Here is a 270,900-nt window from a genome sequence, read left to right on the forward strand (position 1 = left end):
GAGCATGGAGCCTTCTCAAAGGCCAGAGTGAGGCTTACAGCGGAGCCTGAGGGGACTTTTGAAGAGGAAGGCAGCGGTGGAGGGCCCGTTTCAGGGCTCATTAAAAGGATCACGTTCCCTGCTGAAGACCCAGGGGGGGCCGGCTACTTCCTGTGGCCATGCGGCGAGGACCAAACCCCATGAAGACAAGCCCAAACAGATGGACTGGAGAGAGTCAAGGGAATTGAATATTTCCTCTTCTGCACAGACTCACCTCCGTCTATCAAGGTTACTCTCTCTCTGTTCGTTTTGGTTTTTTTCTTTTTAATTCTTGCACACATTTCTGTTCAGCTCATTTATTTTCTGTATCACTCACTTGTGTCCAACTACCTCTGTCTTTTCCTTCTTCTCCCCCTGTACACCTCTGCTGTATTTTTTCCTCATTTCCTTTGAACCCAATCCAAGTCCATCTCATACGTCGGCTCGTGTTCTGTTAAGGATACAGCACTCCCTCGCAGCTCGGGCGATGACGTAGCCTCGCATCTCCTCGCATCTCCTCGCTCTCCGTGACAACACAGCTGTGGTACAGAGGTGTCAGATCTTTCAGACTATGAACATCTGGAGAATGTTAATGCAATCAACGCAAATCAGAATTCCTCCACAGAGTCCTTGGCAGGAGTTCAGGGCTCGGGAGGGAGAGACTGGAGAAACGGAGCAAAAAGACGGTGCCGGCGAGGCAACGAGAGAGGAAAAGCCTGCTGGTTTGTGTCCTCGAGATTGGATGTGTTTCCTGGTGCAGGGTCTCCCTGAGTCCCAGTGTAGGGACTGACTGGGAAAATAATGATAATGCAGGAGCAATGAGGTCACTCTCTCTCTCTCTCTCTCTCAGCCTCTGATTGACCCAGATTGCTGTAACGGCTGAAGCCCCCCCCCCCCACACACACACACACACACACACACACACTAATGGACAGAGCGGGGGCCCCAGGCCTGCATGTGAGCCACACACTCCTCTCTCCTCACTTGTGCCCACTGGGTTTATCATTGTGAAACTGTCACTGAAGACTACTCCATATCCACGGGTAACCATAACCACTGATGACATTCACACATGCTGCTGCAGAATGCTGTGCTTGCAGGCTCGACATGATGTAAAAATGTCAACCAGTGCAGCCTGTTTTTGCTTTGTTCTGTTTGTTTTTTCAGATGCACACAAAAGTATAATATATATATATATATATAGAATGTTTATTATGATTTGTCTAACCTCCTGCGTGTTTTTCTCAATACAAGAAACTAGACTAGAAAGGAAGGAAGGCAGACGAAAAGACGAATCAAGCTGAGGGAAGGATGTGAAGGACAGGATGAGGTAAAGAAAGATACTGGAGGGAAGCTTGTAAAAGGTATTTATACCCTCCCGTTGAGCCGGGCTAGAGGACAGACAAGGAGCCAGACTAACAAGCGTATACAGCCAATATAGAGGCAGAGGAAGAAAGCCAGGTGGCTCAACCAGACGGAATGCAATCAAAAGTGAAGACGGAGAGGTGACGTTGTTAGATAGCCGAGGAAGCCTCCGTGATCTGAGCCAAAGCCAGACACCGTGTAACAGGCGCTAGCAGCAAAGAGCAGGTAAAGGCTGTCTGATGCAGTCTGGAGGGAGGAGGCGATAGTTAACACGGGGAGTTGTTATTTTGAATAGATGGCAAATAATGAGGCTCTGGATTGGGGAGAGGAAACAACCCGGAGCCCTATAAAATGACTCAAATCTTTATCATACATTTCATTAGTATTATGGTTTGTTTTATTGGCACTGTTTAACTACTTTGCTCGGATCAAATCTTTGCTTAAGCCTTACTGATGTAATTTGTGTTTTATGGACAAAATACTGACTAAAACCTATGATTAAGGGCCTCGGGTTGGCAGCGAGATATAGCAAATTTCTTAAAAGGGCAGTACTAGTGGAAAAATGTTTTTCTTGTTGAATAATCTGACCCACGCACTGACGATGTGCGATATATGCTGTCTGTCCCGTCACAACATTCAACACTTTAGACCGGATACCAAGCATAAATATAGGGCCCCAAAAGATGTCCATCGATACCTGTATACCTGTCCTGCCACTGGAGGATGATAGTCTGTATAAAGACCCTGACAGCATGTGCATTAATGTATTTTTTTCCTTACTCAACCAGGTCTGTGAAGGTTTCACAACTGTTTTCAAAAAGCTAAATCTTCCTCGTTTCCAGAGCTTATTTATTGTACGCTCCCCAGGAGTCTTTTTTAGCTCTGTTTTTGAAGGCCGATTTAGTATGGATGAAGGTTAAAACGTAAAGAAGAAGAGGGTGTTTCAAATGTATCTCCATTAGTGTGGACACGGCTTGAGTGGAGCCCAGAGGGTGGGCGGGGTCAAACTATCACCTTTCTGCCCCCGAGTGCTCCTACAGCTGCCACCTCCATCCCAAACAATTAGTGTCAAAAGGCCCCGCCACATATTGCACACACTCTCTATCTCTTTTTCTGTTTCTCTCAGTCACACACACACACACACATTGAACACACACACGCACCGACAGCGAACCAGTAAGGGGGGTCAAAAAATGTTGGCATTTCTTTCAGAACTTCCCCTCCTCTGTAGTCATCGGGAGTTTGTGTGAGCTCCCAGAACTCGCCAAAGAACTCTTGTTGGAGACTTGTGGTGGTGGCTCAGATTAATGCGGCCTCGCTGTGTGGCACCCTGTGTTGGCACAAGGCACTTAACCTACTTCCATGAAAGCATTAAGACCCGGCCAAGTTGAGGGTGTAAGCCAGGGGCCAGGGAAACATGGAGCATTTGATTTGATGGCCTTGCTTGATGAAATTCAGTACTTCCATCTGCACAATAACATAATGTCAACACGGTTTTTCCCAGATAGAGACGACACGGTGTGGTAAGACTTGACCGATGAGCAAAGGCCAATCATGGTGACCCATAAACGGTAATCGGCTTAGAAGTTCTCCACAGCTCCTGAGGGGTTAGATGGCGGGCCGCGTGGTAAAACCACGACGCATTATGAAATAAAGAGCTCAAGGCGGGCCCCCTAACAGAGTAATGTTATTGAGTTATCCGATAACTGGCTCAGCCAAATCCGCCTGCTGCACTTTGCTTAATGTACAACAGCTGGTGGCAGCTGGGAGCCTGTGGCAGCCATGATGGATGTGATGTCATATCGCTAAACTCCCGCCCACCCCGCCCACCCTGACCTCCCATGATTCCTCATCTGCTGCAAGGCTTCAGGAGAGGGGTGAGTGCGGTGGAACGAGAGGCGAGTGCTGTGCGGTGTGCAGATCGTCCACTGCAAAACCGACTTCTTTACCCCAAAGAGGGAACACTGTGGCCGTTAAATGAAGACTACATCCCTATCTGAGTTAGGGATGTAGTGTGGAAAAAAAGCTTGCAGTTCTTGCCAATGTTGCAAAATCTGTTGCTCTTCTTGCATCCAGTGACGTGACAGTGACGTCGTCGAAGGCAAGGAAGAATTGCAGAGTGCTACTTCAGCTTTGGTAGCTGCAAAAGCAAACTGTGTGTGAGCAGAGGCTGTTATGGATGAGGATTTTTTTTACAATGTACATTTGATTGTTTTTGGATGAGTCAGATATTGAGCCAGAGAGAGGCAAGCTCAGGGCCGCTAGAGGCTGGAAGCTGTGGTGGGGAGGATATGGCCGGCGGGGACCCTCCAGAAGCGGAACTGCCAAGAGCAAACACCCACTGGTGGAGCCTTTGCTCATATTGCCCTCTAATGTCAACAGAAACTGAATAATTCTGCTCTAATGAATGTCAGCGTGGGCAGTTTTTGTCGGATGCTGTCGCCGACGACAACCGAGAGAGAGAGAGAGAGAGAGAGAGCTGTGTGTGTGTTACATTAAAGTTTTACTCCTCAGTCGGATAGACGTGTGCTGGAGACCTTCAGGATTCTGAAGAGAAACTGGAAAAGGCAACCAAGGCCAGCGCAGCGATTCTGGGGCTATTTTTGTCATTGCATTTTTCTCACTTAATGGTCTGCCTCTGAAAAGAAGGGATGAGAGCCGCCGACGAGCCGCTGCAGCGGGGCAAATTGGCATGGCGTAGATACAGCGGGGGAAAGCAGTGTGTAGAGGGGGGGATATTTTCACATTGTTACACTTTCTGAATTAGGGATTTATTTCTACCAAACCAGAGTTTTGTACAGTGTCTCAGAACAGTGGAGCTGATTTGGTGAGTTTTATTTTGTCTTTGTCCAGTAGTTCAGTGTAAAAGAAATAGAAGGAATATTTCCTTCATTGACATTTTGTGAGTTTATTTTGTTTATTTATAAGCTAAAAGAGAGCTTGTGTAATGTAGCGAACTCGCCGCTCATCCTGGTACATGAAGGCATAGATCAGCTTTCTCGGTCAATATAGCGCACACTGGACACTTTTATTTCATGGACTGCATTAACCATCAGGACTGATTGGAGAGTTGCATTCTGGGTCACAATGCGTGGACTAAAACAGTCGATATCTCAGGTTCTGCTGCATCGTTTTTGATACTTTTTTAAAACTGCCCAAGCGGGAGTCCAACATTAGGGAAGTGCTAAATGGGTGAAGTGCTTATTTAACAACTTGTTTTAAGTTACCTAACTCTAATCATACCAAAATTATAACTTATTTGCCATGGTCACAAATTTCCCCTTTAACATTTTAACTTTAACAGTTAACCGTAACTTAGTTGCCATGCACCGATATTGCAGAAAAAAGTTATTGTAAAATGCAGGCATTGAACTTGATCTGAGGTTTTGTGGAATTTTACACAATTATGCAACAGAGCACAGTGAGTTAAACACGCTTGACTCCATCTCTCATCTTTTTATTTTATTACATCTGTGTTTACAGACGGGGGTGATGAGGTCTACTTTCTCGCCGACAGCTACCAGATGTGAGGTTCCTCAGGTTCAAACTCGCTGCCGTGCCAAATGAATTCCATCACTGTCGCCATGGCATTGTCATGGCAACCACTTAGATCCCCGTCATTGATGCCGCTGCTCAGTCAACAGGGAGAGTGAGAGTGAGAGTGAGAGGAAAGCAATATGAGGGCAGCAGGTGGTCGCAAGGGGGAAGAGGTGGAGTCAGAAATGACGGGGGGGGATTTGCAGTAAATGGCGAGACGAGAGTCAATATTTAATGTGATTCGACCATCAAACCGTTTTTAATAATGTAGAGGCGCTGCAAGCACTGGCTGACACGAGTGCTACTAGTGACTGAGGGCTTTACACAGATCCGGCTCTGTTCACAGCCAGACTCCCTTTGACTGTCCCCTCCTCACTCTGCTGCAAGGGTACGAGCAAAGAGCCGGGATGCACAGCAGGCGCATGGTTTACTAATGGATACGACTCTATTTTAGGACTCTATGTGAGGAACGTTTGCCCGAAAAGAGCATATGTACAGATCACACTTGATCTTTACATAGCTTCACGACCCTGTCCTTCTGCATCCTAGTCACGATGTAGAAATATGCAGAGAAGATGCGACTGTCATCGTCTCATAACTACATGTTGCGTTTCGTCTCCCTCGCTCTCTCTCTCTCTCTCTCTGCCTGCCCTTACTCACTGAATTACTCTTCCTCCATCCGTTTCCCTCTTTCTGTCTTGTTTTTTGTTTCACCCTCTCGTACACACACACACACACACACACACTCGAAATGTGGATACACACATGCATATTTCACTGAGCCCTGACACAAGCGCACCACTCTACCCTCCCCTCAGACTGGGAGCTACAAGATTAATCCATTTGCATGGCAGCAGAGGGTTAGAGAGGAGCCTCCGGAGGGACCGAAATGGGCAGGAAGAGAGGGGTAAAGAGGGAGGAGAAAGAGTTGCGATGTGGCGTTGGCTGTAATTTGACAGAGACATTACTGTATCTTTTTTCACTCTGACAGCGCCAATCAGGGACCCTCGGGAGCCACTGTGCGTCTTACTGACCACAATCGGGTATGTGTGCATGCAGGACCGCATAGCCACATCTGTAACGAATCAGTGGATGAGATGTGACGTGTGATGATGCAAGCTGATGAAAAAGTGAAAAATGGGGGGTTCAGAGAGGGAATGTGCCTCATGTCTGCAGGGAGAGCTGACTTAATGTCTGTGAGGATGCATCTGAGCCTATGCGGGAGGGGGGGAAGACAATTGGAGGAAGAGTCACTCTGATGGCTGATTCCATTCCGAGAGTGATAATGGCTCTTCTGCCTCTGACAGTGAATTGACGAAGGGATCGTGGAAAGCCTCTGTTTGCAAAGCCACAACAGTACCAAAGACAGCCGGCGATCAAACATGCAGTCCTTTTTGAAATCCAACATCTCTCGGACTGGCTTTCATCACCGTCATTTTCATTGCTGTCTTCACTTGTCTGTGCAATTGCTGGAGAGGCCCGAGCCAAAGCAAGAGATGGGTATCTTTCCATTACAGTGCCCCAGCCCCCCCCCCCCCCCCTCTCCCCTCCCCCCTCTCTCTCATCCGTTATCCTCATCTGAAAGGTGCGTCTCGCTATTGATTTTCTCCACCTGCCAGAAGCTTGGTGAACAGCTGCTTGGTTGGACAGCCGCATTACTCATCCCGGACACTTAGCAGATATCAATAATCAGCCGTTTCCCTCTTCTCTATTCGGAATAACAAGGCCATACATCAGGCGCTACAGTCGCTCGCTTTGCTGCCAAGCTACTCGAGGCCCCGAACTCTCTCAGCCCTTATAAGGCGATCGAGTCTGTGGTTGGACAAGGGAGGAAGGAGATGGGGTCTATAGGTTGGGACGTTAGAAACACGCCCGGCAGAGAGAGCCGCCGCTTCTCTGTGTGGCGTTGTGTTCTGTGTTCAGCTGTAAATGCCGAGGCATTCAGCTCATTAAGTTTTATCTCCGCCTATAGCCAAGCCATTACTGCCCTGAAACAACCTCGTTATACCGTGACACAGCACTTTAGGAACACACACACACACACACACGCATGTGACATGCTCATCGATCAAGCCCGAGACGACACCCTTAGACAACCTTGAGAGTGTCTGCGTGAGCGTGGGGGACGTGTGGGGGCGGCACACACACACACAGGTGTGCAGAGGATTGTTGAGTCAACTCGGAGCCAAGCAGGACCCTCTGAAGGTTTGAGGTGTTTGATGACGGCACCGGAGCAGAGATCAAGCCAGTCAGAGCGCCTGGTCGTTAATTACCCTGGATGACCCTTTCCTTGAGGGCACTGAGGTCTCTCGGTCCATTAGGAGGGACAACTTGCCTGCACCCAGCAAACTTTCCCATGACGCTCCCATAAATCTCCCTTCATGAATCCTCCCTTCATGAATACGCAGAGAGCGTAAAAGCAGACAGCCCTTTAAATGCCCAGTTTATTACCTGCCCATCTATTAAATCCTAACAACCTGGGGTTGTCAACGATTCTGGGAACCCCCCCCCCCAACCCCCAACTCTACGACAGCTGGAATGTAAGACTATCATGGTTTTGTTTGTCTCCATACTTTCAAATTCGGGGAGAAAAATGGGACACCCTGGAATGTTTCAGGAATGAGCCCCTTTTGGGCAAATTCTTAAGCGAATGTAAAAGGAGCTGCCCCGTGACCAGCCACACCGACATCCATCATACGCTGCAGGGACAAAATCGTGACACCAAATAGCCTTGATAGTTCAACGGTCTTTGCTTACCATAATGAACCACTTTCCCCGAGGGCAAGCCTCACCGACAGGCGACAGAAATCAGGCCACAATGGACAGCGATCAAATTGCTCCTGTTGTGCGTGCACCACGTCGCTCCGGCCCTCTCCATGTGACACAGGTAATGTGCTTATGTTACACATCCATGGGCTTAAATCCTGAATGACATCAATAAAGAAACCGACAATCTCATCAAATTATGGCCTCCTATATATATCAAAACCATTGTCATTCGGTAAAAGCAGATTAACTCCCACACGGTACCTGAATGGTGCGTGATCGGCTTACATGTGTGGGTATTTGTGGATGCAATGGAAGTCCGCCGGGAGCACCTGATCATATAGCGCAAAACCTCCTGTCCTGCGCCAAGCGACGCCGTTGACCCCACTACCATGCCTGCTGTCACTGCCCGTCCCTTTCTGATGGCGGGAGATACGAAGGGTCTCCTAACTGCTACAATTGATCTCCCAGCTCACCCATGACGACCTTGTTGGTAAGCCCCGAAGCGGGAAGTCGCACAAAGGAAAGTGTCTCCCTCTGGAACTGACAAATGGCTTTTTTTTCTCCCCTCGTCGGAGCAGGTGTCTTTCATATTGTGCCTGTCAGCGGGAGATATATTCATCCCGTTTTGTTTTTAATGTATCTCCCTGTCAGGGTGGTATATCAGGCGCTGACAGGGGGTGAATGTTCAAGAGAGTAATACGGGCAGTAACAGTAAATCTCGGCTTGCGCCGACTTCCTGATGAGACACAAAGCGTAAATAACTGTCCCGCAGCACCCACATCCTTACCTCACGCCCCCTTCCCGATCAATCCCTAATCAATCACTTGCAATCACTTTTGGGTCGTGGCGTCGCGGGTTATAAGGGCTCACCGGTGGGCTAGCGGGAGCCTAATGCAGACTCAACTGGGCAGGTTGGTCAAGCTAGAATAGATCAATGCGAGCTGTCTCAGCAGACCAGTGGAGACGAGGTCAGTGCTGCCCTGCAAACACAGTTGATCGGTTCTAGATGACTTAAAGCACAAATGAGAGGAAACATTGCTGGTCCGTTGAGAGACAAGGCAAACATGTAAAGATGCAGAGAAACAAAACATTTGTTTTCAGAGTTTTAATAACGTGTCCCTGTGTTAATAATTCAGCCGTCTCTTGAAATGTGCCAAATAATGCTTTTAAATCAAAAATGCATTTTATTTTCTCTTCCTGTAGCATACTTTTGATAACTTTAACTTATCCAATACCAACTAGTGATTTGTGACAACTGGCTGATCCTGACCTCTCACATAAACCTGCACTTGACCGCTCGTTGGCCGCTGCAGCTAGCGGAGCAATATCACGGCTTTCTAACCACCACTGATCTAACAATATAGAAATGTGCTTTTCACTCCGACATACATCACATTATGGAAGAGGAAAAAGCTCTGGCTTCAGTTGAAAGGTGACTTTCAACATTTCAAAAAACACGTGGCACTCAAGTCTCTGTTATGCCACTTTTGAGCTAAGAATATCTCTCAATAACCCAGACGCAAGACCTCACCCCTTCTTCTGAATTATTTAATAACTCAGAGAGATGTTCATGCCCCAGCGACGACCCAACGCTGCTTCAAAAGGAGTTGCTTTTTTTTTCTTTCTTTTTTTACGTAACCACGTTTTGATAAACTGGAGGAGGACAAGAGAGAGGGAATCGGGGGCAAGAGATTGAAGGGGTGGGTTATAAATAGGTCACGCGCGAACAAGCGCAACACGCTGCAATGATGCTCCATGACAACACAGCTGCAATGGCAGATGGGGGAACTGGAAAACTGCAGCAAAATGACAACCGAAGAATGGATCGCGCCAAAGCTGAGCAAAACAAATGACACTAAAGCGACTGAGTTAAGTCGAGTGGGAGGGGCATCCTTCAGCTGGAGGACCTGCATCTCCTTTGGCAAACATCCACCTCTCTGTGCCTCTGTTATTGAACCTGCACTCAGACCCACGTGGAGCATGGCCGGGAAATTACAAATGATCACACAGTTGTAATTATTATAATAAAAGTCTAACCCGAATTGAAAGAGGCACGCAACTGTGCGCGTTTTGAGTGCAATTCAGTGTAATCAAATGGGGGATGAGGAGTCAACAACAGGCTCTTTTTTTTTCAGCACAAAAAGAGGAGCAAAGTCAATGAATCCATCCCACACACGGCTCATTACAACACAATGGCCCAGTATCGACTCTAGACTGCTCTCTACCATCTCTGCCCTCCATTCTGGTGTGTGTGAGTGTTTGCTAGGAGGGGGGATGGGAGGGGTGCATTGTCACAGGAGGGTAGGGGCTCTGTAAATAAGTCAGGGTTTGACTTCTCCGACAGCTGGGACGAGCGTGGCCGTAGCTTAAGCTGCGGTCTTAAGAACTAGACCGACCCTAAATGCGCAGACACACAATAACACAACACACCCTGACACATTTGCAGAAAATAAAAAAATTTAAAAAAAACTTACCACAACACCTTATTCAGCAACAGCTGAACAATCTGCGTGGGCAAATTAGCAATGTTTCGGTAATGGCTTTCAGTGCCACACAGAAGGATACACAGATGAATGCACTACCATTTGCAAATTATGATCTCTATTCGTTTTGCAGTTAGTTCGACATGGTATTAGTGTATGACTGAGGGGAACAACAACAGGACCTCGGTCACATTAAGCTCATTATGTCTAGACGGAGCAGAAACGCCATCGAACATCACATTCTTCTCAGTTCCACTCCTGGATGAGATCATGGTGAATGGAGATACGAGCGGCGCGTCTGCCATCTTTTTTCAAGAGGCCGGGATGTTGCTATCTGATGTCTGAGTCATGTGTCCAGGCTGTCGGATAACCCTCAAAGCTCTCTCTTTCTCTCGCTCTCTCTCGGGCTCCCCTCCCCCCACCCAGCCCACGCCGGACCGCCCGCTGAGGCCCAGCAGGGCTGCCAGGTCATACACCAACCACAGCCTCTCCACACAAACCTCTTCTCTCGGCTCCCATCCCCCACCCGACCCTTAAATCTGCATTACAATGAGGATGGAAGAGGAGGAGGAGAGGCGGGGGGGTTTCAGGAGCCGGGGGAGAGGCAAAAACTGACGGTGGCTCGGAGAGAGTGATGATCTCACAGATTGGCCAAAACAAAAACAAAAAAGCCCCAGCTAGCAGACAACCCAGAAGTGAGCTAATGAGTCTGTATGTGTGTGTGTAGCGGTGGTGGTGGGGGGGGGGGGGGGGGGGGAATTCATTTGCATGCGGCTGCACCCAAGTGTTTGTTGTCGTATAAATGTCTTTGTGTGTACCAAACAAACGCCACTCATGCTGCCAGTTATTCCTGAGCAGCAGGGGAGATGTCTGTGTGGACCGATATCACTCAGGCCCTTCTCTAATATGCAGGAATGCAAAGCTGTCATGAATTACAGCCCATAGTGCTCTATTGGTTCTGGAGTGTGTCCTGCTAAATTAAACTGAATTCCCCCGGGGATAGTTGGTTTCTGTCTCTCACGGGACATCTGACGTCCTGCGATTTTTTTTTTTTTTGACAGACGTGTATGTGATGAACGGTCATTTTTATATTATTGACACTTTTCTAATGAGTCGCGTGTCTTTAGCAGGGGTCACTGGGTTTCCAGCCTTACGTGCCTTTCCAAGGCCTCGGCCTAAGTTCTTGTCAGGCGACCAGCGGAGTCTTCTGGAAGTCACTCGGCTCCGACCTGGGCAAGAAACCTGTGTGGCGCCTAAGTACCCGTAAAACCGCGCATTGTTGTCTTTACTCACTTTGGTTTATGTTGTTGTAACCAAACAAAATAGCTAGCTGTTTTCTCCTGTCTTCATGCTAAGCTAACCCCCCCCCCCCCCCCCCGGCGCCATTAGGCGCACAGATATGAGAGATGGTATTGATTTTATCTGACTCGGCGTACACGGTGATGCACAATTTTGTTGTTTTTGTCTGCTCATAAGAGGAAGATGATTTCGCTGTTTCCCTGCTCAGGCGTGTCTCAGTGCGTTTTACTTTCCCATTCTGCCCTCCGAAGCTCGGCGTGTCTCCCATTGCGGGAAGAAGAGAGCAACTGCAAAGAATGTGTGGGAGGGATGAGGAGGGAGAGCGGAGGAGGACGAGCAGGCTGTGATAATGATGAATGAGATGATGGCACACTGACCTAGTAACGCCGCAGTGCCGTTGGCAGTGGGGATGAGCTGCCTTGCTACTGTATGTCCCTGTCTGACACACACACACACATATAGACATTATGCCCAGCCCCATATACTCTCCCTCTGCTTCACTCATCAACGCTTTCTGCACTTCTTAACCCCTCACCCTCCCTTTTTTCTTGTCTCGCCATCTGTTTCCATCCCTCGCTGCCTTCTCTACCTGGCCCGCATGTTGTGACCACAGATGGAAACAAAGCACCGCTCGGTGAATCTGCCGGTAACAACCAAAGCCTTGATGCCAGAGAAGCACACGTGGAGAAGCAAACACTTCGAGAAAAATAATTTATGATGAGGAAGTAATAAAAATGGAGTCTGTTGGGGAGACGGCGAAGGGTAAAGGTTAAAAGGAAACCACGCTTCAATTCTCCGCGGCCGCAGAGGTTGAGAGGCTCGGCTGCAAAGAATTGTGTGTGTGTGTGTGTGTGTGTGTGTGGGGGGGTCAAAGTCATCTCAAAATAAACAAGCCGGGGATGATAAGGCAAACAAAAACAACGGCGGAGCCGCATCCTCTTCCACTGGGTTCCCACTAAACAGCATCAGCCGGAGACGTCGCTGGAAGCAGCAGTTGCCATGGCAACCGGCTCTGTGGCATGTCTGCACGCACATAGAAATGTTGGGAGGGGTGTGTCGCTCATGTCTGCCACCTTAGGCACAGTGAGAGATGGGGGGGGGGGGGGGGGTGAACTCTACTCGCATCAAAATGATTGCTGTTGGTTTTTAGAGGTTGCGTTTGGACGAACCACTATTTTATCAATGAGTCGAGTCCAACATGCAAGCTCGGCTGAGCATCGGACACCCAGCTACTATCCTCTTCCTCCTCCTCTTCCTCCTCCGTGAGGCACTGCCAGAGGCCGGCAGACAGAATCGTCTGCACAAGCCATGTGCAGCTTTGTGGCTGCCTGCTGGTGAGGGCCTTTTTGGAGTCAATAAGCCAGTTGATCAAAATAATTAGCATTACAAAGGGCTTTCTTTTAAGTCTACGCACCCCTATTCATGGCAGTGAAGGGGGCTGTGCACCTGATTCTCCTTGTAATTAGGTGCTTGGCAATGCAAATGTTCTGTTTATACCACACTAATTCAGGCTTATTAAATGAAATTTACATGTTTGCTTGGATACCACATTTGTGACATATTCAAATGTTTTGGAACTATAATGTGTACTATAATAATCCACTTTTTGGCCATTTTTTTCCCGGACCAATATTTCTTATTGTAAACGCTGTTTTACAATTGTGCCTCATCGGATGGCATAACAGAATTCATTGAGGTTTTTCGGCCTCTTAGCGGTGCGCCAGATTTGTAACCATCAGTGTCTCACATAGGAAATGCACAGGAAACAGACCGCACTCTTGTTTTTGTGATTGTGCACGCATGAATTGCTGACGAACTGAGGAACCAAGGGAAATTACATATTCATCACGCTGATATGCCCAAGTAATGTGTTCAAGGTGACTGTCATGAAGATAACTTTTCTCCTCCCTCAAGCAAAAGGAACCCCAGAGACATGTTTCTGATTCTCCTCCCTCGCTCCAGTCCTCCTCTCTCTCTTCTTTTTTCCTCTCTTTCTACTTGTCATGCTCATCAGTTGTCTCGCAGAGAGAGAGAGAGAGAGACAATGAAGGCTTTTAGCGGGATTTGGGAGCTCATCCTGTGTCAGGCCAAGCAAAGTGGGCACTCACACAAACAGGGGCATTGACTAGCTCGGAAGGGGGGGGGGGGGGGGAAGTGTGTGAAGAGGAGAAGAAGCGCCATGCTGAACGTGACAGAAATAAGTAGGCAGGTCGAGGACAGGGGAAGTCCTCCAGCCACGATTTTTCTCAAGGAAATCAGGCCTTGTCATCACCTCGGTGTGTGCACCATAAGTGTGTGTGTGTGTGTGTGCTCATTCATTAAGTCTGCGTCTGCACTAATATGTGTGTAAGACAAAGTGAAATGAGAAGATCCACACCACTCTCGTGTCCGTAGCTTCGCACAAAGCCTGGAAACAGAGGGAAACAGCTAGCCGTCTCTGTCTAAAGGTAACAAATACATGTTACTCCAAAGCTCGTTAATGAACACGTATTATCTGGTTTTAAAATCCCCCACAAATGTGTAAAAACAAGGCTCAATGTTTCCAGTCTGCAGGCCAAGCTAAGCTAATCGGCTGCTGGTGCTAGCTTCCCATTCAGCATACAGAGACGAAGAAAATGATTGGAGTGATGGTTGCTTAAAGTTTTCATACTCTCATTTACAGATCATTAACACTGAAATGCTGACAGAACAACACGAGAGTTGCACAGACAATATGAGCCAGGTTTGGGTGAATGTATGGAGGAGTGGTGGTGGTTGGTTTGGTAGGAGTGCAGAACCCTGAGGGTGTATTCCACTGTGGGACGCTCAGCCCACTGAATGGATGGAGATCATTCTCCGGGCCGTGCATGCCCCGCATACCACGGCTGTGACACGCTCGTATGAGTATGCGTGGAGGAGGTCGTCACGTGTGCCATCAGCTCGGTGGAAACAATTACAGAAAGCCTAGAGAGAGAGAGAGCGAGAGAGAGAGAGACATATGGGGCTATAAAGGAATGCCTCAGAAGAATACATGAAATCATAAATTCCGCTTAATGAAGTCCCATAAAGATGACAAGCAGACAGAGAGCCGTTTTGTTGAGACGGGTTCGTCTGCCGGATAAATGAGGGGCCTCGTGGATGGGAAAGAAGGGATAACTTAAAGTTGCCACAATTGAGAGTAACGGCTTGAAAAGGAGACAGCTGGCATACCAGAACGCATGTATGACCTCGTCTCATGACATGCCGGTCTATGGAAGCAGTCTATTCCTCAGCTTAAAACACAATGACCCCCCCCTGACCTCGCCGGGTCGCAAGAGGAAACCCGTCAGCTTTGGGTTACCAATGAAGAAAGAAAAAAAAAATGCAGTGTCATTGCTGCGATCGTGGGATTCGCTCGTCTGGCCAAGAGACCTCATTAGCGGCTTGACAGGCTGATTCACTGTCTCCCTGTCTGGGTCAGTGACAAAGCAGCCCCAGTGCCATCGCAGGGTCCCCAGCGAGTGCAAGGCGGGATGTGCGTTATGTAACGAGTTTACTCTTGGAAAGCCGGGCCTGTCACTTTTTCACAGCCTTTTTCACAAAATCTGATCGTCAAGACCACCTGAGGGTTTTCTTTGAAACTGTAAAGAAGTTGGCGTTATTTTCATACCAAGTTTACCACGAGAGTAACACACAGTGAATGGAGGCTGAAAACAATGAGCTTGGAACAATCACTGCGCTGGTTCTCAGTCTTTTTCAGCCTTTCTAGCTTTCATTTTTGTAAGGGCATGTATCTTGGAGCAGTGACTTAAACCAAAACAAGTGATGCTCCCTTTCCCAGATCGGCTGGTTTGAATGGCAAATATGTTTTTTTTATTTCCCCTTTTCGAACTTTAGGTTTAGGATCCACTGATCTGAGGATAAAATACTTCTGTGGTGTGTATGCTGTTCTCACCGCAGCATTCATACCATGAATCATAACATTTATGGCATTGTTTGTCCATCATGCTATCGTACTTTTTCCATAGTTTGTTATGAAAATAAAATTTGTTATGAAAATACAATTGCCAGCGACCTGTATGATCTCAGTGCTGTTGATGAACAAAGTTTAAAAAGCTCAAAATGCCCCAAAACCTTCCAGGCATGTGAAACAGTGGAACGGGTCTTGCTGAGCAGACTGTGGCAGTGACATAGGGGGAGGGGGGGGGGGGAGGGGGACGAAGGAGGCCCGTCCCCCGGCTGCAGATTGGACAAAATCCCCGCCTGCCCCGCCCATGGGAGGAGACTCCGGTCGATTTTTGAGGCGCGGTAGAAATACTCACAGCCTCATCACCGACCTCCTTTAATTTGAGCTCAGCCGCCGTGGGGTCCGCACTCAGCGAAGGGGGATCTTCTCGTTTCCAGACCTAGCTAGGGAGAAGGAGATCCGGTTGGATTTGTTTCACCTCTTTGGCAAGACCTTACCCGATCCCGGCGCTGGATTTTTAAACCTCAAAACTCTCCTCGAGGTTTTTCTTTTCGATTTTCTTTTTTGTTTCTAACATACAGTAAGAGAGAATGGGAGCCCCGTTGTCCAAGGGTGGAGTAGCTGCTGTTGAGGGGAAAGCCGCCGCCGCTGCCGACCCTGCCGCCGCCAAAGCCAACGGCCAGGTGAGTGAAGTAGGCCACTCGAGGAGACACATGGCACCCAACGCCCACAAGGCAGCGTGGGGTGCCGCTGCGATGCCTTGCTGTTGCTCTTTCACGCTCCGCACAGAGAGCAGACCCGTTCCTGCGTTAACCCGCGTGGCTACAGGGCCAATGAAATAAATAACATGGTTGTCTACAGGGGGGGACCTCCAGCCAGAGTAGCCGACGAGTGGCCGTGCTCGTCCCCGCTCGGCGCGCACCAGACCTGCCTTTTGTTAATTCCGCTCGCCGGTCCCCGGGTGGGGGTGGGGGCAATTCACCCGCAAAATTAGACCTGAGAACGACATATTCGGGTAGAAGCGTGTGTTTTGACCGCGTTCTCTCTCATGAGTTGACTGCGGTCGGGGCGGTAGTCGCGCTCGACGTCGAAAACAAAAGGCGCGGAGCGGTGCAAAGGATGCAAATGCGCTCTGCTGGAGGCGCATTTTTTTTTGCGGAGTTGCAAACAAAGCGGCGGAGACGGGCGCCAGTTTATAAAAAAAAAAAAAAAAAAAACCTCTGCCCCGAAACTAATATACATTTATGCGTTTTGTGTCTCGTGTTGTTCGACTAGTTTCAACACGGAGTGGAATAAAATGTGCGTTGACGATAGCTGGGATGAGTACAGAGTGGCTCGCTTGAATCTAAACCCCCAGATCAGAAGATGCATTATTTGATACAACGCAAAGCGCATTGCAATACAGGTTGATGAACTTGGACTCACGGTCCCTCGTGAGTGCAGTCGCTTAATTGAATATGCCGATGTGTGTGCTGCTGTATTTTGGCCACACCGAGCTCGCGCAGAGAGCGGTGGGAGATGGGAGCTGCAGCTCTGGGATGAGAGCAGAAAGCAGGTTTCATGGGGATTCCTTTGTTCCCCAAACCCGCTAGCTGTGTTGACGTTTGAATGCAGCACTACTGCCCCCGTGTGGCTGCTTAGTAGTCATGCAAACCGCTGTCTGTCGTCGTCGTCCCCCCCCCCCCCCCCACACCACTGTCAGTGCAAGCAGCTTTCCTCAAGTATAACATGGATTAACTAGTGGAGTAAATGGGCTAATGCTGTGATCTGTCATATGTCAGATCCCTTTTATTTGGAATGCGGTGCACATTTTCATCTACAGTTTATCCATCTGTTTACGAGTGAAATATTTTTCCATTTTGCAGAGGCAACATGTTTATTTTGGGCCCAGTTTGATTACTTAAATCCACGACTAATGAGTCCTTCTTCTCTGCAGGAGAACGGTCACGTCAAATCCAACGGTGACGTGTCGGCCAAGCCCGACGGGGAAGTGGCCGCAGCCGCCGATGGAAACGGAACAGCCGAACCGGCCAAGGAGGGCGATAACGGCACCGGGGACGCCATCGAGCCAGCCCCCGTGGCCGAGGGCGAGTCCGCCAAGCCGGAGGGCGAGGGCGCCAAGGAGGGCAAGAAGAAGAAGAAGTTCTCCCTGAAGAACTCCTTCAAGTTCAAGGGCATCTCGCTGAAGAAGAGCAAGAAGGGCGGCGAGGAGGCCAAGGAGGAGGTCGCCTCCCCGACGGCCGAGGAGAACGGCCAGTCGGCCAAGGAAACCAAAGAGGAGACGCCGGCCGCCGAGGCCAAAGAGGACGAGGCCGCCGCCGCCGCAGCTCCGGCTGCTGCTGAGGCCGCACCCGAGGGAGAGGCCAAGGCGAAGGAGGAGGCCCCACCCACAGAGGCTGCCCCGGCCGAGGAGGCCACCGCTGCCGCCGCCACCCCTGCTGAGGACACGACACCTGCGGCCCCTGAGGGTGAGGCCAAGGCAGAGTGACTGCACCCCCCCCCCCCCCCCCCCCCCCCCTCCCCCCCCCCAGCCGCGGCACCTGAACTGATTTTCCAAGATTAAAAGTATATAAATATATATATGAGCGACCCGTGCCACGTTCTTAAAAGTTATAAACGAAACTAGAGAAGAAGACAACGGATATATCACGTCTGCTGAGTCAACCACCAGTTCACTGCCTTTTATTAGTTCTTCGACAGATGGAATCTCACCGGGCCCTCTCACGATCAAAGCGTCGGCGTGTGTCGCCCCCTCATGGTACACACGGGGACTGGTGTGTGGCGAAGGTAAATGGATTGGATGTGGAGCGAATCAGGAATACTGACTTATTTTCCCAGTTCACGGAGAAGCATCCTTTTTTAACAGCGTGGCAGCCCTATAACATTTTTCTTTTTCTGTCTCATCTCTCTTCTTTTTTTTTTTTGGGATCTAAAAATTGTCACCGTAGCGGAGCGGGGCAGAGCATCTCCTTCACTCGAAATGACTGTTATATGGACACATAAACCTTTCAGAAAGTTCTAACTCATTTTTAGAATTCTACATTCCTATGTTTTACCCCCCCCCCCAAACAATTTCAAGTATTTTGTCATGTATAGAAAAGTAAAAAATCAAGGAGGGGAGGTGGAAGATGAGCAATGTCTTTGTACGTGCATTTCGATTAGTTCTTTTGTTCTTCTGGCTAAAACCACATTTGAGCTTCTTGAGTATTGCAGTGTTCACATTTCAGAGTTTATGATGCAGGGGTTGTGTACAAAATGTGAGCTTTTTAATCTGCAAACCGTCTCTGTAAATATGTTTTCGCCAATATTTTTGGTTCTCTTTATTTTGCTATCGTTTGAAGATGTCAATGATTTTATTGTAACTTTTAATAAGGGTAAATAAATGTTCGATCCCCCCCGGTCTGTGTTCTGCCTTTTGATTCACACCTCAAGACACACTGATGAAGTAGACTAAAGACTAGTCCTATTGTGTGCTTACTACATCATGCATACACAAACATTCAGTTAAATAGTAGATACGAGAATACAAACTGTCTCTGATGAAAAGTAATTCAAAGCAACCATGATTTAGATTGAAGGTACAAACAAGCTTTGTCATTAAATCAGCTAATTATGAAAATGGGAGAATAAATAAACACCAGTGAACATGAACATTGCTGCTTCCACAGACCTGAGTCACACTTGATTCACGTGTGATCTGCATATAATAAGCTGGTCACACCTGCACCAATATTTTGTCATAAATAGAACAATATCTGCATATTCATTTTCATCCTTTAGCTACAGTTTTCATGCATTCCAGACTATTCTTTCGGCACATTAAGCTCACATCTCATTGCATATTTTCACTTCACATTACTTGTCTGCGTGACAAACATTTGAATCTAAATAGTGGATTGTGTGAGAGCGCATGACATGTCATAGGTGGTGTTTTTTATTTTTTTTACAACATAATTTTCAATGAATTATGGCAGCTTGTTTGACATCAGCTGCTGGAGTAAAGTCCAGTTCGTTATCAGAGGCTTAAACTAGCTAATTGTTCGTTGGTCTCTGGCTCCTTGTGGTGGACAGACACGTGTATTGTACATGAGTCTGCACATTGTTGCTGTTCGGTCAGAGTAAAACACGTTAACGTCTAATTCTCACGTTGTTCGTGTTATGCTATTAGCCAAAGGTAGCTAGTTTTTCGTAGTATCATTAGCAGGGATTATAATGCGCTGGGATGTGGAAGTAGATTTGGCCTTACGCGTTTCCGTACAACACAATGTAAAAGCAGCAACGTCGACCGAAATGTTGAGCAGAACCAAATCAGGTCTACATCCACATATATTTTAATAACGACTACTGTATGTCGAAATATTATGAGTTAACACTTATTGCTCACAGACGAGGTGGCCGAGTGGTTAAGGCGATGGACTGCTAATCCATTGTGCTCTGCACGCGTGGGTTCGAATCCCATCCTCGTCGGATATTTTCAATTTGTCAAATATGAAAGTAGCCACGAAATAAAAAAACAACTGGAAAAGACTTTAATTGTAACGCTAACTGTTCTATGTATTCCTCTTCTGAAACGTTATGGTTCACTTCCATAAGACATAATATCGTGTGAAATTGTAGCCCACGCAACTACAAGCAACTGGGGGAAATCCATGTGTTTTAAAGAAGCACTTGAAGGCAACAACATTGGCTCGTCTGGTTAGAGTACCTGCGCCGCCCACATGTGCAGCTGTGTTCAGAGCTCTTGATGCAGGCCACCAGCACGTGCTTTTAAACAGGAGGGGACTTCAAGGGTAAATATTTGTGCTCTTACCTTGATGAATGATGGTTCACTTTGGCTGCTTTTACGCCCTGTCCCTTTGTACAATAACAAATCTCTAGACAAAAATCCCTAAAATGTCTGTAAATATATAGATCAGGGGTCTTCAACGTTTTTCAGGCCAAGGACCCCAAAACTGATAGAGAGATGGAGCAGGGACCCCCGACTATATATATTGTATAAAATTGTGTTTTATATTAAATGGGCCTAGTACTGTGTATAAACATACCTCTTTACTGTGCATTCAATACTAAGCTATTCAAATAATACACAGGTTCATATATTCATGTTTTTATTTTAAACATGTGCAAGGTACAGTGAGTAGGGAGGCCGTGCCACTGCCATTTACAAACATACCTTGTCAGCTGATACCAATGTCAATATCAACATTGTCTGTCAATTGCATGATAATCATGCATACAAGCTATTCAAACTGATGTTTTCATTTTAAACATAAATGTGGAAACGAAAAATGAGTGATGGCCTATTAGTGCCACTGCCATGCATAAAGATACCTGTTATCTTTCATACAATACTGAACTATTAAAATAATGGTCAGATTCATGTTTAGAGAAAAGAAAATTACATTTTTTTTTTTTATTGTCTAATCAACCAAAAATTTCGCGGACCCCCTGCAGTACCTCCGCGGACACCCTAGGGGCCGTGGACCCCCTGTTGAAGACCTCTGATATAGATGGATACATTAACAGGTATTGTCAACGTGGGACATGCTGCCATCTAGTGGTAACAGAACATAATTCAACTGTTTTTATTCCAACTTTTGTTTGACGTTCTGTGATAAAATTGTTGCTTTTTAACCAACTAAATAAGTTAATTCATGTGCACAATAGGCTATTTTATGAGTAAATTATACAATCTATGATGGTTGGATTCCACTTAGCTGCAACAACAAAATAAACAATAACAATAATTAAAATTATAATGATAAAACTAAAATCAAGTTGAGATAATATACAGCAGCAACAGCAGTGATTGCATGAACTGCAAAACACGGCAATTTAATGAGACGCAAGCTCATTCTAAATCAAATCAAGGGGGTTGAATACTGCATGTGAAAGGCAGAACTTTTCTGTCCAGGTTGGATTTTTGGACAATGTCCAAATATGTTGAATTAATAATGCCAGCAATATACTCATTAAATACATGTGTTACTGCTTACGGCCTTGTAGATAAACATTGTGGAATAATGATGAAAAAGGATAATAGAAGCTTGTACGAGCTAAGCGCTTAGCTCCATTTATAGGCAAGTAATTTCCCATCAAGCACTTCGCTGCTGTAGCCCTTTGAGAGATTCAATGGCACCTAGGTCACAAAACTGCACGCGTCTTTTTCCTCTCAGATTTCCATTTTTAATGCAGTTGAGCCTCCATGGCAAGTCGGACAAAATCACTAACCATCATGCAATTCACTGAGCGAGACGGTGATCACAGTTATGCAGGCCTGCGTCGGTCTAGTTCATCTTAGACAAGCATTATATAAATCATGACTTTATTGATAAAATACATTGTAATAAAACATACAGTAGTTTGGACAACATGCAGTTGGTTTCCTGATTCTGAAAGCTTCAAACCTTTATAACATATATCTTCTTAAAAATAAACCATCTTCCATCCTGACTTTTTGTAACCACGGGAGAGGACCTGGTACCACTCCATCGGGCTCAAGAGGTTAAATATAATATAAATGTTTATTTACACCTGATGCTTAAGTTGATTTTTGTTAATCCTTCTGTTTCTCGAGTGAGTTTGTCACTGGTATTAGGAGCAGCAGCAAACTTCATTTACAAACCCTGCGTATACAAACATACCAGAATGGACCTTTCTGTAAAGACGGACAGTCTTGGCACAGAGCTTGATCAGCATTTTTATTTAACAAGCAATTAAATATAACGCTATATATGTCAATAAAAAACAAGTCTTAAAAAAAACTATTGGACCACATTACGACATTCCAGTTGACTTTTTTGACTCCAGTCGGCTCTGAACTGTAGTTGTGTCCGGGGTACACATGGTGACCTTGTCCTGTAACTTCACCCTGCCAGCTCAGCTAATTAAGCTAGTTAGAAATATCCTCTTATAGACTCAACGCTTGACGTGGGGCATCAGCTCATCAAATTCCCGGCAGTGTTTTTTTTTTTTTTTTTTTTACACGACTTTAACCCAGATTTTCCTGTCGCCGACATTTTTTTTTTCAGCTCGGAGACACAAGCAATAGCTTGAGCTGCATCTAAGAATTGCAGGATCACACATCACATCACACGAAAATCCATCTCGTGGGGCTTTCGGTAACGCGTTTTGGTGTCCAGATCAGATCCGGTTCGACAAAAGCCCCAGATCAGCATTGGCGCCCGAGCACCCATGTGTGAACTTTTAAATTTGGGGACCTCATTCGAGATCCTTCCTGGTGAAAGGTCGTGCAGTGTGTGTGTGTGTGTGTGTGTGACCCTGCCCCCCAACGCCGGTCAGACATGTGGTGTAAAAACCACTACGACTTAAAGACTCTAAATTACTGTGATTGTGTTTAAAAGAATACAAACAAGTCAGAGCATTTCTCCCCCCTCATACCAGAATGATAACGCTTGAAGCCAGACCTTTCTTTAGCACTGCCCCAGCGCTGAGAGACATAGCTGTAACAGGACACACCTGACGTTGATTCAACAAATCAATCAACAATGCCCTTCCAACGCAACATCAGACGCGTGCTTTAAAAAGCCAACTCCTGCATGTTGGTCCAGGTATAGTCAGCCATGAGCTGATGCGACCTATAGTACAGAGATTAAAACATGTGATATCTAAACGCAGCGATACCAGTAGTCCTCTCCTTTCACAGTGTTCAACATACAGCCAGTGTCTGCGATCCTTCTGACGGAGAGCCATGGATGTTCCATGTTCAGCTGGGTCACAGTCTTTTCGGTCTAATAACTTTATTAGGGTCCACCAGTTAGAAAGAACCCCATGGTTCAGTGCCCCCCCCCCCCCCCCCCCTCCCCCAACCAAGTCCTACAAGGTCGTGCTTATACCACCGTCTCTGACCTTGTCCGTTTTGTTTAAACTCATCTGGCTCTCTGTCAGCGTCGGATCGGCCCTGCGGTACTGGGACCTCGGTGGGGCCATGTTGGTGAGCTCGTGCTGCTCAGCAAAGCGGAACCTCTCGTTGTCCTGGCGGGCCCTCACCAGCTTGGAGATGCGCTTGCCGACGAGGTAAACCATCTCGCAGAGGCACATCAGGATGCACAGCGCGCTGGAAACGACCATGAAGATCATGAAGATCTTCTTCTCCGTGGGGCGACTGATGAAGCAGTCCACAGTGTTGGGGCACGGCGCTATGGAACACTTGGACAACCTAAAAGAAAGGATTGAAGAAGAAGAAGAATAGAGATTCATTAGATAATCGGTTTGGCTGTTCATTTCCAATGTCCATGCTGAAGATGATTAAAAGGCCGTGCTTTCGTCTGAAAAGTAAAAAGGTACGAGCGTTACTTGGGCAAGTCGTATCCGTGGTATATCCGATACAGGATGTACAGAAAGGCGATGTCGAATCCAGCCTTGAAGACCAGACTCAGCAGATAGGTCCACCACAGCCCCCCTCTCTTCTTGCCGGGGTTGGCGTACAGGTGAGAGCCGTGGTGCAGCTCCTCGTATTTCTTGTCCTTTCCTTCGCGGAACTTGACGTGAGCCATCACCATCAGGGACGGGCACGTGACAAAAATCAGCTGCAGAGCCCACAGACGGATATGGGAGATGGGGAAGATGTGGTCGTAGCAGATGTTGGTGCAGCCAGGCTGGAAACAGAGTAAAAGATTTACAGCAATTGCTTTTTCTGTAATGACTAAAATGTCTCAGTGAAAGTGTAGGTTATTGCCTTTGTGCCAGAGATAAAAAACAACAACAACAAGAAACTGAGTCTCTAAGAGGCAATACTTTCATACCACTAATGCAACTGTCATGAAATGATGAATACAATACGACAACGGCGCTTTTTAGAGGATCAGTGAAATAACAGAACATTCAAACGGCAGAACTTCTCCCTACAAGACTTGCAGGCAAATATTGAGTCAGCATTTTTGCAGTTGATTTCGATCAGGGTTACAGACTAAAGGATGGCTGTGTCGGTAACAGGTTTTGCTGTAATAAACGGTGTTGATTGGCTACCGTAGCATTTACCGTACGTCGTAAATGCTAAAACCGTAGCAAGTGAATTTAAAGAATAAATTGATGAGAGTTGATCTTCTGGTCACGGGTGTATGCTCACAAATGTCCCAAGAAGTCAGCACGTTTCTTTGATGAGGCTGCCTGCGCTGAATGCCTAGCCCTTAAAGGGCGATTTGGTGTTGCACTTTCACAAAGTTCGGGGTCTCACTAGAGACAAATTACAAACAAGAAAGGTCAAAATTGATGCAACATAGCCAGATATATCCATAGTTTTAGTCTCTAGTGTTCCACAAAATACTGGTAACTACATTTCCCATAATGCAACTCAATACTGTCTTTTGTTTAAGTCTTCCGGTCTGGTAAATGCCCACGTCTTTCAAACTCCACAACTACGAAGTTGCAAATTGAACTAGAATTTAACAAATTAAGGCGTCCAACCCAATCCGAGATAACCCCGATGACATCATTCAGGGTAACAGCCGACGTTCGTGGTTGAACTCATAAACAGTCGGGACAGATTTTATGTAAGAATAGTGTAAGAATAGAAAAGGAAAACATCTTACCTGCCGAGTGTTACACACAAAGTCTTTGCTCTCGTCACCCCAAACCCTCTGCGCTGCCACCACAAACACCATGACCCGGAATACAAACACCATGGACAGCCATATCCTCCCGAACGCGGTGGAGTATTTATTGACTCCGCTCATCAAGCCCTCCAGGCCTGACCAGTTCATGGCTGCTGCTGCACGGGGCCTGGGGGATGGACACAAACGTACGCTTTAACGGAGAGGAAGGGAGAATACAGGGTTGTGCTTCCACATCCGTACGACAAGATACAAACAGATCAGACAATTACTTACAACAATAACATAAAATGTTGGCTTCTGGTTAAGAATTAGCTAGATTTTGCCCAACCCAACATGCAAGTTACATGAATAGAATACTTCAAAACACAGCTGCACCTAGAACCGGTGTGTCTGGCTAAGACACAAAAGCTTGCATGGGCTTGTCTGAAATTTTGTGACAAGGTGACATTTAGAAACAGATTTATATCTCATATCTCATGTCTGCCGGGGTGTCTTTGTTGTGTTGTTGCAAATTGCAATTTTCTTTTTTTGAATGCTTCATAAATTGTTATTCAGGATTATTAATGTCACCAGGCATCTCTCTAATGAAGGCCCATGTTTTAGTAGCTATATATCAAGATGTACTGTGCACAGGCCAGAGAAGTTGACGTTAGCAGCTGGTTAGCATAGCGTAGCACAAAGACTGGAAACAGCTAGCCCCTGCTCTGTCCAAAGGGTAACCTAATCTGCCTTCCAGCACCCCTAAAGCTCTGGTTTCCCTCTGGAAGCATTTTAGCAACAATTTGCGGTTAACGTGCTCGACTGTTCCTGGCTGGGACCACTTCCTGAAATGTCCACTGGTTGCCCGGCAACTGCTTCCCCACCAAAAAGTAGTGTGGCACACAAACCCAAATAAGACAGTGACGTTTGATGTTTTTACCTTCGTTTAAATCCCCCTTTTTATGCAATCTATTATGCTAAAATAAGCTAACTGGCTGCTAGCTACAAATTTGCTATTTCTTCAAACCATAGATTCTATGCTCAGAATTTAGACCACATTTCCAACAAACACCTTAGACACCTTTCATGGAACAAAAGGATTACACTGCTCCACCGTAATACTTTTAGCTTTACGTTTCATGCAAAATCTTATATTTCGAATGCAAATATGTTTTTGAAAGTGAACCAACAATGTGCTCTATGACATGCAGACAAACTAGTTTGAGGAGTTGGGAGTGCTCGCTTAGAGATGTGAAACGGGATTAAGTAACAAGACCTTTTAGGCCATGGTTAATGGTATTAGTTACACCTGTGCTTCTGCTACTGTGATATTCAGCTCTGTTCCAGTGTTAAATAAGATAAAACGTTAATGATAAAATGTATCTTTATGCTCCTTCCTGGACGCTGTTCATTCTGTACAGACAGCTGCTGTAACCACCGCTGCTGTGGAACGAGGTTCATGAATGAAACAACCAGGTGTCATTAGCCCATTATAAATATATCTTCGAGCATAAACCTCCTGGCCAATGTGTGGTTTCACAATTGAAGTTACCTAGATACTGTTTGTCTGAGTTTATGTGTGTGTGTGTGTGTGTGTGTGTGTGTGTGTGTGTGTGTGTGTGTGTGTGTTTAACAAATATGTCTTTATCCTGGCAAACAAAACCTAATGTGGTAACCACAGTGCTCAGTCTATTGAATCATGTTGTCATAGTAACATGGGGCTGGCATTGTACAGATTCTTCTTTTTCGATTGTAAGATATACTTCATTTTTAGTCCTTTTTTTGTAAAATGTAATTACATTCATTCACTAAAAATGTGTATCTAATTGAGTATTTCGCCACATATAGTTCCTCTTTGCTCGTCAAATAAACGGGAACCACTAAAGCTTTGATCAAGTTTAATTAATACATTTTTTTTTTTAAATAAATGTTATTTGGAAAGTACAACAGATTGTTTTTCAATTATATTTTCCATTTGTTTTTACTTGAAGTCCCACCACTTCGCTGGTCATGAAGATAAATAAAATCCATATGAATCCGGATATAAAACACCATCTTTAGGCCGCGTACGATTTTCTGGAGCAGTGAAGGATCACACACTGTTTACAAACGAGTAAAATATTTAGATTTCACCAAACAGGAGTGGCTGAGGACTTTTCGTTGTTAACACTTAAAACTCTGGATTTACTCCATTAGTTTAGTCATATAGGCTAAATACAACAAATCTTCGCAGCAATGAGACTTGTCCAGTGAGGGCCACATACTGCTGTGGTTATGAGACCATTTCAGATTCTACATTACTATTTGTCTTTTTTTTTTAACCCCAAACGTTGGGCTCCATTTCAGGCAGTGGCTGTGTATGAAATATAAAATGATGCTGCAAATGGTGAATTACACGTATTGTTTGTGCGAGGGATGTAGTGGCAAATTAAACCGTAGATCTTCAATTTAATTTCAGGAAGGCATTAAATCTACCAAAAAAAAGACCAATTGCATGGTAGGCTATTTATAAAGCAGATTGCTTGATATACATCAGCTTGTGTGTGTGTGTGTGTCGAAATGTTTAACTTTTAAGAGGGCATCATACCCCAACGACTCTGTCTTTGTGGTGAATCTACAGTTTATAAAACCACATTTTCTTTATACTGATTGCGCAACATCTTGCCACACTATGTGTAACGTTACTCTCATTGTGTCTTCTTTTTTTAGGGGGAAATAACCTCGAGGCTTTCTCCGCATATGTTGGCATAAACAACAGTTTCTATCGTACTGTTTTAGGGTAAACAAGGAAAAAGACATCACTGTAACTGGCTACAGTCTTTTGTTTACCGCTCAGTCCTCACTTTAGGCATGTGATACAACATTAATGAAAATTAAACAACCTTACCTAGTGCTGGGACCAGACTCAAATACCTAAATCCAATATGTCGACACCAGCAGGGGAAGATTAATAAACAGCTGTAAAGTTAAATATAGTTCAGTAAAAACTGGTTTAAACTATTCCGCTGATTTTTCTCTCTGTTTCTGTCTCTGCTCTCTCGCCCTTCCCTCAGAATTCCTGCCAAACCAGATTCAGCAGTTGCTACGTCACCACACACACACACACACTCAGATTTGCATGCCCTGTCTTGTCAGTTTGCACGATACAGGAAGGCTCCACTCCCTCTGAGCCAAGTAACCTAACACCTTATGAATAGGTAAAGAAACAAGACGCTTATACTTTATTAGGCAGGGTGAGAAAACACCCATCCTTCCCAAACAGAATGCCGGTGTGTCTGTACGTGTGTGTGTGTAAGTATGTGTGTGTAGGAAAAAGAGAGTAAGAAGGAGAGAGGCAGGAAGATGCCACACCCTTTGGGCAGCAATGCAGATGTGTTTTTACAGTGAGCAACGTGTTCACATGGTAACAAACATACAGAACTAAATCAGATCTAAAAAAATGTAGCGTGTCAAACTGTTTCAGTAAGTTGTTGCTGCAGTTTGTTTGAAATAGAGTAACTCATCAAATAAAATACAATAAATGCTGTAATATATATTAAGTCAGTGTATGAAAAATAATACAAAGTGGCAAGAGAAAAAGTATAACATCAAAAGCGTTCATAAATTGTGAATATATAGTGGGATTAGAGTAAAATACATGACGATAAAGAGTTATGAACATATGAGAAAATCTAGAGTTAAGTTGAACCAAACAACAATTTGTCCTGTAGACATTGTTGAAAACATCTTAGAAAACGTTGTCATGCCAGCAGGATAAAGGTTAGAGGTCAAGTTGTAAATATAGAAAGGCCCTAGGCTGACAAAAAACATTCACATTTATTTTAAAGTCTGCTTTGTTGTTTTGTGTGAGTCATCATGGAATTCAGTGACAGTAATACAGCCAGTCTTGGTAGGTTTACTTTGTGCAAACAGCAGATGGCAGCAATGACTTCAACATCTGCCTGACAGTTACAATTTGCCTGCTTGCGGCCTTATTTTATCATACAGTAACAGTATAAAAAAACAAATATGATTTAGGAAGTTAGAATGTTCAGTTATGCCTGGATTAACATAATGTTACACCGGAGAGAGACCTTATCAATCAATTCAAGTTTACTTACTACCTATTACGTACTACTTGCCTTATTAAACCTAACCTCGCTTACCCAGCTCAAAGGGATAAAATAGAACTTTTGTCAGATTTAGTAAAGCAACATAATGAAAAGTGTGATTTAAAAGATTCGTCATGTTGAAGGAGACAGTCTGAATAATACCGGAAGTGTACTTACAAATTAAAACAGACTGTTTTTCCCAAGCAGTGCAGTGTATTTTTTTCCAATCAGTTTTATTATTGAAAGCTTGCAACCGGAAGTCTCGTTTGTTTTTATCTAACTCGACATTTCTGTTCGACATGTCTCCTTCGCAGACTCTTCTCCGCCAGTAGAAACGTCTGGATTTTCCGTGAAACAACTGCGTTTTGTAAGTAACGTTAGCTATGTCAGCCGTGTTTGTTTGATGTTAGCAGGTGTTACTAATGTGAACCTGACGTTAGCCCCGTGCTAACGACACCACTGCCACCCGCTGTCATTAGGCTGTTGTTGAAAACCAGCCAACGCATTAACGTTAGCCTGGAAGTGTTAGCTTTGTTTATTCTAGGAACATGGTTGTTGACCTGGTTGGCGGCTGAGCCTCTAATGGCATAACGCTATGGCGTTACTGATAAGTCTAGTGAGGTAACCGCTAGCTAGTTGCTAAATCATTGTGTCTTAAACTGGGCATGTTATGTTGTGGTAGATACAGCAAGTACTGTGTGTGCGTTTGACAATCAGCCTACTAGTAAGGTTAGCTAGCTGGCTGTCATTCAGAGCATCGCCTGAGCTAACGTTAACATCCGTTTGTTTGTAAGGGGCATAAAGGACTAGCTAGCAACATTTAGCCTCTAGCAATATATACGCTGTACTGTGAGCAGTTTATTAATTGCAGTCGGCAACTTGCAGGTGCAAATCCGATCTCTGGCCATCCGTATAGTTTAACTAGCGTGAATTGAACATTTCTCAATGGTCTGTTATTTTCGCGTGGACACAATGTCACGTCAAACTGGTAGAATATCGTATGTTAGCTACTTAAACCAGGCTAACCGCGAGCATTATCAACACGTTTCTCCTCTACGCAGCAGGTTAGCAGCACGCTAGCGGGCCGTTGTCAGCCAGGACCCAGAAAAAGCAGCATCATCATCAATGGTGTGTCTACATCCCGGAGCCGACACATTGTCCTGTGTACGCTCAATGAACCACCTCCTCAGCGCTCATCACAGTGAGTGTCTCCGTCTCTGTGCTAAGTTAGTGGCTACACGTCACGCTCGCAATGCATTATGTGTCTCTCGTCTTTCTCTCCCCCAGGCTGCACATGTATGGCGTTTGCGAGGCTCGGAGGGGAATTTTGCCAAGCCCAGCACCTGCTGCTTATCGTGGACAAGTGAAGAGGAGAGACACCAGCTAGGCGCAAACACTGCCATTGACGTGCACAGGTGTGTAGTATGAAGGCTGGTTTTCACCATGTTACAGTCTATGGGGCAGCAGAGAGTAGAGGTACACTGAATCAGTGGAGCTACTGATTGTAAGTTCATGTCCTTATGTGTAGCTAGTCATTTAATTCATCCAGGTTCATGGTTATCAGATCTTAATCACACTAAAGCCTCAGGTAAAAACATCCCATTTGGGAATAGGTCGCTATACAGAAAGATACTGTTCATAATAAAGTAACAGAACAAAAAGCAATATGGAAGGAAACCTTAATGGCCGTCTCCGTGTCCTCGTAGGTCCTTACTGCCATCCTGTTCAATCCATATGAAGACAAGCCAACCGTCAGCCTGTCACCTGTCCCGGGGAGCGGGAGAGGCTTTGGGTTTAACCCGGGAGTTTCCGCACAGCTCTTCTCCTTTTCTGCTTCTCCTTTCTTCTTCTACCCTGATTCGGCCAAGACTTTTCTGAATGGGCTAGCCGATTTGAAAGAGAGAAAGAAAGGACCGATCTTTTTTTTTTTTCTGTCTTCGTTTTTTTTTTTTTTTTCTGGACTTTAGTTCTCTAATCCGGTCTGCTAGAGTTTAATATTTATTTTCAACCAAGCCAACTTTAGTTATTTCTTCATTGCCAAGAAACGTTTATTTCTATCCCAGGAAATTAGTCTTGTCTTTTATTTTTTATTTTAATTGATACCACTTTTTGTCAACAAAATCGAGTAGTTACAGTTTTTTGCCCTTAAGTCATACGGATGCATTAGTTAGTGAAATTATTGGCAAAGTGGTTTTGCATTTTTGACAGTTTTTCTTTTATTGAAAACATAATTTTATTTGCTTTTACATTTTTTCTTTAAACAATCGCAACACTTTCACTTTGATTTGTTTGAAGCACAGGCCTTTTCTCACCTTTTCTTTCTGTGTTAATAAACCTTTTTGAGGGTCTAAAAATGAACCGACCGGCTCCAGTGGAGATCTCTTATGACTGCCTGAGATTTCTCATTACGCACAACCCCACCAATGCACAACTCGGAAGGTTTATAGAGGTAGCGCACCTTTTTGTAATAATTCATGCATACCCATCGTTCATTTTCTTTCAGTAATAGAGGAAGCAACCGTGTCGTGCTGTGTTAAACGTATGTTTTGATGTGCAGGATCTGAAGGCATATGGAGTAAACACCCTGGTGAGAGTGTGTGCTGCCACGTACGACAAGACACCGGTGGAGCAAGAAAGTATCCAAGTCCTGGTAAGTGATGTAGATACACAGCAGATTTAGCCTAGTCCTTGTGTGGAGCTAGCACTGGCAGAGTACAGCACATCAACACTTCTATGCTGCTGACGGTATACTGAATGTATACACATGCTGCAGTAATTCCACCGTGTTGTAAAACACCTGTTCAAACACATTTTATTCAGACTTGACGGAAAGAAAATTCGACTCGGTTCACGTTTCCGTTTTTTTCAACAATCACCAACTCTAGTTTGGTCGAAATGGAACCGTTAATAACTGCAGTATAGTGCTTCCACTATATAGAGCATAATCATTTTCACTACATTGAAACATTGTCACTACACCACTACAAAATGGCAAAATGTCAGTTTAGTCCTAACCATGAAAACAAAAATGTTCACATTTGACAGCGTGTCGCAACAAGTTGATGAGATCAATTAACGACTCGATATCCCCTCCAGGATTGGCCATTTGACGATGGCTCCGCCCCCCCAGAACAGGTGGTTGATGATTGGCTGAACCTCCTGCAGACAAAGTTTCGGGAGGAGCCGGGTAGCTGTGTGGCTGTGCACTGCGTTGCTGGATTAGGAAGGTTAGTATGCGCTACACACAGGATCTAACACGTTGTGTTTATCACACACAGTATGAACGGCTTGATGTATTAATATCCACCCGAGTCAGTTATCTCTCAGATGTTGTTGTTTTTTCCCGCCAATATGCACAAAAAAGCGGTTGTTTAGACCTGGCATGCATTGTCAGTTGTCGTAGTGTTGCACAGCATAAAGCTCTGTGCTACTGGACGTTCCACTGCTGTGCCTCTTTGATCTGTAGCTACAGGGGATCAAGGTAGAATTTGGCATTAACTTGATAAAAAGGAAAAGTCTGCGGCAAAAGTCAAAGTACAAGCTGGGTTGAAATAATAGTTTAAAGTTGGCGTTTCCGTCCAAACAGACGTTTGTATCTATTTGCCGTCTGTCCTCAGAGCTCCCGTGTTGGTGGCCCTGGCTCTAATCGAGTGTGGGATGGAATATGAAGACGCCGTGCACTTCATAAGACTGTGAGTACTAAACACTGATTTGACCCCCCCCCCCATCCCTGTGATTGCTCACACACTCCTGTCGCTGTTTTTTTTTTTTTTTTTTCAAAGAAATAAACGTGTTCTCGTTTGTCAGGAAGCGCCGCGGAGCGTTCAACTCCAAGCAGCTGCTGTACCTGGAGAGCTACAAACCTAAACTGTGTCTGCGCTCCAAAGACGCCAACGGACAGAGCTGCTCTATACAGTAGGAATCTACGGCCCCGCACATCGTCACCGCAGCGCAGCAGGAGACGCTCACCTGTTTGATGTTCAATGGGAAGTTGATGTTTTTGGGTGAATGTTTGGTAACATCAATGTCCGTGAAATCCAATCAAAGTGCTTCAAGTATTTACAAAAATTTAAGGGACATGTTGTCAAATTTCTGAAGATCTTTTAAAAACCTACGCAGACAACTTTACATAAAAAATGAGCCAAAAAAAAAAAGAGGTTTTAAACGTTTTTATTTCTGCTCCTCGGTCTGTGACCTCACCGTAATATGTAGCAAAACCCCAACAAATATTTAGCCCGTTAAAGCAAGACCCCACACACAATTCATTTTAACTGTCCGCATCAATGTTAAGAAGTTAAAAACACTATTGCAGATGCAGCTTCGATAAATGCCGTTGATGTTAAAGGAAAACTTCACCCCCAAAATGACCGTTTGTTTATCAGCTACTCGCCCTCAGTTTTTCTCTCGGCCTCCACAGTGAACCAAGAGTCACGAAGCGCAGGATGTTCTGGATGTCTTTAGGTGAATGGGGGAAGCGTTTAACCGCAGCGAAAACTACATCTAAACACAACTCATCGACGCTGTTTATGCGGAACATGAGACTTTGGCTTCACTGCACAGGTTGTGTGAGAGTTTAACGGATGTTTCGATGTAGTTTTGCTGTTTTTAAATGCACCCTCACCGCAATTCATCAAGAGCTTTCTCTGGTTGTGGATTCTTCGCTCACCGTGGAGGCATGCGAGAAAAAAAGTTTCCTTCCAAGAATTCAAGGTAACACGGGGTGAGTGATAGATGTATTAATCAAAAAGTTATTTTAGTGGCGAAGTATTCCTTGTAATAGACTTTTGATTTAAATTGACTTTGACGTTGGGATCAGACGTTGTAGAACATTTAGTGTCAGTAGTCGACAGTAGATTCGTTCTTGTGCTCTGCAGCTTGATATTCCGACACTACAAACTGAATAAATTACCTGCTGGTTTTTATTGCACATCATTTGATTTTGTTTATTCCAATTATCTCCTCCCGGACCAAATCCATGTCCCGCACCCGAAAGGTGACACAGGTGATGAAGAACTCTGACGAGTTAGAAAGCATTGACTATTAAAGAAATTAGCGAGTTCTACATGTGACGTATGCTGTATTAAACAAACACTACTATCTACCTGTCTGCTGTATGTCCCATGTCAGAGTCACCGGCAGCCTGCTTCTCTAGAAACACACTTGTGTTGGCTGTAAATGTTTGACACTGTCCTTCAGAATGTCACCAAGGCAAGAGGGTCAGCTGGTGAAGGTATTCAACACTTTTTAAAGTTTTGGTAGATTGTCCTGTTGGCTGTAAAGAACTACCGACATGTCGTCGGTAGTTCATTGACCCCGGTGCTCCACACCTCAACACGGAACAGCTGACTGTACAAACGGGACAATCTGCTGAATACTTTCTGGATTCCTTACACCGACCTCCACAGGACTGCGGAGCCAACATGGCTGCCACTGAAGCCTTTGGTTCTGGTCCATCTCCGGCTCTGTACCGGCTCAGCTCACCGGTCAGCTGCTGCGCTTGTAAGATGCTGTTGGGTCCTTGTGATGTTGTTATTGCTCTATAGCTTTTCTTTCCCTGTACCGTTTTAACTATTTGTACTTGTCATTTATTTATTGATTCCACGGTGTTTTGTTTTTTTGTGTGAAATGTCTGTCTGCTAGAAAGAAACCTAATCTAGTAATCCTGTTGGAAAATTAAAGTGTTTAGTAATGTAACTGTTGCTTGTTGCAGAGCATATTTCATCTCTCTAGTTTTATTAGATGTGTCTGTCTGTGTGATGTTTGTCATACATCATTTTATTTTCAACCATATTTTGGTCAAATTCTCATAAACAATTTCCGATTTAAAAGCCACTTCAAAACAACTAATGCAATGCAGGTCAGTTCCACATGAATATCTATCTGATAAGAGGTTGACAACAGAACAGTTCAATCATCATGTCAGTAGAAACCATATTACAGATTTTCCAAAAGCACATTTTTGTTAATAATTTCAAATGCAGCTCTGCAAACTGCCTGGCTGCGTCTGCAACAGTTCCAGGACTGCATATGGGGCTGTAGCTGAAATATGGCAGCTGATCAACATGATGCTGAGCCTGACCTGCCCTCACTTGTGTGTGTGTGTGTGTGTGTGTGTGTGTGTGTCCGTGTCCGTGAGAGGTTGCCTCTGGCCGTGGCACTGCTGTGTGAACGTGGCCGTCAGCGCGGAGTGACAGCATCACATGGAGCCAATTCAAGGTTGATTGGTTTTATTGACTGACCCGACAGCACACACACGCACTAACCTTGAACAAAAGAGCCACAATGGGTGAATGCAGCAAAGGCCCACCACTCCATTGTTTAAATACATATCTGAGGAATAGATGTATCGACAATGTTGCTTTTCATTACGTTTCCTTATTCATGTTCAGGCAGAGAAACGCCTGACTGAGTTTATGCTTCACATCCTGGAGCGGGTTTCCAGGACATTAGAGCGGTGAACTGAGAATAAAAATCCGAATATTCAGGGGGATTTCACGGTCGGAGGGAAGTATAATATTTTATTTGCCTCATCTGTTGAGCACAATCTTCTATAATTGTAGTTAAAGTGTTTTACAGAGTGATAAAACAGTAGAAAATAGATTATAACACTGATACACACAACACACTAATACGAAAGAAATCTTTTCTGGAAAAACTACCCTTTTTTTAAAGTATTGCAGTCCTTGCAGTTTTTCTATATTCCCTACCGAGTGTAAGGTAAAGAGTGTAATGCTGTACTGCAAATGACTCAAACAGACTTCACACTGACCTCCTGCTTGACTGATGTACAGAGAGGATCAGATACCCACTGCTCCTTAGCGGTCAGTGCAGGGAGGTCAAATTCACATGTTTCCATGTTTGGTGGAGTGTTTGTAGCCCCTGTGGACAGTAGAGGGCGATAACGTCCTGCCAAATAGTGAACTTTATAATTGAGTCATTTGCACCTTAGTTCAAATGTAAAAATATGACTTCCTCTATCTTTGAAATGTTTTTTCAGGAGGCGCTGATCAATGAATCCATTTCTGTTCTGAAGGTGGAATGCAGTATGACAATAACTGATGACGTCCTACAGCACAGAGTGTTAGACGAAGACAGCAAAGTTGCTACTGTACTCGCAATGTAATGCTCCATATTATTATGGTTTGTACAATGTCACCTGATCAGTCAGAACACACACACACACACACACACACACAGAGAGAGAGGCCTACACCGTCCTTGGCAGCAGAGGACAGCTCTGTGATAATCTGCTGAATATATGACAGCTGAACATCTCTAAACTCGCTGTAAGCTACACGACACTGTGTGTGTGTGTGTGTGTGTGTGTGTGTGTGTGTGTGCGTGTGTGTTCACTGTCCTGTGGAGTCAAAAACTGCTTTTTTTAATTTGATAAAAACATTTTTAATTACATATGGGGGGGATATAAAGACAAAAACAATTATGGTTAGAAATACATGAGAGTGGTGTGTATTATAGATAAGAAATAGAATATAATTACATGACTTTATACTAAAATCAGCATTCATTTTTATGGGCATGGTGAAAAAAACAGAGCTCATTATTAGGAGTGTGCTTAGAGTCAAATACTGTAAGTTGGAGCACTGAACTGTAACAAATTAGCTGTAGACTACATTTAATAAATCTGTACTACTGAAGGAGGACATGGCTCTTCACACAGCAGCAGGAGGGCGCTCTCGCTCCAAACAAACAGGACTTAGAATCTCCGGAAAATAGTATGGATTTTTATATTGGTGATTGTTCCACCAACTCTTTTTTTTTTTTTGCTGGTACATTTGTTACTGAACCTGGAGGCTATTTATCGCGAGGAGGAGGAGACCGGGGGCAGATGGGAGGGATCACCAGGAGGGTGACCCAGTTCACCCTGCAGACCAAACCGGAGGACCGGCTGCTGAAAGGATGAAATCAGTGAAACATCTGACAGACCAAACTACAACTGGTGTTCCCAGATTTTCCTCACATCCAGTTGTGCTTCCTCTCCCGGTGTAAAACAGCAGACTCAGAGTGTGTGTGAGCGTGTGTGTGTGTGTGTGTGTGTGTGTGTGTGAGAGAGAGGAAGGAAGAGGGAGGGATTGAAAGAGGAAAGTGGAAAGGAGCAGGACTTTTAGTTGTCTAAGCATATGGATATCTGGCTGCGGAGAGAAGAAGAAGAAGAAGAATTTGGATCTATGGAAAATTACCTGATACCAGAGGAAAAGACCGAAAAAGCTCAGTAGAAGAAGAGCGGAGGACAGGAAGGAGGGAAACAACAGGAGGAGAAAGTTACATTTTCTAACGGGACAGGAAGACTGACCAGCAGGAATGTTGCCGGTGAGTTTCCATTAATACAATACACCAAACTTAATATACTTAATAGACAATGTATCGTCTTGGCTGACGTAATCACTGCTAAAGGACTTCAAAGCTGGCTAACGTGACAGTTAGTGAGGGCTTCACCATTAGAGTCAAACACGGTGAACTAAACGGCAAGCTTACGTTGTCCCTTTACTTAATGTCAATTTAGATTTTGAAATGTTCTTTATGAACACGTTTTATACACTTTCTCCAGCTACAATACAAATAAAATAAAACGATTTCTCAAATTAACGGACAGGAACGTAGGGCGCGCGAAACGTTTTCCGAAAGAATGATTTTTTTATTGCACGTGAGTGAAGACGAGAAGCTTTACGGTAATGTGTATTAAATGACGAGAGAAGCAGACGTTTCACCGCCATTAAAACACCGTGATATATTCAGTGTCTGAGCGCTCTGAGCGGCAGCAATTCACCACATTTAGACAGATCAGAACCGGAAGTTGTGCGCTCTACTCTGCAGGGTTTAGGAAGTATTGGAGTTTTTCGTTTTAAGGCTACTTTCAATGGGCAATGGAGGAAGCCATGTGGTTTTAGCTACTTAAATATGTAGCAAACAGCAAAATCCAAATCTGTGCCACAGTTTTAAGATAAATGTCCTAAACTTTGAAACTGCTAGATACCCTGCAAAAGATGTCTGTATGTTTTGTAGCATGTATAGATAGACTACCTTACATACTCTCCATATATTGTTTCTGGCGATGTGTAAATGCTTTGTGGTTTTCACTTGCGTTGCATTACTCCGAAGAGGATACTATCACGTTTATCAATGAGGCTTTTATTTTGAAGGCTCCAATGAGAAGTCTTACTTTTCTTTTGGCTGTCTTGACACAGTGGTGTGTTTGTGTGTGTGTGTGTGTGTGTGTGTGTGTGTGTGTGTGTGTGTGTAGTGCAATTGCTCATCCACAATTGGTCGAAACATTTTTATATTTAGGTCTAGAGTGATGTAATTGCGTATATACATAAACATAGAAATGCTTTCTTGCACTACTACTCAGCCCAAATACTGAAGGCCCTTAAACAATATTGAAATGGCACGTGCGTGAGTTTTAATGACGTTTTCAAATAGTTTTAAAGAGGTTTTATTGATACCTTCCTGGTGAGTAGAAAACGTTAGATCGGTAGATGTTGGTAACATAATGTACATAGAGGCTAAAGTTTGCAAATTGTAACAGTTTATTGTTAAGAAATTTGCGAACCAACTGTAAAATTAGTAAACCATCAGTATTCCTGCTTCCATCCTCGCTCCCTCTTTCTCTCTCACACACACACATACACACACACTGAACTGAAAACACCACAGTGCTTTGTGGCTGGTTCGGGCTGCTGTCAGCTTCGGACAATACACTGAAGATATAGAGATGTGTTTACTGCAGAGAGAGAGAGAGAGAGAACCCTTCTACCTTGACCTTTGACCTCACCCTGAATGTTCTTCCTGGTTCTTTTCATCCTTTTTTCCCAAAGTTCAGGGAGTTTTAGCTTCTACCATAGTGTCCACCATAGCTTTGTGACATTCAGCTCTGACTTCCCTTGTGGAGGTATTTGCCTGAAGCCGCTATCATCAAGTTCACTTCATTATTCAGACTGCTTGGGAAACTGTATCGGCTCCTAAAGCACTTTACGTACGTCTCTCATCTCCGCTTTTGCCTTCACTTCTGCAAACACGGGGTCGCTCCCATGATGGATACAGCAATGTATCACATTTTATTTAGTCTAATACTTTGAATTATGACCAAATAGCTGATAAGTTAATGATATGACTGGCTACCTCACTTTTGTGTTTAATGCTAATTATCAAATGTTAGCATGCTAACGCACAAAACGGTGAGCGACATTATTCCCTCCTAAACATCAGCATGTTGGCATTGTCACTTGGAGTGTGTTAGCATGCCGGTGTTAGCATTTAGCTCAAAGCAGTGCTGTGCTTGTGTTAACAAATGTGTCGCTAACAAGTTTTGCCTCATCGCATTTTAAATTTTAAATTTTACAATTTATGTGGCAGCTGCTACGTTTTGATGGTCTAGTGGTCTGTTGTTACCATGTTATATATCGAAAGGAAACGTTTTAAGCTAACTGAAAATGTTGCACAAATGAATTGATGTCAGTGTATGTGAGCGTGCCCCACCGGGTGTTTGCGCTGTTCATGCTGTTAGCATTGTTAGCTGCTAGCTGCCGGCTCGGCCTTCTCCATGTTGAGAGCCGAGTGGAGGCAATTAGCACGCTCTGAACTTTGTATAGGGCTCGTTTTAAGTGTGTTGTTCCTTTGCAGGGTTTAACACATTTATCCTGCTACTAAATAAATGGTTTCAATAGTTTATAGAACCAGGTTTTGAATTGTTTTGGGCAAATTGGAACTATTTGTTGCTGATTGAGATCGCTGCGGGATTTCTGGGAGGTTGTTCTGGAGACGTAACGAAAAGACGTGATTTGTAGAATGTTTCAAGAAAGTCCATGAGTTGACATGAACGATTCGGAGGCATACCAGGCGAGACGTACTGTATACGTCTTCAGAAGTGTGTTCGTGTTGCTTCTTTCTCAATGAGCTGGAAGCTCGTGCTTCACCGGTCACATGCAGTTCCTATAAAGACAGCGCTGTGTGTGTGTGTGTGTGTGTGTGTGTGTCTGAGTGTGGGCAGTGGGAGCTGGGGTGTCTGAAACACAAATCACCTCCAGCTGTCACTGTGTTCCACTGTGTCTCGCTCACACACACACACACACACACACACACACACACACACACACACACACACACACACACACACACACACTGCCAACAGGGAAGCTGGCCTTTTGTTTGTAATGATGCAGATTTAAGAAGCACATTCACTTCAGAACGTGATCAAAGTATATTCCACCGTTCATCCATCGTGTCTGCTCGTTACAGCCCAGTTCCTAAAGCGTAATTGTAATGTAATATAGACTCTTATTAGCAGGTGTTACTTGAAGCTCCCTCACTGGAACACAGTATGGCGGAGCTATTTTCTCCTCAGTGTGCAATACTTTCCTAATTCTGGTTGATGCACTGCCTGAAATAGGACGTCTTCATGTGTGGCTTTTAAACGGCAGGTGTTTCTTCCACTCCCACACTAGCTGCTCTACCCTCCCATGATGCATCATTAGTGAGAAGACCGTTGTTTGAAATGTCTCCGAAATTAAATTAAGATTGCGTGGGCTTCCACCAGCTGCTCTCAAATACACCTTCCTGATTTGATTTAAGACCACAGAGAGTTCAGGTGAAGCCCAAGATCTTGCAGGAAGAGATGCGATTTATTTTAGGAACTGCAACAAAACACATGGGAAGAGTCGGGACAATGGACTGGACTGGGCAGACATAAGAAGAGTTTGACAGATGGAACGGACTGAAAAGGATAACTGTCCTTGAAAAAACGCTACAGCAGCCTGGACAGCATCCAATCATATCTATTACATAATTCACATTCACACAAAAACAAAGGGAACCTGTAGATATGTCTTCACCACGCATAATCAACCGGATAGGCCTCAGCTCAGACCTGATGAATAAAACAAATTCTACAAATTGAAAGACTTATTGTTGCGAGATGAAATCATGACATCACGTCCTGTCTAGCGTCCTCTTTTACTCAATATACAGTAGTCTCTCATTCAGCATTTCTTTCATCGGGCCTTCCTGGAAAAATGAAGCGTTACTGAATTTACTTTCCGTAATCAAAGACGATGCATACACGTGCTATAAGAAATTGAAACAAAGTTTTCAGTGTTAAAACTACAGCTCTGTAAAACACTTTGAAACCTCCGCTGTGTGAAAACCTCCGCAGCGTTCAGTCGTCTCTGTCCTGCTGTTAGACGCGTGGCTACCTGCAGCCCCTTGACTCACGTCAGTCAAGCAGTGACTTTAGAACGCGATGTTAAAGACATGATGGGTTGTTTGTTAAGGGCAGCTGCTAAAAACAGAAATAATCAACAATCACCATTCTCATCTTCAGTTCCAAGGTAGGATTTTTTAAATGTATTGGCTTTGTTACGCTGTCAACAGGCTTCTGAATGAGGGTTTCTTTTCTTCCGTCTGGAACAGAACCTGGAGGTTTTGGTGTGACTTCAGCCAGCTGTGCTCTGTGTGTGCCGCTGGTGACAGCTGATGAGCATGGTGACATGCCCATGTGACCTTTTAAACACTGTCAGTAGCCGAACCGAGACACACCGTCACCTTATTTTACTGTACAGAAAAAACACAAATGTTCCAAATATAAATGTTTTTTTTTTTTTTTTCAACTATAGAATTTTATATATTTTCTTATTCCTTTACTAGTTTTACTGTTTGAAGTCAGTGTGTGTGTGTGTGTGTGTGTGTGTGTGTGTGTGTGTGTGTGTGTGTGAATCTGACTATCTTTGTCTGTAGTGGGTGGAAGTACAGCACTGTCCCTTTGCAAGAACTTGGAAGAACATTTTGTTTATAAAAATCCCAGTTCTAGCGGAGACACACACACACACACACACACACACACACACTTTTACATGCACACACAAACACTCTCTCTTACAAGGCAGTACTTCTTTATTCCCTCTGAGTACTCACATTACTGTTTTGATATGAATCTCATGATCATTTGTACCCCACTCCTTAATTGTCTAATGATGCTCAAAATGATGCTCAAAAGTGTGTGTGTGTGTGTGTGTGCGTGTGTGTGTGTGTGTGTGTGTGTGTGTGTGTGTGTGTGAGGGAAGAGAAGAGAAGAGAAGAGGAAAGGAAAACCGAGTTTAGGGCGTTGTTTGTTATTGTCGGTGTGTTGAGGAATCCTACAGGTTTTAGTATAATGTTGATATGATGCATGTCTTCTGCTTCTCCTCCCTGCTATCGGTTTTCCTCGGCACTGTCTACTGATTTTCCGTCAATTCCGATAGATACAGCACCGGGATCAATGTTTCTGTTTAGAGCACATGCACCAAGCATGTGACCGTGTGTGTGTGTGTGTGTGTGTGTCTGACAGAGAGCGAGACAGCTCTTCTGCCAACGTACCTTACGTGTCCTTTCTGTGTGTGTGTGTGCAGCCATGCTGCAGTATATCAGTGTAGCCTCTCTCTAATCTCTCCCCTCCAGCATTACCACTGCTGCTTCTGGACAGCCTCACTCCACACCATGCCCAGGCAACACACACACACACACACACACACACACACACACACACAGATATATTTATACTCGAACATTAATGCTGTCAATGTTCAGAAGATGGAGAAGTAATGTTTTCAGGGTTATTTTAGTTACATTCCACAAGTCAGGTCAACACTGGTGGTCATGTCTGTCATTCAGCATATTATTACGGCTTTTTCTTGTTCTTTTACAGTAATTGTATATCTTATATCTGTTAAAGTGCAGTTAAATAAAGTTAGACGTCCTGCTAATTGTTTCCTAAGAAATACTTATCAGGCATAATTATGACATTATTAAATTCAAATAAAAAGCAAATCATTAGTATACAAGTAGAATAAATACAATATGTTAACATGTTCCAGTATTGTGCTGTTAATGATCTTGTGAGTGAGTGTGTTAGTCGTGACCCTGAGCGACCCGGCCGGCTCCAGCCCTGCTGGACGCAGAGCTAAAAAAAATAATGTTTTGGCAACGAAGCGTCTGGGACTTTTTCCAAAGACTCGACAAATCAGTTGTCACATGCTCGAACTTACGTATCATTGTTTGGGAAGTGGAAAATGTTGAGAGGAACACTTTAAGAATAAATCGTTACAGTGATTCAGATTAGATCAGACTAAATGTGTTGTCTTTAGAGCTGCTTACATCAACAAATATTTAAGAAGTGAATCGAAAAATATGGCAAGGTATGCATTTGAGCATGAAAAGTAAAAGAGTAGATATATTCACAACATGTAAAGTTGACATGTTCCTGAAAAAAAATGCAATTATTTAAGGTTAGCCATAATGTTATTTTGTTAGGATGAACACCATAATGAGGAAGTAGTAGACAACTGTAAACTGGGTCAATTGCTCCACCTCTATAGTAGCAAAACAAGTTAATAGCACAGGTCCATGAGGCCTCAAGGCTGACGAGTGAAACCCTCCCACCAGACTCCAATCACTTTAATGTCACACCTGACTACTAACAATAAGAAGAGGAGTGCCTCCATCATACCAGAGGTGGATGGTGTTTATGGACCATATCGTCTTTTCTAATAAAAACCAACATCAGTTTAATATCACGGTCCACTCCCACTAACATCCGTGAAAAGAGTCCCGATTCTCTTTCTTATCATCCTCTCCTCCTCACCCTCTCTCCCGCCCCTCATATTTACTGAAAGGCGACTCCCTCCCTCCCCTCCTCCCTCACTGACACGCGCTCTTATATTTGTATTCCGTACCTCTTGCACTCTGACATTCCAAACACACTCTCTCCCTTCAAAGACGCCACTTTCTCTACCGGACACCACTCAATATCTATCGATACCACACACACACACACACACACACACACACACACTTTGGCTGATGGTTTTCCAATGAAGCGTTTCTTTGCGCTGGTGTTTGAGCGACTGGTGTTTGTGTCGAAGAACCTCAAACTGAGTCAGTGCAGGAAACAGAAGAAGAAGAAGAAGCTCAGAACCAGGGACAGCAAGCCATCGGTGAGCTCCACTTTATTCTGACTCAGACACACTCTATCACTACAGGATGGCTCAAGTTAACATTGTGGTGTCATGCAGTGAGTTTGCTGTTGTTTAGTATCAGGCTGGGGCCACTGTGCCTTAAATGAAAAACACTGTGTTGACATTGCCCCGGAGTAACTAATAAAATGAGCATTGATGTGGTTGTTTGCAGCGACATATTAACTAAGAGAAGAAGAGGCTGTTTGTCTGCATGGAGTCTCACTCTGTTTCTCCCTCTCTAATGCCTAAAATAGCCGGATTCACTCCATTCAGCACCAAGGGGCGATTTAGGAAACCACAACTCAAACTGCCTGTGTGTGTGTGTGTGTGTGTGTGTGTGTGTGTGTGTGTGTGTGTGTGTGTTATTTGATGTGAGTCCTGTCCACTGATAGACAGAAAGAAGTTGTCCTCATTGACAGTTCATCGTGTTCAAATGCACAAAGATCAGAACTAGGTGTACTTGTGACTTACTTTCGCACTTGGTGAAACATTCTTAGATTTGTCATGCATGCATAGAGATGGACAAGTTCAGTCTCATACAGATATGATGTAATAAACCTGTAATATGCCGGTAAGCAACAACATAAGGTCCGGTGCTTTGGAGAATCTGGCCTGCTTTTGACCTATATACAGTAGTCTGGTCTATCTATAGAGGGGTTTTCGGGTGGAATACAGTGTTGTAATCTACACTGTAGTGGCCATGTTGAAAGTCCACAGTGTGGGTGTTGTTAACAGCATGCAGGGCTTCTAACATGATTCAGGAGGAATTACATTCAGCTGCTTCAGGGTAATTTATACCAAAAAATCCCCAAATGCTCCCAATAATAAGGCCAGTTCCTTGCATGGTAGCTTTGCCACTTTTGATGGGTGTGTGTGTGTGTGTGTGTGTGTGTGGGGGGGGGGGGAGAATGAGAAGCAAAATGTCACGTGCTTTGGGTAAAGCGCTGTGTGTGAATGCAGTCCAGTGAAATGTGAAATATCAGAGGGTGTCCGGTTCAGTGATCTCAGGTCGGACCATTTTTCATCTCGCTACGTCTGTAGTTCTGTTACGTTTCCAGAGTTTGAAACTATAGTTGGTCAAATGTCGAGAAACTAGCAAGAGTACGCAACCGAAAAAGCCAGCCCAGCGCTGCCAAGTCTTTCCCAATGAAAGTAGCTCGCAGCACGAGCTCCAAAAGTCGCTGAATCTAGCAAGAAAGTCGCCAAGTCGGCAAAACACTGACAGACATCAGGCCTCCCTCCAAAGCCACTCCCCCAAAAGTATCATTACGAGCAAAAACAACGAACGTGGCTGTTGGTGTACGTTTCCGAAAACTGGGAAAACAACTGATACTGCCTGGACAACTGATACTACTACTACTACTACTACTACTACTACTACTACTACTACTAGACCTCTATGATGGTGCCAGATATGAGAACCAACGGCAAATGACAGTGTGTGCTGCATTCACAGTGACAATTTTGCATCGTGTTTTTAAGGAAATTATGAGTTTCTTGTTGCTATCTGCCTCAAATGAGAAAAAACACCAATGATTTGATGATAAAAAACGCACCTTTCATCTCTGCCGACAGTGAAACAAATGCCGTTTTGTGCCATGTGGAACAGAAACATCACAGGCCTCGTGAGGCCACGATTAGCCGCGCTCCAAATGATGTGTGGACTAGTTAAACCCCCGCTGTGTCTGCGTGTGTGTGTGTGTGTGTGTGTGTGTCTAATCCAAGCTTCAGAGAACTTGTCCCTGCTCAATCCGTCTGCATGTAAACAGAGATTACTTCGCATGATCTGGGACAGGTGTATGGAATACTGTGGATTACTGTTCAGTGTATATTTTAAATGTTAGAGAGAGAGAGAGAGCGAGAGAGAGAGGCCACATTGAGAGAGTCAAAGTGCATCTGTATGTGTGCATGTGTGCCTGCTCCTATCCCAGATTACCCTAAATTTATCTTTTCGACTGACTATCTGACATGACATCACCGGTGACACCGGCAATGACATCACTGGCTGATAACACAGGATGTCCTTTTCTGATTGCTATTTTAATCTTTTGGTTGCAGAATGGGGAGGATTTCAGAAGGGGATCATTGCTACTCAGCTGATACTTTGAAGTCATATATTGCTTTTTCAGATATGCCAAAAAAAATGATAAACCAAAAACATAAAGCTTTATTTTAATAGTGTTGTCATGTGCTATATTATTCTAAACTAAGCTAATTTAAGACTTTAATTAACTTGATTCCTGTACCCAGAGACAAAATCCATTACCTTTTCATTGTATTCAATTTAGATCAGGTTAAGCCTCTGTCCCAAGCCCGGAGGGGACTGCATGTGTGTGTCCGCACTTATTGATAGGTCATTAAAGCTGTGATCAATGTGTTGTTCAGTCAGATGGACGGCTGTATCTGGTTACAAGCAGCTGTCACCGCTGCTTCTTTTACCTTCCCAGAGATCTCAACGGTCACTTCACATTAACATTGTTGTATTTTTGAAGATTCGTGAAGATTTAATTAGATTAAAATTCACATCTGCAGCTCAGCTTTCTTTACTGCTTTCCAGGCCAGGTTGCCTTAAACCTCCTGGATTGAAATGGGCCTCTCCAGATTGGATTTAATGCAGTTTCTGTTGGACTAACACTCTTAACGTATCTTCAACTGTCTGCAGACGTGGTTTATTTGGGCTCATTGTGAAGTGTTCACCTGGATTCTCCACTTCAGTCTGAATGTTGCTTGTTATTGCTGAGATAGGAGCAGGGCTGAGTAATGTATCTGTAGTTATCATTGACGATGTGTTGATTGAGTAAACCGATAGTTAGCCAAGGTAAGTAGTTAGTCATACGTGATTCCAATCAGGTGGTAAACGTTGCAACCTTTCAGGACGTTTATTAACACGCTTGTTTCTGTGGTTCCAGGTGATCCTGACGGTTTACCTCAATGACACCCAGCAGATGCTGACCGAGGTCCCGGTGACTCCGGCTACCAGAGTGATCGACGTTGTCGAATACTGCAAAGAAGCCGGGGAGGGGGAGTGTCACCTGGCCGAAGTATGGAACGGGCATGGTGAGTCCACCCGTGCATCCATCTACACCCATTTACACATTTACACAAGTGAGATCAGTTAAAGGTTGACATTTTGAACGTATTTAAAACAATTAAAACAAGCCAGGAATGATGACAGACAAGAATAATTAAGAAAGGTAAAATAAGATCTTAAGAAAGTGTCTGTCTATGCAGATGATAAGCTATTGTGTATATATATATAAATGACATAGTTCTACATGAGCATTAGCCAACAGACTGCTTGGCGATAATTAGAAGAATTAAACGGATATGATTCTATTGTTGTTGTTTTGCTGTTTTCATCGTAGTCCGACCTGTATTTCCACACACACACACACACACACACACACACGCACACACTCATAATTCATCATTGTGTCCATTACTAATATAATTACTATTGACATCTTCTTGACAGTGCTTTTAGAGTATTTACATGATTATAATCTGGATTTCTATGACAGGATAATCACAGTGTGACTCTGGACTAGATCACCGGCTTTCGAAGCCGACTGTAAACAAAGTCAGACCTGCATCCCGGCCACACCTCGGGGAATCAATTACAGTGCGGACTGTATACACTGCATGCCATTGTGAGCGTGAATAGACCGGTCCATCACAGGCAGAACAGTGGGAGCGACTGTGTCTATTAAAGCGTGGCCCACATTCACTCAATCATAGCTGTTGAAGTAGCGACAGCACAGTGTGTTTGTGCAGCCCTGTGGTGTGACTGACCGGTCAGGAAGGCTATAAATGCCTCTGATGCTATACTGTCTCTGAGAGGGCGACGCTGTGAAGCGGCACAGAATAAATGCTGGTATGAATTGTGTCGCTTGTGGGACGACAGGCCATACCTCAAGGCCACAACTGACCTCAACTGTGTGTGTGTGGGCGCTAAGCCATTGTCTACATGTGTGTATTGTTATCTATGGATAATACAATGACTGCATCTTTTCAGATTGTCTGCTTGAATCATATAAATAACAATTACAGATAATTGAAGAGTTTGAGTTATAGATAAAGAATACTAATAATAGAAGTCAATGGTGGTTTAACCCCTTGTTTGTTATTGTATCATGGAGTAAGCTTTTAACAATAGGTAACCATTATTTTAAGGTTCGCTATGTTTAATACAACCCATCAACATCCAGTTTTCTTTTTAGTTTCCCATTTAAGTAGCGTTAACGGTTACAATGAGTCAAATATTCAAACCCGAGACTTTTATACACATTTTCACAAAGTTCAGCTGGACATATTTGGCATCTTTTGGAACTTTGGGATCCACAATTGGACGAAAAAAACTACAGTACAAGTCCCTGAGTATTTACATTGTTAGGCTGCTGGGCATGGTTTTGTAATGACTGACCAATCAGGGGGACGGTTGATTTAAAGGGGTTAATGAACTGAAAAGGGGTAGAATTACAATATAACACCAAACCTCTGAAAAGGAAAAAACAATATTAATTCTGATAATAATTATAGTAAAAATACATTCTAGTAATAATACTAATAGTACTACTACTAATAATAGTAAAATAAATAAATGATGAAAACAGTTTATTCAGTTTATTATTTGTTAATTGTAAATGTGAAAATGTACAATTTCATATTAACTTAAACTTCTTATTAAAGTATGTAAATAATATGTATTCATCTTTCTAATGAAATCATCTTTTTTCATGGATGAACCACAACAAGACATGCCCTGCAGTAGCTTCGCTAATGTTTCCTCACCCTCTGCTTCTCCTCAGAGCGAGTTCTCCCTCAGGAGGTGTTATTGTTGGACCTTCTCCAGCAGTGGGGAGCCCGGAGGCCGGAGGTCAGCTTCTACCTCCGACACTGCCCCTCCTGGACGCAAGGTGCAGCAAAACAAACACACACACGACAGGTCCACCCAGACGTCCCGTATGAATATATTAGCTGACTACACAAATAGATATTTTTCTTCCAGCATTGAGCACCATTAACTCTTAAACACAGAGAGCCGGTGGTGTGTCTGAGGTTTAGAGGTCAGGTCAGGGGCTCAGTCAGTAATTAGCCGGATAAGATGATTAGTGTTGCGTAACATGAACAGGGTAAACCGGGGGGGAGACCAGACAGTTCATAATGGATTCAGCGTTAAGCATTGATGCTGAACCAAAAACAGTCGCAATGGATGCTTTTCCTTTTTCTGTTGAACTTATTCAGCATGAAATCATTTATGAATGAATGCTAGTGTAGTTATAGTGCATGTTAGCTATAGGCTGCTGCTGTGATAGCTGTGGGGACAGGACAACCTCACCACCTGGTGCGTTCCCATCCATTAAAAAACATAATTACCATTCATTAGACTCCCATCGTTATTCACCGAACACTTCACGGCTTGTGAGCCGTGAAGTGTTCGGTGCTTTAGTGAACACATCTAAACCCGTTCATGCTTTTTCTCGTTCCTATCCGACGGCCTGTCGACGATGAGCAGGTTCTTGGTGCAGGTTTCTATCCCGGTCACAGATCGTGTGCCAGCAGATCTGTAATAGGTTTAGGAGCAGCAGTGTGAGATCTAGAGTAAGATTAAAACAGATAAAGAAAAGTGTTGCTGTGGAGGGAAGATACTGCTTTCCCCCTGTTTACAGCACCAGACTGTAACACAGATGTGGTTGTGATAGAAATGATTGCCATTCAACACACAATAGTCAACGGCAGGTTGATAGCATGCAATCTAACGATAGCTTCTCTGTTAAATATACTTTTTAATTAACTGAATGTAAATACTGTTTTGCCTTATTTCTTGATTGTAAGATACTAGATCGTCAGCTCAATTACTGCACTGACTGCTCTATTGACTGGAGGTGAAACTTGGAGCTGGCTGGGATTAGCCCACATTAAGCCTGTCTGGTCTTAGTAGACTTAATAGGAAGGATGCTATTTTTAGATCGTACACAGGGAGAAAGATGGAGCCGGGTATAGGATAAGACGCGGGGAGATTTCACTTTTTTTTTTTCACTCAAAATTGAATGTGTTTTATCTGCATCCAGTGGCATTACATGGTTTTCGTGGGAGAAACATATATAGCCATATGGCCTGAACAGTCTTATCGCGACACCGTGTCATTTGTGTTTCAGGCAAGTTGCCAACAACTTTCTCTGCATCCTTAAGAGAGGCTGAATATAAATAAGGACACATAAACACAGTAATATGTAGAATACACTGTAGAACACTGAGACAAGAACAGACTGATGTGGGAAATATCAAAATGTGGTCGTACAATATTAAAAACAAATTGTAAAAGGTACAAATATATTTGCAATACGTACATTTTGATGGAAATAGTACGTTTATGATGTCGATGCAGTGTCATGGAAAGTGACTCTCCATTTATCTTTAGCAGGCCACAAGGCTCATCTCACCCTTACCTTGTTTCAATATTTCATGCTGAGACTTTCTTGTCATTGTTCATTTATATGCAGGAAGTCCGCAGCCTTTGGAGCAGAGATGGACCACAGAAGCAGCAGAGAGTGCTGATGACAAGGTAGGTGGAGACACACACACACACACACACAGGAGCAGGGCTTGGCTGGGCTGAGGGTGCAGGGCAGGCTGTGTTATGCATCTCTAATAAGCTCAATCTCAACATCCAGGATCTATTGTGCATTGTGTGCATAAAGATCTCTACACTGCAACTTATAATGATATTTTTGAAAGCCTCAGTTCATCTCCAAAACCTACAGTATAGGCCTAAGGTTTATGGTAAAGACCTGTACCTCAATGTGTGAAAATGTGATATCGACACAAATACTATATATACACAGTGTCTTTAGAACACGAGAAAGATCAGGTTTACCAAATACTATTCTCTAAACCTAAATGTCCAATATTTATTAAACCCTCTGTTTTACCTTTTAGTTATTTAAACCTGTTGCCTACACAAGCCTCCTTAAAGCTGCACATACAAATACTCTTTAAAAGAATAGTTTAGCTTAGCATAGCATAGCATAAAGACTGGAAGTTGGGGTAAACAGCTAGCCTAGCTCTGTCCAAATAAATTAAAAAAACTCCCGCCTTCGAAAAAACCCCGCCGCTAATCTATTGACTGACGTTTCTTGAAATTCCTATAATATAAGCTGCTGCTTGTGATGTTTGGTAGACTTCAAATAGTAAGTGTTACAGGCTCAATGTTAGCGAGAGCTTGGGTCTCATATGTACTTAAACTCGGCTCATTTAATGCAGGGAATGCATCTCGAACATTTAAAAGGTTTTTTGGTGCGTGTGTGAGCATTCACATATATACAGTGCAACGTACGTGCACGTCTGTTTGTGTGTCTAGCGGATTAGCCCACGGATTAGTGACAGTGATGATTATAGTTCTACGCCAGTACGAACCAACACACACACACACGTACGTAGCACACACATGTGGTACACAATATCATATACATAGAGTGTAATTACTGTATTCACAGTCAGAGAGAAAATAATGAAATAGGAATTATCCGTTTGTCACTAGCCTGACTAATTGCCGTTAGCTAACCGCGTTTTTGTTTTGCTAGCTTGCGTTATCCTGTTATCTTCCCTGCAAAATAACGAGTCATGTAGTAAAAACAGCAGCTGACCTCATGCGAGCAGCTTTTTATTCATCACTAACAAGCTATTTTCAACCATGGTAGCCATTGTGTTCGACCCCAGACTACAGACTGCTTTGTGCATGTCGGTTAGCCCTCGGTTAGCCGGTCACCGGCCATGTTGCCGTGCGCGTATCTCTGTGTTGGTCAGTCTGCTGGTCAGTCAGCCAGTGTGTATGTGTCGGTCAGCCAGTGAAGGTAGGATTAGCTTGGTCCCATGACATAACCAGGCTAAGAGGATTGTTAGCTAGCCAAGCAGCTCCTCCTCCTCCTCCCTCTCCTCTTCCTCTCACCTCGCGCACTCCTTCACAGTCGTCTTGAGGTATCTGTCTTCCTTCGTCCTCTGCCTTTAAACATTTGGTTTTAAAGCCCAAACAAAGAGTTTGAGACAAGACAGGAGGGCGGGGGTGAGTTCTGTAAATGTGTGTCTGTTCTGTTAGTGTGTGTGTGTGTGTGCGCGCGTGCGTGTGAAGAGCTAAACTTTCTACCCACCTTCCACTCTTTTGCTTTCTTCTCCCCGTCAGCTTGTCATACATAATAGAACACTTGGAGGAACTTGAAGTAGGAGTGAATGTAGGGGTGACTTTGTAATGTGTTTTTGTGTGTGTAACTGTGCCTTACTTTCTTTTTCCCCTTTAAGTTTTCGAAAGTTGTTCTCTGACTTTGTTCACGATCCAAACTACACTCACACGACACACTCGCACGCATTGGCAGACAGACAGTTAGTCTGTGTGTCAGGGCGGGACTGCTGGCAGAGCGTTTGTGTGTGTGTGTGTGTGTGTGTTAGTGTCACACAATCGGAGCACAATGTGTGTTTAGGTCTGTGTGGTTTAAACTTGACGCTATGCGCAGGCGAGGCGTGGCGTCTTTTGGTCATTTGTGTTTGGGCTTGACAGTGTTATTTTGTTTTTGTGTGTGTGTGTGTGTGTGTGTGTGTGTGTGTGTGTGTTTCTTAGGGTTGTGGATGCATGACTCCAAGTCAGGGTGTGACTCTTGGCTATATATATAATCATATCCAAAAGCTCTCACTTACACACACACACACCAGATGCTGTTTCCTCCCACAGAATGATGTTAACATGACACATTTGTGTGTATGCGAGAGAGATATATTGTGTTAGTGTACAGCTGTTTTAAATGTGTTATTCATCACTCACCTCAACACTAATGGCATCACTCATTGCAGCAGCATGTATTTTTAATATCACTTATACGACTGCAGTAAATTCAGGATGAGGCCGTGATCGATCGCGTCTATAAACGGGAAACCAGGCTGTGTTGATGTCATTGTTTTATTCAAACAGGTAGCAGGGATACTTGTTCACTCTTTTGTTTTTTTAACACCCAGCGGGATCACATATCGCACAAAAAAATCCATCTTCTCAGGCTTCGAGTACTGTGTTTGTGTTCGGTACTAGCACTAGTGTTCTGCGGGCCGTGAAGAGGAGGTGTGTCTTCCTCCGGTGGTCCTATCCCAACGCTCCCTCCTCAAGACGGCATCCTTTAAACCACGCCCCCAAACAACAGAGACTGAGTCAACACGCGCGTGGGCAAACTCAAATCAAGTCCCTCGATCCTACCGCGTGTAACTCAACCCCATACAGCTGCGTGTGGGAGCACTGCTGAGGGATGTATTAAGAAGTCAGGTATGTATTTGTGTGTTTGTAACGCACATGTCAGGGGTCGTGTTGATGCAGATTAAGATGAATGTTTTCGCTGTATGTCATCACTAGAAAGACCTCTGCATGTTATGCGATAGTCTGGCTTCAGGGACTCGAATCACTAGATGTGACTAAAGTTCACTTTGCTAATGCTGAGATGACGGTTTGACATCTATACGTGCCATTTATATGATTCATACATCATGCTGTAGTTGTAGGAAAAGTCCCTTTTTGGATGAACTGCGTGGGATCGTGTTGCACCAGAACCCTGAGTTAAGGGAACACACCTTAACTCCAGCGTCGTCCTGTTTTTTCGTTCCTAAATTCTGCAGATGGTCTCCACCGCTTTGCAACAAGGAGGACACGCGGCTGTTGATGGACGGGCCCGTCAGTGGTGAGGTTCAAAGACGTGACCTCTGGGTTCCACGATGGTCTCGGTAATCAGCCGGGCCACCCTGCTGCGTGAACCTTCGGTCACTGGAGCGGTTCTGATAACAGAGCTTCCCCCGTTTGGTTACGGCCGAGGGCCCGCAGGAATGTCTGAAGGCTGTTATTGCAGATTAGGAGGAATATTTTTACTGGAGGCGTACAGCAGATGGGGAAGGGATGGCTTTCATTACTGGAGGGACGCGCGATCAGAACAACGTGTCTGTGTTTGCATGTGTGCGTGTGTGTGTGTGTGTGCGCCTCGTATATGTGCGCACTGTTTGGAAACGTAACACTCACACACTGAGAAGGTCAGAAATCCCCATGTGCTTCAGATTACATCCGCGATCGCAACATAAGAAGACCAGTGAACAGCTGCAACACGAGAGGGTTGTGGTGGCCATTACGATGTAGTAGTTCTGAATGATTGCTGTTAGCGCACGAGTATCGCTTCTTTTTCACAGCTCTGACGACTTGATAATCTATTGACGCTAATACGGTGGCCGACAACTGCATTCAATACGACAGCACTAAGTTGGCCTTCTTAAACCAAAGTCATAAGTTGTGCTGCACTTCACTCTGCGTTCATTCCAAATAACATGCTGAATGCGTGGCATCGGTCCCACTGAGATACAGAGAAAACAGTGTGAAGAGACTTTTCTGTGTCACATGGTCTGTTCATGCCACACTGAGAATTTGCAACTGGAAAGCCTGTAAGTCACCATCAGTGCTGCCGGCCCAGTCAGAGCCTTGAGCCTGCCCCAGTTATTATAGAAGAAGCCTCTTTTCCTCAGTTTCTTTATCCTTTGTATTTGTGAAATCATATTTTTTTAAGTGGGATGTGATGATATATTTTGTTTAAAAAAACGAACACACATGCCCATTTGTCTCTGTATCTAGACAACACACTTATGGCCATTATTGGGTATGTCCTGTGGTTGGAAGGAATTTGGCTCCAGTGTGTTCAGAAGATGTGCGCCTCGGCTCTCGTGTTTTATGGGCGTGCTTTGTAGTTTGGGGAAACTCAAAGCCAGTCATTATATTGAAAAAGTTAGTCATCCAAGTGAATCAATCGAATGTCTTGGGTAACGTCAGGTCAAAAAGTTGTTTGTATAAACCAATGGAAGCTTCTATGAGGATTTAATCACAGTAGGTCAAGCCGACCCAAGTCAGTGCCCGCTTCCTGTCTCTTCTTCTTCCTTTTCTTAAAGTATTGGCAGATTACGCGCAGCAATGACGTCCTTTACAATCTCTATGCTGACTGGCTCGGAGGAAGGGCTGACATTCACGTTAACATTTAATCAAGAAACATTTTTTCCAATTTGGGCAGAAAACTATCCAATCTGGCAATGCTAAGCTCTGCCAATATCTAGTGTTTCACATGTATGCAAGAAAATGTGATTTGAGTCCAGCTTTAGAGCCATTCGATTGATGATATGCTCACATCACTGTTGTGAAGTGAGTTAAGAGCCCAAAAAAGTTAGACGTAAGTTTGGCAGAAGTGACTAAAAAGGCTTCGTTGTAATTGTGAATATGCAATGTGCAAAGTCATACCTCATCAATATGAATGTGACACAGATGCCTGCACCCAGAACAGCAGCACTGGCAGAAAATCCAGTCTGCTTTCATTACTGTGTGTGTGTGTGCGCGTGTGTGTGTGTGTGTGCCTATCTGAGTGAGACACATGTGTGAAACAAAAAATGTGTGACGCAGCAGTTAAGTCACGTGTGTGTGTGTGTGTGTGTGTGTTGCAGAGAGCGAGGAAAAAGAAGACAATATGACGCTGCAGCAGTCAGCTGTTATTCCACTGTGTGTCCGAGTGTGTGTGTGTGTGTGTGTGTGTGTGTGCGCACACACGCGTGTGTCGCCGGACGTGTCCGGCGGGAATGTGTGCCGTGAGTTAATCTTCCGGCGTCATCATCATCATCTTCTTCCTCATAACACACATCTGGAGCGGGAGGTTGATTGACAGCAGCTACTGCCCCATCAGGGCTGTGGTGCAGTGATTTCCCCCTTCTGAGAGAAAGTGGGAGAAAGAAAGAGGGAGGTGTGAGAGGGGGGGGGGGGGGGGGGGGGGGGGAAGGACATGTCGCTGCAGCAAAAAGCCAGCCGCAGATGGATGACAAGAATTGAGAGAAAGAGAGATGAAGGAATGCAGATTAAGAAGGATGGAGAAGGTGAAGCAGGAGGGGAGGAGGAGGAGGGTGATACAGAAACACGAGGAGAGGTGTAAGAAGGGGAGGTGTGGAAAGATGGAAGGATAGAAACAGAGTAGAAAAGGGATGGTGTGATGACTTTTCTCGCTTCTTTTTGCACTGGTTCATAGGTGTACGTGTTTGTTTACTGTCGTAATTGAATGCGGTGTCACATTAGTGGGCTTTACACGTCACATGAGAGCACACCAATGCTAGAGAGAGTTTGTGTGAGAGAGGGAGAGGGAGAGGTGGGGGCCGAGCAGGAGGGAGGGAGAAAGAGAGAGAGAGGGGGAGAGAGTGTCGTAAATCACAGCACATCAGCGGGCGGACGAGAGTGGAAAGTTGTGATAAGGACCGCTCTCGTTTTCTCCCCGTCGAGCCTCTGGCTCAGTGCTTTCCCTTCCATCTGAGACCGCAGAGGTCCGCCGGCTCTCCGCGAGGATGGAGTGGAACGAGGTGGATTTGGTGCAGGAGTTTACTGTTGAAGGACAATGCAGCAAAATTAAAGTCCGCTCCTGCAGGATCACATGGGACAGCCTGCAGGTAAATACACGAGGGGATGCTGACAGAAAACACGCATGTTAACGTCAGCGCGGTGTCTGCAGCAGGATGGTGCGTGTTTGACAGCGTGAGGATGAATGACGCCGTTGTTAAGTGTCAGGCGAACTGTTAACTTTTCTGTAGCCGTAGGATGCGTGTCATCATTAGAGGGATTAGAGTGACAGTGCCCGGAGGATATAAACTTCATCCCAGGACACAAACGTCACACTACGGACAGACAAGGGATCTTTATTCCAACCGATGACAATAGAATCATTCTTTAAAGCAACAACTCTTGGGTGTTGTCGAGGGTGTTTACAATGCAAATAGTGTTGCTTATTGTATCCACATATTCTGTTAAATGTTTGCTTTTTAGGGTTTTAGATCGATGATTGTTCAGGCTGCTTGTAGAATGTAGTTTTTAAATCAGTTTACTCACTTTTTTTAACGCATCTTGTGTGATTAAATGGAAGCAAAAACACGGCCAAAGGATTTTAATCTTACACGCGACTGAATACCAAATGTGAAATGTCACTACTTTATAGTTAGTGTTTAAAATATGCACCGTTCATACATCCAGTCGCACACTATGTAACACTCTGCCAACATACTAGAGAAAAAAAGTGTATTAGAACGATTCAGGTTGTATTGTATTATTACTAGCAAACTTTAAAGATGTGATGTAATTATCACATGTGTTTATATCCTCTCTTATATAGTATATCAGCAAGATTCAAGAATATTTAGATGTTCGATGTCCGTCCTATCAGCTTACCTGTGAGCCAGATGTGTAGCTCCAAGACTCGGGACACTTCAATTTAGAATAGAAAGATTTTAAAATTTTAAACTTCAAATTGCCATCATGACATTTTTAAAAGGAGCGTTCGGACCAAATAAATTCACCTCAATGGTTTTCAAAGTAAAATGCATCAATGCTATTCAGCTAAAATGTCAACTTTAAGTATTCAGTAGTATTTCATTTTCACAATTACATCTTCAACCCCTTCTAAAATGATAGTTATTATGGCCTTTATTTGCTTCCATACGAGCACATTCACAGAGGAGTGTATCAAAGTGAAAAGGTGTTATGACGATAGATTCATGACATGATGACAGCGATGTTCTGATCATACTGATGGTTCCTTTAAGGGGAAACCAGAGAGCATTAGCAAGAGAAAGTGAGAGTCGGCAGAATCCCACAGGTCAGCAGTGAGCTAATGACGCGTGGCACCACTGACCAGTGTAATGTGCGTCGTGTCATCGTCTGAAACACGATGCAGTCTGCATTACGCTGGAAACACTGTGTGTCTGCATTGTGGTTCTGAGAATGAAGTGAGTGAGCCTGGAGGCAGTGATAGCACAGCGTGGCTATCAGCGTCATTAATCACTGATGCTGATATTTAGCACAGCGCTAATGCAGACCAGAGTTACAGCGTCCGATCCCACGAGTTGTTGAAACGGCCAGTGGGTTTAATTTATTTCAATGATTTTAATATCTAAGGATTGCCATTACCCCCGGGGCTCAGTTCAAGGTAATGGAGCTTTTCATCCGCTCCTCTCTGAGTCATGGCATGAAAGACTCCACTGGTGTGTATGAAGACTTTCTCAAACGTTTAACTAAATTGACTGAAGCCTCAGATTCTTTTGAGACCCTTAAACCTTGAGGCCTGGACCCCTTAAATCCTAATGACTGCAGGCCTCTATAATTATCTGCAGCCTGATTCACAGCAACGCTCAGTACGGACAGTGGAAGTAACTCCACTTATCAGGACTTTGATGAAAGTTCACCTAACCAAAAAAAGAATTTCACAAATTTCACAAAACATTTAGTCAGTTTTACCTTTTCAGATAAAAAAAATCATTACCACAACAATCATGTTTTGATGAAGAAGTTGTATGGAGGGGTGTATCGCAGGGCGGGCAGCGAAGTAGAAAAGGGTTCAATGTTCAATGTTGTTCTGTTAATGTGGGTGAACTGACTCTTCGACCGTCCTATCTCTTAGTGAAGCCATTCAGACACCTTTACATTGTGAGGAGGCGTACAGTAGAAGAGTCCCTACATTACATACCGTCGGTCTGGAGTTAACTCTGGGGTTCCTCAGGGTTCCACTTTAGGCCCCTTCCTGATCCATTTACATTCCTCAGACCGCAACTGATTTGACCTAAAAATGTAATTGTGTGCTGACTCAGCTGTTTTGATCCTGCACTTTGAGATGATGTATTGGACTACATCATTTAACAAAAAAAACTGCTCCTAATCCTAATCCTCATTTCCGTACACAGAGGTGCCCTACAGCATGGGCAAGCCAATACAACATCAACAAAAACATTATTATTTATTTACATCTTTTTTTAACGGTTAAATCATTCGTAAATGTGTGACTGACGTTATACTCACAACAGATTGTACTCCGTGTGACCTTCGTAGAAGACATGCATATCGACGGTAATGATTCGTCTCATAACGACTCATAACATGGCAGAAACCTATTCTCCAGACCATCAATCAGTGTTGCTCGTCTGGCTTGAGACACAAATGGAACTGTGCGCCTGATTGAGGCCATTTGTCGGCGCAGCATTATGTTTTTAATCCCTCATACGTTACGCAATAAGCTATACTGATATTGTTACATCATAGCGAGTCATTTGCACAATTTTTGCTGACGGTGAAAGGTTGATGTGTTGATATTTTGTCACTGTGTTGCATTCTGCACTACATTATAGCTTTATTTGATGCAGTGCAGAGCTGCGTCGTTCTGTGGAGTTATAACTATACAGTCACAGGTCTAGAAAAAAAAGCTTTGAAAGAGCCGGTGTTTAAATAATCATTCAAATGACGTTCAGATGCTTTGATATTGTATCTGACGTATTGACTGTTAACACAGAGGAGAGTCATTCTTTCGATGTATACTGGAAAAGAATGTAGCAGACCAGGTGCAGTGTGTGCGTGAGTGAATGTACACAATAGCAGGATGTGACTGGGCAGAAACCTTCCGTTGTTGTCTGCAAAAGGCTTTTCTCCCCACCCCCCCCACGCACGCACACACATCTCTAAGTACGAGATTAGATTTTTTTTTTCTTCCAGCTGACGTCGACGTCTGTGTCACACCCCCTGAAATGACCAGAGCAGAGAGGATTCCGGTGATTTCCCCCCCGAACCAATACTATAATTCTGTCACCCTGCCAAGGCCACCGGCTGCTGGCCTAATAACGTTTCTGTAGCACACTGAAGGTGCTCTGTGACCTGACCAGTGCGAGGTGGTGTGTGTGTGTGTGTGTGTGTGTGTGTGTGTGTGTGTGTGTGTGTGTGTGTGTGTGTGTGTGTGTGTGTGTGTGTGTGTGTGTGTGTGTGTGTGTGTGTGTGTGTGTGTGTGTGTGTGTGTGTGTGTGTGTGTGTGCGTGCAGCTGTGCGCTGTAGTCCAGCGGTTATCTCCTGACGCTGTTTGGGTTTTCATCTCGTCGGTAACAGTGCTAGACTCAGTTATGTGTGATGTTTGGAAACAGTGATTAGAGATACAAAGGGGCAAACTTTTTCTGTGGACATACTGCAATAATATATGTAATGTGTGTGTGTGTGTTTGTGTTTTTGTGTGTGTGTAGGTTCCGCGTGTGGAGCTGACCCTCTCTGAGCTCCAGGAAATGGCCACAAGACAACAGCAACAAATAGAGGCTCAGCAACAGATGTTAATCGCCAAGGTAACTTCTGCACACACACACACACGCACACACACCTACACACAGAGACAGAGCTGTTGGATGGATTGCCTGTCAGTTAGTGTAAGGTTATCTACTTTAGAGTCTGTCTGAAAAGGTCGGCTTTGAGGCACCATTCGGCCTTGGAGGAAGGTGTGTGTGTGTGTGTGTGTCTGTGTGTGTGTGTGCGCGAGGATCTCGGGTCGTACGTCTTCCTGGGAAACAGGACATGTGATCAGGTCAGGGTTTAAGGACTGACAGGAAAGAACAGCTCCATTTGAGCAAATAGAAAACCCTTCAGATTGTGTGTGTGTGTGTGTGTGTGTGTGTGTGTGTGTGTGTGTGTGTGTGTGTGTGTGTGTGTGTGTGTGTGTGTGTGTGTGTGTGTGTGCGTGTGTGTGTGCGTGCCTGTGTGCGTGCGTGCGTGCGTCAGATACCGATCATGGCCATTCCCACACTAGGAAGTGACCTTTGAGTTGACAGGAAATGAGGTCATCGGGGAGCTGCTGGGAAGTTGAAGCAGAGTTAAACTCCAGGAAAGAGACAGAAGGGGGAGCCAACAAAATAAATCTTTTAAATGATTAAAAGTCTCTCCGTTCATTTGTCGAAAGTGAACCGGGATATTTTCTACAACCAGAACTTACACAATTTCAAGGCCGACTTAATTTGACAACATTGAGTGTGTCCTTCCAGTGTGTAAGTGTTTCTAGTACGTCCTTGTCTTACTGAATGGAACGGTCTCCCCGCTGCCACGCAGAGGCAGATGTAGCCTCGTAACGTTAACATAATTCATTGAAGACTTCCAGGAAGAAAGAGTCCAAAACACTGCTACTGTACTGCCAGCTACCGCACGCACGTTTACCCCTGCACCGTCTATGTAGCGAAACAAGCTACTGTTGCGTAATGGGTTATCAGAGTGTGTGTTTGTGTGTTTCCAGTGAATGATGGGAGGCTCCTTGCCAACATTCCGGTTCCCTCTTTCTCTGCGTGTGTGTGTGTGTGTGTGTGTGATGAGTGAGAAACTCAGGTCAGCTGTACTATGTGCCAGCACGATACAGAGAGAGGTGCAAACTGCTTCAGTCAGCATCACACAGGACGGGCCTCTGTCTGTCTGTCTGTCTGTCTCTCTGTCTCTCTGTCTGTCTGTCTGTCTGTCAAAAACTGCAACATTTACAATCTTTTACATTTCTTTTTTTTACAGTCTTTATCAGTGGGAACAAAGGGGATGAATAAACTGGATGAATGTGAAGCTGTGCTGAAACACAATGAGCGTATGTGTGTGTGTGTGTGTGTGTGTGTGTGTGTGCAAGAGTCAGACAGCAAACTGACATTTCAAAACAGTGAGACGAGTAAGGTCGAAGAACACAAAGAGTGATGCTCCCTCGTGTGAAATAATCGAAACGGTTCAAACCTAAACAGGAAATGTTTGCGTTCACGTCGTACTCCATCGCTCTAGTAAGAAGGTCATTGAGAAAACACACGTTTGTACCTTCGTATGTGAGAGTAGGAGGGGACGTGTCCTCGAAACCCGAAAAAATAGTGTTTCATGAACATCACAGCAACTGAAAATGTGTCTGGAAATGAGCTAAAATCTCCAAATTGTATAAGTCCTCACCTTTTATTTTTCTTCTTCCAGGAGCAGAGACTGAGGTACCTTCACCAGGGAGGCAGATCTAATCAGGGACAGACGCAGGTGCGCTGTCTGTCTTTTATTGGTCTTTAAAAAAAAAAACACGAGGCACTAGATGAAAATGCAAATGGTATTTAAACTTGTGTCTTTTCTTCTTCGCCCTCTTGTTTAGTCTGAAGCTGAGAAGCTGCAGCGGCTGAAGGAGCGAGTGGACACTCAGGAAGCCAAGCTGAAGAAGATCCGAGCCATGAGAGGACAAGTCGACTACAGCAAACTGATCAACGGAAACCTCTGTAAGCCGAACCACACTGCAGCTTATGATTGCATACAGTATAACAGTGAGTGGTGTGGGGGAACCCTGTGCTTAATTAGTAGGCAAAGACAACGCTAGTGATCTCATTTGAATTGAACTATTTCTTTCTGTCTCTGTGTCTGTGTGCAGCTGCAGAGATCGACCATGTTAGCAGCCTGTTTCATGAGAAGCAGGCGGAGCTTCAGACTGCTGTGGTCCGAGTCGACCAGGTAATGTGGGGCCTCAGGATAACAGTCAAAATCAAGCAACAGTTAGTTTTAAGTCGGGTTGATGTTGAGCTCTCTCTAAATGGTCTCACCAGTTGACCCAGCAGCTGGAGGATTTGAGGAGGGGTCGCCTTCAGCTGCACCCCGTTGCACCGGCTCAGGGGCCACACACCGGGTCCCAGGGGGCACCGCCCGCCGGCCAGAAAGGATCGCCTCTGTCTGGTCCCGCGGCCCTGGAGCTGAGGAAACTCTACCAGGAGCTGCAGGTAACTTATCCGATTCGTAGTTCCCCTTTTTCTTCCAGCATTGGGAAGAAGAGTGTGAGACTTCTAACGCTGTGCGTTTCAGGCTCGTAACCGCCACAACGTGGAGCAGAGCAGCAAGCTGGCCCAGAACAAGGAGCTGCTGAACAAGAGGAACGCCCAGGTGACGGTGATGGATCAACGCATCGGAGACCTGAGAGAACGGCTGCATAAGAAGAGAGCAGAAGTACACAACTTCACTTCAGTCTTTCTCACCTCATTATTGTATTTTCTTTCTCGTGACGCTTGGTTCGAAGTTAGCTTGAGATCTAATTCTGGCCGTCTATTTTCGCATGGCGTTCAGTTGAGCCGCATGAACGGAGGAGGCCCGTCCTCGCCTCAGACCACTTCCCACCCAGGCGCTGGAGTTTCGGGCCGAGTGGCGGCCGTCTGCCCCTACATCCAGGTCCCGGCGGAGGGGAGACAGGAGGCGGGGTACCCCCTGCCAGCTGACCCACCGCCCAAACCCACGCCGCTCAGCCACATTCGCTCTCTCTCAGGTTGGTAGATTTCCTTTTGTTTGAGGTTCATGAGGCACTGAGCTAGACTTGTATCATTTGTTTGCCGCCTTTTACTTCAGAGCTTCATTTATATCTTATCTCATACATCTGTCTGGGCTCTAACTTTCTGTGTGTTGGCTCCTCTTTCTTCTCTTCCCTTACCTGTTGTTGTTGTTGTCGTGTCACGTCTTAATGTTGATGGTGGTTTTGTGATCACTGTTTTGTCACGTGTGGATGTTGTGGTGCTTGCTGTTGTGACTGTTCCTGTTTTTTGACATCATCGCGATGGTGATGATGTTCGTGTTGTTGTCGTTTTTGGTGGCTGTCACTGTCGTGGTTTGGTCTTGTTACCGTCTTATCGTGGTGGGTGTGGCCATGCAGAAGAGGACAGGAGTGGCAGCAGGAAGCCTCCCGGCCAATGGAAAGAGTCAGATTTAGACATCGTCCTGTCAGAGCCCACTGAGACGTGGGAGGGCCCTCGGTCCCCTCAGGGGGGCGACAGTAACAACAGTGAGTCCCTAGAAGGCGCTAGAGAACATTACCCCCCCCCCCCCCCCCCCCGGGCTGAAAAATCAAAGAGTGCATTCTTGGTTTGTGTTTTTGTCTAACTCATCAGAACAGATGGTTAGGAGAACATAATTGAATGAGCGACAAAAAGCGAACCTCAGAATGTAAGGGTCATGTGTATACGGACACAGACATGAGTCACATGACACCTGATAGCCAGCAGCTGCTCAGGGTTAGGAAGCCCAGCATAAGAAAATAAACCGAGGGCAAACCACAGTCTGAGACACATTCAATTGTTTCTTCTCGTCTTCCTACGTGGTGTGAGAAGGTAAATTGCGGGCGGTTCCCCTCGTTTCCACCATTTACGCTACGCTAAGCTAACATCAGATGGCTGGAGCTTCACAATATATGAGATCGGTGTCGATCTTCTCTCCCGCCTACGCTCGGCAAGCGAATAAGTGTATTACCCAAAATGTGGAACCCTTCCTCTAACATGGCACATTATTGAGTGTGGTTAATAATCGCACAAGCTTAACTTATTAATGTCAACATCCATTCCAAATAGCTAGAATCCTCTTTTGTCAACACAACATAGCCGTGCCTCATTAACCACCGACCATGTTGTACCAGGCCTCTCTCATTCTGCAGCGTGCCCGCCAGACACTTCTAGTTCTCCATCAGTACACGCAGGCTGGAAGCAGCAAAGCATTTCTGCTCACTTAGATGAACTGCTGGGTATAAGTGTCTTGAACCAGCACTGATACAAATCCCCTTGTGCTCTTGAATGCGAGATCAAATGCCACAGCTCTATTTTTTTGTCCCAGCTTATGTAATGTGGAAAACACGTAGTTGTAAATCGTGTCAACAGTCAAACAAATGACACAACAAACAAATGAAAGGAAGTCTGAGGTTCGCTTGTAGCTATAAACAGGATGAGTGCTGTGTGTGTGTGTGTGTGTGTGTGTGTGTGTGTGTGTGTGTGTGTGTGTGTGTGTGTACCTATTATACTCTATGAATGCTAGTATAGTATAAGCATAGCAGTCACAATGAGCATTAGAAGTGAATCATTTTTGAATTCATTGGAAATCTGCAGGAGAGAGAGAAATGGCTTCGTATTGACATGAACTAATATCTGCTGGAAGGTTGTCACAGTACCCAGGGGCCACGTTTCCCAAACAAATGCTCTCTTTTTTAATGTCCTATTGGCATAGTTAATGATCAATAGCAAACGCTTCAAAAAGCCTGATGCTTCAGATAAACTTGTCCTTTTTTTAACAGTCTGATCCGCTCCAGTCAGTGTTGTCTACCTGTGATACGATAGGTAGGTGCAACTGATTACGGTACGCACTATGCAGTGTTCAAAATAGTATCGATTCATCTTTAAATGTTAAATGATTTTGTGGGAACTGTTCGACACTTTGGGAAATATACTTATTCGCCTTATAATCTTCTTATAGCACTGTATAATCATAGTTATAAGCACCCATGGATATTTATGTCAATAATCACAGCACATTATAAAGCAATTTATAATGGCCTATACGGTTATATATCATAATACTATATCATAACATCATTTCATATTCCCCACAAGATTGGTCTTCAAAAACGCACATTGCATGTTACCTAAAGAAGAGGCGTGAGAAGTGATGTTTCCACAAACCCTCAGCCCTGACCTCAGTCCTCAGGACGTACTGTGACGGTGCCCGCGCTGTACACTGTCCTGTGTTTCCTCTAAGACACTGCGTGACTGCTTATAATCTGGCGATCGGGCAGATGGCCAAGTTTCCACCTCGCACAGAGCTGGCTGTTTCCTGTCGTGACCGTTTTTCATCCCGAGGTCAACAGTTTACAGCGGCAGTGACCGCTTTGCACAGCGTCCTGCCTGCAGGACTCCCGGGTTCTCTAGTTAATCAGTATCAGTCTGGTATGTGCCAGAACTGTGACGGGGCTGTACCGCCGACAGCGGCACCGAATGGTTTTAGGTAACAGCTCAAAATGACACTTTGACAATAGACATGCTGAAGTTAACATGTAGCTCATAGCAGCGCCGGGCCAAAGTACAGCATGGGCGTAGTTAAATGTGTTAAATGTTATTTTTCTCAGCGTGCTCACACAAAGACTTTGTAGATATTAATGTAGACATGTAGGCAGCCGGAAGCTTCAGGACAATATTGGTATCAGTCTTAAAAAGCCTGCTAGCACGCTAACATGGTGTGTTGATATTTCTTTCTTCATCAGAACTAAACAGCTTTGTGATAAATTGCGATATGAAGGTAAGGTGAGGTTAAACTGCCGTGAGACTACAGTCCACCCATACATTTAGCAACCAGGCACATGATCAGATACTTTAGTCCCAGCTCTGTGCTTTTACAGGAGGCTAAACACATGTTTGCAGTGGAGAATACACTGTAATCACCAATTTTAACATGTGGAGTAGTTGTTAAGCAATTTGCCACTTGTATTTTTGCTTTACAGCATTTGCTTTGTTGAGGCGAAACAACTGAAAGCTCATATCAGATTATAAATAACTTGATGACGTGGAGTCTGTTTCAAATATTGCATAGTTGTTATGTGATACTAGGTAATGAAGCCTGAAGGTCATGGTTATGTTTTTCTTGGAGTAAACCATGTGTTCGGATAATAATATGGTTTTATTTTAGTCATTCGTTTTTCCTTGTGTACTTGTATGTGTCAATGGAGTCACACAATAGGGGCCTGTCGTAAAGGAAATATGATGCAGCGGTGTTGGTTTGTGGGCTAGTTAGGCCTGGTTAGTGACGGGTAACATGTTAAAGATTAGTACAGTAGAACGGGCACCATCAATACAATTGGATGAATTGGCCGCTAGTGTTAAATATTTAGGCCACTAACTGGCATCCCTATCTCTTCTAACTTCTTCTCAGCTTAACATGAACTTACCTTCATATCGAGGGGCCGCCTACTCTCTAACTCTATCTTACATCTTACCTACTTCAACCTCCTCTAACATACACGCTACTTTGTTGTTTTCCCTTCAGTTTGTGTCTTTGCCTCTTCCTCTCCTAAATTGCCTCTCTCGTTTGAATCTTTCTCAACTTATGCTGTCTCTCTGTTTAGCTAATGAAGCGTCGTGGCCGAGCATCAGTAAGAATGCGACGGATTGGAGGACCAACAGTCCAGAACAGGTACTGTACTGTTTCTACACAAGACACGGGGAGATAATAGTGAAAGTTATCATGAAAGTAGTCATTTCAGTGATTTTCTAGTCACTCTTCATTTCAATGTCTCTCCCTCTCACCAGCTTCCCTCTGGTTATGGTACGTACCCCAGTGCCAACCACCAGGCGGCCGGGCATCACTATGCCACCAGCTCCCTGCCCCGTTCTGCCCCTGGTACGCTGGGCTGGCCCCGATCCAATGCCACCTCATCCTCATCATCTTCTGCTTTACAACAAATACAGCAACGGATCTCCGTCCCTCCAAGTTCAATTCAAGGTAATTTAAAGAGTGACTAATGTGGACAACAATTCAAATGATTTAAATTCAAACTGGTCCAGTATTGAGCTGGAACGCTGCCGCCGGCAGCCATTAAACGGGCTGCAATGTAAGACTTCGGCCTGTTCCCTACCGTGTCTAACAACATTATAGGAAGGACCCTATTGAAATGGAGTTAGAGCTACATGGGTAATTACAAAGGCTGTATCTAATAGTTCAAAGTTTTGAATCTTCATTCTTAACGTATATTCAAATTACTTACAGAAACATTGAGTGTAACCCATGAACAACCCAGTCAAAATCACTGCCCTGCACTCACGCCTTTGTTATGATCGGCAGCCGATTTCTCGTACAACTTGTTATAGACATGAAAATGTAATAAACATAAAACCCAAACAAGCTCTAGGTTGCAATTTGCAAACAAACCCCTCCTATGACTTTGGGCAAGTCTTCCTGAGCCCACATGCTTTCAAATGCAGAAACAGCCTGGAGTTCATGCATTTAAACATCGGAAGTCTGCGTAATGAATCAGAAGTAGAGCACCTGAGAATTCTTGTACCACAGACTGACACCGATATCCTGGTTGTGACAGAAACCTGGCTAAAAGAGAGTTTACATAATTCTGATTATTTCCTTAAATAACGAACACTTACGTTCAGAAAAGACCGAGTTTGAGGAGGGAGGAATCCTCTGTATCTAATCCTTCTCATGTTTCGTTTAATGGCTGCTTGGTGAACAAGACATCAGAGAGTTTCCGTACATTAGACACACATTTTGCTGCTACTGGGAATCCGTTTGAGATGGTGTACTTAGGATCTGCTCTTAATAGTAAGCTTTCAGCTCAGGTGCCCTCCTTAAACTGCAGCTCTCAGTTCACCCTACAGGCCCTCGCTTCCTCTGCTTTTAGGGAGGCACTTCAAGCTATCGATTGCAGGAAAGCAACTGGGGAGGATAAACTAGAGCCTGGTTTTTTTTTTTTCAAACTCTGTGAGTTATTCCTCAGGTTTGGCCAATTTCCAAACTGTCCTGTCTTGCTAAGGTCCTGGAGTCATTAGTTAATAATCAGCTCAAATTATATCTTTTTATATATGAATTATATACCTATCAAATTATAAATTCTATATTAAGCCCACGTCAATCTAGTTTCAGAGCTGAACATAGTACTGATACTGCTATTACTTTGGTTATAGATGATATCTGCTTGGTCAATCTAACAAAAGCATTTCACATGCAGGAGCATGTGACATTGAATTTGAATGGTTTCAGGACTACTCTCCTCATATAATTGGATATTTTCCCTACACTGTCTCTCCCTTTAGGCTCCACCTCCCAGCCGTCTCTCTTGTCGCCGCAAACAGAGCGGACAGATCCCCCTCCAGCAGTGGCTGTACGTCCCTACGTCCCGGACCACCCCTCCAGACCCCAGTCCCCCAGGAAGGGCCCCGCCACTATGAACAGCAGCTCCATCTACAGCATGTACCTCCAGCAGCCTCAGGCCAAAAACTATGGCTCTCTCAGCAACAGGACTACTGTCAAAGCAGGTCATTTAACAGCAGAATGAGATCTATTTTTACAGATTGTGCCACATATACAGGTGTATGTTTTTTATGTTGACGTCCACAATGAATAATCCATCCGACCTCTGTCCCATTTTCCTTCCCTCCATAGTCTATGGTAAACCCATCCTCCCAACCTCCTCCACCTCTCCGTCCCCCGTCCCGTTCCTCCAGGGGGGAGGAGGAGGAAGAGCAGGAGGAGAGGACGTTACGGATAAAGAAGGAGGGAAAGGAGGAGGCGGGAACAGCGATGGGCAAATCCTCCCACCACCCACTGTGGACAACATCCCTCGTCCCCTCAGTCCCACTAAGCTCACCCCAGTGGGTAGGTACCAGAAAATAAATCAAACTCTGTGTGCTGCCATAATCCTGTTTCCATCTGATCTCTTAGATTTTGTCGTTTAACTTGAGTATAAATCACACTTGCTTTAACGTTACATTATTTTCTTGTCAGTTAAAGGGCTCATTGCCCTTGTGATCATTTCCTTGCACACTTCCTTTTTTTGTACTAAATTGGAGAAAGTAATCCTCTGAGCAAAATCAATTAATAACATTTCAAAAAGCAAAACAACAGAAGAAGACGTGTGCAGTTTTTAAACGATACAGAATCCCACCTCTGCGTTCCACAGCCCACTCCCAGCTACGCTACCAGAGCGACGCTGACCTGGAGGTTCTCCGCCGTCGCCTCAGCAACGCCCCACGACCCCTGAAGAAACGGAGCTCGATCACCGAGCCCGAGGGCCCACAGGGGCCAAACATCCAAAAACTGCTGTACCAGAGGTCAGTTCTTCACTGTGTACCAGTTACTGTCAGAGTGAGCTCCGTGGCACTCTGTCAGGAGCTCCACGAAATAATTAGCTATGAATGATTCATTCAAAAGTGGATATTTACCGATGGGGATCATTTGCGGCAGTCAATAAAACAAGCTTATTGTGTCCATTACTCCCACCCACGTTAGCTTTGGGCCAATAATAACTCTGATATGTTCGTGACAGACAGCAATAAGTTCATTCTTCTTTACCTGAAGCAGTTTCCTCCCCTGTGAAGGGTCCCGGGCCCCGAAACGTTTTAGAGCCCCCTGCTGTGCACCGTACCATAAAAACACATTTCTATGAAACTGAACATGGTTGCTGCTGCTCGGTTAAAGCAGATTTCTGTTGTGGTGTGCAGGTTCAACACATTGGCAGGAGGCATGGAAGGAGGCTCAGGTGAGACACTGATGTGACGACAGTTAAGGTGGCGCCAGTTGGTCTTGTGTAGTGTTTCCCTTTGATCTTAAGGGTTCGGCGATGCTTAAATCAGCTGTTTCCTTCTGAATTCCAGGCAATACTTTCTACCAGCCTGACTGCCTGTTGGGCGAAATGGACAACATCCATTCGGCGAATGGAAATGTAGAACCTGGCGACACGCACATCAGTATGGGAACCGCGGAGGGCGAGGTTCAGAACCTGAACTCGGGCTCCCGCCACTTGTCCCCTCCTTCTGTCGCGATAGAAACGCCCAGAGAGACGACGGCAAAAGCCGATACTGCCATTAATGCGTCTCCACCGGCCCAAACCGGCCCACCCCCTGCACCCGAGAGGCCAGAGGACCAGAACAACAACAACAAGAGAGGATCTAGTCCTGCACAAAGCTCTGTAGGCCACGCCTCCCCCTCTCCATCACCTCCGGCCCCCCCTTCTCTGCCTAAGGTAGGCATGGATAGCGTCTGGTTACTTTGTAATACGTCCCTGACCTAACCTAAACAAAATAACAACAATTCCTCTTCGGCACCATCAACACTGTTCTGTCCCCCCCCCCCCGCCCCCCCTCTGCGCTGCAGGTGAAGCGAACCAACCTGAAGAAGCCGTCCTCAGAGCGCACAGGCCACGGTCTGAGAGTGAAGTTCAACCCTCTCGCTCTGCTGCTGGACGCGTCGTTGGAGGGAGAGTTTGATCTGGTGCAGAGGATTATATATGAGGTAACACAAGATTACGTTGTTGTCACGGTATTTGTATTATCATACATTCTCCTATTTCAAATTTTTTGGAATGCGTGTTTACTGGGTGCAGAGCTAAAATAATCAAATCCAGGCCACGTTTATTTGCACAGCTCAATACTAGAGTGAGTCAAGCGTACATTAGTGGTGATTCCAAACCCATCCATTGCTTTGCAAGAAAACAGATAAAAACACTCAGAAATTCACTTCCTGTATGGACGGGCAATTCAAAATAGGGCTGCACAATATGTTGTCAACATGTGTGATATTTTAGATATAATAACAACGTATTAAATTACAGTTCAGTCTGTAGGCGTTGTTATGTCTGATGCTGTTAACTCTCTGGCCAATCGAGACAGAGCCCTGGTTAGTTAGGCATCGAGCGTTCTAGAGTAAGCGAGGGGTAATCTCTCTATATCATCTTCACATGTTGGGCCGTCTGTCGAATAGAGCTGACTATCATCAGACACAGTTTGATTCTAATACTTCAAATTTATTAAACTTCTAAAACGTTGCGCCGTCGAAACCTTTCTGTGTTGAATGAAAATCCACATTTCCTCATGCAATAGAAGAACATTAATGTAAATGAATATTGTACACCCCACACACAGATTTCCTCAACGGATAGCTGGAGGGTTGTGAAGCTTTGCAATACCTTCACGACAGCACGTATTAAGCAGAACAGCTTTGATCCTCGGCGGCTCTGTCTGCCGGGGGAGAGGTGGTCTCGGTTGTCAGGTGGGGGGGGGGAGTTATTGTTGAGGACGCACTTCCACTCTGTAGCACAGCAGCACAGAGCTCCTGAGAACAAAGCCTGACATCTTTCAAAGGCAAACCACCGTCTCATCCCCGACATCTCTCAGTTGGAGAGCGGACAAAAGTGCTCACTGACTCACCGAACTGCAAACTCTCGCTGATACTCTCAAGGAAACATGCAGACGCTTCGAGCTCAGTTTGACGTCATCAAACCCCCGAGGCAGTAAGACTCAACCACTTCCAAGCCGTTCTAAAAGTCTTACGCTATCCCCAGTTCACTGTAAGTGAAGGCTTTCTCAAGGTTGAGACCAATACGGATATTTTCGTGTGTCATCCTTCTATCAGTCTTAATATCTCTTCCATATATTTTGTGTCTTTAAGGTGGAAAACCCCAGCATGCCCAACGATGAAGGCATAACTCCTCTTCACAATGCCGTCTGCGCCGGCCACCACCACATTGTTAAGTTCCTGCTGGACTTCGGAGTCAATGTAAATGCAGCCGACAGTGACGGATGGTCAGTACTTCCAGCCAGCCGTTCAATCATGCATTCAATAGAGCCGACTAATAATAGAACAGAGGCTGCTGCGGGGCCAGAGGGTGTTTTGGGTAATGAACACGCTCCGAGGCAGCGAGATGGGAGCTCATGCTCGGAGGCAACAATGACGGAGATAATTGCATTTCCAAATTCATTTTTTTTTTTTTTGACTCGGCTGCCTTAGCTGTATTGAAGGAAGAGATTACCATTAATGTGGATCCGCATTCAGAAGTTACGTTATTTAATTACCGAGTTTGTGTCCATTCTAATGTCAGCCTGTTTGATGATGACATGAATTGTGTTTGGCCGCATAGATTTTTGATACAAGTGCATAACTGGAACGCCTTCATACTTTCATGAATGAACTTTGTCTAGCAGAGGGTTACATCGGTTTAAAGTCATACTTTTTTCATTGTTGTCCCTCCCAGGACTCCTCTGCACTGCGCAGCTTCATGTAACAGCGTCCACCTCTGTAAGATGCTGGTGGAGTCGGGGGCCGCCATTTTCGCCACGACAATTAGCGACGTTGAAACCGCGGCGGACAAATGTGAAGAAATGGAGGAGGGCTACACACAGTGTTCTCAGTTCCTCTACGGTGGGTAGACGCATACAGACACACGGTGAGCTAACTAAACTAAACAGATCAGCTTTGTTTGTAACAGAGATCCCTCTGTATCTCTCTCCCAGGTGTTCAAGAAAAGCTGGGCGTGATGAACAAAGGCTTGGTCTACACTCTCTGGGACTACACGGCCCAGCAAGCCGACGAGCTGTCCTTCAGCGAGAGCGACGCCCTCACGGTGCTGCGTCGGCGCGACGACACTGAGACAGACTGGTGGTGGGCGCGGCTTAACGACCGCGAGGGATACATACCCAGGAACCTGCTGGGGGTGAGAGAACACTAACAGACACCTTGACATAGTTCCTTCTCTGCTAATGACTGCCGCAAAAGTTGGCCAAGAGACAAGAGTTGGACTGCAAAACTCGATGTGCCTGTCGTGCCGAGCTATGGTCGCTAAGATTGGACATTGGATAGTTTAGCAAACAGGTAATGTGCACAGTGTCAAGTAGTTTCCATCAAAACACAAAAATATGTGTGCAAAATGCCCAAAGGCACGGCAGGCATATCAAGATCTGTTGTGAGTAATCAGCTCAACACAATAAAGTCAGTAAAATATATGATTCCTAAATAAAATAATCTTAACTTGGTGACCAGATCAAACTGAATGAATGAATAGATTTCATCAGTGGTTGAAAAGGAGTGTTTACCAGATAATTAAATCAATTTAACTGTAAAAATGGAACGATGTGAAGAACATTATTGTCTCTAACACAGGGCGAGAGAATTCTGCATTGTTGGACAGGGTTCGTGCTTCTGTGCGTGGTGCCGTTTGAGCCTCAGGGAGAACAGCACGTACACACTCTAATGTACCAGTTGAGCTGAACAACAGAGCTTTAATAAATCTGTCCATCGCAGTGTCACCGCTCCAGCTTAAACCAACTCTACTGACTCACATTCAGTGTAAATAACTGAATGTTGGACTTACAGGTGGAACTACGTGTGAAGTTTCAACTCACGGATTTATCCCGACACCGTGTCTTACCGTCAGCCTTCATGATGTTCAGGCACCTTGAGAACAATGTTAACATGATGCAATAACCCTGCTCTCTCTCTCTCTCTCTCTCTCTCTCTCTCTCTCTCTCTCTCTCCAGCTGTATCCAAGGATCAAACCCAGACAACGCTCACTGGCTTAAAGCCCGGATCAGGAGCCACGTGCACGCTCGCAGAGGGCGCATGCACACAGAGCAGAAGAGGAACAGCGGCATGTGGGCGTAAAGCGTTAGCCCAGAAAGAAAGAACAAAGGATGGAGCTAGTCGGGAGGCAGACGGAGGGAAACAAAGCTGGAGCTCTCCCCTCTAATGAAGCAACGTTTTCCTGTTTGTTTGGATGCGATGCTGGAACCACAGAGACACTTTATGCTAGAATCATAATATATTTTCACTCAGTTGCTGCAGTAAAAAGAAATTGCCTGGATCTTATTTTTAGCAACAGTAGTTTGGCAACTTCACACGAGTTCAGCCGCATGAGAGAAGCTGAATAGAAAAGCAATGTAAAAAAAAAAAAAAAAAAGAAGGAAAAATACATCGCAGCTTTGTGCTTTACGAGCTCCGAACATGAAACCATGAGCTTGGATTCCACAAGGCTCGATCTGACTTTCATCCCCGGTGATGCCACTTTATTTTTGTACGGTGTTAATTCAAAAACACCCCCGAGGGATCTTCATGAAGCCGAGCTCATCGGCGCGCATAGCGGTGAACAGAGCATGTCGTCGGGACACACTTTCACACGCCGTGTGGTGAGAAGATGTAAATGCAGTAGAGTTCCAGGTGAAAGTATGTGTGGGACGTGAAGTTGGAGAGAGGAAAGTGAGAGGAGGGAAACAGACAGCGGGACTCTGAATGGGTGTTAAAGGAAGACTAAGACACAAAAAGGCAGCCTGCTTTTGATGCATGGTGGCTCAGGTCCACATCAACCCACGTGAGCACGAACAGATGTTGACGATATAATATCAAGGCATGGGTAAAGAAGAAGAAAAAAAGAAGTTGTTTTGTTTGAACTGACTTCAGAAGAATATTTCGATTCAGATTTCACAAAATGATAAAAAAAGAAAAAAAAGAAGCATCTGTGAATAGTTAAGGATGTCTCAACCGTTTACTACGAGTCTGTATTTCTGTCGACTCAGCGGCGGTGCGTGCTGTCATAGCAACATCTGTTCAACTGCAACACAGTTGCTGCTGGTATGAGAGGAGGGAAAGAAGGAAAACAAGAAAGTGAGAAATGTGTTTGTGAAATGAATTTGTGAAACCAAAGCAGCTACAACATGAGGAGGAGGAGGAGGAGGAGGAGGAGGAGGAAGAAGAGGAGGAGAGACACTATTTTCCTCATTTTTAATCAAACTTCTGCCACCTTTAGCCGTTAACACACAGTACCTGGTCCAGACTGGGGCATGGCACACATTGGTCCTCATGCTCAGGCTCTAACACTAACAATATTATAAAACAGCTCAGCACATTTTAAGCAAACCTGGGTTTAGAAGGTTGAAAACATAATGTACACATCATCCCTGGGCTAACCGCTGTAGTAACATGGGGCTAAATTAGCCGAGAGTGAGTGAAGAGCCTCAAGTGTGAAAACAACTTGACTTTTCTGTTTCTTTTTATTCATATTTACACATTTCGTTAGTTGTTGGAATGTATTAATCCCCTGATTTGTTGTTTTATTCAAACAATCGTTTTTGTTTTTTTCTATTGTTCTTGTTCTCATTCTTCATAGACACGTTGGTCTTGTTTCTGTGTGTCAGTGCTGACTCACTGCTGCCACCCAGTGTCCACAAAGGTTCACACACTAAGAGTCTTTTCCTTTCACGTGCCGTGTGAAAGATGAGGCGACGGGATGAGTGACGTTTGAAGTGTGAATGGCACATCGGTGTGAGGAGTGCAAACCATTCATTTGTGTATATGCAACCTGTAACTATTCAGTTAATGTATTATAATAATAATAATAAAGAATATATAATCCCTACCGAGAATAAACGCTGTGGCTGTGGCTGATTCAGTGTGTGATAAAAACATAACGAAGAAGAAAAGTCAACATAGAATGTCTCTGACATCTGCAGAGGCGCACACACACACACACACACACATTCACATTCAACAAGCCTTGGTAATAAAAGTGGACTTTGGAAGGAAACAAAGTTCACAGGTCACTCAAGTCTCTCTGCACCGACAGCAGCTCTCTTCACACGTAAGTTTATTTCTATTTAAGTTATAGCTTTCTGTACGTTACGTTTCAGTACGATTTTGCTGCGTCATTGTTCAACCAGGTAGCTTTCTTACACTTTTCTTTAATTCTACTGTGTGAAGGAAAGTCGCTTACAGACCGAGAGAAGAAACACAATACATCACATGTACATTTTCAATACCACGGTGGAATGAAATAATGCCCCAGTTGAGTAGTTTTCACTGGAACTATTTTGTACCGATATTGTCAACCTGCAAATAATTGACAGAGATACAACTCATTTCAAAATGTCCACTGACTGATATATATATATATATTATATATATATTTTTGCTATTTACTGTAGGCCTGATCAGAAAATATGTTTCCATTGAACAACAACAACAAACAATGATCAAACAAAAATGAGTTATTGCGCAGCTTTAACTTTATCTTGCTTTCAACAAGTGTCGCAACTGGTTCTTGCTTTTCCATGTGCACGTGTACATGCCTGCTCTTATCTTTCGCTACTGTTACTATGTCTCTGGCTGCACTTGAAGGCAGCACTGGCCGTGCCTTGCACCCAATAGGACAGAAAACAGTGTGACCACATAAAGTGTTGTTTCCTGTGGACTATACCTGCTGCCTCCTGCTCATCTCCAAACCACCTTGATGAAAACATCTCTTGAAAGGCCGACTGAAGTACTGGTGGCTAACTCTCTCTGACCTCAACTCAAGGACCACTATGGTTTTCTGGAGCTTTCCACCACATTTCACTGTCCTCATCAGTGGATGGTGTCTCCTTCACTTGTCATCGCACATTCAACCGTCTACTCATCTCAACAGATTGTTTGGCATATCAGCGGAATTAGGGGGCACCATGGCGAAGCATTTCCACCTGAACACACCGCTGCTGGAGAGCGTCGGCATGTCCAAACGCGTGGGAACCACCGTGTACCTGAAGATGGAGAATTCACAGCCCTCTGGCTCCTTCAAGATCCGTGGCATCGGACACCTCTGCCAGCAGGTAGGAGTCCTCCAAAGCATATTACTTCACCTCCATCATATCAGACACCGACTATCTGATGGCGCCATTTGAATGAAAGGCCCCCCTGTTGACTAATTGTGGTGTCGATTTTACCTAAGCATATACAAAAGACACTAACTTGCCCTTTTTTAATTCATCGCTCTCTCCTGCAGCTCACCAGACAGTCCAAAGGAGTTGTCTGCTCTTCAGGTGACACAGCCTGTTCATATGCACACTACAGTACCAATTGGTTGGACTATAATACAACATAATATGTTCTTTTTGAAGGTGGTAATGCAGGTATGGCTGCAGCCTACGTAGCCAGAAAAATGGGTGTACCGGCCACCATCGTAGTTCCCTCCTCGTCTCCTCAGCTGGTCGTTCAGAGACTCCAGGATCAGGGTGCTACTGTCAAGATTACAGGCAGGGTAAAGTATATTAATCATGTTTAAGTGCTGTCTTTTTGGCACCGACATCAGTCTTTAGAATTAAAAAAAAAAGACAGTTTGGAGAAGAAAAATGAAGTGAAATCTTTTAAGGTTTGGGATGATGCCAATGCAGAGGCTCTCGGACTGCAGGAGACTGAAGGACTCACCTACGTTCCTCCGTTCGATCACCCGCTGCTCTGGTAGAAAAACACTCATCACAATGCATGTTTCCATGTTTGCGACTGCAAAACTGCAATATTAAATGACTCCCTCCTCACACGACACACACACACACACACACACACACACAGGCAGGGCCACGCCAGCGTGATCGCAGAGGTCGCGACCTCCCTGGGTCCCGGCGTGAAGCCTGGAGCTGTGCTGGTGTCCGTGGGCGGAGGAGGGCTCCTCTGTGGGGTCGTCCAGGGCCTGAAGGACGCGGGCTGGACGGATGTACCCATCGTCGCAATGGAGACGGAGGGGGCCGACTGTTTCAACGCTTCGGTCAGGGCGGGGAGGTTGGTCACCCTGGATGACATCACCAGGTGAGAGGTTTAAGGGTGCTCAGGTGTTTTATCGAAATGCAACCGAAACTGACTTCATCCTCCTCCTCTGCTTCTCCACAGTGAGGCCAAATGTCTCGGAGCAAAGACGGTTTGCAAGAAAGCTTTTGAATACAGCCAATGCAGCGAGCTCACCATCATCTCTGCACTTGTGACGGACCAGCAGGCTCTGCGCGCTGTCGAGACGTTCCTAGGTTAGTGTGTGTGTGTGTGTGTGTGTGTGTGTGTGTGTGTGTGTGTGTGTGTGTGTGTGTGTGTGTGTGTGTCTGCTTGGACGTGCGTTTTAATTTTCTTTTGACCTGTAAAGACTTGAATGAACAGCCCAAATAGCATATAAGAAAATTAATTATTCTTTATTTTTAAAGTGTTAATTTAAAGCTCTGTTTGGTGTCATCTCGTAGACGAGGAGCGCGTGCTGGTGGAGATGGCGTGCGGAGCGGCACTAGCAGCCGTCTACAGCGGACTCATACGCAGATTACAGGACGAAGGTAACTACTCTGGAGCCATCAGCACCCTTATGAGGTTACTCGCCACCCTGCTTCCATAGTGCTTCTCTACTCACAGTTCTTCCATTCGTTGATACAACAGTGACATCGTGTTGGAGACAGGAGTATTCTGTCTGACAAGTCATTGCAAACGTGTCTTGTGGCAGCTCTTAATGATATTTCTTCTCATAGTTATTTTTCTTATACATTTGTGCATTATAGCAGATCTTTTCAGACTACAGCCATATCCGCAGAATATGTTTCAAAACAGTGATTATGATTAAACTTACTGTACATCGTAATTCCTTTCTGATGAGGGGAAACTTCTGGAGAAGATGATCAGTTTTGTTGCACTACTTGTTTTTAGGTCGGCTGCCGGCTCTCTTGGGCCCCCTGCTGGTGATCGTGTGCGGTGGCAGCAGCATCGACATGGAGCAGCTGACCCTCCTCAAACACAAGCTGCAGGAAGAAATTTGTGCTTCTCCTAATATTGTGGTGTAATTTTTAAGTCACATGAAATATGAAAATACAATGAGATTTGTTAGAAAGAGAACACATTTATTAAGTTATTCATCATTGAGAGAGTTATTACATGTGAATGTGTTTTTAACGTGCTCAGCTCAATGAACTGTCAGAATTCAATGACTACATCTCCCCACATGGTGGTTCACTATTCAGAAATACACTGGCCGTCCACAGAGTCTCTCTCAGAACACTTACTTCTGCTTTCAACAGATACTTGTTGATGTGACATAAGATGTACATTAATTGTACTTCAGCACTGACAGTCTGAAGCATTACAAAATATTACACTTCACCCACATATTTGTACATTCTAGTCTTCCCTTGGTCTATTTGTAAATACATTTGCAGCCTCGGAATGATTTCCATCTTTTAAATGAAAGCACCGCTAGTGCTGAATTGTTTTGTGTCATTTTCACCATCACATGAACTGTGTACAAGATGCACATCTTCTATAACATTCTGCAGTAATACACCGTCACCTGGCTTGTTTATGGGGGCAGAAATACAACTTTCTGACCTTCTGTTCTTCTGTTTGAGCGATCGTTCTGCACTGGAGGTGTTTACCTTGAGGAATACTACCAACTGTACACTCTAAATTATTTCACCGTAAATTAACAGTAACTTACTGGCAGCAGGGACACCAGTAAGTTACTGTTTTTTTACGGTACACTACCGTAATTTACTTTTACTGTATCATACCGTATACTGGATTACGGTACGTGATAGTAGGATAATTAGGTTTTACCGTGATTTTACGGTATATGCCAGAATGTTACCGTTTATTTACAAAGGGTAATACAACCCGCTACCTTTGCATTTAATTCCCAAAAATTGAAAGAACAACAATAGACATTCAACACATAATAGTTGCAGTTTATTACATGTTCTCAAATAATAAAGGGACATTTGTATTACATCACAAAACTCACAATGTACTGCATGTTTAGAAGAAAACTGTTATGGTCGGTTTATCCTGGACCCAAACGCAGACACCGGGACAGCAGAGTAGGTGAAAAAAGAGTTTTATTTTGCTTGTCTGTGGAGCCGGTGGAGCATGCAGGTGAAGCATGCAGGTGGAGCAGCGAGGCGGTGTGTGCGGCGGCGTCTGGGCGGCGACGTGGCACGGGACTCGCTGAGGCAGAGGGAAAACACAAGTTAGTAAAAAACGTCAAAAAGGCTAACTTTCCCTAAGAGAAGATTTAAACTCAAAGGGGCCGAGGTGTAGCTACCACTGAGTTGAAGGAACAATCTGACGATGAGACTGCAGGAAGCCGGGGTATTTAAGCTGAAGGTGATGATGGTGTAATTGTTGTCAGGTGAGGAGATGAGCCCAGGTGCCGGATGATTGCAGCCGCACTCAAGCCACACACACACACACACACACAGACAGACAGACAGACAACAGAGGGGAGACAAGCTGAGGTCACAGCGGAGCCGTGACAAAAACTAATAAACCAATAAAATCGTTAATGACCAGCTTAACTGAACTCATTAGCATCAACAGTATAACATTGAATTAAAATAGTATCAAGAACAGTGTAATAGAACTGCTTCACAGTCTAGCTTGATAACAAGTCTTATACACATTTATAGTTAATTTGAACAGCATGAACTCACATGAATGAAACAATAAGGAGAGAGAACACCTTAAAGAGGACTTGACTGCAGCGTCTGGCTGGTTTCCTCAATCTCTGATGACGAGTGACTGTAAACAAACAAAATAAAAACTTTAGAAACACAATGTTCTGAACTTCTGGAAAGTGAGCTGATTACGTTAGGTGAAGTAATAAAGCTAAGACGATGGACCACAATGGACTAACGTTCAACACTAAAATGAGTTTGATCTGGTGTTAATGTTGCTCCTGGAATAACACACACGGGTAACGTTACTGTTAGCGTTACCTCAACTGTTCATCGTCTTGAACACGTCGGTGATCTCTGTTCTCTCCCTTTTGATAATCGTCCTGTTTGCGGTCCTACAGTTCAATAAGAGCACAAGTAAACACAAGTTAGGTTACTAACGTTACATCTTAACACTGTAATCGGTGATTCACTTTATTTATGTTAACTTAACTTGCTATGCTGTTAGCGAGCTAACCTTTCTAAGGCTAATTGAGCTTGAGCTAGCTAACGTCACAGAGCTAACGTTAGCTCCACCAACATTAGCAACCTAATGTAATGAAACAGACCAAGTGAAACATTATCTGAGATGTCAACAATTCAATAATCATGAAGACAAAACAATACTAGAGACTTTGAATTTGAATTTCGGATGATAAGTTACCTTGGCTCCTCGGTTGATCTCCACATGGCTGTCGCTCAGAAGGATGAACTGAAGCTGTTGTGTCCAAAGTCACGTTCAGGAGCAGTCGGTCACGTCTTGTCACTCAAAAATGACTTTTAGGCAATGAGCAGTTTGAATAATAAAAATATTCTATCGTCATTACAGACACATTAACCTACAATAGACAGTACGATGTAGATGGATCGTGATTCACTCAACTTGTATAGAGAAGCGTGTATCCACCTCTTCACAAAAAATACTGTATCATGCTGTTAAATTACGGTAGTCTGCTATTATTGTTAATTGACGGCATTAACTGTTAATTTACAGCATTGACTGTTAATTTACATGTGAGGATGAACATTTAACTGTATGTTACAGTTATTATGAAATACTGTAAGATACCGTTGAAAATCCACCGTAAATTTACAGTAATTCGTTACAGTGTAGTATCCCTCAAGCTTTTATACACTGAATGCTTAGAATATTAAAGAGCTTGAAATCCATCATCTCTCACTTGTTCCCCATTTCAAATCCATCCCGAGGGAAGGTCTTCCTAAAGCTCTGTACATCCTGTGTGTATAAATACATTTTCCACATCAGTAAAACAGCCCTTAACATGTAATGACCTTCATCAGAATCAGCTTTATTTGGCCAAACATGCGTGCACATACAAGGAATTTGACTCGGTTCGTTTGACATTTACAATATATTTACAAGTGTTAGGTTTATCCTGAGGTGCTTGTTGCTCAGCGATACCTTTGCTTGCTTGGCAAGAGTACATCTCATGTCAAACAGGTGTTGTTAGTGCGTGTGTTGTCTCTCGTTCAGTCACAACGTGTGGCTCCTATGAATAACCAATCCTCCCAGCAGCACCGTAAGCAGCAGTGGGCTGATTGAAGTGTGTAATTCCCAGGAGCACCTGGGCACCTGCCGTGGGTGTCCACAGCACAAGGGCATACATGGAGTGGACATGATTGTACTGTAAATGCTTCTCTCCCGTGTGAGACTGTGAGAAGACTGAAGGTGACATGGGAGGTGCTGTTGTAACGGGAGTAATTAGAGATGTATACATCGTGAGAAATGATCTTTTCTACCCGATTAAATAATAGTTTCCTAGTCTAAATGATCTACCTGACCCACAGCTGTTACTCCTCTGGAGAGTGTGATTTGCCCGCAGACGGAGGAGCTGATAGAGGTGCCAGCTCATTTCTATGACAACAGGAAGGAGCTGCTTTGATGAGCCCAGCAGAGGGCATTTGAGCGGAGCCGAGGCTAAAAATAGGACGAAGTAAACGAGAATGAACGGAGGAGAGACGGAGATGGAAACAGTAGCATGTCTATCTATGCACTCGGACATGTTCCTGCACACATTGGTTTGGCTCTTGTCCTGACAGACTGTATTATAAATGTTGTGCCGTCCGTGTTTTTGTTCAAGTGCCTTAAATAGTGACAATTAAGAAAAAAACAATCATACATCTTTTTTGGTATCAATAAACTATAATTTGATAAAACATCTTTAACTTTCAAAATCCATCCTATTCCATCGTGGGCACAGCTGTCCACATCTGGAAAAGAGAAAGTCACTCTTATTATACACGACCTTTGGTTTATTTTCTGACTTTTCTGTAATCTTCTTTTTTCTTGTGAAATGCTGTTTTACTCTTTCAGGCCACTAAAAATAATTCATATACAAAAATTGAAGATGGGGAAAAATAAAATCCCTCTTTGATTGACTCCTTAACATGCAACCTATGACTTGCTTCATGTTAAGGGGTTACGAGCAAAGACGTTGAGAATGAGACAAAGAGATGCTGAACAGCTTAATGTTTTAATAGTTGTATTTAGCCAATACTTTGTATTTATCCATTGTAAGGGAATTGCCATTGCACAAATATCAGACATCTTCTAGCTGCACTCATGAGGTGAGGAAACTGTGGAGGATACTGCCCAACCATAAAGATTGTGTCTGCCCTCCCTGATCATTGCGATGCTTTCATCGGCCATCTCTCTGCTCTGTTTGACAGCGTTCATGTACGTATAGGTTACGCTATTTAAGATGCATGTCAGATTATATTACAAAGCATTTCTCAAATATGTAATCGGTGCATCGCAAAGTACACAATCTTTATACGCATGCCAAATACTGTTACACGCATCTCTGCTAGACTGAAAATCAGGGTTCTAAAGCGAGAGGCACAACGGAGTGAGGGTACAGAGAGAGTGTTACAAAATGCCTCAATTTGGTGATATTTACTCATCACACGGTAGAGTCTCCATGGCAACCTGATGACGGCATGGGGGTAAGTCGAACCTCAAAATGAGACTAAATTGGTTTTTACATTGAGGTTCGTACATTAACACCACATACAGTATAAGTAACATATTGGGCTGTGCTGCAGCTTGTGGGATTGGATGAAAAATAGAAAGCAAGTAATATATTAATATATTCTCCTTAACTTCCTTTGTGTTTTTCTACTTTTCTGAAGGAAAACAACGCTGTATTCAACAGATGTTGTCATTAATAACAGAGCCTAATGTCTGCTTTATGAATATTTTACTCCAGTTCTATATTTAACACCTTTACCAACTTTAAGATCCCCACTACAGGGACACAAATCAAGCATCGCATGCTTTTAATAAAATCCTATGCCATCGTACTAATCACTAATGTTGTTGTTGTACTTCTGTTGCCTCATACAGCTTAATGAGCCAACTTAAATTAGCTTTCCGGCTGACTAAGCTAATTTACATAATTACGTTTTATCAGCATCTTGCTAATACAACTAAGCTAGCTCTTTAGCTAAATTAAATGACTGTTCAGTATTTGCATCTACTGCAGTTCTTAATGTATCTTAGCTGAACCATATTTACTTCTAGTGGGCTAAGCGACACTATTAAAGAGAAGACTGTCAGCTTCCTCCCGGTGTCTCATGGACTGTACCAGCTATGAATCTCCCCCTTCCCTCACCCTGGACTGTACCACTCTATGAATCCCCCCCCCCCCCCCCTTCCCTCACCCCGGACTGTACCACGCTATGAACCTCCCCCTTCCCTCACCGCCCGCTTTGGTGGAAGCCCAAACAGAACATCATGGCGATTGATGGTAAGTAGGCCAATAACGCTTCAGCTGGAAATAATAAATGTCACAGCGGAATTCTGTCAAATAAAAAGTGCAAGTGATTTCAGGAGAATGGGGCTTGCTTTGGGTGGAATCGGTGAAAGTTGTTTTTCATTTATTTTGAAGCGGTGTGTGTGTGTTTTCCCCTCCGCCGTGTGTGAGAGGAGAGACAGATGGATCTCGTAGCGGCGGTGTTTCTAACGGTGGTGCTGAAAGGACAGCTCCGCTATTTCAACTGCATAACGTTTATTGAGACGGAGAGCAACTGAAACGTTGCGTTTCTATCCGCTGGTTGTGTTTCTACTGTTAGTTAAACACACGCCAACTCTGGCTGCCGTCTGTTGTCGGCAGTGGTGTTGTCGCCTCGCTGCACGCTGCTACTTTACAACTTGGGTCAATGAGAGCAAACTTCACACAGATGGGCTTTGAGGTTTCATTCAGTGGGTGCAATAGTGCTTTGGGAAGCTCTATTTCAGCTTTGTAATATCCAAAGTACTGAGTTTAGCTCATGGTTACTGCGTAATAGATTATTTCCTGTGTATATAATGTTGTGTTTTAGCTTCTGTGATTTCAGACATGTGCTTGTACACCTTCCTCTGCTTATATAACTTTGCAGGTTTTAAGCAGCTTTGGTGTGTTTATTCAATCAGTTTAAACATCACGATGCTTGCAGCTGTGGAATACAACGCTTTGAATGTCAGTCGAAAGAGGACATGACAGCTCAATTACAAATGACCTGTTTAATAATATTAAAGAGTGGAAGCATTTTCACTTTTCAATCAGATTATGAAGCTGTGTTCTGAAAAATACTTCACTGCAGTCATTTCTGTGTTTCCCAAAATACATCAATGTCTGCGCTTGATCTGTTATATTGTCTGATTATATGATGGGCTTTAACATTTAGAATTTACTCTTTCACTTTCATTATTTCTTCATATGGAATGATGCCTTTATTTATAAGTGGGCAGTAGAGACAAGACATGAGAGGAAGGAGAGGTATGGAAACTGACACAACAAAGTTTCCCAGACAGAACTGAACGGGGAACGCTGTAATCACGGTATATAGTATACATTTAAACCACTGGGTCAGGGTTATAAAGTTTAAAGGTCCGTACTGGTCTTATGAGAAAGAGGGGAAGTAGTAGGCCACGAGGAAAACAGGACAGCTGGGCTTGAAACCAGCACAGTGAATGTGAACTATCCAGTCCCTTCTGTAGACTCAACTACCCAGCAGCCCTCGGGGCTTTGCTAATACCGTTTGAGAAATTCAGAAGCACATTGTTCAACATGAGACTCATCAGTGTTTGATGGAGAATCTGAAAATTGTGTTTAAATGAATGCCAGTTACACCGAGAGTTTGATTCATTTGGTTTGAACCACAGCTAAGTGTTGTTTAATGCTACACTTCTATAAAATGATCCAAAGACCTTACAGTCTTATTTATTGGACAGTGTTGCTGACATTTTACCATTGGATAGAGGTATTGAAAACAAATCTGATCACAGCATTTTCAGTGTTATCTTAGCCTAATGGACTTCATGCTATTTTAGGAAAGAGCACATGAGGAAATAGTTGAACAGAAGGGTCCTATAACGATAAAGTCACCATGAGACACATTATAAGGGTCAGCTTTATACCCCTGCATTACTGAACCTCACCCAGCAGCCTCACTACCACCATACCTCCTCCAGTTCATCAGGCTGCCACACCTCGCCTGAGTTAGCTCATTCTACGCCGCCCACTGTCCTGAACTTCCCACTACATTAGTCAGCAAAGTGCTATTTTCCTTAAAGGCCGTGATCATAGAGGGCCCCTGTCAGCAATATTTCATCGTGGCTCTGCTGAGATCTATGCAGCAGCTGTTGGGCCGACTGACACCTGCAGCATCCGGAGGCCGAGCGATCCACACCAAGCGGGAGGCTGTTTCCGTCTGTACTTGTGATGTTAGGGTTGGATGAACATCACGAGGTGTCACAAAAAAACAGTAACAAGTTGTTTCGGCCTGATATTTTAGAGCAAAGGATGATGTTATGATGTTTCTTTGTGGCTGCATGAATCAGCGTTTGCAAGTAATTAGGTTGTTCCCAGTAGCGACAGTGACGCATGTGTTGTTTTCCCCTTGTGAGTGTGTGTGTGTGTGTGTGTGAGAGTCATCATGGCAAAATGTGGTCCTGGAGACACCTGCTGAAGCAGGAACAACCACAGAAGCACTTTGGACTACTTTGCCAGATGTTTTTAATTCTGTCTGTGAGCAAATTTTGTCACCGCGATAGTGTCGCAACTGTGCGAGATCCGGTCATGGAACGTTACAGGTGTGTGGTTGAGATCAAAGTGAATGTTGAGTTTAAAGCCCCTGGTCTGATTTGGCATTGCGGCTGGTGTGATCCCATAGCAGGATGGCCTCTATAGTTTGAACAATGCTATTATTTACAGTTCAACTCGTCGTCTCAGTTTAAGTTGTGATGCATGTAAGTGCAACTCCAGAAGCTTTCTGTGCCGACACGATCACTAAATAGAAAACAAACTAAGTATTCATGCAAAATCTTTGATACAAAAGCACAATATAGCTTCAACCAACAATTATTTCAATTATCAAATAAGATGACAGTTATTTTTTTTCAATTAATAAATTACTCATTGACTTAGATTGAGTGTAAAAAGAAATCGTGAAAAGTAAATGAAAAAAACCCCAAATCTCATTTCAAGCATTGCATTAGATTTAAACATTTCCTCTTACAGTAGTTTTAGGAAACAGCCTTAAGTGTGACTCACAAACATTTTAGCTATTCAAAGACTTTGTTAATGTATTAAATGACATTCAGGCGTGCGATCAAGTCTGTTGATTTTGCTATTTCAGGTTGTGGTTCGTCTCTGAATCATCATCTTAAAACTATCATTATCAAAGTCTTGAATTCCAAAAATATCAGAGCTCCTTAGGCTAATTCATTGGATACGGACGCATCATGCACACTGTGAAAAGATCACTGAGCAACTTAACCAAGCTTGCGTACATGTTACTCAAAATCCACTGACTTTCAGAGAAGCTGTTTCCCTAGTTTGTTAAAAAGGCCGAGGGTTTTCTTGTGCACATGTTATCTCGGGAGGACTGGTGTGTTTGGGTGTTTGCTCCACTGCTCAGCTCCTGTGACTGAGCTCTCCATGCATCAGCTCCCGTGACAAGCTGGAGACGGATCGATCGCAGGACCAGATGGATTTGTACATTTACTGGTTGAGCCCCGGTTTTGTGGGCCGGCAGATCAAAAACAGCCCGGCATTGGTATTCTCAATGTGTGTGGTGTGTACAAAGCCTTTGTCCAGCCCTGAGCTGGAGCCAAGTCCAGAGAGGGCAGAGCAGGAGGTGTTAAGGCTGTGGAAATATTATGTGTTGAAATGACAGCAACAGAGAAGCTCTTCATGCTGACATTTTAACAGTATCCTTCAAATCTCACTGGAGTGCCTGTGCCGTGTCACGTGTCCTCTGGTGCCTGTAACGACCAGCTGAGCTAAAGCCAATCAGAAAGTTATGGTAGATCACAGATGTTGTTTAGACTGATAAATACAAACAGTACACCGTTCTCCCAAAACATTAAGGCCGTGTGTTTTCCATTAACCCCGTTGCTTCCTGTCAAAGCTCCCCTGCTTGTTTTGGAGAGCGAGATACAGGAAATGTGGCGATAATAGCCAATATGTCTTCGGACAATTTGAGCTAATGTGCGCCATGAAACATTGTAACTGGAATAGGGCAATGCATTGTGGGCCCTAAGTCTACCCTGCATATTTCAGTGTCGCACAAGCTAAGAGGCCGTGAGGAGGCTGCCGGTCGTTACAGTCACAGTCTTGATTATTTATGATGTGATTAAAGCTGCTCTCATCAATATCATTGCATTAAAAATGGATGAAATGACTGTGCGTACTGTAAAAAGGTCGTTCATTCCCTTCAGCCACAGGCGGCAGTTTTCAGTGAAAACTGACTCTAAATGAATGCTAACGTTGCTTTTGTTTTGTCTGCTCAAAGCGTAAAGACGCAACTGTCTGCCAACATGTTAGCTATATCAACTCAGGCAACAACATGCCACCCTGTCAACCCGTTGTTCCAAATGGCCCAAAAAATACATAATGCAGCTTAACGTTTTATGATTGATGAAGTAATGATTTCTTTATTTAGTGTCTTGAGGCCCTGAAGATGATGGACGTTGGCTGTGGAATTCACATAACACAGATTCGCTTATTAAAGAGACTCGTACGCACAATCTCTCCCGCTGAATTGTGGACTCAGACCTCATTCCTTCGTTCCCGGTCGCTCACAGTGGTTTTGATTATCCTTGTTGACATTCCACTTAATGTTACGAGCAGAAGGCTAAAGTACGGTGTGATGAACTGACAAGACTCAGTGACAGTTAGAAATCCTTGCAAACTTGTCTCTAACTTTGAATTGTACGTTTAGGTGTGAAAGGTTCAGTCTAGATTTGTCAGTATAGGTAAGATTGTAGACCGTTGTGTCAGATATTGATATTCAAGATATACATTTAATCGTGTTCAGGCAGAAATGGTTTATATAACTCATAAAAGAAAAAGGGATTCATTGACACACGACCCCTGTCTGTCGTACTAGCTCGATCATCACTGCAGCATGTCCTGGAAAATGATCCCTAGAAAGAAGCGTGAGTCCTAATATTTGGTGTTTCTGTCGGCTCAGGGCTTGTTGTCTGGCTGTGAGACAAAGCGAAGGATTTGCTGCTCGGAGGAATTGTGCGCAGTTGACTTATTGATCAGCTCATGTTGACACATGGCGAGGGAGGCTGGGAGTCGAATCGAAAGAAACAGAGGGATGTTTTGAGCTCGGATCATTTCATCCTCCTTAGAGCGGGAGTGAGTGTTAATCCAACGCTTGTTTTCAAACGCTGATGAATTTGTCCCGACGGAAATATACACAGAAAGTCTGAAAAAAAGCATTTGACACTGAGGTTTGAGTTTGATTTGGGAATAACAGATTTGCTGGGAGAAAAAAAAACTTCAAATGCACATTTCTCATGTTTTATTTTGACATCTTTTCCTTCTGTATTGCTGTCTGCCTGCTTGTTTGTAGGCTCAAGCTATTGTTACTACTTCACAGTATTTGTGAAATGAATATTCTGCTTCTAAATTGGGTACGTGAGGCTTTGTCCGTTCTAAAAATAAGATATCAACTGGGCTACTTTGAAAGTGTGTTTCCATTGCCCAAAGCGACGGGGCAGTGCTGGCAATGTAGAGCAAACGCTCGACTGTTCCTCACAGGAAACGTCAGTGCAACAGTGTGTGTCGTACTGCCGTATAGTGTGTTAGGACACTGTTGCTGCTTTATGAATTTACAGCTGAGCCGTCGGTTAAGCTGGCTAATCTTTGACGTAGTGTGTCCTCCATTTGCTAACTGGCTTAGCTGGAGCTCATCCTGAAGTCTCTCTGTGACAACACCAACACGTTTAATGAACAACCTGATGGAACACAAACCTTCCCTCTGCCGCTTCCAATGAAGAGAGTGAGTGATTGTTCTGTTAACGGCCGCCGACAAGAAATTCGGCTGGTGAATCAGTTCTTGCTATTATCGGGAGGGTACGAAGTAACCCAAAGCAACACAAGCTGAGACACTGCACATTTAGATAGCTTGCTATATGTCCAGTCTATTTTAAACTCTTCCTGCAGGCCTACTTTTAGTTATTAATCATAAAGCTGCGCTGATTAACATTTTTATAGGTTACGTTTGATGTCAAAGAGACAGAATGATCACCCAACTCTCCAGTCCACTTCAGGTTTACGTAGCGTTTTAGCGTCTTTCAGCTCATTGTTTTGATTCACTCGGCTCTCGTTAGCATTAGCAGGCAGCTGCTTTTTAGCGAGAAAGCGGAGCTCACTTAACGCTATACCTGCCCAGCACCGCGCTGCAGAGGCGAACAGAGTAGAGGGCCAGACATGAGTGAATAGTAGCCTTGCATTTGAGTTTAAAACGTACTGAGGCCAAGACCAAAAGTTTGTTTCCGCTGTTCTTTTCTCTCACAGCACGTTCTCTCCGCTGACCTTAAACACCCGAAATATCTGTCAGGTCAATTTCTCCAGCACGACTTTCTTTGTCACGGCCTCGGTCCATCCCTCTCTCTTGAACCCAGACGCGTTGGCCTCGGCACCCAGAGGGGGCGGGTAGAGGAGACTCCTGAAAGAAACTGGGACAAGTCCTAAAAAAAATAGTGCCAGCCCGGCCCCCGGACGTCTGCATGAGGGAAGACTGTGAGGCCACGGACTTCACCTTGATTGAGCTTGCACAGGCTGAGAAGAGCTCAGTATCTGCACGTATTGATCACAACTGGTGCTTCAAAATTGATTTCTGTCAGACACACGAGAAGAGATCGTGTGAACCTCTCCGTGCACTGACAAGGTTTTAAGAGACACTGGTGTCCCCTAGGTAGAGGGACAGCTCTTTGACTAACACTGCATTATACACAGTGTGCAGGATTATTTCATCACAGTTGCAGCACCTGAAACTTCCCCCACACGTACAGTATGTGTGATCACCCGTCCGTCTGACAATATTCATCTTTCTCTGCTTATTCTTGTTTGTGTTAATGTAACTGTGAGTTAACTCTGAGGATGTTGCTGAGACAACTTTTGTGATGGTGCTTGGTCTCAAATGCATATTTAAGTACTCCATCTGAGTAGAGCCTTCTTTAATGCACTTATTTTCATTGGTGGGCTACGTTGCACCTGCACTTTATGAGGGTACTAAAATAATAACAGAGGCTCCGCAGACCCCACCAAGACGGCACCAACTTTATTATTACTCCGACCTTGTCAACAACAGCTTCACACAGCTCCCCTTTAAGATCTACAGTGAACATTAAAACCAGTCGCTGACTCTTAACTACTGTGTTTGGAGGGAGTCAATGAGCGAGTTGATTGGATTTTGCAACAACTTTGCTGCCTACATTATGTATTAATGAGTATAATGTGTCATTCTGTTCATATTCATTTTTCTAATGTGTTTATGACAAGTTTGTTAACGCAGAAATTTTTCCATTAACGCATTCATTTGACAACCTAATTAGCATCAGAGGATATGTTTCGATATACGCACGTAGATGATACATTGGGGGGGTGGGGGTGGGGGTATGTAAGGCTACATAGGAAACTTGAGTGCTGGTTAAAGGAACTTCTATGTAACAGATGGGAGAGAGATTGCTTGCGGTGGGATATGAGCAACCAGCACCGTGTTACCGTGTTCAAGAGCACATGCAAGAAAATGTTATTTTTGACAAGTGTGGTGTGTGTGTGTGTGTGTGTGTGTGGAAGAGGAGTGAAAGAGCACAGGGAGCTTCCTCCCACACACAGCTGCTGTATCGATCTGCTGGACGACAGCAACAACTCTGCTTTCAGCTCCTAGTCGTGCAGGAGAGATTTTCAGACGGTAAAAAAAGAGAAAATTGGGCAATCTGTGCACATCTGACACAAGCGGTCACAGTTGAAGGCAGCCCGAGCTATTAGAAAGCTCAACCTGTAGACGGATCCCAGAGGCAGAGCTCAGAGACTGGGAGGCCCTCACAAGTGTGAGTAACAGCTCTGAATCACAGTTACTGTCTGGAAGCCATCGTCTTTCTTCTACAAAACATTGTAATCAATTTTTTCTTTCAAATTTAAACATTTAAACATTTTTTTATTCATGGTCCCCAGAGGATGAATCCTAAAGACTCTTTGCGATCCCAAGAGTTTTTTTCTGGCGCTAACATGAGTTTTATATTTGTGGTGTTGGGTGAAATATCTCAACAACTACTGGATGGATTTGGTGCACACTTTCCTGTCTCCCTTAGGATGAATACGAATCACTTTGGTAACCCTTAACTTTGTCATCAAGTGCCATCATCAAGTTTTGTTTTTGTCCTTTATGACCAAATGCGTGCACCATCCGCTGTGTGTAGCGCTAATCTGCAAATATTAGCATGCTAACTCGCTAAACTAAGACGGTGTACATGGTAAACATTGTACCTGCTAAACATCAGCATGTGAGTGTTGTCAAAGGGAAAAGATTTACATGCTTAAGTTAGCATTTTAGTTCAAAGCACTTGTGCCTGATGCTATTGGCAGTTCACAGAAGGCCCAATTCAGCCCACTGCAAAGGTCTGAATTTGAAAAGTAGGATAAGGACTGAACCCCTCACCCATATCATGTCCTGCAGAATGTTCATTTATCCAAAACTTAACCACAGCAACAATATGTGCTATGTTAATGTAAATACGATATCAGCATACAGTACAAACATGCGGTGTGTATCAAATACAATAATGTTCAGTTCTGTTAATAGATCTTTAAATGTTAACGACAGTCTTTACTGCCCGATAATATCGCTCCAAAGTTCAGTCGTCAGTCCAGCCTTGTGTTTGATTTTTTTATGTAATCATCAAACTAAACATTAGAAGAAGAAATATGAGAATAATTCCATCACCGGCTTTAGAACAATGCTTTGTGGAGTCTAATGACACAAAGATCCAATCCACGTGGACGGAGGATCTCAGGCCTTCGTGTCTGTTGCCTGGTGCTAAGCTAAGCGGCTGCTCATGCTATTGAATGGAGGCTGGGGCAGGGTCTTGAGCTATGCGGTCAGACACATGCGCACTGTGACTGTAACTGCGATGTTTGAGGGTAACAGCAGAACGGCGGCAGAAATAAAGGGATGGTGTCCGCTCAGGCGCTCTTTGGGTGCGCTCGGCGTGACACGACCCTGTGGTTGTGTATTTGTGGATATAAAAAAACCAAACCAGCCTTCAATCATGTAAAGCTCCTCTGTCCACAGAAGAACACCAATCAAGCTGGAGCTGTCAGTCTGCTGTCATCAGCTGCTCCTAAAACATTTGGGGACCGTATGTGGGCATTTAGAGCTTTCCAGTTATTATTAGAAAATATAATTAAACTCCATGCCGGTGCCATTTTAGTCATTTTAGCCATCATGTCCAGGCTGTTTGACTAAGTCTTAAATGTCTTCAGTGTTTCTGAGTCAAACCAGTTTATTTTAAAGTCAAGCAGCTTGAACACCACCCACACCATCCGACTGTGACCATCCAATCTCTGTCAGTGTGTTATACCTGTGTTGTTCATGTGTCTGTCTGAATCTGTCTAAATGTTCCAACATATGTACACACGTGTTGCCGTGATGTTTGTTCTGTCTCCTGTCTGTCGCCGTCACAGTGTGGCTCATTGAAACTGCATTGTCTTTCCAGGTGGCGAGCGTAACTGTGGAGTGCATGAGCTGATCTGCGTCAGAAAAGGTAGGGCAGATCAGAGCTCTGGGAGGTTGACCTCTGACCCCACACTGTTCCACTGTGTTCAGGCTTCACTGTTGTGGGGCTGTGCCGTTTGTTTGAGCCTTGTTTTGTTGTACGTGTTCACTGCTTGTGTCCATTGTGTTTTTGTCTGGAACTGCACACTTAAAAATGTCAAAATGAATGTCATATTCTCTCAAGGCGGACCAAGTAAAAAAAATAAAAATTCCAGGCATGACAGATTGCTTTTTTCATTTTACACATTGTTAGTTTGTCTACACTGTTGCCAGGGAGATTGAGGCTATTTGAGTGACTTTAATTGTAGTGTAAATGAATGAAAAACATATTTAAGTTAATAAACTTCAGACCTTAAAGCTCTAGTCAGACTGGAGTACATGGCCAATATGGTCACACTTAAAATTACAGACATCAAAAATACAGTGTAATATTTTGTACATATGGGGGAACTATTTAAACACTGGCATCTATTTGGAGGTTTGGGGGAAGAAGTACAGGAAATAAGGGAATTACAAACGTGTGTTACGCAGAGACATAAAAATATACCCAAACACTACATTACAGTTCCCCAGTGTTTCATAATCATTTTAAAAACATACAAAACTATAACTATAAGAGTACAACCTCTTCACAGGTGTTGGGTAATATTTTTTGCCCCAGCAACCGAGTAACCGAGTAACAATTACGGGGTACAGTAATTGTTCAGGAGGTACTTATGCTGTAATTCATTATGTTTTAATTTATACCTTGTATATACAAAAAAAATGTACACTGTCATCTGCAGGCCGTAATCTGAAGTGTCACCGTAGCATAATATTGTGGATTTATTTGAATTAGTTGAGTAAAGAAGACCTAAATGGATGACCCATACTTCACGACATTGATAATTCTAAACTCGTAGCTTTGCAACGTTTACTGTCAGGACATGTTGTGCTTCTTGTAATGACACAAAAGTGAGTAGATGTGATTCTGTTTTTTTTATGTAACTGGAGGCATTGAAGGTCACGATGGTGCGGCAAATTTAAAGTTCTGCAATAACAAGCTTTTAGCAAATCGGGCTGGTTAGAATAATCATAATCGTGCATGTTGAGTCAGAGCACTCAGTGCCTCTCTTTATCATGGCAGTGTTCATAATGTGGATGGAGATGACTCTCTCTTTTAAACCCAAAACATACACTGTGATGAGCACCCTCTGAAACAAGGGTGCTCATCACAGTGTATGAGCCACCTGAATGGTCTGTCTGGTTGTGTGTGTGTGTGTGTGTGTGTGTGTGTCTGTGTGTGTGTGTGTGTGTGTGTGTGTGTGGACAGGTGTGTGGCTACTCAGTAAGTACTGCGCTTCGAGGCATTGTATGAACATGTGTGGGAGTGTGTATGGGAGTGCTGGTGAGAGTGCTTACGGACTGCCTGCAGAGTGTGTGGGTGCTTTTTGTGGTTTCGAGATGGTTTTGTGCTTTTTGACATTCAACATGGCAACTGTTTCCATGCAGACAGAACCCAGCAGAGACAATAAAGCAACTCCCAGAACTTCAGACTGAAGCACATTGACATTAGTTTCCCACATATGTGCAGTAGGTTCTCTGCACGTACAATACGTGTGAGCAAATGCCGTCAAAAACATCCCTACACCCACACACCGAAACATTACCGACAACTTTAAGAAGCTAGCATCAGCACAGCATCATGAACCAGCCATCCATCTTTTATAGCCAAATACATACCTGAGTCAGGTCAGTTGAGTAACCCAGATGTCCTTTTCCCCGGCAACGTCCTCGTGCTCCTGAGAGTTCTCTAAGTGCTCCCGGTCATTGTGGGGAATGGAGTTCTTCCAGTGTGTGGAAGCACACCGGCTCTCATTCGTAATGTTGGTCGTCTTTGATTGTCCTGATTATGATGGTGATATTATAAACAGGCATTTTATTGGCTCTGACTAAAGATGTACAGTATTTGTAGCCACTGTAGTTTCATTTCAGACCAACATGACAGCCGTCAGATCCAGTCCAGGCTTCCCAGTTGTAGGGATGAGACCCCCTGCTCTTCCTGTCAGGATTAGGGATGCACCGATATCAATATCAGGTTATTGGGGGTCTGGGTATTTGTGACAATGGAGCCCATTTATTTAATTCAGTTCTACTGTATACATTTTACTTGAATTTGTTGCTACATTAAATATAATTTAATGCAAATAGAATTGCAATTCCTGTTAATTTTGAGGATTTTCTTTCACAAAGTTGCTGCTGCCCGAGTAGTTATTTTAACAATAAATAATAATTCAGTACATTTATTTCAATGTATTTATTTGTAACAATTTGTTTTGCAAAGTCAGGAACGCAATGTTTGAGTCACGCTGGATGTTGCCTTCACATAAAAGAATGATCCCAGTACAGTTTATTGATCAAACCCTGGTATCGGATCAGTGCTCTGGATCAGTTGGATGGCTGCCGGTATCGGGGCCGAAGCAGTCGGATCGGATGCACAGTGCAGAAACCTTTCTGTGACCTACATACAGTACCGTCCATTTGCTAAACACAAGGAAGGCTCATTGGGTCCTTGGACGGTGACCAAAACGGACTTTCATCTGAACACAGTCTCTATTAAACTCTGCAGCTTTTATTTTTCGGGGAATTGTGTTCAGTTCTCCTTAATGAGAAATACCACAATTTTGTAACCACTACAAGGTTGCTGCTTTCACGCATTATTGATCTCTGAGCTTCTTGTGTAACAAAGTCCGTCCCCCACACATTGTGTAAGAGCTATTCTCAGTATCGTAATGGAATACAGTGGATTTGGTTAAATACGTTGCATTAGCTGAAACTGAACATATGTGTGTGGCTGCAGTAGTCCGGTCCTTAAAATGATCTCTGCCATTTGTACTTTTAAAAACATCTTATTGTTCTTATAGGGTCTTATTTCATAAAATCATACAATGCTTGACTTATCAGGGTTATTACCAATTAGTTCCAGTTGGTAAATGCAGGTTTGAATACTAAATGAGCAGCAGATTGTATGCAAGGTGAGAATCCAAACTCATGACTCACACATGCAGTGAGTTTCTGTTTTGTAAAAATGAATTAGAAAAATGAGAAATAACACTTGACACCGTGTTACGTCACTTTTACTGCAGTGCTGGCACCGAGTCCAATGTTGAATACAAACACGGAGGAAAACAAGAAAAGGAATATTGTAGTCTCAAGTCACGAAGCCAAAAGTAAAGAGAGAAGCCGTCTGTAGGTTTCTGTGAGTGAATATTCTTCTCCCTGTTTGAACCAGTTGGGGAGTTACAGAGAGCAGGATCCTGCTCCATCTGTGCCGTGAATAATTCAGTCGGCGGCGAGAAACTGGTATACAGTGTCTGAGCAGACATGCATTCCCGTGGGATTACGCCTCCTGGTCCCACCAGCGCCATGTGACCAAACATTGTGGGCTCTCGACAATAATGAAGCCTCGTTATACAGCCCGGGCACATTTTTCAGACGATAACTCGATAATCTTTTATTAAAAGTCAAACAGGAGCTGGAAATAAGAGCACAGCAGGTTATGTAGCGTTCTTTTCTGGTTCTTTAAGCGCAAATAGTGACTCTGGCTGCTAGTATTTAACAGTGGTATACTGTTAAAGAACAGTTTGCAGCTCCTTGATTTTATAACTCAGAAATTAAATAAGTACAACTGATCATGTATGTGTAAAATAATAATAACCAGCCTTTAACTACGTGCCGGCAGGGAAGTGTTGGCTGAGTCCAGTTAATCGTTGCAGGCATCATGTGGGCATTAGAAATAACAGAAAACATCATCACCATCATTGATCGGACAATAAGACGTCATCTAAGTACACTTTCTTGCCAAATGACCTCATTATCCTCCATCTGTACCGAGGCAGTCGTTTGGTTTAATTGAACTAAATGGACTTTGCATACAGTAATCTCCGTGCTGCGAAGAGCTTAATACATCATGGTGAACGAGCTCAGCAGTAATTTAAGGAGTGAACGATTTATTCTTTCTAATTGCTCAAAAATAAATCTATTGTACCTTTTCTTTTTCTTCTCCTTTGCTCTTATAATATCTCTTTCATCACCTGTCACTTCTTACTTATGTGACCCTTCAGTAGTTTATTATAAAGTGAATGTCTGAGACGTTTGCACTACTGATTGTTGATGTAGAGGATCGAGAACTATATTGTATGTGTGCGCATATTGTTTAGTTTTTTATTTGATTTCTGTAAATTATTACCAGTTAACTGTATCACTCCTCTAATGACACTTTAGTTCAATCAGTGGTATCATGTCTTTTGTGGTTCTCGAGGGAGCTTTCTAACGTCTGAGATAATATCCCTGATGTTATCATTGACATTATTTCAGCTTATGCTCATAGACTAAACATTTATAAAAGAAAACCAAACATGCACCACAAACATGTAGTTTAAAAGATGTGGACATATATCAGGCAGGGAGAGTCAAACCAGATGATGCCTTTGGTTGCATTATGGGAGTTTTATTTTGGAGCTGAGAATCAGAATACATCAGCCTCTGTTTCTTTGATTTTGAATATTTGTTTTCTCTCATAAATTGCTCAACTTTATGGATAGATTCCCCTTCAGTATTTGTACAAGATGGAACTATATTACTAAACTTGACTTGACTATTTTAAATCCTAAAGAGTTCAACTTTGTTTGATCATTCTCAACCGTTTCATTGTATTGTCATGTGTAAGTGGACGCATCCTTTCCCCTTTCCACTGCATTCCACAATCCAAAATCCCTCTCATCGTCACCCTCCCCTGCAGAGAATACAGAGCGGTGCTGCATACGTTTGTTGTTTCTATCACAAACTCTGTGTGATAAAGTTTGTATGCAGTGTTCACACATAAAGTCCTCGGTGCAGCCTGCATGTTAGACTGTGAATACAAATCTCCTCTGCAACACTGAGAAGCCTAGGCACCGTATTCGCCGATTCATCCCATAATTCACCGTTTCACTGTATTTGCACCCGTGCTGATCCCCCACATTGTCCTTACTGACCACACACATGACGTGGCAATTTTTATTTCATTCTTCGGTCATTTGCAAAGACACAATCGTCTTGCATAAGTCTTTGCAATGAGTCACACTCAACAGAAATGGCTTCAATGGGGGACCATTTACTTCCACTTTCCTGACTGGGTAATGAGAGCGGAGAGAGTGCAGGGGCAGAATAAGTCGAGTCTGCCTGACTCACCGCTCATTTATCTGACTGGAGTTTCTGCAAGTTTAAATCCATGGCTCCGAAACATCAGCAGCCTAACTGTGCTGTGTGTCCATAAATCCGTGGCGCTGTCCGTGGTGCTGAAGTAGCAGATAGATTCGTAGCTAAGACCTTTTCTCTGAGTCCCGCCTTTCTGTCAGTTTCCTCTTCGATCTGTAACATTCTCTAAACAATATTCATAGCCGGGGGATTTGAAAATATAGCTGGGAAAATGATCTTTCAAGTGCATCCCTACTATAGTTGGACAATAAACTCTACACACGTGACAAAGATCCCGTCTGTGTGTAGCGGCTCTGACGTGACGGCAGTTTGAACTGATGCGCCTCCAACATGCTGATACATGCATCCTTTATAGGGACCTTTTCAGTATTATGGAGCACTTCTGTCTTCTAATGTGCGACAGCTTGTGAGCAATCATTTACCCTCTGTGACCTCCTCTGTGTGGCCCAGATTACTGCAGGTGACAGTCAATCTCCGGGAATTGAAGGTTGACTGCTCCTGAGCTTTTGTCCAGGGCCATGAATTGAAATCCTTGCACTTCATTACTTTGTCAGTATTTTAAGTGTGAAAGGGTTACATTAAACTGTCGGCAGCGGTTGGAGATATTAAGCTCATTTGATTGCTCGGGTTGATCTACTATCAGAGAGACAAACGGCGTTCTGATGGCTAAGACGGGAAGCCTTCCCTGTAACCGCGCCCGATGATGACATAGCACCTCCTCGAGGGTGTCGGAAGGTCAAATATGAGGTGGAAGGTCATACAGATGTCTGACATCTGGAAAAAAAGAGCTCCCTCAGATCGTCTTCATCAACAGGGTTCGTTCTGCTGTCACAAATCCTGTCTGCATATGTGACCGTGTTTGTATTCCGAACCAAACCGTATCTGCTGAAGTGTGCCAGTCAGTGTAGCGTTTAATGAGATCTGACTCGCCTGTGTGTCTGGAGTCTGTAATGACGCCGCACCTGAACCTGTTGCTATGGCAACAGACCGGTTGTGTCTCTACAGCGACACAACCTCTCTCTCTCTCTCTCTCTCTCTCTCTCTCTCTCTCTCTCTCTCTCTCTCTCTCTCTCTCTCTCTCTCTCTCTCTCTCTCTCTCTCTCTCTCTCTCTCTCTCTCTCTCTCTCTCTCCTGGCGCTTCTTCCAATCTACCTGCCTCTGTCTCTCTCATCTGTTTTGAACTGATGTTTATATGAAGTGGGTCACATGCTTTTTTTAAGGTGCATTTGAGTGTCACAGTAAAACATTCATTATACTGTGAAAAAGCATCATGAACCAACCACATTCATTGTAATATTTAACATTAACTCACTGAACTAATGAGACTGCTTCCACCGTCCTTTACGCTCTATGTATGTCCAGCCGTATTCGCAGGAAATGTGATAAGTCAAAAATGAGTTGTCTTGTTTACCACAATGCATGCATTTACAGCACCAGAATTATTGCTGCCTGTCATTTTCATGTTAGCATACTTTGCAGACATTTCTCCCTAAATACGTTTAGCCATGATCTAATTTGTTGACCACAATTATGCCTACGTCTTTTGTGTGCTGATATTTGACTGCAGCGACTTTAACTTGGTTTTCTGCGTCTCAGTCTCTCCAGAGGTGCTGGGGTTTCTGACAGCCATCGGACTCTTCATCATCCTCATGACCCTCCTGTTCTGGTACCTCAACAACAAGTTGGCTCTAGAGAACCCAGGGAGCCTTCAGTGCCTTGATGACTTCAGGAAAAAGAACGAGCTGCAAGGTGAGCCCGTGTTTACCTACCTACCCAATTGTGATCTATATGCCATGTTTAAAGTTAAAGTTAGGATTTTATTGTCATATACATATACACATATATGAAATTTGACTTCTGCATTTAACCCATCCCTAGCTTATTGGGAGTAGTGGGCTGCTGAGAAGCGCCCGGGGACAACCCACTCTACCCATTGAGCCACGGCCGCCATAACCCATTTGGTTATGTACCCCACTTTACACCGTTTTTGGTGAGTTTAGGGCACTACCAATTTGAAATAGAAAAGCCTGACTTCTTGAAGCTGTAACATTTTGAGTTGTGTATTCAGATATGTTCCCCATTCATCTGACTGCTCAGGACAGGACTGATATCCGACTATGTCCACAATTAACCAAACGTAGAGGCACTTAAGTGCAACAAAAGCGTTTTTTTGTATATATATCCCTAATAGATTTAAAGGATACATATATTAAAATATATTTTACACTTGCAGTTTAGGGCACAGATTCATAGCGGTACCATGGCCCTTCTTGGCCTCCTCCCAGGCCCTAGAAAAACCTAGAGGCAAGTCATTTGTGTCGTCCAGCTGATCCATAAAACCATGGACCCGTGCAACCGCCCGCACCATGAGGCCTGACCTCTGCATGGGGACATTGTCCACCGGCACTGGTCTTTCTCAACCCATGAAGGGATTACCGTTGCTGACAGATGTAAGGCCTGTTGACTTGTCATCCAGCCGCAGGGCTTCAGGAGTGTAAAAGGTTGGTGGCCCCAGGGAGCCCCGCACAGGGAGTTGGCTCTACCACCTGGTAAACATTCAGTTAAAAACAAAGGGAGGCACCATTGTTCTTGGTGTCTTTGTTTGGTTCCTCTTTATCTTTTTGTGCAATGACTGATGGAACAAAAACATTTTTCATTGATTGTGTTAAATATGCAGTCTAGTCTAGAGAAAGAATATTTCTCTGCTGTTTTTGATAGACGCATAATATTTTTTCATTCTTTTTACTTCATGCTCTTGAAATGAAATGCATTTTGGAAATACAGTTAGTTTGAAGACTGCAAGATTGTTCAGGCTGCATGTGAAGTAACTTTAAAGCTCTGCTGCCCCTTGCTGGAACAAACGTGAAGTGGTGGCGTTGTAGTGGTCGGTGGATGTGAAGAAGGGATGTTGTCGTGACTGTTTTATTGACATACTAGAATGTATTGATTGATCATCACCTGCTTTTCAGATTTCTTCATTGTTTTCCTTTTTTTCCATGTGGGCCAAACATGAGACAAACCTCAGTAGAAGTCCAAATCAGTCCACCACACTATGTCACTACAGCCTCAGAAACCACCACAGAGACACTAAATACACAGAGTATTTAGCTTTAACAGAGATTTTACATTATAAATATCCAACCAACTTCCATTCCACAATTGATTACCAACACATTAATGTATTCAATATATTTCTATTAATATACTTCTGTTGCATAACAAAGCACTTTGTTGCATAATGTGCTTTGTTACACACAGACTGGGCAGAGCTCCGAGGCAACGTTAGTGATGATTGATCCCTTCTTTTATTTTTATGTTTGTGGTTGTGTGCAAATATCAGTGACTCAAGAATGTCCGATTCAATGTGCCACCGTGCCACGAAGAAGAGTGGATGGGGTCGAATGATTTTGTGGCGTTGCTTTACCATCTGGCACCATCAGTTTTGGGTTGTGACCGTAAACACGTCACATACGAAACATTCTGTATCTGCAGGCGTTCAGAAACTGAACCACACATGACAAATGTTGTTTCCCGCCTGATACATGGATTTAACAAAGCAATGAATCACCTTCTGAGTTAAGCCCTGGAACAACATCACAGATATATGTAATTGTATGTGTCCAGGACCCATATATATATTCAGCGTCTCAGAGTCACTTGACAAGGGGAAAAAAACCCTCAACATCCTCTTTTGAGAATGGATGACATCGTGTGTCATGACACCCAGAACCATAAAACAAAATGAATCACGACATCTTGTAATTTTCTCAGTGAATGCAACACGTACAAAACAGTGGAAGGGTAATTTAGATCATTTGGGGGCAGGAGAAATTAATTAGAATACAGAAAATAGCGTCGCAGGGTGAGTGTGCAGATGTCTCTTTAACTGCAGCACCTTAACAAAGCTGTGACTGAATGATCTGTAGCGCCCCGTATGAATGATTCAATCAGCAACAGCTGCCACAACCAAACACTACGGTGCAGTGAATGGATGAATGTATTTCATACTTACAAAACAATAAGTTCATATCTTCCCCCCCCCCCCCCCCCCCCCTAAATGTATATGCCACGACCACAATAATTGTAATTAGTTTGATATTATTATTATTAATAAAACATTTAAACATAATGTTTCAAGTCTGGCAGCTTCAACACACAGTGGCAATTTAAAGTGCCTTAGATAAGATGACTTAGTGAATCATGACATTTAAAAACAACGAAGGAACAATAAAAAGCAAAATAGAATCAAACAAAAAAGAGTAAAATTAGAAAAGAAAAGTAATACCAACAGACAAAACTAATCGTCCGGATAATGGAGCCTATTTTAGTGACACACTCCTAGACAAAGTCTGGTGAAATTATACACTTCATTTGTCCTTGAAATCTTTTTTTCTGTTTGCCTTTGATGAAGCAGTTCAGCAGACTTCCTGTGAAGTACAGCTTTGGTGCCAGTAGAGGCTGCCCGTCCACCTGATCTTTTACATCTCAGTCTGTCCCCACAGGTCCGGGGCATTGATGGACCACTTCACACTTAAATGGTTAAGTGTGAAGGACTGTACAGGCTTGAAATGGTATAAATATGAATGAGACAGCACTTTGCAGTGACAACGTCATACCATGTTATGTACAATTGTTTATTTTATATGTTTTACTCCCTGATTTGAACGTCTTCCAGGTTAGCCTCATGAGATGAGTTATTTGTCAAATAATCTATACTTGTTTTTGTCAAAACAGCTTTAATAACAAAATGAAAATAAACCAGGTGTGTAATATAGTCTATGCTTCCATTCCTCTGATTTCATGTGTCTTTATGTCCCATCTTTAATCCTTAATGTCTCTGTGGAAATTGAATATGACAGGCTAAACACATGTGCCGTCCTCTTTGTTTACCTTTTTTTTTTTTTTCGTCTCCGGCTTCCGCTGGTAACCCCGTGTTTACCATCACATTTCTATGAATTGTGGGTAATTCCCTGAGGAAAGGGTTCTTAAAGAGCTCAAAATGTCTGCGAAAGAGCCACTCAAACGCAACACAGTGATTGGCATCGGGCCGCAGTAACCAGGCCATCTCTCTTTACTCCAAACAGACAAGGCCTACTCTGACGCCAACCTGCAGGGCTCGTCATCGGACAGCGAGGATGAAGTGATGGGTCAGTATCAGGAGGCGGTCAGCCGCTCCCAAGGCCTCCGGGGAGGAGCCAAGGCGGCCGCTAATACCAAACGCGCAGGAGGTTTCTGCTGGGAGAGCCGGCAGAAGTACAGCCCTCTGACTGCTGATTATGACGGCTACAGCAGCGAAGCCTCGGCTGACGACGGTAGGCCCTGAGTTTAAGTGGGAATTGAATCAAATTAAAAAAAGATTTCTTCTCTGTGCTAGTATTCAGATAGCGAGACGGGACGGCTTCAAGGTCATTGCTATTCATAATCTCTTTTATTTTATTTTTTTTATTTTTTTATTTCTCCAAAAACATCCACAAAAGAAACAATGGTGAATTGCACTTGTTTACTAGATTAACACAGCGATTTCCTCGTCATCACCGCAGTAAGCTTGAGCCAAATGCACAGACTCCTCTTCACCTCCGAACCAACAAACACAAATGCACCACACACACACACACACACACACACACACACACACACACACACACACACACACGACGTACACACTGACACACACTGTCAGTTAATCCAGAGAGGTGATCAAAGCGAAGCTCCCGTTCAGCACACTCTCCGTGGGAGGGTTGTGAAACAGTCAACTGTCTGCATAATCTACACAGCCGCAGCCTCCCACTTCTCTCTCTCTCTCTCTCTCTCTCTCTATCTTTTTCTTCTTCTTTTGATGCATCTCTGTTTCCCATCTGCCCAACTCACCATCACAAGGCGTTTACCGGGCGGATGGAAGGCAGGTTTAGTCTTTTATTTCAACATAGAGCAAGTCACAGGAGAACACCGGCACTGACCTATTTGGATACGTCTTTTATTTGACACGCACACTTCATTTGTAGCCTGAATGTGAATCAATCATTTAGCGCATGTGTGTGACACACTTGACATCATATGATATACTGCAGTCATGGTTATATCGGATTCATGTATTCAGGTGGAGTGGTGCTACAATGAACGAGAGGCTGAGAAGATGAGTTCATTGAAAATAAAGCGAGAAAGTATTTGAAAAGAAAGAAAGGGAAATACTATCATTCACTTGATGGCTGAGGTGTTGGTCACCTCGCTAAACACGAAGCTGCAGCCTTTTAGCTTAGCTTAGCATTAATAGCTTGCCTAGCACTGTTTAATGGTAACAAAATCTGCATAGCGGCACCTCTGAAGCTCACTGATTAACATGTTTTATTTCGTTTAGTTCGTACAAAACACAAAATCACAGTGAGCTTTAGTGGTACTGGGAGGTGGAATTTTTCATTTACCGTCAGATATAGCCCGGCTAGCTTTCTCTACCGGTTTCCAGTCTTTATGCTAAGCTAAGCTAAGCTAACTGGCTGCTGGCTGAAGTTTTATCTTTACCAGACAGACATAAGATTGCAGTCAATCTTATTGTTTTGTCAATAGCTTGAAAACCTATGTACCCAGATGTGAAACTATTCCTTTCAAGGGACAAAAAGGGCAAAAGAAAAATAGCATTTGATCTGTTCCGAGCTACTTTTTGACAAGAACAAACTAGAACAAAAATAAAATAAGGAAAATGAATCTATAAAAACAGTGACAAGAACTGTAAATGTAAAGCTGGATGCAATGGATTTTTTATTGAACAAAAACAGAGGTGGTGATATCCTGCAGAGCTGTATTAGTCTTTAACATTGCATTTTTGTTTTGACACATACAAAGATGCAAATCTGACAGGCTTGCGTTGAACATCCTCAGACAGAAATCAGCCGTGTTAATGTCTGCCGGTGTTTTTCAAAGACGAACACACTCTAATCTTTGCCAGGGTCCTCGATTGGTGAATCATGTCTGAACCAGCTTTGTGTTATATAAGACAGTGGGTTTCAAGACAGAGTGTCTGGCGCAATCTATTTAAAGGCAGTGTTTGAATGTGTATAGCTGAGGGATAAATAGCGCATGACATGCTTCTGTCTCCATTAGTAAAGAAGCAACGCACTGAGCAAGGTTGTCGTTATGCAAGTGCTGCAGAAGCTGTGTGTCTCCTCGTAACCACTAGATGGTCCTTGTCTTCCTCAGTCTGGGCTCAGACATATGGAACCAGATGAGCTGTTCAGTGATATTACATGAAGATATTTTATGGTCATTTGTGTTGCATGTACAGAAACGGAGACATTGATTGCATCATCTGAACACACAATAGCCTCATTTGATTTCTGTCTCACAGCCACAGGAATTGTTCGTTTTGAGACTTAGGGGACATGAGCTAATCAGTGGTTCTTGTCAAGCGTGAGAGTGAGAACACGTCGTCTTTAACACAGAACTGATTGACGGTTGTCCACTTACACTACAGGGCACATTCAGAGCCAGGTTATTCTTCACTGGCCTGCTAAATCTTATTAACAGTCAGTCAAATCAAACTTTGAACAGCAATGTAGTTAAAGGAGACCACTATGTATGTATATATTTTTTAATTTTGGAGCGTTTAAAACAGCATGTTCTACTACAACTATTTATTATTGGATTCATTGTTTTGTCTATAAATGTCTCAATAGTGAAGACGTGCATTATGACAAATTGAAATTGCTGTTTTTTATTCACTAAGACTCCAAGATCCTCGTCCTCATATTTGATCAATTAATCAAGAAATCATTTCAACTACACTTCCAACCCCCATGTCTACCAGACCCATTTGTTTCCTTCTTTTATTCAAATAAAAGTCCCAAAGAAATTGAATTAGGAGGTAATCTACGAGAACAAAAGCAAAGACTAGAGGGAAGTCTAAAATATTTAGCATAACGTCGTGTAGCACAAACATGCTCTCTACTTCTGTTAATCATCTCGAGACCCCTCAAATGTACCGTGTGACATATTGCTGGGGTCCAACTGGCTGAGAAGATTGACCTCCTAAATGTCACCATGTGTCATGGGATCATGTTTGCTGTATTATTATTATATTCTTAAATCAGGGGAAAACATGTGGAGTATATTATATAACTTCAATTTATTTCAAAGAAGCAGTTCACACTGAATTCAATTGAATTTGTTTTTTTTGGTGAAGGTCATCACTGACTGGTTTTCAGTAGCAGTAAGATTACGCAGTCAGTGTTCCTTGTTAGAGAGAGAGAGGCAGGGATTTGAGTCATGTGTGCCTGACAGCAATCATTTGAAATTGACTTGGTCTATTTATATACACCAAACATTTTAGCCATGAAAGGTCTTGTGCTTGTTTTTGTGTGAGTCAAATGGCCTTAAAGGTTTGCAGGATTATAGAGTTCATTAAACATTTGAAGGCAGATTATTTCACTGAGAGAACGTGTCCATGGAGGGAAAATCGGATACGTTTGCAGTTTCTCTAAACTCGTTTGGATCATCAGGTTATTGTAATCAGTTTACTTGTAATAAGCAACACAGTAATATGATCTGTAGTCCAGAGAGGAAGTGGAGCGAGAACTCCGTTCATCCATGACTGCACTTGGGTTGAACGTATTAGAGGTTCGTTATTTTCCTCCCTGAGGTAAAGGCTTTGATGGCTGCGCTTTTCTCTCCCACTAACCCAGCAACGACAACGCTGTGACCTCACACCAGTCCTGACATCATGTCACTCTTTCCCCCCAAACTCCCCCCCCACCCCCCCAAAAAAAGACATTATGTGAAATGTAGACATAGGTAGTTGCCACGACATAGACGTCAAAGTGCACTTTGTTTCAAACGACCCGTCGTAAAAGTCTAATGGGGTCTGTGTTATTTTCTCTCGACTTCCCACTGCTGCGTGTTTGTCTGTGAATATGAAGAGCTCTATCCTCAGGACATATGTATTATACATGAGGACGATTGTGCAGAGGCTGCAGTATCAGGCAGGGCGGGTGCTCCGGTGGCAGCCTTCTTAAAATAGGAAGTGAGCAGTGAGAAAGAAATAATCGGAGGTTTGTCTGTGGACCAGCTTCCGCTCTCTTCTCTGAGGTTAGCGTGCTGTCATGACCGCCCGATGAGGACATTGTGTTGCGTGTTTTTTATGAATTATTTCAGTGTCATTGAAATGATTCAGTCAAAATTGTTCATTGAAAATAAATGCTCGCCTTCATTATATATTTTCAAACGTGTTTTCATTATGTTAACTTTGTCTAACAGAATATTTCAAAGCGGACGTGATCAAAAACATTCGTGCGCATGTTGGCAACTGATGTAGCGTTTTTGTCCTTCCCATGTAGACGACTTAGCAAGCTTTAAACATTGAACCAAAACTGGTAACAGCAGCAAAATGTCAAGCTCTACTGAAGTCCCACAGGATCCGCTCGTTCAGTACTACAATCTAGTTCGCCAGGAAACAGTAGCATTTCCTGAAACATTTAAACATTTACAAACAAGAATTTGAGAAAACATTTCCCTTATTCCTACTACTAGTCTTTATGCTAAGCTAAGCTAATTACATCCTAACTACAAGGAGATTGATAACAAGCGTCTGATCTTACTCTGGGAAAGAAAATGTAAACATTTCCCAAGGTTAAGGTTAAGAAATGTAACATATGCTTACTGTACAGCTATCTATAAAAATAGCATTATGACTTATTATTTGTTATTACTCAAAGGTGTTGGAGCCTTTACTGCTTGTATTATTGATAGCTACTGATTTATACTCGTGATGTTTTGGGTGAGGGGCCACTAGAGGAGGGGGTGTTAGTAGCCATGGAGAGGACAACGAGGCGCTGCTCTGCTCATTTGTCACCAAAGATATTTATACCTGAGTTTCACAGTCAAGATTCACAAAGCACAAACTGTTTCCCCCACGTACAGAGGTACGAGAAGGCAAAACAAGGCGACTGGCAGAACAGAGGGGAGGAAACTCTGCGAGGGAAGGGTGGGTTAGACGAGAGGAGGAATGGTAACCATCCCAATTAGCGGGCTGGAGAAAAGAGTAGTGCTTTTACACAGCAGCTTCCATCAAATCAACCGCCCCCGGCTCAGCAGGAAAAAAAAAAAAAAAGCTGCTCAAAATGGATTTGCTCCTTTTATCAAGCTCTCCGTGACACTTAGTTAAGACTCCTTTGCCTCCATCCTGCCACTGTTATGTGCCACTTTGAGGTGGCGTCTCACACTGACATTATTAAGAGTGAAAGTTTCAAGAACTTGGGAGAAAGCTGGAACAATGAGTTGGAGAGGATTACGTCACATCACAGGGTTGGCTTTTTCCAAAAGTTATGGAGACAGAAAAAGAAGAGCCCCCCCCCCCCAAGTTATTTTCCTCTTCATCTTTTGTTTTCTTTTTGTTTTCTTTTTTTTGTTTTGCAAGAGACCGGGGTTTAAAGAACTCTTCGCCAGTGTCCCGATGGGAGTATTAGCATCGGCTGCTCAATTTTTGTGAATCCAAATTGGACAAGGGAGGCAGACTTGAGAATGCAGCTGACAACACTATTCAGGGTTCTTTATAAGTGGCACAGAGACTCTCAGTATAGCCTCATTCTCTGCCTTCCAGGCAAACTGAATCATTTAGAAAGGTGAGAGGCATGAAATCTGTGGCAGATTTAAGAAGTATTCAGTTTGGTCCTTTAATGGTGCATATCTGATGTTTTATTTACGTTGCGCATTCAAAAGATTCCTCTCAGAGAGCACATTATGCTCACAAGGACGGGCAGAATGAGCGCCACTTCACAGAGCGAAGATGAAATTTAATGACAAATTGCGACGTGTATGACTTGATGCTGAAGAATTACATGAACGATAAACATTACACCGGAATACGAGAAGCTGAGTTATACCTAAGCATTGAGGTGCAGCTACAGATTAAACCCTAATCTGTAAAATATAAAATAAAATAAAATGGCAAAGCAGAAGTACATATGCAATAATGTCTGTGTCAAGCTTTAGTAATGAGAGCTTCACTATCAGTAAATTCAGCATGTGTTGTAATCTAGAAATAAGTCATAGATTAGTGCAGGGACGACATATTTTTGTTGGCCAAACAGGAAGTTAGCATCGCACTGGTTCCCTCAACAAAAAGCCAAAAGGTTTTTTTCATTGGATTTTTGCAGAAAAATAAGATATGTGGGAAACACAAGTTAATGATACTTACACAAATCGTTCAGCAAGATATTCGTCCAACACCACTTTTATGATTTTTCAAGCGTAAACGCAAATGGCAGAAGTAAAAAGCTAATGTTCGGCGATAAACAAACTACACCACGGTCCGATTTCACAAGAGGGTTATCTACTGACATGTTTATATCTTAGAACAAAACGTTAAAATCTCTTAAGCTTGTGTTAACCACAGACCTTATTTCAGGCATCTAACCAAAAAACAATTAAAAAGACCAATGACTCAGAGGCGAGGAAATTTATTAGCACATCCACAAGTGACCTTCTCTCATGTTATCTCCATTGTTGTTAAAGGTGGATTAAGATATGTCAGAGGGCGACTCTGTCTGGTTCTTTATAAAAAACAAATACTTGTCAGCATGTTGTTAAATAGTGCTCTTCCCTACATTCCCACTCCAAATTTGGGGAGGCTGCTTTTAGCTGCAGTTCCTTCAACATGTCTCGCCTTTCAGTCAAAGCTAAATTATCTGTTTGCCATTGGGTTTACTTAAACATTAGGGCTTCTTTAAATCTGCAAGACATGTTTTTTGTCTCTTTTTTTTGCCTGTTCTTGTTTCACTTTGAATTACCCCGTGTATGAACTGTGCTATACCGATATAATTGTATTGCCTTGCTTACAGTGATGGCTGTGGTTGAGATGCCTACAGTCATGCCTGCAGCTCTGTGAGGCTGTGCTTAGGCAAAGCGGGGCCTTGAACTAAAAGTGAATGCTAGTATGACATACCATTGATAAAAGAGAATGGGAAAGTTGCACTCTCCTAACTCTGACGTTTTTATTTCACTTCACTGAAACAGATCAATGTATGGCAAATTGCATTCTTTCGGATGAATAAGAATCCTGATCCTAGGATACTTAACAATATGTGCATTATTGTGACCCTTGACCCCTCTGCTGACTTCCCTCCAACCAGCCAACTGCATCCAGAGGATGAGACGAACGCCGCCGCTGGACGAGCTCCAGCCCCCTCCTTATCAGGACGAGAACGGCTCTCCAAGGATGTCCTGTACGCTGTCGGACCTGGGGGATGCCAAGTGTGATCTGTCCTATACCAGCGGCAGTCCCCACCTGTCGTTTGGCAAATGCCCCAGTGACTGCAGCGACGGCCACGAGACCGAGAGTTACCTCAACAAGGGCTACGAGGAGGACGTACCCAGTGACAGTACAGCTGTCCTCAGCCCAGAGGTACCAGTGGTTCAAGATATGACCACAGATGTACATATTGAGGTTTTTTTACTGCACATTGACCATCTCATTGGTTTCTTTAGGACATGTCAGCCCGTGGATCAGCAGCTCGCCTCTCTAAAGGTTATGAACCAGATCCACTTGCAAAATATGGCACTCTAGACGTGGTGTTTGACTTCGACTCAGAGGACCAGCAGCTGGCGGTCACCATCATGGCGGTATCGGATCTCCCCGCCCTGAAACGCACGGGCAACATCTCCTGGCAGGTCCACCTGGTGCTGCTGCCCACCAAGAAGCAGAGGGCCAAGACGGGAATCGCGAGAGGCCCGTGCCCGATCTTCACCGAGACCTTCCGCTTCAGCCACGTTGAGTCGGAGATGATCAGCAACTATGCCATCCGATTCCGCCTTTACAGTGTGCGGCGGATGAAGAAGGAGAAGGCGCTCGGGGAAAAGGTGTTTTACCTCACCAAGCTCAACCTTCAGGGCAAAGTGTCAGTGCCAGTCATATTAGACCCCTGCTGCGCTCTCCCGGTAAGTAGGATCAAAGCAGGTGTTGGCTTTCAGGCGCTCTCTCAACACCTCACTAATTATGCCTCTACGTTTATCGATCTTTCATGTGGTTGCATAACATTTTCAGAATGAGGTTATGATTTCCAGCGTGAGGGAATATAAAGATCTAACCAGCTTCTTCTGTTTGAGTTGTTGGTTTAACGTGTCTGAGGGATAGATGGTAGTGTGCCTCTTTTTCACATCAGGGAATAATACAATCACTTTAGTTGTGCTGGTTTGTTTTCCTTTTCCTAGACTTTAAAATGTTCAGATTCAGATTACAAAGAGCTAAAGCAGCATATGCATATCTCAAACCACAAGGGACCATTAACATACTGTATATTCAACAAGGAATTAGTCCTATATTGGTTTACTGGCCTTCTATTGTTTCTCACAGCACAGTTGTTTTGTGTTTTGGCAAAAGAGCAACATATGGTGTTGAGAAATACGTAAGCAAGTCATATTAGTCATACAAGCCAATTGTCAGAAGAAGCCAAATAGTGTCATCAGAATTATTGTACACTGGGCTTTGCAAATGCTGCTGATAGTTGTGGTATATTTTCAGGTCTTGCACAATACAGCGAAGACCCCAAGTGTATTTGTCTTAGACGAAAACCAGATGTGCAGGAGACCAGGGGCAGAAGGGGGGATGTGTAGAATGAGGAGGCCACATACATTCTCTTACGTTCCGCCCAGATGTAAACATAACATGTATCCTATATAAAGATGAAGCGAGAGCCCTAGAAGCAGGGACTTGCAGATTCGACTTGAGACCTCCGGGCGATCTAGACGTCCGTAATGGCATGTGTTGCTTGTTTGTAATAAACTTTATTATACCAGCAAGAACAGTGTCCACGGAGCATCCTTCCTCATCACTTCAACAGCACTGTCGCATGAAAGATACGACATAGTGTTGGGAACTAAAGTGGTAATAGGAACGAATAAACATTTGTGATATTGTTATATTACTAGATAGGGGAGCGGTGACTGTGATTTCTGTTACACGCACCGGTGAATCGTTTTCCGAATGTCTGCAAACGTTTTCAGGGTGGTGAATCCCAGGTCAGCCTCTCCGACATGACATGCAGTGAAAGCGCCTCATCATTCCAGTCAGTCAGTCAGACTTCCACACCAGAGATCCTCGTGGGCCTGGTGTACAACGCCACAACAGGTCGTCTCTCTGTGGAGATCATCAAAGGCATCCACTTTAAAAACCTGACTGCCAACAAGCCACCCAGTAAGTACTCTAAAACGTTTTGTTTGAGTTGTTGCCAGAAGAGCAGTGAAGCGTGTGAACCATTTTTCAATCTGTTTCAGACGGGGGGGGGGGGGGGGGGGGAGGACAAGTCGAGTCTGTGCATAGGGATGTATGTTTAGGCAGCTGATATGTATCATGTGATAACGCCACTCTCATCTGCTTCTAAAGCAAATGTCACAACCAATGATATTGTTTTGCTACACCAAACTCCAATCAAAATGTTTAGTTGTTATAGATTTAGATTCACATCTACTATATTGTCAGTATACAACTCCCCTTTAATTTATTACATTTGTAAATGGCATTTGCACACTTGTAGAAAACAAAGACATTGAATCATTCTTGGGAAAATGTGGTCAAAACTGACGTGAAGGACCTTTTGTTAAATATAAATTTGCTATTTGCTTTAATTTTTCCATCTGAGACTGAGCCGGAGAGAAACTCTGCACAGCTTGCAACTTCTCCAGCTGAGAGATAGTCCGCTCTATCTCAGCTGCACTTCCTGCTTTTTTTTCAGTTTTCCTCTGGTTTGATCCCTGGTTCCCCTCATTTACTGGTCAGTCTCCAGGGGTCCCGAGCAGCAAGTTCAAACAAACAAAAACAAACTGCCTGTTGTTGAACTTTGTGCAACGTTGTTGGCCTTCTGACCCTGTTTCTCTTTCCTCGCATCGTCTGTTATGTCGGCACCTGAAGTTCTCTCTCCTTACTACCTTTTTGACATCTTGGTCCGTTGTTTTTTTCTTACTGCTGTCCAACCCTTGTTGTCAGATGGGCTGTTCTGTTGTCTAAAACACTTGATAGGTGGACAGGTTTATATTATCAGAGGTAAGTCTCTGTCCTGCCGCAAAGTGACGTGCGATCGCTGTCGAATGCTGAAACCATCTTCATGGATGCAGTCAGTCAAACACAAAGCGTTTTCCATTGGCCTCCGTTTCTTTGACTTTTCAAACTATTTTTTGTACTAATTTGGTTTCCATGATCGTATCTGTTGAACATGTTTTGCAAAAAAGTAGTTGGAAATATGAACGGTTTATGAGGAAAACCGAAGGATGTGACAACCAAAAAGTTTATTAATTAAGTCATTGATAAAAGTGTGCGATGAGAGATGAGAAGGACAGCTTCATATTTAGCAGACAGACATGAAAGTTCTAACAATCTTCTCATATAACCCCCCCCCCAAAAAAAGCATTTAAAAGCAATAGCATTATGAACTATAGCAGTTACTTCACATTTCCATTGTTACTCCTCCACACACACTTTACAATCGAAGCACTTATCCATGAAGATGGCTGCTTGCTGTTGCCTTCATTTTTTCAATGTGTATGTTGCATCCAGCCCTGCAACCGCTCTCGCTACCTGTGTCGTGTCACTCTTCTGTGTTCGTGCCAGTATGATGCCTGCAGGTCTTTCATGCTTTCACTCCAAAGTAACACTTTCCATGCTAAACTCAATCCGGTTTGCTTGGTGGCCGGTGGCAAGCTAGAAGGAAATGCTGTGTGCGTCATCGACTGCTGGCTTTATTCAAACGGTACACTTCGGCATGCTTTGGGTGTCATTTTACATTTTTTTCAGCTCTGCTTACAGCATATGAAAACAGAAACAGGACTTCTGTGACGGAGCAGAGCAGAAATATATTAATCTGAAAGACTCACCGCACTGTCCCCCCCCCCCCACCCAGTTAATTGCCGTGTTCCTTGTATTTATAAATGTCTACTTGACTAGCTGCCAGATTTTGATATTGTTTGTGCTTTCCTGAATAGCATATCCACATAACTGTATACAAAATTGCATTTAGAAAAAAGTCACATCTGGTAACACTGAAAAATCTTTTTTTTGCAAAATCCTTATGAAGGCCTTGATTGACTTTGTGCGTCTCACAAAGTGGAGAGAGCGCGGTGAAAGATGCAGAGCAATTTTAGAGCTCCTTTTCTGCAATTTCAAAACAGTGCCAAGCCGACAAGTCAAGTTAATCATCAGTCGCAGCCCCTCTCATTCAGCGACAATGCCAAAGAGCCATGCATCACCGCTACTGACCACTTAAGACATCCACAGCTCTACAGAGCCCATTCAGCAGCAGTCGAAAAAGAAATCAAGGCTATTTTTTTCCACTGTGCTTTTATGTCAAAGAGAGCAACTGAATGTGTGATTCAAGGCGGCGAGCGAAGGCGTTGGAAGGCAGCTGGCACTCGACAGCATGAAAGCCTCGGCAATTCATTCCCTATACTCCCACTTAGACAGGAACATAATGCACAGCATTACTATGGAGTATGGTTGAAGACGACGGGCGAAACACTCTCAAAGACCCATTGTGATTGCCAGTCTTGCCTCGTTTACTTTCCGCTGGGTTTGTAGGCCTCAGTTTATACCCTAAATTCTGCACGGGAAAATGAGGAGTGGAAAAGGAAACCGTGAATGCTGAATCACTCGATAATGCCAGTGTTTGTTTTCTTTTCTCCTTCATTTGGGAATGATTCTTTGGAATGTGCACTGATTTACAATAAAATAGAAAAGCTGGAGAAAAAGATGGGAAATGTCACACAGATCAAGATTATCAGGAACATAACTGCTAATGTGAAACACGTCCAAAGATGATGTTTTCTGTTCAATTCTAAATATATTGAGCAATTTTTGTTTCATTTATAAAATGTAATACCGTTGTCATGACGTGTTATAGTTACGCACCACCAGTCACTTAGTGCACGTTTGAACAATCTCATTTGCATGCGGCAGGCATGCATCGCATTTTGGACATTGGACCGTTTTTGTGACGCTGCCCTGGGCTCTGAAAGTCTGTGCACACGTTATGTCGAGACACTGACATTATGTCAACGTCAGAGGAAATAATAATAGCTCCTGGAGGGCTGTCCTGATGAGGAACATTTATTTTAGATGTTTTCCTCGCCCTCTAAGCAGACGTGTTGCTAACTTTCTCCAGTCCATTTTTCATCCTCACCAGCTTCCCCCCTGCATCAGGTTAGTAGAGATACAGTAGTTGCATAGCAACAGGACAGAAGTAACGCTCCTTGCACCCTTTGAGTTCTCGCTCTCTGTTATCAGGAACACACACACAGCTGCGTTGTGTGTTTGATCAGGAGAAGAAGAGAAAAAAAACCTGCATCCCATGTCGGCATGATCTTATACATCAACTGCTGCATTATTACGAGAAAAAACACTTTGTGGGGAAAATGGGTCATACAGAGAAAACACAGCTGCAGCAGGTAGAAGTGCTTTAACTCAAAGACAATACCGCTGGAGAAACATAAGGATTTTGCATGACTGCTCCAGTTAAGGTTTCTAAAGGTTTACGTCATTTCCCCAGTAATTGTTTCCTCCACCTTGTTTCTTACTCAGATACATATGTTAAGCTGACCTTACTGAACTCCATGGGCCACGAGATGTCCAAGTGTAAGACATCCATCTGTCGAGGTCAGCCCAACCCGACCTACAAGGAGACGTTCGTCTTCCAGGTCGCTCTTTTCCAGCTATCGGACGTCACGCTCATCCTCTCCGTCTACAACAAGCGCAGCATGAAGCGCAAGGAGATGATTGGCTGGATCTCGCTCGGCCTCAACAGCTCGGGGGAGGAGGAGCTCACCCACTGGACTCAGATGAAGGAGTCCAAAGGACAGCAGGTTTGCCGCTGGCACAGTTTGTTGGAGTCCTAGCAGCAAGAGGTCGGCGAGCGAAGAGAGAGAGAGAGAGAGAGAGAGAGAGCGAGAGAGAGAGAGAGAGAGAGAGAGAGCGTGAGGAAAGCTGCACAGAGCAGTTGTCATTCAGCTGGGCTAGAGGAGCGTGACGGACGTCCAGGGATCCAGGGTCAGTGGAGATGAAGGAAAAGACACACACCAACATGTGTCTACTGGTGTTCAACTTGGCAATTTTTCGTGGCACTGTTTGTAAAATCACTGACAGCCATTGATTAGTCATATGGCCAGTAATGTGATGTAATTTGTATTCATTTTTTTCCATGGATTGCCTTGTAATGAACTTTAAGTTTCTGTAGATGGCACTCTGTTTTTGTGTGTTGAACTGGTTGAGCTGGGACCTGTTCCAAGAATGCGGCTCCGGATAAAGCTGTTGAGTAAATTACAATGTGATAATTTTGTTTGTATACACTTCCAGCTCGAACAACCGACATCAGGATTATCCTTAATCTCATCAGACAGGTTTAAACATGAAACTATGGGCACGCTCTTTTGTTTTTCTCCAACTTGTTCAAGTTTAAATCGTGAATTATAGGGTTGACCAAGGAAAGGTTCCCTTGCAGAGGCCAGAACAGGACGTGCATTTTCACTTTTCACATCAGTAGTTATTTCCCACTTTGTGATGGACTTTGCACCGCCATTCTTAAAGGCCTTTAAAAACCTATTTTCTCAGCGTGATCCCACCTGAACATAACATATTGCACTTAAGCTCAAACAGTTCTAACTACACATGAGGGATTTCTAAATCTGCGTGCTCGCTCCTTGTTGTTCTCATTAGTTTGGTCGTGGCTCGCCTGCAAAAAGGTCGTGTATTACCGTGCACTTGTCAGAGTCAGGCAACATTTGAATCAAAATCCGATGGCAGTTGTGGGATTGTTTGCTTACGTTAGTGCCTCAAACACACCACAACCACATTGTTTGAGTGGCTAACTCTTAATGAATAGTGACTAAAGAATTATATATAAACTTTGACTGTTTGTTGGTCATTGATTAATGAAGAAGTACTTTGAAAGCTTTAAGCTATTTTCATGGAATGAGAATCCACAGCTAGCTACTTTTAACAACTCTCTGTCTACACCAGTGAAAACAACAACACCGCCAGTAAACTTTTCTACTAATCTCTTGAGTTTGAATTTCTCCAGATGTCTGTTGTTTAAGCCTGAGGTGTGGCTACACGAAGCTACCACACCGGTCCTTCTAGCTCCCCTATTCGTCATGTATTAATCACAACCAAATCTTTGTTTTTGTTTTTTTTTGGGGCTAGAAATGTAAATCACTTCCTCCTTCCAAGGAAGACATTAGTGAGACAAATTGCTTGAAATGAATATGGATGCCATTTAGGTGAAATCACCGTGTTGTTAATGACTCTGATTATTACTTTGCCAAAGCTTAATTCGCCAACATCCTAACGTTTCTACTTGAGATTCTTTGCAATTATCTGACGCATTAAAAGTGACCAATGAAGTGGTGCCATTTTTGGGTTAGGTTTCCAAAAAAACCTATGAAGAAGTCATTTAGAGACTCGAGCTGAATTACAACACTTTCGCGGATCACTCTCAGTCGACACTGCGGAGGCAAAACATCTCACCGTTGTCTGAGCCTCAACCTTAAGCAAACAAAACATCAACTCAATCATTTTAGACATTTTGTTGTCAGGCAAATCAAACTCACGACATATAACTGACAGCGGAAGTGTCGTGGCTGATGTTGAGACGGAGTTCAGCAGTGATCTCTCGGAAGACATTTTACATTTTTACATGTTAGATATCTTTTATAAAACACCAGTTTGTGAAAACACTGACAGACTGACACATTTTATATATATATATATATATATATATATATATATATAGAAAAGCGTAGTAGTTGCTGTGGTGGTTTGTGTGATCTTGAGTTTCCATCCCCTACTTAAAAGTCACACAGACTGTCACTTATTCTAAGACATTTAAGACTTTTTTTTTGTATGGGTATGTCTTGAATTAAAAAATAACTTGGTCACACATCACAGTCATTTTAACAGGTGAGAAGAAAATGTCCCCGTCGCTCTCTTTTACCTGCTCTGGTGCTAATAAGTCCTGTGGCTGCACACGCACAGAATCCCTTTGCCTTATGGTTTAGTCGGCACATACGTTTTCTGTAAGTGGGCCCAGTACAAAAACAAGACACAGACACACCCTCAGAGCACACGGACCTGCGTCCATAATTGCAGAAAAGCACACACACAGCACCACTCAACCTCACCGGAGGGGAATTCAAACTGTTTCCATTGGAGCCACAGTGTGCATTGACAGACTTGCAGAGCGTCGACAGGCGAATGGGTTGTGCTTTTTAGCTGGGGCGACTTACTCACGTCATTTACACACAACAGAAAATACATATATACTCTTTACTGTGCCTGTGTGGTTTTGGTGAAAGCTAGCTTTGTGCAGTGTTTACCAAGTTTATATGTATGGTCGTGTGTATGCGTTGACTGGAAAGGTGCAGTAAAGGGGGGCGTGGGGGGGGGGGGGGGGGGGGTGCTGTGATATAGGTAGTTGTGGCATTTTGTCGTTGAGTGTGAGAGTTTCTGAATTTATCGGTATTTAGAACAAAGTAACCCACTTCTTGATCGTCTGCCATATACTTTATATACAGTAAATGTTTTCATATCTATTTTTGTATCAATAATGACAGTTCCATAGTGGATCAGATATTAACCCACCCTGTGAGCAATACTATTGTGAATTGCTATTGTTTATTCTGGTACTTTATTCAATGTTTTAGAGGAGAAAGTAACACAGTTATGTCTTACAGCTCTGGTCCTCTTCACATTCCCTTCGGAGCTCCTCTCCAAACAATCTGTCGAGACTTTTTTTTTTTTTTTTTTAGCTTTGATGCTTTTTAACAGTGTGAAACAGAAGCACAGCCTTTACAGCACAACAGTGAAACACACCGAGTGAAAGACGGCACGGCAGCGGCTCACTTGTGTACGTGCAGAGAGGCATCAAATCGTTTGAATCCAAAAGTCCAAATCCACTCTTGCAATATTTGTTTTGTTATCAGCCTGGATCATTTGATTTGACTTCAGTCAATTAATTCTTATGCGTCGCTGTTTAACAGCCTGCAGGAAGTGTTGAATCAACAGAAGGTGTGCAGGAACGCAACAGATCTTTCACGCCGTCAGTGGGTGTGTGATAGTCAAGACTGTATTAGTTGCCTGAATTCACGAACATTGGTGACAAAAAGGTTATTCAACAACCCTTTGCAGAAATAAATTAAGTTGGAAAGAATTAGCAGCTGAAAAACTCTCACTTTCCCTATGTGTGCCACACAACCTATTGTTGGTGTGATTAAAGTGCCACTTATTTTCATGACCTCTTGCTACCAACCTGTGGAAGTAAAAATAGGTTATCAAGTTATGCTATTTATTCAGTAATATTTAAATGCCAACGTTAAGTTTACAGTAAGACGGGTTATTTATCACAACTAGGTCAGCTGTGTTTTAAATTCAGGCGATTATGGCCGTCAGTTGCTCCTGTGCAAACCAACACAAAGACCTGAGTAGAACTTCCAACTCTTTGTTCTGCTGATCTTTCACAAGATGTGTTCCACGAATAAGGTTTTTTAAACAGTACGTTTATGCTTTGCAGTATTGTTTCTTTTGTATTGATTTTTTTTTTGTTGAAAAATGCTGTTTTTTTAATGCTGGTTTCAATTGGTGATGTTATTTATTTTTTCCTATTTATTTGGAAACTACCTATGCCACCGCCGGCATTGGCGCCTTACTGTTTTTCACTCGGCAACCTTGTGTCACAGTGTCTTAATGTACTTGTACTTGTACTTTTCTTCTGTACTTCAGGCTGGGTTTGATTTGTAAAATATCTTACAAGTTGATTTATGATAGAGAGAATTTATATGTGATATTATTGTTTAAAGAAAACTAAAAAAACACACTTGTGTGGGAGCAGTTTGTTGTCCATCTCATCTCACCTCATCTCACCCATTCACCCTAAAGCAACTACACTCATGTTCATATGAGCAAACATCTACTTTGTACTCTTTAGTTTTCTTTTCATACCGTGAGGTTGAGCAGCTCGGCCCTAAAACAGTTATTTTGACAAAACGTCCCCATCGCCACTAAACAACCAACAGGTGGAGCAAGTATTGCATTTTGCTGCTTATTTGGCAGTGTTTTGCAAATTTGACCTTCACTAATTTTATACAAACTTTGAATTCTCTCTTGTCTGAAAGCAGATTGCCTTCAGCTCTTGTGGGGAGACGTTGACTTGTACGGTGGCGTCTCATTTGAAAACATTTTTTTTTTTGCCCTAATGGTAGAAGTGGCTGGTGAAATCTAAAAACAACATTCAAGGCAAAACTAATATTTTTAAAAGAAAATGGTTTTGGAAAATTGTGTGATACCAAAGAAATGATGACAATGGCAGCATACAAAAATATGTTTGTTATCTGGTGGATATTCATTATAGCCATTACACCTTCTTTATTTGAGTACAAATTAGATCATGTTGTTTGTTTTCTTAAAAAGAATAAATCAAAATCAAAAGGCGTGACAATAGGGAACACTTGGGAGCAGTGTTTCCTCTCAGCTGATCATTTTGTGAGCTACATTTGATCACACAGACATGCCATAGGTTTTTGTTCCACTCTGCAGAGACTCTGCTGTGATGTAGGTCTGAGTGAATTGACGCCCCTGCTTTGTGTGATCCTACCACAAACCGTAATCTTTCAGTGGCAGTTGTAGCTATAAAGCAAAGGTAAAAAGAGAGAGAAAAAGAGCAAGATCAGAGATACTGTTTTTACAATTAACTGTGTTCTCCAGCACATTCCACAGCTGAACACAGAACAAAGGGCCCAGGGGGAGAAATGCTGGAAAATAAGATTCAGTGGCTGCAGCTGAATCAAAGGGGAAATGCATGACAGATGAGAGGGGCTCGCTCCCTCCCCTCTTTTTGTCGGTCACATCCCTGCAGAGCAGATCTCCAACACATAACCCATCTGTAAAAAAAAGTGTTAGATTGCCTTCATGTCCCCACGGAATTATGACTATTACGGATTCCGTTCACACGCTCAAACAAATTGGTATTAATGTGACATCCAGGAGATCTAAGGACATTTCCACAAAGGTAAATGTGCCAGTATGTGCTGAAACAAGGCGATGTTGATGGCTGAGTAGTATTAATTGGACCTACAAACGTACCGGAAAATAATAAACGAATAATAATAATAATGGAAAGACCTATTCCATAATTAGAGTTGAAATGAGTCGATGCAGTCGATCGGGAAAACAACCTGCGACAATTTCCGAATGGAGTTGCAATGAGTAGTCACCGACTATTCAGTTCAAAGTTGAGAGCCAAGAAGGAAGAGGGGGAAATTCCGAGCCGTACCTGAACCCTCCAGCAGTAGTTGGCTGGAAGGGATGAAGCTGCGTCGCTGGTGTTGTTTTCTCCGCCACATATTCATGTGAGCTGTCGAGCGAGCCGTAACGACGTGCGCCACGCGGAGCATTTTGCATGGGAAACCACCCTGAACGGACTACAGCAGCACCGAAACAACACGAGCCCAGCTTCTTTATCCCCGTAAAGGAAGATAAAAACATCAGCTGTCCACGTTCGCTAGTGAAGAAAGCGCGTGGGAGGGGGATGCTTCGCGCGGGCATAGTGAGAGAAACGCGCGCGCTTAATGATAAGTATTTACACAACTAGCTAATGAACCAGTAATTACATAAGTGGTAGTTAAAAACAGTCGGCGTGGTTCGCGTGTGTGCTAGTTGGCTAGGACATGGTAGTATTTATTCACTAGGACTTTGTTTCGTTTTTCATCAACGCGCCTTTGGATTTCTGTCGTTATCACAAAGCAAGTGTGGAGCCGAGGACGAGGTCCGAACAATTCAAGACAGGTAAGCTAACGTTCTCCGAGCTAAACGTGTCCTAATGTTTAGTCCGGTGAGTCTCCGGTTCAATGGCGTTGGTACTGAAAGGTGTCATTTCATTTTTTCCCCACCACAAGTTATGCCCTTCGCTCTCTCTCACAGGCAAGGCTCTTCATGTCCGTTTAATTGTAGCCTGTGTGTCTCTGTGGCTGTAACATCATCATTTAGTAAACCATTCCGACTACATTTTGCCCAGTGAACGTCCTTCACACTGAGAGTTAAAAAATAACTCCATGTCAAGTTAAGGTTATTTTGGAGGGAAAAATAATGCATACACACTAATTTTAGTTTGTAAGTACAATTAAGCAAAGCGAACAATGACTATTAAGTATAGAACAAAATCTATCTTAATTTAAACATTTTGTTTAGGATTGTGTTGATTGGGCAACATTGCTTCAGTGGTTAATCTATCTAATGTGCTCACTGAACTGTGGATCTAATAAATCCCTGTAGTAGAATAATTAGTTGGGATACTGCAGGATGAATGAGAACCTGTCAACAGCTCACTAGTGTGACACCACAGAGACTCTGGTCCAACACGTTATGCAGGCTGACATAAGCAGCCACCCTCCTGGCATCCATCCAGCCTCACTTCATTATTATTTTGTGGGGGAACCGCTCTTGGCTGGTTGTCTGTATTGCTGCCGCCTCCAAGAAAAGAAGCGGGTTCAGACTGATTTAGCTGAATTCTGAGCTCCTGTTGTAATTCTCTCCTCGATGTCATTTCTGTGCTGTCTTCAGACTTTAGTGTCGCAAGCATTGACTCTCACTCAGAGTGGACCATTAACAAGCCCCAGAGAGGATTAAGAACATTTAAACATGGCAAGTTTTAAGGGCGATAAATACCCCCGTCCCCCGTCCCCTTCTGTTTCTCCCTTTCTTTATTTACGTGTTTTGGTTATAAAGAAAGGGCTTCAAGCGCAGTGGGCTGGATGCGCTTCACCTCCACTCGCCGCCAATAACATCCGGAGTCACTTGCCAGGAATTCCACCTTTTTGCTATTTGTTTTGCTCGGAGAGGAAAAAGTGTGTTATGCAGGAATATATAGTGAGGCACGCAACAGGAAGGAACATCCAGCTCAGATTAAACCAACAGACCAGAGAAAGAGGGGCTGGAACAAGAGGAAGCGCTCCCGCTCTTTGCAGCACGGTGGACGGGTTCCTGGCATCGAGCTGATGCCAGATTCCTTCTCTTTGCCGCCTGCCAAATCCCTCCACCCCATCGTCTTTATCAAAAGCCCTCGCTGCGATTCCCCACTCTTCCAGCTCTGTTGCGGGCGCTATCAATCATATCTCGCTCTCAGCAGACTCTTCTGCTCATTAAGGATGTGAACCTGTAGGTAGCCTGCATCCCCCTCAGCCATTAATTTCTCTCAGCGGGGCGCACAAGACTCACATCTGGAGCAACATTTTAAAAACATGGCTCGTAGGAGACGTGTACCCCGAAGGAGATTCAATCCATTATGAAGGCTACCCTTCGTGGTGCCAAGCACAGAATAATTAGCCCTTGAAGTGTGCCGTTTATACACGGATCCGTAATCGTGCCATTGCCAATGCCAATGAGGCAGAAGAAGCAGGTGCAGTAGATATTACAGTTCAAAGGGAAGTTGGGATTGCCACTGAAAGAGACAAATAATCTCATGGCATGTCGTTGGTCATGATAGTTGGTAAGAAATAGGCGGGCTTCACATCTCATTCCCTTTGTCCCTCTCTTTCTCCGCTCTGTTTTGGTTAAAAGGTCTCAGCCAATACAAGTTGAGCTGTGTGTGAGTGTGTGAGTGTGAGAGTGTGAGAGTGTGAGTGTGTGAGTGAGAGAGAGAGAGAGAGAGAGAGAGAAGACCGCAGGGTGTAGCCCCAGACTTCTTTTTTTCCCCTCAGGCACCACTTCCCCATCATGAATACGTCTTTGTGCTCCAGCAAAGACACACAAAACTAACTGAGGTGGACAACTTGAGAGGAAAGGAACACACATTTGTTTCAAGTGCAAAAAAAAGTGCGAAAAAACAGAGGAAGGTGAGACGAGACGTTTATTTATAGCTGAGACCTTGCGGCTTCACCTCCACCGAGAAAGCTGCATTTACAACCTGAGATCCTCCACCTTTAAAATCCTGTAGTTACTCCAGATACAACGTGCTCTTTTTTATTCCCCTCAAAAGATTCCTGTCAGTTCTTCAGTGTGTCTGTAATGAATTTAGAGCTGCACGAGAACAGGAATTCATTCAGACGAGACAGAATTAAAGCAACATGTAGAAAAACGCTGATTCAAAATGCCTCGCATTCCTGAACGTAGAAGTTTCCACTTAACATAAATATTTGTGGTGGATTTCTGAAACCTTTCATTCGCTTCAAAAACAACCTTCAAGTTCATACTCGAATAGCTCAAAAATCCCTTCAACGATTTACATTACACTTAATGTTACAAACAAGGTTTTTGTTTTTAATAAACGCATTCTGATGCCCTTGTCTGCCTCTAATGTGCCGCATCCACCTCTGGCAGAGCCCCGTCCCGTTAGCCCTCACAGCCACAACAAGCCGTCCCCAGATTGTTCGTAATGCGGCCCCGTATACAGCCGCCCTGCCACAACACATGTGTCACCGCTCAGCAAGAAGAGTGCTGGGCAAAACACCCCCCCCCCCCCCTGGGGGGGGGGGGGGGGGGGGGCCCTGAGCCCAGCTTAGTCACGCCACCGCGGCCAAGACGGCCCTCAACTAAACTGCAAGCTGCTCTGATGACTCCAGACAGCCTGCAAGCTGGCAGAAACACAATCTAAGATGCAACCGAAAGAAAATAGCAACATAACACAGCATGAGGATGAAAGGGCAGGCGAAGATGCCTCTTGATTGGCTGTTATTTTTGTCCAACATCAGAGTAACCTTGACAAGTCTGGACAAACCTCACTTCTGATAATACAACACATAGGACTCCATGTTAATATACATTTGTTAAAAGGTTATTTGTGTGTTTGTAATGCAATTTTGTATCCGTCCCCTTCACTGACTGAGCTTCACATACAGTATGTCCAAACGTAATGTCAGCCGTGGACAGATTGTTCTATATTAACAAGGATTAGTCATTTTCATCATACAATATATGCTTTTAAGTACCAACTCCAAGTAAAGTCTTAACTCTAAGTAAATCACTGATCTGTTTTGTGGCCTAGCCCCATTTCTGAGTGACTCATCCAAACTGTCCAGACTTGCAGCGTTGTTGACGTCCCAATTAAAGTTGCTCTCGTGCATTTCTTCTCACACAAGACGTAATCTAAACCAGGGTTTTTCTTGTTTTATGAGGCGAGCAAAAAGAACTACGGTTACATGTTTTGAGTTTCTCTAATCCTTCACAAATGTGTGTATACAAGGTTCTAATGTCGCACATGAATATGTAAAGGGGAACCTTACGTCCAAGCATTGATCCTGGGGGGGGGGCGGGGGGCGTTAATTGCTTGCTATCTGAGTGTCTCACTTTTGATTCATGGCGTACAGTGCTTTGTTGTTGCTGCTCTTAAGGAGAACTTGATTTAATGACACTTATTATCTATTCTCTAGCTGTTCTCCCTCGCTGTGCGCTTCACCCTCGTATGCCGGCACTTACACACACTCCACCCCCACGCCAACTGGCATATTGATGGGATGTAGCATCTCCATATTGAGAAGAAGTGGGCTGTGTCTTGGCTCACAGTTCAGTTGCAGTACGATGATCAACGCCAGATGATTCTCTGTCATCCACTTCATTTGTCTTTCGCCCGCTTTGACCTTTTTACCTAATGTGAATTGCAGTTAGTCAATAAACGCTCTTAACTTTCCTTATTTTTGTAAAAATGAAACTACCATGGACATACTGTCTGTGCATGCTGCAAGCGTAGGAGGGTTGGTGTGATACACACACTACTGCCAACTGTGGGGCATTAATGCATATTGAGAGTTTTTGGCTGTAAAGCATCATTAAAGTTAGCAACAGAGAAGACAGGAAGTTAATGTAAATAATCCAGATTTTAAAAAGGCAATTGAGGTAGGAAATGCAGTGACAGTTCTTTTTAAAGTCATAACAATGTGTTTTGGTGTTTACGGTAATGTAAGGAACTGTTAGAGACAGACTCAATTTAATACTGATGCCTCGTTATGACCTCCATAAGTGATTCTTACAAACTACAAAGGTGTTTTGTGTTCTACTTTTCTTGTGCAATCACAGCTACGTTATTTGCATTATACTTATTATTATATGTGTTTGCAGTCCCTGAGGGTGGATGTAATACCACAGAGAAGAGAGAGATTTACGAGGCCAAGCATGCCGGTGACCAGGTAGCACCATAAAGATACAACACACTCCACATGTGGCAGGTTTCAGTGGCCCCCTTGTCCCTGTCGAGTCACATCACCGCTCAGTCGCTGTGTGTGTAAAAGGCAGCAGGCGTCAAGCTGAAAGAGGTATGCATAGGGAGCAGGGAAGGCACTGCCAGAAGTCTGGTTGTCTCTCTTCCAGCGAGACTCAAAGTGCTCTGCCACGAGAGCACAGAGCTCCGAGGAAGCCTGCTGTTGAAGCTCCTGTCAAGGCAACCACAGGCAGCTCTTTCAGGGCTACGCCCACTTATCTCCTCAGTGTGGAGATGTATTGCCTCGATTTGGTCCACCACGCAAACTGTCACTGTACGCGCACACACACACCTGTCTATATGTGTGCAGAGATGAGTACTGACATGCACAAAGGCTGTCACTTTCAAGAGCTGACTCGAGAGTGACTTAGAAAAAGGATTTGTCTCACTTTGTGCATGTGCACAAGGTTGCTGTCGACGCCCTCGCCCAGTGCTCCACACACATGGGATGAATGTCAGTTGACTTTTCTGCCGGTCTCCACCTTCATGTCGGCCGTTTCATATTAACGGCCTCCCCGATAATAGTGAGCTGTGAGGCATCCACAGTTATGCATTAAAGTTGATGCACGTAGGAAGTCTCTCATAGGATCAGAGAACCTCTTCAGAAGTTCAAAGGAGCTGTAAAGATGGGTTCCTTTGTTCAGTGAATTGCATACAAATATTCTGAGCTGTTGATTTTTCTATTTAGTCTGTTTGATAGAAAATACTTAAATTAGGACTTGATAGTTAATCACACATAATCACAGTTAATCCTATTGTATACATCATCATTCTACCGTGTCTATTTTTAATCACGTAATTTGTCAATCTGAGCGTTTGCCCGGCGTTCATCCTCTTCCTTTACACACAACCAGTAACGGCCTAACCGAGAGAAATGTTAAGACGGAGAATCAGGCAGCACACACTGTCACGTTGTCCGTCTTTGGAGAAAATGAGCAGAGTGTCAGAGAATGAATGGCTCCACATGAGTAAGGAAATTACAATTCAAGTCATTTCACAATGTTCTGGTTCAAACCAGATGACAGGGAGGCCACATATTCTTACAAGCTGCTGCTAATTTTACTGCAGCACAAAAGAGAAAAAGTAATAAAAGGATTTCGCCAAGAGACGCATAATTGTGATTTCTGCAATTATGGCGATCGCAGCTTAGCAATACAGATGTTTTATAATACGTGTGCCGCCCTAGTCCTTGGACTGTAGACATTCATGCATGTTCATGCATGTGCACCCTGCTAGTGTTCATTTAAGTTGTGCTCCTGGTACACTGGGTGTGTCCTCGTGTCATTTGTGGTTATGCAATAAAGGCAGAACAAAATCCAACCAACCCGTCCTCCGCAGAATTCTCTGTTCCAAAAATGCGTGTACCTGATTCTGCAGTTCAGTCATGACACATTGCATGCTCGTGTGTGCTGTGAAGACCTTATCAGGCAATGTTGGATTTATTTGATGCGTAAAACCACAACTTTTTCACTGCTATCTGTTCCCCCGAGGCACGGAAACACTTAGTAAAAACCTGGCACTTAAAACACTGAACACACACACACACACACAGAGCGATACAACATACACTCTGTCAAACACATGCTGGATCGATTAGCATTTTTGAGGCCACAGAGAAATGAGAGAGAGAGCACAAAGGTTATTAGAGGCATGTTTTATACTCTCCTAGAATCATTGTACAAATCTTCCCCCATTGTTGGCTTAAATATCCAGTGTTTTTAATGTTTTTTATTAAACGTAGGGTGAGGGCAAGTCATTTAAAACTATAAACACTCACAAAAAGCCACAAATGACGTAATCACGACAATGAGTACATAAACTAACCGCTCCCCAATACGTTCCTACACTGTTTCCTGTCAGGCTGTTTATCTTTCAGATTGATTTTCAACACAGGTCATGTTTTGCAGATTTTGTACTTGCCTTGATTCCTTGTAACCTGAGACAGCACCACTTTCATCATAAATAAAAGTCCGTGGATATAATGACAACTGTCATTGGTCGATCTCATCGGCTGTAGCTCACAAATTCAGCGAACGTTAGCGGCGCCATGAGTCGGTACAAAGCGCAGTCTACAGATGCCTTTTTAATGCCTCCAGCTGACTTGTTTAAAAACAGGACTCTTTTAAAAGTGCGCTTGATGACACGCTAAAGACTGACACAGACTAAAGCTAACATGCTCAAGCTGACACATGTGATTTTCATAACACAGGCATCTACCACTGTCAATTTAGTTTAAGAAAACTAAAATGGAGTTCCTTTGAAGTTTGTAGCCAAATGTTGCTCAGAGCTCGTTCCTGTCCTGCGTTTCTCTCCAGAGAGGTCACTCCTGCACACCTGTTCCCTTTAGAGTTCCCTTTGAAGCAGAGTGGAGTTGTGTGAGAGCGGCTGATGCTCCTCTGGGGATTGTTATTACTTCAACATCACCAGAATTTAATAGAAAATCTGCAATTAAGCCGTTCAGAGTATTTAATGTTGACTTAAAAGTTGTCCAAGACGTTGGTTATTGTTAGACTGTGAAAGTCAGAAATAGATGAATGAAGGCCTACTATATATGTGTCAACATCCAGAAGCTGACAGTAGTGGTGTGGTTCAGGAGCACCCCAGTTGACTGTTGTAGCCTTAGTTGACTTTCCTTCTAAAATATTTCAGGACACAGCAAGCTCTCTCTCTCTCTCTCTGTGTGTGTGTGTGTGTGTGTGTGTGTGTGTGTGTGTGTGTGTGTGTGTGTGTGTGTGTGTGTGTGTGTGTGTGTGTGTGTGTGTGTGTGTGTGTGTGTGTGTGTGTGTGTGTGTGTGTGTGTGTGTGTGTGTGTGTGTGTGTGTGTGTGTGTGTGTGTGTGTCTCTGCGCTGGAGGGAGGGAGTCAATCACAGCAGCAGAAATCATCCCTGCAGGCGATCTGTCTCCACTCATGACAAGGCTCCTAAGGCACTTATCTTTCCTTCCTTGACTCATTCCATCCATCCCTCAGCCCTCCCTCTATCTCCACCTCTCCCCCCCCCCATCCTCTCTCTTCCTATTCTCTATCACTCTCCGTCTCCCCCTCCCACGGTTTGGCCCACCGCAATTAACTCCTCATCATCAAAGGGTGTAATGGAAAAGAAAGCGAGATAGCGAGTCAGACGGAGGAAGGGAAGCTGTGAGAGAGGGAGGATAAGAAGGATGAAGCCAGAGGAGAGTGAACAGAGGTGAAGCAGTGTTTCACACACACACACACACAAACACGTCTACACTTGCAGGTTTTTCTCCCCCCCCCCCCCCTCTCAAATACACACTCTGTTAAACACAATCACGCACACGCAGCCTAAACTCGCTCTCAATCACACTCGCGTTCCTGCAAGACGCAGACAGAAACGGAGAGAGGGAGAAAAAGAGAGGTACGATATCCCCCCGGGAGATTATTCTCTCCTCGTTCCATGTTTTTATTTCTCAACCCTCCATTTCTCCTTTTCCTCTTTCACAGACGCACACGCACTTGTTCACACTGTCTCCCCCCCTCCTCCTCCTCCTCCTCCTCCTCCTCCTACCGCTTGTCTTTGAAGAACAAGAAGTATTGCTGTACATGTAGGGAAGCTGCTCTGTCGGTTTTCTCATTGTGTTTTTTTCAGCCCCTGATTCAGAGAGCTGTCGACTGTGACCGCTGTTGAAAGGATGTCAGCGAGAAAGAGAGGAAAAGAGAGATTGAGAGTAGAGGGATGAAAGAAGTAGGGGGGGGGTGTCCCTAAAGAGGGCAGAGGGAGTGATGGCATGCTTGTTTCTTTGTGCCCGAGCAAACGTAGCAACAGCGGCAGTGAGGGGAGGTGATGGAGATGAAAATAGCGAAGGGTAAAACAGCAGCTCGGGGGGGGGGGGGTGAGAAGGGCTAAAGCTGCTAATTAACAATGGCACGGGCGCTCAGTAACAGTGACATAATTGGCCCTAGTTGGTGGTCTACTTGGTGGGGGGGGGGGGGGGCCTCAGCAGAGGAATGTAGCTCACATAATGTGGTTTGAGTCTGAGAACACGTTATAAAATGTGCATAATCCATAATGTGACACGATGGATCTACGGAAACTGGAATAGCTGAGTTGTCGGCTCCAGCGGTCCGAGAGAAAGACGCTAACGTCTTGCAGTCGGACTCTCCCTCCAGCTCTTCCGTCTGCGTCAACATCACGATACGTGTCGCTGAATTGTTGGAAGTAAAACTGTAATTTGTCCTTTTCTCTATTGACAAACGCGACTGGCCTGAAGCAGATGTAGACAATCATGTGTCTCCTCTGAAACACATCGAGTCACCAGCTGCTTCTTTTCACCCGCCATAGGTTCATGATCAGATTCCCCCCCACTGTTCACACACACACACACACACACACAATCCAGTAGCAGTCCCTGTTGCAGCATTACGTATGTGATCCATCACCAGCTTCCCACCTGCAAACACTGTCAACCAGCGATGTCAAAATGTTAATTATCATACACGTGTGAGTAGCAAAAATACAACAGTGTAAAAGATGAACAAATTGACACTTGAGCTAATTATTTTTGGGGGTATATGACAACAACAAAACTAATGACATCACCATGAACTTCAGCTGTACTTTGTGTTTATTCCTAATGACCAATTGTTAACATGCCAAAGTACTAAATTAGTGATAATGGCAAACATTACCCGCTGGACATCGTCATCACTGGGAGCGTGTTAGCATGCTAAAGTTAGCATTTAGCTCAAAACATAGCTGAGCCTCATAGATTCGTCCACACAGCCGTAGCCCATTAGTCTTGATTATTTTAAACCCTCCAATGACCTGCATGCATCTGCATCTTCATAACCCCCTTTTGCCCCCCCCCAAAAAAAAAAGTTCATCTCCCTTTGAAAAAACTAGCTGGCTACATACGTATCATATTGTCAAAACTCAAACACAGCAGTGATCGGGTGACTTGTGACTTGTTCTCATTCTGTGCAATTCTGCAACAAAGTGGCAATTGAGAAGAGGGTTCTCGTGCATATACGATGGAGCGTAACGTTTACTGATGGGTTGGTGCGGCAGTGACACAAACATTGCACTGCACTGCTGGAGTTGATATTAAAGCATGCTCGCTGAACCCTCAACAGAATATGAAAGGTGATGCTGCTCTATGTAGTAGTCTGGCTAGATAGGTGTGGCAGGAGCAGCGTTACCTACGGCGGTGTTTTCGGGCTTTAGGTGTGTGATTAGTCGGGTTAAAAGCAAACAGCAGAAAAGCAGCACACAGGAATAAAACCGAGCAAAGGAGGGAGCTCATTGAAGCGGACATTTTAATCAGCTACCCCAACGGGTGAGTCTGAGATGGTGGCGTGTCAAGCTGGGTTGTGGGCAATGATATCTGTTCATGTGGGCAGGTAGGGGAGGGGCGGGAGAAGCTTGGGGGGGGGGGAAGCGGCGACGAGGCGGTCCAGCCGCCGATGCCTGAAACAGCTGGCTCTGCATTCTGCATGAAGGGGGAGGAATCAACAGCAAACCAAATGACAGCCGTTCACCGTGATCAAAGGAGCGATAGAGTTTCTCTCCTCGGATTCAAAGAATCACAACAGACTTTGACTCTCTGTGTCCTCACAGTGGGGCTCTGTGTTCGGTTTGAAACGAGCCTCGTCCAGTCGCTGCCAAGTATTGTGCCCTCCTCGTGTTTCTTCTTCTTTAACCCAAACATGAGGTGATACGGCTTCATATTACCGTTTGGATTATTTGGGAAACTGACAAAAATCCGCTTGAATTAAAATCAAATACGCACCGTCGTGCCTGTTGGATACCTTTTTGTCAAGTTGTTTGCCTTGCGTGCTGGACCTCTTTGCTCCCTGCACATCTCCTTTTGCTTTCTAGATGAACACGCAAATTTTGACGCGCGGGATCCGTTTTCACCGAGCAAACCTCGTGTCAAACATGTCGCTAACTCTCCCCCACCGACTAATCAATAGGGAATTCATGGTGCGAGTGGGCGTCATCTCTCCATCTGTGTCCCACTTGTAACGGCACCACGCCGTATCAGAGTTGCCAGCCATCTGCCAATTTCCTTTTTAGCGCGCACCATTATTATCGCTCAGATTTGTCACGCAGCTCGCACAGAAGCTGGTTATTCCTCCACGCAACACCGACGCATTTGCCAGCATCATAGACAAACATCTTGTTAACATTTATCACGTCGTTAGGGAAGCATATGCGGAATGCTTGTTAGATTTACGGACATAACGCGTGCTAATAAAGAGTTTGATAATATTAGAATTGTACTGATTTCCACTCTGTGTGTTTTGTGTTTTCCTTCCAGACCTGAATCAGAGAGAGAGATGACCCTAGTGTTGTCCATGAATCCTTTCCTGGACCCAGAGGGAGACCCTCTGCAGCGCCAGCCTATATGGGAGTCGGAGCGCTGCACTAAGACCTGCCTGTCCAACGCTGCGCCACCATGCAGCTCTGTAGAGCAACTCTCACAAGGTACAGAGCCTAAACGCAGTCGTCTGGTTATTCATTCAGTCGTTCATGTCCATCGGGTTTCATCAGATGCCGGTCCACGAAGGTATTTGATGAGCTTTACGGATGTTTTTGCACCACATCTGATAGTTTTTCTCAGAGCTGGACATTAGACTTCATTTGTCCAACCATCCATCAGTGTTTGTCTGTTACAGTGTTCTAGATGCACTCCATCATTCAAAATGTAGGGTTTGAGTGAAGTTAAGTACTGCATTGAGGTTGCAGCAGATGGTGAGCTTGCTTGTCGGGGCGATTTAAAGAGTTCATTTATTTACATTGCCAGTCAAACAGTCATTTCAGTATCAGCGGAGTTACCAAAGAAACTGGTTCTTCCAGAGGAGCCTGCTCGAAGGCTACTTCAGCTCCACGGTGACGTTTCTGGTTAGACAGAAACTCTGTGTTTTGTTTTTCAAAATGTACTTTTTTTGTGCTTTTTTTGTTAGATTTATTTTATTAATGCATTTGAAATTTGTTTAGTTTGATGTGCAGTTAAATTTTCCACAAATGATGTGATGTTCACATACAGACTGCCCTTTCAAAACACTGACATGTTTGCTCTGTCTGCAGAAACCCCCTGCAAGCGAGTTCCCGACCATGTTTCAGTATCGAGGATCGCATACTTCAAGAGGAAGTTCGTTGATGATGACGATGAGCCTCGATTCAGCTTCAGGACGTACTGCCAAACTGTAAGTATCCAGAGTACAGTAAGTGCCCTTATTGCAACGCTGTACTAGTCTGTACTGCTGTAAACAAACCTCTTATGGTCAAATTGTAGGTAATGTATCTATTAGATGTTTGTTATTATTAAATGAGGTCATGCAAATCTAAACTGAATCTAATCAATAACTCCGTAACTATATTATTGTATAAAATCATATTACTCCTGCACAAGTCATTTAAAAAGTGCTCGTATAATGCCATTGAATTGAATCTGGATCGTTGGCTTTGTAAACACAACTGTCCAGCCTACATAGATCTAATGGTACCGTGTCCTTCAGGTTGCCCCGGTGTTGGAGGAGCGTGCCCACGTGCTGCGCCTCTCCCTGGAGAAGATGCGCTTCATCGACGACCCCGAGGCCTTCCTCCGGCGCTCCGTCCTCGTCAACAACCTCCTTCGGCGCCTGCGCGCTGAGATTATCCTCCAGAGCACGGACTGGTGCTTCCCACCGAACCCGGCCTTCACCACGGGCCCCTGCGTCCCGGCGCCCGGTGCTAACCCTGCCAGCCAGGCGCTCCACGGAGGAGTACCCACCCGCATCTGCTTATCGCCCCAAGCCGGGCCGCCCTTCCGTAAGCGCTTCCGAATGGTCCGCGGAGGACAGGGGGATCTACGCCCCGACTGTGCCCAGACATGCTGCTGCATCTACGCGGCGGCGGCCGCTGCAGGACACTACCTCCACCTCCCGTTCGCCATGTATGACGCAGCGCTCTCAAACTGCCCGTCCACACCACACTCTTCCTCTTTTTTTCAACTAGCTAGCCATAGTAAGTTAGGGCTGACAGTGGCCATAGAAGAGCATGACGATGAGGATGAAGATGTTGAGGACGAGGACGAGGAGGAGGAGGAGGAAGAGGAAGATGAGAGGGAAGAGGAGGAGGAGGAGGAGGATGAGGAAGAAGAGGATGATAGAAGAGAAGCTGGGCCTTCCCTTGATGTTGTTAAGGACAAGTCGAGCCAGAAAAGTAGGACTAGGAACTTGCTGGGTCACGCACACACAAGGACAGAGGAGGACAACCTCGTGACAGACAGGGTAGGAGAGGAGGAGGAGGGAGAACAGGAGGAGGAAGAGGAGGAAGATGGGCAGGATGTGAGACCTGGTCAGTTGGACTCTGATGCCATGCAAAGGGAGCTCCACAAGGTGAGCTTCTGGCACCGCAGGGCTCACAGACAATGATTGTCTTTACATTTTACGTCTGTTAGAATGAAAATGTAACGATGACGACAACTGTCATCAGTTGAAGAATATTTCTCCTCATAGCAGATGGAGGTGTGAGCTACCTACGCTATAGTAATGCCAAGTCAGCTTTATTTGAAACTACATTCAACTCTATTGCTAATGTTCTAGTCGAATCATTTCTTTTAAAAAAATACACAGACGGTTCTTGGCCACTGTTGGCCATTGGAACATTTTCTTAAACAATTATGCCGGCTAATGTCACATCTGGTGGGATCATAAATCCCAAAAGTGAGGTGAAGGGTCTCCAAGACCATTTTCAAGCCCCACAGCACAAATGTAAAAGTTCCCCAGTGGGGCTTCGTATTGGTGCATCGGTCTCGTTTCAGGACCCTAAACAAGCCGATGAAATGAAGGGTTGTGTGTGTGTGCTTCTGTGCGTGTGTGTGTGCGCGTGTGTTTGCAAGATATGATGTAGCATTTTTTAAAAACTTGATTTTAAGCGATTCTTTTTGTGTTCCTGTTGATTTTGGACGCTGTCTCAGGCAATGGCGAGCTGACTTGTGCTGCAGTGGCGGCACCACGAGTATTTTAAGAGACAACAATCGTAAACATCGAACAAATACGAAATCACAAGTTCAAGTGCCTTAGTGTTTTTATGGATACATGTAAACTGTGTGTTAATGTAATTGTTCTTGTTACTACGTATCTTGCATTCCGAGCGACTGCGTTTGACTCAAACGGGACACGGGCATGTAGTTAAATGCAGGGACTCTTTCAAAGGACGATGAAAGTTCAAAGCAAACTAAATTCCCACACCCAAAACGTGTTTGTTTTACTTCAAAATGCATGTTTTCTAGCACTACCGGTCTTGACAGTGCACACACTTAAAGCCAACTTTCAAAGCCAGTTGCTGAAGTCTTAAAAAGGCGAACGGCGCTCAAACCCTCCTTAACATTCGTTACTTTCAGTCAGAGAAGGCTCGCTGTGGTTTGGTTGGTCTGTCCGCTGATGAGGTTTAAGTCTGTCTGAAGCGTGTTCCTTTTCTACTCGACTGAAAGAAACCAATCGAGGACAGATGCAATACAGAGCCAGTAGTCGACAGATACGAGCCTTTCTGTCATGTCGGCATGATCAGTGGTTTCTTGTTTGTTGGTGTGTCTCCTTTTTTGGCACCTCTGAAGATTAAGGGTCCTCACGCTGATGACAAAACCCAAACCAAAGTTGTTTCAAAATGTAAAGATTATATCAGTGGGTGTTTTGTTCATTGTGTGACGTACCTTAAACCTGAGGTGCTAGCATCGGATGGTCTCAGTTGGTTCAGGAGGTGGAATTATTCCTGCCTTGGCACTTGTCCTATATTTTCTGTCCGGATGTATAAAATAACAGCTGTGCGTCCCTTAAGACTGTTTTAGCAACAGTGACACATCTACAACCAGACAAGTCGAGTACCAGCCTATTTCATCTCAAGACCTAAATGATAAAAACCCAGTGACTATCGGTGGTATTTTTTTTGAAGATTAAAAAAAACTGACAAAGCAGTATTTGTTGAACATGTAACTGCAATGTCTGTTATTAAAAACAAAAAACAAAAGAGCAAGTCTGCTCCGATTAATTCTGTGTGATGTTCTGTGAAAAGTGTAAAGATCAGTAAAAGAAATGTTGAAAAAAAGAAAAATCTCGCATTCCTCCTTTTATTCCCTCGCATTGCAGCAGTTCACAGTAGGACGATGTCGGTGTGTGTGTATCTGTGTGTGTGTGTGTGTGAGAGAGAGTTCCTGCTCACTGCCTCGCTTCCCATCTGTCTGATGTTCAGTGGAGTGCAGTACCACAGCTTATTGCACTCGCCCAAATGTCTCTCAGGTGTCACCGTGCCGCTCTATTGTTGTTAATCTCTTTGACATTACGCTCGGAGCAGTCACCTCCACACTGCTCCCTGCACTCCCCGTCGTATCTATTGTCCCCGCAATACTCACTTGTTTGAGCATGAAACACACCAACACACACTTCTACAGCCGAGAGATAAACCAGGGACAATTTACCAAAAAAGTAATGCACTTCCTCACTCACGATTTCTTGTTATTATGACTGCAAAAGACCCTATATGTTGGCGTAATGCTGAGTGTGCAGACACAGTACTGCCGTCCACTGGTATTACTGGGCTTTAAGTGACTTTGATCCAGTAATGGTGTTCACCATGTGCACCCTAATTACCGGGTTATTTCTAATACTGTGCAGGTTTTGTATGACATTGCTCCGCATTGCTTGGAAGCAGCTAAGCCATTGTTGTGAATACTGTACCGTGTGTGTGTGTGTGTGTGTAGGATGAAGTGGGGAGGTTAAATCACGGGGCTGAACATCTTGACAGCTCTTTTGGGAGGTGAGGATGGAGGATCATCGGTCCACGACACTTCTGCCACAGGGGGGGGGGGGTGTATCCTGCCGCTCAGCCCCCCAACCCTCTCCCACCCCCCCCCACACACACACACCTTTTAACTGCCTCTACTTCACATTTGCCACTACCACAGCATGTCACTGGACTACTCTGTTTTTAAAAGAGGAATGAAAATGTACAGTGCCTCATTTTAGGTGGATGTACGGCATTGCTATTCATTTGAGGTACTATGATGTTTGTATTACATCAGTGGTCCGCAACATCAGATGTAGCCCCGAAGTGCTGTCAGATGAACTCAAGTAATCCTCTTCATCAACACCACCTGTCATGTTGCAAATGGATGTTAATTAATAAAAGTCGATAATTGTTTCAATATTTTTTCACACAGTTGCACTAGTTATGTTCAGGCAGATCTGTTCCTTACATGAACCTAACGATGGAACAATGTCTCCGTTACTTATTTCAGTCATTTGTCTTTTACTCCCGGCTATTTCACCATTAATCCAATACTTCTAGTTTACTAGTTAAATGCCTAGCCATCGGGATCTAATATACTAAAATACGATTTTCATTTTTTTTTTTTCTTCGTTAGTTTTTGCCATCCATCAACCATTTACCCATTATTGTTTTCTGAACCGTTTTCAGGATGGATGTATTACTTTAACTTTTCCCTGCTCACTAGTTTTCGCTCACCCAATTGCGATGCATGTCAGCGGATCTTGTACGTTTTTTTTTTTTTTTTTTTTTTCCCAAATCAAATCATCGTTTCAATTTTTTCAAATACGTTTGGCTACTCTGCATTCTTCTCTCGAGCCCCCCGACAACTGCAGAAGTACTCCTGAGGTACCAGTGCACCCTGGTTGGGAATCTCTGTACTACACAATAGTACATAATCACCATGTGTGTGTGTGTGTTGAATACTGTATGCATGTCTGCATACAAAATACAATGCTCTCTCTTACTCTGTCCCTTCACCCACCCCCTTGTGCTGAAGGCAAAGAGGACTTGCCAAATCACACACACACACACACACACACAGTGAGAGAGGAGAGCTGTCATTTGTCAACAAGGAACTTTGGCAGCTCACCGTTGCCATGGGAACTGTCTGTTGCTGAGGACTGGTTTTGCATCACAAGGTCCTCGAATTGGCTCCAAAGCCTCGGAGGTCCCACCCCTCCTCCACCCGCCTCACCTCTGTCTCTCACAGCTTCAGACATATTGTCAGGATTTCCCCCCCCCCCTTTTATTTTCCTCCCTGTTCTGCTGTCTCTTCCACCTCAGAGACAGAATTCCTCTGTTTCATCCCCGGTCAGGTCTTGTCATTAGCAGGGAGATTTGTATCTGCTCTTAGGCTTACACAAGCGACATGATGGATGGATGGATCTTGCGGTATTGCTCCTTTTACTTTACTACATGCAAATACTGCCGATCTTTGGGAACAAGCTCTTTTTTTTTTTCTTCTTCTTCTTCTTTCTTCTGGTGAGTGAAGATGAGTGACAAGTACATGCCCTGTAATTAGCATTAAAAGCCAAACGACTTGCAATCGTTGGTGCACTGTAGATCCTGGACAATAGAGATGAGATTAAAGAGGATGATATCAGAGAGAGTTTGATACATACAACCAGCATGCACAGTTATAATAAACAAGAAGGACTACAGCAATGATTTGCCCTCTGCAAGTGCTTCCAGATTATTATGCCTGGATTTTCATCCATGTCACTGCAGCTCAAACCCAACGAGTCGATCCCCATGGGATCAATTTGATTTAGCTTACATAACAACCACAGCTCTCTGGCTGTTGATGTTTCTGGGTCTCTCCCTCCAGCATAATGCGCCTGTATTTTCAGTGCAGAAAGAAGCTGTTGGTATTTGATAAACACTTGCAATGTGGCGGATGTCCTCAATCCTCCACTGTGAAGCTCGCTCCCTTTCACCACCAGCGAGTCCTTCACGGTACACAGACAGAGTTGTACTGGAGATGAAAGAGATGCATTTGACTGGCTTACGGCACCTGGATTTGAAGATTTGTGGCGTCTTCATCTTCAACTAAAAACTGAAATGGAAAAAAAGCTCTGATGAAACCGCTGTACGTTTGCTACCCAGCACCGAACAGCAGACAGACAAAGTTAGCGACTATGTGGGGAAAACAGTGGAGCATTCAACAGCTGAGGAGAGCAAAACAGAGTTAATATTGGACTTAAAACACGACTCCAAATATATGCTAATTCTTTCTGCTGGATGTGTAATCAGAGAACTATATGTTAACGCGTTAATCATAACTGTCGAGGTCCATAAAGCCATCGTTCTGGCAATTTTTGTAATAGTGATATATATACAGTATATATATATATATATATATATATATATATATATATATATATATATATATATATATAGCTAAATATGCTACTTTTCTCAATTTTAGATCACAACCTTCATCTAACCTCACTTTCAAGTTCACAGTTATCATGTAACATTAATTGAACTTAAACAAAGGTTCATTAGCAGTCGTCGTGCTGTCATGATAATCATTATTTGACGTTCAGTCCCTGTGACATTTATTTTCTCCTCTCATCAGTGTTTAATCGCTGTGTAAAAAAAAAAAAAAAAAGGCAACTTGTGTCAATGTTGGTGTGACATTGGTGAAACAGCTCTTCACTGTGACTGAGCAGTAAAGGATCCAGCTGAGCAGTAGTACGAAGGGGGAGCAGGCAACGTGAAAGGCCACACCCCGTTTGAAGACTTGATATCTTTGGCAACAATTCAAGAGTTCCCTGTCGAGGCCTTGAATCAGTCCCCTTGTTTCTGCATAACGGCAATGAGGCCTGACGGGCCTGAGAGAAAGAATGAGGTTAAACGTTGGAGGAGGGGGAAGGAGAACAGCCTGAGAGCATCCACAAAATGTCCTCATTCAACCTTGTTCTATATCTGTCCTGCCCGCATCCTCGTTTCCCCTCCACACCAACTGTACTACCTCTGGGATCAGCTGATAAGCTACACATCTCTTTGGCCTCACTGTCCCTATTTTGTCAAGTCACGTCCTTTCCTGCTCTGCACCACGATCTCTTGAAACCATGAAGATAGAAGGGCAATCCGGAAGGATGGGATGGAGTAACGGAAATGTTGAAAAGCCGTTCGATAGAGGACGACCCGGCGTCTCTTGATGTGTGGATGCTAGCTTTGATCTAACCCCTTTAAGTCTTTCCCTGCTTTTACGAGCCGTCTTCTCTCTTCACTTCTGACTTTAAAATGTCAACCCTTTTCCTTTTGGATGCGTTTAATGTATGAGGCAAGCCAGGTCATCTGTGTCTGATTAATGCCACTCTCCTGGTCCCTGGGGTTCTTTGTCTCCTACCCAAAGCGCAGTTTGTCTCGAAATTGCAGCAATTGTGTTTTGAAGCGCGTGTGTAGTGCAACCGACCTGAAAGATGGTGCGGACAGAAGGAATTCAGCGGGGGCACTTTAACAACATACAACAGCAACTGAATTGTGATTCGCCGATAACAGTGACATGCTGCCTAGTGGTCAAATCACCACCAAGCATTTTATGAATGCTTCCTCATGCTCATGGCAGCTTAACAGCAGAATGAGTTGAGTGAATTTAAACATTGTAGTCCAACATTTTGGAAATGATGCATCCAAAATGAAACTGGTAACAGGGAGAAACAGTTGGCTCTGTCTAAACATAAAACTAGCACCTATGAAGCTCACTATCTCGTTTAATTGAAACTAAAACAGAAGTGTAAAAACTACAAATAGTTAATTCCCTAATTACTTTTTTTATAACATACTATACTATGACTTTAATACTTTCTATGACGCCCACATCTTTAAACATGGATCATAATACAATATATTATTTTTATCATGCATTGTGATCTCTGTTATAATGTATCATAAAGTAACTCTAAGTGGTCATTGTTTGCTTTAAATAAAGTGCAAAAAAAGTAACATATTATGCAAGAACGACACAAAAACAAAAATGAGAAAATATTTTTTGTGACTCATTCAGCTTTAAAACGTATTAAATGTTCGGAGCGCAGTGGGACAGAGAGCCGGAGTGCCCTGGCTTTGTCATGCTTTGAGAAGGAATAAGTTGAACATAGAGCTGACTGAGGAGGACTCTGCGCGGCTCAATACTTGCAATATGCCATTCAGACAGGTGAGTACATCAAACTCACTGAACTCGCTCTCCAGATCAGCACCGGTAGCCATTGTGTTGTGTTTGTGTGTATACACTGTGAGTCTCTTCTTTGCTGTCACATGTGGCCTACCGCTGTGGAGTTCTTATCGTTTAAACATGTCGTCTGCTTTGGTGATGTTTTATTCTGCCGATGTCCAGAGACTTTTTTTTTTAATGTATCGCTGGTCATTTTTTTCAACACTGAGTTGTGTCTCATTTCTGGTTAATTCTACTGATAATCAGTATGCACATGCTGCAGTGTGCAGTTATGTGATGTTCATTTTATCCTTTTTAAAAATGTAACGCAGTGACGTTTGCACTTTAACTGACCTGCTTTTTATTTAGGTACATGTTTACACTTGTACTTGTGTGTGAATGTACTGTAATAAATATGATTAGGAAAATGATCATCATGGCAGTCTTCAGTTTACTTGTAATAAATGGACTATGGCTTGTCAAAACTTCAGGACGGCCCTTTAATCAGCATTAAAGGGCCGTCCTGAAGTTTTGACAAGCCATGACAAATGTGTGCACTTTGGTGCAAAATGCTGCCAAAGTAAGAAGGCTTCATTCATCACAGATCCGGTAGGGTACGATAATGTTAGTTTGCTAAATGCTGTTTTGTGTGCTGGGGTTGAGAGGTGATGACAAGTGGCAGCCATGGGTTTTTAATGTACATCTTGTGACACACCAACCTGTTGAGTACAGATAAAAACAAAATGTCATCATACAAACACCAGTTTGTGATTTTCCCTGATGAAACATTTGTGTGTCAGTGCTACATTTTCTACTGGACCTTAGGTTCTCTTGTCGTCCTGTGGAGACCATTTCTGCAGTAATCGTATTTGTGTGGGCGACTGTGTGTGTGTGTGTGTGTGTGTGTGTGTGTGTGTGTGTCAGCCAAACCTCCCTACTGTATCTTGGCACATCTCCAGTTGCAGCTCAAGAAGCTGTGCTGTGGCCTTACTGTACATGAAACAGCACTGTATGCTCATTTACACACACACACACACACACACAGTCCTTTTATGTGCATGCATTTTGCAGACATAAACTCTCGCAGACACATTAACAGAAACCCATCAACAGCATCAGTCAGTTATGTCTCTCAGGCCTCAACACCCTGTGTGTGCTTTGTTTATCTTCAGTTCGCCTCTAAAGTTTTCTTGGTGTGTGAGGTCTCCTTCTCTGTCAGTTTCTATCCCTCCGCCCAGACTTCCCATTCATGCCCTCCACTTGGTTTTCCTCCCAGCGGTCCGACAGGTTCGTTTCAGAAAACGTTGCCAGCTTGCCACAGGTTGGACAGAAATAACAGTCGGGCTCTCCAAGTCAAACAGCGATCTCGTCATGCCACCTGAAAAGACCCTCTGCTTCCCCTCTGGGCCGCTCAAAGAATGTGTCTCCAGTTCTCTGAGAAATGGCGCGGCCTGCGCACACAACCAACCAAACAAACCTGCGCGCATGTCGAAAAATGAAACATCTAGATGTCATTTTCACACACAGACACGTGTGGAAGGTGTAACTTCTATGCGCACAAAGGAGACACGCACAGGCAAGCTCTCGCTGTGGTGATTTCCAGGGACGGTCCCGGGAACACTGCGTCTATTGTTCGCAGGCTTTGTGGGTCCCAAAGAAAGCGGTTAACTGTTCACCCAGAGAGAGTGAGTTTCTACACACCAGTGGAACTACAGTCAATCCTCTAACTGCTGCCACATGGTGAGCTCTCTTAATGGCATACAGTAGAGCATCCCCCCCAACCCATTTGGCTTCTTAACAGCTTTTGCTAAGAAGTAATGTAGATGCCCCTGAAGTAATACTGTAGGCCTTTGCAATGTGATAATTATACAACTGCAAGTTGGTTGATTCACAATCAGATAATGCTGGCTAGTTTGACAGCACTTTAACATCCAGACTGTGGAGGGTGGATGAGTTTTTTATTATTTTTTTTATATTTGAATGCTAGTGTTATGATGGCAAACGGAAAAGTTCTCCTTTTATAATAAATTAAAAGGAGTTTGTGTTCCCAGAAAGGACGGCAACTTTGTTCTGATTCAACTGAACTGCAATTTTAATAAATGTACAGATGGTGTCAACAAAGCCCCCTTTTTTTGACGCATTTCGTAAAGCCACTGGAAAATCACATTAGAGCTGGTTTTAATCTCTTTCCTCTTTTCTTCAACTGACATTGCTTTTTAAATGCTTTTTCACTGGTGAATTACTACGTGGGAGGTATTTTCTCTATGGCTCTAATTTAAACCTTGGTCATGAGTGGGTGTGATAACGGTGATACAACTAAATGGTACATGTATCCTGCCTTTTACTTCAAATGAATGCAAAAGTAGCGGTTTGGGTAGAACTGGAATTAGATGAAAGCATAGAAAAACTGGCACAATTTGCTGTGAAAAGGAGTTTGGACATTAGTATTTTCATTGGTTCTGTGTATTTATAACAGTAGTAAATGAAAGTGTTCAAGACTGGAATGACAACTCCACGTTATTGTACTGTCCAGATTCCCTGTACTGGTATTGTGTATGGTTCAGCAAGGTATCCTGTATCCTGATGCAAGAGCTCCTTGTTTGTCTGGACTGGAATTTATTACACTGGGAACTATAATTCTTAACTAAACAGCAAAAACACAGAAGCCAAAGAGGCCGAATGAGAATTTAGCTGGAGTTTCAGGTTATCTGAGGCTGAGAGGAGCCGTAGAAATGACTCAGTGGGCCATCTGAGTCATAGCTTTAATATGCTGGCAGACTGAGAGCTCTGACTGAGGCTTACACTCGTTTGAATGCAGCCATTGGTGACTTGGTTGAATTGTGTGTGAAATGTTTTAATTGCATGTGAATAACTCTTTGTGCACATGTCAGCTGTAAATACAACTGATGTGCTGGCTTGGTACCTGGTACCTTTACTTCTGGTCACAGACAGAACCTATGGCCTTTGCAAATCCAAGGTTATCTCAGGGTAACTGTCTCAGATACAGTATGTCGCTGATGGAAGGCCATAGCCAACAAGCTACATGCTAAAAATGACCAAATTTGACTATAACAACATTCAATATTCATATGGCTAATTCCAAGCCTTATGTACCTCTACATTGTGAGTCCTACAGGCATTAGCCTCTAAACATACTGATGCTAGCTGTCTGAAAAAGTACACACAATGCACTAAGATAAAGCAATAGTGGCGCCCCAGTAGGAGGCAATACACTGTAATTGTTTACAGTGTGGGTGTTTTGTGTGTGGTTTTCTGTAGCTCCTCACTTCCTTCACCTGTCCCTAATCAGTTCATTCAGTGCACCTTCCAGTCACACTCTCCCTCATCAGCACAACTCTCCTCACCTGTTCTAGTCACTATTTAAACCCCTGTGTTTCACTCACTCACTGCCAGATCATTGCTTTTGTTTCCTACCTACCCGCCCGTTTTGCTCTTCCTGTTCCCGGTTTCCCAGTCTGTCTGCCCTGTTTTTGTCCTGCCGGATTTCCCCCCATGTCTCGTCCTTGGATTACCTGTTTTTGTTTCGTGAGTTATTAAAACCCTTTTGTTCACTACTCTGACTGTCTGCATTTGAGTCCTCATTATGTCCCGTGACAGTGACGCTTATGTTGAAAAAAGTCATGAAAAAGTCATAGTATAGTATGTTGAAAAGTCATTTTTATGTCAAAAAAAGTCATAGTATAGTATGTCAAAATATGTCATAGAAAAACCAAATGTCAGTAATACTGGAGGTATGCGCCCCAAATGTTATTTCCGGCTCAAGCTATTAGCTCACCTGGTACAACAAGTGTCCCTTCTCCAGGTACTGATTCAGAATATGAGGTTCGAAGCAAACTTGTCACATGTTCTCAAACTATTGTGCTACACATCACATGAAAATAAAAGCATTAAGTCAATAATAGCTTATTGTTAAAAATAACTTCGATAAAATAACGATACATTATATTCAAAAGTCTTTCTCACAATGACAAAAAACAAATCAAAAAGTCAGAGTATGTCTAAAAAGCATGAAATATAGTATGTTGAAAAAAGTCATGAAAAAGTATATTTTAGTTTTCCTACAGTTTACACATTATCCGGTGCAAGTGCGAACCTGTGTCAGTTTAGACGGCGCTCGAAGACCCATTCTCATGTGATATAACCTTGAAGTGAAGGGTCATCCTTTAAGTCCCTGCCTGAACATCATGCTATTTCCCCAACCATTACATTTCGGCATGCTCTTTAATATACAGTATGTCCCAGTTTAGGCAGATTAGAAGACAAATATCATGAGCGGAGTGAGCAAAAATAAAATAGAGCTCAAAACGTTTGCTGCGCTCTTAAATCTGTCTCTGCATGCTCTCAAATCCTACAGATTATTATTATATTTATTACATTATTACAGCATAAATTAGTTTTGTCCTTGTTTAATCCATATTGATTTCCGTATTTTTTTCATCCGCAAATGTGTGTGTGTGTGCGAGCGAGCTGTGCAACTGAGAGGAACTCTTTCATTTATTTGTTTCAGGACCCCAAACAGACTAAGCGTTGTCCAGTCGCGGGCCTCCAGCCAGAAGGCTTTCTTCACTCTTCAGGCCTTATTGTTCTTCAGGCCTTCTCTGCACAGCGGGAGGATGTTGGCTGTTTCTTGATTCTCATACCCGTCCCTCTAGACACATACGGGCACACAAACACAGAGTACAGAGAAACGCACACCATTCATATGGGAAAGAATGGGCCCAGTCTGGATGAGACTATTCCCCTGCGTAACACTAGACACGATATTCAATATCTCCAGCCCTCTCTGACTAAACAGTGTCTTGGCACAGGCTGAGTGGAGGGCTGGAAAACCCCAGAGCTGCTGTTATGTTTTTTGCTGTGACCCATTCTTTTATTATAACGACTCTATAAATGCTTACAGACCCTCAACTTGGCCCCGTGTCGAGGAGGGGATTCAAGAAAGTCCCGTTACACAAACACATTATGTACACATCACAGTAAGCGCACATGCGTACAAGCAGGACTCAACTGAGGTGACGATACGACAAAACACGCAAGCCATCTATTCTTTCATTCCGTCCACTTTTTCTCATCACGAGTCAAGAAATGGCAACTCGGGAAAGAGACAACTGGGACTCCTTAGTCTTGATCCTCTGCCTCAACACACACACACAAACACACACACACACAGACACACACACACACACACCAAACACAGGGGGATTGAAAAATGAGAGCCAGGCTTTTAGTGCTATAGATTCGCATGACAAACACATAAAAACATAATCTCTCATGCGGCTGAAAGAAAATGATCAGTGATGTGGGAGGAAGGAGTAAAAAGATGGGAGAGGTGGAGGGGGACAGAAAGCAGTTCAGTGAGTTTATAGCAAGTTGTTGTTTTTTTCCACATCTATTGTTTCTGCAAGTGCTGTGAGGATAATAGAGGCTATCAAAGCACTCGGAGGGCCCTCACCTTTAAGGGTTTGCAGCCACTTACCACGTGCTCTGAGCAGCCTTGGAAACTCACAGGAAGATAAATAAAAATCAGGATTTGAGTTTTTTTTTTTTTTTTTTCTTCTCTCGACACCCCTCCCTATTCTTCCCCTACCTTTAACATCTGGAAAACCCTCATCTGGCAGCAGTGCAAGCAACTGAAGCCAGTAAGATACTGTCTGACTCCCCCCCCCCCCCCCCCCCCACCTCTCTTTCAGCACCTCTGGATTCCTGCTGCATCTTTTTACACTCTCACTTCAAAGGTTTCACCGATTCCATGTGTCTTCTGAGGTCTTCTTGCTTCTCTGTTGAGTGGTTTTGTTGGCAAAGATGTAGAAGTTTTTTTTACTTCCTGTTTCTCACCTTCTATTTTCTACCTCCAATGTCCTCCAAGGAAGTCATCAAAGACATCCTTATAATTCTCTCTCTCTTCTTCATCAACTCTTGCTTAAGCTAGGTTGGTGAATTTTACTGGAAAATAATAGTAGTACTCAAACGATAATATCTATACCGCTCGTATGTCTGTTCTGAAGCAGCTTGTAACCTTAGCTTAGCATAAGGACTGGAAACCAGAGCAAACAGCTGGCCTGACTCTGTCCAAAGATAACCTACCACCTCATGAATTAACGCATAATACTATAATAATTGTAATCCTTACGAAAACTGATGTATAGAAACAACGCGTTGTGGTTTACGAGAAGTATTGATCGAATCATCTCAATTTTCGTCAAGAAAACAAATTAGTGTATTTCCTATAATGTTGTAAAATTTCTTTAAAGCTTGAAAAAAAAAATTGTATTAGCCAGTTAGTGACAGCGGAATTACTCCGTAAACACAATATTTACAAATGATAATAGCTAATAAGTTACCAAACTGTTGCCTATTCACATAGCAATTCGCTAACTTTTCTCTGTCTATTGTTTGTTGTGGTAACCAACACAGACTTTATCAGAGCTTGCCTGCTATGTCTGAAGTAAGATTGATGAGAATAGTTCAACCTTCGAGTGAGAGAGCTAACCAACACAGTGAAGCTGAAGGCTGTAAAACCAAAACAACTTGCTGAAAGAGGCTAAACCCGCCTGGAGAGCTGAAGGGAACTGCAGTTGGGTGTGTCTGTCACGATGTATAACCACTTTCACATTACCCAAAGTCATTTGTCCACCGTTGAAATAAAAATATGGATCAGCTAACACATCATGGCAGTATTCTCATTGAATGAAGAAAGAGAATCCAAAACATGCATAAATAACAACATTTTAAGGACTTTTGAGAGGCTATAGTTCCAGGTCAGAAACACAACTCTGCTACTGTGTCTGCTAACAACTCACTCTGCTATCCGGATGGACCCAAACCAGACAAGCACCAACTAATAATAGTATACTGTATATGTTGTGTTACTGTAATTGATAGAACATTGTATGACTTTTCAAGACAGCAAAGTCTAAAAATAAATCTGGATGATGTAGAAAATCCTGAAGCAGATATTTGATTGGCTGCAAGTTTGCTACGAGAAACTGCTCTTTATGTCTTGTTAGTTACAAACAGGTCCTCCCATAGTCTAATGTCAAGGGTCTGAAGTATTACAACAGACCATTGTGTCCCTTTAAGCCAACAACCTTGGATTTTTCCAGACCTCTGTTCTGGTTACAGAAGATTACCTCCAAACAAACGGCTGTTGCATTGCTCTCTTTTTCCCAGGAACAACTGAAAGTACACGGAGAGTTTTGATACACAAAATACAGCTGGACGACAGAGTGTAGAGACGCAGTATTGAAACAGTCGGTGATGTCAGTAAAACTGTAGGTTACTGGATTGAGGAACGGATCTTGTCACCTTCTTGTCGAATGCAAGGCCAGAAAATCAAAAAGTGACTTTAATGTGAAAGTGCCACGACCTAGAAATACTTCAACTATACAATAACACACTGCATGGCATTAATACTTCATGTAACATAGTTTCTTCTCTCCTTTAAAGGCTCTTCAGTACAACCATTATTAATCATAATTGCTCATCTCCTCCTTTCCAGCCAATCTGTCTCTCTCAGCTCTCTCTGTTTTTGTTTGATTTGGCCAATGGCGTGCTGTGAAAGCGATCCTCCCCAGTAAAGCCAGCCACGGTTGACCATTTTGACTCCCCTAACTGGAGCAAAGCAAAGCAGCCACATCTGGCAAACGGTTCTCACATCTGGTTTGTGTATCAGCTCCTTTGCACGGCCGTCTACCACCAGAGTCTGATCGCATACCTCGGAGACATGAGATGAGCTGCAGACGATCCACTCCAGGGAAAACAAGCTGGAGGACGGTGAGCAAGTTCATGTTCGGAGGTCAGACAGACAAGGCAGGAAGTGTCACTCACTGACACAATGCGAAGAAGCAGTTTGTTTTATTGGGGCTGAGGACTTTCTACTGTTCTTTGAATTGTAATTTGTTGCAGCAGTGTCTAGAAAGAGAGCTAGAAGGTGAAAACTTCAATCTTACCAAAGAGTTTAGCAATCACAACAATCATTGAGACCAAACCAGTGGCATTACAATTACATGAGACAATAACTGGCCTGGGAACGCCTCGGGATCCCCCAGAATGAGCTGGAACATGTTGCCGGTGAGAGGGAGGTCTGGGTCGGCCTGCTTGCCCTGCTGCCACCGCGACCCGACCCCGGATAAGCGGTGGAAAATGGATGGATGGATGGATTAATAACTTGCTTAGAATAGTTAAAGAATCGCAAATATTTATGTCGGTATAACTATACACTTCATCTTACAAAAAGCTCACTAATGGACTTTGGTCCTCATCTGTGGGATTTTGACTGCTTTCGACACATGTAATGTAATACCGCCCTCTTGTGTCCAACCTGTATTCTGCACTTAAGAGGACAATGGCTGATTCCTTTTTATGTCGGTATTAGGATCTCACTTTGATGGAATAACATGGCAATTGCTGTCATATAATATCTAGAAATGATCTCGTTTTTATCAGCTGCTTTGACACAGTTGTCACGATAAACACGATTCTGAAATGCTTGCATTGCGTGTTAGTTCGTGCAGAATTCAAATATACAAGTACAAATATCTTTACTTGATCCAGTAAAAAAAAAAAAAAGTCAACATGATTTTTTTAATAAACCTCAAATGCAAAATACACGAGCCAGCTGCCATAACCTTTCAAAGATAAAGGTTCACTTGGTTTCAGTAATAGTATCATTAAAAGAGCCGATAAATCTTCTAATGGAATCAAATCATGTCACAGAAACATGAGATTGAAAATAAAAATGTCATAACCAGGTTACTTATTTCAAAATATTTTTTTTATTTCATGCAAAAGAATTCCAATAATCATTGTTCATCACAAAACGTTTGCAATTTTTTTGGCAACATATAAGACTGTTGTGAAATACTTTTCAAACTTCAAAGCCACTCAAACATCTGGCCATTCTTACCACTTTGTGAACCTGCTGTTGATCTCAAACACAAACTACTGCGCACCGTACGTCTGGTTCCACAGAGGCACTGGCACAACATTTGAATGCACCGTGCGCTCTAGTTTAGGCAAACAGCAGTATTTTGCTCTCATAGAGCTGCTTTCTCATTCCAGTGAAAAATACATTTTTTATTTGGCGTCAAAGGAAATGTATTTGAACCTTGATTCAATTATTCCTTCATCGGGTTTCCCTTATTATTTGGGTAAACTCAATTATTTGAGTGCAGCACGATTGTATAACATTTAAGTTTCAAACATTCCAAGATCGAGCAGAGAACAACACTTTTCAAATATCTTTGGTTGATAACAATTTTAAAGACAGTTGGGGTTTCCATGAACTTGATCAATGAATGAATCAAACTAGAGAATCCTTAAACAAAACCTCAATTGTTACAAAAAAAAAAAAAAAAGGAAAGTTTCATTGAAAAATAAGAAGCTGTTCTCTCAAGAGCCTGAGCAGAAATCCTTTCAGTTTTTAATCTTCAGAGGAGGTCAGAGGTCATTTAGCTCTGTAGCTGGAGGGGATTTGGTGAGGTAGCCAAGAGCCCTTCAGAGTAGAGGATTGTTGATTGGACTAGCAGTGCTTGTGCGACACTCCAAACAGCATAACATGGCCTTTTTAAGGGGATTCACAATCTTCACTAGCGGTTCTCTTGTCTTTTTTAAGTGACGTCCACAGGTGTGTCAGATTACTGTTGAACATCGGGGGACTCCCATAAGAGTAAAGTAATAAATTGAAACTGCCATCATGCTCTGCCAGATTTACCTGAACTTAAAGAAAGGCAGTCGGCCAGAATGAGATTGTTTTTTCCCCTTTTCCAGCTCAATGACCCTAACCCACAAGCAAAAGAACGACTACCGTATTCACAAGACACCGCTGCGTTGTTTTTAAGACCCTTGTGGTAAACTTAAAAAATACAATCGCCTAAGAATATATCTCAGCACTTTGTACATAACTGGCGATTAATATCAAGTGTTCCATCATGAGGAATATCCCAAATGAACAGCACCATTTTGAATGTTCATTGCGGGTTTCACAGTTCAGAAAGGCGGGAAGCGGGGGGTGGAAATAAGGTAAACACCAAAGCAGCACTTTGGGAAAAAGCCAGATATGGATAAAACAGTGGTCCAATACATTTTGAATACATTTTTCTAACTTGCTTTGACCTTTTTGTACCGAAAACACACCAAAACAGCAGCGGCGGGATGCCATGCGATGTCTATGGAAAGCTGCGGGCATTTTGATTCTGTGGCCAAACTCAAAGTTGAGGATAGTTGAACTTTTAGCGGCCCGAGATTACCCGCAGCCAATCAGTGAACAGTCCTGTGACATGTTGACCTGTGTTACAAAGAATTTCTTCCCGCCTGAAACACATGAACACGCCTCCGGGCCACAGAAAACATGCATTATTCACAGCTGCCTGGTGTGTTTCTATTAACCATTAGACTGTTACTATTTGAGCGTTTGAGGGACTCACTGGGTTTTAAGTCAAAAGAGATCAGAATCAACCAAACATTTTAGCACACAGGTATAAATTACACATTTCCTGACCATAGAAAAAACCCAAAAAAAAAAAATCCCTGTTAATACATGTTCTTATATGATGATGTCTATCTTTTTTTTTTTTTTTTTTTTTACAAAGATAAAATATTTTTAAAAAGGTATTCAAACTTCGCCCAAACCTGGATGACAGTAGGAGCATATTAAGGGCTGTTATTGTCTAAGCAGTGCGTCTGTGTGTTGCTAGTTGGTTGGTCGGGCTCTTAGGCTGTTTTCTTACAGACATGGATGAAGTAGCACGGGGCCTTGGACTGGCCCGGGACGTACGTCTTGAAATCTCCGTAGACACTGTGCTCCATTTTGCCGTTGAAGGCCTCCTTCAGTAAACCTTTAAAGCTCTCCAGACAGTGAGGGTAGTAGGACAAACGGAATTTACTGGGGAGGACAAAGCACGCACACATTAGTATTTATCCAACCAAGGTTTCTATTGTGTCTAACATGTCTGGTGAGAAGGTCCATCGACCTCGACTGTATTATATTGAGATATCAAAACATAAAGTTATATATATAAGTAGCCGGGACTGTTGGCACTTTCACGCTGCCTTCGAGGTTTTGTGAGCATCATAGTGAGCAGAGTGTTGATCTACCTGACTTCAGGAAGATTTTGGATGGCGGCCTTTGGCACGTGGATGGTGTAGTCCAAAGTGATCATATGGGGCTTATTGTCGACCCACAGCACCGAAGTGGAGATGTCCTGAGTTAGATCACTCTGCAACACAAAACACACACATTTAGGAAACATGGTGGTGAGTATTAGGCACCAAAAAGACTTCTCACAACCTTTCCTCTTTCCTTCAGTAGTGACCAAGAGTGAGTAGCGACAAACAAAACCAGGAGGTAGCTCTTACTGTTGGACCATGAGCGCAGACTCTGGGATTACAGAGGCATCAGACGTGGATTTTGCTCGAGCACACGACTGTTGACTCAGTATTTCTCTTTAGGCCTCCCAGCTGGTTAGTTCTTGCATTGGCTGGATTAAAGAATATGGAGCTTGTTTTGAGGAAAATAAAACAAATATGCCTCATTGCTGTTGGCACCTGCTGTTATATCTTCATATTAAATCTTTCCGCTCTTACCGATAAGATGAGATAATTAATTGCAGGACTGGTTGTTTGTTTGAACCCAGACATATGCTGTCATGGTACAATACTCCATGGGAATAAATGTGCATTTTAGCTACAAAGTAGATGCTACACATCATTTTAAGCCACATATGAACACACCCAGCTTATTTTTCAAAAAACATTTTTTTCCACATTATCTCTTTTCTACCAAAATAGTCTTAAAAGCCGCCAAAGTCATCCACCTTTCCTTCTGTTTTCCTAAGGCCACTTTCATTGAAAACCTCACAATATCCGGCAGGCTCTAGATAGAGATTTAGGTCTTAGACTAAGCTGCTGCTAGGGATGGTGTAAATAAACCATCCATAAGCAATTCTGTCTGTCCAACTCCTCTTCACGAAGCAACGGAAAGTCAGATACAGCAGACTTTTAAATTAAAAACAGCCTTTTGTTGTATTATTCTGCGGATGGCCTTGTTTTTCTTTGACATCTTTAAGTAGTCTCTTACAAGCTTGTGATGCACTTCACTTTTCTTCAGGAATCATTCCAAACACGACCCTGTTCATCTGACATACTGTTTCATCAGTTGTCATGAACTATAGCGATGAACTACATTGACTCTGGTGAACAAAAAGGTTTTTTTTGTACCAGTTGGTACATGGGGCTCTATGGAGATTCTTGCTTTTGGAGCCAAACAGTTTTTGGGCACTTCCATTTTGGCTTCACTTTTCAACACCAGAGGTTGCCACTTGGGACGGACACATGATTTCTTTGAAACACAAAGAACTGATCCCACTCTGGCTTCCCACCATTTTGTTGGGAGAATTTGACGAAGCCACAGTTAGCAGCTACCAGGTACGCAGCCATGGGCCACTGCACCTTTTATAAAAGCCTTATCAGAATCATGAAAGATATTTAATGCTAAGCGGGTAAGATGAGAGTTCTGACAACATCCAGAAACCAAAATGTACATGGTGTAATCATGAACAGTCATGTCACAGCACACCAGCTGTGATCTTCAGCTGCTGGTGGAATTCGGATAGGGGGGGAAATAAGGTTGGATGGGTCTAAATGTCATTCTGCACCACTGTAAAGAAAACATTAAGTCTAGTACCTTATAGTAGATATTTTTGCCTTTTGGTGCCTGGCCGGTCTCTAGGATGAAGTCGTAATTACGGTGGTCGATGATGAGGATCCCACCTGGTCTGACCATACTGGCAATATTCTGAAGGGCCAACTTTTGCTCACTCTGGTCCCCTGAGAGCAATAAACATGAACATGCACCATCACCGGAATCATCTTCAATTAAATCACACTGTTTGAATAAGAGGTTATGTTAGTGTCCAGCCACTGGTTAATCATTAGCAGTTTGGTTGGAGGTGGTCTGCAATGAATCCCGTACATCTTTTACTGGGATCGAAAATCCAGAGAAAGGTTGTTTTTTCCAGTGTTAACCAGCAGATTCAAGAACAATGTGAAAAAAGGTCATTGGACAAATGTATTGCTTAAGTAATGGTTCTGTCCCTTGACCTCTCACGTACCTTTAAAGTCTGGCAAGTGAGCAAAGGAGTTTCCGAGGCAGATAACAGCGTCAAAGCCGGGCCCTGGTTTCTGAATATCCTCCGATAACGTCAACCAGTTGGCCTCTTCAATCACTGAGGATGAGAGGGATAAGCACAAGAGAGTCAAAGCAAGACAGAAACATAAAGAGGATGTCACTTAATGAAGGATCTCAGTTCATCCCACAAAGACACTGGTTTGAGTTACTTTCAAGTGTTTCGAAAATTCAAGGATGACAATTCTATCTCAACAAAAGGGGAAAATGGCGTACCCCACTGGTCAAACGCTGGTTCTTTTCTTCTCTCCCATCTTGACTTCAGCGCGTACTTGAGCATTTTGTCGCTGGCATCCACGCTCACCATATTAAAGCCCTCCTCCACCAACATGATGGAGTCCACGCTACAAAGTGAAACACACATGTTCTTTACATACAAGTTCTGTGTGAAATACCAGCGGAACCTCGCGAGCTCTGCTCATAACACACCAGAGACGTGCGCGTCTGAAAGGCTTCATCAAGATCCTGAAGCAATAGGAGGGAACATGTTGTGAAATTGTCACCTTCAACTCAGACCCCTCCATGTGGAACTGCTTTGACTGTATGTCAACAATGCGTACGTGTTGTAAATGTATATATTAACATAAAGTGACAACAGGACTAACATTTCCTCACCTTCAAAAAGCAATGCAGTTTGTTAGGAACGTCAACACTGTAATGTTTTACAGAAGTAAAGAGATGGTTGATATTTGATAGTAAGTTGCTCCTCGTGCTTTAATTAAAAAGCCTGATAGAACAGCATGAACCCAAAACATGCTCTGAATTGAGGCTGTTGACTTCTTTCTGGACTCTCGTTACGCTGATGTCTCTTGTGCTATTACGACTATATTCAAATAGTTACTAGTTGTGAGTAAATGCTAAGCAATATGCACGTTAAAGAGCAACTCGGGAGCAAGATTCATTGCACAATAGCGACTGAGCAACTGCAAGAGATTATACAACAGCATATATACTATTAGATATACTATATTTTAATAACGCTGTATGCAGTGCGACCAAGCAAACCAACAGTAAGAATGCAGAGTGCAACTGTTTAATTGTAGCTCGAGTTAAATCACGTTCTTTAGTTTAAAAGGAACATTTTTTTTTACAAGCTTGGGTCACTTTTAACTACACAAAAAAACAAACAAAAAAAAAACTGCTCCATGGTTCAGATCAAGGAATCTGCAGGTTAAGATGATTGTATCCTTAATAGAAAGCATGACGTGCAGCTTCTTTAGCTCTTGCTTAAATCGCCACCGAATCCGATGGCAGAACAACTGGAGAGCCTTTTGCATCGCAGGCACATTTAGTCAGCCAAAAATAGTGGGGCCATTTGTAACCTCATTCCACTGGGAACATGTTTACGTCGCCCCGGATGGCTGTGCTGCTGAAAGAGACACACTTCTACTATAGAGCGGGGGTCAAAGTCTGTGTGTTGATTTCCTCCATATCGGATCCCAGCAGACATATGCGAGGTATGAAGTTGAACTTAACTGATACATCACTGCATGGATGCTTGCTTAATGTAAAATACTGTTGTACATGCCGTTAAATGAAGAAAAAAAAAAAAATGATAATGTTGCATCTACCAGACATAAATGCCAATGTAGGTGAATTGGAGGGCTACATGGACAGGTTCAAGTATATTGTCCCCTTGCAGGAGTTCAGCCAATGGCCTTGCTGATGTTCCAGGGCACAGATACATTATCAGCAGAGGTAAACAGATTGCATGTAACCAGTCAAAACTCCTTTTTCAACAACCCAGGGCCAGTTTCTCAACCACTGGAACCTTCATCTGCTATTTCACAGACATGCAGCAGATAATATCCACTAAAGCAAACACCACATCTCCCTTTCTGTGGCCTCAAGTTGATTAGAAGGTGCTTCAAATGTGGGTAGCCGCCAGTGTACATTTAAAAAGGCAGAACATGTATCCAGATTTGCACAACAGATCTTGAGGCTTTTGTTTAGGCCAATTAAAACTTCTTAGTTGAAACATAAAGGCACTTTTAAACAACAGTCTGGAACTGCTGGTCCCAGTTCCAGACTGCTGCCAGAGGCAGGAACTGTCACAGTGGCTGATGCAACGCTGCACTTTCATTCATTGCTCTCTGGCCTAATCTGGATTGTGTCCAGAGTAAAAAAAAAAAAAAAGGGTCTGCAGGTTGAAATTCCAGGAATGTCAAACTATCTTGATTATCTATAAAAAATAATCCAGTTTATTTATTACTGAACAAAATAGGCATGTTTAGGACTTTTACATGATGAATTATCTGAACTATTTAATGCAAGTCTAAAGTACAATAAAGTAAAAAGATACATACTGAAATGATAAACAGTGCAAACTTGACAAGAGTCACATTTTACAGAATTTTACAGAATGAGACATTCAGAGTGGTCACACACACACATTCAGCAACCTGGAGGGTAATTATGGAAGCCCAATTTTGATCAGCACGTCACAGCATACACACCTAGGGTGCGGTCTTCAATTCGGCATATGCGTCACTTATTTGAACACAGTTGCTACCCATCGAAATACGATATTGAAATGACGGAGAGCTGATGTATATAACTAACGCCGAATTAAAGACAGGGATGTGCAAGTGTAGAACATGTATACAGGTGCTGACTGAAGGCGTTATTTGTGCTGATATATAAGGGTTTTAATTGAATTGAACAAATGTGTGATGTAGCTCAAATGTAAGCCCCCCTCAAACTTGCCAGTGTAAAACTGCTGAGTCCGCCTGACATTACCCTGTTCCGCAGGCTACATCCAGCACCCTCCGCACCCCGTGCTCTTTCAGCAGAGACATCACCCAGCTTTTGTATTCCTGCGTCCTACTCTGCGTGTCTCCGATGTACAGCTCCCAGACTTTCGCTGCTTTGCCGTCGGCGTACTGGTCCGGCAGACCCTCGGCGCCAACACCGAGAGAGCGGGTCCTAAACACGCCGTCGGCTGACATGCTGCTGCTTTGTTTTCTCTTGGCTTACTCAGCGAACGAATGAGGTATTCAGCGGCCTGACTGCTTTACGTGTGTGTACGAAAACGTGGTATTTATAGTCTAACAGTACTCTCTCCACACGCTAGCCCAGATTCCGGTTGTTATTACGTATATGGGCGACAAAGGGCGTGGACAAAATTTAACCCAATGACACTACGCTATGAACTAACGCCTTCTTTCTGATTGGATGACGTAAGGGGAGACGGTCTCCACTTCCGTGTTTACTGAAACAGGCGTCGCCTGTTTTAATACCCTAAAATAGCCTCCCAGGATCATTTACAGTACACTAAGGTGCATTATAAAGTAACGTACAACCAGGTACTTCAGATACTTTATGTAATAGATGTTTAGGTCAGGGACATGTTTGAGGTAAGCAAGACTGCTGAATAAGATTTGTGGTGAGCCAGCCTGTGAGGTTGAACTCAGGGCACAAAAAGCTGACTACACTCCTCCCACTCAAATTTCATCATTCAAGATTTCATCATACAGCTTGGACACATTGCTTATGAAACACAGGGTATGGGCCATTCTACCGAATTCGTTCAAAGTGCTGTCCCCCAACAAGAAAAACTATTTAACATAACAATTAAGTATTCAGACATAGATATTTACTAAGAATGTGTTATGGTCTATTTAAACCCAAGGCATTCAATTAGATAGTGATAAGCTAAATATATACAAAATCATCATATATAGGGTACTTTCTATTGGGAAGTAGCTGTCCCCAACCCTCACATCTAAATTTCAATTTCTGTAAATAACGTAATTTCAAAGATCTTTATGATTAAGTTTAAACAGAAGTTGTAAGATTTAGATTTATTGTGGGTTTAATTTTAAAATTAAAAAACTATACCCAAAAAATCATGTCCCCAGTTTTCATGTCACTACCGAAACTCAAAAGTTTTAGTCCATTGGCTGAGCCTGGTTTTCAGCCACACCCCTGCATTTTTGACCAGGCAGCGACACTGCATCCCTGTCCCTCATGGCTGAATGGTAAGTAGCTAAATCCCATACTTTTGATATAAATGTGTTCCAAAGTCTGAAAATCGGCGTGTAACCTTAAGAATTGTCACTACCGAACACATATTCTCTTTAATTAAGTAAACTTTTTGGGGTTTAATGCAAAGTATTATGTTTTTATGTGTGTACACCTCTTCAAATATGTGTATGCTAGCCATCCGCTTGCTAGCATTCTTTAGTTATGCTCAAAGCTAGCTAGAATTGTCACTACCGAAACAGTCACTACCGAAACATATGGTAAAGTCTCTCTTTCCATTCATTCTCACTTGGCCATCTTCCGTTCTCATATTCCCATTCCCTTTGAATCAAACTTTATTTCATAGTCTTATAAGATTCAAATACAAGCAATACTTATCATATCTCACCCAATGTCCTTTTATTTTACCCGTTATCTGTCTGCAGGTGCTCTTGAGGTCAAAGTCATGCACAACATTGGGCGAAACCGCGTTTATTGACCGCGACTAGAGGACAAGATCTGGTACACAGTGGACAAGGTCGTCACCTTAATCCCTCCACCAGAAAACGTCACACAGAGGCATGTCCAGATCAGCCCAACGTCACACGACGTTGGGCTGATCTGGACACTCTTGGGCTGTCCAGATCAGCCCAAGAGTCTTCAGAGAAGGGAAGGAAACACAATCTTAACAGGTTAATAATAATACCTTTTTACTATAGTGTATTACTATGTTTCGGTAGCGACAATTTTTGGGAGAGGAAAAACATTCCCACACAGTCTGAAAATACAATATCAAAATTGACGGTTCTTTTACTAGATATGTGTACTTTAGATATGGTATAATATATATACGGACAACGTTTTGGGAATAAAACATACAACATTTTAAAATATTTCCAACCTGACTTTGAACCAATTCGGTAGAATGGCCCATATAGGCTATGCAAAAGTTTTACAAACTTATAACAATGAAGTTAGCAGAAATGTATGGTTTATTTGCGATTTTTTTTTACCACAACATCAATTATATTTAACTTGTTTTGGTTAGCACCTATCTAAATGCAGAGTGCATAGTGGCACAAGTGCATGAAAAACATATCTGAAACAAAACGGGTGACAAAAAAAAATGTATTCAACCAAATTAAGATAAAAGCAACATGAATTTAGCCAAACCTAAGTTCTCTCAGAGGGTGTCTGCCTTACATAAGACAACCCAACCCTTTTCTTTGTTTTTTTTGCTCCCTCTCAAAAAGGCTACTCCTGCTGTTATGATTGGCTGACTAAGCTCATAAAAAAACCATGTATTGACTGGGAGAGGTGAGGTTGTGTCAGCCACAACCGGTGCCATCCAGGTTAGGTTAGTACCACCCAGTCTTATCAACACAACGCTCCTGTCGTGCTCTCTCCACGGCACAATGAGGTCACATAGTCACCTACAACTGCAGCTCCACAATGATCTCCTCTCAGGGCCGATGCTCGTCTATATGGTTTTACTGTTTTTGAGTGACTTATAAAAGATATAGTTATGCAATTGAGCTCTGTATGTTTTAAGGGCTTGGCAAACAAACAGAATGTTCTAGCATGCCATCATTTTTTAAATCCTGAATGACTAATGCATATAAAAAATGATAGCAGCAGGGTAGGTCACATTGCTAGTTTGGTACTTGTTTTTGTATTAATGTGATTCAATGCCAATTGAATCACCTGAGCGTGCATTTTAAGACTGCACAGGAGGAAAGAGGGCCCAGGACAGGTAGACAGTAAAGATGGCAGCAGTACAAGCCTGATACATCATTATTAAGGGAGACATCATGATGTGATGCATTTATTAAATTTGTTCAGTTTATTTCGGTCTTTGAAATAGACTGCTTCCTTCACTATTCATCTGACCCATTATTGACCTTCTGTTCTGACCCTAAGCCTTAACAAGCCCTTGAATTTAAACTCAGTACTTTAACCTGATAGTCACTGTTTCAATTTAAAGTCAACATGCTGGAGTACAGAGCCAACTCAACACAAATGTGTCACTCTTCTAATACTTTGTAACTGCGAAGGGACCTTATTCCAAATGATTTGGACCATGCCTTTATATATCTGTAACCATTGTTTTCATTAGTATGCTGTTATTTTGTTCCCATTACGATATCACCACTTATCTTTGTCCACATGTTTATTATGGTGTTTTTTTCATTTACAGCCTTGGTGTTGTCTCACTGATTACATGCTGGGATTCCTGTTTAATAGCAGTCTTATCTGCTTTGCTTCTTTCCTGGGCGAGAAGAGGAAACACACTGTAGACCCAGTGACATAAAAGCAACGTTTACTGATGGGATTTTCTATCTCAGAGTTGATGTGGTTGGTTATTTAACTTAAAGTTAACCTCTGTTAGGTCCCAGTAGCCATACGGTGTCATATTAATATCAGTAATTGTTTCTGGAACTATAGGGACTAGCTGTAAATCAATTTATATAGGAAGTATTTTGTTATTGGAGGAGTGCTATCAGTACAATATGTGTCAATAGTAGCATCTAGTGGCAGCTGTAGGGAACTGCAACAAGATTGAACTAAAACTTAAAGAATTAAAGTTAACCCTGTGATAGTGTACCCGATGGCTTTGTCAATAGCCTTCAGCTGGCAGACTTGTGACTAAATTCATCAGCACAAAGGGAGGATAGGTTCAGGGTGTCAGACTAACCAGAGTGGTGATGATGTCTGTGTTCTGTGTGTCCTTACAGCCTGTGAGAAGAAGAGGAACCTTGAGGAGCATCAGATAAAGAGAGAAAACGCTCAGTAAAAGATGTAAACTGCAAAATAAATACTTAATTTGCACAACTCTGTAAAACTGGAATATCTGAGAACAGTGAGTTGAACCATGCAAAAGAAAGTCATAGTCCACCTGGCAATCAGTTGTGCCATCTAATATTTATCTAGCAGCACTGCCAATTGCTGCAAGACTGTCAGAATACATTAATACCCTATTTGCATAAAACTGGTGGAATTTTGTACAAAACAGGAAGTAGGTACGGTTTACGCAGCAGGTAGTAAAATATTTCTAGCGTTTATGAAGATAATGCAACAGGCAAAAGACCCGACAATCTTTCACTTTCAACACGCTATTTTCAGTGAAACTAAACTGAAGTGGTACCATCTCTTTAGCAGAGACCCTTGCATTAATGGAAATAAGATGCTAAACTGCTGCAATCTGCATAAAACGTTGTTAAATTGCAGCATGTAAAACCACATAGCATTTGTGGTTTCCCCAGCGAAAATAGCATCGGCATATCAATATAGCAATAACAATGCAAATTGATCAGAACGTTTGAACTAATTGCATTTTTTGAGACTTCAACAGTGGACAATGGGGAATACACATTTAAAAGTATTTTACATTTTAAACTCCAGTAAGTGAGTCAATGGTGAAAAACCATTTTTAAAATGTATTTAATTTAAATTTAATTTATAGTTCCTGTGCATATCCTGTGACATTTCTGACAGTCCGCCAAGGAAACAAGAAATGTATTGCCAGGAAAAATGCCGGTTGTCTTACTAAAGGTCTTCCAGTATTGAAATCAAACAACATGAGGATCCACGTGACAGAAGCCTTTTTTTTTTTTTAGCAATTTCTACAAAAGAACAGTAGGTGGCCCTCTAAGAACAAGAGTGGTGAGAGCAATGACTTGTTACGAATGAATTCAGATTTTATTTCCTTGTCATGAACCATAAATGAACACAAAATGCCACATGAAGTTACCATCTAGTGTCCCATATTATATATCATTTCACAGGTACTTCAAAACTCATATTTTACAAACAGTTAAATGCATATGCACGCATATTAATGTTTACTCTGTGAAGAAAGAGTCAGGGTTGAGGAGAACACAGTACATTTAGTATGTTATTTTAAGAGCACCCTAAGGATTTCCATCTTTCGGAGACCTTTCTTTTGAAACATATTATACTGAACTCATAAAATGAGAACAGTTAAGACTTTACAACTGCCAAGCAGTATATCAAAACGACCTCTCAGCTCCACCTGGGACAACAACAAAATGATAATCCTATATGTTAATGCTGCAATTGCCGAACACAACTTGTATTTATAGATAAGTACGTTCTTTATCCAAAATCTAATTTGAAATTACCTATATCTTTACATATAAAAGTTGTTTTCTCTTTACTATAAATAACTGAGTGGCCTAGTCCATCCACGTCTATACAACAAAAAAGCTCCCCTTCATTTCATGTATTCACATTTATTAGTATCATTACAATGCATTACCCAGATTCAGGAGTGGAGTTGGTGCTCATCATTGTTTGGACTGGATTTCACACTCATTATTGTCCACAGGAACAGTAGGCTGCTGATTGGAGTTTTGTTCTCTGCGCTTCTGACGTTTCACAACATAAAACCTTATCACAAATATAAACAGCACCACAGCCACCACACCGAAAATCCACATCCAGAGAAAACTGCCAGCAGGCGCTGAAGAGCCCTTCAGCGTATGATTGTTAGTGGCTGGTTTAACAAAGCCTAAGACGATAGGAGTTGTGACAACAAAGCGTTCACTGCCCTCTGCTTTGATGCATTTGACTTGATCTTTCAGTACAAATCCTTCCCGGCAGGAGCACACAAAACTTCCAAAAGTGTTCTTACACTCCTGACTGCATCCATCGTGTACACATTCATCAATGTCCTCACAAAGCGTTTCACTGAATACAAAGCCATCAGCACAGTAGGGTGAACTTCCCTCATATATCGCAGGACATTTCTGTTGAGCACAGTGAATTTTGCACTTTCCGGGTTGCTTGCTGTCTCGTATAAATCCTCTGGAACAAGAGCATATATAACCTCCTATTACATCGGTGCATGTATGCTGACAAGGAGCACTTGAACAGCCTTCAGAGCTTCGGATCACATTTGGATCTGATAATTCCCGTGCCTGGCATGCATCTTTGTGCTTTGTTCTGCACAGGAAGCCATCAGTTTTGTCCGAGCACAGCCTCTCTGTCCACTTTTGATCGTTGGAAAGTGACACACAGCGGGGAGAGCAGACTTTAACGCTGTCTTTCCAGGGGCTGAAGTGTGGACTAAAGCTTCGGTGCACACTATCAGATGTCCACTCATAGCCTCTCAGTGGAGCTGAAAGGTTGCTGCAGGAGACAGCTGGTAAATGCAGTCCAATCCAGAAGTGTCCATACAATTCTTGACTCAAAATGCCGAGTGTGCTCTCATCTGTCTCAGACCGACATGTCATTAGTTCTCCGTTCCTGTCACGGCATGATTCCTCAGCTGTTTGAAAATCCACTCTGTCCAGGTTTACAGTGATGCAGTCACTCCCAGTACAAAAAGGCCTACAGGCCACAGTCCGCTTCAGGCAAAATCCTGTCTTAATATATGGGGAAAAAAACACTGACATCAAAATAGTCATTGTCATTACCTTCACTGGCACAACTGTAGTAAAATGCAAGCAGGCCATGATGCTGTGCCGTAGAATATCTTATAATGTTGGCTGACTAAAGTTGTGGAGAACTTAGAGTCGGGGGCTACCAACTCAGGAAGCAACGCACATCAGGACAATGACAGAGTTAAAGACAGGAAGGAAATGAGATAAAGTTGGACTGCTGGGTTTTCCCATGGTTGGTGAAGGCAAGGATCATCATAATGTAGATACAGGAACAAAAACCTATTCATATATCAGAGCAAACTGTTTATTTTATTTTTGTCTCATTGCGTTACTTCATCATCACAATACACACAGTATTGATTTGATATTCTGACGTACATGTGTTTACAGTTACTTTATATTTACACCAGCATCAGATGTGCAAACTCCCGTCAGAAAGTAAAATCAAAAATTGATTATTGCAGGTTTGAATAAACAATCTGAAAACTCCTTCAATCAGTGACGTGTGGTATTGAAAATGAATAAATCTTTTTATGTCATGTGAATCATGCGTTTCTTGGGCCTGGAGCTGATCACAGGTTAAGCAAAACAGATATTGGTGCATACATTACTCAAACATGTATATTTGTAAATTGGCAGAAAATGTGGCTGGTTATGACAAGACAAATTACAAAATTAGCTGACTGGTCCCAACATAAAAATGCTCACTTTCAATATTACATCCTGGGACAACTTTCTCCTTGTTAAACTCAAATCATCAATCCAAACTATCAGATCTCTCTACACCTCGTTATAGAAAGCCGATCACATCAGATTCACAATTTTTATTTCTGTTCTTCATATTTTTTTTCTGATTAGTGATTTGATAATTTCTCAACAACACATACCTAGGGAGGTTGCAAGAACATAAATTACATAAATAAACATGATAATCCATGTGGACAGTCTTCTTCATCACTATCAGGTCATAGGTCATCAGTCAAGATGGACTCATATAGTTTCTCTAAACGCGAGTCCAAACCAGAGGGCACCCAACAGTAACCATCTGTGGTGGTACTTTTCTTAGCTGCTTTTTTGGAGCGACTGCATCGAACAATTGCAATAGCCAGAGTCACTGCCACCACAAGCAGCAGAGGGATGACTGAACCGAGGATGCAGACCATCATCCTGGAATTAACTGTCTTGGTAAAACCTGTCACTAAGGATGTGTTGCTTTGCTGATCCCCGCGCGTATCGTTCACCAGGTCCAGAATCGTCGCGTCAGTGTGAGGGGACTGGTGTTGGAGCTCGACCGTGGTTCTGGTTAAGGACTCGGTGAAGTTCTCTTGCGTTTCCTCCCCCGCTGGGTCATCAGATAAAGCAGCCGATGTTTCTGTCACATCTGGAGCGCAGGTCGATCCATCGGCCTCCATGTGGAAGCCTTGCGGGCAGGTGCACAAGAAGCTGCCTACCGTATTGACGCATTTGAACTGACAGAGATTACTGACGCATTCATTATTGTCCACACACGAGTGGCCGTCCTCGGATAAAGTGAAGCCTTCATTGCAGTGACAAGAGAAGGATCCGATACTGTTCAAGCAGCTGTGCTCGCATCTCGCTTGCGCGCACTCATCAATATCAATGCATTTATCGCCAACCCGTTCGTAGCCTCCTTGACACGCACATGTGTAACTGCCGTGCGTATTAAGGCACACGTGATGCTTACAGGCTTGTGACTGGCATTCATCAATGTCAGAGCAGTTACGTTGGTTCGCCTCTAGTTCGAACCCGTCTGGACATTTGCAGGAATACCCAGATTCCCCCATTACGCACTGATGCTCACAGGTTTCAGCGCCGCACATGGCTTTCATCCTGCAAGTGAGTCCATCCTCATCCAAGTCGTAACCTTCTTTGCAAAAGCACCGAACTTCATCTGCGTCCTGGTGGCACAAATGTTCACATCCGCCGTTGTTTACCGCGCAATAACGCTTTCTTGTTTTGCAAAATGGACCAGGGACAGTCCAGCCAAAGCTGCTGTCCATCCCCCTGCACACAGAGTAATCAGACTGTTGTTCACTACAGGAAATTACAGCATATGTTCCGAGCGGAAATAATTGCATTTCACTTCTTTGTGGCTCTTCTGAGAAGGGCACTGTGTAGGTGATTTGTCCAGGCCCCAATAGAGCCAAAGGTCTACACATTCCCTGAAAATAAAACCTACATGCATAAAAATTAGGGCTTTTGCAAGATCCAGCAGTCCATTTCAGTTGGTTCTGACCCGATACAGTGTAATGAACCTTTACACATCTCTCCTTTGTGCATGTGGTGACAGGTTCTTTTCCCCAGTTGGAGTAGTTGGAATCTTCCTTTCCAGATACCCACTTAAACCCCCTGAGACTCTTGTCAGCCGACACACAGTTCCCTCTGTGCAGTTTTAATCCAATCCAAAATTCAAGCCCCCTGTCCTGAGGTTGTCTTTGGATCTGTGAGAGAAGCGATCGCAGCACATCCTCTTCTTCTAGGTTTCTGACTGTCATCAGATAACCTCCATTGTGGACACAGTTCTGACTGGCCTCCTCAAAGCTCACCCTGTCCATATGCAGTGTAAAGCAGGCGTTGGAGGTGCACAGCGTCTCATGTTCTCCTCCAGATAAACCCTTAAAGCTGTCGATGAGCAGTAGCAAAAAAATCCACAACATAATTGCCAAAGAGATCAATAAATAAGCTGATATCCAGAAGGTCCCTGGGAGTTTTGGGGCTGAAATGTGACCAATATGTGGTTGTCCATTCGTAGCTAAAAACAAGTGGGGCGGGTCTGAGACTAACATTCGTGCTCATGCATCCTGTTTGGGACAAAAACTAAAGACGGAAATCATGTTTAGCAGCAGTTATGGGTTCCCTTTCTTAACACCGCTGACCAGTTCCGTTTTGAAATAAAAAACAATGGCAGGCTCCCTGGTGTTTTGACTGCTTCTCCAGATGTCTCCGGCCCCAGTAGGCTTTAGGCATTTTAGGCTGACTCCCTTGATTGTGCCGTCTCACAATACATGAACATGCAGGGGTCAGAGTCTCAGATACACTTTGACATTATAAATCAATGCTCTGGATGGAAGCACAATAGCTGCTGGATGTAATGAACCCTTGCTACCCTGCTGCCACAGGGATTACAGTACACCTACACTTTATTCATTATATTAATATCCCTTGTGTAACAAATTGTTTATAACCTTATTTATTTAAGTATTATCGGCCACCTAAATTACAATTTAGTCAACAAATCAAGGTACTTTTTTAATTTAAAAAAGCTCATGATATTTACTTTGGATAAATACATACAAAAACAACAACAATAAATAATGCAGTTTTCCCATGCTCTACTAAACCCATTGCTTTGTATTTTTGTTCCTTTGTTCAATGTGAGGTTTGCTCTTCAGGTGAATGGACAGCCAAGTGAAAAAAGTGAAGCCTAAAATATTGTGAAGTTGGGTACACTTGTGTATCACCTGTGTGTGTTAGAGTAGCCCGATTATACTGATTTGGATGGCAAGTGACAAGGACATTCATATGAATCCATACAACACTTCCTGTGTTTGTTTAAACACAGGAAGTGCCCCAACTGCAATCACAGGAAATGGAGTAAGACGCTCCTCCACCCACTGAGCTCACACATGCATGCACTTCAAAGAATTCCGTACAGCACGAGACACCAGACGAGACCCACATAATGGAATTTTCTTTTTGTATGAATTTTTATAAGATTTTTTATGCAGGACATTCCCCTGTAACAGGGTGCTGGCAGTTTTTAGCCATGCTCCACCACTTGGGGGCAGACTTAAATATCTCAGCAACTATTGAATTGCCATGGCATTTTGTACAGACATTCATCAATGTATTCTAACCCCCATGTCAACTAAATACATCCACTACTTCTCAAGAAGTGGAGTGTAAGCTATAATGCACACTGTTTCAAGGTTTTATCTAAAGCTATCTCCCATTGAGCACAGGCAGGCTGTGTACAATAATCAAAGTCTTTAATGAGGATACGGTGTACTCAGCCAGTGGGGGAAGAGTAGCTAGCACGCTAGATGTATTCCTCTGCGAATGAGCCATTACACAGTACGTACTGTAACTAAAGGGCATTACACAATAATGCGAAGAAATAACACAACCAATCCTCTAACTTAAGGCCGAAACACCTTCGTAGACTTTATGTCAGACTGGAGATGGAATATTATTACGTGTCAATGACAGACTACTGAACTTTTCTTTATTGTATTTTTAGTAGAATTCTAATGTATGCTTATCTTTTCACTCTGCTTTACAAAATAAAGACATTATACAAACACATTTTAGACTTCAACACATGACATGTGCAAATTTTCTTGACCACTTGACCATTTTCTTAAAAAAATAAAACTAAAAACTCTGTAAGAATGTAATTACCTGTTGATTTGGGTCGGGCAACATTTTCGTATATGAACCGCTTGTTTATTGCAAATTCCAATCCCGTTTCAACTAGTATTAGTACAAAATGAGTGTATACTCAAATGTACCTTTAATGATGCACCATTTTAAAAAGGGAAGCCAGCTTTGTTAGGATAAACAACGTGCACTATTAAAGTTTTCAGGAAGAATGACAAACGTTTACAGATTTATGCTACACTACTGCCCCCTAGTGGCTGGAAACAGTACAAGGTGCAATCTGAGGATTTACAGAATCAGAATCAGCTTTATTGGCCAAGTATAGTAACTTTGGTGCAGAGCGCAAAGAGTACTGGAATAAATGATTAATGCAACAGGTTGCGTTGTATAAATGAGGTACAGTAGATTGATATGACAGCATACACAGTATAACACGGCATGCTTGGATTTATATTGGTAGTGATGATATTTACATGTTAAAACACAGTGTGTGATACAACTATAAAATCTATTATTTACAGGTCCAGCAGATGCTTAGTGTTGCAGGGTTATTGCACCGGTATTGTTCCTGACACTATGGGACTTGTAAGTGTTACATAGAGTGATCACCTGGGACAGGAACAGGTTTTTTTGTGTCCAGCTGTTTTGCCGTACTGTGTTCTGTTATTGTATACAAAATAATATAATCCAGGGGTACATAGATCCAACCTGTTCCAACCTCTCCCACTCAAATGTTCATATCTTAGTGTTACACATCTGCTCTCTTGTGGATGAATGCAAAACAGGGTGCAATCTGAGGAATAATGAACATACAAAAATAGAATATAAAATAGATTTTCTGGCTCAACTTCTCATCCATACAAGGACATCTCTCTGGCTCACCTACCTTAAGTGAGAAATGCAAACATGCTAAAGTTACACAAACCTATGAAACATTATGTCAAATATTTAAAAGAAGAAAATCAGCCCATTATAGATCAAACATATTTTTTAGATAAACCTGAAAGAAAAAGTTGAAATACTGCATTCAATAATTTTACAGATGCTACATTGCACATATTCTTGTTGTTCTACTTTCATTTAAGCCAGTATAGTTCCTGGTCAGATTATACCACGAGTGTTTGTGTTCTCTCTTTTTTGTCTGATAATAGATCCCACCTTGTCTAAACCTTTTGCACTAAGCTCTGGCAAGTATCACAAGACATGAAAATACATGTCTCCTGCAAACAACTTTGTTTTGCTCTCTGCATCTTAATTCACAAAAATAGTGCCCCAATATCTTGTTTAGGCTGCGTCACACACTGTAGCGCAGTCTTTGGGAAAGAAAATGAACGAAACACTGTCTTTTTCTGTAACCTCTGTGACATATCATACGTATATCTGTGTGAGAGAGTTTGCGTGTGCTCTCTGTGTTTGCAAAGGTTTCCTCCTCTAAAGACATGAAGGTTAGGCGAGTTGGAACTTGTACATTAACCAAAAATGTTGTTTTGCATGTGCATGTCTGTAACAATGTATCAACACCTATGGGTGTACCCCACCTCTCACCCGATGCACGGCTGGATACACTCCTTCCATCCATCATCACCAATAGGATAAGGTAAAGAAAACTGATAGATCTTTATTACAAAAGTGTGACATTTTGTAACTTTCTTGAGTAAAAGACATTGTTGGCCTCATGAAATAGTGATTTTTGCCACTGCGAGGTAAACAACAGCCCTGAGAGATGAGGTCGCTGTCTTTTGCATGCACGGGCAATGCTGTCAGATTTGTAGTCATATACTGCACGCAGCCAGCATTGTTCATCTGACAGTGTTATGTCTTAACTGACTGCTGTTAAAGATAAAAGATCCTGAACGTTTGAACAAGCCAGGGCAGCATGAACTAATGCAAATAATGAAAGCTAATCAAAATGCTGTATTTATGCGAAAGCTCTTGTATAATCTTTCTCTCTCCCTCTTTCTGTTTGTCTGTCTATTGGTCTAACGTTTACCTACATCTGCCTCCACACTGTACTAAGGTGTGGCACGCTACCTGTTGCCTCGGGTGGAGTTTCATGAAGGAACATCTCACGCTGACAGCAGTAGCCTCAGGCGTTTGTAGGTATTCTATAAGAACTGGAGCATCTTCTTTTATACTTGCTCTTCCACCGACACTCGAAACGTCCTCTTTCCTGCTGGAGAGGTAAGATTGAGATCTTCATTTGCGAGTAACACTTCAATCTGGCTATTTTACACTTTCGCGTACACTTCTGCTTCTTGTGGTGTTGTCCTAGTTGAAGGCCAAGTTAATATTGTGTAATTGATGTTACTTTTGAGACACTGAAAATGGTATAAGGGGCTTGCACTCTTTTACTTCTAATGGGTTATTTTGATACTTGTGGTCCAGGATAAAGTCGAATTTGACAAAAAAAGCCTCAGTGTAATATTTATTTTACTATACCTGCAGAGTCAGTGGATGAATTTCACCTCCTCTTGAACTTGACTGCCATGTTATGGCTGCAACATGCATTCTTTCACGTGTCACTTATGCATCTTCATAATCGCCAAAGTTAAACTGGGACGCAAGAGCAAATTATACTGCGGTTCCTTCTTTAGATGTTGAGCAATGACAGTCTCCATCCACAAAGACAGGTAACAGAGTAAAAAGTGTTTTCTGTTCCTAAGCTGATTAACACTTGTGGTTAATACTGTTGCTTCTGCAACAGTAAATGATATAGACCTAAAACTTATATCTATAAATTGATTTCCTTTTTTAAATTATATTTGGGAAACATACTTCTACAACTACCAACACTAGTAGTAGACTATGATAAGCTCAGATAAAAGGAAATTGAAGGCAGTGAACCACGCAGCTTGTGTTAAGGTTGTGGTCTATATTTTAAAGGACATGGAATGTAGTTTGGGTCAAATGCCTATTTCAAAGGCTGTTGCAAAGGAAAGTTACTGCATATGACATAGGATAGTTCCTACACAATATTTCATTTTGTGGTTCATGAACTATAATTTCATAGCATAAAGTAGCCAATGTGAACGTATTTCGAAATATAGGCTATTATGATACATTCGATTTTTGGAATTCTAAATTCAACTCAAATACATCATTTTATGTATTTAGTATAATGATAATCGATGTGATTTTGGAGCCCGACGGACAGTTGCAAAAATTCATAATGGAAGCTGGTCTATTTATAGAAGATACATGTTGTAGGCTACTGTTTTTGGAAACTTGGGGACTTCCAGAATCCGTAAAACAATTGTATGTTGTCCAAACTATGTCTTATTACTTACAACAAAGTGGTACAAATATGACCTTCCCATCGTAAATACAAGAGCAAGTTATGTTGAAAAGATCTGGGATCATTTTCTACCATGTCTACAACAACAACAACAACATGTTAGATATTGCCGGACACTAAAAATTCCGAGTGTGCGAGAGCACTTAAACGCTCCACGACTCAAAACACACCGCGTACGCTATTAACGGGACACGTTAACACGTAGACACGAAGCAGTCAAACTTCACATGTTGTTGTCGGACCGACAAACCGCTGTGTTCTTGGAAAACAGTTTCACCAAAGCATGTTATTTCCTCCAATACAGCGGAATTTAGTTACTTACGATTCCACAGTAAGCTTGGGCTGAAACGTGGGCTGACGGGAAGTAGACTCCTGGATCATTGCGTCATTAGTCAACGATCATACCTATTTGTTCCAAAAGGGGCATTAGTTCCATGATTAACTTACACATATCAGCGGTTGAATCCAACGGTCTATAATTTAATGGATCGCTTACATCTTTACTTGACTTTCTGTTGTATTAGGCACAATGATAATTGATTCCAATTTCCTGCTTTTTGAGCAATCTCTTGAAACAACACTCCCAGTAAGGAATAAACATGTAAACAGTAAGCTTGTCTCAACCATGGTGACCACCTGAGTATATATTTATAAATTGTTTCCATGTCATGTCATAATTTAACAGATACAGTTGTGGTAAATAGAGGGAGATTATTATCCGTTGGTTATAATGGTGATATACAATACAGTATATGATTAATAATCTTGTTTTTTTCCCCATTTTTGCATCTTCATTTACTCTGGAATGGTATTAGAAATATGTTTACTTACAATGAAGTCTTATTCCTTTGCTTTTTACCTTTTAAAGGAGACCAGAAATATGCATTTACGCCTCATTGTTTCATTGCACTTTTGGCCTTTTCAGTGTGTTGGTGTGGTGTGTGATTCAGTGATGTACGTCTGGTTGGGTTGATGTGCATGAAAACAGTACTGCAAACTGACAAATTAGATTTGTCCGTTTTTAGATTTACTGTACTGAACAGCATCAATGTACCCTAAAACACACAGTAACCACAGACAGAGTGTCTCCTATTTGTCACTTTCCAAAAGATGAAATTTAACTGTGAGAATAAAAGCAAACAGGTATGTCAAGGAAAGATTGTAACTAAACATAAACACTGACTTAATTCTCCTTTATAAAAAAGGAGGAACTGAAATGTATAGAGAATAAAATACATCTATGTTGAGGAAAATACTAACTTGACCGCAAAAGCTTATAACAGCCCCACTCTATGAATGCATTCTTTTTACTGTATTCATTTTTATTACTAATTACGAATTTGAAGTTCTATACATGGAACTTAATTGAATTCATCTTTCAACAGTGTAGTCCAAACGATAAGTGTCTGCTTTGACAAGTGAATGAATCCTTAAACTAAAGCTTCTTTGCATGCACATTATTTGTTCAGAGTGTCCAGGCATATTTTTCCATACCGTCTCTTGGTTGTAAGTATGTAGTTGGATCTGCTGTTTGTGTCCCCCACAAGTCCATATTTATTAAGGAAAAGGGGAAATCAAACTGGTATTGATGAAGATTGATGTGTTAACTCAGTCTATAGTATTCATAGAATCTTAAAAGCAAACTTCTTAAAAAAGAAGAAAAAAAATAATCAAGCAAACTTTTTAATGCCAAAATTGTTTTTGATCTCCTTTTTCTGAACAGAGTTCAAAGACTGCAATGGCTCCACCGGGTGTGTGTATGAACATTATTAATGCGCGTAACGTAAAAAATGGCCATGGGACCTTTGCCAACCCTGAGCGGTTTCTCAACCAAGACTTTGAGCAGCTGAAACAGTACTGTCTCATCCAACGGGTGAGGTACATCGACGACATGTTCCCCCCTGACAGAAGGTCCATCGGCGAAGGGGTACTGAGTCCTTCTGACCTGCAGCGAGTGGTGTGGCTGAGACCATCAGTGAGTGTTTCATTTGAATCTTTGTCAATGTTTGGCAGGTCGGTACACTTAGCTTGTGTCATGTGCTAGCAACTGCTTCATATTATTTCATTCAAAGTGAGATTGTTGCTTAAGATTGTTGAAAGCTGCTTCGAGTGATGTTTAAGCCATTGATGTAGTCTATTGTTGTGTTGTTATCTGACATTTAGGAACATATTAAACCTTTAACAAGTGATGTCAACAATTGCTCTGTTTAAGAAAATGGTTCAAAATCCATCTTTTGAAGTCGCCGGGATCTCCAGGTTTGACTTTGGTCAAGGCAGGGTTGGTAAGAAAATTGCTTTATTCATAATTATGCCTAAATTGTTGGTCCATTAATGTAATTTCTAGAAGAAAGGGCAGACAATGGGCACAAAAGACAGACTAAAGTAGGGCAGAGAAGATATTGTTCCAATGCATTTTCTTCCCTCTCCATTGTGTTAGTAGTATTAATGCTTTGTAATCTGGAAACCCCTCTTACCTTCCTGCCAACTCAATGATCATTTTTCACACAGGAAACTGCTGGATTCTCGCGTCTATCGGCGCTCTGACGTTCCAGAATTTCATCCTTCAGCAAGTTGTTCCTCTTGACCAAAAATTTGATCAGGAATACTGCGGTCTCTTCCACTTCAGGGTAAATCATTGCGAGAAGTGTTGATCAAGAAGTAGGTTCTGCTAAATAGTAAATATCGCATTTTGCTATGAATCTCTTTATATTCTGTCCTTTCTCAACCTCTCAGTTCTGGAGATTTGGAAGATGGGTGGATGTTGTCATCGATGATAAGCTACCAACAATTGATGGCAGACTAATCTTCGTTCAGTCCAAAGACCCAACTGAGTTCTGGCCTGCTTTGCTGGAGAAAGCCTACGCCAAGTATGAAAAAACAATGTATTGTGTCATGAAATGCTTTTTCACAGAGTGATATTTGCCTTTTTTTGGAGTTTTTGTGAAAGTAATTTCCCACCCAATTATGTCAGAGTGTGTGGTTCCTACTCGGACATGAGTGCTGGAACCCCTGCCGAGGCTTTGGTGGACTTCACCGGTGGTGTTCATATTTGTATTGAACTGCAAGACCCTCCCAAAGACCTTTGGGAACTGATGTGTAGAGCTGGCCAATCCAAGTCACTGATGGGCTGTGGTACGCCGCAGGGGGTAAGCATGAATGTTCCACACAGAACCACGCATAAGCTGGTTCTTTTTTATTGTATGTGCTGAAACGTTTCATAAAAGTATCCTAAGGCTTAGATGATCTTAGCCAAAATACATAAAGAATGTCTTTAAATGTTTTGCATTCCAGTATAGCTACCTCAACTTGTCATGTACCTTACACACTCAGTGCTGAGTATGCCTTAAAGTTACAGACTCACAATAGGGAGGGAGACATCCTGCTGTTTTAAATATTAGCATTATTAATTGTAAGGCAAGTCAGTCTTGTTGTAATTCAATTCTTTAGTAGTTTGTTTGTACTGGTTATTTGTCCCTGTGACCATTGTTCATTTTAATCTTCCAAACTGATCCCTAAATGGCTCCGTAGAATCTCACTCGTCTAAGTCTGGTCTGGTCAACTTTGTGAATTAAGCACTGGCATGATTTTATAATAGTTCATGCTCATTTCATGAATGGTGAGAGAAACAGCTTTTCCCTAAATGAAAAGTGCTTGAGGCTAGTGACATGTTAGACATTGAAAATATGTGACGGAAGATAGGGTGAAACCAAGGTTTTGAATGGTTGCAAGGAATGATGCATGAAAGCACTTCATCACGTTGTCTAGTTCAGTGATTCTCAACTGGTGGGTCGCGACCCAAAAGTGGGTCGCGGGCCTTTGCCTGAAAAAATCCTGTGCTTTTATTTTGAAGGGGATTTGTTTGCAGCGGAGCTATTCACACTTCTTAACAGCATTTGGCGTTAATGCCTTGTAATGCTAATATACACCCGCCATGTCACAGTATAGAAGAACACCCACAAAGTTTGTTTTCACATGCTAATTGAGCGAAACGCAAGTAGACACCGACTACATCAGATATGGATTTTCTTACATTGAGGACAAAAGAGGGCAAAAACCTCAGTGTGTTTTGTGCAGCGAGGTTCTGGCACAAGAAAGCATGAAGCCGTTTTACCCGTTTACGTGTTTTGTGCAGCGAGGTTCTGGCACAAGAAAGCATGAAGCCGTTTTACCCGTTTACGTGAAACATGTGTGGGACAGGGACTGACAGGAACAATTCCTCTGCACAAGAGAGCTCCCTACACTACGACTGCAGAGGACATGTTCAGCTCAGGTTCAAACTGCACCATCTTTTCATTAAATACATTTGAGAAGTTGGAAATTTGGGTCGCAGCTTGTCAATAAGGGGTGATGGTGGGTCCCGCAACCAGACCAGTTGAGAACCACTGTTGATGCAGCTGTCACATACAGTCATCCAGTTCATTTTGAATTAGTGGACACATCATTTTCACATAATATTTAGTTCATTTTACGACATTTTAAAAGACTTGATGTGATGAAGTTGGCTGATTGGAAAACATTAATGTTAAAGAAGGGAACATAACATGGGTCATTATTTCAGGCTGAGAGTTTGATGATGTTGGAGGGTCAACATGCTGTCCTCGATGAATTTACAGCTTTTTGCTCCAAGGATTTGTTTGAACGTATGAGAATATCTAGCTAAGTTAAACAAATATATATGTTTTAATATATTTTTAGGTGGCATCAGTGTTTTTGCCGCATTGATGAGCCTCTATATTCCCTTTTGTACTTTTGTATTGAGCTAATCTAATATAACTGCCAAGAAGACGTTTCTTTAATACACATGTTGGTGCTTGGCTCGTTTATATATTTTAGAATCTTAGCTACATTTATAATATTTGATATATTGTTGCTTTTGCCAATTCTATGATCAAAGAGGTAAACAAAATCATATGTTAAGTCTTTTGTTGACTTTATTTAGTTCATGGTTGTGGAAAAGTATGTTGGACATGACTACCTGCATTGATAACATATACAGTCTCTATATCTTGTAGGAGACATCTGACAACACTGTGTTACCAAATGGATTGGTCCAAGGCCATGCCTACACTGTCACCGGTGTGAAGCAGGTGAATTACTTTTAAAAAGGCATTATATATATATTTTACCAGTCAGGATGTTAAGCTTGAAGCTTATACGTCTGCTAGTGATTTGGTTCATTGATAGAGTTTTGGGGTAATAAAGGCCTTAAGTTGGCCTCTACTGTATATTGGGAAATAACAATTGTGTTTTTTCTGTTTAATTGCTGGTAAGATTGTGAGCCAAGAGCGAGTGACAAACCTGGTACGTTTGTGGAACCCCTGGGGCACAGGAGAGTGGAAAGGAGACTGGAGTGATCGGTAAGAACGACCCCGAGCACAGTGACTGTTTTACACGGAGCAATGGCTCGGAGTTGCTCCCTCAGGAAAATAAACACTGAGATTATTTTCCAATGACAAAAATTGTACATTCCAAATGTATTTATTGTCACACACTGGCACATTTTGTGGGAATGCAAATACAATGTGTGTCTGCTTGTTGATTATAACCTCTGCATTGGTAAATGATGTTTGTGTAATTCATGTGGAAAGGGGTTGAGGACGTTCTGCACAGAGCCATGAGACGCCTTTCTGTCGTTGATTTATAATAACCTTCTCATTGTCATAAACTGGTTGTGCGAAGCATGCACAGGGAAGCCAAGTCTTGACAGGTCTTCTTCATTCACATAGTACAATGGCATTTATTCTCACGGAAGCTAAATCAATGTTAAAAGTTTCTTAGTTTCCTAACCAAATTAGTATTAGTCCAAACCCCAGCCAAAAGGTTTTCTGGAGTCTCATACAGTCATCCAAGTTATACTAGATGATTGCTGTGTGCATTGTGAAGTATAATCCCCTCGGTTATGTGTGGTTTTATGCTTGCTAAGCATGATGTTTGGAACAGTGCCATGAGAATTGCGATTTGCACACAACTGGTTTTGCAAGTTTTAAGTCTCTGCAAGCCACGTTTTGTTGGATTGCAAATGCAGCTTGATGACATTTTGCCAGAAGAATCTCTGTTAGCTTTTTAAATTGAATGTCATGATGCCATGGAAACTATTGTTAATAATCACACAATGCTACACAATTCAAACTCAATGCTATAATATTTACAGGCTTTACACTTCTAAAAATGTATAGTCTTCGAGCCCAAGCTGAAATAACTTTGCTCCTCCAAAGCCACCACGCTATGCCGAGATTTGCAAGAGTGCATCTGGTCTAAACCAACCGGCCACTCGAGTGCTCTTGGCACTGTGATTGTGCCCCCCCCCCCCCCCTTGTAGAAAAGTTACTTGCTTCTCTTTATAACAATGCTGCTTCTCCTCTTTCTTCCCTGACAAATTGCATCTAAAGGTCCCCTTTGTGGCAAACTGTGAGTCGTGAAGATCGTGAGATATGCCTTTCAGTGGCTGATGAAGGGGAGTTTTGGTAAGCATGCTAAAATCAAAATTTGGTGACAGGCATTTCTAAAAATTCCAAATGCAAAACATTTTGTGACATACTTATACAAATATAAAGCAGCAACTGCCACATTGTTTTATTTGTTTTCTCAACTTTTGTCTACAAATTTTCTTTAATTAAAACTGGTATAATATTTATACTTAAAAGGGATTAAAAACTAGTTTGTATTTCGAAACCACAGTTTTACAATCAAAAAGTACAGTGTTAGGAGGTACGTACAGTATACTCAATATACTCAATATCTACATATCTTTTTCATTAAGGACACATGTGGCCAAGAGAGGCATCGTAATTTAATCCTGATTTACATTGCAATTTAGTATAACTTGAAATAGATTTTTTCATAGATGGATTGAAGTGAATCTCTGGCTAACACAACAATGTGTGATCTAAATTAATCCCCTATGTCAACAGGATGACCCTGCAGGACTTCTGTAGGTTCTACTCAGATCTTGACATCTGCTGCCTGTGTCCCGACTTCCTTGATGAAAGCGCTTCATGCCATTGGAAGACCGCCTTTTATGAAGGCCGATGGGTTGCAGGAACAACTGCTGGAGGATGCATGAATAACTTCGGTACTTCCAAAATATGTGGTGCAAAACTGTCCTTTCAAAAGCAGTATACGGAGACTGGAGCGTACCAATTTGAGAATTTAGAGATTTTTATTGAGAGAAAAACTCAAACACACACACACACACACACACACACACACACACACACACACACACACACACACACACACACACACACACACACACACACACACTGTCCCCTATATGAATCTTTGTATCCATCCATAATAGTTTATTTCATTGATACATCGAAGAAGAATTGGCTTTAACCTTTTTAAAATGATGAAGAGATTCGCCTGTCTCTTAGCAAAATGGTAGAATGCTAAAATGTTTACCTCTTTGCCTTCCAGACAGTTTCTGGACTAATCCACAGTATCGTGTCAAGATTGATGAATTACTCGGTGACTGCTCTGAGAAACAGGGTGAGAAAAATATGCTGGTGTCTCTCATGCAAAAGCCTGACAAGAGAAACAGACGCCTCGTCCAAAATCTCCACGTTGGATTCTCTGTATTTGAGGTAAATATTACCCTTCATTGTTCTTCTCACAGTGCGACGACTATACTATGGATATATCATGCATAGACATTGGAGGTGGCTGTTGAAAGTATTCACACTAAATGAAATTAACAATTAAACTGTTCTTTAGAATCAGTCACTCTGTGTCATCATAGTAAGCACATCGCTGGGGCTGATTCACAAAGAAAAAGCACCATAAAACATTGGTTCTTTAAGTCATTTTAAATGCAGCATATTCAAAGTCTTAAGTATTCACAAATGTATGTCCCTAAAAAAAGCTTTTCTTCTGTTTTTTTCGAAGGTGACTGAAGAAGTAAGTAACATTTTCATTCTAATCCTCATGCACAGTACATGACCGATTACATTGTGCAGCTATGATATGAACGGAAATATGTATTCATCACAGTACAAGGCAAGGAGGGGGAAGTTCCCAGTCTCTTTCTTCCGCAGCAACCCACCTGTTGCCCAAACTAAAACCTACATAAATGGGCGCGAGGTGATGGAGTTCCTCCAGCTGAAGCCCGGCGAATACCTGATCGTGCCTTCCACCTTCAATCCCAATGAGACGGCCTCCTTCCTCGTGACCATCGTCTCCAAGTCAGAGACCCACGTCCAGTAAGTCACTCACAACTCACAAATAAATCTTTAAAAAAAGCTTGTGCAATTAATCTATATGCCACACACCACATATAACCACCTTTTTATTAACGAAAAACAAAGATTACTACAATTACTCACATTCCTTATTAAAAAAACAACATTATTTTGACTAATTACTCAGCAGCAAAAGTAGTGTGTCAGAGGCCAACAAGCCGATCCCCAAAACGTTGAATTAACGGAGCGTTACTGGGATTAGCAACGGTAATGTCAATACTGAATTTCAAATAGGAATACCTTACACTACTTGTTACTGTAACGTGTTACTAAGTAATGCATTACTGCTCAACACTGCCTCAAGTCATGTACTGATGTCTCTTCCTCTTTCCTCTTAGTGAGAATTCTGGTGGCCATGACCATAACGATGCAGAAGAGGTGAGCAAGATTTGAAATATATTGACAATGTTCGAATCATTTTGGTATCGCTGTTGTGCTACATGCTGGTTACTGTGTTGATTGCATAGATAAAATATGACATAAACATATTGAACAGCGCATTAATTCACGTGGAGCTGAAAGCAATTCACAATTTGTTTGCAGCCCATGCGAATCGAGAATGGAGACGGCGACGAAACAAAGAAAAACTTGTTCCGTCAGTACTCTGACAAGGTAATTTGTGTGTCTTAAAGCAATAGTTCAACATTCTGGAAAATATGCATCTTGCCTTGCTGCATTATCCGCCGGTGTAGACTCGGAAGAGTTATTGGTCCTAACCACGACATGTCTGTACTGTATTTTCTATGTTTAAGCTAAGTCATTAATCATTTTGGTGTTGTCTTTTCTTCTTTGTGGTTACTGCTCCATTGCATCACGAATCTGCACCTTTGTGATTTATATCAATCTCATGATGTGTAGCATGCTATTATTTCCCCTTAATATAAAGGTTACCAACATTCTGACAACCAAGTGTGAGCCAAATATGAGTCATTCCTTGTTTTCCTTCCATTTCTAGTACGAAGAAGTGGATGCTGAGCAGCTCCAGGAGCTTCTAAATGAACGCATCCTGAAAGGTTTGCACTGTAAAAAGTCCAAGAGCACAGGACAGCATATGAGCCAACAAAATATTAAAATAATCTTATAGCACTGCTATGTCAAATTAAGTGCCCCGCAATTTGTTTCTTCTTCATTTAGGAGACTTGAAATCTGGAGGCTTCAGCATTGATGCCTGTCGCAGCATGGTTGCTCTGATGGATGTATCCTCTTTGGTTATATTCATTGTGAATCGGGGTTCTGGAGTTCTTTTCTCCATGCCAGCTGTCAGTTTGCTTAAGGAGGACTTTCTCACAGTCAATGTAGTTGCTTAAGGCACATAAGTAGTGCACATGCCAAAACCTGCCTGCCCTTTGGGTGTTTTCACACACGTGAATAGATGGAAAAGGTCATCTTATGACATGAAACAACACGTGCATCTCTGATACCTTAATGTTGGGTTAGACATCAATCACCGGCAAACTGAACGATCAGGAATTTGTTCATCTGTGGAAGAAGGTCGTCACGTACAAGGTAAAAAGGGATCAGTGAAGGTTTAGTTAAACATTCCACAACAAAAGAAAGATAACTGGGTGCTTCCCAGTTATTACGGACATGACTGTATGAGTTAACTCGTTCCACTGCAAACGCAGGTTTAGGGTGCGTCCTCTTTTAAAGTTCATAGGGTTTTTGTTTTCTTGCTGTGTCAGAATTTTACATAACTAACTGCCGTCTCCTTCCCCAGGACATTTTCTTCCGTTCTGATGTATCACAAACAGGAACACTGTCACTGAGCGAGCTGAGGAACGCAATCATGGCTTCAGGTAGACGATCAGCCACTTCCATTTGTCTACGACAGACAGAACTAAACCATCCAGGGATTTTTCCTCTTTAAATCTCACAAATTGAAATCTCGCCGACGCAAATTGTTTCTAATGCTTACCCTTAAACAGTATTTTTTTCTTCTTCTGGAAAAAAATGTTACCAAACCAGTCGTCAGATACTATACAACAGTAACCAAGAATACACACATTTAACCACCGATGGGTGTTCATAAAGATCTGTATCATGATAATGTGTGGTCATCCACGCATGCATGTTAGCACTCGCTGTGCATAAACAAAAACATTTAACAACCACAAAAGCCAAATAGATAGATAGATACTGTATATACTTTATTCATCCCGCAAGGGGAAATCTGTTAAAATTCATTAATAGCAGCCTGTCGTGATTGTTGTATTTATATCACTAATGCTAATCATGCCACTAAAACCCACACAGTATTACAGCTGAGAGAAGACCACATGTGAATCACCAACCAGGTTTCTACATTTATGTAAGGGTGGTATAACGACTGCCTTTGTTCGGGGTGTAAGTCTTGGGGCTATAATGCATTAAATGCATTTGATGTATGCACATTTTATTTTGCTGTGGTATGTAGCAGTACATCTTAAAGGAAGGGTTAGTGAAGCTTGGCATGAGTTTTTGGCCACATTCACAATCATTAAAGTAATAAAAGTACAGCTGGCTTCTCTGGCAACAATATAAATACTGAACTGTACTTTGAATATGTGACGTCGATCCCCTGCTTTTGAATTTGACGAACATTGATAATGAAAATATATTTAGTTAAACAGATTCCAGCCACTTTGCAAACACTGGGAGTCCAAGCACAGAACCCCTTTTTCACAGCAGACATTTTCACTTCGTCGTAGTAGGAAAAGCACAGGTGTTACTCGTCACACTAACTATGGGTCTGTTCTATTCACGTATCCTAGCAGGCCATGACAGCTTCATGAAATGGACAATAATCTACAGATTCATCATAAATGAAAACAATAGTTTGTTGATGCCCATATAAATCAAACCTAAAGTTTTGCCATGTGTATGTTGTTCAGGAAAGAGGATCAACGATGACATTCTGAATATGATGGCTCTGCGCTACGGTTCCTCCTCTGGACACATAACACTGGAGAGCTTCATCAGTCTAGTCCTTCGCTTTGACTGCATGAACCGTAAGTATACTTAACGACAGTAGACGACACTAAAATCTACATAAAAACTTTTCTCAAAATGTTATCCTTGACTTTAAATATCCTTTCGATGGGATTAGCGAACTATTTTTGCTTATTTTAAATGTGTAAATCAAATTTACCATGAAAGAGCTGCAGAATACCAAGTTGTTTTTTTTCCCCAACAGCAAATGCACGTATAAGAAAATAATTTCAATCTCTGCAACAGTGTAACAACTTGAACCCCAAAAACTGACTTTGAGGAATTCGATAGTCTTTTCTCTGCATTTAGGCAGGTTTATCTGAAACAGTCAGATCAGGCACACAAAGCAAAAGGACTAAAGCAGAACATGCAGTTGAATAGTGATCTTATATACATGATCTGGTCAAAACTATGCATGAACTGTTCTCTATATAGACTGAGTCTAATTGGTGATTAAGTGCACCTGACCTAATCAGTGCCCAGGTCAGGGGCTAAAAAACTCAATGGGGGCTGCTAGTGGTATAAAGACCAGCGGAGAACAGGACATGTGTGCACGACTGTGAAGATCTGGACGTAGTAATAAATATTTGTGTCTTTCTCAATAGAAATCTTCAGCCAGTTGTCTAATGGAATGAAATTGACTCTTCTCGAACCCGAGGTAGGCTAAGAAAAGTAACAGAAGTGTTGTGAATTTTTGAAAGTTTTTGGTCATTTAAGTTTTTAACATTTTAAAATGTGCACTGCTGTTTATTAGAAACAAAGTAAGTGAACTGTTTTATTGGAGAAAATAAGTATGTGTTTCATTCCATTCCCCCAGTGTGTTGCACTATAAGTCATTCTTGGATTAAATAGTTTGTTTTCTGTGATGAAACGATCATGCGTTTAACCAGTGCTACAGATACACTGAAGCACAGCGATCATCTATCCCTCCTTAATTTGCAGTGGCTGTACCTTTCGATGTACACCTAACCTGACGGAGAAGATGAACTGCAGGATTCATTTGGAATTACAGCAGCAGATGATGTGAAATAAAATGAATACACAAGGTGTTCTTCTGCAAATGAGCTTTTACATGGTATGAAACAAAAGGGTCTGCTAATGTTAGTGGTATAACAAAAACTGTGTCTTCATATACTCTTCCCACTTTGTATTGCAATGGCTGCACAGCAATTTCCCCTGGGATAAAGTTGTATTTGATCTTATCATCCCAACCTGCGAGAGGCATCAATGTGCCCCAAGGCATCCAGTGTACCGGATTCAAAGAAGAAGAACTACTGTTTGCCAGAAATCCAATCGGTGATGACGAAACATTTTCCAATGCCTACATTTTCCGATTTGAGTCTGACCTTAATGTTGTTGCTGTTGTTGCGTCTGCTGTTGTGTTTTCTAACAGCCAAGCAGACGCAGCCTGCCGATGTTTGTATCATGAACTCACAATGGCAACTTTGCTTACCTATTACGACAGTGCAGAGGCCAGAAATAAGCATAGCATTGAATACAACAAAACACAGCAGTTTAGGACCATATCTCATGAGTGCCTTGTTACATTTGGTACAAATGCTGTTAAGAACTGAAATTACATTTTTCATTTCAAATTGAATACAGATTTAAAGCACAAAAACACGTTGGGATCATGAACACAAAAAAACGTATCAAATATAAAAATGAAAACATAACCTATTCCACCTTTTTAAGAGCTAATTTTAGTCTCTCTGATGTAGTTCATTTGTGTGGGTTACTGTATTACTGTAAAGTGGGCTTTTTTCCTCTTTTTGCCATGTTAACATCAGTTTGAATCGATTGCCATATGATATTTGTTACATAAATTCATGGTGCCCAGAGGATACTGTCCTATTCTCGAGGGCCATTAGGAGGTTGAATGTTGTGTTATGTCCCAACAACTATTGGATCGATTGCCATAAAATTCACACACGCATGTTCCCCTCAGGATGAATTGTAGTCACTTTGCTGAGCCCACAACTTTCCATCTGGCCTTGTGATCAAGTAAAACGTGTCGTCCAATAAAATAAATAATTTTCTTCATTTGCAATTCAGTGTTTAAGTAATTGCCAAAGGTATTTTGTTGTTTTTCATGCGTCACTACAAAAGTGACTTTACGTAAGTACGACCTCCTCCATAAATGGACTTTGCCGCTATTTGTACTAAAGGATATACCTGCTAAATGTTAGCGTGGACATTGTGAGCATATTGGCATGCTGACATTAGCATTTAGCTTAAAGCCTCACACAGCTGCTAGCATGGATGCAGACTGTTGTGTCTAAAACTGTTTTCTTTGATGGGATACTACAATGTATTAAGTGGGTTTATGCATTCTAGTAAGATGTTTTAGGTAGGAATAGACAAATCACTTTGTATTTTACAAAATAAATACATTATCCAAACTGTAGTATATCAATGCCTTGCAGATATCTTGAAACATATTTTCCCTAGAGCTACATCAATCTGGCATACACACAACCATGGTTTTGGAGACCTATAGTTCATTTTTCACGTAAAAGGTCAGTACTAAAAACTTTTTTTTTTTAATTTTTAATTTTTCAATGGACTCTGCCACTTTGGGGATTATTCAAGAGTACTGTTGGATTTGATAGTGGTAGGTAAAATCCATAAAAATCAGGACACGTCATGTATTAACTTTCTTTACATCTGCTCCAAGAGAGAGACACACAAACATTAGATATTCATTAGTATGTGTTTATTGATTCAAAGAATAGAAAGGCAGTTTAAATTGTAATAATAAATAATACATTGACATTAAGATTCATTTTTAATTCGATTTTGATAAAAATTTAACAAACATGTTATTGACGGTGCTTAATTTAAAAAATCCCAGAGTATAATCCCGATCACCACTTAAAATAAAACTAACAGCTGTGATTGTTCAATGACATAGTTTTACAACATGAAGGGATAGAGTAAATCAGAGGTTAAACAGTTGCAATAAAACAATTTTCTTGTAGCATGAATACATAACTTACAAAAATATGAATGAATCACAGATTCCGAGGTGTTAACATTACTGAAAAATGAATTTAATAGTTGCTGATTATTGATTGATATGATTAGGAAGTCACGAGTCTATTTAGACTGGTTGTAGCATTTGCAGCACAGTTGTCAGCAGAGCAACCACAAATATGGACGTTGGGTATCTTGCAAGCTGAGCTCCATCGCTTGTGGTAGTAGCTAGAAATAAAAGACAAAAACAAACATATATACTGTGATTACTTTTATCACAGAGGCAGAATTCCATTCTCAACAGTTCTTGTCATTTTTCACATGGTTAAAAAATCCGATAAAGCAAGGATTATGCAACTAAAATAGCAATATATTAAAGCAATATATACACATTTAATTTACAGTGGGTAAACCGGTACTGGAAATTAGGTCGCAGTCGCTCACCTTGTGGTGTCGTCACTGTGGTCGGGTTTGCACCTGAGCTGCTTGAGCTTCCTGTGGATGAGATTCAATGTAGTCAGATGGTGCATTGTAAAATCGGTCAGATCGCAGCAGTTACTTCATCTGCTTTAAATCCATTTAGTTGCGTATCATTAACCGGATGTGAATTCAAATAGTGCCATCAACAATACACTACTATGTTATGATTGCAGACTGGTGTCCTCCTGAGGCTGAACACCATTCAGGGTGAGGACCGTAACACTTCCCAAGCAATTACACTATCACAAAACATACTGAGAATTTTAAGCAATATATACACATTTAATTTACAGTGGGTAAACCGGTACTGGAAATTAGGTCGCAGTCGCTCACCTTGTGTTGTCATCACTGTGGTCGGGTTTGCACCTGAGCTGCTTGAGCTTCCTGTGGATAAGATTCAATGTAGTCAGATGTTGCGTTGTAAAATCAGTCAGATCGCAGCAGTTACTTCCTCTGCTTTAAATCCATTTAGTTGCGTATCATTAACCGGATGTGAATTCAAATAGTGCCATCAACAATACACTACTATGTTATGATTGCAGACTGGTGTCCTCCTGAGGCTGAACACCATTCAGGGTGAGGACCGTAACACTTCCCAAGCAATTACACTATCACAAAACATACTGAGAATTTTAAGCAATATATACACATTTAATTTACAGTGGGTAAACTGCTACTGGAAATTAGGTCGCAGTCGCTCACCTTGTGTTGTCATCACTGTGGTCGGGTTTGCACCTGAGCTGCTTGAGCTTCCTGTGGATGAGATTCAATGTAATCAGATGGTGCGTTGTAAAATCGGTCAGATCGCAGCAGTTACTTCATCTGCTTTAAATCCATTTAGTTGCGTATCATTAACCGGATGTGAATTCAAATAGTGCCATCAACAATACACTACTATGTTATGATTGCAGACTGGTGTCCTCCTGAGGCTGAACACCATTCAGGGTGAGGACCGTAACACTTCCCAAGCAATTACACTATCACAAAACATACTGAGAATTTTAAGCAATATATACACATTTAATTTACAGTGGGTAAACTGCTACTGGAAATTAGGTCGCAGTCGCTCACCTTGTGTTGTCATCACTGTGGTCGGGTTTGCACCTGAGCTGCTTGAGCTTCCTGTGGATGAGATTCAATGTAATCAGATGGTGCGTTGTAAAATCGGTCAGATCGCAGCAGTTACTTCATCTGCTTTAAATCCATTTAGTTGCGTATCATTAACCGGATGTGAATTCAAATAGTGCCATCAACAATACACTACTATGTTATGATTGCAGACTGGTGTCCTCCTGAGGCTGAACACCATTCAGGGTGAGGACCGTAACACTTCCCAAGCAATTACACTATCACAAAACATACTGAGAATTTTAAGCAATATATACACATTTAATTTACAGTGGGTAAACCGGTACTGGAAATTAGGTCGCAGTCGCTCACCTTGTGTTGTCATCACTGTGGTCGGGTTTGCACCTGAGCTGCTTGAGCTTCCTGTGGATAAGATTCAATGTAGTCAGATGGTGCATTGTAAAATTGGTCAGATCGCAGCAGTTACTTCATCTGCTTTAAATCCATTTTGTTGCATGGACTAGGACTAAGCGGGGCAGACTTTCAGACCCTGCTGCAGTAAAATTAGGATTTAGGAAACACTAACGCTTTAGTCCACAGGGACCGCCAAATCAACACAAAATTAAAGTTCCTGTTAGTAGCTATTAGCCTGTTAGTAGTGAAAGCATAAAACCCCCTGTGTGTCAATACACACAAAAGGTATATATTTTTACCCTGTGTTGTTGTCATGCTGCTGGTTCCAGCTGATGTGGTAGGGTTTGTGCCGCTGGTGGAGCTGGATGGTGTAGTGACCAGGGTGGCTCTGTTGGTGGTTAGGTCCACACCCAGTATGTCCAGGTCTGACTGCGTTTGCATGTTTCTCCAGTTCTCAACTTGGGTAGCGTTCTCAAACAACTTCAGATCTTGTACATGGCTACCCACGAGGAGTTTCACATCGGCCACAGTCAAACCCTGCACATTACAAATGAAACAGTGTGAAGATTGGTCTGAAGTTTTAACATATAAGCAACCGCAAAAATATTGATTTGAAAGGAAGTTGCTTCATTTCTTTTCCTCGACACACTTTTGGTATAAGCTATTTTCATGACATTTTCAAAATCCAGTACGGATTTAGCACATATAGTATGTTATGTTAAATAGAAAGGATGACAGGGAGATTTATACATTTCTAAACTACAGGAGTCATTGACCATTTCGCATTGAACATCTGCCAGTGATGGGTGTATGTTCTTCACAACCATTCATGGAATAGATAGATGAGAAGATCAATACCATCTTTATTTTTCATCTGATTTCCAGCAAGAAACTAAATATACACATTTCTTTAAATGTCAAACTATTCCTTTAAGTCTTTGATTCAAAATCATACAATCCCTTAATGGGTTCTACTGAGCCTCAGACTCTCCCAAATCGATACAGTTTTAAGAGTTAAGTTATGCTAAAGCATCGTTTTGGCTCAATTGCCATGCATTCTCAATAAAACTACTACATAGATGTTGCATGTCCAAAACCCGTTCTGTTGTCAACTCTAGTATCCTTACAGCGGTCACATTAGGATCCAGACTCTCGAAAGTGTTTAAGTCCATGCTGATGTTCGTGGTTGATAGTGCTACTACGTCTGACAGACGTGCCCCACCTATCATGGTGGAGAGGAATACAGGAGATTAGAGAGCAGTTTCACGAGAGAGAGAGAGAGAAACAGCCGGAAAGACAGGTAACATGATTCTTACCTAGATAGGGACGTATCAAATTGTAATAGGTATTGGAGCTGGAACTCGGTGAGCTGAAGGAAGTGTTACTGATCTCATACAGGACTCTCTTCTGCTCCGATGAACATGACGCCACATTGAGTGGTTTGGCATTTCTGACAAGGTTCAAGGAGACAGTAACATACATTGTTTAATCTGCATCATCAATCTCAGGGGTCATGTTAAGGCATCTTTTTGAGCTGCATGCTACAACCCACCTGATACTATCTGCGGTGATGGTCCTCAGTGTACTGGTGTCTAACGAGCACACGTTGGAGTCAATACTGTTCAGCTCAGTGCTTCCCAGGGAGTTCCCAGAAGTACCCAGATACTTGGTGATGATTGCTTTGCTCTAAACAACATTAAAGATAACACAGAAAGTGAAAAAATTTCATAATATTTGACATAAGTCAGTTGTACGACTCAAAATTCAGACATTTTGACGTGTTGATAATCCCTCTACTTTGTACCTTTGCTGCCTCCCATGATCCATCATCAGCTTTCATGAGTGCTGCCAGGGTGTCAACTTTAGTGATGCTCCACTTGGAGATGTCATCAACTGACGCCACACGAGACACTGAACCGAGCACCTGCACTTTCTCATCAGAAACACCCGATGGGAATGCCTGGACGAATAGAGAATGGGGAGTAACACATGGTGGTGAGTGGAAATGAAAATCAAATCATGTAAATAAAAATCCCACCGTATTTCCCTATCAATAAATGCATCCAAACAACTTTTGCCAGTGCCACATGACATGACGGCTGCTGTACCATAATAACCTCTAAATTGATAAACACATTCACAGATAACAACTGAAAACAAGCACGTAATACAATAAAATATGTCTCAAAAGATGTTAAACACATTCTGGTATATTCCTGTAACAATCCCTGTCGTTATTTCTCAAGATTTCTGGATATGTTTCGAAAAACTCCATTACCAGCGAGACTGAATGGTGAAGGAATATCTCAATCACACATATCCGGAAAAAAAATATGTAAATACTGTACGCCTCATACTAAGCAACCATTTCATACAAAAAAAATGACCTGGTTGAGTTTCGTCAGAATTATCTTCTGGAAGTCATCCTCGTCCACTTTCTCGCAGATAGAGTTGAGGTTGTCCCTCAGAACAGGGATGTCCAGGCAGAGGTCAAACTGAGTCTGGTCGTAACCAAAGGGGAAGGCGTTGTCGCTGACTGTCACCTGGGTGATGTTGCCCACAGTGCAGCCTTGAGGATAATTGACCAACGTGAGGGGAAACAAAGTAAGTGGTGTTAGACACACGAGTGTATCAATTTGCTTTATGTCATTCTATAAAATTCACACAAACACATACAAATGCTCACCAGTTTTGTAAAATATTGAACTGTATCAACATCTGCAAAGTAAGAAAAAATAAACCTGTGGCTTTCTGCCTCTTTCATCTTTACCTGCTCCTCGTTTTGTCCTGCGAGTGCGAGTGCGAGCCTCTCGAACCAGCTTCTTGAGCTTGCTCTTCTTCGTCTTTTTTTGCCTCAGTCGTAACAGAAAGGTCCTAAGGAACCTTCTCTTTGTTCTCTGCACAAATTAATTGTTTTTTAATAAGGTGTCTACTTTAAAATCACAAGATTAAACACATATTATTGGTTTAATTAGCATCAAGAAACAGGTAAAGGTGAAAAACATACAGTTTTGATCTGGCCCCAAATGGCTCCTGTGAAATATAGAGGCAGGTCACCAAGGCTTAGCAGTGTTCGCTTGTTCCAGGTCTTGACAATCCTGAAAAACAAATGATAGCATGTTCATATAGTGTGGCTTTCTAACGTGATACCCACTTGGTGAAAAGAGTTGAGCTGGATGGTGTTAGAAGATGTAAGAGACACTCCAGATTAATTTACTTATATGAAGATTAAACATGACAATTAACTTTAGTCTTTGTTATCATTTGACAATTACTGATAAAAGAAATATCGTGTGCAGTAAAAATTGACTTTGGACTTGTAGATATCTGAACGGGAACGGTTAGGCTTCTTATTGCCAACAGCTAGGCACTGTAGTTTTTAACAAAAGGTATACAAAATATATTTTCAGCATTTCCTGGATGACAAAGGAGCTTTATGGCACAGAGCTATCAGGTTTTGGCCACACAGACAATACTTTTTTGGTTAGATCAATATAGTGCTGGTGCCGGTCGTTTCATGGGATTTGCTGACGTTGAGAACAATAGGAAGAATATAGAATATCACAACTCATATCCTTTAATTTGCAGTCTAAATAGCTATTTATTAATCTAATTATTGTACCCATATTTTGTTTTCCCAGAATCCAGCAGCTTCTCCATGGCAGCCACCTGGCTCTTAGAGAAGTCGGTGCAGACTTTGAGTTTTTCCAGAATTAGAAGATCAGCGTTCTCGATGTAAGAACCGTCCAGAGTGCAGGCCATGGTCCCTAGGACCTCCACATTGTCTCTGCTCAGAGTCACACCACTTATACCCTAAACAGTTAAAAACACAGTATTTAATAAAAAAAATGGGCCACAGTGTACCGTGACAGTCTAACTGGTGATATACATTGGTACCACTTACAGTATATGGGACATGGTAATTCCCTTTCCTGCCATACTGAGAATGTTGTTTATTCCCTCATACATTTTAACAGTACTTATCTGAAACTTTTTCAATGATGCATGTATACATTTTTTTTGGTACATCCCAATCGCTTACCGTTGCCATACAATGGTGATTCAAGCTTTTCTCCCAGTTACAACAAGCTGCAGCCTACCCTGTCACCCTTAGCTAAACCAAAGCGAACCTTCATTTGAATGACACTCACCAAGCAGGTCCTGGCTTCACTGAGTAGCAGCGATGCCTTGTTCAAAATGCTGGAGGCCACAGAGAAGTCTGCAGCACCCACTGCGGAAAAGTATGACCTGCAGTTGGCACTCGTGACATCTTTGCTCCTGTAATAATCAGGTATAGAAGGAACATCAATGAGCACATGTATACCATTTGAAATCGCAGGCACATCGTGAGACCATTCCAAAAGAAATGCATGGAGACAGACTCACTTTAAGTAGAGAAGCATGTCTGAGGGATAGTCTGTGAAGTTCTGGGAGAGATTGTCTTGGAGCAGGTTGTACATGCATGTAAGCTGTAAAAAAGGATGCAAAAACACGGAATTCCACATACATTTAAACGACTCCATAATACATCGTACTTTTTTTTTTATTCATGTCTCTGGCATTATATATCCAATTTATCTTAATTGTAAACTTTAGTTAAGGGGCTTAATTTAATTAATCTTAGTTTCATATAGAGTTAATTTGAATTTACCTGTGATTCTTTCAGCTGCACCTTGGACCTCCTTCTCCTCGGCCTACAAGCACGGACCATTCTTCGGATTCTGGGTTTTTTCATTTTGGAAACTGACGTGCACGTGAAGCCTTGCAGAACAGACGGATTAAGCCTTTGGGGATAATGGAAAATCCACAAAACAGGTTAATAGATCGTGAAAAATCTTCCATGGGGAAAATAAATGTTGTGGAGCTTATTCACTTACTCTTCGGTGTCAATGTTTGCTCCATTCAGTGTTCCAAAAAACATGGCGGCCTAGAAGACAGACAGATAAAAACTTCATTATTTAACTCTTCACTGCAACACTCTATAACTGTGATACATACTATCATACATTGTGGTGTGATTGACAGTGTTGGTGTTGATGTATTGTGTGAGGAAAATGTAAGTGTTTTTCGTCTACCTATAACTTTCATCTGATAATTGTAAACAGCACAGACTTTGGGGAAAACAACATAGGACCTTGAGGACAGTCCCTGTGGTCTGTGTGTTTTAAAACTGACCTAAATCGACCCTGGATTAGACTTTTTTCAAGATAATCTTTTGGGCATTTTTCACCCTTAATAGACAGGTGAAAGTCTAGAGGCAGACTAAATGGGGAGAGAGAGAGAGGGGTTTGAAATGCAACAAAAGTCTTGCAGCTGGAATCGACCGGGGACCCTGCAGTTATATGTTGCCTGCATGGTAACCTTTCAGCTACTGAGGCGCTGAGACCCTGGAATAGACTTCGACGCACATATTTTTTCCCCAGTGCCAGAATATTGTTGTAAGAGGAAGTTTGCGGGTTGTTGATCTTTCGGATGGTAATCACCTCAACATTCTAAAGGATTTTTACTTTCAGTGAGAAGTCACAGTGTGCTAAATGTAAATCCACTATAATGTAATATCTATGGCTTAAGTCTGAAATACATCGGCAAAAACTTGTCTCCAATTTACTCTGTTCTGTGTTTATAGCCACATACTGACCTGATCTGCTGTCCACTGCTTTCTGTTAATCACACTGATATCCACAGTCTCCGCAGACAGTGCCAGCAAGGACGGTGCAATCTCAGCTGCCATAGCATCAGGGACATTCTGCACCACGCTGGCTGCATTTGTGTTCACAGTAATGATCTACCAGGGAATTAAATAAGAATTAAAACCCCGATCAGAAATCATCTCAAAACTCCTGATAGTGAATACATATAAAACATGTACTGCGTTCTGGGGTTCTTGAATGTTATTTCTGCATTTACACACATTTATATCAACCGGGCATGTGTAACACATTACAATAAAATGACACATAAAATCCACAAAAATCAGAGCACTGTGAGCATCTGCAGCGCTTGTTGGTGGGGGGAAAATTGGGATTTTGAGAAGAAAAAATTACACTCTGGTTTACTTAAAAAACGTAAGATAGGCATCCTAGTATCCGTTTTCATCTTAATCTTAGATCAGCAACGGCTGCAATGCTGGGATAGAATCAAAAAGCTTGTACCTTTTGGACGAAGGTCTGTTGGACGACTGTGGGGGCTTTCAACATGTTGGAAACAAAGGTGCTGCTCTGGGAGAGGGTGAATAGCTGAGACGCTGAGATTTGTTTAATTGAGCCTGAAGGAACTCCAGCAATGAGTGTGCCGAGGGATTCCAGGGAGGATCCATTGATCTGTTGGAACATTTGCATTTATCAAAGTCATGGTCAGCAAAGTGGCATATGCATGTACGTCAGGGCCATTTCATGAAACCACGCTGAACCAAACACAGGACACTGCTTGTTGAACATGCTTCAAAGCGTTGAAGACATCTCATGATTATCAGCCATGTTAAGCGCACAGTAAGGCCTTTACCAGGAAGCCTGAGGCAGTCATGACTTGGATGATTGTGGTGGACTGCTCCTGGTTCCAGGTGCTGACTGTGTTCAGGGTGGACAAAGAGGAAATCAGCACTGAAGGGGAAATTGACGTGATCTGGCTGCTGGTCAGGCCTCCGGTGGCACTGCCCAGGGTCACAATCGTCTCTGATGTGAAGGTCTGGATGTTGGATGCCAGAGCAGCAGACACCTTTAGAATAAAACAAACCCGGTTACGAGAAACATCAACTGAGGACATTTTACTTCAGTTGAAATGATATGTCAAAGAAAGATGTGAAGAGAATCATGCACAATTATCAGAAAGACATAGACCAAGAGTTGTTTTCGGGTTTTACCCATAAAAACAGTTCTCAAAAAAACTCAATCTCCGTTTCTGTGTAGAAATAACCAGAGCTGGTACCTGAGGATCCTCTGTTCCATTGCAGAATTCCTTCAGCTCCTTCAAGATGAGTATGGTATCAGATTCATTCAAAGAAGAATATGTCGCACTTGGGACCTCAGAAGAGCATATGAAAAGGCCAGGAACCCTAGATGAAAAATAAATATAGACGTTTTAATTCATGGATACATATATTCACCCACTAAATAATATATATATATATATATATATATGATATACTGCATATGTCACACAATTACATATTTTGTCAAATTGGTGGATACTCACTTCAGAGGGCTAAAGGTTGGGTGGAATGCAAAAAGTTGTGAGACGTAGTAGTCCGTTACATTTTGTGGGATTGCTGTGCTGTTGAAGAGCTCCAGGTTGGCTTGGTCCACCAAGAAAACTTCAGCCTTTAAAAATATATCAACACATATGTGAATACATTTTTATTATTGCCTTTAGTTTTCTCAGCCTGAACTAAAAGGTATTGAAAATAAAACAATAAATAGATTTAAACAAAACTAGATTACGAATGTGAACGCTATGGCTGGTCCTATTAAATAAACAACTTCTATATTTTGTGAAAGCATTAACTTGAAATAAGTTGTATAGAGTGGATATCAGGACATACTTGACTGGTGGAGATGAAGGCGGTGAGATCATCCACAGTGATGAATGTCACAAAGTTCCCGATGTAATTGACAAACCAGGCGGTAGAATTTTGTTCTGCATCACTGGCATTGTAGCATCTGGTTTCAGAGCCTACGAAAGAGGGAAAACCCAGAACATTGCCAACAAATAATGAAATATAATGTAACACTAATGTAATATAACAATCATTGTAATCTCTTTTTCTGACATATGATGGCTCAAATATTTAAAGACCAATGGAGCTTACACTGAAATAAGTCTACAGCCTTGCAAGTGACTCTGTGAGGCTGAACTTGGGCACAGTGGTGCTTTTAGCTAAATTCTAGCGTCATATGTTTAGCAGATATAATGTTAACCATCTTAGTTAAGCATGTTAGCATGCATTTGCCAATTAGCACTAAACACAAAGTACAGCTAAGGCTGATGGGAGTGTCATTAGTTTTGCATCTATCGAGGAAGCCAGGGATCATTGAGGTATCATCCTGACAATAAAATATTTATAAAATGTAATGACAGACTGGCAATGCCAAAAAATCATTTGTGATGAAAAGTTTGTTTTAGAAAATGTAAAGCTGCACAGGGCAATGTTTTGTATAAAAATCCAGTTGTCTTATCCGTCTAAATGATCACATCCCTATTAATTCATGTTCTCTAAAATCACACTATTTGCCCAAATGATTTTGTACAGTTGGGTATGGACACTTCTCCACCTACACCAAATGACAAATCATTTAAAAAAACCTCAAGCAAACTCTTGGTGTAGAAAAATGTATAATTTTAGCTGTGTGCACTGCACCTAGAGAAAGTTAGACTCAGCATGGACAGTCAGATCCTTTAGATCAACATCCATTGCACATTTGCTCAAAAATGGATCTTACCGGTTCTCAAGTAGGTGCTGATGGTGGTGTATACATCACCCTGTCCAAACTCAGAGTTGTATGTGAAGTTATTTCCCATTACAGAGACCCTATTGAAAGGAAAATAACGCAAATTTAATGATGGCCATGAGCTTGCTGACACTGTGAAAAGATGAGACTTACAATTTCTGGAAGGCAAGACATGAAGCATTCTGCACTGTGTTGGGACTGATGAGGCTCTTGCTGAGGAATCTAATATAGTTTTTCAACCGCAAGTCGAACCAGGAATCCACTTCGCTGCTGCTGTTGCTGCTCAGCGCCAAAGGCCAAACACAGGGAAGGGTCACCATCTTCACATCATCTGGAACATCCTCCTATTGGCACACATATGTATTTACATGTTTAACGAAAGACTGGTGTAAAATCTGTCATTTACAGATGATCAAATTAAGTATTACATAAAAATACTGTCTATGGTGAATCAATCATCATATGAATGCTGCTAACAGCAACATGTGGCATGTTTCATCAATAATAATGCATGTTATATGGCACCATTCAGATAAGGGACATACATTTTCTAGGAAGGCACGAGTGTTGTTGTAGTTGTTGAAGATGACACAGATGTCAGAGTTGTTACCAATCACATTGGGTTGGCTGAGGAACTGACGCAGCTCTGAGGTGCTGATGGTACTTAGGAGCTAAAAGAATAAAAAGAAATGTGGATATTACTGCTGGAATAGCACAACATCTGTGGGAATTTGCATCAAAGCTATCACCAGGTGGTGACTCCTATTTAAATTCCCACACAGAGGGCTAAATTAAAGTGTTGTTTTGTAATATTATTACCTCTGACTCGCGTGTCTGTGGCAGAAGTGATGTGAACGTGGACAAATCTGGAAAACCAAAGCTGAGGAAAGTGCTTCTCAGATAGATGTAGAAGCTTCCACCACTGTAACACTTGAGGGGCGTTGAATCTGTTTTAAACACAAATTAAATTACTGTGTATCGGAATACAGAATAATCTTAATAAAAACAATAATTACAATTTTAACTTTGGGAACATATTGCCAGAAAACAAATATTCTGAACGAAATTTTCTTTTGTCATGATTGATGTCTCACGCAAACCTTGGAGGAGGAGGAGGGTGCTTTTGTAGATCTCCTGTTGGGTGTTGTTGCTGAGTGTCAAGTGTTGTGTGTCCAGCAATGTAATCCTAAATTCAGATTAAAATCAGTTTTAAGCAATTACGCACATCATAACAATCATAGATCATAACCCCAACGAAATAAATTCTTACATCTCTTGGCTGCTGTTGCAACTCCTCTTGTTCACAATGTCGAATAATGGTGTCACCAAGCTGGGAGAGAGGTTGACCAGGAGAGGTCTCAGTCGAACCCTCAGCCACAGCAAGAACTCGTCGTCATTGATAGCTGGAGAGGACAGATTCCCTCTGTCAAACACTGCCTGGAGAAAGGCAGATTTCACCTCCACTGTGTAGTTGGCTGGGTGGGTCTGGGGGAATTTAACATAGCATTTATAAGAGTGTGAACTAAATTGTTGACATGATAGTAAAAATGTTAGAATCATGTTACCATTCATAAGTTATCCAACTCTATATAAAAAGCCAAATATATGTTTTCTCTTGTTGCTTTTGAAATCCAACTGGAGATACTGTACAGTACTCCTTTTTGCGAGTATCCAGTAATGCCCCTTTATCTTTAAGCCTCTGGGAAGCAGGCAGAAAGTACTTCAACTTGTATTCTTTTAAATGGCCAGCAGGGGCCACTCCTCTGGTTGCAAAAATAAGTCAGATTGTATAGAAGTCAGTGAGACAACTACCCTACTTCTCACTTTATTTACTACTACTGCCATTCTAAACATGGCTGTATATTTTTATCTTGTGTGTACGAGATAATAACTTTTCCCCGCAAGATAATTGTGCTAAAAAGATGTTAAAAAATAGCCCCTGACAGGACTTTATTGGCTATGTACAATACAACTTATCAGCACAACAAACTTAAGCCTCCAAAATTATCATTACGTGGATTCAACACCTTTAACAATTTATCATAACCTCAATGAAGTGAGTATTTATTGCAGAGCTGTCGTATTACACTACATTATTTTAGCTATATAGACATTTCAGTGTTTAATGTTGCAAAGAAAAAGAAGTGTGTTTCAGTTCAACTTTGATGTGTGTAAAATTACCAAATTTGTTTTTTCAAAACTGTTGAACTTGCTACAGAAGCTGGCTAACGTTAGAGAAATTGCTTCTTTACATTAGCCTGCAAAATTAAGTTAGATAGAAAAAATTTTCTTGGTCAATTTTCACTAGCTTATTTAAGTAAGCCATGATGCAAGATATATCCATGCTTGGAAAAATTTGCCTATTTTCCACAAAATCTGGACCACAAAGTCTGGACTAGGGCTGGGCGGTATACCGGTTTTAATTTCCCGTACGATATGAATTTTTCATATAAGTGCACAGCCAAAACAACTTCTGTTGCTCTTCAACAGGCAGCGAAATATATTGTTCGCCGCTAGTAGTGTAACAGTCGGAGCTAGTTATCTTTAGTGTATTGAGAGGGAACCCTAGTCATGGTTATAACTTTATAACAACAATTAACAACCCACAACTAACGCTCTTTAACAGGGCAAAACACCACGACACAACAGTTTGTGACACAAACAATTTGTAACACTAATAATTGTACATTTATAAAATTTCACCGCCGAACTGCATGCTGGGTACAGCTCGCTAACAACAGTCTGCTAACAGCTGGGAGAGGCTCTGTCGCAGAAAAGAGCGATGCAGGATGAACAAAGACTGAACAACAAAAGCTATTTTGGTCAGACACATATGCAACGCTGATTACCGTGTAATATGTGTGGTAATTGTTATAAATGTACGTTGGTACAAAGAGGGTGATAAGAAGCTGTACTTGGAGGGGCTTAGGACCCAGGGGAATGTAGGTGAAGGAAACAGGAAGTGACGGAACGGAAGACACGCCACACAAACAGCTGTTCACCGCTCACTGGCCGGTTGGCCGGCCGGTTCTTTTCGGTGTTAATTAATTAATGCTTTAACACGAAAAAAAAAATACCTTGATATACCGTGAAACCGCCAGAATCTTACAAAATACCATGATATGCATTTTTGGTCATACCGCCCAGCCCTACTCTGGACCACACTTAATGAAGGTAGAATTCATTGCAGAGTTGTTGAATTACTTGACTGCATTGGTTTTAGCTAGGTGAGCCCAATAAACTGGCATTTCAATGTTGCATAGAATGCATTTCAGTTGGATTTTAAAGTTACTATTCGAAAATATAACATTTAAAAAAAATATTATGCCATGTGTTTGTGTGTAGAAACAATTTAAGTATTATAAGGCAAAAAATAAAGTGTCAGCTATACGTTTACCTCAATGGCTGGTGAGACTATGTCAAAGAAAGCACCAAAGTCAACAGGATCGATGACTCTCATGATTTTTGTCACATCTTGTGCTGTCTTCAGCTGTGAGGGAGTCGCTGCGAGCTGGGCCAGCTGTCTGAGAGTGAGAAGATCTTCAACGTCCGCCTAAAAAGTGACAAGCAGCATTTCAGTAAGCAAACACTTACAGTGGAAGGGCATGCAGTTGTATGCTTAGGTTAAACAATGGACCTCCCAGTCTGCCAATTTAGACCTTTTTAATAGTGTAAAATAGAATTTGTCTTAAAGGAATAAAAGCAAGTGATGTCTAATGGCAAAGCACAAATAATGGCTTGGTTACCTGCCAAATTAATAAATGTGTTTCAAGCTTTCGGCTATTTTGCAGACCTGAGTAAATAGTAATACTGGTACTAGTTACAGCTGACCTGTAGAATTATTTAGTGTTTAATATATATTGAATTTAGCTTTGGTTATTTTATTATTATTTTGCTATTTATTATTATTACACACATGAACCACTCAGACTGCAGCAGATTTCCTGTCCACCCACCTGATCTACGTACATAAATACACAGATATCAATCACATGTGTGAGTATGTGTAACAGGTTGCAACTTATCAATAAGCCGTTTGGGTTGCTCTGTAGAAAAATACAATATGGAAATATTGTTGGCTTCTGCTGTTTGAGGATTTAGCCCACAAATATTTGGAGTTTTGTTCGTTGGGGATTTTGTTCATCATACAGTAAAGCAAAATGGTGAGTAAATTTGAACTATTAAAGAATACGCTCTTTGTCAGTTGCTTGCTGATTTGTTATGTTAGCTGACTAGGCCAATGCTTAGTTAGAGGTATAACATTACCACTGTTTGTCTTACTATTTGCAGTCTGCCTCACTATTTACCTAATCATGATGTATTGGGTGAAACAGCAGCAGAGTATAGGTGTTTTTCTTTTTAGCTCCAGGCTGAAAGCAGGACATATTTAAGGTAATTTGTGCCATCACCATATATGTCCACATAATTAAAACATTATTACCTGTTGGATAACTAAAAGGAACATGCCTTGTATTATCTGGGCTAATTCTGGTACACAGATGATATTGCTGTACTGGCTGAATCTGAGGAGGATTTAAAATATTTTAAGCGTGTTAAATACCTGGTGTTATAGATGGAGGTTGTCAATAAATACAAATGTCTCCCCCATATTGAATTATACTTTGGGGATATGCATAATGTAAAAAAAAAAGCAGAATATATACAGAATAGAGATGCACACAGTTTTTTTGAGTGTTCACACGTTTGCTCCTACTTTGGCTATTCAGGGTGATATGGGTTGGATTCCTGGATCAATATTGTCAAAATGTGAAATGATAAGACTGTAATCATACAGGGTCAGTAAGATGGTTTTCCTTTGCAGTAAATCCCACAGTTCTCCATGGGCTACAAAGCATCATACTGTTTATTAGGAAGCTGAACTACAATATATTCAGAGTAATATGTGTCATGCAGCATGAACACAATTTGAAGAAAGGTAGTTGAAAGATTGTTTAAGCCAAAACTACAAACATTTTCAAATCACAATTATGGTGCTGAATCTTATGTTACAGCAAACTTATGAAGAAGTCAAAGGTCTCTAGGTGCACGGTTGAGAATTCTCTCTGGCCCTTGAAGTTGGCAAATTTAAAAACATCCAGGAGGATAACAGGTTGTGTGAATTATGCGAATTAGGAGACATTGAGAATGAATCACAATTATTTACTTCTGTATCATCCCTATAATGATGAGTTGAGGATATATTACATGAAATGTCTCTTCAAAATCCAGAAATGTTTTGGTGCACTGACAACAAAGAGTTGGATACAGGATGGTTTATTTGTTTGGTAGTATTTGTAATGGATGTTTCTTATCTGGTTTCTGTCTTTATTGATAAATAATGGTGTCTTGTAGGCCTGTTTGGGCTGGGCATATTATTTAAGCATTACACAATAATAATAATAAATCAAATAAAAAAAACGTATTGTTGGGTATTGTGAGGATGCATTTTCAAATACAATACACCAGCAAGTATATGAAACCAGTAATATGGTGAAAAGGACAGATTTTATAGACTTTAAAGACTTTGGGCCATATAGCACATGGTGTAAAGTGCATGGCGCAGGTGCATTTAGGGCTTGTTAAACTCCACTTTTGCTCGTTAAAAGAGCAGTGTGTTGGACTTAGTAGCATCAAGTGGTGATTTTGCAGAATTGCAGGGAACTAAATACCCATCCCCCGCAACCCTCCCTTTCCAATCATGTTGGAGAACTACGGTAGCCTTCAGGTAATGTAAAAGCATTAAAGGCTCTCTCTAGAGCCAGTGCTTGGTTTGTCCGTTCTGGGCTACTATAGAAACATGGCGGACACATTAAAGAGGACCCGCTTCCTATGTAGATATGAAGGGCTCATTCTAAACGAACAAAAATACAAAGATTATTATTTTCAGGTGATTAAACACTAATGTAACTATGCACACGATGTAAACACAATAATGGCTGGTACTATGTTTCCATTGTGTAAACAGAGTAATGGATATTGTATTCCATTTCTGCAAATAGATCCCCTTAGATCTTACACCCCATTCCTTTAAATGGCACACAATCTGGGCAAGTAAGAACCAAGGGAGAAAGAGTTTTGGCAATTACATGAATCAAAACAATCATAGAGTCAACTCCTATTCCCTTTGAAAGGCAGACCGGCTGCAAGAAGGGCAATGGTTGCTACTTACACTGGAGATGTTGGCATTGAGGGCTTGCAGATCCTGGAGGGTTGCAAAACCAGAGAAGCTGCCAAAGTTTACCTGTAGCCACACTTTAATATCTCTGATAAGTGAGACACAGCCAGGATCTGCAATGAAGACAGAAACAAAGTCATTGTCAAGGTATAACTACCACATGCTATCGAGACTTTACCAATTTGAACCTGAGCTCTTGCCTGTACCTGATGAGTCATTTCTTGAAAGGAAGGGCTTGATGAAATGAGTGAAGACTGCTTGCTGTCTTTCTGTGTCCATGGATGCCATTTGGCTGCTGAATGCCTGGATGCTAAATTTGAGAGAATACTTTTAATACCATAACAATTACAAAACAACAGGTTCCTCTGCAATCTTGTTCACAGTGGAGCAATATATCACACATGTGCTTACACAATCTGGTAGGTATGGCAGCTGAAGTTTTTGGAGCTTAGGCAGAATAGGAAGTTGGGGGATGGAGAGGCTAGAAACGGACGGATCTTTGTCTGGAACCAGCTGCTGACAAAGACATCACTCTGCAGTTGTGCCTGGCTGAAGTTGGCTATTGTCACCTCCCCAAGAGCCTCAAGCGCATGTGACAAGGACGGGTTGCTGTTGTTGGGGGCCTGGAATTGAAAAAAACAATTTCGGTTAGACACAGAATTCCCACGGGGAAGCACCAAATGTGTGAAATGTTGGGATTGGATTTACCATGCTGGCGTATGTCTCCAGAGCCTGGTCTAGTGCCGCAGAAGCTTTTTGGAAGAGAAGCTTCCAGATCTCTACGGGGTATGTCCTTTGGCTTTCCAGTGAGCAGTTCATCAGTGTGACCAAGTTGCTGGCTGTGAGATGTGTAGCCTTGGAAAAAATTTGAAAAGAAATAAAACAAAAACTTTCAGAGCTCATGGAGATTAGTATCAGGACGGTAATGTAGCAAAAGCCACATCTTGGTCTGGGATTTACAGCTTACATATAACAGTCTTACCGAGGAACAGGCATGCTCAGTGATGGAAAAGTTGCACAGGGCTTCAGAGGAATTGCCAACAGACAGGGTTTGTTCGAGTTGTGATCTGAAGAGAAGAATAAAAAAGTAAACCATTGTCACCTTAGTTAGATTGTGTAAGAGAACTTTACCTTCATAAACCCAGCACCAGACAAAACAGTAATTCACCCACCTATTAACTCCATAACAGATGAGGTCTTCTGTGAAAAGACAATAGTCGTGTATCAGATATTGTACTTTCAGAATGCGATCTTGTCATCAAAGTTGAAATATCTGGTCATTTCGAGACTTACCATCAATCTGGGTCACCTTGCACTGGAGACAAGCAAAGCATAATTGTTAGTCTGGTAGCAAAAGCTACTTAAAGTTAAAATACATCAAACAGCATCATTAACAAAGTTTGTGTGCCAAAATTGTGTCCTTGTAAATTTTGATCAAATATTGTAAAACCCATCAGTACACCCATAGAAATGAACTCACCATGAAGGAATCTGGAACTGAGCAACCTGTTTAAGAAAATATTGAAATAAAGGCACGGCATCAGTACAGCTATCAGCACACTAGTGGCAATGGGGAAATCTGAAAAAGTTTGTCAGCAGAGAATTTGGCCACTTACGTGGGAATGTCTCCTTGAGGGACATTATGCTTGATCTCACACCCTGTGAAATGTGCACGGGCAGGGATTCCAAACTTTGCCGAAGACCAGTGAGTCTGAAGGAAGAAAACAGAAATCATTGTGACTTGTCAGCAGCCAAAGTTTGACATCATCCTGCAAACTTTAAATGTTCAGCTTTGGACTGCAGAAATATTATCTCTTACATAGCTCCGTAGGATGCACAGCTGATGTTACTGGGGATCACCACCAATCTGCCAGGGTGGAAGCTCGCCATCACAGACAACAAATTGACCTGGAACCACAGCTCAAAGTCTTCAGGCTCAAATCCTTCAAATTTAGGAGCCAGGGCTGTCAAGGTCAGGTTCAAGATGGTGTCTCGCACACCTGGATTTCTGATGAAGGTGATGTTTTTCTGGAAATAAAAGCATTCATGTTTCAGTTCAGGAGTACAATTTACATTACTGAATCATTGTAGTGAGAGCAAGCTTGGTGACACATCTTTGTACTTTAGTGCATCAGGGGCATCAATCAAGGAATCATTGGAGGCCATTTATTCAAGAAGCATAACAGAAATGTATCCTTTTGAGTGAAATCTTGGCCACTTATTAGATTCTGCCAAAATTCATCCACCCCAGGACCACTTCCAACAGACCAGTTTACCAGCCAATTTTGTGGTAAAATATGTCAAATCTTAAAGTGAAGCATTCACCTGCTTGGTGATCTCTGAAAAACTCTCGAAAAACTCATCGAGCTGCCCATCATCAGGGGACTCTGTCAAGCCTCTGAAAACCTCCTCTACGAAGGCCTCATCCTCCAAAGCGCCGCTCTCTTCATCCAGGAACAGATCAGCCTTCTGGTTTGGTGAGAGGGAGTCCACAACTGCCAACTGATGGCACAAACCAAGATGATATATGAATTGCTTTTTTCTTTGATATGGCAAAGCCACAACTGTGTGCAGATTTTCCAAGTCGCGAATATTGTGTGGCTGTTTTCAAGAAAGATTGGCTGAAAAATGTATGACTTACTCCAGAGAGGTTGAAGACTTTGAGGTCAGAGTATGTTGTGTATTTGGAAAAGGAACCCAGGTTTGCTTCAATCCATTCTGCATCACTGTGAATTCCCTGCCTGCAAACTAAGGCACGTAGATGGACATTAACATATGTACCATTCAGCAAGCATTATTTTGCATTGATACACATGGAAAAAGTCAATTGTCAGTTTTCTTCTCACTGCCATTTCAGCAGACCTTTTCACAATTCCAAGTCCATGGGCAAGCACACACAAGCAACCACACGGCGCAATTTACTGCGTCAGCCCTACCTGGCTTGTTGATGACACTGGCAAATTTTCTCAGGTAGCCCAGCAGAACTTCTGTGATTTGTTTTCGTCTGGGCAACGGCACTGTAGGGGAAGCTTTGGCTATCCCACTCACACTGCAGAGGGGAAACAAGTAAACATTCTTATTCTGTCCACCGTTAGCACTTTGCACTTTTTGCAATGCAATTTTGCTTGTTCTTGAAATGCTACTCACACGACATGGTAGTTTGTGCAGTTTATATTTGCGGTTGCATTCTTGAGCATCATTGGGCTGAAACTTGGGAGGACAGGAACCAGTAACACATGGAACCAAAGAAACCAGTCGTCTCTCTGGAATCCTGGGAAATGGGCACTGATGGTGGCGAAGGTCCTATTCATCACACGCTCTCTCACAACAGGTTGGAAATCAGGGACCTGTCAAATGACGACATGAGAGGATTCAAACGCCACGATACCCCATACATCATAGGATGTAACAACATATTTGATATGAATGAGTGCCCTACAACTGATGTAGAGGGTGAGATACATAACTAATTACTGACTATGCTCGGTTTTAAGCCCATCCATTATCCATCTTCCCCAGGTGTCAAGAGTAGCCTACCATTCCATTTGCTGTCAACTCTGTCAGGAATTCATTCACATTTCCCAGAGCATCACCAGCCTCGAGTCGCTCAAACACACGGTCGATTTGGTCTGTGTCATTCAAGGCCCCTGAACTCAGTGTCAACTGCGCCACCTGAGTAGGAGTGAGCACTGACAACGATTCGGCCTAAAAAAGGAAATCAATATGAAATCAAACAGCAGTAATTGGAAAATTAGAGGTAAGACATTTCAGTTTGGGATAGGAATACTGTAACCGCAGTTGCCACTTACACTGGAGAAGTTGGCATTGAGGGCTTGCAGATCCTGCAGGGTTGCAAAATGAGAGAAGCTGCCAAGGTTTACCTGTAGCCACTCTTTAACATCTCTGATAAGTGAGACACAGCCAGGATCTGCGACGAAGACAGAAACAAAGTCATTGTCAAGGTATAACTACCACATGCTATCGAGACTTTACCAATTTGAACCTGAGCTCTTGCCTGTACCTGATGAGTCATTTCTTGAAAGGAAGGGCTTGATGAAATGAGTGAAGACTGCTTGCTGTCTTTCTCTCTCCATGGATGGCCTTTGGCTGCTGAATGCCTGGATGCTAAATTTGAGAGAAGACTTTTAATACCATAACAATTACAAAACAACAGGTTCCTCTGCAATCTTGTTCACAGTGGAGCAATATATCACACATGTGCTTACACAATCTGGTAGGTATGGCAGCTGAAGTTCTTGGAGCTTAGGCAGAATAGGAAGTTGGAGGATGGAGAGGCTAGAAACGGACGGATCTTTGTCTGGAACCAGCTGCTGACAAAGACATCACTCTGCAGTTGTGCCTGGCTGAAGTTGGCTATTGTCACCTCCCCAAGAGCCTCAAGCGCATGTGACAAGGACGGGTTGCTGTTGTTGGGGGCCTGGAATTGAAAAAAACAATTTCGGTTTGACACAGAATTCCCACGGGGAAGCACCAAATGTGTGAAATGTTGGGATTGGATTTACCATGCTGGCGTATGTCTCCAGAGCCTGGTCTAGTGCCGCAGAAGCTTTTTGGAAGAGAAGCTTCCAGATCTCTACGGGGTATGTCCTTTGGCTTTCCAGTGAGCAGTTCATCAGTGTGACCAAGTTGCTGGCTGTGAGATGTGTAGCCTTGGAAAAAATTTGAAAAGAAATAAAACAAAAACTTTCAGAGCTCATGGAGATTAGTATCAGGACGGTAATGTAGCAAAAGCCACATCTTGGTCTGGGATTTACAGCTTACATATAACAGTCTTACCGAGGAACAGGCATGCTCAGTGATGGAAAAGTTGCACAGGGCTTCAGAGGAATTGCCAACAGACAGGGTTTGTTCGAGTTGTGATCTGAAGAGAAGAATAAAAAAGTAAACCATTGTCACCTTAGTTAGATTGTGTAAGAGAACTTTACCTTCATAAACCCAGCACCAGACAAAACAGTAATTCACCCACCTATTAACTCCATAACAGATGAGGTCTTCTGTGAAAAGACAATAGTCGTGTATCAGATATTGTACTTTCAGAATGCGATCTTGTCATCAAAGTTGAAATATCTGGTCATTTCGAGACTTACCATCAATCTGGGTCACCTTGCACTGGAGACAAGCAAAGCATAATTGTTAGTCTGGTAGCAAAAGCTACTTAAAGTTAAAATACATCAAACAGCATCATTAACAAAGTTTGTGTGCCAAAATTGTGTCCTTGTAAATTTTGATCAAATATTGTAAAACCCATCAGTACACCCATAGAAATGAACTCACCATGAAGGAATCTGGAACTGAGCAACCTGTTTAAGAAAATATTGAAATAAAGGCACGGCATCAGTACAGCTATCAGCACACTAGTGGCAATGGGGAAATCTGAAAAAGTTTGTCAGCAGAGAATTTGGCCACTTACGTGGGAATGTCTCCTTGAGGGACATTATGCTTGATCTCACACCCTGTGAAATGTGCACGGGCAGGGATTCCAAACTTTGCCGAAGACCAGTGAGTCTGAAGGAAGAAAACAGAAATCATTGTGACTTGTCAGCAGCCAAAGTTTGACATCATCCTGCAAACTTTAAATGTTCAGCTTTGGACTGCAGAAATATTATCTCTTACATAGCTCCGTAGGATGCACAGCTGATGTTACTGGGGATCACCACCAATCTGCCAGGGTGGAAGCTCGCCATCACAGACAACAAATTGACCTGGAACCACAGCTCAAAGTCTTCAGGCTCAAATCCTTCAAATTTAGGAGCCAGGGCTGTCAAGGTCAGGTTCAAGATGGTGTCTCGCACACCTGGATTTCTGATGAAGGTGATGTTTTTCTGGAAATAAAAGCATTCATGTTTCAGTTCAGGAGTACAATTTACATTACTGAATCATTGTAGTGAGAGCAAGCTTGGTGACACATCTTTGTACTTTAGTGCATCAGGGGCATCAATCAAGGAATCATTGGAGGCCATTTATTCAAGAAGCATAACAGAAATGTATCCTTTTGAGTGAAATCTTGGCCACTTATTAGATTCTGCCAAAATTCATCCACCCCAGGACCACTTCCAACAGACCAGTTTACCAGCCAATTTTGTGGTAAAATATGTCAAATCTTAAAGTGAAGCATTCACCTGCTTGGTGATCTCTGAAAAACTCTCGAAAAACTCATCGAGCTGCCCATCATCAGGGGACTCTGTCAAGCCTCTGAAAACCTCCTCTACGAAGGCCTCATCCTCCAAAGCGCCGCTCTCTTCATCCAGGAACAGATCAGCCTTCTGGTTTGGTGAGAGGGAGTCCACAACTGCCAACTGATGGCACAAACCAAGATGATATATGAATTGCTTTTTTCTTTGATATGGCAAAGCCACAACTGTGTGCAGATTTTCCAAGTCGCGAATATTGTGTGGCTGTTTTCAAGAAAGATTGGCTGAAAAATGTATGACTTACTCCAGAGAGGTTGAAGACTTTGAGGTCAGAGTATGTTGTGTATTTGGAAAAGGAACCCAGGTTTGCTTCAATCCATTCTGCATCACTGTGAATTCCCTGCCTGCAAACTAAGGCACGTAGATGGACATTAACATATGTACCATTCAGCAAGCATTATTTTGCATTGATACACATGGAAAAAGTCAATTGTCAGTTTTCTTCTCACTGCCATTTCAGCAGACCTTTTCACAATTCCAAGTCCATGGGCAAGCACACACAAGCAACCACACGGCGCAATTTACTGCGTCAGCCCTACCTGGCTTGTTGATGACACTGGCAAATTTTCTCAGGTAGCCCAGCAGAACTTCTGTGATTTGTTTTCGTCTGGGCAACGGCACTGTAGGGGAAGCTTTGGCTATCCCACTCACACTGCAGAGGGGAAACAAGTAAACATTCTTATTCTGTCCACCGTTAGCACTTTGCACTTTTTGCAATGCAATTTTGCTTGTTCTTGAAATGCTACTCACACGACATGGTAGTTTGTGCAGTTTATATTTGCGGTTGCATTCTTGAGCATCATTGGGCTGAAACTTGGGAGGACAGGAACCAGTAACACATGGAACCAAAGAAACCAGTCGTCTCTCTGGAATCCTGGGAAATGGGCACTGATGGTGGCGAAGGTCCTATTCATCACACGCTCTCTCACAACAGGTTGGAAATCAGGGACCTGTCAAATGACGACATGAGAGGATTCAAACGCCACGATACCCCATACATCATAGGATGTAACAACATATTTGATATGAATGAGTGCCCTACAACTGATGTAGAGGGTGAGATACATAACTAATTACTGACTATGCTCGGTTTTAAGCCCATCCATTATCCATCTTCCCCAGGTGTCAAGAGTAGCCTACCATTCCATTTGCTGTCAACTCTGTCAGGAATTCATTCACATTTCCCAGAGCATCACCAGCCTCGAGTCGCTCAAACACACGGTCGATTTGGTCTGTGTCATTCAAGGCCCCTGAACTCAGTGTCAACTGCGCCACCTGAGTAGGAGTGAGCACTGACAACGATTCGGCCTAAAAAAGGAAATCAATATGAAATCAAACAGCAGTAATTGGAAAATTAGAGGTAAGACATTTCAGTTTGGGATAGGAATACTGTAACCGCAGTTGCCACTTACACTGGAGAAGTTGGCATTGAGGGCTTGCAGATCCTGCAGGGTTGCAAAATGAGAGAAGCTGCCAAGGTTTACCTGTAGCCACTCTTTAACATCTCTGATAAGTGAGACACAGCCAGGATCTGCGACGAAGACAGAAACAAAGTCATTGTCAAGGTATAACTACCACATGCTATCGAGACTTTACCAATTTGAACCTGAGCTCTTGCCTGTACCTGATGAGTCATTTCTTGAAAGGAAGGGCTTGATGAAATGAGTGAAGACTGCTTGCTGTCTTTCTCTCTCCATGGATGGCCTTTGGCTGCTGAATGCCTGGATGCTAAATTTGAGAGAAGACTTTTAATACCATAACAATTACAAAACAACAGGTTCCTCTGCAATCTTGTTCACAGTGGAGCAATATATCACACATGTGCTTACACAATCTGGTAGGTATGGCAGCTGAAGTTCTTGGAGCTTAGGCAGAATAGGAAGTTGGAGGATGGAGAGGCTAGAAACGGACGGATCTTTGTCTGGAACCAGCTGCTGACAAAGACATCACTCTGCAGTTGTGCCTGGCTGAAGTTGGCTATTGTCACCTCCCCAAGAGCCTCAAGCGCATGTGACAAGGACGGGTTGCTGTTGTTGGGGGCCTGGAATTGAAAAAAACAATTTCGGTTTGACACAGAATTCCCACGGGGAAGCACCAAATGTGTGAAATGTTGGGATTGGATTTACCATGCTGGCGTATGTCTCCAGAGCCTGGTCTAGTGCCGCAGAAGCTTTTTGGAAGAGAAGCTTCCAGATCTCTACGGGGTATGTCCTTTGGCTTTCCAGTGAGCAGTTCATCAGTGTGACCAAGTTGCTGGCTGTGAGATGTGTAGCCTTGGAAAAAATTTGAAAAGAAATAAAACAAAAACTTTCAGAGCTCATGGAGATTAGTATCAGGACGGTAATGTAGCAAAAGCCACATCTTGGTCTGGGATTTACAGCTTACATATAACAGTCTTACCGAGGAACAGGCATGCTCAGTGATGGAAAAGTTGCACAGGGCTTCAGAGGAATTGCCAACAGACAGGGTTTGTTCGAGTTGTGATCTGAAGAGAAGAATAAAAAAGTAAACCATTGTCACCTTAGTTAGATTGTGTAAGAGAACTTTACCTTCATAAACCCAGCACCAGACAAAACAGTAATTCACCCACCTATTAACTCCATAACAGATGAGGTCTTCTGTGAAAAGACAATAGTCGTGTATCAGATATTGTACTTTCAGAATGCGATCTTGTCATCAAAGTTGAAATATCTGGTCATTTCGAGACTTACCATCAATCTGGGTCACCTTGCACTGGAGACAAGCAAAGCATAATTGTTAGTCTGGTAGCAAAAGCTACTTAAAGTTAAAATACATCAAACAGCATCATTAACAAAGTTTGTGTGCCAAAATTGTGTCCTTGTAAATTTTGATCAAATATTGTAAAACCCATCAGTACACCCATAGAAATGAACTCACCATGAAGGAATCTGGAACTGAGCAACCTGTTTTAGAAAATATTGAAATGAAGGCATGGCATCAGTACAGCTATCAGCACACTAGTGGCAATGGGGAAATCTGAAAAAGTTTGTCAGCAGAGAATTTGGCCACTTACGTGGGAATGTCTCCTTGAGGGACATTATGCTTGATCTCACACCCTGTGAAATGTGCACGGGCAGGGATTCCAAACTTTGCCGAAGACCAGTGAGTCTGAAGGAAGAAAACAGAAATCATTGTGACTTGTCAGCAGCCAAAGTTTGACATCATCCTGCAAACTTTAAATGTTCAGCTTTGGACTGCAGAAATATTATCTCTTACATAGCTCCGTAGGATGCACAGCTGATGTTACTGGGGATCACCACCAATCTGCCAGGGTGGAAGCTCGCCATCACAGACAACAAATTGACCTGGAACCACAGCTCAAAGTCTTCAGGCTCAAATCCTTCAAATTTAGGAGCCAGGGCTGTCAAGGTCAGGTTCAAGATGGTGTCTCGCACACCTGGATTTCTGATGAAGGTGATGTTTTTCTGGAAATAAAAGCATTCATGTTTCAGTTCAGGAGTACAATTTACATTACTGAATCATTGTAGTGAGAGCAAGCTTGGTGACACATCTTTGTACTTTAGTGCATCAGGGGCATCAATCAAGGAATCATTGGAGGCCATTTATTCAAGAAGCATAACAGAAATGTATCCTTTTGAGTGAAATCTTGGCCACTTATTAGATTCTGCCAAAATTCATCCACCCCAGGACCACTTCCAACAGACCAGTTTACCAGCCAATTTTGTGGTAAAATATGTCAAATCTTAAAGTGAAGCATTCACCTGCTTGGTGATCTCTGAAAAACTCTCGAAAAACTCATCGATCTGCCCATCATCAGGGGACTCTGTCAAGCCTCTGAAAACCTCCTCTACGAAGGCCTCATCCTCCAAAGCACCGCTCTCTTCATCCAGGAACAGATCAGCCTTCTGGTTTGGTGAGAGGGAGTCCACAACTGCCAACTGATGGCACAAACCAAGATGATATATGAATTGCTTTTTTCTTTGATATGGCAAAGCCACAACTGTGTGCAGATTTTCCAAGTCGCGAATATTGTGTGGCTGTTTACAAGAAAGATTGGCTGAAAAATGTATGACTTACTCCAGAGAGGTTGAAGACTTTGAGGTCAGAGTATGTTGTGTATTTGGAAAAGGAACCCAGGTTTGCTTCAATCCATTCTGCATCACTGTGAATTCCCTGCCTGCAAACTAAGGCACGTAGATGGACATTAACATATGTACCATTCAGCAAGCATTATTTTGCATTGATACACATGGAAAAAGTCAATTGTCAGTTTTCTTCTCACTGCCATTTCAGCAGACCTTTTCACAATTCCAAGTCCATGGGCAAGCACACACAAGCAACCACACGGCACAATTTACTGCGTCAGCCCTACCTGGCTTGTTGATGACACTGGCAAATTTTCTCAGGTAGCCCAGCAGAACTTCTGTGATTTGTTTTCGTCTGGGCAACGGCACTGTAGGGGAAGCTTTGGCTATCCCACTCACACTGCAGAGGGGAAACAAGTAAACATTCTTATTCTGTCCACCGTTAGCACTTTGCACTTTTTGCAATGCAATTTTGCTTGTTCTTGAAATGCTACTCACACGACATGGTAGTTTGTGCAGTTTATATTTGCGGTTGCATTCTTGAGCATCATTGGGCTGAAACTTGGGAGGACAGGAACCAGTAACACATGGAACCAAAGAAACCAGTCGTCTCTCTGGAATCCTGGGAAATGGGCACTGATGGTGGCGAAGGTCCTATTCATCACACGCTCTCTCACAACAGGTTGGAAATCAGGGACCTGTCAAATGACGACATGAGAGGATTCAAACGCCACGATACCCCATACATCATAGGATGTAACAACATATTTGATATGAATGAGTGCCCTACAACTGATGTAGAGGGTGAGATACGTAACTAATTACTGACTATGCTCGGTTTTAAGCCCATCCATTATCCATCTTCCCCAGGTGTCAAGAGTAGCCTACCATTCCATTTGCTGTCAACTCTGTCAGGAATTCATTCACATTTCCCAGAGCATCACCATCCTCGAGTCGCTCAAACACACGGTCGATTTGGTCTGTGTCATTCAAGGCCCCTGAACTCAGTGTCAACTGCGCCACCTGAGTAGGAGTGAGCACTGAGAACGATTCGGCCTAAAAAAGGAAATCAATATGAAATCAAACAGCAGTAATTGGAAAATTAGAGGTAAGACATTTCAGTTTGGGATAGGAATACTGTAACTGCAGTTGCCACTTACACTGGAGATGTTGGCATTGAGGGCTTGCAGATCCTGCAGGGTTGCAAAATGAGAGAAGCTGCCAAGGTTTACCTGTAGCCACTCTTTAACATCTCTGATAAGTGAGACACAGCCAGGATCTGCGACAAAGACAGAAACAAAGTCATTGTCAAGGTATAACTACCACATGCTATCGAGACTTTACCAATTTGAACCTGAGCTCTTGCCTGTACCTGATGAGTCATTTCTTGAAAGGAAGGGCTTGATGAAATGAGTGAAGACTGCTTGCTGTCTTTCTCTCTCCATGGATGGCCTTTGGCTGCTGAATGCCTGGATGCTAAATTTGAGAGAAGACTTTTAATACCATAACAATTACAAAACAACAGGTTCCTCTGCAATCTTGTTCACAGTGGAGCAATATATCACACATGTGCTTACACAATCTGGTAGGTATGGCAGCTGAAGTTCTTGGAGCTTAGGCAGAATAGGAAGTTGGAGGATGGAGAGGCTAGAAACGGACGGATCTTTGTCTGGAACCAGCTGCTGACAAAGACATCACTCTGCAGTTGTGCCTGGCTGAAGTTGGCTATTGTCACCTCCCCAAGAGCCTCAAGCGCATGTGACAAGGACGGGTTGCTGTTGTTGGGGGCCTGGAATTGAAAAAAACAATTTCGGTTTGACACAGAATTCCCACGGGGAAGCACCAAATGTGTGAAATGTTGGGATTGGATTTACCATGCTGGCGTATGTCTCCAGAGCCTGGTCTAGTGCCGCAGAAGCTTTTTGGAAGAGAAGCTTCCAGATCTCTACGGGGTATGTCCTTTGGCTTTCCAGTGAGCAGTTCATCAGTGTGACCAAGTTGCTGGCTGTGAGATGTGTAGCCTTGGAAAAAATTTGAAAAGAAATAAAACAAAAACTTTCAGAGCTCATGGAGATTAGTATCAGGACGGTAATGTAGCAAAAGCCACATCTTGGTCTGGGATTTACAGCTTACATATAACAGTCTTACCGAGGAACAGGCATGCTCAGTGATGGAAAAGTTGCACAGGGCTTCAGAGGAATTGCCAACAGACAGGGTTTGTTCGAGTTGTGATCTGAAGAGAAGAATAAAAAAGTAAACCATTGTCACCTTAGTTAGATTGTGTAAGAGAACTTTACCTTCATAAACCCAGCACCAGACAAAACAGTAATTCACCCACCTATTAACTCCATAACAGATGAGGTCTTCTGTGAAAAGACAATAGTCGTGTATCAGATATTGTACTTTCAGAATGCGATCTTGTCATCAAAGTTGAAATATCTGGTCATTTCGAGACTTACCATCAATCTGGGTCACCTTGCACTGGAGACAAGCAAAGCATAATTGTTAGTCTGGTAGCAAAAGCTACTTAAAGTTAAAATACATCAAACAGCATCATTAACAAAGTTTGTGTGCCAAAATTGTGTCCTTGTAAATTTTGATCAAATATTGTAAAACCCATCAGTACACCCATAGAAATGAACTCACCATGAAGGAATCTGGAACTGAGCAACCTGTTTAAGAAAATATTGAAATGAAGGCACGGCATCAGTACAGCTATCAGCACACTAGTGGCAATGGGGAAATCTGAAAAAGTTTGTCAGCAGAGAATTTGGCCACTTACGTGGGAATGTCTCCTTGAGGGACATTATGCTTGATCTCACACCCTGTGAAATGTGCACGGGCAGGGATTCCAAACTTTGCCGAAGACCAGTGAGTCTGAAGGAAGAAAACAGAAATCATTGTGACTTGTCAGCAGCCAAAGTTTGACATCATCCTGCAAACTTTAAATGTTCAGCTTTGGACTGCAGAAATATTATCTCTTACATAGCTCCGTAGGATGCACAGCTGATGTTACTGGGGATCACCACCAATCTGCCAGGGTGGAAGCTCGCCATCACAGACAACAAATTGACCTGGAACCACAGCTCAAAGTCTTCAGGCTCAAATCCTTCAAATTTAGGAGCCAGGGCTGTCAAGGTCAGGTTCAAGATGGTGTCTCGCACACCTGGATTTCTGATGAAGGTGATGTTTTTCTGGAAATAAAAGCATTCATGTTTCAGTTCAGGAGTACAATTTACATTACTGAATCATTGTAGTGAGAGCAAGCTTGGTGACACATCTTTGTACTTTAGTGCATCAGGGGCATCAATCAAGGAATCATTGGAGGCCATTTATTCAAGAAGCATAACAGAAATGTATCCTTTTGAGTGAAATCTTGGCCACTTATTAGATTCTGCCAAAATTCATCCACCCCAGGACCACTTCCAACAGACCAGTTTACCAACCAATTTTGTGGTAAAATATGTCAAATCTTAAAGTGAAGCATTCACCTGCTTGGTGATCTCTGAAAAACTCTCGAAAAACTCATCGATCTGCCCATCATCAGGGGACTCTGTCAAGCCTCTGAAAACCTCCTCTACGAAGGCCTCATCCTCCAAAGCGCCGCTCTCTTCATCCAGGAACAGATCAGCCTTCTGGTTTGGTGAGAGGGAGTCCACAACTGCCAACTGATGGCACAAACCAAGATGATATATGAATTGCTTTTTTCTTTGATATGGCAAAGCCACAACTGTGTGCAGATTTTCCAAGTCGCGAATATTGTGTGGCTGTTTACAAGAAAGATTGGCTGAAAAATGTATGACTTACTCCAGAGAGGTTGAAGACTTTGAGGTCAGAGTATGTTGTGTATTTGGAAAAGGAACCCAGGTTTGCTTCAATCCATTCTGCATCACTGTGAATTCCCTGCCTGCAAACTAAGGCACGTAGATGGACATTAACATATGTACCATTCAGCAAGCATTATTTTGCATTGATACACATGGAAAAAGTCAATTGTCAGTTTTCTTCTCACTGCCATTTCAGCAGACCTTTTCACAATTCCAAGTCCATGGGCAAGCACACACAAGCAACCACACGGCACAATTTACTGCGTCAGCCCTACCTGGCTTGTTGATGACACTGGCAAATTTTCTCAGGTAGCCCAGCAGAACTTCTGTGATTTGTTTTCGTCTGGGCAACGGCACTGTAGGGGAAGCTTTGGCTATCCCACTCACACTGCAGAGGGGAAACAAGTAAACATTCTTATTCTGTCCACCGTTAGCACTTTGCACTTTTTGCAATGCAATTTTGCTTGTTCTTGAAATGCTACTCACACGACATGGTAGTTTGTGCAGTTTATATTTGCGGTTGCATTCTTGAGCATCATTGGGCTGAAACTTGGGAGGACAGGAACCAGTAACACATGGAACCAAAGAAACCAGTCGTCTCTCTGGAATCCTGGGAAATGGGCACTGATGGTGGCGAAGGTCCTATTCATCACACGCTCTCTCACAACAGGTTGGAAATCAGGGACCTGTCAAATGACGACATGAGAGGATTCAAACGCTACGATACCCCATACATCATAGGATGTAACAACATATTTGATATGAATGAGTGCCCTACAACTGATGTAGAGGGTGAGATACGTAACTAATTACTGACTATGCTCGGTTTTAAGCCCATCCATTATCCATCTTCCCCAGGTGTCAAGAGTAGCCTACCATTCCATTTGCTGTCAACTCTGTCAGGAATTCATTCACATTTCCCAGAGCATCACCATCCTCGAGTCGCTCAAACACACGGTCGATTTGGTCTGTGTCATTCAAGGCCCCTGAACTCAGTGTCAACTGCGCCACCTGAGTAGGAGTGAGCACTGAGAACGATTCGGCCTAAAAAAGGAAATCAATATGAAATCAAACAGCAGTAATTGGAAAATTAGAGGTAAGACATTTCAGTTTGGGATAGGAATACTGTAACTGCAGTTGCCACTTACACTGGAGATGTTGGCATTGAGGGCTTGCAGATCCTGCAGGGTTGCAAAATGAGAGAAGCTGCCAAGGTTTACCTGTAGCCACTCTTTAACATCTCTGATAAGTGAGACACAGCCAGGATCTGCGACGAAGACAGAAACAAAGTCATTGTCAAGGTATAACTACCACATGCTATCGAGACTTTACCAATTTGAACCTGAGCTCTTGCCTGTACCTGATGAGTCATTTCTTGAAAGGAAGGGCTTGATGAAATGAGTGAAGACTGCTTGCTGTCTTTCTCTCTCCATGGATGGCCTTTGGCTGCTGAATGCCTGGATGCTAAATTTGAGAGAAGACTTTTAATACCATAACAATTACAAAACAACAGGTTCCTCTGCAATCTTGTTCACAGTGGAGCAATATATCACACATGTGCTTACACAATCTGGTAGGTATGGCAGCTGAAGTTCTTGGAGCTTAGGCAGAATAGGAAGTTGGAGGATGGAGAGGCTAGAAACGGACGGATCTTTGTCTGGAACCAGCTGCTGACAAAGACATCACTCTGCAGTTGTGCCTGGCTGAAGTTGGCTATTGTCACCTCCCCAAGAGCCTCAAGCGCATGTGACAAGGACGGGTTGCTGTTGTTGGGGGCCTGGAATTGAAAAAAACAATTTCGGTTTGACACAGAATTCCCACGGGGAAGCACCAAATGTGTGAAATGTTGGGATTGGATTTACCATGCTGGCGTATGTCTCCAGAGCCTGGTCTAGTGCCGCAGAAGCTTTTTGGAAGAGAAGCTTCCAGATCTCTACGGGGTATGTCCTTTGGCTTTCCAGTGAGCAGTTCATCAGTGTGACCAAGTTGCTGGCTGTGAGATGTGTAGCCTTGGAAAAAATTTGAAAAGAAATAAAACAAAAACTTTCAGAGCTCATGGAGATTAGTATCAGGACGGTAATGTAGCAAAAGCCACATCTTGGTCTGGGATTTACAGCTTACATATAACAGTCTTACCGAGGAACAGGCATGCTCAGTGATGGAAAAGTTGCACAGGGCTTCAGAGGAATTGCCAACAGACAGGGTTTGTTCGAGTTGTGATCTGAAGAGAAGAATAAAAAAGTAAACCATTGTCACCTTAGTTAGATTGTGTAAGAGAACTTTACCTTCATAAACCCAGCACCAGACAAAACAGTAATTCACCCACCTATTAACTCCATAACAGATGAGGTCTTCTGTGAAAAGACAATAGTCGTGTATCAGATATTGTACTTTCAGAATGCGATCTTGTCATCAAAGTTGAAATATCTGGTCATTTCGAGACTTACCATCAATCTGGGTCACCTTGCACTGGAGACAAGCAAAGCATAATTGTTAGTCTGGTAGCAAAAGCTACTTAAAGTTAAAATACATCAAACAGCATCATTAACAAAGTTTGTGTGCCAAAATTGTGTCCTTGTAAATTTTGATCAAATATTGTAAAACCCATCAGTACACCCATAGAAATGAACTCACCATGAAGGAATCTGGAACTGAGCAACCTGTTTAAGAAAATATTGAAATGAAGGCACGGCATCAGTACAGCTATCAGCACACTAGTGGCAATGGGGAAATCTGAAAAAGTTTGTCAGCAGAGAATTTGGCCACTTACGTGGGAATGTCTCCTTGAGGGACATTATGCTTGATCTCACACCCTGTGAAATGTGCACGGGCAGGGATTCCAAACTTTGCCGAAGACCAGTGAGTCTGAAGGAAGAAAACAGAAATCATTGTGACTTGTCAGCAGCCAAAGTTTGACATCATCCTGCAAACTTTAAATGTTCAGCTTTGGACTGCAGAAATATTATCTCTTACATAGCTCCGTAGGATGCACAGCTGATGTTACTGGGGATCACCACCAATCTGCCAGGGTGGAAGCTCGCCATCACAGACAACAAATTGACCTGGAACCACAGCTCAAAGTCTTCAGGCTCAAATCCTTCAAATTTAGGAGCCAGGGCTGTCAAGGTCAGGTTCAAGATGGTGTCTCGCACACCTGGATTTCTGATGAAGGTGATGTTTTTCTGGAAATAAAAGCATTCATGTTTCAGTTCAGGAGTACAATTTACATTACTGAATCATTGTAGTGAGAGCAAGCTTGGTGACACATCTTTGTACTTTAGTGCATCAGGGGCATCAATCAAGGAATCATTGGAGGCCATTTATTCAAGAAGCATAACAGAAATGTATCCTTTTGAGTGAAATCTTGGCCACTTATTAGATTCTGCCAAAATTCATCCACCCCAGGACCACTTCCAACAGACCAGTTTACCAGCCAATTTTGTGGTAAAATATGTCAAATCTTAAAGTGAAGCATTCACCTGCTTGGTGATCTCTGAAAAACTCTCGAAAAACTCATCGAGCTGCCCATCATCAGGGGACTCTGTCAAGCCTCTGAAAACCTCCTCTACGAAGGCCTCATCCTCCAAAGCGCCGCTCTCTTCATCCAGGAACAGATCAGCCTTCTGGTTTGGTGAGAGGGAGTCCACAACTGCCAACTGATGGCACAAACCAAGATGATATATGAATTGCTTTTTTCTTTGATATGGCAAAGCCACAACTGTGTGCAGATTTTCCAAGTCGCGAATATTGTGTGGCTGTTTTCAAGAAAGATTGGCTGAAAAATGTATGACTTACTCCAGAGAGGTTGAAGACTTTGAGGTCAGAGTATGTTGTGTATTTGGAAAAGGAACCCAGGTTTGCTTCAATCCATTCTGCATCACTGTGAATTCCCTGCCTGCAAACTAAGGCACGTAGATGGACATTAACATATGTACCATTCAGCAAGCATTATTTTGCATTGATACACATGGAAAAAGTCAATTGTCAGTTTTCTTCTCACTGCCATTTCAGCAGACCTTTTCACAATTCCAAGTCCATGGGCAAGCACACACAAGCAACCACACGGCACAATTTACTGCGTCAGCCCTACCTGGCTTGTTGATGACACTGGCAAATTTTCTCAGGTAGCCCAGCAGAACTTCTGTGATTTGTTTTCGTCTGGGCAACGGCACTGTAGGGGAAGCTTTGGCTATCCCACTCACACTGCAGAGGGGAAACAAGTAAACATTCTTATTCTGTCCACCGTTAGCACTTTGCACTTTTTGCAATGCAATTTTGCTTGTTCTTGAAATGCTACTCACACGACATGGTAGTTTGTGCAGTTTATATTTGCAGTTGCATTCTTGAGCATCATTGGGCTGAAACTTGGGAGGACAGGAACCAGTAACACATGGAACCAAAGAAACCAGTCGTCTCTCTGGAATCCTGGGAAATGGGCACTGATGGTGGCGAAGGTCCTATTCATCACACGCTCTCTCACAACAGGTTGGAAATCAGGGACCTGTCAAATGATGACATGAGAGGATTCAAACGCCACGATACCCCATACATCATAGGATGTAACAACATATTTGATATGAATGAGTGCCCTACAACTGATGTAGAGGTTGAGATACGTAACTAATTACTGACTATGCTCGGTTTTAAGCCCATCCATTATCCATCTTCCCCAGGTGTCAAGAGTAGCCTACCATTCCATTTGCTGTCAACTCTGTCAGGAATTCATTCACATTTCCCAGAGCATCACCAGCCTCGAGTCGCTCAAACACACGGTCGATTTGGTCTGTGTCATTCAAGGCCCCTGAACTCAGTGTCAACTGCGCCACCTGAGTAGGAGTGAGCACTGACAACGATTCGGCCTAAAAAAGGAAATCAATATGAAATCAAACAGCAGTAATTGGAAAATTAGAGGTAAGACATTTCAGTTTGGGATAAGAATACTGTAACCGCAGTTGCCACTTACACTGGAGAAGTTGGCATTGAGGGCTTGCAGATCCTGCAGGGTTGCAAAATGAGAGAAGCTGCCAAGGTTTACCTGTAGCCACTCTTTAACATCTCTGATAAGTGAGACACAGCCAGGATCTGCGACGAAGACAGAAACAAAGTCATTGTCAAGGTATAACTACCACATGCTATCGAGACTTTACCAATTTGAACCTGAGCTCTTGCCTGTACCTGATGAGTCATTTCTTGAAAGGAAGGGCTTGATGAAATGAGTGAAGACTGCTTGCTGTCTTTCTCTCTCCATGGATGGCCTTTGGCTGCTGAATGCCTGGATGCTAAATTTGAGAGAAGACTTTTAATACCATAACAATTACAAAACAACAGGTTCCTCTGCAATCTTGTTCACAGTGGAGCAATATATCACACATGTGCTTACACAATCTGGTAGGTATGGCAGCTGAAGTTCTTGGAGCTTAGGCAGAATAGGAAGTTGGAGGATGGAGAGGCTAGAAACGGACGGATCTTTGTCTGGAACCAGCTGCTGACAAAGACATCACTCTGCAGTTGTGCCTGGCTGAAGTTGGCTATTGTCACCTCCCCAAGAGCCTCAAGCGCATGTGACAAGGACGGGTTGCTGTTGTTGGGGGCCTGGAATTGAAAAAAACAATTTCGGTTTGACACAGAATTCCCACGGGGAAGCACCAAATGTGTGAAATGTTGGGATTGGATTTACCATGCTGGCGTATGTCTCCAGAGCCTGGTCTAGTGCCGCAGAAGCTTTTTGGAAGAGAAGCTTCCAGATCTCTACGGGGTATGTCCTTTGGCTTTCCAGTGAGCAGTTCATCAGTGTGACCAAGTTGCTGGCTGTGAGATGTGTAGCCTTGGAAAAAATTTGAAAAGAAATAAAACAAAAACTTTCAGAGCTCATGGAGATTAGTATCAGGACGGTAATGTAGCAAAAGCCACATCTTGGTCTGGGATTTAAAGCTTACATATAACAGTCTTACCGAGGAACAGGCATGCTCAGTGATGGAAAAGTTGCACAGGGCTTCAGAGGAATTGCCAACAGACAGGGTTTGTTCGAGTTGTGATCTGAAGAGAAGAATAAAAAAGTAAACCATTGTCACCTTAGTTAGATTGTGTAAGAGAACTTTACCTTCATAAACCCAGCACCAGACAAAACAGTAATTCACCCACCTATTAACTCCATAACAGATGAGGTCTTCTGTGAAAAGACAATAGTCGTGTATCAGATATTGTACTTTCAGAATGCGATCTTGTCATCAAAGTTGAAATATCTGGTCATTTCGAGACTTACCATCAATCTGGGTCACCTTGCACTGGAGACAAGCAAAGCATAATTGTTAGTCTGGTAGCAAAAGCTACTTAAAGTTAAAATACATCAAACAGCATCATTAACAAAGTTTGTGTGCCAAAATTGTGTCCTTGTAAATTTTGATCAAATATTGTAAAACCCATCAGTACACCCATAGAAATGAACTCACCATGAAGGAATCTGGAACTGAGCAACCTGTTTAAGAAAATATTGAAATGAAGGCACGGCATCAGTACAGCTATCAGCACACTAGTGGCAATGGGGAAATCTGAAAAAGTTTGTCAGCAGAGAATTTGGCCACTTACGTGGGAATGTCTCCTTGAGGGACATTATGCTTGATCTCACACCCTGTGAAATGTGCACGGGCAGGGATTCCAAACTTTGCCGAAGACCAGTGAGTCTGAAGGAAGAAAACAGAAATCATTGTGACTTGTCAGCAGCCAAAGTTTGACATCATCCTGCAAACTTTAAATGTTCAGCTTTGGACTGCAGAAATATTATCTCTTACATAGCTCCGTAGGATGCACAGCTGATGTTACTGGGGATCACCACCAATCTGCCAGGGTGGAAGCTCGCCATCACAGACAACAAATTGACCTGGAACCACAGCTCAAAGTCTTCAGGCTCAAATCCTTCAAATTTAGGAGCCAGGGCTGTCAAGGTCAGGTTCAAGATGGTGTCTCGCACACCTGGATTTCTGATGAAGGTGATGTTTTTCTGGAAATAAAAGCATTCATGTTTCAGTTCAGGAGTACAATTTACATTACTGAATCATTGTAGTGAGAGCAAGCTTGGTGACACATCTTTGTACTTTAGTGCATCAGGGGCATCAATCAAGGAATCATTGGAGGCCATTTATTCAAGAAGCATAACAGAAATGTATCCTTTTGAGTGAAATCTTGGCCACTTATTAGATTCTGCCAAAATTCATCCACCCCAGGACCACTTCCAACAGACCAGTTTACCAGCCAATTTTGTGGTAAAATATGTCAAATCTTAAAGTGAAGCATTCACCTGCTTGGTGATCTCTGAAAAACTCTCGAAAAACTCATCGATCTGCCCATCATCAGGGGACTCTGTCAAGCCTCTGAAAACCTCCTCTACGAAGGCCTCATCCTCCAAAGCGCCGCTCTCTTCATCCAGGAACAGATCAGCCTTCTGGTTTGGTGAGAGGGAGTCCACAACTGCCAACTGATGGCACAAACCAAGATGATATATGAATTGCTTTTTTCTTTGATATGGCAAAGCCACAACTGTGTGCAGATTTTCCAAGTCGCGAATATTGTGTGGCTGTTTACAAGAAAGATTGGCTGAAAAATGTATGACTTACTCCAGAGAGGTTGAAGACTTTGAGGTCAGAGTATGTTGTGTATTTGGAAAAGGAACCCAGGTTTGCTTCAATCCATTCTGCATCACTGTGAATTCCCTGCCTGCAAACTAAGGCACGTAGATGGACATTAACATATGTACCATTCAGCAAGCATTATTTTGCATTGATACACATGGAAAAAGTCAATTGTCAGTTTTCTTCTCACTGCCATTTCAGCAGACCTTTTCACAATTCCAAGTCCATGGGCAAGCACACACAAGCAACCACACGGCACAATTTACTGCGTCAGCCCTACCTGGCTTGTTGATGACACTGGCAAATTTTCTCAGGTAGCCCAGCAGAACTTCTGTGATTTGTTTTCGTCTGGGCAACGGCACTGTAGGGGAAGCTTTGGCTATCCCACTCACACTGCAGAGGGGAAACAAGTAAACATTCTTATTCTGTCCACCGTTAGCACTTTGCACTTTTTGCAATGCAATTTTGCTTGTTCTTGAAATGCTACTCACACGACATGGTAGTTTGTGCAGTTTATATTTGCGGTTGCATTCTTGAGCATCATTGGGCTGAAACTTGGGAGGACAGGAACCAGTAACACATGGAACCAAAGAAACCAGTCGTCTCTCTGGAATCCTGGGAAATGGGCACTGATGGTGGCGAAGGTCCTATTCATCACACGCTCTCTCACAACAGGTTGGAAATCAGGGACCTGTCAAATGACGACATGAGAGGATTCAAACGCCACGATACCCCATACATCATAGGATGTAACAACATATTTGATATGAATGAGTGCCCTACAACTGATGTAGAGGGTGAGATACGTAACTAATTACTGACTATGCTCGGTTTTAAGCCCATCCATTATCCATCTTCCCCAGGTGTCAAGAGTAGCCTACCATTCCATTTGCTGTCAACTCTGTCAGGAATTCATTCACATTTCCCAGAGCATCACCATCCTCGAGTCGCTCAAACACACGGTCGATTTGGTCTGTGTCATTCAAGGCCCCTGAACTCAGTGTCAACTGCGCCACCTGAGTAGGAGTGAGCACTGAGAACGATTCGGCCTAAAAAAGGAAATCAATATGAAATCAAACAGCAGTAATTGGAAAATTAGAGGTAAGACATTTCAGTTTGGGATAGGAATACTGTAACTGCAGTTGCCACTTACACTGGAGATGTTGGCATTGAGGGCTTGCAGATCCTGCAGGGTTGCAAAATGAGAGAAGCTGCCAAGATTTACCTGTAGCCACTCTTTAACATCTCTGATAAGTGAGACACAGCCAGGATCTGCGACGAAGACAGAAACAAAGTCATTGTCAAGGTATAACTACCACATGCTATCGAGACTTTACCAATTTGAACCTGAGCTCTTGCCTGTACCTGATGAGTCATTTCTTGAAAGGAAGGGCTTGATGAAATGAGTGAAGACTGCTTGCTGTCTTTCTCTCTCCATGGATGGCCTTTGGCTGCTGAATGCCTGGATGCTAAATTTGAGAGAAGACTTTTAATACCATAACAATTACAAAACAACAGGATCCTCTGCAATCTTGTTCACAGTGGAGCAATATATCACACATGTGCTTACACAATCTGGTAGGTATGGCAGCTGAAGTTCTTGGAGCTTAGGCAGAATAGGAAGTTGGAGGATGGAGAGGCTAGAAACGGACGGATCTTTGTCTGGAACCAGCTGCTGACAAAGACATCACTCTGCAGTTGTGCCTGGCTGAAGTTGGCTATTGTCACCTCCCCAAGAGCCTCAAGCGCATGTGACAAGGACGGGTTGCTGTTGTTGGGGGCCTGGAATTGAAAAAAACAATTTCGGTTTGACACAGAATTCCCACGGGGAAGCACCAAATGTGTGAAATGTTGGGATTGGATTTACCATGCTGGCGTATGTCTCCAGAGCCTGGTCTAGTGCCGCAGAAGCTTTTTGGAAGAGAAGCTTCCAGATCTCTACGGGGTATGTCCTTTGGCTTTCCAGTGAGCAGTTCATCAGTGTGACCAAGTTGCTGGCTGTGAGATGTGTAGCCTTGGAAAAAATTTGAAAAGAAATAAAACAAAAACTTTCAGAGCTCATGGAGATTAGTATCAGGACGGTAATGTAGCAAAAGCCACATCTTGGTCTGGGATTTACAGCTTACATATAACAGTCTTACCGAGGAACAGGCATGCTCAGTGATGGAAAAGTTGCACAGGGCTTCAGAGGAATTGCCAACAGACAGGGTTTGTTCGAGTTGTGATCTGAAGAGAAGAATAAAAAAGTAAACCATTGTCACCTTAGTTAGATTGTGTAAGAGAACTTTACCTTCATAAACCCAGCACCAGACAAAACAGTAATTCACCCACCTATTAACTCCATAACAGATGAGGTCTTCTGTGAAAAGACAATAGTCGTGTATCAGATATTGTACTTTCAGAATGCGATCTTGTCATCAAAGTTGAAATATCTGGTCATTTCGAGACTTACCATCAATCTGGGTCACCTTGCACTGGAGACAAGCAAAGCATAATTGTTAGTCTGGTAGCAAAAGCTACTTAAAGTTAAAATACATCAAACAGCATCATTAACAAAGTTTGTGTGCCAAAATTGTGTCCTTGTAAATTTTGATCAAATATTGTAAAACCCATCAGTACACCCATAGAAATGAACTCACCATGAAGGAATCTGGAACTGAGCAACCTGTTTAAGAAAATATTGAAATGAAGGCACGGCATCAGTACAGCTATCAGCACACTAGTGGCAATGGGGAAATCTGAAAAAGTTTGTCAGCAGAGAATTTGGCCACTTACGTGGGAATGTCTCCTTGAGGGACATTATGCTTGATCTCACACCCTGTGAAATGTGCACGGGCAGGGATTCCAAACTTTGCCGAAGACCAGTGAGTCTGAAGGAAGAAAACAGAAATCATTGTGACTTGTCAGCAGCCAAAGTTTGACATCATCCTGCAAACTTTAAATGTTCAGCTTTGGACTGCAGAAATATTATCTCTTACATAGCTCCGTAGGATGCACAGCTGATGTTACTGGGGATCACCACCAATCTGCCAGGGTGGAAGCTCGCCATCACAGACAACAAATTGACCTGGAACCACAGCTCAAAGTCTTCAGGCTCAAATCCTTCAAATTTAGGAGCCAGGGCTGTCAAGGTCAGGTTCAAGATGGTGTCTCGCACACCTGGATTTCTGATGAAGGTGATGTTTTTCTGGAAATAAAAGCATTCATGTTTCAGTTCAGGAGTACAATTTACATTACTGAATCATTGTAGTGAGAGCAAGCTTGGTGACACATCTTTGTACTTTAGTGCATCAGGGGCATCAATCAAGGAATCATTGGAGGCCATTTATTCAAGAAGCATAACAGAAATGTATCCTTTTGAGTGAAATCTTGGCCACTTATTAGATTCTGCCAAAATTCATCCACCCCAGGACCACTTCCAACAGACCAGTTTACCAGCCAATTTTGTGGTAAAATATGTCAAATCTTAAAGTGAAGCATTCACCTGCTTGGTGATCTCTGAAAAACTCTCGAAAAACTCATCGAGCTGCCCATCATCAGGGGACTCTGTCAAGCCTCTGAAAACCTCCTCTACGAAGGCCTCATCCTCCAAAGCGCCGCTCTCTTCATCCAGGAACAGATCAGCCTTCTGGTTTGGTGAGAGGGAGTCCACAACTGCCAACTGATGGCACAAACCAAGATGATATATGAATTGCTTTTTTCTTTGATATGGCAAAGCCACAACTGTGTGTAGATTTTCCAAGTCGCGAATATTGTGTGGCTGTTTTCAAGAAAGATTGGCTGAAAAATGTATGACTTACTCCAGAGAGGTTGAAGACTTTGAGGTCAGAGTATGTTGTGTATTTGGAAAAGGAACCCAGGTTTGCTTCAATCCATTCTGCATCACTGTGAATTCCCTGCCTGCAAACTAAGGCACGTAGATGGACATTAACATATGTACCATTCAGCAAGCATTATTTTGCATTGATACACATGGAAAAAGTCAATTGTCAGTTTTCTTCTCACTGCCATTTCAGCAGACCTTTTCACAATTCCAAGTCCATGGGCAAGCACACACAAGCAACCACACGGCACAATTTACTGCGTCAGCCCTACCTGGCTTGTTGATGACACTGGCAAATTTTCTCAGGTAGCCCAGCAGAACTTCTGTGATTTGTTTTCGTCTGGGCAACGGCACTGTAGGGGAAGCTTTGGCTATCCCACTCACACTGCAGAGGGGAAACAAGTAAACATTCTTATTCTGTCCACCGTTAGCACTTTGCACTTTTTGCAATGCAATTTTGCTTGTTCTTGAAATGCTACTCACACGACATGGTAGTTTGTGCAGTTTATATTTGCAGTTGCATTCTTGAGCATCATTGGGCTGAAACTTGGGAGGACAGGAACCAGTAACACATGGAACCAAAGAAACCAGTCGTCTCTATGGAATCCTGGGAAATGGGCACTGATGGTGGCGAAGGTCCTATTCATCACACGCTCTCTCACAACAGGTTGGAAATCAGGGACCTGTCAAATGATGACATGAGAGGATTCAAACGCCACGATACCCCATACATCATAGGATGTAACAACATATTTGATATGAATGAGTGCCCTACAACTGATGTAGAGGTTGAGATACATAACTAATTACTGACTATGCTCGGTTTTAAGCCCATCCATTATCCATCTTCCCCAGGTGTCAAGAGTAGCCTACCATTCCATTTGCTGTCAACTCTGTCAGGAATTCATTCACATTTCCCAGAGCATCACCAGCCTCGAGTCGCTCAAACACACGGTCGATTTGGTCTGTGTCATTCAAGGCCCCTGAACTCAGTGTCAACTGCGCCACCTGAGTAGGAGTGAGCACTGAGAACGATTCGGCCTAAAAAAGGAAATCAATATGAAATCAAACAGCAGTAATTGGAAAATTAGAGGTAAGACATTTCAGTTTGGGATAGGAATACTGTAACTGCAGTTGCCACTTACACTGGAGATGTTGGCATTGAGGGCTTGCAGATCCTGCAGGGTTGCAAAATGAGAGAAGCTGCCAAGGTTTACCTGTAGCCACTCTTTAACATCTCTGATAAGTGAGACACAGCCAGGATCTGCGACGAAGACAGAAACAAAGTCATTGTCAAGGTATAACTACCACATGCTATCGAGACTTTACCAATTTGAACCTGAGCTCTTGCCTGTACCTGATGAGTCATTTCTTGAAAGGAAGGGCTTGATGAAATGAGTGAAGACTGCTTGCTGTCTTTCTCTCTCCATGGATGGCCTTTGGCTGCTGAATGCCTGGATGCTAAATTTGAGAGAAGACTTTTAATACCATAACAATTACAAAACAACAGGTTCCTCTGCAATCTTGTTCACAGTGGAGCAATATATCACACATGTGCTTACACAATCTGGTAGGTATGGCAGCTGAAGTTCTTGGAGCTTAGGCAGAATAGGAAGTTGGAGGATGGAGAGGCTAGAAACGGACGGATCTTTGTCTGGAACCAGCTGCTGACAAAGACATCACTCTGCAGTTGTGCCTGGCTGAAGTTGGCTATTGTCACCTCCCCAAGAGCCTCAAGCGCATGTGACAAGGACGGGTTGCTGTTGTTGGGGGCCTGGAATTGAAAAAAACAATTTCGGTTAGACACAGAATTCCCACGGGGAAGCACCAAATGTGTGAAACGTTGGGATTGGATTTACCATGCTGGCGTATGTCTCCAGAGCCTGGTCTAGTGCCGCAGAAGCTTTTTGGAAGAGAAGCTTCCAGATCTCTACGGGGTATGTCCTTTGGCTTTCCAGTGAGCAGTTCATCAGTGTGACCAAGTTGCTGGCTGTGAGATGTGTAGCCTTGGAAAAAATTTGAAAAGAAATAAAACAAAAACTTTCAGAGCTCATGGAGATTAGTATCAGGACGGTAATGTAGCAAAAGCCACATCTTGGTCTGGGATTTACAGCTTACATATAACAGTCTTACCGAGGAACAGGCATGCTCAGTGATGGAAAAGTTGCACAGGGCTTCAGAGGAATTGCCAACAGACAGGGTTTGTTCGAGTTGTGATCTGAAGAGAAGAATAAAAAAGTAAACCATTGTCACCTTAGTTAGATTGTGTAAGAGAACTTTACCTTCATAAACCCAGCACCAGACAAAACAGTAATTCACCCACCTATTAACTCCATAACAGATGAGGTCTTCTGTGAAAAGACAATAGTCGTGTATCAGATATTGTACTTTCAGAATGCGATCTTGTCATCAAAGTTGAAATATCTGGTCATTTCGAGACTTACCATCAATCTGGGTCACCTTGCACTGGAGACAAGCAAAGCATAATTGTTAGTCTGGTAGCAAAAGCTACTTAAAGTTAAAATACATCAAACAGCATCATTAACAAAGTTTGTGTGCCAAAATTGTGTCCTTGTAAATTTTGATCAAATATTGTAAAACCCATCAGTACACCCATAGAAATGAACTCACCATGAAGGAATCTGGAACTGAGCAACCTGTTTAAGAAAATATTGAAATGAAGGCACGGCATCAGTACAGCTATCAGCACACTAGTGGCAATGGGGAAATCTGAAAAAGTTTGTCAGCAGAGAATTTGGCCACTTACGTGGGAATGTCTCCTTGAGGGACATTATGCTTGATCTCACACCCTGTGAAATGTGCACGGGCAGGGATTCCAAACTTTGCCGAAGACCAGTGAGTCTGAAGGAAGAAAACAGAAATCATTGTGACTTGTCAGCAGCCAAAGTTTGACATCATCCTGCAAACTTTAAATGTTCAGCTTTGGACTGCAGAAATATTATCTCTTACATAGCTCCGTAGGATGCACAGCTGATGTTACTGGGGATCACCACCAATCTGCCAGGGTGGAAGCTCGCCATCACAGACAACAAATTGACCTGGAACCACAGCTCAAAGTCTTCAGGCTCAAATCCTTCAAATTTAGGAGCCAGGGCTGTCAAGGTCAGGTTCAAGATGGTGTCTCGCACACCTGGATTTCTGATGAAGGTGATGTTTTTCTGGAAATAAAAGCATTCATGTTTCAGTTCAGGAGTACAATTTACATTACTGAATCATTGTAGTGAGAGCAAGCTTGGTGACACATCTTTGTACTTTAGTGCATCAGGGGCATCAATCAAGGAATCATTGGAGGCCATTTATTCAAGAAGCATAACAGAAATGTATCCTTTTGAGTGAAATCTTGGCCACTTATTAGATTCTGCCAAAATTCATCCACCCCAGGACCACTTCCAACAAACCAGTTTACCAGCCAATTTTGTGGTAAAATATGTCAAATCTTAAAGTGAAGCATTCACCTGCTTGGTGATCTCTGAAAAACTCTCGAAAAACTCATCGATCTGCCCATCATCAGGGGACTCTGTCAAGCCTCTGAAAACCTCCTCTACGAAGGCCTCATCCTCCAAAGCGCCGCTCTCTTCATCCAGGAACAGATCAGCCTTCTGGTTTGGTGAGAGGGAGTCCACAACTGCCAACTGATGGCACAAACCAAGATGATATATGAATTGCTTTTTTCTTTGATATGGCAAAGCGACAACTGTGTGCAGATTTTCCAAGTCGCGAATATTGTGTGGCTGTTTACAAGAAAGATTGGCTGAAAAATGTATGACTTACTCCAGAGAGGTTGAAGACTTTGAGGTCAGAGTATGTTGTGTATTTGGAAAAGGAACCCAGGTTTGCTTCAATCCATTCTGCATCACTGTGAATTCCCTGCCTGCAAACTAAGGCACGTAGATGGACATTAACATATGTACCATTCAGCAAGCATTATTTTGCATTGATACACATGGAAAAAGTCAATTGTCAGTTTTCTTCTCACTGCCATTTCCGCAGACCTTTTCACAATTCCAAGTCCATGGGCAAGCACACACAAGCAACCACACGGCACAATTTACTGCGTCAGCCCTACCTGGCTTGTTGATGACACTGGCAAATTTTCTCAGGTAGCCCAGCAGAACTTCTGTGATTTGTTTTCGTCTGGGCAACGGCACTGTAGGGGAAGCTTTGGCTATCCCACTCACACTGCAGAGGGGAAACAAGTAAACATTCTTATTCTGTCCACCGTTAGCACTTTGCACTTTTTGCAATGCAATTTTGCTTGTTCTTGAAATGCTACTCACACGACATGGTAGTTTGTGCAGTTTATATTTGCGGTTGCATTCTTGAGCATCATTGGGCTGAAACTTGGGAGGACAGGAACCAGTAACACATGGAACCAAAGAAACCAGTCGTCTCTCTGGAATCCTGGGAAATGGGCACTGATGGTGGCGAAGGTCCTATTCATCACACGCTCTCTCACAACAGGTTGGAAATCAGGGACCTGTCAAATGACGACATGAGAGGATTCAAACGCCACGATACCCCATACATCATAGGATGTAACAACATATTTGATATGAATGAGTGCCCTACAACTGATGTAGAGGGTGAGATACGTAACTAATTACTGACTATGCTCGGTTTTAAGCCCATCCATTATCCATCTTCCCCAGGTGTCAAGAGTAGCCTACCATTCCATTTGCTGTCAACTCTGTCAGGAATTCATTCACATTTCCCAGAGCATCACCATCCTCGAGTCGCTCAAACACACGGTCGATTTGGTCTGTGTCATTCAAGGCCCCTGAACTCAGTGTCAACTGCGCCACCTGAGTAGGAGTGAGCACTGAGAACGATTCGGCCTAAAAAAGGAAATCAATATGAAATCAAACAGCAGTAATTGGAAAATTAGAGGTAAGACATTTCAGTTTGGGATAGGAATACTGTAACTGCAGTTGCCACTTACACTGGAGATGTTGGCATTGAGGGCTTGCAGATCCTGCAGGGTTGCAAAATGAGAGAAGCTGCCAAGATTTACCTGTAGCCACTCTTTAACATCTCTGATAAGTGAGACACAGCCAGGATCTGCGACGAAGACAGAAACAAAGTCATTGTCAAGGTATAACTACCACATGCTATCGAGACTTTACCTATTTGAACCTGAGCTCTTGCCTGTACCTGATGAGTCATTTCTTGAAAGGAAGGGCTTGATGAAATGAGTGAAGACTGCTTGCTGTCTTTCTCTCTCCATGGATGGCCTTTGGCTGCTGAATGCCTGGATGCTAAATTTGAGAGAAGACTTTTAATACCATAACAATTACAAAACAACAGGTTCCTCTGCAATCTTGTTCACAGTGGAGCAATATATCACACATGTGCTTACACAATCTGGTAGGTATGGCAGCTGAAGTTCTTGGAGCTTAGGCAGAATAGGAAGTTGGAGGATGGAGAGGCTAGAAACGGACGGATCTTTGTCTGGAACCAGCTGCTGACAAAGACATCACTCTGCAGTTGTGCCTGGCTGAAGTTGGCTATTGTCACCTCCCCAAGAGCCTCAAGCGCATGTGACAAGGACGGGTTGCTGTTGTTGGGGGCCTGGAATTGAAAAAAACAATTTCGGTTAGACACAGAATTCCCACGGGGAAGCACCAAATGTGTGAAACGTTGGGATTGGATTTACCATGCTGGCGTATGTCTCCAGAGCCTGGTCTAGTGCCGCAGAAGCTTTTTGGAAGAGAAGCTTCCAGATCTCTACGGGGTATGTCCTTTGGCTTTCCAGTGAGCAGTTCATCAGTGTGACCAAGTTGCTGGCTGTGAGATGTGTAGCCTTGGAAAAAATTTGAAAAGAAATAAAACAAAAACTTTCAGAGCTCATGGAGATTAGTATCAGGACGGTAATGTAGCAAAAGCCACATCTTGGTCTGGGATTTACAGCTTACATATAACAGTCTTACCGAGGAACAGGCATGCTCAGTGATGGAAAAGTTGCACAGGGCTTCAGAGGAATTGCCAACAGACAGGGTTTGTTCGAGTTGTGATCTGAAGAGAAGAATAAAAAAGTAAACCATTGTCACCTTAGTTAGATTGTGTAAGAGAACTTTACCTTCATAAACCCAGCACCAGACAAAACAGTAATTCACCCACCTATTAACTCCATAACAGATGAGGTCTTCTGTGAAAAGACAATAGTCGTGTATCAGATATTGTACTTTCAGAATGCGATCTTGTCATCAAAGTTGAAATATCTGGTCATTTCGAGACTTACCATCAATCTGGGTCACCTTGCACTGGAGACAAGCAAAGCATAATTGTTAGTCTGGTAGCAAAAGCTACTTAAAGTTAAAATACATCAAACAGCATCATTAACAAAGTTTGTGTGCCAAAATTGTGTCCTTGTAAATTTTGATCAAATATTGTAAAACCCATCAGTACACCCATAGAAATGAACTCACCATGAAGGAATCTGGAACTGAGCAACCTGTTTAAGAAAATATTGAAATGAAGGCACGGCATCAGTACAGCTATCAGCACACTAGTGGCAATGGGGAAATCTGAAAAAGTTTGTCAGCAGAGAATTTGGCCACTTACGTGGGAATGTCTCCTTGAGGGACATTATGCTTGATCTCACACCCTGTGAAATGTGCACGGGCAGGGATTCCAAACTTTGCCGAAGACCAGTGAGTCTGAAGGAAGAAAACAGAAATCATTGTGACTTGTCAGCAGCCAAAGTTTGACATCATCCTGCAAACTTTAAATGTTCAGCTTTGGACTGCAGAAATATTATCTCTTACATAGCTCCGTAGGATGCACAGCTGATGTTACTGGGGATCACCACCAATCTGCCAGGGTGGAAGCTCGCCATCACAGACAACAAATTGACCTGGAACCACAGCTCAAAGTCTTCAGGCTCAAATCCTTCAAATTTAGGAGCCAGGGCTGTCAAGGTCAGGTTCAAGATGGTGTCTCGCACACCTGGATTTCTGATGAAGGTGATGTTTTTCTGGAAATAAAAGCATTCATGTTTCAGTTCAGGAGTACAATTTACATTACTGAATCATTGTAGTGAGAGCAAGCTTGGTGACACATCTTTGTACTTTAGTGCATCAGGGGCATCAATCAAGGAATCATTGGAGGCCATTTATTCAAGAAGCATAACAGAAATGTATCCTTTTGAGTGAAATCTTGGCCACTTATTAGATTCTGCCAAAATTCATCCACCCCAGGACCACTTCCAACAGACCAGTTTACCAGCCAATTTTGTGGTAAAATATGTCAAATCTTAAAGTGAAGCATTCACCTGCTTGGTGATCTCTGAAAAACTCTCGAAAAACTCATCGAGCTGCCCATCATCAGGGGACTCTGTCAAGCCTCTGAAAACCTCCTCTACGAAGGCCTCATCCTCCAAAGCGCCGCTCTCTTCATCCAGGAACAGATCAGCCTTCTGGTTTGGTGAGAGGGAGTCCACAACTGCCAACTGATGGCACAAACCAAGATGATATATGAATTGCTTTTTTCTTTGATATGGCAAAGCCACAACTGTGTGCAGATTTTCCAAGTCGCGAATATTGTGTGGCTGTTTTCAAGAAAGATTGGCTGAAAAATGTATGACTTACTCCAGAGAGGTTGAAGACTTTGAGGTCAGAGTATGTTGTGTATTTGGAAAAGGAACCCAGGTTTGCTTCAATCCATTCTGCATCACTGTGAATTCCCTGCCTGCAAACTAAGGCACGTAGATGGACATTAACATATGTACCATTCAGCAAGCATTATTTTGCATTGATACACATGGAAAAAGTCAATTGTCAGTTTTCTTCTCACTGCCATTTCAGCAGACCTTTTCACAATTCCAAGTCCATGGGCAAGCACACACAAGCAACCACACGGCACAATTTACTGCGTCAGCCCTACCTGGCTTGTTGATGACACTGGCAAATTTTCTCAGGTAGCCCAGCAGAACTTCTGTGATTTGTTTTCGTCTGGGCAACGGCACTGTAGGGGAAGCTTTGGCTATCCCACTCACACTGCAGAGGGGAAACAAGTAAACATTCTTATTCTGTCCACCGTTAGCACTTTGCACTTTTTGCAATGCAATTTTGCTTGTTCTTGAAATGCTACTCACACGACATGGTAGTTTGTGCAGTTTATATTTGCGGTTGCATTCTTGAGCATCATTGGGCTGAAACTTGGAAGGACAGGAACCAGTAACACATGGAACCAAAGAAACCAGTCGTCTCTCTGGAATCCTGGGAAATGGGCACTGATGGTGGCGAAGGTCCTATTCATCACACGCTCTCTCACAACAGGTTGGAAATCAGGGACCTGTCAAATGACGACATGAGAGGATTCAAACGCCACGATACCCCATACATCATAGGATGTAACAACATATTTGATATGAATGAGTGCCCTACAACTGATGTAGAGGGTGAGATACGTAACTAATTACTGACTATGCTCGGTTTTAAGCCCATCCATTATCCATCTTCCCCAGGTGTCAAGAGTAGCCTACCATTCCATTTGCTGTCAACTCTGTCAGGAATTCATTCACATTTCCCAGAGCATCACCATCCTCGAGTCGCTCAAACACACGGTCGATTTGGTCTGTGTCATTCAAGGCCCCTGAACTCAGTGTCAACTGCGCCACCTGAGTAGGAGTGAGCACTGAGAACGATTCGGCCTAAAAAAGGAAATCAATATGAAATCAAACAGCAGTAATTGGAAAATTAGAGGTAAGACATTTCAGTTTGGGATAGGAATACTGTAACTGCAGTTGCCACTTACACTGGAGATGTTGGCATTGAGGGCTTGCAGATCCTGCAGGGTTGCAAAATGAGAGAAGCTGCCAAGGTTTACCTGTAGCCACTCTTTAACATCTCTGATAAGTGAGACACAGCCAGGATCTGCGACGAAGACAGAAACAAAGTCATTGTCAAGGTATAACTACCACATGCTATCGAGACTTTACCAATTTGAACCTGAGCTCTTGCCTGTACCTGATGAGTCATTTCTTGAAAGGAAGGGCTTGATGAAATGAGTGAAGACTGCTTGCTGTCTTTCTCTCTCCATGGATGGCCTTTGGCTGCTGAATGCCTGGATGCTAAATTTGAGAGAAGACTTTTAATACCATAACAATTACAAAACAACAGGTTCCTCTGCAATCTTGTTCACAGTGGAGCAATATATCACACATGTGCTTACACAATCTGGTAGGTATGGCAGCTGAAGTTCTTGGAGCTTAGGCAGAATAGGAAGTTGGAGGATGGAGAGGCTAGAAACGGACGGATCTTTGTCTGGAACCAGCTGCTGACAAAGACATCACTCTGCAGTTGTGCCTGGCTGAAGTTGGCTATTGTCACCTCCCCAAGAGCCTCAAGCGCATGTGACAAGGACGGGTTGCTGTTGTTGGGGGCCTGGAATTGAAAAAAACAATTTCGGTTAGACACAGAATTCCCACGGGGAAGCACCAAATGTGTGAAACGTTGGGATTGGATTTACCATGCTGGCGTATGTCTCCAGAGCCTGGTCTAGTGCCGCAGAAGCTTTTTGGAAGAGAAGCTTCCAGATCTCTACGGGGTATGTCCTTTGGCTTTCCAGTGAGCAGTTCATCAGTGTGACCAAGTTGCTGGCTGTGAGATGTGTAGCCTTGGAAAAAATTTGAAAAGAAATAAAACAAAAACTTTCAGAGCTCATGGAGATTAGTATCAGGACGGTAATGTAGCAAAAGCCACATCTTGGTCTGGGATTTACAGCTTACATATAACAGTCTTACCGAGGAACAGGCATGCTCAGTGATGGAAAAGTTGCACAGGGCTTCAGAGGAATTGCCAACAGACAGGGTTTGTTCGAGTTGTGATCTGAAGAGAAGAATAAAAAAGTAAACCATTGTCACCTTAGTTAGATTGTGTAAGAGAACTTTACCTTCATAAACCCAGCACCAGACAAAACAGTAATTCACCCACCTATTAACTCCATAACAGATGAGGTCTTCTGTGAAAAGACAATAGTCGTGTATCAGATATTGTACTTTCAGAATGCGATCTTGTCATCAAAGTTGAAATATCTGGTCATTTCGAGACTTACCATCAATCTGGGTCACCTTGCACTGGAGACAAGCAAAGCATAATTGTTAGTCTGGTAGCAAAAGCTACTTAAAGTTAAAATACATCAAACAGCATCATTAACAAAGTTTGTGTGCCAAAATTGTGTCCTTGTAAATTTTGATCAAATATTGTAAAACCCATCAGTACACCCATAGAAATGAACTCACCATGAAGGAATCTGGAACTGAGCAACCTGTTTAAGAAAATATTGAAATGAAGGCATGGCATCAGTACAGCTATCAGCACACTAGTGGCAATGGGGAAATCTGAAAAAGTTTGTCAGCAGAGAATTTGGCCACTTACGTGGGAATGTCTCCTTGAGGGACATTATGCTTGATCTCACACCCTGTGAAATGTGCACGGGCAGGGATTCCAAACTTTGCCGAAGACCAGTGAGTCTGAAGGAAGAAAACAGAAATCATTGTGACTTGTCAGCAGCCAAAGTTTGACATCATCCTGCAAACTTTAAATGTTCAGCTTTGGACTGCAGAAATATTATCTCTTACATAGCTCCGTAGGATGCACAGCTGATGTTACTGGGGATCACCACCAATCTGCCAGGGTGGAAGCTCGCCATCACAGACAACAAATTGACCTGGAACCACAGCTCAAAGTCTTCAGGCTCAAATCCTTCAAATTTAGGAGCCAGGGCTGTCAAGGTCAGGTTCAAGATGGTGTCTCGCACACCTGGATTTCTGATGAAGGTGATGTTTTTCTGGAAATAAAAGCATTCATGTTTCAGTTCAGGAGTACAATTTACATTACTGAATCATTGTAGTGAGAGCAAGCTTGGTGACACATCTTTGTACTTTAGTGCATCAGGGGCATCAATCAAGGAATCATTGGAGGCCATTTATTCAAGAAGCATAACAGAAATGTATCCTTTTGAGTGAAATCTTGGCCACTTATTAGATTCTGCCAAAATTCATCCACCCCAGGACCACTTCCAACAGACCAGTTTACCAGCCAATTTTGTGGTAAAATATGTCAAATCTTAAAGTGAAGCATTCACCTGCTTGGTGATCTCTGAAAAACTCTCGAAAAACTCATCGATCTTCCCATCATCTGTCAAGCCTCTGAAAACCTCCTCTACGAAGGCCTCATCCTCCAAAGCGCCGCTCTCTTCATCCAGGAACAGATCAGCCTTCTGGTTTGGTGAGAGGGAGTCCACAACTGCCAACTGATGGCACAAACCAAGATGATATATGAATTGCTTATTTCTTTGATATGGCAAAGCCACAACTGTGTGCAGATTTTCCAAGTCGCGAATATTGTGTGGCTGTTTACAAGAAAGATTGGCTGAAAAATGTATGACTTACTCCAGAGAGGTTGAAGACTTTGAGGTCAGAGTATGTTGTGTATTTGGAAAAGGAACCCAGGTTTGCTTCAATCCATTCTGCATCACTGTGAATTCCCTGCCTGCAAACTAAGGCACGTAGATGGACATTAACATATGTACCATTCAGCAAGCATTATTTTGCATTGATACACATGGAAAAAGTCAATTGTCAGTTTTCTTCTCACTGCCATTTCAGCAGACCTTTTCACAATTCCAAGTCCATGGGCAAGCACACACAAGCAACCACACGGCACAATTTACTGCGTCAGCCCTACCTGGCTTGTTGATGACACTGGCAAATTTTCTCAGGTAGCCCAGCAGAACTTCTGTGATTTGTTTTCGTCTGGGCAACGGCACTGTAGGGGAAGCTTTGGCTATCCCACTCACACTGCAGAGGGGAAACAAGTAAACATTCTTATTCTGTCCACCGTTAGCACTTTGCACTTTTTGCAATGCAATTTTGCTTGTTCTTGAAATGCTACTCACACGACATGGTAGTTTGTGCAGTTTATATTTGCGGTTGCATTCTTGAGCATCATTGGGCTGAAACTTGGAAGGACAGGAACCAGTAACACATGGAACCAAAGAAACCAGTCGTCTCTCTGGAATCCTGGGAAATGGGCACTGATGGTGGCGAAGGTCCTATTCATCACACGCTCTCTCACAACAGGTTGGAAATCAGGGACCTGTCAAATGACGACATGAGAGGATTCAAACGCCACGATACCCCATACATCATAGGATGTAACAACATATTTGATATGAATGAGTGCCCTACAACTGATGTAGAGGGTGAGATACGTAACTAATTACTGACTATGCTCGGTTTTAAGCCCATCCATTATCCATCTTCCCCAGGTGTCAAGAGTAGCCTACCATTCCATTTGCTGTCAACTCTGTCAGGAATTCATTCACATTTCCCAGAGCATCACCATCCTCGAGTCGCTCAAACACACGGTCGATTTGGTCTGTGTCATTCAAGGCCCCTGAACTCAGTGTCAACTGCGCCACCTGAGTAGGAGTGAGCACTGAGAACGATTCGGCCTAAAAAAGGAAATCAATATGAAATCAAACAGCAGTAATTGGAAAATTAGAGGTAAGACATTTCAGTTTGGGATAGGAATACTGTAACTGCAGTTGCCACTTACACTGGAGATGTTGGCATTGAGGGCTTGCAGATCCTGCAGGGTTGCAAAATGAGAGAAGCTGCCAAGGTTTACCTGTAGCCACTCTTTAACATCTCTGATAAGTGAGACACAGCCAGGATCTGCGACGAAGACAGAAACAAAGTCATTGTCAAGGTATAACTACCACATGCTATCGAGACTTTACCAATTTGAACCTGAGCTCTTGCCTGTACCTGATGAGTCATTTCTTGAAAGGAAGGGCTTGATGAAATGAGTGAAGACTGCTTGCTGTCTTTCTCTCTCCATGGATGGCCTTTGGCTGCTGAATGCCTGGATGCTAAATTTGAGAGAAGACTTTTAATACCATAACAATTACAAAACAACAGGTTCCTCTGCAATCTTGTTCACAGTGGAGCAATATATCACACATGTGCTTACACAATCTGGTAGGTATGGCAGCTGAAGTTCTTGGAGCTTAGGCAGAATAGGAAGTTGGAGGATGGAGAGGCTAGAAACGGACGGATCTTTGTCTGGAACCAGCTGCTGACAAAGACATCACTCTGCAGTTGTGCCTGGCTGAAGTTGGCTATTGTCACCTCCCCAAGAGCCTCAAGCGCATGTGACAAGGACGGGTTGCTGTTGTTGGGGGCCTGGAATTGAAAAAAACAATTTCGGTTAGACACAGAATTCCCACGGGGAAGCACCAAATGTGTGAAACGTTGGGATTGGATTTACCATGCTGGCGTATGTCTCCAGAGCCTGGTCTAGTGCCGCAGAAGCTTTTTGGAAGAGAAGCTTCCAGATCTCTACGGGGTATGTCCTTTGGCTTTCCAGTGAGCAGTTCATCAGTGTGACCAAGTTGCTGGCTGTGAGATGTGTAGCCTTGGAAAAAATTTGAAAAGAAATAAAACAAAAACTTTCAGAGCTCATGGAGATTAGTATCAGGACGGTAATGTAGTAAAAGCCACATCTTGGTCTGGGATTTACAGCTTACATATAACAGTCTTACCGAGGAACAGGCATGCTCAGTGATGGAAAAGTTGCACAGGGCTTCAGAGGAATTGCCAACAGACAGGGTTTGTTCGAGTTGTGATCTGAAGAGAAGAATAAAAAAGTAAACCATTGTCACCTTAGTTAGATTGTGTAAGAGAACTTTACCTTCATAAACCCAGCACCAGACAAAACAGTAATTCACCCACCTATTAACTCCATAACAGATGAGGTCTTCTGTGAAAAGACAATAGTCGTGTATCAGATATTGTACTTTCAGAATGCGATCTTGTCATCAAAGTTGAAATATCTGGTCATTTCGAGACTTACCATCAATCTGGGTCACCTTGCACTGGAGACAAGCAAAGCATAATTGTTAGTCTGGTAGCAAAAGCTACTTAAAGTTAAAATACATCAAACAGCATCATTAACAAAGTTTGTGTGCCAAAATTGTGTCCTTGTAAATTTTGATCAAATATTGTAAAACCCATCAGTACACCCATAGAAATGAACTCACCATGAAGGAATCTGGAACTGAGCAACCTGTTTAAGAAAATATTGAAATGAAGGCATGGCATCAGTACAGCTATCAGCACACTAGTGGCAATGGGGAAATCTGAAAAAGTTTGTCAGCAGAGAATTTGGCCACTTACGTGGGAATGTCTCCTTGAGGGACATTATGCTTGATCTCACACCCTGTGAAATGTGCACGGGCAGGGATTCCAAACTTTGCCGAAGACCAGTGAGTCTGAAGGAAGAAAACAGAAATCATTGTGACTTGTCAGCAGCCAAAGTTTGACATCATCCTGCAAACTTTAAATGTTCAGCTTTGGACTGCAGAAATATTATCTCTTACATAGCTCCGTAGGATGCACAGCTGATGTTACTGGGGATCACCACCAATCTGCCAGGGTGGAAGCTCGCCATCACAGACAACAAATTGACCTGGAACCACAGCTCAAAGTCTTCAGGCTCAAATCCTTCAAATTTAGGAGCCAGGGCTGTCAAGGTCAGGTTCAAGATGGTGTCTCGCACACCTGGATTTCTGATGAAGGTGATGTTTTTCTGGAAATAAAAGCATTCATGTTTCAGTTCAGGAGTACAATTTACATTACTGAATCATTGTAGTGAGAGCAAGCTTGGTGACACATCTTTGTACTTTAGTGCATCAGGGGCATCAATCAAGGAATCATTGGAGGCCATTTATTCAAGAAGCATAACAGAAATGTATCCTTTTGAGTGAAATCTTGGCCACTTATTAGATTCTGCCAAAATTCATCCACCCCAGGACCACTTCCAACAGACCAGTTTACCAGCCAATTTTGTGGTAAAATATGTCAAATCTTAAAGTTAAGCATTCACCTGCTTGGCGATCACTCCAAAGGCCTGGAAAAACTCATCCAGCTGCCCATCATCAGGGGACTCTGTCAAGCCTCTGAAAACCTCCTCTACGAAGGCCTCATCCTCCAATGTGCCGCTCTCTTCATCCAGGAACAGATCAGCCTTCTGGTTTGGTGAGAGGGAGTCCACAACCTCTTTCTGGTGACACCAAAAAATTCTTTATTTTTCACTCACATTATTTTCAGAAACTGAAATATAAACATGAACATATGATAATATAAGTATTGATATTGTGAATTCATAGAATATTATATAACTCACTGCAGAGAAATTGTTGTTAATTTTTTTTAAATCGTCAAGATTTGCAAAAATTGAGAAACGTCCAAGATTTCTTTTCAGCCATTCTGCACTTCCATTCACATTTTGTGTGCATCCAGGTTCTGTGAATGTTTTAATTAGATAAAGTTGTCAAAAATATTTCATGCAAACAAGGTGAATTGTGAGTGGTATATTCTCATTCTATTTTGAAAAATCTGCTCCAGAGTTGTTAATATGCATGCAATTCTGATTGTTAATTTCCGATTCAAAGAGGAAGTTCTTCTTCGTGTGTCCATTATATTAAATACAGTTTGATTCATTTTCTGACACATTTAGCACATATTCTCATCCTTTTACCTGGTAAGTTCTTTCTTGATAGGTAGGCTTGAATGAAGTGTGAATAGATTAGTTTTCCCTTCACTCTTCGAGATGTCTCCAGCTCATCGCTCATAGCCTCAATCCTTGAAAAAAAATATTCATTATTGTTTTTCTTACAACAACAAAAATGTAGCTCGTAAGTCATCAGACAGGAACAATAACAACAATGTCAACAAGTTTACAGGAAAGGAAATATTTTCACTTCTTTACCTTTTTTGCCTGTTTTGCTGTCAGAGTTTGTCATAAAATGTATGAGCTAATCTGCTAATGTGCGCATTTTTTTTCGATTCAAGATCTATAGGACTTTCTTTATTGTTACTCACTACTCAAATTCGTCATAACCTGTTCCCACCAACCTTCATTTCAAAATGCCGGGTGTGCAACAACTATATTTCCTTCTTTCGAGGGTTACCCAAGTGTCATTTTCATGTATTATTTTGTTAACAACAATCAAGTTAATTTTCTAGCGTTCATTTGTATGCATCAGTAAAATGGAATTGGATTTACTTACAATTCTTGGAAAGAACTGCAGCTGAAGGTCTGACTGCTCAGCTGGACCAGGAAGTTTTCGTCAACATGGGGCAGAAGAGGAGCCAGCTTTACCGAGAACCACAGTCTGATGAATCCTGAGTCACTTTGGTTACCCAGACGTAGACTGTCCAGGACACCAAATATATCCAGAACGTTGAATCCAGACTCATTGGTGCTCTGTTATGAAAAGAAAAGTTGAAATAAATCATTGACTGGAGCAGTCAAAATTCAAAATTGTACATTTTTAACTAAATGGGCGTCCTAACACTAAATCCATATTTAATTATGCTGTCAAAAACCTTGTTCACATTTTAATCTTAGGAAGTCTTAAATATAAACACAGTTAGGCATATATTTTCAATCATGAATAACTGACAAATATGCAAAATGCAGATATTTCCATCCAAATCTTGCATATCTTACTTGTGAATGTGAGAATACGCTGAATATATGTGTTTACAAGTGTGGTCTTTGCACTTAACCAGGTGAAATGTGATGCCATGACAGCTACATAATAGTTCCACAGTTCTTAAATGATGCTCCTGCTTTAGATTTAGAATATTTTGACAATTTTGACAAATTGCATTCACTACTGTAGCCTCCATACATCATTGTAGGGCAGACATTTGCTGGTACTAGATTGTTAGTATCTGCTTCCAAGGGAATGAGTTGAATATTTTAATCTCTCACCATCCACATCAAAATAATACATGTTATAAATATTTGAAAAAGATACAAAAAAAAGTAGAGAAATGTATATACCAGGTCAAAGAAGACTTTTAAAGTGGACTCCACAAAGTCTCTGAGGTTTTCTTCCAACTGTGCATTGTTGCCCGTCTTACAGAATAGCTCCCCTGCCAGTGTGTCCACTGCAGCCGATATCTAGAGGGAACACAGATAGATGTATTTGTAATACACAGCAACATGGGAAGATGTCAAGCAGGGATTAATGTTGGCAAGTGAACACAAGGGGGTGCACTTTATCAACACTTCTTGGTGGTGACTTTCAAAAGTTACACAGATTATTGGGAAGTTCCTATTGTGTTTATGGGACATTGTGAATTTACTACTAATGTGAATTCCGAAAGACTTACTCTGCGGCTGGCATTTAGTGGATTTACCGCGTGGCAAGCTTCCTGGTAACCATCATTCGGATTGCTTTTAGAGAAAAATAAAATGGCGAAACAAAAATTAACATTACATTAAACATTAATAAATTATTATTGAAATGATATTCCTGGTGAACAGTGGTGTGTTAATGCGTCCAGTTTTATTTAAAATTTGCATACTGACCTGTTTTCAGATGTCCCTGGACCTGGCCCTACATATATCAAAACATATATGATTACATAGTAAAAGTAACAACTGTGTGATTACACTCTAAGTACATAATTAATTTCACAATTACGAATTAATCAAAACATTTTCTCCTTACCTGATGTCACATTTGCCTGAAATACAAAATGGAAGCATATTTATATATTTGGTATGTTGTACAGATGAGACATATAAAACTGAGTATTACATTTAGCGCTACAATCAAATACAAGCAAATTGACTTACGCTTGAAGAGACCAATGTTGATATCCATGCTGAGGGAATTAAAGAAAAACATTTGTAGTTTAAATATTTATCATGTGTACTGGCGATAAAGTGAATGATCCTTATCCAAATATTTGTATAGAATAAAAGAGAGTGACACTTACCGATCCCGACAAATGACAGTAGCAGAACTTTCGGCCAAGTTCTTTGGCTACCCATGGTTGAGAACAGTGTTCGGCTCACCTTTTTATTTGGTACACCTTAACTGATCTTCAATGTATTTAACTGGCATTTGATAAGAAGAAGAATACAAGAAAATAATGTGAAATCATTTTTGATCAGAGGCATGTGCATCCCTTTGCTTGTTTGAATGCCTGATTTGAAAGAAATAAAGTGCTTTCTAATACGACCAATTTTGCTGAATTTCAATAAGCTCGAAAGTCACTTTTAAGCTCACACATCACTGAAATTCTGAGTAATATCAAGAAATTGATGTGTTTTAGCTGATTGCACCACCATCCAATAACAACATCTATATGGTTAAAGTTATTTTTCATTCAAGTTTCCTGGAATAAACAGTTTTACCAAAGCTTAAACAATAAAAAAAAAGAAAGTAAGATAAGCCAGAGGAAGATGTACGGCAGGGTTAGCTCACCTCTCTTTCTCCTTTGCCTAGTCAGACAAGAGTGAGGATTACAATTTGAAGGGAAGCAGTTATATATTGGGTGGAGCAAAGAAATTTCAGATATGAATCATGCATATCAGAATGTTCTGAGAAAACAATCCAGAGTGAAAGCTTGTCACTCAGTTTTATAATTACATAATCACATAGCCCAACACATTGCACAATACAATACACAGAGATTATAGGCTTTTTTATTTTTGCTGTTTATGAAAAAGCTTATGGATAAAAGTAAACTAACGTTTAGGCAATTATTTCTTGGTGAGGGAAAAGTGGTGGTCACTGTTAAGGTTAAGGAAATCCCACCTTCATTATATTCATTAAAATACATTTTATTAAATTAGCGCAGTTATCTACATTGGCTTGCTCTTCACAAATGTTTTACAAAAACACCTGCCACTTTTTATTATGCCTACAGTCTATTTTCTCCCAATATATACATATTAGTGTAGTATATCCCTATTAAAATGCTTCTGAGTCCACAGTGGCAGGCTAATAAAACATAGACACCAAAGGAGAACTGCAGCTGCTGTTCTGCTGCTGACTTGCTGCCAAAGGTACAGTCACACCTATAGTCACCTTCGTGTTCGAGGTTACGCATGTGACAAGAGCACACTGATTGGTCTGCAGGCCTTTGCTGTCTTGGAACTGAGAAGCATCTGTTTCAGCTGCATTGTGTCCTTTTTATACAGTTGAATGGGCAAAGAAGCCAATTCAAAGCAGTGAATGCAAATCCATCCGTCATAAGTACAAACGTACACCTGAATCATCTCTGTGTGCCTTTTTGTTCATTCAACACTCCTGCACAGGGAACATTTACTTTTGATCTTTTAGGATTCCCTGCATCAGTGAATTACAGTGTCTCCTCAGTCGAGGAGAGCGTGAGTCAGCTTTGTATTGGTGCGCAGTATGTGTATATTCAAGCATCAATTTAGTCATTTTCTAAATAAGTCCAGAGATAAATTCAATTCCCCATACAGGCACATGTAGCTGCACTTTAGTAATTCATTCATTGAAAGGCAACTCAGCTTATCATGCATTCTTGCCTCCAGAGCAGCGCTGAGAATTCTTAAATTCTGTAAAGAAGAAATCTGCCCTAACCTAATGTGACCTTAATAGTTCAGCAGCTGTCATAGTGATTTGTTATTTTTAACAGAGCTTTAGAACAGCATGTACAGGTAATACCATGACACTAGTTCATGAGAAATAATAGACGTCACATTTAGTGTATCAGGTAACTGAACACAATGCAAACCTGCCAGTCAACAGTGGCAACACTGGCATTCGTCTTTGGCACGACCTTGTTGGAACTATTGTGTATGAGACACACCTAAAAGCAAAAACTGCAGTCAGACCAGAACATCATGAACATCAGTGAGAAAAAAAAGAAACAGGATTTCCCAATCATAGAAATTAAAACTTACTTTCACATATTATAAAAGTCTAAGGAGCTACTCATTTTAAAGCTATTATAAAACATCCAATTCTAAAAGATACACATTTACATTGTTCTTTTTAGAAGACAATTACACTTGACAGCTACTGGATAGTTACTAGTTACTTTAAAACATTCCCCCCTCAAGAATGAATACAAAACATAGCTTACAAAATATGAAGCATTGGCATGATGAAAATTTGCTCAAGCTCAAGCATTTCTAACATTAAAATGCATGCTTTTAATCCATCAACAGTATTAATCTGCCTGTAATGGAGTAGTTTTAAATTGTGTTATTACTACTTTTACTTAAGTACTTCTTCCTATGATTACTTTGTGTACAGGTATCCACAAAATGGTCGTATCTATTTAGGAAAAAATGGTCTAGGCCCACCCCATAACAATACTATAAAACAGGGGTGTGGCACAACATTGTGGGACCTAGAAAGGTTTTTAGCAAGTTGTGCATACATTGACATATGATATCATATGAATCTTGAGATTAAGATGAATCCATTGGTGCCAAACATGTCAGGCTAGTTAGGGGCTAAATAATGCTTTACCGCAAGGTCCGCGACCCCTCCGTGTGAATGATTGGTTGTGTAATAACAGCAGCATTTGAAGACAAGCAGAGGGTTGGACTAAACCATTGTCCGCCTTTTGTAAGGCTGAAACATCAGAGAACATTTTTTTTATTTTTTATACAATGATTAGTCTCTCCACCTATTTATTCAGCCAATTTTAATTTAGTTATGGCACTTAGAAATAAAAACGATCGCAAACAAAAGGAGCATTGGCATTTCGGAACACGTGCCCCTTCAGAGTAGGGCCGATTGCATGGAAGTGCTGCTGGCAGCGTTGTCAAGAACCGCTCATTGCTCATTGAATCCAGGGAGGTGAGGAAGAGTTCGGTTTTAACGTTAGTATATGTAGCATTCAGCAGCAAAAGTGAACTGCAGTCAACGAGCTGCGGCCTGTAAAGATCCTCTGCGGATGAGATGCTTGACTCAGTTCGCAGAGCACTAAAACACCGCCACCGCTGCTGCACAGAGCAATTTCACTTTCGTTAATTCAAAGTTAATTAATATTGAACATGTCGTATGTCCAAAGTTCGACAATGCGCGCCACTGATTCTCCAGCAATACACTCGGCAAGTGTAAAGCATATCCAATGGACAGGTTTGCAACACATACTCTCTCCCAAATCGTCAAATACCGACCATAGACTGTACCAAAAACATTTTTTGTACCAGGCTGTAAACACAATTATTCCTACTGTAAAGTTGGGTATTTTAACACGGGGTTTATGGAGATTCACTCACTTTCTGAGCATGACTCAAGTGGCCATTCAAAGAACTGCAGTTTGTTAGTCATGTGAGTAACAACCCAACCGACTCAGGTAACTAACTCTGCCACTTTGGGCCACACCAAGATGACTCATTACTGAAATGCCAGTTTCAGAGGCTTAGTACTGGTAGAATGCCAAAAGTAGAAGCGCTACAGTGATGATCAAGATTCTTAACCAAAGCATCACATATGCACCTGTACATGCACACAAAGGGAATACTACATGAACTAGGAGGTGCCCCTACATTCTCACTCTCCAGCATTTCTGTGCAAGGTTGTCGTTAGGTTGGTCGCATTCCACCTTAACTTTTGTTTTCCAGGACTTTACCTTTGTGTTTTCATTTCTTGGCTTTAGATTTTTTCATGAGGATACACATATATATGATTATTTCCATGAGAACATACTGTAGATGACTCTAAAATGAAGCCATTTGGGGACCCCGTGGTGCTATTATGCGTACACAAGTCGTGACTTTGTATCTTGACACACTGGGCTGTTTCTGGCTATGAAAGAAAGATTCTCCAATAATTCCACCCCTGAACATTATAGAATCAAAGTTTCTGTTTGAGTGTGTATGAGTATAGCTGGAATTGGATACAAGAGCAATTGGCTGTTACAGTGAAGACCCGCTGGAAGGGAGCGAATCACAAGGCATCATCTCCACCACTTCTCGCTCGTCATAAATTGTCACCTGATTAAAAGGGTGTTACCAAAACCAGCTTTATTAAAGCGCATGGGAAAATACCTTGAGAACAGATGAATGATAGGTGGGGCAAAATCCTCTGAGATCCTAAAAAGCCTTGAAGCATCCATGTCCTTTACCTTATATACCTCATATCCCTGGTTATAGAAGTAAACTTTGATCAAGAAAGTTGGCCTGCATGTGACATCCATCACAACACGAGGCCTACACCGAGTAGAAGGCTTTGTGCTCCGATTGTTATTCGGGTATTTCATTACATATTGTCATAATTATTATTTTTTTAATTTTAATTTTCTATTATGGTCTAATGTTCTATCTATTACGGGGGCAACCGTGGCTCACTGGGTTAAGAGGGCTGTTTGGTAAACGGTTAACGGTTCGATCCTTGACTGGGACGTGTCACGTGTCGAAGTGTCCCTGAGCAAGACTCTGAACCCCTAACGGCTCCCCGGGCGCCTGTCATTGGCAGCCCACTGCTCCCTATATACAGGGATGGGTCAAATGCAGAGACAGATTTCCCCTTCCGGGATCAATATATGATAAATTAAATCATTCATTTCCAAACTTGATTACAAGGCCTGATTTAGCATTGTCTTTTCTCATCAATTTACATTTACATTTGATCATTCCATGGTACTGTACTGTTCTCTTCTATCTTTTTCTTTTCTTTTCCTTGTAAAACACACTGTACTTTCCGTTTTGAACAGCAGATAATGTTCAGTGTAACTCCTCTGCTCCAGCAGTTCGTTCCTTGGACCTTGCTTCTTGCATTTTCAAACTGTCATTTGACTTCTTAGAATTCTAACTTAACATAACATACGTAACGTAAACTCTAACTGCAACATGCTGCTATTATAGACAGTATTCAAATAATGTGTAATATAACATTTTTATAGTAATATCCCACAGAATATTACAACAATAACACACAAACAATGTAAAAGAACCGGAATACCTGTGTGAAAAGCATAGCATGATCCTTTTACCACTGTCGAGGGATTAAAAGTAAAGTGTTTTCTGGTGCATGCAGAAACACATACATGTACATGTTGCTATGATATGTTGACTGGAAAAGCAAGATAACGAGACAGAAAGAGTGCGCCAATTAGAGAATCAGCAGATGAGGGAAACGAAACCTAACTGCACCTCAAACAAAGCCGTCACTCTTATACATGTATTGATCTGATTTGTGTGAATGTGTTGTTAGTGACATATTTCTGAGTATAATTCTCAAGGCTCCCAAAAGTGCAAGTGTAAGTTGAATTTGAACTGCAAGGCAGTCCAGCAAGTGAAGCATGTTCTCACCAGTCTTTGTGTGTATTCATAACAGGTGGCATGTATGAATCATTTCCAAGCAGAAAGGTATTTTATTATGGTGACAGGTGTTTAACAGCTCATGTCACTTGAGGACAACTTTCTCAGCCATATCAGTTCTGAAGTAAAACAAAATATACTGCACAATATTTAATGTATGAGAACTTTCATGTTATAGTGATTTAGTCATTCAATCATAGTCATTATAGTCATTTGGAGATGTTATTGCGGATTGTTCGATGTTGTTTTCTAAAGCTGATATCCACAAATCATAAAAAAAGAATATTGCCTTGTTCAGAGCAGTAAAAGCTGAGTCATTTTAAATGAAACCTCATACACGTGTGATAAGAAAGCATGACGAAAAAAGTGTTTTGATTTACAGTTTAGTGTATATATCTTTATTGAACAAAATTAAATTTACTGCAATTAATTAGAGACAGTAATAGTCTACCAAATGTAAAACAGGTTATAACATAATAGCAGCTTTCATAAAAAAAAAATCGTCATCTTAATTAAATAAAGTTTGATTGAGTGTCAAATTCCATTTTTCAAAAAAACATACAAATCAACAAAAATCATGAAATATAGAAGAAAGAGAACAAGGACTGCAACGATTCCCTGAGCGTGGTTATAAAACTATGAAGCATTTCTGTATCTGCTGCACTGTCAACACGTTAGTGATGATTCCCTGCAAAAACAGAAACAAGACATCATGGTCATTTTAGCAACATTTCAATGTTACCTGGCATAATAATGATGTCAGCATGTCAACCATGCCATACACAAACATCTGTCTCACCTCTGTCTCTAAAGCCTATTTCTTGACACACTGACACAATTTACTTCAAAAAGCTGACGTATGCTGAACTACTGATGATATATACACAGCATACAGTATACTGTATAAGATGTTTTCTACTGTCACACTGCCAAAGGAAGGAACATATTTAACTACAGTCCTCCCTATCTAATGACATTTTCACCCTCGGTCACGTGCATTAAGATATTCGCTGTTGATGATTTAGTATTGACTTGTGTAATGAGGAATATTCAGTAACAACAGTGCAGTGAAACCTGCTATATTGTTTGGGACTTTCTTGACTAACTTAGCCTATCATAACTGAGAGAAACCTATCCCAAAATAATGAGCGATATATGAGAATCATCATTGATAAGTTATCCGTCAAAAATGTTTATCATAGCCCCGTCTACTGGTTAGTGTTGCTAGGAAAGCCCTTGAATCCAAGCAAACAATGGTGACATATTGAAGATCTGCCTGTATTTCTCAATGACATCAATGATAATCAATCATCAATAACAATGCCTTAGACAAATACCCAGGAAGCAATTCTCCGGTTCTGAAAAGTGAAGCCAATGAAAAAATGTTCAAATCACAAATCAGCCCTATTCCCTTTATATTTCCCTTTGGAACTTTTCCCCTTTTCCAACATTACCAGCAGATAGCAGTAAAGCTCCAGTCAGACAAGAGCAGTACAGTACAGCATGTCCAAAGATAGATATTTGCTGGATTATGTCTGTGATTTATAACCAAATCCTTCCGAAACTGAACTGTATGAGTTTCAATCCGCAGCAGTTCATACAATCAGGATATGATATTTACCAGCTGACAGTGGAATCTCAATTTCATTTTAAACTACTCCACACAGGCATCACGACATGTCATCACAAACTAATGTTATGAAACACATCCATGGCAAAGATAGTTAACGCACCTGTACATTGTGGGGGGTTATCACTCCATTGATTTCCCTCGCAAACTATTGCAGCGGCACCCTTTAACTTGAAACCATGGTAACAGGAGTACAGAGCGACCAGTTTGCCATTTGTAGAAGACAAAATAAAATCCCCATTCTTTATCGTTCCTGGAATGCCACACTGTTCTAAGTCTGGAATTGAGAAATAAAAAGGTTTTTTATGTTAATGTGAGAAATAAAATTCAAAGGAACGTGTATGACTTTTCAAGTATTAGGACGAGGAGTAACACGGCTGTTTCTCAAGCTCACCTTGGCTCTTTTCCTCTTGCCAAGCTTCCAAATTAGTCGATGGCACATGATCACAAGAGATGTAATCATGGGGGTATTTCCTGAACCTGAAAGAATCAGGCAGGACCTCTCTTATGTCGCTGTTGTCGCAGATGATCCGAGACAGAGAACCTTTTAAGAGCTCAGCTTTCTGTAGCTGGCTGAACATACCTTCAGCCTCCCACCAAAACCTGACAAATAAAAACAGTTGATCTCTCCATTTCAAACAAACATTTCAATAAATAAACGTCTTCAAAAGTAGATAAAGAAATTTACTTTAAAATGTGCCATTGTGGTTTGGTACATAACATTAATTAATTAATTAATTAGCTTTTTTGTTTATCAAGTAAGTATGAATGTACCTATCGCCATCACGCAGAGCTTTCATCTGCTTTCCAATCAGGCAAGCAAAGAGGGGACCAGTTCTTGAGCCCGGCAACATGTTTTCAACAAGCCCTCCAAGCCACACGTCGATATTTTCAGGATGTTTGTATATTTGTGCTATCTTCTCTGCAACCCTGTAGTCTCTTACAACCTCTTTGAATCCATCCATTGTCTTAATGCGCCCCAGTCCGCAGAATGATCTCCAATCATTGTATCCTGAAAATGAATTTCAGCACAATATAAAAGTTAGCATATCGCATTTGCATTTTTCTTTCTTGTTGAGAGATACGCTAGAGGATCGATACCACTATCCAATACCCGTGTGATGAATATAAAGCAAAAGTCTGGAGAGGGTTCGCTTAACTGGTTTACAGTTTAACAGTTTTTTTAATGTATCAGTAGTGATGCAGCAGAATCAGAGATGACGCCTTTTTTCATTTTATGCATTCTTTGTCTAAACCTGGCGCCTACATTACCTACAATGCAACTCGGCCGCCAACAAGGAGATTTGGATGTGTATTAGTAGCAGCTAATGTAGCCTCGAGGTGCTAGCCTCAAGCAGATATGAGGAGCGGGCTACAGAGGGGTCTGGTAGACTCACCACAAACACAAAGATCTTTTTTTATTTTTCAAACTTGTTTCTTCAGGCCCAACCAATGTCAACTCAAGAGACATCACTAGAGGAAAGTTATAAGACTTCACACATCTCCCACTGGAGACCCAGAAGGCTTTATACAACTTTTTTTCACATATACAGTAGGCCTAGTAGGCTGCTCCCCAAGACCTGTGACTTTGAGGTGTGAAATCGGTTAGGGTTCCCCCAAAGTCACGCTACGCTTATCGCCTTGTTTTATATTTAGGGAACAGATGAAAGTGCTATCCGTCTTCTTTTGTAATTTTCACAAAGAAAGTGAATATGTGCATCTGCCAAAGTGTGAAACAATTCTGTGAAATGGTTCAGTAAAATGGTTGTGGGTTGAGGTCTAGAAAGCAATTTGTGGCAGGATGCCAACCCCCTTGTTAGCGAAATGACCAAAATCATCACTGTAAATCATCACTGTAAAGAACCAGGAAGAAGCAAATTGCATATCAAGCTGCTGAAAGGACTTGACGTTGTCAACCAAGCAAGTGAATATTTCCTCTAAACATCATCTTGTCTATGAATGGTTTGACAGAGAGTGGGACGAAGGAAATGACAAAGGAACTGGTCTTTAATCTCTCAGGATTAACCTGGGCATTGCTTGATGATTTTCACTCTGATTTGTCAGGCTTAGCTGCATGGCAATGATCTTACCTGGTAGGGCGTGATCTCGTCCTCTCTGCAGGTTCAGTGAGGCCAGATCCATGGCCTGTGGCACATTCAAAACTACCAGCCTCTCTGTTAGCTCCTCTGTCAACAGCATGTTTGCGCTACCAGCTGATGCTGCAGTTCCAAATGCACCTCTCAGGGATGGTTCAATTCCCCCTGGAGACAATAACAGGGCTGCTTATTTTTTCATAGTCATGATAAGATATAGTGCTTCCCTGTGCAATGCAGGAATACTCTGAGTGAACATCAGATAACACATTTCCTGTTAACATTTCCTTTTTGGACTTCAAAACTAAGAGATCATGTGACTTGATGTCACTAAACTGCAAACAGCATGCTTACTTTTACTTGGCTGTAATCCCTTATCCCATACATACAAGAAAAACAGAATGTATATGCTTGGTGAGGACTGTGCTGTTTGCTTTCTTTACGCCGTTCAGAAAAAAAGGGTTTGTATATATCCCTCCTAAACTTGGATTTTCTGCTTCCCCTGGGCTCACTGGTGTCCAACAATTTCATTTGAGCAAACAGGATGAGTGGACTGCTGGGGATGAATACTCTGTTTATCATAACAACACATAGTTTCATAAAAGGACCAGACGAGGTGAAAAGACTACTGAACACATCCCTCTGCATTATTGCAGCAAGGTAACAACTTGAGTTCAGCAGAAGCTCATAGCGGTGTAAAATGACTCTGTAGATATATACTCTGTACACGTATGCACATATTGATTGCCACAATGTAAGTTGTTCTGCTGTGTCTCTGCAGCAGAGTTGATGAGCGCAAAGTTAGCCGAGGCTCATAAACAGAATGGTTACAATGACAAGAAGTGAGGTTGAAAAATTTCTTTTTTTCGCTAGCTGTAAGCCTTTAACTGTGCATCTCCTGTATATGACAGATAATTTACTATCTTGCACATAAATATAAAATAAGTAATGACTAAGTAAAATAATGATATTTAATGGAAAAGGTCCCGGCAGTGTGTCAGATGGATTATTGCACCTTGTGCAATGAGTCTCGAGGGAGCACAGTGTCCTGCACGTGTCTTTTCGCCGGTCTACCTCAAACTAGTCCCCTGAATTGCATGCAAGTAATTATTACACTTGCACAGACAGTCATGCTGAACAAAGTCATGCTCAAGCTGACCTAAATAGAGTATAGTTTAGTGTGCTTGCAGGATACATTATTAGTTCCAATAGGCAGCTTCATAAGAGTGTTCTGACCTTCTTTGACTATTCTCCATGGACTGAAGAAAGCGCTACGCAGCCTCAAGTCGCCAAAGTATTCGTGCTTCTGGAAGCTCTCGTTCAGCCTCCTGAGGATGGGAGAGATGGTAGCGTGGCCGAACCTGAATGCAGCGGTGGCAAACACATTGGAGGCAGAGGGGTCTGTAGTTGGATCATATCCCCGATAGGGTCCAATGTAATAATCAAAAGCCTCCTGGCCAATGATTTTTGGAACATAATCTCTCATGGTTATGATCTGGGAGTCATAAAAGAGAAGGGGGGGGGGGGATTGCAAAGAAGAAAAAAATAATCTTTTAGATAGTCATGAAAGAAAATCTCAAATCTGAGGATAACGTGCATCTCAAGAATTCTATGAAGCCACAAGAGATTAGATGAGAATATAACTTAACAAATTAATACAACATGTACCACTCGGAAATTATTAACAACATTTTGTGAATGTGTATATGCGCACAGCTGAAAGTTGTTCCCATAGGATTCCCTGTGAGATGAGTATTTGTGTAATGTCCTATGCTTGGACAAATGATTGCACATTTGTTCCCTCACAGTTCACCGCAGAGAATTCCATCCGTCCTCATCATTATTTATAAATGCCTCAGTTCACCACCTGAATCTTAACACATGTCACACAAATGCATAGGCACGCACACATGCACTCGCACAGATGCAAACACACACACACACACACATTAGTGGGATCACATGTGGTGTCGTAGCTTCCTATGCAAAATGGAGCGGTGAACCAGACACAATTTACTTTTTTGTTGCTTTAGTGATACTAATGAAACAACATCTGCCTTTAGTGTAAAGGCAGATGTTGAAGATGAACTTGTTAAGGCAAGAATGATGACATAGACCGGATAATTTAAGTTAATGAGCTGAATTGACTCACTGAATAGCAAGAGTCTCAGACTTCAGTCTAGCTGAAATAGGTTTGAGAGCAGACTTAAAGGGATAGTTTTGGTGTTTTCAAGGTGGGTTGTGGGACGTACTTATCCTTCGTCAATATACAGTAGATGTCGGTTAGCCCCCAATTGGAGACAGGAGCAGACAGGAGTCACCGCGCAGAAGCAAAGCAATGTACTACTGTCGGTTAGTTTGCTTGTGTTATTGTGTGACTTTGGAAAAATCCTAAATAACCATTTAAAACACCAAATTCACCCAATAACACAAACAAACGAACCGATCAAGGCAGCAATAGACCCCACTTAAACACCCCGAACTATCCCTTAAATTCTTTACACTAATACAAGTCACAAACCTTTAAAAACAAAATGAAATGTTGTATATTATTTTGCATTAGTGAAATGCAAGCAGCATTCTGCACAAACTGAAGCTGAGCCACAACATGTCAACTGTGACAAGCAAACACAGCTCAGACTGACTCAGTCCTAAGCCACAGTCCTGGAGATAACTCTGGTCCCTTTTGAGGAGCAGTCACCAGACTGCAATGTCAGTCCTTCCGACTCTTTTTCCTTCACGACTTATAGTTCGGGATCATCCAGTCAGCCATGCAGTGGTGAAAAGTAACAAAGAAATATTTACTCAAATATTGTACAACTTTTAAGCTATTGTACTTTACTTGAGTTTGTTCATTCTATGCTGCTTCAGTTGAATTAATTGTACTTTTTCTCCAGTACATTTACTTAACTACTTTTCAGATCAATCTTTTACATTAAAACACTACACATGGGAAAAGCGTATCAGTATTGTGTTGCATAAATGAATCCAGTGTTGTTCTATTTTCACCACTACACCCTTGTAGTAATTATTTGCATGACGCATCTGCGCTTAAACAGTATATCTGCACACATTTTATCCCATTGATTACAAAATCCATATAGTCTACATTTCCGATTCTGATTCAAGAGTGATTCACCGCAAAATCACTGCAAATTCACCGCAAACCGAACAGGTCTGGCCCTTTAAACCCGTTAAAGCTTTTTCCTGATATGTCCTGACCACTTAAAAGCTAATTAGAGCATAATGATATTGTCCCCTTATATACTGGCAACAGCCTTGACTGCCGTGCACTTCGATTAAAGAGCAGGTCAGAATAAAAACCAGATGCTGTAAGTTGTTGCCTGCAAATAAAAGGCTTTGACTCGATATTGAAATGGCTTCTGACCTTTCAATTTGTTTTCGGCAGGCCATGTAGACAGATTACCACATTCACCCACAGTTTTCAAGTGGCTGCCCACAGACAGTCAGTTGGAAAGGAAGTTTGAATACTTTCATGCCTTCCTCTGGCCTCACTCTCTGACTGGGCTGGAGGATAAGGTTTTCTTTTCATGCATGGGAAATAGCTTATGAGTAACAAGTAGTAACAGGACACATTTTGTTGACACTAGAGTGTACCCACAATGCTATTCAGGTGGGAATTCATGCATTAAGTACAGAACAAGCATTAACAGGCTAAAATGTTTCCTTACAGTATTCTATTTAAGTGTTTAAGGAGCTGTACTAACATTTTAAACATGAATATAGAGGCAAACAACTATTTAGCTGTGTAAATACATAGCGGACTAATGTCTACCTGAGCAGAGAATGAAGCCGCTCCCCCTCTGCGTGTGTTGTTTTTTTACATGACCAATGTGTAACATTTAGGGGGATCTATTGGCAGAAATTAAATATAATAATTATGTTTTTCTATGGTTTATAATTACCTAAAAATAAGAATTGTTATGTTTTTGTCACCTTAGAATGAGTTGTTCACATATGGAGAGGGTCCTCTTCACAGAGTCCACCATGTTGCACCGCCATATTTCTACAGTAGCCCAGAACGGACAAACCAAACACAGGCTCTAGATAGAGAGCATTACTATTTTCAATGCTTTTAGAGCATTTTTTCGTGCATGTGAGCGTGCCCCACTGGCTAGCTCATGGTCGCCGCTCTCATAACGCCGTCCCGACTGACAGCGTGTCATTGTGGGAGTGTAGTAACCACCATCCGGTTCCCCCTCAGGTAACCACTGTTAGCTCTGTCAGCACTGCAGTAGTTTGCGCTGTTTGTGCTGTTGGCATCGTTAGCTGTGAGAGGCCAGCCATGTTGAGAGCAGTCGAGAGGCAATCGAAATACTCCCAACATCGGCTCTTGCACCTTTAAGTGCATTCAAAAAAGGGTACTGTCTATTTGTTTATTATGCCATATCCAGTGATAAAAGCAAGCAGGAGGGAAGGGAAGATCCGCCAATACATTCTTGCAAAAATGGAAGTTTGGTGTCTGACATAGAAATACAGTAAAAGGTGAATGTACAGCAAATCCCTTAATTTAAACAGGTACACATCTAGTAAAATCCAAACATTGGTTATGTTTCATTTCCTGCCTAATTACATACCCTTGGCCAGGAAGTGTTTTACTTTTTGTACGTAATTACTGCCATATGTCAATGCATTAAAACAGTGCTTTCACAGTGACTTGTCAAGAATAATGCTGTATGAAAACGGCATCTTGCATTACATTCGCCCTGTGTGAGCCTGTTTTCTGGGAACAGCTGTCTCAGGATTTAAATGGGGGGGCTTGGTGAGAGCTGTTGGGATTCAACCATATGGACTGACAAGACACAACAATGAGCTGAAAGCTGCTGAGAGCTGAAAAGGGCTGCAGCGTTGGATTGTTTTTATTTACTAAGTGGGAGTGGATAACGAGCAAACTTTTCTCATTACAGGCAGACATATCAACATAAATACTAAAGTAGTATACAGTAACACAACAACGCTACATTAAGCATTGATTTATGTCTTAATGATCTAACATTTTGTTATGTTTATGAATTAACAGCAGTGGGGGGGGGGTTTGTTATTGCTTTGCATAACATGAGATGGCTTTCTGATCGTCACCCATCATCAATGGTAGATGGATTATACTGGTCATGCTGTTAATGCTGGTTTATTGAATTAATGGCGGATTGCAACCATCTGAAACTTCTGTGCCAAGTGCGTAGAAGAACTACAGTGAAAGGCCGTATCTAGAGCCTGTGTTTGGTTTGTCCGTTCTGGGCTACAGTAGAAACATGGAGGTGCAACATATGCAGATGTGAACAACTCATTCTGAGGTGACAAAAACAATTCTTATTTTCAGGTCATTATAAACCATAGAAAACATAATTATTATATTTAATTTCTGCCAATAGATCCCCCTAAATGTTACACATTGGTCCTGTAAAAAAGCATGTACTTGTCCCAAAATATAAGGGTAGGGTAAGGTGTAAGATGAGGGAAAAAAGTGGATCAGAAGCAAAAAAAAGGATTATGCCTGCTATGCTTGTAGTTCAATAATTAAATACCATTTAATCACATTATCATAACTTAGTGGTTTAAAAAAGGACAATTATAGCATTCTGTTGCTTCTCTAAATTAGCTTGTTGCTCTGAGCAGCATCCAACAAATAGAGCTGACTTGTCCAAATCTGTTAATGAAATAGTATGGCTTAATGCAAGACCCTTTACTGTGCTATGCACATTTTATAATCGCATATCACTTTCACATATAGCGTCACTGAATCTAATTCCACAAAAACTGCATTCTCTACCTCAATTTACAGTCATCTGAAATGCAGTGTTACAATTTGTTGTCTAAATCTAGTTCTCCACTCTGCTTTTTGTATATGGCAATTCCTGTGTTACTGTAATACTGTGTGTCAGAAGAATGTAATTTGCATATGCAAGTGCCAGGCACAGCCACACGGTGCCCTGTTCTGTAGCTGACTCTGTCCTTTACCCACCGAGTGGAGGGGGAAGAGTAAGAGATAACAGTGTAACAAAATGGAAGATGTGATTATGAAAAGGCGAGGAGCTTAAGTGCTCCATTAATTCTTCATCTCGACTTTGATATTTATTTAGGTATACGGTTCCAGTCTGCTGGTTTGCAGGCTAGTTGGGCCAGATAGTGCCCCACATTTCCCTTCACCTCCAATACAGGGATTTTCCAAGCTGGGAATGGTTATAGGTACAGTATGTAAATCCTCTCCCTGCCTTTTATACCTCATCTTCACAAATGATTTAAAGAACCCATCCACCTTAGACCCATCTCTTTCTAATGCTGTAAATCTCTTTCCTCTGGCATTGTCCCTGGGTCACCTGAAAATAGCGGTTGTTAATCCACTGCTGTGGTCAAATGTCAAACCCCCAAAAGTCTGACAGAATACAGATTTATTTTCCCTCTGCTCAGAAAAGCTTCAGAAACTTTACAGCCTAGCGCCACGGTCCCCTCGTCCCCTTCACTAGACGCAAGGAACGTTTTCCATTGGAAAAATGTTTTCCTGTATAGAGTGTACAGAATTTACGCAACATGTCCTTCACCTTAAATAATGCCCAGGCATACAGCTAATATCAATATTGCATCGCTACAAGCAACTGCAAAAAGCAACGTCACTTAGCAACAAACACACAGAGACAACAGTAAGGTGACACAGCAATCCTTTGTGCTCATGAGTGTTTTCTTTGCACAAAGACTGTGCAAATGATGAAGGGTTATGACTTGCCAATCTTCCATACAGTGTTTTCTTTGTGCCGGGCTGTGATGGCTGCCCTGCCCTGCTTAAAGAAATGTGTGTAGGGTTTGCACTGAGCAAAGCAGAGGTGCATTAGCTGCACTCTCTCGTTCAAATGGATACCAGCTCAGAATAACACACCATTTAAAATACACAAATTAGAAACCACTGAGGGAGTTGTTTCTGATTTAAGAAAAGAAAAGAAAAATAAATGATAAGGGGGAAAAAAGCAATGGTTGATATATAACACAACGTCTACATATTGTTAGCAGTGCAGCACAGGATGTGATCACCCACAGTATGTATCACATACTGAAAATGATGCTGAGAGAGGGGTGAAAGTGAACTAAGTTAATGGCAGTAAAACCAAAACAATGAACTGAAAGACACTTATACCCTCCGTACAGCTATGGGGTGATACTTCTCTCTAGGTTTGTCACTACGAGCGACCCCTTTCACATCCGAGTATATATAGTCCACTACTCGCAATACAATCCTACTGTTAAAAAAATGTATGTTTGGCTGGAGTCATTGGGCCAAGCAGCTTCATTCAACATACTGTAGCTTCCCCTATGTTCTATTGTAAGTCCATGGCAGCAGTTAAGCTAAATGGCCTGCTTCTTTGTAAACAATCAGACCTCTGTTTGGACTGACGGACTGCGATTGACAGCGCCACGTTCGACTGAACCAACTCAAAAAGGTGGTCCAAAAATATGTGCATTGTTTTTGTCAGTTGCTGAAAAATTAGTATGATGATCAGTGCAGCTTTGGCACTCCTGTAGCAATGTATTTTGCGTCCAATAGGAGAGAGAGAGCAACTGTTTTAGAATATCTGAGGTAACAATGTGATCCCTTCAGTAGCTTCTCTGGAGCTTTTGATCAGACCATAATCTTCCTCGATAGATGCCCACTTGTCATAGAAATAGTAGATGGTTTAATTTCCATTTTTCCTCAACACTTTAAGTACTTCTCATCCATGTTCTACTTCTTTTAAATGTGTTAACTTTGTGTCAACATTTATTGACACTTTTTCAATTCTATCAGCTAAAAGAGTTTGTTATTTTGGCATGCTGAAACAATTTCAGTTACTGGTCACATACCTGATGCAGAGCTCCAATAATCTTGCGAGTTTCTTGGTAAATCGTCTCCGGGCTCCAGTGAGCATTCATGTGTTTCAGTTCCTCTGCAATCCGATTGTGTTCCCTGAGCCACAGTGTATGCAAACAGATCAGGGGCAGACCCTCATTAATCCGACTGTCCCCGGCACTGAAACACTCCACCCTCTCCCCGTGCAGATTCTGTAGGCAGGCTGATGGAAGAGCGGTCACGAATGGAAGGTAGGGTCTTCCCTTGGGATCCCTGAATTGGTCGTTGACAGCAAGTTTCCCATTGAGGCCTGTGAGGTCACGGAGGATGCCCTCCAGCCTTGGAGTGTGGCCATACACAACCGACGCGTCAATGAACGACGTGATGGCATTCATCTGTTGTCGCTGCAGAGCTTGTCGAATATCAGAGCCACGATTGACCAAGCAGGCTGGTGTGGAGCGATGAAAGGGCATGCAGCGTTGTGCACCAGTGATAGAATCACCTGTCTGCGGAAAACAAAACGTTTCTTTATTGCAAGCTGCTACAACGGCCTCTTGAACTACTTCTCGTCTATCAATCAAATGTATTGGTTTTGTGATTGTAGAATTTCAAAAGAATAAACCGACAAGTTCATTTGCTTTCCTGCCGAGTTAGATCAGGAGACTGACTCTGTTCTGATGTCACTTTAACATGAGACTCAAGCCGGCAGGGGGGACAGCTGGACTGGTCCGTACAAAGGTAACGAAATTGAAATCCCAACACCCTTAAAGAGGGAGGGGCTAGTAGCTACTTGTTACATTGACTCATCCTTGTCATTGGATACTAGCTCTGAATGCGACAAAAGTCCTGTCCTATTTGACAAGTGAACATGGGATGTGCTGAATGTACTTTTTGTACTCTGTCGCGCTATTGGTGCGTAGTACCGTTTTGTTACCATACTCCGTCTATTTCCAATTTTCCAACCATTTCTTTTCTAGATTCTGGTTCAAGATTAAATAGGCTTTTAGCCATTTGTACCTTGCTTTTACGGCGACAAATGTAAACACAGTTCCACCAGACTAAGAAAACCGGCTTCCATCTAATCACAAGGATGCATGGAGGTAACAAGTACTCGCCAATCACAGCACAGTAGGGCGGGACAAGGCGGAAATGATGCTTATGTGGAACTACTGTGACTATTTCTTGGTCGAGAGCAGTGAATTCCTGGAGTCTCCACTGGTTGTGTGGTGAAGTCAGGAAATCCAGGAAGACATCCTTTCCTCTAATCTAAGCTAAACAGTTCTGGCTTGAGCTTCATATTGAACAGATAATTATGAGAGCGGTATCAATCTTCTCATCTAACTTTCAACAAGAGAGCGACTAAGACTACTTCACAAAATGTAAACATATTCCTTTAAAATACAGGATTGTAACAAGAGAGCAAGCAAGATACAGTACAGGAAAGCACAATGTCCAAAGACTGTTTTCGTGTACCTTAATGGGAAAGCATGGATGCACATTTTGACATGTGTTGGAACAGTCCAGCCCAGTCCAAAGACCAGCGTTCCCTTTGCTTTGAGGGGTAAAGGTTACGTCATGGTCAATGTACTGGCCCCACTCCACCAGCAGGTGAGAATAGACATCATCTGTCTGTTTAGTAGAGCTCCTTATTATTTCCTGGCTGACTTCCCATGGCTGTTAACACAGGATGATTTGTTATTTTGGATGACAGTGAGAACTGCTTTTTTTTAACAGTGTGTAATTGCATTTTGCCCCAGCCATCTCTGCGGTGGCTTGCCATTTATTATTTAGTCAGTGTTTTTATTATCTCATCATTAACGGATTGATGATTATTGTGTTCCAGTCAGGGGTGACGATGGATGATAGCTTTGTTGTTTGTGTGAACGAGTTCATTCTTTAATTCATTAAGTTATGTTATTAATAGATGAATGTCTCTAGCTCAGCAAAGGGGCTGCGATATGTGTCTTTCATATCTTAATTTATCCAACCCAAAGCGGTTTGGCAACTGATTAAAAAAGGGTTATGCGATACATAAAATATCCAAGATATTTGTTTTTACAACAAATGGATCAAAGATTATTAATTATCTAAAACACTTAAGTAAATTATAGCTTTTATACAAGGAGGTAAACTCCATGCTGGATACAACTGATGCATATTTGAAGGACCTCACTCTGTGTAATGAGTGCAGAAATTAACACTGACATTCAAGGCAAATATCAGAGTAACAGTTTCATCTGCTGTAGAAAAAAAAAGAAATAATATTTATGACTGTAAACCAACTTATTTCCATCTATGGAAATAGTGTATTTTAATACACAGTCAACAATATTCAAATGAAACCGTAATCTGTGTCATCTCACACACACACACACACACACACACACACACACGTCTGCTGTTCCTAAATTGCTGTGGACTTTATCTGCTGTAAAACAGGTTAGGAAAATAAATGGAAAGCTACATTAACTTGGGTTTTGCAGGGTGAGCTCGCTTCATTTCTAATTTCACCGCCAAGACTTTTGTGTCCGTCGGACCAGCATTTTGTAGATTACCGGGGGAAGTTGGAATCCATTATGGAGCCGTCCTCGGTTCCAACCCTTGGGTTCTCTCTCTCCGTCTTCGTATTCAGCTGGAAGCCACCTGACCAAGGGAGTGTTGGCTGCTCCCCAGAGAGGATTTTGCCTAAGAAAATGAATCGTGAAGCATGTCCAAAAATACTCTAATTTGTTTTATTCATTTGTTTTCCTCACAAAGGTCATCAAGAGTTTAGGATAGTAGTTTTACCGATACACTAGAGTGCAGCAGCTTACTGATTTATGAACATAAATCCTTTTCCTTTAGGACACTCAGCCTGTACATTCTGGCAGGGGGACAGACAATGGAAATCAGCCTTGCGGCTGTAATTGGGTGCATTTACATTTTACATTGTCCCTCTCGAACAAATAAAGAACTAAACTAAACTAAACATGTTTATTTGCTCTTAGAACATGTTCGTTGATTTTGAAGATGGAGGAAACATTTTCTGTTGTGGTTATATTTTAATAAACATGCCTCCAATCACTGTGTATTTTTTTCTGTATTAAACTACAACAATGATCTTTGTCCAACCTTAACCTGTAGCGGCTAAGAGCAGAAACTATAAAAAAAAACAAATGAAGTGAACATTTCAATATAAACATTTTACAACTTGCCAGATACATCAATAAACAATTTGTGCTCATCATGTTGATTAAGAAGACGACATTGTGTTTTCTCCAAAACATATTTGCTGTTGCAAATGAGTATAAAAACGTAATTTCCAGGAGAAAAGGTCGGGTAGAAGCAGAATATAGAGGAGCTGCAGAAGTTAATTATGAAATCAGACAATGAAATACAAATTTGATTTGGCATTTGAATGCAAATCATGTATGACACAATCAAATTGAATTCAAGGTTTGGCTTTTATTTGAGGTTTTCTTTTATTTTGATGACGATGTGTAAATGCTCAAATTTAAATAAAATAAGAAAAATCCACAGACATACGTTTCCTGTACACCTTAGTGTGGCTTTGCTGCAATAAACATTGAAGTCTGTGTGAAATTGACTTTGCATTTTCAATTTGGAAGAAAATGTGCGATAACTTTAAAACATTTTAAAAGGTTAACTTGTCATTTGCATCTTTAATCAAGATGGAGGTGTGACAGGTGTCGGGATTAGCAACATTTTTCCTCCCGTCACTTATCAGAAGTTCCTTCATCAAAATATTGTATTTACTTTGAATCTACGCCCATAAAGATTCTGCAGGCATTATTGGTTCTTGGACTGTCTCGTTTTCTCCATAACAGTATAGTCCTGGTTCTTTGACTCATCGGAAGGTAAGAGGTCAGTTGGCTACCTGTTATTGCAGAGGCCAGATACGGAGCGGTACTTGTTGAGATGACTTTGCAGACAGATGGCTGGATGCGTTACAGGAGGACATTTCGACAGCTCCGCTATCCGCTCCACGTCCTCCCAGGAAAGCAGCTCTAGCATTGTGACATGACAACGTTAACACAAAGACTAATGGAACTTTATCTTGCTAACCTTTGGAGCATATCAAACCTGTAAGGACACGCCCTTCTTTAGTATTTAATGACATTTTTACAATCTTTAACAATCCATTAGTTTAAATTGTGTTTTGGTGGACCATTAGACTGGTAAGAGTAGTGGCAGTGGATCAATTAGAAATGTTGGTAGTTTTACGGTTGCTTTGGTGTCCAACTGGCTCTAAAGGTTTCTTTCAAGGTGAGATCCTCTGGATTAAATAACAACAAAGCAATTCTACCTGGTGCCGTGACATCCCTTCTATATCTCTGTCTCGCTGTGTTCTTTAGGACTTGTAGAGTTGTTTGAAAGACCTCTGCAGCTCGGGAAATCTCCAGGGTCTCAGGCTCGGTTTGCCGAAGCAATGAAAACGCATGCGTGGAAGACAAGGGGGAGCTTCGTCTGAGCACAGGAGTGTCGAAGGATAAGCTTTGGTTTATTGTGTTTTATTTTTGGTACAGTATGAAGAGAGACAGAAAAGGTGATAACTCGCGTGATAAGTTCAATACCGTTGTCTAGAGTGGAGTGAGGCTTCATGTACAATTTGAAGGCTTTCTTGATGCGAGGAGATAAGCAGTTCTCTGACAGTTGTGGCTGCAAGATATACAGTATCGTAACAGGACAGCATGGAAATCTGTGACTAGAATATCATCTGTAAAAAGAGGTGGAAGGTAAACATTTACACAAGTACAGTGCCTAAAATACAACTTTGAGATCCTGGTACTTTTTTGATCTATTTTGCTCTATTGCCCGCTTCTAATCCACATTTTAAAATAAAATGTTGAATTTGTTTTCCTTCACCAGTTTATGATTTTTGCTTACATTCAAAAACACATTAGACAATAAAAGTAAATGTATTGTTATATATTAGACCAGTTGCTCCCAACCTTTTTGTCTTGGGACCGCTTATTTTGTCCTTTGTTATACGTCATTTACAAGTTCATGAGTCGTTCCTACGATGGTTTCATTTAAAAAATCTGTTTTAGGCTCAATTTCACTAAAAACGAAAGGAGGATGAGCACAAATTGTGTTTTTTCATCCTTGTCCTGAGTACTTGGTTTGACTATTTATTATACATTTTGCTAATACTTCTGTACTTTTATATAAGCATGAAGATTATCATGGAATATCTTTACCTTGTTGTAGGCCATCAATACTTTCCAGTACAGGATCTGAGTATTTATTCCACTTCTGACAACAGCATATTGAGTGCTACATGTGCTGTATTTTAAGAGTCGGCATATTTGAAGCATCAACAATTCAATACACAAAACAAGTGGGAGTTCCCCAGATTCATATGCAGCATTTTCACATGTATGCCACGTTGTTAGATTTGGTAGTAAATAGGCTTACTTGCTTTAAAGCGAAACAGACATACAATAGAAGAAGAACATGGTGTTTTTTGTTTTACGAGATATTGAAAAAAAAAAGTTTGATGAGACATAAAAATGTTGACTATGCTGCTATATCTCAGAGTTGGCTAATAACCAAATATGGTTTGAAATGATTAGTATTTAAACAATATTTTGTATTGCTTGTTTTTTTATTACATCTTCCAATCTTTTATTTCAACCACAATCACAGATGATCAGAGATGAAAAAGCATTCCAAAAGTTACTTACAGTTTAAATGCCTGGATTCATCAGTCGAAACCCTCAGGAGAGTAATGCAGAGCAACATAATGAGGAAAATTAAATTAAAATGACGAGCCATTTGTAGTTGGCAGTTTACAATTGAAGAGTGAAATATTTTCACATTATCAGTAAAGACTTATCTTAGTGCTCTGTGCCCTGTCAGACCTGTCCTTATATATTCAGACAAAGCAGGGAGCCCTTTGCAAAGGTTAAGTAGGCTGAACCACCCCCACTAAAGTAACTCAGACATTCACTGTTTCTCTTGTCCATGGTTGACTGGTTTGAAAAAAGATCTTAGCCACTTGGATTTTTGGTAGGACCAGCAACTCTATGTTCTAACTCTAACGGTTCCAGAGAAAATATGGACAAATTGCATTGTGTGGCCAGTTTTGTTTGCAAACAAGTGTCTAAACTGTCCATATGCAATGTAGCAAATTAAGGTGTACCGTATTTTCCGCACTATAAAGCGCACCGGATTATAAGGCGCACCTTCAATGAATGGCCTATTTTAGAACTGTTTTTATATATAGGGCGCACCGGATTATAAGGCGCATAGAATAGAATAGCGTCGTAAGCGTGTCTCTTGAAAGGTGCCATTTTGGGGTCTTTATACACACAAGTGGTGTTGGACTAGGAGTAAGCACAGTACCGGTGTTTACCGCGGTGCGGCTTTGTAGTTTACCAGTCGTACTGAAACATTTTGACAGAGCGCCGTGTACAACCAGTATGGATCAACCAATTAACCAATTGATCCATATATAAGGCGCTCCGGATTACAAGGCGCACTGTCGTTTAAAGAAAATTAAAGGCTTTTAAGTGCGCCTTATAGTGCGGAAAATACGGTAATTAAGAAGGGACTTTTCAGAATTTTTTTTTTACATTTCACTGACAATAAAGGATAAAAGAGGTAACCGTTATTTGGAAATTGTATAGCCGAGCCTACAAAATGCCTACAATATTTTGACAAAGATAGGACTTAAAATTGTCAAACTGTAAAACAAAATATGAATCCAATTCTTTTTTACGTCACGTGGCTGTTAAAGTACATGACATATACAGTATTTCTTCAGGTTTGTGCTATAACGCACAAACCTTATTTACTGTCATGTTAAAAAAAAAACTAACAGAATCATTTCCTTTCACGTTCTTTAAGTCAAGTTCTGGCAAACCCTAAAGAAGGTGAAAGGACTAAATGTTCGAGTTACAATAGCTCTCAGCTTGTTTCCTCATTACTGGGACGTCATCCTGGTGTTCTGTTCTCAGGGTTGTACATTTCACTCTGTGAAGAGTTACTGAAGTAGAAACAAACCTCTCTGAGCAAGTAAACCCTCCGTCAGTTGCTTGGTCGCTAACGAGTCAATCAGGTCAAGGTTTGCAAACCATTCGTCATTTGTGGAGAACTTACAGAGGAAATTAAATTACAGAAAATGGTGCAACACAGCTTCTGATGGCGATAAAAGCTTCCTCCATTTCAGACTCTCCAGCTCTCCTTCAGCACCAGTTGAACTCAATGCAAACACTTGGCGAAGTCACTTCAACAAGGAAATCCACCAAATTATACAACACAGTATCGGCAGCAGTCATTGATGTCTTTTGCCATCCTCCCTCGTCTATTTTCATGTTTTATTCGCAGACTAATACTGAGAAAGGCCATGGCAGCGGTCCTGAAGTTGCCCTGGAAACTTCTCGTCATCACAAATACTTCAGTTAGCATTCAGGGTCCAATGGCGCCAGCGGAGTCTACTGTGAGAGTCACGGCCCATTGATAGTTGAGCAGTGTACTTGAAATTCATGCTTCACATGGTGCTGATGCAACTTGATGATGCCGTGTGTGTGTGTGTGTGTGTGTGTGTGTGTGTGTGTGTGTGTGTGTGTGTGTGTGTGTGTGTGTCGGCAGCCGCCAGTGACTTCAGCAGCGGGGACACAGTTGTGGCTCTCTGTGCAGGCTGGTTGCTTTAGCTTCAACGCAAAACTGTTTCTGACAAAACTTTCCACAAATTAATTTTTTTCGTTTGTAGAGAGTGAAGCGAGCGACATCTAAAAACAAAACTTCTGGCATATCTGA

The 270,900-nt window shown here is 42.4% G+C and overlaps 11 protein-coding genes, 1 long non-coding RNA gene and 1 other non-coding gene across 14 annotated transcripts; 8 read left to right on the forward strand and 5 right to left on the reverse strand.

Moving 5' to 3' along the window:
* The first annotated feature begins 15,762 nt into the window (after positions 1-15,762).
* On the forward strand, positions 15,763-18,791 carry marcksl1a (MARCKS-like 1a). The gene is made up of 2 exons (XM_076108337.1): positions 15,763-16,079; positions 17,333-18,791. The coding sequence occupies exons 1-2, from the start codon at positions 15,987-15,989 to the stop codon at positions 17,882-17,884; spliced, it is 645 nt and encodes a 214-aa protein (XP_075964452.1). The 5' UTR covers positions 15,763-15,986; the 3' UTR covers positions 17,885-18,791.
* A 990-nt stretch (positions 18,792-19,781) lies between these two features.
* On the forward strand, positions 19,782-19,863 carry trnas-gcu (transfer RNA serine (anticodon GCU)). Its single transcript has one exon. It is a non-coding gene; the product is annotated as a tRNA-Ser (tRNA).
* Positions 19,864-23,232: 3,369 nt separating this feature from the next.
* LOC142968201 (gap junction beta-4 protein-like) lies at positions 23,233-25,124 on the reverse strand. Its single transcript, XM_076108000.1, has 3 exons — positions 24,948-25,124; positions 23,713-24,014; positions 23,233-23,575 (listed from the first exon to the last, which is right to left on the reverse strand). The coding sequence occupies exons 1-3, from the start codon at positions 25,116-25,118 to the stop codon at positions 23,233-23,235; spliced, it is 816 nt and encodes a 271-aa protein (XP_075964115.1). The 5' UTR covers positions 25,119-25,124.
* Positions 25,125-29,280: 4,156 nt separating this feature from the next.
* LOC142968118 (protein tyrosine phosphatase type IVA 2-like) lies at positions 29,281-34,735 on the forward strand. 2 transcript variants are annotated; one of them, XM_076107873.1, is made up of 8 exons: positions 29,281-29,408; positions 30,103-30,242; positions 30,329-30,456; positions 30,748-31,490; positions 31,599-31,691; positions 32,138-32,268; positions 32,659-32,733; positions 32,849-34,735. In XM_076107873.1, exons 4-8 carry the CDS (start codon positions 31,395-31,397, stop codon positions 32,958-32,960), a joined length of 507 nt encoding a protein of 168 aa, XP_075963988.1. In that variant the 5' UTR covers positions 29,281-29,408; positions 30,103-30,242; positions 30,329-30,456; positions 30,748-31,394; the 3' UTR covers positions 32,961-34,735. The 2 variants fall into 2 exon arrangements, with proteins under 2 accessions (XP_075963988.1, XP_075963989.1); XM_076107874.1 differs by having other exon boundaries at positions 30,106-30,242.
* A 9,164-nt stretch (positions 34,736-43,899) lies between these two features.
* Positions 43,900-75,612, forward strand: LOC142968663 (apoptosis-stimulating of p53 protein 1-like). Its single transcript, XM_076108638.1, has 24 exons — positions 43,900-44,022; positions 46,953-47,100; positions 48,852-48,959; positions 50,547-50,608; positions 60,121-60,216; positions 61,850-61,906; positions 62,016-62,136; positions 62,286-62,365; positions 62,458-62,628; positions 62,711-62,851; positions 62,969-63,164; positions 63,546-63,674; positions 66,771-66,838; positions 66,955-67,147; positions 68,467-68,688; positions 68,816-69,028; positions 69,333-69,483; positions 69,874-69,911; positions 70,027-70,394; positions 70,526-70,663; positions 71,819-71,952; positions 72,402-72,568; positions 72,661-72,860; positions 73,684-75,612. Exons 1-24 carry the CDS (start codon positions 43,900-43,902, stop codon positions 73,723-73,725), a joined length of 3,366 nt encoding a protein of 1,121 aa, XP_075964753.1. The 3' UTR covers positions 73,726-75,612.
* Positions 75,613-76,632: 1,020 nt separating this feature from the next.
* Positions 76,633-78,906, forward strand: sdsl (serine dehydratase-like). Its single transcript, XM_076108441.1, has 8 exons — positions 76,633-76,785; positions 76,953-76,989; positions 77,068-77,207; positions 77,319-77,407; positions 77,519-77,752; positions 77,834-77,964; positions 78,172-78,258; positions 78,623-78,906. The coding sequence occupies exons 1-8, from the start codon at positions 76,633-76,635 to the stop codon at positions 78,754-78,756; spliced, it is 1,005 nt and encodes a 334-aa protein (XP_075964556.1). The 3' UTR covers positions 78,757-78,906.
* A 740-nt stretch (positions 78,907-79,646) lies between these two features.
* LOC142968681 (uncharacterized) lies at positions 79,647-80,798 on the reverse strand. Its single transcript, XR_012959061.1, has 3 exons — positions 80,683-80,798; positions 80,010-80,485; positions 79,647-79,912 (listed from the first exon to the last, which is right to left on the reverse strand). It is a non-coding gene; the product is annotated as an uncharacterized LOC142968681 (long non-coding RNA).
* Positions 80,799-93,414: 12,616 nt separating this feature from the next.
* syt14a (synaptotagmin XIVa) lies at positions 93,415-116,580 on the forward strand (the record flags this gene model as incomplete). Its single annotated transcript, XM_076108133.1, has 8 exons — positions 93,415-93,469; positions 100,315-100,467; positions 103,803-104,030; positions 110,835-111,106; positions 111,190-111,639; positions 112,705-112,894; positions 113,684-113,740; positions 116,267-116,580. Coding segments are annotated over 8 exons (1,719 nt in total), but the record flags the coding sequence as incomplete, so codon positions are not given.
* A 5,434-nt stretch (positions 116,581-122,014) lies between these two features.
* sertad4 (SERTA domain containing 4) lies at positions 122,015-136,973 on the forward strand. Its single transcript, XM_076108199.1, has 4 exons — positions 122,015-122,518; positions 133,198-133,364; positions 133,968-134,086; positions 134,399-136,973. Exons 2-4 carry the CDS (start codon positions 133,217-133,219, stop codon positions 135,293-135,295), a joined length of 1,164 nt encoding a protein of 387 aa, XP_075964314.1. The 5' UTR covers positions 122,015-122,518; positions 133,198-133,216; the 3' UTR covers positions 135,296-136,973.
* Positions 136,974-150,625: 13,652 nt separating this feature from the next.
* On the reverse strand, positions 150,626-158,149 carry gnmt (glycine N-methyltransferase). Its single transcript, XM_076108164.1, has 6 exons — positions 157,793-158,149; positions 155,270-155,397; positions 154,980-155,093; positions 154,553-154,695; positions 152,965-153,086; positions 150,626-152,752 (listed from the first exon to the last, which is right to left on the reverse strand). The coding sequence occupies exons 1-6, from the start codon at positions 157,999-158,001 to the stop codon at positions 152,581-152,583; spliced, it is 888 nt and encodes a 295-aa protein (XP_075964279.1). The 5' UTR covers positions 158,002-158,149; the 3' UTR covers positions 150,626-152,580.
* A 4,540-nt stretch (positions 158,150-162,689) lies between these two features.
* LOC142968407 (thrombomodulin-like) lies at positions 162,690-164,555 on the reverse strand. The gene has a single exon (XM_076108262.1). It carries the CDS (start codon positions 164,491-164,493, stop codon positions 163,324-163,326), a length of 1,170 nt encoding a protein of 389 aa, XP_075964377.1. The 5' UTR covers positions 164,494-164,555; the 3' UTR covers positions 162,690-163,323.
* Positions 164,556-165,386: 831 nt separating this feature from the next.
* On the reverse strand, positions 165,387-167,099 carry cd93 (CD93 molecule). Its single transcript, XM_076108746.1, has 2 exons — positions 165,929-167,099; positions 165,387-165,868 (listed from the first exon to the last, which is right to left on the reverse strand). Exons 1-2 carry the CDS (start codon positions 167,097-167,099, stop codon positions 165,387-165,389), a joined length of 1,653 nt encoding a protein of 550 aa, XP_075964861.1.
* A 6,756-nt stretch (positions 167,100-173,855) lies between these two features.
* LOC142968581 (calpain-1 catalytic subunit-like) lies at positions 173,856-184,441 on the forward strand. Its single transcript, XM_076108514.1, has 21 exons — positions 173,856-174,092; positions 174,330-174,399; positions 174,626-174,744; positions 174,851-174,984; positions 175,089-175,263; positions 177,130-177,204; positions 177,389-177,474; positions 178,507-178,581; positions 179,029-179,189; positions 179,537-179,703; positions 180,005-180,016; positions 180,110-180,318; positions 180,696-180,735; positions 180,901-180,969; positions 181,313-181,370; positions 181,492-181,553; positions 181,795-181,863; positions 182,075-182,153; positions 183,228-183,344; positions 183,930-183,982; positions 184,267-184,441. Exons 1-21 carry the CDS (start codon positions 173,856-173,858, stop codon positions 184,291-184,293), a joined length of 2,094 nt encoding a protein of 697 aa, XP_075964629.1. The 3' UTR covers positions 184,294-184,441.
* Positions 184,442-270,900: the final 86,459 nt, after the last annotated feature.

Source organism: Anarhichas minor, unplaced genomic scaffold (assembly GCF_050575085.1).
Source record: "Anarhichas minor isolate MPS153535 unplaced genomic scaffold, ASM5057508v1 ptg000040l, whole genome shotgun sequence".
NCBI classification, from domain to species: Eukaryota; Metazoa; Chordata; class Actinopteri; order Perciformes; family Anarhichadidae; genus Anarhichas; species Anarhichas minor.

Coding starts and splice junctions, on each gene's coding strand:
- marcksl1a (XM_076108337.1), top strand. CDS start 15,987: ATGGGAGCCCCGTTGTCCAAGGGTGGAGTAGCTGCTGTTGAGGGGAAA. Junction 16,080..17,332: donor CCGCCAAAGCCAACGGCCAG/GTGAGTGAAGTA, acceptor TCTTCTCTGCAG/GAGAACGGTCACGTCAAATC.
- LOC142968201 (XM_076108000.1), bottom strand. CDS start 25,118: ATGAACTGGTCAGGCCTGGAGGGCTTGATGAGCGGAGTCAATAAATAC. Junction 24,015..24,947: donor TTGTGTGTAACACTCGGCAG/GTAAGATGTTTT, acceptor CTCTGTTTCCAG/CCTGGCTGCACCAACATCTG. Junction 23,576..23,712: donor CACGGATACGACTTGCCCAA/GTAACGCTCGTA, acceptor CCTTTCTTTTAG/GTTGTCCAAGTGTTCCATAG.
- LOC142968118 (XM_076107873.1), top strand. CDS start 31,395: ATGAACCGACCGGCTCCAGTGGAGATCTCTTATGACTGCCTGAGATTT. Junction 31,692..32,137: donor AAGAAAGTATCCAAGTCCTG/GTAAGTGATGTA, acceptor TATCCCCTCCAG/GATTGGCCATTTGACGATGG. Junction 32,269..32,658: donor TGCGTTGCTGGATTAGGAAG/GTTAGTATGCGC, acceptor GTCTGTCCTCAG/AGCTCCCGTGTTGGTGGCCC.
- LOC142968663 (XM_076108638.1), top strand. CDS start 43,900: ATGAAGCGTTTCTTTGCGCTGGTGTTTGAGCGACTGGTGTTTGTGTCG. Junction 48,960..50,546: donor CTGCCCCTCCTGGACGCAAG/GTGCAGCAAAAC, acceptor ATTTATATGCAG/GAAGTCCGCAGCCTTTGGAG. Junction 62,137..62,285: donor ACTGATCAACGGAAACCTCT/GTAAGCCGAACC, acceptor GTCTGTGTGCAG/CTGCAGAGATCGACCATGTT.
- sdsl (XM_076108441.1), top strand. CDS start 76,633: ATGGCGAAGCATTTCCACCTGAACACACCGCTGCTGGAGAGCGTCGGC. Junction 76,990..77,067: donor AGGAGTTGTCTGCTCTTCAG/GTGACACAGCCT, acceptor TTCTTTTTGAAG/GTGGTAATGCAGGTATGGCT. Junction 78,259..78,622: donor ACGCAGATTACAGGACGAAG/GTAACTACTCTG, acceptor ACTTGTTTTTAG/GTCGGCTGCCGGCTCTCTTG.
- sertad4 (XM_076108199.1), top strand. CDS start 133,217: ATGACCCTAGTGTTGTCCATGAATCCTTTCCTGGACCCAGAGGGAGAC. Junction 133,365..133,967: donor TGTAGAGCAACTCTCACAAG/GTACAGAGCCTA, acceptor CTCTGTCTGCAG/AAACCCCCTGCAAGCGAGTT. Junction 134,087..134,398: donor TCAGGACGTACTGCCAAACT/GTAAGTATCCAG, acceptor CGTGTCCTTCAG/GTTGCCCCGGTGTTGGAGGA.
- gnmt (XM_076108164.1), bottom strand. CDS start 158,001: ATGTCAGCCGACGGCGTGTTTAGGACCCGCTCTCTCGGTGTTGGCGCC. Junction 155,094..155,269: donor ACCAGCGTTTGACCAGTGGG/GTACGCCATTTT, acceptor TCTCATCCTCAG/TGATTGAAGAGGCCAACTGG. Junction 153,087..154,552: donor GCAAAAATATCTACTATAAG/GTACTAGACTTA, acceptor TTTGTGTTGCAG/AGTGATCTAACTCAGGACAT.
- LOC142968407 (XM_076108262.1), bottom strand. CDS start 164,493: ATGGCCTGCTTGCATTTTACTACAGTTGTGCCAGTGAAGGTAATGACA.
- cd93 (XM_076108746.1), bottom strand. CDS start 167,099: ATGTTGTGGATTTTTTTGCTACTGCTCATCGACAGCTTTAAGGGTTTA. Junction 165,869..165,928: donor ATCCGAGGACGGCCACTCGT/GTGTGGACAATA, acceptor TCAATACGGTAG/GCAGCTTCTTGTGCACCTGC.
- LOC142968581 (XM_076108514.1), top strand. CDS start 173,856: ATGGCTCCACCGGGTGTGTGTATGAACATTATTAATGCGCGTAACGTA. Junction 174,985..175,088: donor CTGGAGAAAGCCTACGCCAA/GTATGAAAAAAC, acceptor CAATTATGTCAG/AGTGTGTGGTTCCTACTCGG. Junction 180,736..180,900: donor ACCATAACGATGCAGAAGAG/GTGAGCAAGATT, acceptor ATTTGTTTGCAG/CCCATGCGAATCGAGAATGG.